The 288,358-nt window shown below is 36.9% G+C and overlaps 6 protein-coding genes and 1 long non-coding RNA gene across 8 annotated transcripts; 2 read left to right on the top strand and 5 right to left on the bottom strand.

The window, feature by feature from the left end:
* Window positions 1-74,067: 74,067 nt before the first annotated feature.
* Window positions 74,068-181,133, bottom strand: LOC133520474 (acid sphingomyelinase-like phosphodiesterase 3b). Of its 2 annotated transcripts, XM_061854906.1 has the most exons (11): window positions 180,560-181,133; window positions 162,742-163,036; window positions 127,358-127,475; window positions 92,125-92,193; window positions 90,933-91,092; window positions 89,902-90,101; window positions 88,386-88,543; window positions 80,580-80,754; window positions 79,649-79,761; window positions 79,138-79,322; window positions 74,068-78,801 (listed from the first exon to the last, which is right to left on the bottom strand). In XM_061854906.1, exons 3-11 carry the CDS (start codon window positions 127,425-127,427, stop codon window positions 78,585-78,587), a joined length of 1,347 nt encoding a protein of 448 aa, XP_061710890.1. In that variant the 5' UTR covers window positions 127,428-127,475; window positions 162,742-163,036; window positions 180,560-181,133; the 3' UTR covers window positions 74,068-78,584. The 2 variants fall into 2 exon arrangements, with proteins under 2 accessions (XP_061710890.1, XP_061710891.1); XM_061854907.1 differs by lacking the exon at window positions 180,560-181,133 and having other exon boundaries at window positions 162,742-163,527.
* Window positions 152,275-175,011, top strand: LOC133520287 (uncharacterized). The gene is made up of 5 exons (XM_061854656.1): window positions 152,275-152,525; window positions 152,730-153,086; window positions 153,524-153,657; window positions 153,823-154,040; window positions 170,541-175,011. The coding sequence occupies exons 1-5, from the start codon at window positions 152,275-152,277 to the stop codon at window positions 174,807-174,809; spliced, it is 5,229 nt and encodes a 1,742-aa protein (XP_061710640.1). The 3' UTR covers window positions 174,810-175,011.
* Window positions 181,134-181,260: 127 nt separating the features above from the next.
* Window positions 181,261-183,310, bottom strand: LOC133520475 (centrosomal protein 20-like). The gene is made up of 3 exons (XM_061854908.1): window positions 183,114-183,310; window positions 182,147-182,300; window positions 181,261-181,477 (listed from the first exon to the last, which is right to left on the bottom strand). Exons 1-3 carry the CDS (start codon window positions 183,207-183,209, stop codon window positions 181,296-181,298), a joined length of 432 nt encoding a protein of 143 aa, XP_061710892.1. The 5' UTR covers window positions 183,210-183,310; the 3' UTR covers window positions 181,261-181,295.
* A 21,974-nt stretch (window positions 183,311-205,284) lies between these two features.
* Window positions 205,285-209,116, bottom strand: LOC133520473 (uncharacterized). The gene is made up of 2 exons (XM_061854905.1): window positions 209,008-209,116; window positions 205,285-208,330 (listed from the first exon to the last, which is right to left on the bottom strand). Exon 2 carries the CDS (start codon window positions 208,319-208,321, stop codon window positions 207,428-207,430), a length of 894 nt encoding a protein of 297 aa, XP_061710889.1. The 5' UTR covers window positions 208,322-208,330; window positions 209,008-209,116; the 3' UTR covers window positions 205,285-207,427.
* A 14,156-nt stretch (window positions 209,117-223,272) lies between these two features.
* LOC133520471 (uncharacterized) lies at window positions 223,273-224,078 on the bottom strand. The gene has a single exon (XM_061854904.1). The coding sequence runs from the start codon at window positions 223,909-223,911 to the stop codon at window positions 223,552-223,554; it is 360 nt and encodes a 119-aa protein (XP_061710888.1). The 5' UTR covers window positions 223,912-224,078; the 3' UTR covers window positions 223,273-223,551.
* A 10,657-nt stretch (window positions 224,079-234,735) lies between these two features.
* Window positions 234,736-237,320, top strand: LOC133520472 (uncharacterized). The gene is made up of 2 exons (XR_009799761.1): window positions 234,736-235,532; window positions 236,265-237,320. It is a non-coding gene; the product is annotated as an uncharacterized LOC133520472 (long non-coding RNA).
* Window positions 237,321-242,407: 5,087 nt separating this feature from the next.
* LOC133520277 (uncharacterized) lies at window positions 242,408-244,767 on the bottom strand. Its single transcript, XM_061854651.1, has one exon. The coding sequence runs from the start codon at window positions 243,392-243,394 to the stop codon at window positions 242,408-242,410; it is 987 nt and encodes a 328-aa protein (XP_061710635.1). The 5' UTR covers window positions 243,395-244,767.
* Between the last annotated feature and the right edge of the window lie 43,591 nt (window positions 244,768-288,358).

The raw sequence follows: 288,358 nt of genomic DNA, 5'->3' as shown, positions 1-288,358 counted from the left end.
GATAATAATTATGTCACTGTTTGCTAAACAGTTTCAATTAATCGCTTGTCAATAAGGCATCTACGATAAAAAATAAAATTGGCAATATTTTCTATTGACATTACCTTTTGTCCGAATACTAGTTTAATAGACGCTTCATAGTCTCCGAGCCCCACGTAAATGTTCACCGTTTAAAAAGTAACATAACACGATTTCATAATATTCGCATTTGAAAGCATTTTACCGACAAAACCAAATAACGTTACGAGCACGCGCGCACACGGTATATCTCAAGTCAAGGTCCGCGAGCGACTAACGATAAGCCAAGCGGCTTTTACCGCGCGCTTACAATCAAGCTGCTTAAATTGGTTTAAACTGTAAACTACCCTCATTTATGACATTAATGTATGCACCAGGTTTGTTTACATCTGACGCCCGTTGGTCAATAGAAGCCTCTTTAAGACGCTTTGATGGATCCTTATAGAGGCGACGCGCGCTAGTCCTCCACAGTTTCAACCCCAAACGCAGCTACTATGTAGTAGATAACTACCGAAGGTGATATTCTCGCGACGTTTAAGGCTGTCAGCCGAGGATGCGGCCGCATCAGCCCCAACTTTGGTGCTTGGGATGAGAGACGGTGTTATGAAATTTTCCAAGACACCAGCATCATTTCGTCAGGCCTCTTGCCATCGACCCTGGCCAGACCGTTGGGCTCGAGGACCGCCGGCACCTTGACACTGACAAGGGCCGTTTTCAGGTGTACACATTTCTGAACATTTTTTGTCTGTCAATGTCAATTGTCAACATTTCTTCAACCAAAAACTTCAACGTTCTTTGTCTAATTCAGATCGAATTCATATCCTATGATTAACATTAGAATTTGCCTGACAAACATCTGCACCAAAGCGTGCTTCAACGATTTACTTTGGTGTTGTTTGTTTATTTAGGCACTTTAATTTTCATTACTACAGAGTATTTATTACTACTGAGTATTTGGACCCAGGTACGTCCTTAAACTACGTCCATAAGAGAGGTATGGGCATTGTGAATGTCATCTCGCTTTGTGTGGTAGGGCACAGCCAGTGGATGTCATTCCAGATCTAGAGCAGAGCCCAACTGGGGAAGTACCTCCACCTTACAGAAAACAGCAGCCAAATAACACTAGACCCTACTCATAGTGTTGTGTTCCTGCCGGTGAGTAAGGTTGCCAGAGCTCAACGAGGGGGGGCGGGTTTAGGGTCAGCAACGCGCATGTAACTCCTCTGGAGTTGCAGGCGTACATAGGCTACGGAGACTGCTTACCATCAGGCGGGCCGTATGCTTGTTTGCCACCGACGTAGTAAAAAAAAAATATTAAGTGTTAAGATTATTCTTAATATGCTTTATAACAAAACAGATTACTCAGAAAGCGTAGAGAGTAAAGCATATTCTTAAATAAGCTGCGTTGAAGTGGTGTACGTAGATTATATGTTTGTAAAATTAATGTATTTATTCATAATTTATGTGCACTACAATCAAGCGGTAGTGTTGGCGAAACTTTAAAGACTAATTACTCTTAACATAAATTCTCTTTATGCATACAAGCATTTCAGAGCTGGCGAAGCTGTGCGAACACGATTACAATTTAAACTTCGAATTTTCCAAAACTAGTTACTGTTTTAGTAGCCCGAAACGCTGTAATGGAAATGTTATATTAACATTAGTGTTTTCGCTAGTTTAATTTAAAAATAAACATATTAAATTTAATGCAACGCAAAATTGATAAAACAATCAAATTTTTACTCAGTTTCACCATAGTCTGTTTTGTGACAACAATACCAACAATTAAAATGCGTACCTAAATTTTTAAGGTTTCAGTAACACTTGACATCACATAAAAAAATATGACAGCGAAAACCTGTATTACACATCAGCCTTAAGGACTAAATTATCTTTAATGCAGAAAGGCATAAGGTAGAAAATGTATTTGCGACAAGCGTTGCGGTAGCCTTGCGGTAAGAACGCGCGCGCAACTTTCAATCCGGAGGTCGCGGGTTCAAACCCCGGCTCGTACCTATGAGCTTTTTGGAACTACTGTACGATATAACGGGTGATAACCAAATAATGAGAATGATTTTCTGTAGTCTTATAAACAAAAAATGCTGTTAATAAAGTTGTTGCTAGTTATTTTGAGATTCTTGAATTTCATATTTTTTATTAATATTATAAGAATCTGCGAAAACGTGTTGTACATTTTAAAAATTCTAACTTAAACATGGGAAAAGGGACACACAGTGGGTCATTTTAGTACAGAAAATGTGCCAGTTTCTACTATAAAATATAATATATAATTCTTGCATCCTTGACTATAAATCGTAAAAGTGGTAGTGGCTGGCCAGCGAAGATAACAACCAAGGCAAGCCTGAATTGACTCCAAAGCACTTTTAATTATATGAATCCGTGAGCCAATGAGATGTCGCCAAATTTTTTAAGTGTTATCAACCGTATATTTGTCGATCATTAAAAAATGCTACTAGAAGATAAGAGCCCCGGAATACACTGATCAGTAAAAACCGACCATAATGGTCTCAGTGTCGCTAGATGACTCGAAATTGCAAAGGGAAATCATGCAGTTTGGATGATGAAAGTTAATTTCCTTTTGGCAAAACTGATATACCTGGAAATGGTTGATACTATACTAGCAAGAATTCTACAATACCAGGAAATATCAAATACATGTATTATGGAGAAGTTTCAGCAGACATACATTACAATTCTAGGACTCCGATCACATACCACTTGTATGTAAGTCCGAAATCCCTCAAACCTTCCACTCTCGGCTGATTGATAGTTTTTTTGGCTGTTTGAGTATTTGAGTATTGAGCTGAAAATTGTGCCCAACTAATAAAAATGACTATTTAAGACTTGTGTTCCGAAAATGGACAAAAACGGTGTCCAAAGGTCTTATTCGAACTTTATATCTAAACTTCGTATAAAAGCTGACCACGGGCCCTATTCTAACATCCAATAAGGCTAAGTTTTTTTTTATACCACGTCGGTGGCAAACAAGCATACGGCCCGCCTGGGTCCGCCATGGTAAGCATACGGTCCGCCATGGTAAGCAGTCACCGTAGCCTATGAACGCCTGCAACTCCAGAGGTGTTACATGCGCGTTGCCGACCATTTAAAAACCGGTACACTCCTTTTTTGAAGAACTCCATACTGTATACCCTCGGGAAAACCTTGGCAGGGAGCCCATTCCACAGCCGGGGCGTCCGCGGGAGGAAATTCTTCTTAAACCGCACAGTGCGTGATCATTTAGGCTCTAGGGTATGAGGATGAACACCCTGCCGACGGCGAGCGGTGCGGTGATATAAAGTGGCCGTTGGCATCATGTCAAACAGTTCTTCAGAGCACAGCCCATTGTACAAGCGCTAGAACACACACAGGGTGGCAAAGTTTCTCCTTAGGCTTAAAGGTTCAATGCCGCTTCTGAGTTTGGGATCGTCGACGATTCGTACAGCGCGCCTTTGGACTGAGTCAAAGGGTCTAAGCTGTCATCCAGGTGCTCCTGCCCAAAGGTGACAGCAGTACTCCATAGGGTCTGACTTGCAATTTATATAGTAGCTGCAGGCGATTATGGTGCAAGTAAAAGATCTCGATGCATACTTAATAGGGATTTAATATCCGAAATTGATACAAAGTTGATATTCGAGTAATAGGTATGTATGTAAGACGCGTGCGGCGTTGTGGCGGCCGCTAGAGCTAATGGAGTGTTGTGGTCCGTACCCCGCGCGGTCACTTGTTGTCGTAGACAAGACAGTAGCAGTCTTTGCCCCGGAGTAAAGTATCGTCTCGCTTTATTGTGCACACCGAGTTTTTTTGGATGCAAGCGCAGCCTTTTCTTCCAGGTGGCTACGGAATTGGACGGCACTACAAATGTCCACACCAAGGATACCATAGTTTCCCCTCTGGATTGCAAGTTTAGATGGCAGTCGCTGTCGTGAAAACTACTAGCTACGCCAATTCTTGGGATTAGTTGCCAAGCAGACCCCAGGCTCTCTATAAGCCGCTCTATAATACTCATAGGCCGTGGCAATAAGCTAGGACAAATCCTAGGAAGAAACAAAAAAGAAAATGTATTTACGAGTTTTATAATATGTTAAAAAAAACGACTACTTGCTTTTTAGTGAGATAGATGAAAGGGGAGACAGGTAGGAAGAGACGCTAGCTGAGGAAAAAAAATGCAGAAATAAATAAATTTCTACTCAGATGTCTAAAGCGACCGGCCAAAGTGACTCTTTAATAATTTATTTCGATAATGCATTCTTTTAAATCACTACTTCCACATTTTATATAAAAGAAGGTAGTACGTTCATAGGGTACTAAGTTTCATTAGAGTGTGTTTTACCAAGTTGGTGTTTGGTCAAATCATATTTTTAATATAAGTACACGTACAACAGCGTATCGTGTATTTGTGTAAATACACAAACGACGCTTACTTGTTTTTTAACACATTATATTCATAATGCAAATTCTTTTGCGCTTTCTATTTGTTAATTCATTTGGGATCTCATATTTTTCTTTTAGCTTAGTGACGTTTTTCGTAAGCCTGGTGGAAGATTGTTTCGTGAGACCCTGGATAAAAAGGATTATGGAACCGGTTGCACCAAATCATCTGAGGACAACCGTAACGTCCGTAACATTGTTCGTTATAATTTACTTGTTTAATGTTTGTTTAATGTTTTTATAGTTCTGTATGGGATAACACCTGGTCAGGTGTATTTTTGACGGTGTCATTATTTAACTTAAATCAGGAAGTGTATGACGGATGGCATTTAACACGTGATAAAATAAGTGTCACATTTTAAGACCATGCAAGTCAGTAGACAAGAGCGACCATCATAATCTTACCTACAGTTCGTCAATTGTGCGTGGCGCGACAAACGATATAACTAGGTCTATCGAGCTTATTTCATCTTCAGACATGAAGGAACGACTACAGAGAGAAATCTAAGTAATTAGATAAGTGTATGCGAAACGAGGTATGGTTAAGGTGACTTATTAGGGTTCCGTACCCAAAGGGTAAAACGGGACCCTATTACTAAGAATCCGCTGTCCGTCCGTCTGTCTGTCACCAGGCTGTATCTTATGAACCGTGATAGTTAGACAGTTGAAGTTTTCACATATGATGTATTTCTGTTGCCGCTATAACAACAATTACTAAAAAGTACGGAACCCTCGTTGGGCGAGTCCAACTTGCACTTGTCCGGTTTTTTATATAAATCGCGTCATTCACGACGACGCGTGCTTTGACTCGTAATATCATGTTATTAAAGGTTAAATTTCACAAATCTGCGCGTCATCGTGGATGAGTCGCTTAGAGCGCAAGTTAGTCGCTTAGATGGACCAATATCAATAAGTACTTAGGTACTTTTCTCGATTATGCACAATATGGGAAAAGTAGAGCATAACAAAACTTCATCTTCCTCTTATCTCGCCCGAATCTGCAGCAGCCTAAATAGGGAAGTATCTTCTCCTTACAATAGATCTACCGTAATAACACTGCTTCTACTCCTACTGCAATGTATTGCAGATGGAAGACGCACTATTGACGCCGCTCTGGGCGTGGGATTCGTGGGGTGGTGTGGGTCTCTACCCACACTTGTCCTTTAAGCTGTCAACTCAGAGAATCTTCATATGACCATAGAGAGACGAGTAGAATGAGTATAATAAAATGTAAGTTATAAGCGACTTGCATGCGTCGATTCCCTCTCTTTCTAACAACCTTGTAAGAACGCCTTTTATAAAACTCCACCATGGATTTACATCACTATAGTGAACACCCCTATAATGGAACAGGCACCAGTAATGGGATGGCATAGACAAATCCTGTAAAACAAGTATTTACCAACAGTTTTTAATCGCTGGCAACATTTTACCATAAAAAAGAGTAAAGAGCTGCTTAACATTAATTTTTATTGATATTTGTTAGTTTGAAAATGAATGGCGCCATACATCCCATAACTGGAGCAAAAATCCACAGTTTTAATTGGTTAATAATATTGAAACCAATTGCAGTAGCTTTCATTAAATACATAGAAAACATAAAGGCCGAATTGGACATTCGACTTTTAAAGCGTAAAGCGGTAAAAAAAATTACAGGTGTCGGTGAAATATCAAAAATACTCCAAATTTTCCCTTAAATGTCCAATGATTGATGCCGTTAACATAGGCTATTATTTTGTCTTCAAAAAAATTGGATGAGCGCTTTTTTGCTACTGTTGTAGTATAAAAGCTGAGCGCTCGACTCGCTAATTTCGGTATGCAGAGGGAACACACGGCAAGTTGGTTTACTATGTTAGTGGAGCGCATCTGTGGGTATCGCTGTAACGTGCTGTAACCTGCCTTGTCCGGTGATTGCCGTTAGGACCGCCTTCTACTGGTTGCGGCAGATAGATTCTACACTTCATCCGATATTATAAATACGAGTAGGCAACAAAGCCCGTAAGCGGTAAGTAGTCTGTAGTTGTTGCAAATCACACACGCAATGGAAGAATACGGGGACTCAAAAATAGTTTGTTTTCTAGAGAAACCACGTAGTTTAATAGTTTTAATAAGCGAGCAGCTCGCAGGTAGTAAGCACACTACGAATACCTAAGTCGCGCGCTCAAAGATAAATGCGACTTCTGCGCAATTGTAGCTTCATTCTGAAAATTATAAAACAATGGAACCAATAACAAGTCTTTGCAATTAACTACCACTCTTATATACATACACTGTAGACATGTGTGTGACATGGCTATCAGTGTGGAATACCGTTATTTAGATATGATGATTGAACAAAAAAGTATAAAAATCGTATCAAACGCATTGACAGTAATGGCACTCCAACTGTAGGGACTGTTCAATTTAGTAGATGGGCCGGACAATAGTCGCTAACTGTTTCATCATAGCGCTGGCCTGTTCGCCGTTCCCTGCGTCCTCCATGCACCTGCTACTAAAGTCATTCGATACTTGTTAAATTTCTAATGTTTTTAAGCTTCTGTAGCCAACGTTGATGTTCGAACTCATTTTGTTGAGGAAAATTACTCGTACATGTGTCTCGACCGACTGACTGCGTGCTGTGCTAAATTGCTAATGCGTGCAAGAGATACTAAACGATTTTTTTAAATTCAACCCTTAGGGGTCTTAACGTTTATATGACGTTCAAGTTTTATTTTAAGCTAGACACTTGAAGCTTCGTAATAAGACATTTTATTTTTTTATTTAATCTTTATTGCACAAAACATGCCGAAAACATTATCTACCAGTCAACCTTAAGGCGACAAAATACTTGAATACTTGAAGGCATTTTCATAAAATACGAGAAAAGTAATTTCAGCGTGTTTGAAAATGTACCCCCTTACATATAAGCCCTTTAACCCTTTAAAAAGGCGTTGAAAGATTGTAACGGGAACAGTTTGAGCAGGGACTGGAAATTATTAGTAGGAAGAGAAAATATTAGAAAGTACAAAAAATAATTTTAATGCTTTTGAAAATTCAATCCTTAATAAGGTTAAAAAGGGATTGAAAGTGTGTGTCTGGGAAATAAATCCACGCAGACGAAGTCGTAAACATACAGATAAAGGTAATAGTTATTTCCTAAATAGAACTCTTTTGTTTTTATGCTTGAAAAAATCGTGTATACCTACAAACTTATACATCCTAGAAGTGAATTCTCTTTCATTTCTTTTTACATGTCTGTTTTCCTAAGTGAAGACGTCTACTAAATCTGACACGTCTACTAAATCTGAGAGTGATTCCTTACAAGAATATCGCGTTTTCCCCGCCGCAAGAAATTTAATACGCTGTAACAAAGCTACTATAACGCTGCATAATGTTATTAATGCCAGACGTTTGCTATTTAACCTCGTTTATTAGCCGGATCAGAGACGTGGGATCCCAGGCTTGGATCAATGTTAACCAATCCATATTACCTACAACGTATTAACCATTCTCAAGCAAATAATGAACTTCGGCAGCGAGTGTGTCTTTTGTGTAGTCTGTTGTAGGAATAATAAGGCAATAAGTTCCTCGATACTTAAATTCTAAATACTATTTCGATATTAATTAGAAGCAAAATACATGGTGAAGAAATTAGACTTATCTCAATAAAGCCTACGGGAAGCCCTTCGGATCAGTTAAGGGGCTGCCTGCGCTTTACATCGATTTTTGACAAGTTTTGAGTCGTTACTCTTACATTTCCACTACAGATAGAATTATAAGGAAAACGGCTATCGGTCCTTCAATCTTTTATCTCCATCTTGGTCTGCCGGATTTTGAAAGAAATGATTACTTATTTTTTTAAATTGTTTTAATCATTGTCAAAAAAAACACTTTTTTCGTTACTCGATTGCTGTGAAGTCGAAATCGAAATCTACATATTGGGGTTCGCCTTTGACTTCTCTAAAAACTGGTCAAAGAATTTAATTTTAAACTAATTAACACCAAAGTTATTGTCAGAAAACCAGGTTTTTGGCCTAAAATTGTTCAACTTTGATGCCAAATATCCCCAAGACATTGAATGAACTTTGAAGTAAATATGGGATAGTATATTGCTTAAAACAGTTGCTGTTAATATGATAAGCTACAAAAAACATTAGAAAACTAAGGGATTCAGAACAAATGTCATTGGCGCTAGAGAGCCCTTTAAGAATGTCAGAAGGCAATTAGTTCAGTCAAAATTAGCGCCACTAAAAAATAAAATGTCACAATAAGATAAAAATGTAATATTTATTACATTAGCAAAAAAAACAAGATATACAATAATATTTGTAGGTAAGTGTATGTGTGTAATATCCCTTTCGATACCTTACCCTTATGATACTTACTTCAACACTTAAGTAAGTACGTTAACTTTTCCTAAGCTTCAACTGTAGACATATACATATAGAAATGCTTTTGTGTGTGTCCAAGAAATATCTGAATGTATGTATATATTTCTCACGCAAACTTCAACGACAACACCCGCAACAATTTACTCCGAATGCCCCATAACTCGAAAATGGCGTCGTGACTCCAAGTCACAAAACATGGTTTTAGTATAATTGAACTTAAAAGCATAATAGCAGGTTATCAAGTGTAGCGTGCACTGACACCTCGCAAAATTAATACTGTAAAAGCATCCCGCTGTATATCTGGGAATTAGCACTCTACTTAATTAGTTACACTTGAGTTTAGTGTGATCCGAGTAATTTATTCCAACGGCTTCAATTTATAGACTATGTACTCTGCTTGAAATATTTAAAGATACTCTTAATCGCTTCATTACGAAAATTACTTAGAGACACAGGATTAGAAAGTGTTTTAGAGAATTATGCTGAGACTCTAGATTTCATTCGGGTAGTTAGTTTTCGGGTAGTACTAATAGACGTTTCTAACCAAAACGAAAACGTTTCCTGCCTCGAGCGCCTATTTTAGATATAAGCTAGTTATAGTAATCATCTGTATATATCCATTATGTATATTGTTATTGTAAATAAATATTCTTGTTTACCAAAACTAAAGAATCTAAAGACTTTTTTATATTGTAAGTAATTATTTATAATCATTGCTTTGAAAAAAAAACGCCCATGAAACTCGGGCCCATCACGGGTAGGTAATTACGCCTAAACGGGTCAATCAGGTTTTGAATTCGAAGCTGGTTTATATCGGATGGCCATCTTAAGACGAAAGTGGCGGACCCGGTTTGCACGACGGATCTGAAATGTATAGGAAGATCCGTGGATCCGGATTCAGTAAACCCTATCTGTGCCTATAGCATTATAATTTTTATTCTCAATACGCCGCCTGAACAACGCGCGACAAAAGACATTCAATAGCGATACAATCACATAATTTAGGGTTTACGAGTAGCATCACTTCAGCAAAATGCGATTGTAGGTATTCACCGTCATATCGCGTTAGTAGCTAAAACCATCGCGACGAGACTGTGTCGTGGTTAAAATAGCGCTATTCTTGCACGTTATGCTTTTCAAAGATTTAAGTCGAATCCGAAGTATCCGAGCTAACGTCAATGGAATTTTAAATCCTGTGTTCGGATATTCTACTTCGTGTTCTAGTTATTTGTTTGTTTTTTAACCGACTTCAAGATTTCAAAAGGAGGAGGTTATCAATTCAGTTGTATGTTTTTTTAGTTTTTTTTTATGTTTGTTACTTCATAACTCCGTCACTTCTGAACCGATCTTGAGAATTATTTTTTTGATTGAATTTATATATATATACAGATTAGTCCCGTTTTTGGCAAAACTCAGTTCTGATGATGGGATCCATGAGGAATCGAGGGAACTCTTCAAATATGAAAGGCATACATATAGTGATTATTATATTTTCTTTAACAAATCAAGCATTTACATTTAAACAAGTGACGTTTGATGCAGTGGCACTGCTGATTATAATCAGAATGGAACTCTTCAACGACGGATAGTTCACGTTTGGCGATTTGTCCTCTTCGCTGTGTTTGTTAAACAAATTAGATTTTCAAGACAAATTTTTGTCAAGTTCGAGTTAACTCCTCAAATGTTAAGGGGCTACCAGGCCAAATTCGCTGTTTTTACATCGCTATAACAAGCTTGAACGTTATATAAACAATAAAGTTATGTACACAATATTTTAGCTTGGTAATTGTTCTTTAATTATGACTACTGATATTTCAAAAACATATCGTATCACAAGTAAATAATTTTTCCGTGAACCCTTTCCTTGAGTTAAAATCAGTATAAACTCCCTCATAATGCAATAGTGAATAATAATATACACTTCAATTACGTCTGCCGATTTTTCAATTATATAAATAGTTTTTGAGAAATCGATACCATTCAACTTCGTGCGTTGCCCCGATGCGCAGGTGCCTGCGCGGGCGACGAGGGGCAGTCGCGGCTTGACCCTCAGAGAACCTGTGTCACTCGATGCGACGCGCGTGCAATTATTCTCTGTGAATTGATCGTATGATTTCGATTTTTGAGTGATAGGATACTGTTTATTTAAGTTTATAGTTATTAAATGAGTGCCGCCCAGGATCGCGGCAATTGGAAAACTCTTCTGCGAGCCCTATGTCCCTAATATAATAATAATAAATGAGTGTTAAGAGAGCGAACTGATGCAATAATTTGCTTGCTAGTGCAAATTCAAGTTGTAAGGGTGAAGAACGAGGAAGGGGGGTCGAGGGAGTTTGAACGCGCGAGGTCATTCAGAAAGGGACGCCCTTAAAGGCTGAAGTGATCTTAGTATTTTCATCAACAAATCAAGCATATAAGTTACTATAATAAACATTTATACGATGTAGATTGCTTTCAAAGTTCATTGGCTAGTCTAAAAAATATAGTTAAACATAAGTTGTTTTAGTACCCAGGTACTTATATTATTTATGTTGTATGAAGTTCATTTTCCATCTGATACATTAGATTAGATCTTACATTATATATACTTATACCTATAAGTACTTATTTCAGTTAACATAATTTATAAGTATGAACCTCCAGGTCTTTTTGTTGCCTTGTTCTTTTGTTGCAGTACATTTGTATTGCCTTTTTAATGTGTTTATATGACTGTTTATATATATTATATATATATATATATAACAAACTCATATGAAACAAATTCATATGAAACATTACACAATGTTGTCACGGTCAACTCACCTACTTTTTTATATTTCTATCCTATTTATTATATAGAACTTGTTACTTATGTTTATATAACTAACTGTTACCTATGTTTTCCTAATAATTGTCTGGTTTATTTCATGCATGGTGTGAAATAATTTATTTTAAATACAGTCGAATATCCTATTGCGGGTATCTTACCAGTCAACCATAGGGCAAATCTGAAATATATCAAGGTGGGTGCAGTGACAAATAATAGTTATTTGTACAACAAGAGAGCAAAGTTTGATATTTCTTCGAGTGCTTGTTTTGAGTCCCGTGTAAGCGAAAGATTCTATAATAGATTCACGAGCGTAGCGAGTGAATCTAAATTAGAATCTTGAGCGTAGTAAGGGACTCAAAAGCGCACGAGATGTAAATAACTTTGATCTCGTGTAGTACACAAAATTTTTCACGTCAGTCAGCCATCAAAAAATACAACCTGAAAAAATGTAATCCAGATGGACGGATCACTACTTCACTCATGTTTTCTGAAGGTATTCTAACAATTAACTTTAATTACCGCAATAAAACAAAACGAAAGAAATTTCAATAAAATAATACGAAAACAAAGAATTAACGAACATCAATTGACAGTTCAATCGACAACTTTTTTTGTAAAAAAAAAACTTTGTAAGATCCGGTCCGAATTGCAGATACTACTATTTGTCAACTATAGTAGAGATAGTTAAAAGTAGTTAAGTAGAATTATTTACTGCGTAACAATTGCGTAAATTTGTATAAGTTCATTGTTTTGATTGTATAATAAAATACGTAAAATATGGTGTTTTTATTAAATTTTAACTTTTATTTCATTAATTAATTATTACGAATGAAGACTCGTAGGGTGTTTTGGGACGATGCGGTCTGACTTATTTCGGGGGTCTATTATAAACCGTCAATATACCGTTGAATTACGTATGCATTTTTATTGTCTCTTTCTTTTTGCTAATGACGTGAAAGGGATAAAGAAATTTAGAATCCAAATATTTCGAACTTGTATTAGGCCCCGCACGTTGAAATGACATTGGAATCTAAAGGTCACTTGAATGTTATTTTGTCTCACTCGGTGAGCAAAATGCGATTTTGCTCACTGTTTTTAAGCAGCAAATTACCCTTGTTCGAGCTGCTGACGTGAAAAAACATTTTACCTCCTTTTCTACATAATTAGGCGCAGGTAGCTGCAGCCCTATGAGGGATAACAGGATTACATCATCAGCATCATCATGATGTTTTTTTTTTAATACTACGTCGGTGGTAAAAAAACATACGGCCCGCCTGATGGTAAGCAGTCTCCGTAGCCTATGTACGCTTGCAACTTCAGAGGAGTTACATGCGCGTTGCCGACTTATGTTATTTTTTGTATGGTTATGTTATATATTATGTTATGTAATACTTGTATGGTATTTTTTGCTTTGTATGAACCGGAACCCTCCATTATGCATGTTTCGACATACACTTGGCAGATTTTTAACTGATGGTTTGAGATAAGTTTTCGATTTTATTTAGGTAATGGTAATTTCTAAGTATTATTATAAAACGTTATCTTCTATACTTTTTAGTCAGCGATATTTCATTTCATTTCGTAGCTTCAAATATAGTAATACGATTTATGTAAGCTTTTTTGTTACTATTTTTTCCTGACAATCGAAATTTGACGTAATTCCTTTTTATGAGATTATTTCCGAAATCTCAATGGATCGGAACGTAGAAAATAAGGAAACTGGCAGAAATCTTATAATCCTCTAAAACACAATACATTGGCATTCGATGTCTTGTTTATAAGGCGGTAGGATTCTATGATGTTTTCCTCAATTTATAGCTTATAAAATGTGGATGAATATACATCTCAAAACCTTTTGAATAAGTAGATGTGGTAATTAAATTAAATTACAATTGTTGTGTAACAATTAAAAGGAATATTCGACGGTTATATAATATTAGTTATATAGGTACTTATATACTGAAAGTACGGAGTTTCAAAATTAGATGGTCAATATTAACGAGTTATTGAGGGTTCCGTACCTCATGAGGAAGGCAGATTGTAAGCCCTTGTAGATCCACTTCGATATCGGGTAAGATCCTTTTTCTCAGGAATGTGTGAAAGAATTTTTTCTTCAAACAACACAATACACAGCGAACGAAAAAAACATAGAAGACTAACGTCAAACAAAATATCAGCGTAAAAGTGGCCCCACTATTAAAACACGCAATAATAATAACGAACCAATTGCAACTCGTCAAAGTTCAGGTCTTGTTTTCTTCGACGAAACTTCATTTGACCATGATTAGCCAATTTAAACCACCCGAACTACGATTGGTCTATTATAAAATGAGGCGCTGTGATTGGCTGTAGCGCAGCTCTAGGTAGACGGTTTCATGCAATATATATAGACTAGTTTTAAATGCAATATTTTTGTATGATAATTTATTATTTTATTTTAAAGGCTTATTATTTGTTCGTTTATTGCACGTGTTTAAAGGCAATTAAGCCTTCGAACCAATTAATACATTAGGGCACCTGCGACGTTTAGTTAGGTGGCACAGAAATATGTCAGATGTAAATGAATGTAAATTGGAATTTTAGATTTTACTCTGATCAAGATGAAAACCGATATCTGAGGATCCGAGAGGCCTTTTATTTACGAATCTGAGATCAAAATAATAAAAAATGCCGCGAGTTTAATTTTAGAATTTTTCATCCGATCAAGGTGAAAATCCATATCTGAGGACCCGAGCGGCCCTTCATTATGATTCTGAAATCATATTTGGTAAAAGCACCCTCCATTTTGAATGAAACGCCCGATATCTTGAATATCGCCATTTTTGCTCTTATCATGATCATCATTCATCATATAAAAGCAAACGCGGAGAAATTTAAGATGTCGGGCGTTTTTGCCAAATTTGACCTCAGAATCATAATGAAGGGTCGCTGGGATCCTTAGATATCGATTTTCATCTCGATCAGAGCCAAAATGCAGAAATCCAAGATGGCGGGCGTTGGTTTAATTTTGACCTCGTATTCATTGTAAAGGTCCTCTAGGATCCTCAGATATCGATTTTCATCTTGATCAGAGCAAACATGCAGAAATTCGTATTGAACACGTCATCATAGGAACAGTTTGTATGGGAATAGTACATTACTATAGAGGACGGGAAACGAAGGGTTGCAGGCCAAGTAGATATAGACGGCCGAGCGTAGCGAGGCCGGATAGGGATATGCGGCCGGATAGGGATATGCGGCCGGCAACCCGCCCGTTTCTCGCCGAGATTTGTATAGTGCTTTTCTCAAACTTGCAATGAAATAATTAAAAAAAAATAGGATGATGTTGATGACTGTTCTTATTGCTGTCGAGTTATTGAAAGAGGGAACGAAAGTTTGATTATTTTTACGCTACGACGCACGGTTTAGGAGATACAGCCCTATAAAGATTTCTGCATGACTGAAAAAAAACTTTATGGGGCTGTATCTCCTAAACCGTACGTCGTAGCGCAAAAATAATGAAATTTTTGTTCCCCTTTGAATCCCTGAAACAATATTTAACAAACACAAAAAGGAAAAAAAAAACACGAAAAAGACAAAAAAAGAAAAAAAACTTAATGGCAGAATTTTGCTTATAGGTTTTTTCGGTTGAATGCCATAATTTGACGTTTAAAAACAAAAGAAGGTTGCCTTGCAGGCCTAGGTGTGTAAGGCTGTATGAAATTCCTTTACATATCATCTTCACTCATCGCACCTGATATGTAGTATTTCCGGACCTAATTTGAAGTAAGTCATGTCAACATTTCATTAAGTTTGAGAAAAATAGCATTATTGTTTTTACTATTTTCCTCGTATTCTTTCCATAATTTTTCACCGTTCAAACCTTCCCTGGACCTAGAAATATTCCAATACCAAAGTTAGCCAAATCGGTCCAACCGTCCGCGAACTTAACGAAAAGTTATAAATAGCAGCCAAATACCGGGACTTAGTAAGAAAGTACACATAAAAAACCTCCACCTACAACGGCGATTCGTATTTACTATCACAAATTTAAATTATTAAAATATCAACCTGAACAAATTAAACATGAAAGTTCCTTAATATCAATGGTTGTTTAAAATGCATAACATCATCCCCATATAAAGCCGGTTGTGATCAAGAGAAATCAAATTAATATGATCCTAGCTAAACTATACGTGTAAAAGTAATCCCATATTTTTTCCAGTGTTTGTTAGAACGACTAGCACATCATTTATCCGCACAATAAGGCATAATTCTTTCGTTAAAGATATAATTTGAATACTTCTTACTATGACTGTCACAACGGGCCGCCATTTGCGAACTAAATAGCTCCGCGGCACAAAATTGACGCCCCGCCCGCTTCGGCACAATGTGTGTGGGGTCATTTTTCAGAGCCAGTTCGACATCTATGTTTATTATCAATCGCTGACAATACAACTATCGAGTAACTCAGATGCTTGCCATTTTCCGAGTTAAATCGCCTGCAATCTTTATTCCTTCAACAGGGCGATAGTTCTGTACCCCTAGTGTAAATATTTTCGACAGCGAAACGTGACGTACGCGTTTGCGTTAAGTGTCATTTTGTATGAGATTTTTGACTTTCCAAAACGTCCCGCTTGGCGCGCTGTTCAAAAACCCATACAAAATGAGACTTAACGCAAACGCGTACGTCACGTTTCGCTATCGACTATATTTACACTAGGGGTACAGAATTCAAATAAACGTTGCCAGTTTTACTCCAGTAGGTCCCGGGTTCAAATCCTGGTAAAGGCATTTATTCGTGTGATGAGCATGGATATTTGTTCCTGAGTCATGGGTGTTTTCTATGCATTTAAGTATTTATAAATATTTATATATTATATACATCGTTGTCTAAGTACCCTCAACACAAGCCTTATTGAGCTTACTGTGGGACTTAGTCAATTTGTGTAATAATGTCCTATAATATTTATTTATTTATTATACTTTATTTACTTTTGTTTTTTTTTTATATACTCTATGAACTTCAGTAAGGTTAGCAACGGAACCGCCAGTGCGCGAGTCTGTAGTGAGTACTTTTCCGGTTTCTTTTAGTACCACTTCCAACTTATGTACTTATTATTTATTTTCCTTAATTTCTCGGCACTCTTCCAAAAAAAAGCTATTATCCTTCAAAAGTTGTTCTCTTCTCTTTGGATATAAATTCGTTATATAATAACGATAGGATTTGAGATTTATTTATGAGCCTGAACTGGGAAATTATAGTTTTATTGTTTTGTTTTGTTCTTAATTTAGATGGACTGTATTTTTATTTGATTATTTGGAAGTCTCAAAGCTATAAATAAGGTAATACAATATTCACGTAGAGAAAATGTTTTTTTTAGGGTTCCGTACCCAAATGGTCAAACGGGACCCTATTACTGAGACTCCGCTGTCCGTCCGTCCGTCCGTCCGTCCGTCCGTCTGTCACCAGGCTGTATCTCATGAACCGTGATAGTTAGCCAGTTGAATTTTTTACAGATTATGTATTTATGTTGCCGCTATAACAACAAATTCTAAAAACAGAATAAAATAAATATTTCTTTCCAATCTCGAGGTTCTCATCCAATGAGCGAAGTTAAGCAACGTCGGGCGGGGTCAGTACTTGGATGGGTGACCGTTTTTATAGATAATGGCACGGAACCCTTCCTGTGCGAGTCCGACTCGCACTTGGCCGGTTTTCTGGTCGAATATAAAAATGTATTTTATTTTGTAAAAAAAATATACGTCAATCTTGATACATGGATCAGATTGTCTCATTTGTCTCCGATTTGGAAACATGCTTTTGAAAGAGAAACGTGGAAATGGAAAACACTGATTACAGTATTGATAACTAAGCATCATTGATTGTCACCTTTTAACGTGAAATATTTAGTACATCTCCAATAAGTTTACTCACGCATTTAACCCCCACATAGAAGTTTATTTGCCGGGAGGTCAACTATCTCTGCAGCTTACTGTACATAATATTATAACAGACTAAATGGTATAATTATTATCATAAAAAAAATGCAGTAAGTTGAGAACGGGAGTTTGTAAAATCCCACTCGTCAGCCTACATTTCTCGATGGTTTGCTTTACCTCCGTGCACCAAAGGCTAATTATCGCAACAACTCTATAATTTTAGTGCCTAATTTACAAATTTCTATGTTGGAACAGGATTAGCGTTAAAAGCGTTTTTGCCGAGGCGTGAAATAGGAGCAGGACATGCAATGAGCAGCGCTAAATACGAGCTTAATGCCGTAGTTTGCGAATAAATCCGAAAAATCGCGAGTAATTTGCACGATACAAAAGGAATTTATGAATATCTGACTAAGCACTGTTGGTAACTGTTATTTATGGACTTGGCCAGGAAAAGTTGGCTGTAAAAAAGCGCGGATACATATTATTCATATTTATGCACTTTTTAATAAAATGATCATTTTAAAAACCAGTGCCAACGTATTTTTTCTTGTATAAATAATAAAAGTATTTTTGCAAAATATTTCAACGTAAATGAAATGTGTTTGTGGGTACATTCTGACCTTCCCGCATAGCAACAGTACTTATATCACGTTGAGATTATAAATTATTTTTGTATTCATTTTATAATACAAAAATACAAAATATTTTGTATTTTGTATTTTTGTTTTAACTTATAATACACATAACATAAAGGGCTGGAATCTCCCATTAAGTATAACAATACTTGTGTCGGGAGACCCCGCTCTTCCATTAGGAAATAGGGTAAAAACAACAAACTGTACTTAACTTAATTAATATACAATTTACAAATCTGATTATTATTTACTATTATAATTTACAATAAGTATACAATTTCAGACCCGATTCAATTGTGTTATTACAATTAAGGATCTATAATATTTTATAACAATAGGTAACACTATTAAATTAGATTTTAAGAGTAAGTGTTTGTGTGTGCGTGTGTGCGTGTGTGTGTGTGTGTGTGTGTGTGTATATGTGTGTGTGTGTGCGTATGTGTGTGTGAATGTGTATGCGAGTGGGATTCATAATAACAATATTCATTTTATAAGCTCAATTACATAATTATGCAATTAAAAATTCTTTCTTTTATTATTTCTATTTATAATCCCTCTTTAAACTAGATACCTCGACTCTAGTTGTCGTGTTTTTTACGCACTATATCTACATGTCTGATAAAATATGAATGAGATCAAGAGATATAAAATTATATAAAAAATCTAGCCAGGGAATGCAGACTACGGGCCATTTATTTCCACAGTAAACTTAAACATGAAATCCTTTGATTAGCTTATTTATCTGTTAATGAATTTGAGAACAATTTATCCGAATAAGTAAACAGTTCGTTTAGATACTTGAGAAGTTTAATGGGCCAGTTTCCTATGAAAACGGCTTACTTCTGAGAATAATACTAATTTCGTATTGTTTTATTTGAAACGCATTCGTGCAATATGAATTGGTTCTTACAGTATATTTAAACGTACTTCCTCAATTAAAACAATGGATAGTGAATACATAAATAGTGTGTACTTACATATCTTTATATTTATCGGTTGCATTCTTCTGTTAAGTTAAAATTTCTGTTAAACTGAAACCAAATAATTGGCCCTAAAAAGCGTGAGATACCTATCTCATGAGCATAACATGTTAATTAATTCAAGGTTTTTTCTTATATTATATGGAATTCGTTTTTGTTTTTGTATTTGGTGGCCTATTCGATCAATGCATATAAGATTGACGACCGGACTGGTCTAGTGGGGAGTGACCCTGCCTATGAAACTGATGGTCACGGGTTCAAAATTCAAATCCTGGTAAGGGCATTTATTTGTGTAATGAGCACGAATATTTGTCCCTGAGTCATGGGTGTTTTCTATGTATTTAAGTATTTATATATTATATATATCGTTATTTAGGTACCCACAACACAAGCCTTATTGAGCTTGCTGTGGGACTTAGTCAATTTGTGTAATAATGTCCCATAATATTTATTTATATATTTATTTAAGATGTCACAGCAATACTATACCGATCTGTCAGTGTCAAAAATGACGTTTATGGTTAAATAAATGTCACTTTTACCGACATTGGCGAATTCACCCTGTGCAAATTGGCAGGGAGTAAAAGCCAGAAGGGAAAAAGTCACTTTTGACACTGACCAATCGGTATCGTATCGCTGTTACAAATGACAAGTATTGTTCTATTTGGGTCGTGGCTTTGCTGTTGCACAGCTTATATTATTTGCACCGGCTTGATTCGAACTTTAAGAAACGTCAAAAATTTGCTAAAGATACGATATGGATCGGATATGTCATTGTGAAAAGTGACGTTTCTTCAAACAAAAAAGTCACTTTTGACACTGACATATCCGATCCATATCGTAATTTTAGTCAATTTTTGACGTACCTTAATTTTTAAAGTTCGAATGGGGCCGTTAATGGTTTATTAAAAGTAAAATTGACCAACTATTACTAACCATAAATCGACTTACAAAATTGTTGCTGACACACTAAGCTCCAAGTCAAACAAATGCATGTAAAAATATATTTTCCTGCTAATGCCGCGGCAGTTCAATTCAAACGGCGCAATAAGGTAAACTAGCATGCAACGGCCACAGATAAATGTGTAATGGACGTATCGTGTTTCAGGTCACATTAAGGCCAGAACATTTAAAATTTGCACGGGCGTGGGTAAAAGCATTTTGTGTCATAGATAAAAGTGTTTTTAACTTTCAGTCACGGTAAATTAAAGGCGAGTGTTGTTTTGCGGGTTTTGTTTAATGTTGCCTTTGTTCTATTGTTTCTCATTCAGACAGGATTAACTGGACCAAGTGCTAGTGGATTGCTAATACTTTAAGGGCCTGTTTTATAATGTCCAAGTATAGTATTGGAATGCTAATTAACAAATAAATTAACTGCCAGATAAAACTCCCTTCAAAACTTAGCACTTTATCTAACAGTTAAGCTTATTGGAAGATTGTGATACGCCAACGGTGTCTTTATTTGTCAGATAAGTGGCAAGTAGCGTATTGAGGACTTTACTTGGACATTGTGAAACAGGCACTAAGTCGCATATTGATTACAAAATATGTGGCGGTAAATTTACCGCCGACAAATTAAATGAAAATAAAAGAATATTTAGATAATAATAAAGAGATTTAAATTAATAAAATGCATAAGTACATATACTCTGACAAGTCAGCTTTGTTAGTGGGAAAAGGTGACAGATTTTAAAAATGTAGGCACAAGGATCTCCCGTATCAATTCTGAGATGTACATTACTTATAAATAGACGGTACCTACTGTTGCAGAGATATTTCAATGCCTACATTATATTTTCAATCCCTTTTTTCCTCTACAAAGAGCCCATTTGTAGACCTCGGCAATGTCTCATCTATTTTTATTTGGCACCAAATATGTTGTGACTTAAAAAAAATCTAGGTATCGAACAACTAATTTGACGAATTTTATCGACAGTTTCTGTCTAAGCAATCTCCTGTCTGTAATTAAAATATTCTCCTCATGGGTTTAAATAGACAATCTGGATACGATCAAAGATATTTTATTATTACTATAGTGTAATTTTATAACTAGGTCAAAAATTTATTATAACCACAAAAAAACTTTTATCTTGGGCCCTGCCCCGTTGCGACGACAGGTCAGGCTTTTTAAATATCATTTATTGTTTATACATATACGTCTTACGTATATTTTTTATTTTATCTCGATGAAAAAACTCCTATGATCCTAATCTTGGTCTTAATCATAAATTAATAAAGATCTGCCGGTTTTCAAAAATAGTTGCTAAAAAGCCATATAAGCTAAAGAGCGTATTTTCCCGGCACTTACAGCGTTTTAATAAATAAATAAATAAATATTATAAGACATTAAGTATTACACAAAACGACACACACACACACGAGACACGAGTTGCGAATTACCTATTCGCACATGTATCATACAACGTTTTACACTACATATGACCCTTTAAATATTCGACATAGTTGCATAATGTGCTAATTTACGCACTAGTGCGGAAAAGTAGCACCATATGTACTGTAAAATATTTTTTAAGCTTTGTTTTATGACATTGACACAATAGTTTTGACTTTTGGACCGGAGCTGAATTTACTTGATTTTTTACTTTTAGATAAGTACATGTACGGAGAATACACCGACGTTCTGAACTTCGTTAAAATATATCTTATAGTTTCCAAGTAAAACGGCTCTAACATAGAGGCAGACACACAGACGGACATGAAGAAACGAAACTAAAAGGGTTCCGTTTAAAAATACTAGATAAATATTTTGATTGCACGCAAAGCCCGTAAACAAAGCATATTTTCCCAAATATAATACCTACTTTTTATCTTGGCAAACCCGCTTATTTTCTGGCTGCTTAGTCATGCGCGAAACGATTTGCTTTATGAGGTGTTTACAATCTATTGCTTGGAATAGTGGCAAAGACACGCTTTTTCATACCCCGTCCGTTGTTAGGCGCAGAGCCCACGTAGCGGCATGACATCGCTCCGCCGCGCGGCACGGCGGTGGCGCGGCGCGAAGTTTGGTATCGCGGTGTGGGTAAGCCGCCTCGACCGGGCCCACAGCGCCGCGCCACCGCGCGATGGTGGGCGTGGCGTCGTGGGCGCAGACTAGGCAGTTTAATACCTATACCGTTATACAAGGTTCCCGTCGCGGCGCCATCGTGCTGCGCGGCGGAGCGGTGCCACGCCGCCGCTGCGTGGGTTCTGCGTCGTAGTAACATCATTTAAGTCTCACGAACCTACCGCCGAAAACCGCTTCCATACAATCGATATACGCTCTCATTTTTAAACGGCATGCTTAAAGAAACTTGTCATAAACATTTACACATGTTTACATTTATTTACATATGTATATGCCTGGTACATACTGGTTTTCGTTGCTAAAAATTGTTATACAAAAAATACAGCGATATGAAGCTTTGTACGTTAAACTTCTACTCGCTTTAATTTCTTGGTAGGTATCACAATTTCTACCGATGGGAATGAGTGCCTGACACAGATAGAGAGTAATTTTCAGAATGTCGTTTTTAAAATGAGAGCCTGAATTTGATTGTTTGGCAGCGGCTAGGTTCGTTCGTCACGAAAAAAATATTCAAGAAAAAAGTATTTGTCACGGTAAACTTTTTTATTCTATGAAAATACATGATACCTGTGTTCAACTTAATGTTGTTTACAATAGAAAATAACAATATTAATAACATGATTTACAGAACACTGATGAGTCACGCAATTTAACACTATTTTTTTATGCACTGGGCCTAGTTTAGCATGAATTGACTATACGAGTATGTAAGTAAAACATTGTAATGAATCAAATACTAGTAGATATTTTAAGCGACACGTAGGTAATAATAGCGTTTCTTTTAAATTTCAAGATTTCTTTCTGTGTTTGCATACAATTTATTCGTCGCCCATCTCACGTAAAATCTCTTGACCGTTCCAACCAACTTGTTCAATTTATTATTAGAAAAACTTGATCCTAAACTCAGTCTCGAAGGAAACACGTCACCCTTCGTTAACCATATTCGAAAAGTTTTGATACTTGCTGCAACTCGGACTCTGAATGTCTAAAACTATATTGTTTTTTATTTATAATTTAAGTTTAGAAGTTTAATTCAGCATTGTTATCCTAGACAAGCTCGGTTCTCCGTACAAACGTAGTTACGCTCTCATTTTAAAACGACTAGCTAGATTGCTTTTAGACTTGTACTTACAATAGGATAAGGTATATCTAGTCCTGTAATTAGTTTATGTAGCTTCAAATACCATTGTTAAAAAATTACAGTGAATTTAAGTTTTTCATACGAAACTTGTTTTTGCTCTATTTCGTTTGATTGGAGCTTTATAAACTAATCACAAGATAAGATATACCTCATGTCATTGTATGTGCAAAGTTTCATTACAATCCAACACGCACTTTTAAAATGAGAACGAAAATCCGTTTGTATGGGAAGGTGAAATTCGGCCGAGCTTGCCGGAGACTCTTAAGAGTCTACTGTACATTATTTTAATAATAAATTATTGGTTATTTGTTTTACATTTAAAAAAAAGCGCTGGTGGCCTAGCGGTTAGAGCGTGCGACTTTCAATAATTGAATTTCCGAATTATCAGGAGGTCGCGGGTCCAAACCTCGGCTCACTATGAGTTTTTCGGAACTTATGTACGAAATATCATTTGATGTTTATCGCTTTTCGGTGAAGGAAAACATCGTGAGGAAACCGGACTAATCCCAATAAGGCCTAGTTTACCCTACGGGTTGGAAGGTCAGGTGGCAGTCGCTTTCGTAAAATCTAGTGCCTACGCCAATTCTAGGGATTAGTTATCAAGCGGACCCCAGGCTCCCATGAGTCGTGGCAAAATGCCGGGATAACGCGAGGAAGATGATGATGGTTATTTGTTTTACAATTATGTATCGAACTGATAAAACTTTCGCTTTCTTTTGACCCGATAGGGCCAAATTTTGTTTTCATAATACATTTTATTAAAGTACCATAATTTTAGATCTGTGCAATAACACATGAATTGCTTTTAATAATGCGTTTCACTCAAAATCGTTGAAAAAGATAGACAGACAATCTACTCGTAGATGAAGTACGGCAGTATAATAATTGCCCTTTAAAGTAATAAGTAAGTAAAACAAGCATCTTTTTAAAGCGTTTTCTATACACAGTTTAAAATACACGTGACCAGGGCCAATATTATCTCTCCTAGAAAACCCTTGTTGTAGTTTGCCCATACAAGTAACAAGCTGTCTCGGAAAAAAACGGGTAATTATTCAGAACAGGGGGACATTAATTCCAAGACCTCCGCGGACGGTCGCTAAGCGGCCCATAAATAAGAACGATGGGATAGCGCGGGATAAACAGCCGGGAATTATGTTCCGGAATGCTTCACCTACTTGTGATAGGTTGGTTGTTCTTTTGCACCAAGCTAGTTTTAAAGAGAGTATTTCTAAACATTTAGCCAACTCACGCAAGGTGAATGTGATCCTACTGAATAACTTTCAGTAAAAGGCCAACACCGAAATCAGGAAAAATATAGCTGCTGATAGTAACTATCATCATAATCTCATCATCATAGCTGCTTCCATAGTAAAAATTGCTCAGTATGATATTAAGTACATAAAAATATACACCGGGGAAAGTATTGCTTAAAAACAAATTTTATCTTAACTGAAGCTTATATTAAAATATTAAAGGAAAAAATTGAAAAATTTACGCTTCCTGCAGGACTCGAACTCGCAATCTCCGCAATCCGTGCGTTTGCTCTTAACCAATTGAGCTACGAAAGCACAACTTAACTTGGTTAATATAAAATTAGGAGTATCGCTCGCAGACGTATCTGCTTGTTAAAAAAATTACTTTTATATTAAAGTACTCTGTAATTATCAGGAAATAAAAACCTTAATACCTTAACAAAGAAACAAAATATGTAACTTAAAACAATAGTTTCAAGTTCCACATTACAGCCTCAATGCGTACGGAATTTCAACTTGATCGCAGTGTCAGATCCGGTATCAAAACCCCTTGGAACTAATAAAATTCGTCTTTGATACGACTTCGTAGATACCTATTCTGCTGGACCCTAGAACTACACATACATACAAACATAAGTTTTCACAAATAAATTAATTACGTCGACAAACGTGTCATCGCTTATGCAATAACACGTAAAATTATTTTGTAACTATAAAAAACGACGTTTTCAATTTCAATTCTGATTTTATTTTCATAATTCTAATACGTTTTTCTTAATGTCTAATAAAAAGAATTCAATTTTCCTGCCACCTCCTCATCTCGTGGAATGGTTCCATTATGCTAGCTGCCCTCGCTATATTCCGACGATTTTCGAGTCGAAAAATTTTCTTTAGGCAGTTGGTATAAGAAGAATTTGTTAAGATTGAAAACATGAATTGTCAAGAAAAAACGTTTTTACTAGAAACTAGATACTTTTTACAGTTCGCACTTAATTTTCACTCTGTAATTTATACCTATTACCTACTGTACTGAATATTATGTTTCCAGTTTTATAATAATATACACCTCTATGAAAAAGTTACTTAAGTATATTGTTTATCTAGAAAATTGTATACAAATATGAAGTTTGTGTGTCTGCTAAAATCTTGAATATAGATTATTTAATAATAATAAAAAAAGTATAACTTAAAGAACAATGTTTTTATGATTTTTTTTATTTATTGAGTACCTATGACATCTATTTCAGTTTAAAAAGATATTTAACGAAGTTATCGCTGCAAAAAATGTCCTGTGGGCTGTATCTTTACTTGGTTTTGATCGATTTCACTGGGACACTACATACTGTACCCTCACATACACATACTTATGACTTTAGCAAAAAAACAGCTTTATCGGTTTTCAAGGGCAACTCAATTACTAGCCATGATAGGTCATGTTATTGTTTTTTAGTTATTAAATATATTTTAACGATTCGTCTATCAAGTCATTTCCAGTTGTAGAAAGAAGCGGCAAATTTTTAAAAATGTAGGCGTTAAGAGTAATCGTCCCGTAGAAAATTTGAATTTCGCGCCTTTTTCTACTGGCTTACACATTACATGACTATAAATTTGGAAACATTAACGGCCCGATTCGAAGAATGATTAAGACACGTTTAAGATATTGGAAAGATCTTTACAAGATCAATAGTTAACCGACATGTCAAAATTGATGTTTATTTCGATTCCGCTGTGATCCCAATAAGATCTATCTACGATATTTCTAACGTCAAAGTGACATTGGTTGCCCGAATCGAGCTGCTTCTGTCAATTATACGACATACAAACGATGTCTAAATGAGAACTTATCTAAACCAGAATTTATCGTTATCGTATTTCATTCTTCGAATTGGGCTAAAGTAGTTTACGTTAGTAGTGCTGTATATTCTTTGGAAAAATGCTTTTACCTTTAATCAAACAGGTGTAAGCAGGCAGACTAACAGCGCGGCTTCCGTGGGCGATGACTCGCGAATGCGACGCGACGCGGCGCGGCGCGGCGGCCCAACGGCATTCGGAGATCGCCCACGTAGGACACTTCCATAGGTATCAAAGGATTGAATTCACCCTCGCCGAGCCGCGCCGCTTTGCGTTCGCGACTTGTTCGCTCAAGTAAGACACTGCCTAAAAGGTACATATCGTCAGTACCTACCTAACTAAGATATGGACATACTTCCAGTAGAAATAGCTAACAACACGTTATGTCCCCTAATAAACTCATAACCACATCTCACACACGTATAAGCGCCGGTATGTAATAAAGCTGTTACAATCAGGAACTAAATATCGATAAATGGTAATTATCTAATATTTGTAGGATTGCCGCACGAAAAAAATCAGTCTATCAAAGAATGGTAGGGTAGGAGTAAACACTAAACTATATAAAACTTATTATATTTATATATCTTAATACGTAAAAGCTAAATTAAAGATTACCAATAGTACAGATTTAAACTTTCACGATTTTTACTCCTTATTTTTCATTACTACAGGATCTAATCGCGTAAAATTAAGTTGGAAAATTTGCCTCCGACGTTTCGAGAACGCCGATGTCTGAGTGGTCTCAGAGAAAACTGGCTAAAGTTGACATCAACATCTCCGAGTCTTTTCCAAGACCACGGGGACAACGTCGGCCGTCCTCGAAACGTCGGAAGTAAATTTAAAACTTAATTTTACGCGATTAAGTCCCGTCGTACAGCAAAATTCGAAGTCTAGATACTCCTCTTTATTTATACTTCGTCGTTGGAAAACAAGCATACGGTCCACCTGATGGTAAGCAGTCTCTGTAGCCTATGGATGCCTGCAACTTCATAAGTGGTACATGCTCGTTGCCGACCCTGACACTCCGCACTCTCGTTGAGCTCTGGCAGCCTTACTCACCGACAGGAACAGAACACTATGAATAGTCTACTCTAGCATTATTTGGCTGCAGTTTCTCTTCAATGTTGTTAGAATTTATTCCTTCCTCGCTGTATCAAGGCCTTGCCTGCAAGTTTCATGGTTCAACAATCGATGTAATTACAATGGTTGTTCATTTAAAGCGATCGAAAGGCACGGCTGGTTAAAATAACCGTTTTTACTGTTCATGATCACGCGATGTTACCTGGGTTTAATTCTCATAGCTTTCAGGCTCTTGTTTCAGGCTGACCAACATGAATTGTGACATCGAGATAAAAACACTACTTATGATTCATTTAGATGATGCAGGTACTGCGAGTTGCGTTAGAATCGGACCAAGATAAGTTGGCAGCGATTTTGATAGCCCAGTCTGTGCAAGTAAATGTCATAATTTCATAGAAGTTTGCCCTATAAAATAACACTTGCACTGTCGGGGCTGTCAAAATCGCTGCCAACTTATCCTGGTCTGACTCTACTACGGTATTCCGGTTTTTCTAGTAACGGCGCCAATCATTAAACAATTAAGAGTAAATTAAGAGTATTTTTGATATTTCACGAATACTTGTAAAATTTCTACCGCTTTGTAGCTAAAATTTGAACGTCTCATTCTTCTTTTACGTGTTCGACGTATTTAATGAGAGATACTAAGTTGCCAGGGTTTAAAAACTGATGTTAAATACTTATATAACAGCATTTGTGGTTTTAGTTTCATTATTTAATGCCACGTCCATAATTGGGGTGTTTGCCATGTATGGCACGGACGGTATGATGCGGTACGTTACTGCGGTATTTGATTGATTGGTTGAATTGATTGGACCCATTTCAATAGTCCGCAACGTAGCTAGAGTGGTTATTTTTTGAAGATGCTACGAGAACGTGAAAAAAGTTAGCACCCATCCTATGTAAGGTATTATTGGCTATGCGAAGCGCGATTTAGGGAAAATAAATGTCACTACAACGCACGGCGTGAAAAAAAGGGACGGCAACTTCATAGGTACTATATGACAGCTATAAACTGTTAGATAACTAAATAATGGGTCCCATAGCCGCCAAAGCGGCGCCACAGTCTTGAACAGAGCGACTACAGAACGTATTAAACTGTAGCGGGACAATAAGTAGCGAGTTATTTTGGACGGATCATTCCTTAAGCATTCGTTTTTCCCTATATCTTTTGATGAGACTGTACTTTATAAACTGAAATAAATGTCATATACTAAGAAAAAGTGACAAAGGCCTCCAATACCCCAGACTGAAATCGAACCAGCGTCCTCTGATATCGTAACAGGTGCCTGAGTCATTCGGCCACCGGGGTCAAGGCATCATAGGTCGAATTTTTCCAAGTATATGAATTTCGTACTGAAGCCTTATGGCACCCCCTGGCCATCCCTAAGGTAGAACATATAGTTTGTCCTTCTAATAATTTAATTTGTTGTAATGCTTCTAACAGTATGAGACAGTACTTTGTTTATTTTGTTAGTTTACATGTAGATGGTTCAACCGATAAAAACGGTTCACTAATGTTTAACCAAAACAATGTTGGCAAATTTTCATTTTACAAAAAACGTTTCACCAAAGTATTATTTGGCAAATATGTTATTCCGCAAATGTATCATTTTACAAAAAGTCACTTGACAAATAATCATTTAGCAAATAATACATTATTACAATATGTCAAAATACAAAGTATCAATTTTATATTTTTCATGTCACCTAGTAATATGTTTAGCAAATTTATACATTCACCAAACTTTGAGGGAATAATTCTGCATGGTTGCAATTTTCATTTGGGCCAGATTATTTTGAGGTAAGTTACTTAGTTGCAAGACAAGCAAGCAATCGTTGCTTACATTTTTCGCGTTGTTAAAAAAAAAATAACCTCGAAGCCTAAGGCGGGAGCAAAGCTCCCGCCTTAGGCTTCTAACCTAACCTATCCGAGTCGGATTGCCCCGACAGGTCTGGCTCGCTTACAGTTTATTAGTACAGAAACACATGTCAAATAATACATTTTAGCAAACATTTTTTGACCAATGATAGATTTATTTGTTAACTTTGTTGTTAAATAATCATTTGTCAAAAATATCTGTTATGAAATGAAATTTTATTAGTTAATTATTTGGTAATAAGAATAATTTGTCAAAAATATTGTTGTAAAAAAATGATTTGCTAAAATATAATTTTGCCAGTAGTTGGTTGCCAAGTGTCAATTTGCTAAACATCTTTTGGCCAAACGATAGGACACCGATAAAAACGTTTAGTAAGCGATTAGAATGCCATCTTTGAACAACGTGGCCACACTGACTCGTGTTATTATGACGTTTTTATTAGTTGCTCTATTTGAACTACCTACCTAAATTATTGTTGGCGATATTTTCATTACGTACTTTATAACATTAAGTAGGTTAGAGCACCTACTCACGAGATTTATTAGCATAATATCGTCAGGGCTTTGGACGTTTTTTTTTTGTAAAAATTTCTAATTTTAATACCACAATATTTTTAAAGCAACATAGATACTGCATTTAATTTTTAAAAAAAGGGGAGGGGGAAAATCTTTGAGAATATGGTAAAGTGTGTAGCGACAATAACAGAGTCGATGGTTAATGCATAAATTAGTATTCGAAATATTCTAGTTGACCACTAGACTTTTTAACCTTGTCTTGTCTTCACTTCTGTTAATAAGATCATTTTCAATAAGTGTTCCGTGAACAAAGTTTTGTACGGAACACTTAAAATCAATATTGACCATTATTCCAAACATTGTTTTATTCGCTTTTTTAGTTTCACTTAATCTGATTGTCTGTGTAGTTGCAAACAAATCATGCAAGTTGAGTAATTAGAGCTGAAATCCCTAATCTCAATAGTATGCCAACATATTGAGATTAGGCTCGTTAGATCCTTTTTATTTTGATGACTTTTAGCATACCTATGTGCTACCTATGTGACTTTAGTGACAATGCAATTTTATCAGAAATCAAAGCTGCTGTAGGAACGCTATCACTTACTAAAAATGAATAGGTAGTTATAATTAATTACCTATTCATTTTTAACGTTAAATCCTGAATAAAACTCTACTGGGGCATGTAACATGAGTCATGACAATAAAAACAAAACAACTTCTTGTCATTTGGAAATATAGGTAGGTACTTACCCTTCTATTTTTCGCTTATCCATGCTTAAAAACTCCAATTAACAAACAACGCATCCACGATTCAAAACTTAATCATTAGGTATCCATTGTTTTTGTTTTTTTTTTTTTGGCATCTCGCCTAAAAGGAGCTCTGAAAATACTTTTTAAACGTCTTCCAAACTTCCCACGTAAATCAAGCAGCGTTTTGTCACTAAGACAGTAGGAAGTATTCACTGACCTCATAAAACGCCAACTATGTCACCAAGTGAGTACTTCCACCTCGTAAGTTCAGCAGTAACCATTAAACGCTCGGTTTTCCTTGATAAGCTTACAATATGCTGTTAACTAGTTCCTAACCGACTAACATGCAACTTACCTGGCCAGTAACTAAAATACTAGCAATAACCAGTTCAACAAGCCCCCTGAAAAGGACGGACGCTTTAAAAATAAACCTTATAGAAGAAGCGCTAGAATTATTTTTGAATAACGTTAGCTTTGTAATCGTTTTAAATATAAGCTCACGTCAAGTTTACTGACATCATGGACTTACTAATAACAGTACTTTAACTTAGTTTAAATATTTTTGTGTTCGGAGATTTATACCTATAACCAGTATTCACAAAATATTTTTTTTTATTATGGGTATCTAGGCACATATAGGCCATAGAAATGCTACATTCCACCTTGCATCACACCACATTCACCACTGAGCTACGGTCATAGCGTTACGTCGTAGCCGATAACATGATTTCCCGGTATGTAGCGGAAATGCTTCGTAGAGGCAAAATGGCAAGATGTCGTGATTAGCGCTGAATGGGTTAAATAAGGGACGGCTGGCTTTTTTAGGGTTCCGTAGCCAAATGGCAAAAAACGGAACCCTTATGGATTCGTTATGTCTGTCTGTCTGTCCGTCCGTATGTCACAGCCACTTTTTTCCGAGACTATAAGAACAATACTGTTGAAACTTGGTAAGTAGATGTGTTATGTGAACCGCATGAAGATTTTTACATAAAAATAGAAAAAATACAATACATTTTGGTGGTTCCCCATACTTAGAACTGAAACCCAAAATATTTTTTTTCATCAAACCCATACGTGTGGGGTATCTATGGATAGATCTTCAAAAATGATATTGAGGTTTCTATTATCATTTAATTTCTTAACTGAATGTGCGAGAGACACTTCCAAAGTGGTAAAATGTGTCCCGTCCCCCCGTCCCGTCATGTAACTTCTAAAATAACAGAATGATAAAACTAAAAAAAATATATGATATACATTACCATGCGAACTTCCACCGAAAATTGGTTTGAACAAAATTAAGTAGTTTTTTTTAATAGCTCATAAATGGTACGGGATCCTTCATGGGCGAGTCTGACTCGCACTTGGCCGCTTTTTTATTATACGAGTACATATATTAAGTATGTTAATATTGACGAAATAATAGTGTCAATTCTGGTCAACTAAGTTATTATAAACTATTTCAACTGGCAACTGAACAAGAAAAGCAAGCATTAAAAAGACCTCAACTGTTTCTGAAATACCTACATCAATTTTTAGTTATATCAGTGGGATTTTTTCAAAAACCCAAAACAATTGATTAAAATATTGAAGAGTATCGAGTGACTACTTTTATGATCTTCTGTCTCATTCTACATACAGCATATATTTCATGTAAGTATAATTCATTTTTCGTTCATCTCAAATTCCAGCACAATGGGGGCAAACAACGCAGGATTTACTTTCCTCGAACAAAAAAAACGTCATATCCGTTGGTAACTTTATCTCCTTAAGCATGTGACGTAGAAGCAATTTATTTTTCTTAAAAGACTGTTCGGAGACTTTGCTGTTTAGATAAACTTAAATTAATAGATCTGTCGTAGACAGCAATATACGTACACAATTAAGTTATGTGTATGTACGATGTGTAGGTATAGTAAATTTCTTTTGTACGTGTCTTGAGGCCCAAACAGCTTAAAAGATTTTGATGTAATAATAATATGTACCTGCTTAATTTTAATGTCATATAACTCTTGCATAAATTGGATATATGCCTACTTAACTTGTAGTCAGTACTAGCTTCACAAATAATTTATAGTGCTATAATTCATATTATTATTTCATCAAAATAATAAAATTATCTTTTATGCAGTATACGCATCTACAATTCTACATATTTTAGGCTGCTGTTAGTATTTTCTTGACGGTCAATACTGACGTCGTAAGTGATGCGTCCAGTACCTTAGGACTATACGGTATACTGAGATCAGGACACAATAGAAAATTAAATTATTTCTAAATAAACTGGTCTGTGGTGCAGTGTTCACACCTGCCCATTCTACCGCACACGCTTCGATTCGACATCGCTTATTCATCGACCGCGCGATTTACATCCCCATCTATCGCCGACGGCATCTAAGCTGCTCATGAAGATTGATAGCCCCAGTGACTCGGCCCCGCCTGATTGACATCGCAATTTACTTCATTGGCGTTTTTAATTTATCCTCTCGCCTTGTCTCCGAGCCGAATTAATTCACTCGATACATTTATTGACTCCCACGTTCGACAGTTTTGGTGAAGTATGGGTAAAAGTTTGGTCAAAATGAGAGTGTTGAATTAGCCTGTAGTAAAGGAGCGTAAAATTTGATACCAATTTGACTCCTTCGACTTCTTTTGTACTTAAGGTTACATTCAGATGGCGGCTGGAGCATCTTTGTTGTTACAAAGTTGCTGCTACAGCTTTAACGCGGGCGAAATCAATGTCAATCTCCTTTTTTAGGGTTCCGTATCAAAAAGGTACAAAAGGAACCCTTATGGTGCGACTCTGTCCGTCCGTCTGTCTGTCACATGTCCATTTTTTATTAACTATGGAAAATGCCCGATATGAAGAGGGGGCAAAAATTCAAAGTCTAGTAACTAGGTCAAGTCACAAAATAAAAAATAGACAGAAGGTCCGTTCCCGCCGTTCTTGAAAATACATACCTAAACTTGCCCGACTCACTAGGGTTGCTTCTGCATTAATTTCGAATTTTAAAAAGGAGTAGGTAATTTAAGTTTACAGACATACATACATCGATTCGTTTATACATACATCTTATCATGTTTACATTCCTTAGAGACTGCATTTTGACGTACATGTCAGTAGGTACCTACGTAGCGGCGGGGACGTCAAGTGAGCAACGCGCGCACAGCCCGAGAGTGCCCGAGAACGCTTGTAAATGTTTGTTACGTGAATAAAAGCTTGTTACGCTGTTAAAAACCAAAAATATATATGATTTCATAAACTAATAATCTATTATTTATTTGTGTGACAATAAAATGAAAGTCAGTTACACGTTTCTATACTGATTGACAAGTATATGTATCAGTTACCTAAAGAGGTTGACAAATGATTAATTATTACGAAAATACTAAGTAATTGGAATCATACTCTATGTAGCGTGACGTCATTTTTCTGTCAACGGCATGAAATGTACGGGCTCTGATACTTCCTATATGTACTTCTGATCAAAAGTCTTTCGCCTTTATAGTTACACAAGATAATTCAAAGTTTGTACGGAACCCTCGGTGCGCGAATAAAACGAACCCACACTTAACCGTTTTTGTTCTAATGTAAGTTAAATTTATTACTCACTTGCCATGCCACAAAAAGAGAGAGAGCCAAGTTCTTCAGGTAGTACCGTTTTAGGCACTTTCCATAAATAGGTATACCTACACCTACTTCAAAATTATGGTTTATTAACAGTCATTCAGAGTGTATCCAAAATACTAATGATACATTTAAGACCATATTCGGTATCGTGTCCTGACTGATGTATAAAAATATATTATATGTATAAAGTGGGCGCTTATTCAGACCTAGACCGTAAAACTCTTTTACATAGTTATATTTCAGAATTTGACATTTAATATGGCCTTAAGTGGTTCATTAGAATCTTGATACACTCCGTATAAATCAGTCAGGCCCCTGATGACGGAAGTCGTCTAAAATTGGCTAAACCTGTAAATCCCGGAGGATTGATAGTGTTATCAATCGCGAATGTGGCGCCAGCTGGCATAACAAATGGCGCGAATATAAAGCGCCATGACGGACGGCGGAACTTCAAGATGGCGGCACACGTTTTTGACCTAGTTCGCAGTGTTGTGATGCATTGTTTAGTGATTTATTTAAAAAAAAGGGAAATATAATTTAACGAAGTTCTTGTACGTATTAGCTAAATAAAATAATTAGTACATTTTACGCGTACGAGCGTCAGTGTACATAATTAAGTCCCACATCTTTTAAATGAAATAGTTTAAGTCAATGTGAATAAATGATTTCAGTTACAGTTTTTAATAAGTAGCCAAATTTAAAACGTATAAACAAAAATTACAATAAATAACAGGCAATTAAATTTCCATTTAAACCCTATACTTACACAACTGCAACACAACTGAGCGTATTACGAATAGGTAGATATTATGTGGTACAAATATACCTTTATTTTGCTATTGTGGTTTGTTATTTTCTGAAACTAACCTATAGGTAAAACAATTTCGTTCAGTTCGCTAGTTCTCTTTGTGAACAGCACCTTAGGTCGAGCTACGATTGAAAACTGACAGCAAAAGGGTTGCCTTACATTAAATACGTTTAATAAAATAAATAACAGTATTAGCCTACATCGATAACTTTATCTATTATCCAATGTACAGTTAAAGTTGGTCGTGTTCTCAGGTTAACCCTTTTAATAATTTTACACTCAAAATGACGGCCCCTTATGTTATAACGGTTATATGACGTTAATCGCAGTCATCGTTAATTTAATAAAATTTCGAAGTGGAAATAAAATCAAAATATAAAATAACTTGGCAAAAGTCGCTTATAAGTAGGTAAAACATAGGCAGAGAAAATCATACTGTTATTTTCGTATGCTAGTGTTATATTATATATATAGTGCTATGTGTATTAGTTTGCCCCAGATTGACTGGTAGGGAATGCCTAATGTCATTAAGTTAGCGTTTTGTGGGTACATTAAGTTTTTTTGTGCAATAAAGTTTAAATAAATAAATACAATCCCAAAAAAGGGTTTAGTATTTTTATCTGACGACCTATGAAGCTGATAGACCTGGGTTCGAATCCCGGTAAGGGTATTTATTTGTGTGATGGACACAAATATTTTGTTCCTGAGTGATGGGTGTTTTCTATGTATGTAAGTATGTGTTTATCGTCGTATCTTATACTATGGATACTAACCCATAGTATAAGATTTGCTTAGTTTGGGGCTAGGTTGATCTGTGTAAGATGTCCCCTGATATTATTTATTTTATCTAAAATTCGTTTGTTGGAGTATAGTTTATCTTATGTATTTCTAATTATATTCTACTTGAAGGAGAAGAGAGAAGAGAAGGGGAAGGGTAGGGTTTTATAGGTACAATCACATATATTGGTACTATTACTATCACTAAGAAAAAAATCTTCCCTTTCCATAAAAATCTTACTTATATAATAGATGTAGAAGTTCTGGGAGCAGTGAAACTTGCCAGATCCTCGTTTATCTCTCTTAGCTTTCACATGGAAAATGGACAACTCTAAAACAAACCTCAAGTTGAGTAAAACAATAATTAAAGTCAGGATGTTGCTTCATCCCTCAATATGTGGCCATAGAACTAGCGACTTATCGATTTTTTGTTTGAGGGTTCTTACTGTGCGATTGTCATTAAAGATTTGACAGTAAAAACCAATCAATATGGCGACAATCAGACGCCGTGTTGTGAAAAAATAAGAAAAATATTAACCAATGTTGACTCGTTCAGCTAAAATAAAATGTCGCCTGCGGTATTTAAAGCCTTCTTAACCTTCAAGCCTTAAAAAAAAGAACTTACTCCCATTTAAAAGGCCTGGAACGTACTTACAACGCATCTGGTGTTGCGGTTGCCTTTGTTTCTGCTGAATCTTTGTTTTTGCTTTACCTTAAGGAAGGGTCGAACGAGGGTTAATGTTTAGTTTATAACGTTTGAAAACGTATCTAAGCGAGATGGACGCGCAAATGATATCAAATTGTTATCAATCTGAGTTCGGATCAGCCTTCTTTCTAGCTTTTATGTGTCAATTTTTGTGAAAAGTGGCGAGGTCATTGGCATTTTCCTTGCAATAAATATATTTTAAATAAATTCTATAAGAAAATGCTAAATACAAACCCTGTTCTTTTTCCTGGCATCTATAATAAGAAAATAGTACATATTTATTTTTCCGCCAACTGAGTATTCTTCAAATAAAAAAATAAAATCGTAGTAGAGGCCAATAAAGTCAATAATACACCTGCCTCACCGCCACGCCACCACCTGTGGAACTATTCTTTATTCTTTATTCTTTCTTTATTGCATCCATGGTTTGTACAGGTGTTACATACTCGTAGTAGTTGTGAGTTTCACATGGACCCTGATAGGGTACAGCAATAGTCTTAAATCTTATGTTATGTACTTAATCGAGGTTTTATAACAATGGTTAGTGGATTTTATACTATACTACATACATACATACATACATATAATCACGCCTATTTCCCGAAGGGGTAGGCAGAGACCACGGATTTCCACTTGCTACGATCCTGACATACCTCTTTCGCTTCCTTCACTTTCATGACATTCCTCATACACGCTCGTCGGTTTAGGGTGCTCTTGACCTGGCCTTTCTTCAGGATTTCCCCGATTTGATCAGAGAAAGTCCGCCGAGGTCTACCCCTTCCAGCTCCCTACTACACTACCTCCCTACTATACTATACTATTCTATACTAATTCCAATTTTAAATTTTATGTCAACATTTATGTTTCTTTCTTTATTTCTGTTGAAATTCCAAGAGAAATTAACTAACAAGATTCATTAAGAGACCAATATCGAACAGGAATATAATATGAACGAGCAACGCGCCTTGGTGGTTACACAAAACCTTTAAAAACTATACACTTAAACCTTCCTCAAGAATCGCTCTATAGATAAGTGAAAACCCCATGAAAATCCGTTCAGTAGTTTTTGAGTTTATCGTGAGACAGACGCGATGAGGGACTTTGTTTTATAAGATACTAGTACTGTTATATTCGTCCTCAAGAGCCTCCACGCGCACGACATTCAATCCATTTTTGATATCATTTTGACCTGTAAAATGCATATTTCTGAATAAGGCATTTGAGGTAAAGGCAAGTTAATCATGTCTCGGCAGGTGGTAAATTAACTTGTAAATTTCAGTGGTGAACTATTCCAATGGTTTCAAATGCAATACCTAATTATCTTTTTATGTGTATGTGAAGGTTACAATTTACAAATAATAAATGACTCGATTATATTGTTTCAATATTTTTTGAAGTACCTAATCTGTCAGACCTCCTTGTGGCAGTTATCTTAGGATGTAGGCTATATGTACCATTTTGTAATCTTGCCTGTAATATATATAAAAAATGAATAACGTAATATTAATGACATCATTTGTGATATTTTTAAACATTATGGTGGCAAACAAGCAGCGTTGATGGTAAGAAATGGAACATCATGTTTTTTATAAAGTTTATGACATTCATTCGTCACCAAGTATATTAAAAAACTTCTTTCTTTCATAAAAAAAGCAATTTTATGGTCGATACAAAAACAACGAACGCTTACTTCATGGCCACATCTCTTACTTTGATTGGAGCAAAGAAACAAAAGACAGGCAATTTATTATGAGCAGGCAGAGCCAGGAATAATAAAGGATTTCCTAATATTTCAAACTCAAATTTTAATAGGGACCGACAACTCTTTTGCAAAATGCTCTTTAAAATTAGTCTCATTGTTTCCCGTTTGCTTTGATTATTATAAGTTAATTATGTTAAGCGATATAACCCTTAAATAAATACTAAATAATACAATTTATATAAAAATATTATATATTTAACCCACCTATGAAAACGAATCTATTAACACCTTTTTCTAAAATTGACTCGATAGTTTTGACGTTACGGTGGAAAACATGTATTATATAGGTACGTTATATATTAATTAATTAATTTAATTTTTTTTACAAATTTACAAAAAAAAGTACAAATGGCGGACTTAATGCCTAAAGGCATTCTCTACCAGTCAACCATTGGGCTAAACAGAGACAGTTTGGTGCAGGATTGCAAAAAGTGGGTATGAGAATATACAAAAGTCGAGGTAACTATGATAATTTACCTATACGTAAGTAAATATTATTATATCCTCATACACAGACTGCTATAATTATATTTTGGTAGTCAGGAAAAACCTGTGTTTTACTTAATACCTTGTATAGTATGTAACTTTAGGGATAATATTATTATTAATTACGTTATTTTTTATCTTAGTTTAAAACTTTGTATAAACACAGAAAATGCAATCATATACTTATATATATATATATTTTTCAATACTGCGTCGGTGGCAAACAAGCATACGGCCCGCCTGATGGTAAGCAGTCTCCGTAGCCTATGTACGCCTGCAACTCCAGAGGAGTTACATGCGCGTTGCCGACTCTAAACCCGCCCCCCGTTGAGCTCTGGCAACCTTACTCACCGGCAGGAACACAACACTATGAGTAGGGTCTAGTGTTATTTGGCTTCGGTTTTCTGTAAGGTGGAGGTACTTCCCCAGTTGGGCTCTGCTCTAGATCTGGAATGACATCCACTGGTTGTGCCCTACCACACAAAGAAAGATGACATTCACAATGCCCGTACCTCTCTCAAAAGTATCTTATCTACATATTTACTTAGGGCGCCATGAGTTCAGGTCGCAAATGCTAAGCACTGAGCGAACAGCCGAGCGTTCCTGGGACCGCAGATATTATTCTTATTATTTTAGATTTTTTTTACAAAAGAAAAGTTATCGACTAGGTCGAGCAATAATAAAATTGCGCATTTTTTAAACATTTTTTTATTTTTATTTTTATCTTTTGTGCAAAAATGGTTACAAATAATTAATGGTACCTTTTAGACCTATGTTCGTGATTTTTTTTGTCAAGCGAAACTTGTATAATCAGGTTTCTAGCTGATGAAGTTACTAGAGAATGGGGTCAATAATTGCTATTCATATTTTTGGTCACCGTATTATGACTTTTAAATCTAGTACTCGTGCCAGTGACTTTTTACCTAATCGTTAACTTCTCTTTGGATAGGAACAAAAACTAACCTAGAGACGTATTCTAATTACAACAATAGATTATAAATTTAATCCGGATTTGTTATGGATCTGATCTGGTTGACGAAATGTTTGTTACGTTTGACACTGATAGATTGTATATGACGCCCGGTCTGGTGGCCGTGTGGGTGTGTTGTGATAGTGACCCTGCCTATGGTCCCGGGTTCGAATCCAATAAGGACATTTACTTGTGTGATGAACACAGATTTGTTCCTGTCATGGGTATTTTCTATATATATACGTATGTATTTATCTGTATATACGTATGTATATTGTCGCCTAGTACTCATAGTACAAGCTTTGCTTATAGGTTGGGGCTAGGTCAATCTGTGTAAGATTGTCCCGAAATTTTTATGGTTACAACACCATAAACCACCATAACCATCAAAAATATTTTGGTACCCTCAATAAAAAATCTTTCTGACCAAAAAATTGCCTAAGCACCAAAAAATTAAGATCTAAAATGACGCAAGTACTAGATATTTTAATCACGAATTCACGACTGCTACTCAAATTGTACTCAAACACCAAATATAATTAATGATTTCCAAATCTTTAAGAGCATAGTAAATGCGATATTTTCACCGATATAAACCATTACGGTTACCATAAAATGTATACACATTACCAAATAAAGTATAATGATCCTCACAGAAAAGAAATGCTACTAAAAAGTGGGTTAGGTTATGCTTGAACTGCGATCCTCACGGAACCGAACTGCTATCAGAAAAGTGGATGAGGTTAAGTTAGAACTGCGACCCTCACAGAAACGAAATACTACTAGAAAAGTGGGTTAGGTAAGGTTTGAACTGCAATCCTCACAGAACCGAACTGCTATCAGAAAAGTGGGTGAGGTTAGGTTAGAACTGCGACCTATACAGAAACAAAATGCTACTAGAAATAAGTGACGAAGTGGATTCACTAATTTAATAGAATAAAGAGATATTAAATATTTACATGACCATTTTAATTTGTAGTGTGATAGTGTGATATCTAATGTTTATCTAATGTATATTTTAGTTAAATAATATTGTGTTTTCCTTAAACAGCGGCCAGCGCAGTTTTCATTAAAATATGGTTGAAATTTTCGTCATTTATTGACTATTTTTGGGTTAACAATGACCAATTTAGAGTTATTTGCTTTAACAGGTTAGCAAAATGTAAAAACTTTGGTTATAAATTCACATTAAAATAGAGTTATAATTTTGGTCATCATTTACTATTTTTGGGTTAACAATGATTAATTTTGTGTCATAATTGCTTTAACAGGATAGCAAAATGTAAATAATTGGTCATCATTTCACATTAAAATGGAGTTTTAATTTTGATTATCATTTACTATTTTTCGTGGTTACTAAACATTGTTTTTTTTTAATGTAAAATGTTACTATATCTGGTGATTAGTTAAATACCAGCCAATGTTTATTTATTATATATTTATAACAAGTCCAGATCAAATGAATAATCTGGAATTATAATCGGATTACGCCTTCTAGCCATATATAAAAAGGTACGAGTAACTAAAGAACTTAGAGTTCGTTCACTCGAACTAAAGCGTTAACCGGTAATCAAGATCTCAGCAACGTTTTCCACTTAGGAAACGCTGTAATAAAGACGTTTAAATAAAAGTTAAATGTATTCTTACTAAGTATTTAATAAATTAATAAGAAACCAATATAGCTCAACGGCTACTAGTTTTGAGTTAAACTTGCGGCAAAACGTTAACAAAGGATGATTTTATTTTAATATGTTTTTTTTCTAAGTATATAAAGATATTACCTATATGAAGATATAAAATGAGAATCACGATTATTGCGTTATTTACGATAACAATATAGCTTAAATCTAAAATACGATTACTGAAAAAAACTAATATACGATTTCTGCAAAAAGCTTGTGCGCGCTGGGACCCCGTGGATCTAGAGCACGAGTATGTTTCAACGCCAAATGGTACAAAATGGTACTCTCTACCAAGGCTCTTATATTTATTATATTGAAGATATTAGGTATTTTTGGACACGAGCCAAATTGAGATGTGCAACAAACAACAAACTTGGTCAAATTTGTTTTGTGACTGTATTATATTAAATTTCATGTAACGAAAATTACTAAACACACAATAGCATCCCACCAAGTAGATTGTACCTAATTGTATTAATTTGTATAGTTATCCAATAATCAACCAAACTAATTGATTTCATTTTGACAATTAGTTTAGTTGGATTATATTATACTATCAGGCCCATTCGAACGTTGATCAAAATGATATCTAAATGATGTCGCATAGTTATCCTGTATTTTACTCCTACTTGTCCGTACATGTATTGGTGCAAGCGAGACGCACAATGACTAAATAACATCATTTTGATGAGTCACTATTAGGTCTGCTGGGACAGCCGCGGAGTATGCCGCCAAAATGAAGCATGCCAATTACTCTGCCTTGGAACCAGTATATACGACTTTGTGCCAGTTGCATGTCGAGACTGCGGGACCTTGGACTGTGGAGGCTAGGGACTTTGTGAGAGATTTTGGTCGGCGGCTGAGGGACAGGGGGTGCGACCCCCAGTCCGGATCATACCTGGTCCAACAGATCTCATTGGTCATTCAGCGCGGTAACGCTGCCAGCGTAATGGGGACATTTGAGCCAGGTACGATTCCTGACGGTTATTTTCTTTAGCTTAAATTATTGTTTACTCGTATAAATGACGAAGCCTGTTGCGTATATCATCATTGGTTTGTTTTAAATTATTTTTTTATGTAAATAATGCATCACCTAATAAACATCTTACTCAAAAATATGTCCCATAGCATCTTATTCCAGTGTAATAAGAGCGTAGTACCATATTTATGAGACGATTCTTTCGATATATATTTTTGCACTTGACTGTACAATTCGTGGCAATTATTTTATTTTATTTAAATTGTCATATAATAAAAAAAACTGACGAAGCCTGATGCGGATATCATCATTGGTATATTTGGGACGTAACATGTTGTATTTGTAGCCACATGACGAAGCCTGCGTTGCGGATTTCTTACATATAAACTAAATTATTATTATTTTTTACGTATAAATATGTTTTGATGAGTGTTTAAGTGTACGTTCAATTTGACCTTTGAATTGATGGGAACGAGATACACCACTTATGTTGTCAAAATAATATCAAAACTGCAGAAATATTTTTGTTAAGTTCGATTGCTCTCCTCATTTGTGCTGATGAGCGGCTTACGTGTGAATGTACAATGCACAATTGCACATATTTTTTTAAACTTTGCGCAGAATAATTGTGAGTTTGCCTGTTATCTTTTACTTACTGCACTAGCCAATAAAATATTCGTGGTAAAAAACAAAAAGACTTTAAATAAGAACTACGAGTGTCCTTAGAGAACAAGTTTGTTTCTAACTTTAATTAAAGTAAATAGCCTCCAAACCGTTTTAAGTCCCGGCAATGAAATTGTTTCGCTAATTTATTTCACAAACTTTTGACCCCTTTTGAAAAATACTAATTAACGACGGGCCTTTGTACGCGATATTCATTAGCATTATATTTATTTTTTGATTCCTTCTCAGGTAACGGTTTTAATGAATGTCGAGTGGGGTTATGAAAATTTAAATGCTATTCGGAAAACTTTGTAAGGCCATACCATAAATGGGTAATTATTGTTATTGTTAATCCCTAGGCATTGCGCCACGCCTTTTCATTAAAATAATTATCATGGCATAATAATTATATTATTCAGATTTGCCAAAATATGAAAGATCTCGTTTATATTTTATTATTATATTGGACCAGAAACTTATTTGGTCTAATATCTATAGTATTCTTCATGTTATCAAATACCTAATTTTTTTTGTTACAACACAAAACACATTTTTTTGTCTTTATAGCTTCGAAATATTTCTTGGAGAATCGAAAAGTTTATTTATAGCATAGTGAAAACAAAAAAGTATCTAGTTATTATGGATTACTCACGCTAGAACGGTTCGAGTCCGAACCGAGGCTACCGACAGCGACAGCGACACTTCGTTTTCTATGACGCATAATCGGTGAAGAATTACAGTGCCTTCTCAGGGTTGCGTTGAGATTTATTAATAAGATAAATATTAATAATTTATTAATAAGACCCACTGTTCACACAAACCAAGGAAATGAGTCCATAGGCTACGGTGACTGCTTACCATCAGCCGTAGGCTTGTTTGCCACCGACGTGGTATAAAAAAAATAAAAAATAAAAACAAAAACAAGCTTACCCACACTGCGTTTTCGCGCATACCTCGCCATTTCAAAACTTGGAGCACTATCAAGTTATACTTTGTACGAGCAATGTGGTGTGCCTACTCAACTGCCACTTAAGTTTGTTAATTCTACGACCAATGGACATGTATTCCATTATCATTATTTATCATGAATGAAGGAACTCCAAGCATGCCCTTTATAATTTATTGCTCTTTATGTGAGCTTTAACTTACACTGCTAGATCTGCTGATGCACTTTTATATTTTCACTATGTTAATAGCTTTTCAAAGCAACAAAAGAGCGGTGCTCGACGAAGTGGCGAAACGCTTAGATTTTTACGATTATTGTTCTACGTGTAAGTATACAGTAACCGGAGGTTGCACGTTTGGCTTTAATCCTTTTAGCTCCCTTTATGTGAATGAAAAAAGGTCAATGAACTCCCGCGGTTTCCAATCCCACGGATCGGTTTAATTTCTTAAGAGCTAGCTTTGATTAACTGCTATCCAAATAGAATATAAAATGTGGAAAAATTGCAGCATTTTTCCTCGGATCACTTTATGCTAAAAAGATTTTCAGAAAATATATTTATCAATTATTCTCTTTGCAAGTTTTAGCAATAAGTATTTTAATGTTGGTAAAAAAATCTGTATCAGCAAGTATGTATTACACAGGAACACAACCAGGGAGCTGATTTTTGAATTCTGAGCGCTCGAATTCGTCACTCGAAAATTTGTGGAAAACGGCGAATTGATATTTTAGAAAAACGAGCAAAAGAAATTGGGAATCTATTGGTATTGACCACTCGTTTTCAATGATATTAGTAGAATTTAAATAAAAAAGCACAGAAGCCGTCAGATTTTTGGCGCGAGGCGTAAATGTGATGTTTTTTGTTCCGATGTAGCCCACAAGATGGCAGAACCTACTATGCACAAGAAAACATGTGACGTGTACATGTGCATGTTTATAGTTCCGATTTAGGCTACAAGATAGCAGACCCTCCAACGCGCACGGTCCCTATAGTGGAGATAAATTAAGGGAATTACACGAAATCGAGCACTCGAAATTCAAAAATCGGCACCCCTTTTTGCATACTTTTTCGTTGTTTAAAAAACTCGCGGCATCAACATCATCACATATTGTGCAAATAAATAAAATACGTCTTGTTGCTTGGGTGACATTGATGATTTTTTATATCATTTCGGTGTCAAATAATCATAAGGCCCGCCTGATGAATGCTTACAAAATCCAGGAAGTGTCACATACACGTTGTCGAGCCTTCAAATGTCTGTTCCTTTCTTTCTTGAAAGATTCTGTACTAAGATTTACATTTTCTGCAGCGATTGATGTGTACATTGATTTGACTCAAAACATCTCCGTGCTATGTCGATGCCGATGTATATGTACTTTTATCTAAAAAGCAGGCCGTCATCTTGCACACACATCGCAATTCCCCTCTCAACCTAGTCGTAATTCATAATATAAGACTATGCATGATGGACCTAAAATGGATACGGAACCGATAATTTCATGCATTTCGGCTTGCAAACCCTACATCACAAACAATACCAAGTCATATTAATTAAGACAGTTGTATTAAACTCTCGTCTTAAATTCGCGATCTTTCTGTTGATGCTAAGGCAATAACTCCTTGCATTACCAGATTATTAGTCGACAGACCATTGGCGTCCGCTTACAGACTTTATTTACGTATAAACCTTGCTAAGGTGGCAATTATTAAGGTCAGGTTACCGAGCTGAAATAAAAATGTCGAATTTTCCTCCAAGTGCCTCGCATTCTCAAGAAACGCGTTAACGTCCTTGAAAAAACATCGTTCCGCAATTTCATAACAGTCGTAACGTGGAAAAACATCGCAGGCTAGAGTTTTTGAAGAAATCTCAAGGGCCGCGAGACATTGAGCGAAAAAGTCGTAGCCCAAATGGAATCCATTAATCCTGGGCTCCCCGTGTCGGGACTTATCTCCCCAGCTCAACTTCCTGACAGGTAGGCCAGGCCTTGTGTTATAGTTTCTGTAATAAATTTGTGAAATGTTTAATGTTGTCATAGTTTTTAGCACGGAAACTATAATATTCCGGTACTAAAAATTATACAAGCTAAGCTGAAATCAATATTCAGCTGTATCTAACATGAATATCAATGTTTATTGCACGTGGTACAAAAATATACGCAAGTCAGGAACAGTAAGAAATACTTTGAGAATTTTTATTCACTTACAAAGAGCTTTGTTAAAATATTCCTGCCATATTTCCATTATTTTATATTTAAAAGAACAGGCTTCACATAAAATAACGAACGACCTTAAAATTGTGTACCTACTCAGTGATGAGGCAGATTGGCACATTAATTTAACGATACGGTTCGGTAAATCTCATTGTAAAATAAAAATCTTGTTTCGCTCGTACTGGGGGCGATAAATTCTTAAGGCCAGACAAGTGGAGATAAACGGTGTGAGAAAATGTACGGAGTTGTGCGCGTGATGCGGACAGGCGTTATCCTGCCAATTAAATTATGAGTAGGTGAGTGGGATAACATGTTGAAGGTATTTTCTTAGCTGTAGCCTTGTCTTAAATAAATCAATAAATATCACAATAATGATTTTTATGAACGATAAGCTAAGACATACGATAAGGCGCTTATATTATGGCCAATTGAAAAATAAAAATTGCTAATACAGTCCTAATAACAGTCGTGCCACATCTACCACTGACCACTAGTGATTTAAACAGACCTCCTGTAATAAAGTTCATGAAAGTACAATAACAGTAAGCGAACTTGCTACGCTTGTGGTTCAATTTTGGCTTATTTTCCTTGCTTGTATCTCAAGATTAGCACGAAGTTAAACAATTTTTCTCCCTTGATAAACAACAGTACATAGATTGATAATCAAGAGATGTACTCATTTCTGTCGACGTAGTTTGGCGCTCAAACGCAGTGAGAGCGCCAATAGCCCGAGACTGAAATGGTGCCTTTCACCCGAGTTAAACGCTCTACTTTTCATTTCGAATACGAGGAAAGCCAAATACTTATATGTGTATTTAAAAAACATGAATAAGTATAAACTTACATAGTAATTCTTATGGGTACTTTCGATTAACAATTCAGGTAAAACTATCGTTATTTATGGAATGACAAGTTAAATATCAGAATGTAAATCGCCCAAGAAATCCATTTAAGCCCAAATTTTAATTGCATATCGTAAAAAAAACTACTTTAAAGGTTTAATGCTCTAGTGCAGAAACGTATCACTTTCTGCAAACTTCTTGAACAACAATGACCTACTTTCAGGGCATAAGGAATGAAAATAACTATTGTACGGCTAAGGGTCAGATTCCATATAGTATTCTGAAAATAATTGTATTTAATTATAACTTTATTTTTAATTTAAACACATAACATTTTTCCATTTTAGATTTTTACATATTTCCTCTTTTCCTAAAACTTCACCAAGACGCTGAAGTGTTGGCTTAACTCAGACTAGCCATCTTGGCATCTCGTCTAGCTTCACATCGAATTACCATAATACATTTTATTCCTGCTACAAATGTTGCTTTATAGGAATGAAGGCACTAGAGTTGTATGCAGCATTCCATAAAGTACTTTTGATGTTAGGTACATTTTACTGCAGTGTAAGTATAAGATATAGGTTACGTTAACATGATTCTTATTCATACTTGAAAAAACATGATATTGATTTGTATAAAATCTTACTCGTATTGATTCTGGCTCAAACATCATATAACATTTACCTCTTTCGCGTTTTGAATACATTTTATAACATGTTTAAAACCGTATCTACCGCTAATTTTACATTCTAAACTAGGTACATCCTTCTGCCCGCGTAACCAATAAGTATGCCAATCGTTAACATTCCGTAGCGAACGAAACGCAACTGTCACTGTTGTACTTATATGGAAGAGTGATAGAGAAAGATGACTACGCTACGCTAAGGAGTGTTAACGATCGGGATGTTGGCTATGCGAGCTGTAAGCGAACTCTAAATCGCTAACCGAAATTGGGATCACTTCGAAAGCGAAGTAATTTTAAAAATGGCATATATCTACAAAACTAAAAACAATTTCTACTGTAGCAAGCGTGAGCAAGATACCTTGGTAAACGATGCAGTAGCGTAGGTAAGTGGGTAAGGCTCTAGGATGATTAATGATTATATGTAGACATTGAACCTGAGAAAGCGCAACGTATAAACAACCTACAACAAGATACCCAAGGTCGACCACTACTCTAAGCAATACAATAGCATAAGCAAAGCAATAATAAAGGTAACGTTCGGATTCCCGACCGCAGCTGCACTACTGCCGCAGTATTTGTAGCTCGACATTACTTCCAACTGCACTACTGCCGCTAATTGAATAATGTAAGTTCTTTAGGACGCCAAGTTCTTGTGACAGTGCCGTTATCAAATCTGACCATTACAAACGAAAGGCGAGGAACGGGTAGAGCATGATTAGAAAGATACACCAAACAGTGCCTACGGACCTATTTTAAATAAATGACCTCAAAATGGCATCATTGGGCCGTCTCAACATGCAACAAAAATAAAGAAACAAAAACTCCGGACGTATGTTTGTGCTCTAAATACCACACAGCAAAGTAGCAAACTATTTAACTGATGTGGGTTTATATAATTTTAAGAAAAAAAATACTGACTTCAATGAAGGAGACCGGTGAAAGAAAGATTATTGTTAATTTTGGATTTAAAAAGACAGCGTCCTACGCCTAATTATGTAGAAAAGGAGGTAAAAGGAGGTTTGTCACTGCACCCACCTTGACACATTTCAGATTTGCTGGTTGACTGGTAAAATACCCGCAAGAGGGTATTCCACTGTATTTAAAATAAATTATTTCACACCATGCATGAAGTAATAATACAAAAATTGGTATAAGTTTGCTTAAAAGAGTTGAGAAGTACCCTCAATTCCTCATGGAATACATCATCAGAACTCAAACTTGACTAAAACGTGCCTTGAAAACCTGCTTCACAAACATGCGAAGAGTACAAATTGCTAAACGTGAACTATGCGGCGTTGAAGAGTTCCATTCTGTTCATCATCAGCAGTTTCGCTTCATCAAATGTCACTTCTACAAATGTAAATGTTTGATTTGATGATGAAAATACTAGGATCACTATAAATATGCCTTTAACATTTGAGGAGTTCCCTCAATTCCTCATGGACCCTATCCTCAGAACTCAATTTTGACAAAAAATTGTCTTAAAAATCTAATTTGCTTCACAAACACAGCGAAGAGAACGAATCGCCAAACGGGAACTATGCGTCGTTGAAGAGTTCCATTCTGATCATCATTAGCAGTTCCACTTCATCAAATGTCAGTTTTTAAATGTAAATGCTTGATTTGTTGATGAAAATACAAAAATCACTATATGTATGCTCATGGATCCCATCATGGCCTTTGAACTATTAGATGGCGCCACTTTTTCATCACTGACTGTTAGTAATCGATCTACACCAAAATTATCTAAAATAATGCCACGTGCCGTACCGTAACTTTCTGCCGCGACAGCCATCTTGAAACATTGCAGCCTCGGCAGGAGCTGGACAAAAATGCTAGAAAACTTTTAGCTATGATATTCATTTTGTTAATCAAAGCAATATAACAAACATTTACGTTTAAACTTCTGTTCCTAAAATAATATAAATATTCCGATCTACAACGAATCTATAGCTAAAGCTAAAGTTGATAAATTAATCAAAGTGCAAAAACTGCTCCGAAAAATCCTGAACATGAACCCCCACACATCGCACCCGTTTTCGCCTGCGCAACTGTCCGTCTCCTTGAACTTTAGGCTGGCTAGCCGTTAGGCTGAAAAAAAATTCAGACAAAAAACTGATACGAACGCGTTTAGCTTGATCAATCAACAATACGAAATTAAAATACAAGAAAAAAAAAATACAAGATGTTACAATTCCGGGAATAGATCCAGTGACCTCTCTCTCCCTGCTACAAAGCTTAGTCAATCAAAAATAGGAAATTAAAATGCAAATGAAAAAAACAAAAAAGAATTCATTGCTCGGGGTGGAAACCCGGAATCTCATCATTGCAAAGCGAGCGTATTACAACTAAGCCAGGAGTGGTTATATGTGACAAGGTGAAATTAGGCTACTTATTCTAGTATAAAACGTAAATATCTAAATAACCCCTAAACCAGCGTCCTAAAATATCTGAATTTTTCGTAAATCACTTAATAAACATGTCTCACAAGGAAGAAACTCTTATGATATCGATACGACTATTTGTTTAAGCGCGACTACCCATGAATCCACCGTTTTGAAAAATTTCCAAAAACTCGATCGACAAAAAAAATCTATTTAATCATAGAATATGGTCACTAAATTTCACGCGAATCGGCTGAGAATTACGATCTGTAGAGGAGAACACCCGGACATACGAAAGCAGATTGGCCTAGTCTAAACGTAGACCTACGCTACGCTTCGGTCAAGACAGAGTATTAGTGTCATACGAAAATCATTATACATATTTACAACGCGATACATGTATATGTCAAAAATAACAATAAGTAGATACAATATACTTCCGTTTCAACCCAGATATCGATGGTTATATTATAATGTATGACACCCTCACGACACCAACATTAAGTGTCAATGATTCCATATTTGTTCATAAAACAGAAAGTCTCCGTTTAGCACATACACACCCTTATAAAACCCTTGTCCAGCAAGTCCGTGCTGACGCGTTTACGTCAATTTGTATCGGCAAATGTGTTGCAATATCTCTTACGATATGGACCGGATGGGATATCCCTTCGAGACCCCCGCACTCTAAAAGGGTGTGGGCAAAAATGAAAACTGACACTTCAAGAGTGTCCTGTGAGTAATATATTGTGGATGTAGGTAAGAATTCTGTTGCGGGAAAATACTATCCGAGTGAATTAGCAAAAAAAAGACACAGTTAAGGACTTGTAATTACTAAAACTTAATTGATTCCATTATGTTACGATAATGAAGACGTTTCTATTTATGTTATATGCATGGAAGTGGGTAAGCGTATGTGTATGAATTTTGAAGCCCAATAAATACAATTTACATCGTTAATTTTTATAACACTAATGAATCAGTTGCCTTAAGACTAATCACAGCTTCTTAATTACGCCTAATTATATAAAAAAAATTGTTTATGTAACCAGTCACCTATTTCAAATCAGTATATGTTAAAACGCGTTGTCTTTAGTCCTAAAGCTTCGATTCAAACACATTCTCTGTAATTAACATTATATTAGTATTTAGGTAAGAGTGAGGTTTTCTTTACATTTAATAGGCATGCAATTGTTTTTTTTTTTATCAGTATTATTTTACTTAATATTTTAATGAAAACTAGCATTAACTACTTGCCCACCTTTTTATATCAAATCTAGCTTCCATAAAGTACTGTGGAAACTAGAATGAACTACTGTTTAATTCAATTACTTCAGAAAAACTTGATTTTACTGAATGCTAGTTGTCGTCAAGGATTTACTATAACAATAAGTACATTATCATTGTTGAAGTTGGTTAAATGCTCTCGGCTAATAATAAAGACAAATGCAGTCGCAAATGTATATCGCTCGTTCATCTTTACGTCCTTTTATTACAGAAGACAGAACAGTGGCGTGGGTGTGGCGCTCGTCGTTTGCATTAAAAGGACTGTCTGGGCATTATATTAATGGATAGCTCCGAGTAAAATATAGAGTATAATAGATACGAGATTGTGGTTTTATGTGAATTACTCTCATAATTTTAGATGTCCATATATGGTACTGCTGTGCGTGTAAGTTTGTGGCCCTTTTATGTCGTAGGTTATAATTAGGTAGTAAAAACGGATGCTATGCTTATTTTCTTTCTTTAATGCATTTACTGCCAGCGCGAGCTATGCGTCGATTAGATACGTGGTTTATCCTGTTTGTAGCAAAAAGCGGCTACGAACAGAGAACCCGCTTAGCGGGTCGCTGACAGTGAATGTGTCAATAGTCTTTTGACTGTTTTGGTGATCGAACGAAAATATTTTACAATTTCGCTTTAACAATAAAATTAGTTCCGGCATTTCAGCAGTTTTCTTCTTCATTTATTTATATTAATAAAAATAGGTGTTCAAATGAACACATTGCTGCCTTATAACTTCACGTAATATTAAGATTGAAAGAGTTTAAAATGCAAGCGCAGATTCCACACTTCACAGCCGAATCCAAATTGACTATTTGAAAAATCTCGGTTTATGAGTCCGTTAGAATCACATCACACTCGCCGTAGCTGAGATAAAATATTGAACTCAATCAGAACGTTACTTTTTTTTCCTTTCATTACTTTATAGGTAACATAAGTCGTAAAACAATGTTTGGAAGCTCTTAGGTACCAACTTGTACGAGTACTTATTTAGTAGAACTCCCTATCAAAAACGCAAAATAACTTGCGTAACGTTGTTAGTACCAAATAACTGAAATAAACATATAGAATAAAATAAACCTTAAACACTTATAAACAAAACGTGGGCCTTTATAAATAAAATTCATGAACTTTTATTTTATCACATTATAATAACCTTAAATTACAAACATACCTAGGTAGATAGGTAAACATAAAATCAATTAACTATTTTAAAATTTATTGCAATAATAGGTAAGGTGTACCGTATTGTAACACGGTGTTGCTCTATTAAACCAAAAACTTTGTGTGTGCCATACCTATGTATATTCAGCAGGTCTTTAATGTTCCTACATTACGATAGTGTTTATGAAATATTACTAAAATCCAAGCACAATGAATTCGGGTCAGAACGTCGGTAGGCGCGGCGTCCCTTAGGAATAGGCAGCGGCTGGCAGCGAGCCCAATGGGACGGTGGTTAGCTGAACATCAGCTGCAATGACCGAGTGCTTGCCGGCTTGTGCTTCGTACCGAGCTGTGTACTTGATTGGTTCACTCAGGGTTTTGTTTATATCTGGTAGATCGGTCACCAACAATACAAAAAATGAAATCCATACTTACTAGGTACAGTACGAAGTACCTACTATTTAGCAAGGCAGCTTCAGGCAGTGAGTCCAATGGGACGGCGGTTAGCTGCGATGACCTAAAGCATACTTGGTTCACTTAAGGGCTTTTCTACATATGTGCGTTAAACAAATCCCATTTATGAGAGCTACTGGTATAAAACCTTCTATCAAATAAAAAAAACCGCATCTAAATCGGTTTACCTGTTTAAGAGCTACTGTGCCACAGACAGACACACACTCACACATACACATAGCGGTCAAACGTATGACACCCTTCTTTTTGCGTCGGGAATTAAAAATTAGAGTATAAAGACTACACAAAACCTTCATTCTTAAAAAAATTAAGTACCTGTGCTCGATAGTTCAAAAATGCTCACTAACGAAATTGATACCGAGTAGAATTCTGGCACTCGTTGATTTCGTCGATGATGCACGTTGCACTAAAAAGATTTAGGTACCTATTAGATTTTTTTTTTCATAGACTAGCACTTTATATAGCAAATCTGATGTTACATGGTTGATCTAACGACACAGATAGCTCAGTCCGACAAATAAATCACTTTTTATTCTAACCTACGAGTAGGTATGACCCTTAGACTTTTAAGTACCAATCAATTGACAGCAAACTGCAACTCCATAAAATTTATTAGGTATTTCCTAGGCTCTTTGGCCCTTTATCTTCTGATTATCAGAGGGTTTGTCGATTCCTAAAATCCGCATATTGTGGACACGCCGGATATTACTACCAACGTCGAAATAAACGGACCGGAACAAAGAAATTGAGGAGCATATTCCACTAAATTATGGAACTCATTACCAACTCCTCATTTCCGTCACACTAAGCCTGAGTTTAGGACGCAGAGACAAAAAAATAAAAGCAAAAAATTCCCTTAAATAAAAAGCCATATAAATAAGGTGCCCAATTTTTCCAAAGTGTCTCATCTTGGGATAGGAAGCAAACGAGAGCTCGGGAATTATACCCCTCACTAATTGCTTCGCCCCTCTTCCGTTTCCTTCATACATTTTTCGTACGTCGCGGCCCGAGCAATTTAATCCTACTTTTACGGTGCCAGTCGAATTACTGAATAAATGCGAACTCGTTGACTCTCTACATACAGCGGGAGTTTTCTGAGTGGAACTTTATAATCCTGTTTTGCCGATTCGTGGGATCCGCATGAGGGAAACTAATATTCCCGCTAACTATATAATTTTTTTTTGACGTAAAGTTACAACATTTTATTTAACTAAATAATGTTTTAGAACATTGGTATAGACTTTTCAATCTAAAAAAATAGATCATAACTACCTACACCCGACTTTAACCTTAAGCCATGCCGGGATATTCGTCTGAAAAAAAATCGTTCGGCTCAAAAACCAATTGAAAATTCATTGACTCCTTCTTCTTCCTCGCGTTGTCCCGGCATTTTGCCGCAGCTCATGGGAGCTTGGGGTCGGCTTGGCAACTAATACCGAGAATTGGCGTAGGCACTAGTTTTTACGAGAGCGACTGCCATCCGACCTTCCAACCCAGAGGGTAATCTAGGCCTTATTGGGATAAGTCCAGTTTCCTCACGACACGACACAACAAATAATACTTCGCACATAAGTTCAGAAAACTTCATTGGTACGAGCCGGGGTTTGAACCCGCGACCTCCGGATTGCAAATCGTATGCTCTTACCGCTAGGCCGCCAGCACTACACTCTATCGAACATAATCTAGTATGATTATTCATTCATTTTTACTCTATACTTAACTAATTTTGAACTCGTGTAGAAAATGATACTGAAAGAAGGCTACACGCTCAGTGACATAAAGCTGTCACCTTGCCAGGATGGCCCCATTTAGTAATGATATTTCCTTTTTCCGTCGTATATAATTTAAGAATCATTTCAATTTTCAGAGATGATTTTTAATACAAAAGAATGTTTTCAGCTAGCAAAGACATTGACAAAGGTATTTGTCTGACCCGTTTCTATTGTGACTCGAAAAAATAGAGGTTATTACTTGACATTAAGCCAGTGAACTGATTCAGGGCTGTCTCCACGATCAAGATTGATAGCTAGGTGCCAGCGAGTGCTTTCTTGTGTTTACGGAAAGTTTTCAATGGATAAACCAAAACAGAATTTGACGTGTGTTATTCGAGATTTCCAAAATAATAATTCATACCGTTATACCGTTTATTTATGAATGGTAAATAATTTATTCAAATTTTTAAGAGATTTTTTTACGAGTAGTATTTTCTAGTCTTATATTATGTATATCATTTTATAAAATTAATAAAATAATAATAATAATAATAATTCAGCCTATATACGTCCCACTGCTGGGCACAGGCCTCCTCTCATGTGCGAGAGGGCTCGGGCTATAGTCCCCACGCTAGCCCAATGCGGATTGGGGACTTCACATACACCTTTGAATTTCTTCTCAGATGTATGCAGGTAAAATTAATATTCTTTTTAAATATATTATGTTACCTATAAGTACCTATTTACCTACCGGTTTATTTAGCCACGAGCGGCGCTGTCGCTAGATCATAGATGCTGCTTTAATCATATGTAAAGATATACAAGGCCTGATGATGATGAAGTAGCTATATGACAAATTGTGACGCATCACGCTGTATATAAAATTGTTCATTCAATCCAAACTCAGAAGCAGTGTACTCAAGAAGCAGATGTATAATCACATCTGTATGTATAATCCAAACAAGCGAACAACGGATTTGTGTGCCCTGTTAAATGGGCAAATATTGGTGTTTGGAGTGTTAGCCGAAACGTGACTGGTAAAGAGTAAGGGCACAGTAGATATGACTAAAACAGCCATACAAGTGCGATAACTTTGCATAAGTAATTATGTTACGTTCGAGAGTCTGCCACCTTGCGAACTAAATCGGAAACTTAATCTTTATATTGACAATCTTTGATATTGACACTGCACCCTATGTATAATATCAGTTCACGCACGCTTATGACATGCCATTTTTTTTTGGAATAAATATGGAGTAAATATACCTATATTTTTTGCAATTCATGAAGAGAATACCTGCCTATTTAAGTAGAAAAGGTCACATGAACGCTTTTTTTTTAAATGTTTGCAGCGATTGCAAAACCCTTTAGCATATTCAAGTAGCAAATCATTTTTGTATAAAAATGAAATAAGTACTCGTACCTACCTAAATCTAACAACAAAAACGTCTAGCAAAATTGAATTTTCGGCCTTAAGGATGACGGGTGATCGGTGATCACGTAATGTTTTCAATAGAAAACGAGGCATCGGACGCCCCGGCCCGGCTCCGGGCCGGTCTAACGTGAGTCATCCTTAAAGTATCCTCTCAACCTCATAGAAAACTACACCTGTTATAGAGACAGCGTTTGCAAATACAATACAAACCTATTACAGTAATAATAAATGCTGCATTTATATAATTAATGCTAAGAAGTCCGCAGCAAGCTCGACCGAATTTCACCGGAGTTTTGTTTTTATTTTAAAACTACGTGTTGGACTGTAATGAAACTTTGCACATGTGGCCACTTTCTATCACCGCACCGCTCGCTGTCGGCAGGGACCCTAGAACCTAAATGGTCGCTGTGCGGTTTAAGAGGAATTTCCTTCCGCGGACGCTCCGGCTGTGATCTGTGACGTGAATGAGCTCCCTTCCGAGGTATTCCCGAGGATCTACAGTATAGGATGATTCTGGCCTCAAAAAGATGATTCATCAAAAAGGAGTGTACAGGTTTCTAAAGAGTCGGCGACACGCATGTAACACCTCTGGGGTTGCAGCGTCTATAGGCTGCGGTGCCTGATGGTCAGGCGGACCGTATGCTTGTTTGCCACCATCGTGGTATAAAAAAAAACATACAATGATATCAGGTATATGTATCTATGCTTGTAATTAGATTATATAGCCCCAGCTTATAAAACAAACGAAATGGAGCGAAAATATGCTTTGTATGAAAAACTTGAATTCGCTGTATTTGTTTAACTATGGTATCTGAAGCTACATAAAACTAATAACAGGCATTTACCTTATCCTACTGTAAGTACAGAGTTTCATAGCAATCTAGCTAGTCGTTTTAAAATGAGAGCGTAAACTATGTTTGTATGGAGAACCGAGCTTGCTGCAAACTCTTAATCGCTATTGTGTTTTACTGCATATACTTAATACGCTGTACCGTAAACGAAGGGAGCGGTTTGCACAAGAATTCTTTGGCTAACCTATCCAACACGCCCTTTTGAAGTATGGATCAAGACGCGGCTAAGTATTAAGCCATCCAAGTTTGCAAACAAATTTATTAATGCTGATGGCTTCAAGATTATGATAAATTCATTTATATAGCTTGGCTGAAATTCGTGGTTGACTTGTTCATTGATTAAAGTAATTGAAAATTAATATGTTAATGGGTTTGTGTTTAAACGAGACTTTGAATGTCAAAGTGGTCTATTTTGGTGTTTTCATTTAGATAAATTCCGTTGGAAGTTGTAATATCTGAGTTGCAATCGCCACCAATTAAATTAGAATTCATCTCTGCTTCTTAATTCAAAAATATTTCAATGAACATTTATTCTTACCAATGCCTTATTTTGTCACCAAATGCGAAAGTAATTGTAGGAGCATGTATATCAACTGTAAGTTGAAGTATAAGAATCCTAATCTGGGAGTTTCGTGCGTTTTTACTGCAGTAGCTTTGTAACAACATTTTTGTAATTATGTTGTCTACTATACGAAACTTATTAGTTTTTTCATTTTTGTTTTCATAAAATGGCCAGGCTCGTATTTTTTACATGTTCATGCGACCAGCTGACGGTCTATCCACCGCGATACAACCAGCTGACAGTTTTTTTATTCACAATAGCATCTAAACTATCATCTGACAAAGTATCAGTTGGGAGGCGATGTGTGAAAAAAAAAATGTTTACGTGACCGGCTGACTGACTTTCCACCGCAATACAACCGACTGTATTTTTTTTTAAATTTATGATAGCATCTAAACTATCATGTGACAAAGTATCAACTGGGGGGCGATGACTGATAAAGTTTGCATCTGGCCCGCGGTCTAGCATAATCGTCGGATTTTATTATTTTATGATATTCCTACATAGATTAAGATATCTTAAAATAATCAAAATCCATATACATCCATAGGAGGTGAACTCGTGGTAACAAATATACCTAACTCGTTTTGACGTTTCATAAAGAGTTACCTATTCAGTAAGTATTACCGATTAGATGTTTGATTGAAAATATACATTAGCCCCTTTGGCTAAGCATGGCAACATAATCAAATAAATATAAAAAAAAACGAACAAATGCGAGTCGGACTCGCCCACCGAAGGCTTACTAATTTAAGTATTTCTTTTAATAATTTTACAACTTTATAGCTTTGAAATTTTTCCCTCATTTTGTAGTGTAAGAAGATATTACTTGCCAAATTTCATAGTTCGGAAAGTATATAGGGGATTGCATAAATGGCCATATTTTTTTACGTTTACTTATAAGTTTGATTTTTTCACAGCTTCAAGGGGCTGTAGACTTGAATTAGTTTCAATAAAATTTCAATTCGATACCTCCACGCGTTCCGGAGACAAAGGATCTTGACAAACAAACAGACGGATGGATTACAAAGTAATGTTACGAGTATAAGGTTTTGTTTTTTTTTTTAGTTATTACATAGTTAAATATTAATATTGTACCAGCAGATAAACAATTTCAACGGGGTTTTATGTTATGTTAGCAAAGCTTTGGTAACCGAATGAGACCAATACCGTTTTATACAATTTTGACTGACATGTAAAAAGTTGTTTTACTTATACGTAAAACAATAAGCCATTTCAAAAAGATTTTTAGTTTTTTTTTTATATCCCATGCGAATTCAAAACTTTAACAACATCCACGAAATAGTAACAAGCGCTCACTTTTTTCTACTAAAACTTTCCCAGCTAGAGAAGAAAGTGGGAAAATAATGAAATGTCTCTCCGGCGATTCAGCACAAAATTTCTTTTGAGACGGCTGTCCTTGGGAATTAAGATTGATGAATTACCGTGTTGTTTTACTTTCACTTTTAGAATTTTATTTTCAGAGAGAACTTGAATAGCTGAAGACGGGATTACAGGTTCGAATAACACCGAGGTCTGTTCCTTCTCAATAAGTATTTTTAAGCAGTCGAGATATCTACTTACAGGATATAAAGGGGCACCAAACGAGATAAGACGTAACGTCTAATTTTATACCAATAACATTAACCATATTTTTACAAGCTTTACTATTTCTGTTCATCTTAAAATTATAACCTACTCGTCTTGGCTTAAAATCAAAAACAAATATAGATTAAGCTAAGTACCTTGACTTGAAACATGTGCCGATATTTTTTATTCCAAAAAAGAAAAAAATAGTTCATTTTTTATTTATTTATATGTAATAAAAAAATTTTTACTTCATTACTTTGAAAGCTACTGACGTTTTGGCCAATGCAGATATCGTGACAAAGCCTGATCATAAGATCGCCACCACAATCGTCCACACTGTTCCTTTTTTCAATCAAAAAGAAGGCGCATTCTTATTGTAGTAATAGCAGCGGTATCATGGTCGCATTTTTATCACTTGTCATATCATGCGTCACTTTCGCACTTACAAACTTGTTAGAACGTGACAGTCATGGTATGATAAAGAGTCGACCATCTTAGCCCTACTGCAGTGGCACCATGGTTCCATTTTTATCACCTGTCACTATGCCCGTCACTTTCGCGCTTACATACTTGTTAGAACGTGACAGGCATGGTGACAAATGATAAAGTGCCGACCATCTTAGTCCTACTGCGGCGGTATCATGGTTCCATTTTTATCACTTGTCACCATACCCGTCATTTTCGCGCTTACATACTTGTTGGAACGTGACAGGCATGGTGACAAATGATAAAGTCTTAGTCCTACAGAGGTGGCAACATGGTTCTATTTTTATCACTTTTTACTATGTCCGTCACTTTCGCGCTTACATACTTGTTAGAGCGTGACAGGCATAGTGACAAATGATAAAGAGCCGACCATCTTAGTCCTACTGGTTAGGTTATAAATGAATTTGATCTGTATTTGTAATGGATAAGATCTGCCAGTGTCAAAAGTGACGTTTCTGGTAAAAGAAATGTCACTGTTGATACTGACAGATCATATCCAGATCAAATTAATAAGCGGTTTTTTTCCTTTGAGGCATCCGGCGTAGTGCATTAAAAAGTAAGATACGTATGTGCCCGTAACGCATGCGTTTTGCGCTCTGCAGGTTTAGTTCAACAAAGTTGTCAGAAACGACTAATGGCTGCTCCGCCATTCACAACAGCGGTAACGGCGTAAAAATCTGAATCAGATTTGGTGAACCTCATCCTGCAAAAATCAGAATAGCCAGCATTCTACACATTCCACACTTCGCATATCAATCTCATTTTAATGTAATTTTGACATCAATTGCATTACATCTAGCTCGTGTTTATATATTGAAGCTAGCCAGATGCGCTGTGTGTGTGCTTAGATATAGAGATCAAATGCCGCTTCAGAGACTACACAATACCGTTGCTGTCCAGTAGCCATACCACGAGTAGACACTTGACGTTTGCGTTAGCGACTGCATAAACTCGATCGCAGTCCATCTCGCTCGTACTGATGTATTGTTGCGATAGAGAAGTGAATGTCAAACGCTAACTCGCCGGTAACCGTGCAGGGTGCGTAGCTAACTTCCCAATCGTTTAAAGTCAAAGCAAGATACGTTGGCAGCGATTTTGCACGGTGCACGGGTTATTTTAAATGACAAACTTTACTTGACGCTTGCACCGTCTGGGCTATTAAAATCGCTGCTAACTTAACTTGGTCGACTCTACGCTCCGTAGCAAACGAAACGCAACTGTTATTGTCGCAATAATAAGGAAGAGTGATAGAGAGACACAAAGCGTTTCGTTATGGTAGCGCTAACTATTGTGTCCTTGGCTAGGCCTCAGCTCAGGTGTTACCTATATGTATCACGACTCTGTGGACCGTAGTTAGCAACTACATGCAAACTTGAACTTTGATTTTAACGAGGTAAGTTTCGTTTCAGCTTGTTATTATTGATATCGTAGTTCAACCGAAACTTGCCGGTTGGCCAGTTTTGCAGTATGACGAACGTTACGACCAATTTTGCTTGTAAACTGAAATTAGATATCACATAAGTACTAAAGAAAAAAAAACCGGCCAAGTGCGGACTCGCGCACGAAAGGTTCCGTACCATTATTTATAAAAACAGCAAAGAAATTATGTTTGTTATATGGGAGCCCCCCTTAAATATTTATTTAATTCTGTTATAGCGGCAACAGAAATACATCATCTGTGAAAATTTCAACTGTCTAGCTATCACGGTTCATGAGATACAGCCTGGTGACAGACGGACGGACGGACGAATAGCGAAGTCTCAGTAATAGGGTCCCGTTTGACCCTTTGGGTACGGAACCCTACAAAAAGTGACCGAGACCTCCAGCGGTGGAGGCCGAATTCAAACTGGCGTTCAGCTTACGCGGCTAACCCCCTGGACATCTATTAGGCTATATTGATCAAAGGTTAACTGGAAGAATAAGTTTAAGGGATAAGTTGGCCTTTGTACTAATGATGAGTGTTTTATTTCCTGTCTTGTTTTTATTTTTGTACCATAAAGAGTTTTACTACTACTACTATCCTGTCACGGCCGTGCCTGACCCGATTTATCGAGTATATGCAATCTTAGAATGACTAGGCTTCATTGCCAATTCTCTCTTTCAATATTGCTTGATTAGTGATGTTTACAGGAACACATGGTGACAAATTAATTAAATTATATCGTTGTGATTACATATAGTTAAATGGCATATGCCTATATAAAAGTCATGTCTTTGCCAGTTTAAATAAACAGCTTCAAGGAGCTTTATAAAGACAATTCGAATACCAGTCCGTAATACGCCTCCATGAATACATAGTATATATACGTCAAAGATATTCGATTTCAATGACAATGGAATGGAATGAATGACTCTTCTGTAGCTCTTTCTTGGAAAAGTAGCTTATAGAAAGCATTATTAAGAAGAGAGTGTATTTTTGTTAACGATTTTAATGCACCCTTAATAATACCTAGTATTTATGATTGGCATACCAAACTAATATTGGTTAGGTTTAAACTGTTTCTAATATCACTACAAGTACACCTTATAAAACAATGTACTCCGCCGCGCCTATGTGCCAGTATGTATGTATATTCGCGATAAACTCAAAAACTACCAAACGGATGTTCATACCGTTTTCACCTATCAATTTAGTGATTCTTGAGTAGGTAATACAATATATCATTTGTATTTGTTTGTGTAACCCGTGCGAAGTCGGGCGGATCGCTAGCATGATATAAAGACACAGCACAATTGCATTTAAGACTAAAACGATATTCTTATACTATAAATAAATGCATTATTGCGAAGGATTTTTCATAAAATGATACAGCAATCCCGCAGTTCATTATTTGCGAAGTGAAAAGCCATGTCGTAGAACCGTTTCCAATTTATATTCCTATTTAGCGCTCTTTCAGACCCGGTGTCAATTATTTAATGCTTGCCTTTTTCTTAGCGGAGAAGGAAAATATAGACTATCAGCTAAAAATAGGTACCTTCATATTTATTTAACCTTTACACACGAACTTAAAGGCATGATGTCAACCAGTCAAACTTAATTTTCATTCATTTATAATTATTGATTCATGACACCGTCAATCCCTTATTCACAACGAGGTATGTATAGTGCTTTTTCCAGAAACATTACCAAAAACCAATATTTTATTACCTTAAACTTCAAGATTTTCGAAATCGCACCAGGCCACAAAAAACATGAAATTAAATGTGAAAGAATGTTAAGTTCGTTAATGGTTTCTCTAATAAAAGAAGGTCTAACTGGAAATCAAGTTCCTTCAAACCCCCTTTAGACCACAGATCCTGTCATGCATAACGTTTTTCAATTGCTTTATAACGATTTTTTACATATGTTTTTTGCTACTCAATAGTGCGACTTGGCGAGTTTTTTGCTCTTTTTCAAATTCCTTTACATGAATCTGAACGTAAAGTTATTTATTTCCATAACTCACCCATATCTTCATTTCGACGCACTTATTTACTTGATTAGATATTTGCCAATCCTATATTATATATACTAGACTATAATAAATTGTACTCAGAGTCAAAATTAAATTTGGTGCGCCCAGTCCAGGGAAGCGATATTGAATTTCGAGCGTTCGATTTCGTCACTCGAAAATCAGTGTAAAATGCCGAAATGCTATAAAGTTGAAATGTTTGGGAATCTGTTGGCTATGGATATGCAGGGTAACAATTACGCTTATTTATTTGACACCAACCGTGACTTAACCTTAGGTATGTTTTCTTACTACTCTGGAAAGTTAACACATTTTGGCATGAGAGCTGCATTTTTAAGCCTCAAGCAATTCATACGCGAAGTTGACGAATACCTTATTAATGGGCTAAATAAATTGACATCTCCACTTAATCCGCAAAATCAAAATAGCAGTATTGAATTATGTAATAGTAATGATCTTTTTCGTGTCTAATAATATATTTTTACTGCACCAAAACATTAATGGTCTGATAAGTAAAACGGACTTACTATCCGCCCACTTACAAGAGTTAATGGATTCTGGAAAACGTGTAGATGTCATTTGTATCACAGAACACAATATGAAAACAGGTGACGAAACGCAACTCTCTATGCTTAACTTCAAATTGGCAAATCACTTTTCTCGAGAGAATAGAAATGGTGGATCATGTATTTTGATAAGGAATATATATAAATTTAAAACTTTGTGTGATATTGTAAACCTAACTATTCCAAATTTATTAGAATGTTCGGCTATAGAATTGACGGATTTAAGAATAATAATAATTTGTATTCATAGTGTTCCTTAAAATGACATTACAACCATGACTATATTTTTTAATAGATTAGAATTAATTTTAGATAAAATATGTATTAAGGACAAGAGAATAATTATTTGCGGTGATTTTAACATTGACATTTTAAAAAGAACAAAATTATCTACTGAATTTCAGAATTTACTTACTAGTTACAATCTTAGATTGGGGGTAACAGAGCCGACGCGATTGCATAGCAATACGTGTATAGATAGTATAATACATAGTGTCCGGCAGGCTGACGCAACTAGGAACAAAATAAGTTTTGTATGGAACTTGTTTCGCAAATCTTTGCCAACGAAGAAAAATAAAACGTCAGTGCTATTTATTCTGTCAAGTTTGGTTTATTCTGTGTTTATTAGGAAGGCTTCAATGTTTTGTTCGGGTATTTCGTGCAATTTCTTTATTATTTAGTGAAAATATCGAAAATAGTGAACCGTGATCAGAGTAAAGAGCGACTTTGTTACAATGCCACCGAGAAAATGGTTTACTAAGTGTGAAATATGTGGCAAGCGAGCCACTCGAGAAAATCACGAAAAAAGGGATTTAATGGCGAAATTTCCCTTGGATAAAGACCGGTACGTATTGCTTTAGATACTTTTGACCTTATTTTGGTGCAGCAGGCTTTAAACACATCGAAAATTTGATATTTTATATTATTTTTAGTTGTGAACTAGGGAAGTACTAAAACTATCGATAATTGTATGTTTATTAATTTGTATATCAGTGTAAGTAATTAAATAAAATATGCGAAAATTCCTGAGAACTTGCATGCAATATGGATAGATAGATAGATAGATAAATCATATTATATGACACAAAATTAATTCGTCGAAGATTTTCAGTGGAAAATTATCTATCATCTATGCATTAATGGTCATTAATTAACATATTTTTTTAATCTAGTAATTATTTAATATATTAATCTGAAATGTAAGTAAATTAATCTCTCTTTTTGTGATCAGTAAAAAATATTATACGACATTATTACACAAATTGACTTAATCCCATACAACGATATATACATATAAATACATAGAAAACACACATGACTCAGGAACAAATACGCATGGTCATCACATAAATAAATGCCCGTACCAGGATTTGAACACGGGACCATCGGCTTCATAGGCATGGTTACTGCCCAGTAGGCCAGACCGGTTCTCATGATTAACAGACATATAAATACATAAAAAGTTAGAGCATTGATAAAGGGTTGTTGATAACTGGATGCCGAAAAACATGATTTATAGATGCATATTAGCGCTAAATAATCAGTTGATCATCTCATTAGCAAATACTTGGAATATAAACTGTAGATAAAGTCATGTTTGTCCAAGGCTGTATGTTTTCAGATGCAGGCAGTGGGTCAAATTTGTTGGGAACGAAGACCTGACGATACATCTTCCCATAGAAAAGTAACATTTATTGAAACATGTATGTGCAGAACATTTTGAAAATAAAGCTTTAAATAAAATAAAAACACGACTTAAAAACTGTATTAAAATAATTCGGGTCCACATTAAGCCCGACCAAGAACTATCCACTATATAACATACAACTTAAATGTGGACTCGATGCTAGCCTGATTTCGAGTACAAAATCTGTAGACAGGAGCCTATGTTTCAACCCTCCCCATTTTATCGATATCGATAAGAATCGCAAGCGTGTAGCGTACTACACTATTTAAATCGGTTATGTTGGTATTATGGGTCCTTGACAGTTCTTTGTCGTAGATTTTGGTAATGATTTGCGAAACAAACTGAGTCCACTCGCTAGTATGGAAGTCCCGTCTCTTAAAACGTAGTGATTATATGCTCTTTGGTGTCCGGGGTGCCAAAACCGAAGTTATAGACTTTGCTATGTCAGATCACACTGCACAAATTATCAACTGCCCTGTCAAAAAAAATTGTCTTTTATCACATTGGTATGTAAAAAGGAGAGTCACATGTATGGAAAATATAGTTAAACTTAACGAATGCCTACAAAGCTTAAGCTTTAATTGCGTGTATATGGCAAATAATGCTAACGAAGCTTATAATCAATTTTTAGATCTATTCCAATTGTTTTATGACTTGTGTTTTCCTATCATTAGATTAAAAATTACTTCAACAAAAAAGCCAAACTGGATTTGCTAAGTGATAAAAAAATGTTGTGTAAAAGAGAGAGCTTTGCTTTGGAAATATAGAGTATATCCAGATGAAAACAACAAGAGGCTTTTTAAGCAATATTCTAAGCGCTTGAGAAAAGTGATATTGATATCATTGACAAAAAACTCCCAAAATGACTATTACATAAAATGTTCATCAAATAAATCTAAAGCGACTTGAAATATTATCAACAGTACAAAAACTGTAAGTCCTAAGGAAAATATATCCCATATAAGACATAACGGCAAGTTAATAACAGACCCTCAATTAATCGCGCAGGAATTTAACGATCATTTTGTAGATCAAGTGAAATTTATTACTAATTCTAATGATATTAATAATCCTCTAATAAATAATAATTTTAATCGACATAGTACATTGACATTTAATTCATGTCGTTCCTTATTTATGCAACCAACAAGTCCAGATGAAGTTCTAACCATAATATATTCCTTAAAAATAGTAACAGTACTGGTTATGATGGAATATGCACCAAAATCATAAAAAGAGTTGCACGTATGTTAGCATCCCCTATTAGCTATATTATAAATTTATGTATAAAGCAGGGTATCTTTCCTGAAAAGATGAAAGTCGCAATTGTGCGCCCACTTTTTAAAAAGGGGGATAAAGAAAACATGGACTACTACAGGCCAATTGCACTTCTTCCTATCTTTTCTAAATTTATAGAAAAAGTGATTTACAATCGAATCAGTTTATATTTTGAATCTAATAATTTATTTACGCTAAAACAGAAGGGATTCCACAAAAAAAATCAGTAAATATGGCTATTTTTGATTTATTAAATGTAATAGTGTCAAATATGGATAAAAGACAACCAGTTTGCGCTCTATACATGGACTTAACCAAGGCCTTTGACCTAGTTGACCACAATATTTTAATGCAGAAGTTATATAGCTATGGAATACGCGGCAATATCCATGATTTGGTTATGTCATATTTAGCTGGTAGAAGACAATTTGTTCAAATAGATTACGTAAGTTTAAAAACGAGACGCGAAGTTATTCTTTCATCAGAATACAGAAAAATTAGTCGTGGCGTCCCGCAGGGAAGCGTATTGGGTCCATTATTATTCCTCATCTACATAAATGATCTACCACAGGCTGTAGACTACCCAATGGTTCTCTTTGCCGACGACAGTACGGTTATATTGACTGAAGAAGATCCACAGATATGTCAAGTCAATATTAATAATACATTAGAATTAATAATCAATTGGTTAAACTGCAATAATCTACATAAGTATAAATTTAGAAAAAAAACAAAAATTATGAACTTTTACCAAAGAACAAATAAAACGGAAACGGATAGTATGAAACTTTTAGGATTAAATTTAGATAATAAATTGACATGGAAAACCCGGATTGATACTATATGTAAGAAATTAAATAGCTTTTCATATGCATTGCATAATTTAAATACAATTGTAAGTCGGACTGAGGTCCTTACTGCCTATCACGCATATGTAACAGCTTGTGTAGTGCATGTAGATAACTCAAGCGATCAGGAATTGGTTTTTAAGGCTCAAAAGAAGTGTTTGCGTTCTGCTTGTAGAATAAAAATACCTGAATCATGCAAGCCATATTTTATTAATTTGAAAATATTAACTGTACCGTGTCTATATATTTTTGAAATTGCTATGTTAAATTAAATATTAATCAATTTCCTGTTTATAATAGTGCACGGCAGCGACACAAAATCTCATATCAGCAATTAAAAACAGCTCTGCGTGCAAAAAGTGTTTATGGTATGGCACCCAAATTGTATAATAAATTACCCAATTCAATAAGAGAATCTGAAATGCCTGTATTTAGGAAACATTTATTGGACTTTTTAGTACAAAATGCTTTTTAATCTTTAAATGAATATTTTGACCATATTCCGCATAAATAGTTATTAAATTTAGTATAATGTAGTATACATTAGATTAATTTTATTTATGAATATAAGATTTGTATGCCCGTTAGCTGGCTGAATACACTGTTCTTTGAAATGTATTTGATAACATCCACTTGACTGTATTCTAACAAATAAATGATTTGATTGATTGATGCTATTTTTGAAATATGAGCGATGGAAATTGGGAATCTACTGGTATTGACCACGGAGAGCGCGGGCACCAGCAGCGACAAGGCTCTTCCGCACGGCAACATCCCATTTTATGCGGGTACAGTTTTCCGCAGGAGCCCGCTAACCCGCTAACAGAATTCTTGTGTAAACAATAATTAAATCCGAAATTATTTAGTTGATTAGCAAAATTTGGTAGGTTTTGCTCGTGTGAACGTTGTTATATTAGCTCGTATACGTGTGAACGTTACTATATTAGCACATATAATACTAAAAAGGATCCTCCCGAAAACCATACCCGCAAAAAACGGGATGTTGCCATAGGAAAGAGACTTCTCTCGCGCCGTGCGCTAGCTGGCGTGCTGCGGCGCACAATACGTAGGGCCAGGGGCTACTATGGTGACCTAGGACGGCAATGTTATATGAGGATTCATTGCCGGTGCGTCTACTCGGCACTAGGGAATGCAAACCGATTTTAACCGAAACCGAAAAAACCGGTTAAAACCGGTTTTTTTACTTAAACCCAAAACCGGGTTTTTAGAATTTGAAAAAACCGGTTTCGGTTTTATTCGGTTTTTTTATTTACCTAAGTTGCATGTTTTATTCATTATAAGGGTATAAATCGGTCCTAAACCGGTTGAATCGACATCAAATCAAATAATGTGGTGTTGTGGTAATTTGATCATTTGTAACGCTAAATGAATTTTTACGGTACAAAATACAAAAATACGAAAGTTTAAAATAATATTAAGTACTGGCAGTGGCAGGACATCCGTGCTGGTGTACCAATTGTATAGTAGTACTTTTTAATAAAAATGGGTATAAAAGGTATTACTTATAATTTTATTATGCGATGCGCTATAGAAAAATTCCACGTAATCAATTATATCAATGGCAGCTTTAGTCTTTTGTTGGTTCGGTGATAACGACTTACCGACAACCTTTTTTGTCTCTTTCGCACTAATAGGAAAGGGTAGTTCAAACCCTAAAGAATGGAATTACTTGACTACCTGTGTTTGCCCAGTTTAAGCTAACACCATCAGTTTCTAATTGACTTTTCGAGAAGAAACACGTGACGTGAATTGTTGTATTAGCTTGTTTCATTTATTTCCTACTTTAAAAATCCATAATAACTTAGCAAATATTTTATAAAGGAAGGTAGTAACAGTAAACGAATTAACTACTTGAATATATACTAGAAGACAGCGAAAAACTGAGAGCAAGATTTCGGATTGGGCCATTTGATTTAAGACAAATAACATTAAATTATAAATTGATATTGTCATAATATATTTAAGAAAAAATGACCTATCCCATCGGTGTCTAACCAACAAACCAAAAAAATAATTTAATAAAATTGGTTTGTTCCTATTCCTAGTTACAAATAACATTAAGTCATTCGACAATTCCCATACAATACAATAAAATAGTCAGATATTCTGTCTTTAATTTCGTGATAAAATCGTGTATATACTATACTAGCATTTGTTTTTACACGTGAAGCAATCTTTTCTTTATTCCATGGCGACGAATTTATGAATTGTTGATTTTAAAAACCGAAACCGGTTATAACCGGTTTCGAATTTTTTTTGTAAAACCGAAGAAAAAACCGGTTTTTGCATTCCCTAGTTGCTAGGAATTTTTTCTACTGAGTGAAACACAATAATTTTAACCACACCAGCGCGAGAAAAATACTAACTGTAAAACATCAAACCTATCTAAATAAACGTTATCAAATACACTCACTATCATTATATACATAAAAGTCAATTCTACCAGCCAACATAAGAAAACAACTGAATATTTGCATCAACTTATTTTGCGACTCTTGTGAATAAAATGCAACTTTGTCATCAATTTTTGAACAATCAAGAGAGCTTCTACGAGCTGGTGTGGGGAAAATGCCATTATGGATTGGAGTGTTGGCTGACCATTCCGTTAAAAAAAAATCCTTGTACCTGTATATTTATTGTCCTTTGTTTTAGTGACATTGAGCGAAGTGAATGGAATGGTTTTAGTCTTCTCCAGGGACCTTATATTGGAACTGGAGGTTCCTTCCATGTCATTATTATGACCTTAAGTGATGGTACCCTTTCTTCAAAGATACCGTGATGCCATTAAGCCAGGCTGCCGAATTACTTTCAAGAGAATAAATAACATCACAGAAAGATATGCAAAACTTACAAGGACATTTGGCGACTCAACGTAATACCTTAGGCGGAGCGTCCAGCTTGAACGTAAGGATAAAAGTCTTCTCCTAACGGTCAGTCCCGCCATCGCTTTCGTTTCAATAAATCGTATTGAACGTAGCTTAGAAATAAACTTAAGTAACATACTGATCTATTATAGAACATTTTGGAAAAACATGTATTGATCTATACCTTCATATACAGAAAATAATTACGGATAAGTACCCACAGCCACATATTTCGAGATTACTTACCTACCTAACGTCTCCACCCAAGCGTCACCGTTTCCAATTGCCAAATTATACCAAAACCAACAACAACTAATACAGAAAGGCACTAAAATATTTATCAATCAATTTCCTTTTCAGTATTCACATCGCGTCACTGCGGATCGACTGACTAACCCACCGTTTACCTTAGCAAACACGGTGTTTTCTCAGTGACAACATTGAAAAATGAACCTAGACGTGTGTGGCTTAGATACGTTAATCGATTTAAGGAAAATAAAAATATGAGGTTGGGAAAATGAACAGAAATGTCAATAAAAACACGTTCCTGCTTTATTTTGTTAACACTTCGGAGTCCGTATTGTGGAAGCTATGAAGACATACCTATTCAGATTTGTAAAATTATGACAGCTATTTGGATTTGATTTAATTGTGTCACGGTGCCACTCATATCAAGTTACATCAAAATGACGACTAACAACACGAATAACAATGCCTGAACTAATTGAATTCTCTACTACAGTAGTTGTCTTTAGTATGAATATTTTAGGACTTATAGTTTGTAATGTATGTATGTAATCAGCAAGATAAGAAAGGCTTTATAGGTACTTTAGCTATGGACCTACAAAAATAGGGCTGGTAAAAAGCACCAAATGATTGTTAGAAAACGTTTTTTGTTCTTTTATATATGTATTATATGAAATACATATATGTAGTATGCATGCCCTTTCATTTATAAATAACCAATCCAATCGATCTATCAAATGTTTAATTGGCTTTTTTTTTGTACAATAGGCAATTCAAATACTGATTAAACTTGTACGAGGACCTACAAAATGGCTTAAATCTAAGTAAAAATCTGGATATTGCACAATGGCTGGTGCCTACACCAGCTGACTCCTAAGTCATTATTTGTAAAGTGACACGGAAGCGATGATAAAACCATCATAAAAGCGATACTTCATTAGAATACGCTCCAGCCTCGGGCAAAAAGGAAATTGTCAACAAGCTCGCAAGCGTTTTCTCTTTTTTTAGAATTTATGAATATCATGAGTGTTCCGGATTTGATACTTTTGCTAAAAGATTCACGCCACGTTTAGGTTAATCACTTTCTGAAATTATTCTGCTGGCGAAATTGATGTCTATTGTCGAATATCGGAAACATAATTTTGTATAGATACACTTACGCAAAGTGTACGAAACAATGGCAATGTTAACTTTAATTTGTAGATTTTGTTTGATTGACACCTAGCTACTGCATTGCATAGGATACCTAACGAATGGAACGAAAATTCTGAAATCTATCTTGTTTCATCATAATTATTTTTTGATGAATCTAGCCCCTCTTCGAGAAGGTTCACCACTTGTCCTGCCTAATTTACCTCCTTTAAATATAATATATACTATTTTAATGAAAAAAAAAGACATATAGTTATATTTCACATGCTACAGTTATATTTCTAATTTAAAAACAAGGTTACTCAATACCTATATTGAAGTAGGTACAGTCGCCATCAGATATATCGGAGCGGCCAAGGTGCTCATAAATATCTAAACACGCCTGTGTTGTCAAAGCGTTAGAGTGCGTGGTCAGATATTTTTGAGCACCTCGGTCGCTCCCGTATATCTGATGGCGACTGTACGAGTAAAATAAATAGGGTTGAAACGTTACTCCGTTATGAACGTTTGAAACCACAACTACCCCAAACGACTCTGCTATATTTGGCCAATTCACATAACGACATTGACTCTTTACTCGATCAAATATATGCAATTTGTAAGCATCGCTGGTTTTATCACGTGAAGATTCCCTTTCCCCTTTCGATACGCTCTGACATTAAACCGGTGTTATTTCCAACAAAATGCTTGATAAATTTTATGATACACAGCACGGTAATGTACCCAGGGGTGGTATCGTGTTTTCCGCATAAGCAAGTGCTATACGAACATCTTGTCATGCAAATTTATGCAAAGCGCAAAAGTCGATACGAAGTCTCTTGATAGAACCCGGACTAGCATCTTGTAATGTCTATGTGTGTCAAGTTACACAACTTACTTCGCCAACTCCACCCATTAGTCGTGTGTGAAAATCGGCATCATTGAAATTAAATTTTCACTTGGTAAATAAACACACACATTTGGTTCCCGTTGGCTCACCACATCAAAAAGTTGGTTCTGATTTTGCATTTTGTGCCTTGTTTGTAATCTTGTCGTTATGAATGCCTCAGTATAACTGAGTTAACGTGTTTTCGGCGTCTGAATATTCATTCGGTGTTTAATATTTAAGACTAACCTTGGCCGACGGATTATTTTCTGCTTGTCACGTCACGCCGTCTACCCAGGAATATTGAAGGTTTAAGAGATTATAAACGCTTTGATTATAATTTCAAACTTTGATTAGTAATTGTTGATTTGCTAAAGAAATTAACTCTCAAGAGGCAGGACCCGTACATGCATGGTTGAACCACTAATTGGGTACCAAACTAGTTGTGCTTACTTGTACAAGTAATTTGCCATGGCTATTTTCAGATTATTCTCAAATCATCGAGTCATTATTCAACAACCATCACACGCAATCCATAACAAATACAACGACAAACTTACCTCACTAAACTCGCAATAAACATATCAATCAAATACTCAATTTTTCACCACTCAAGCATTACTCGGGCAGTGGCCATTTTTACTCGATGATTACCATTTTCTGCGCAGGAACTGGCAGTAATTTCGTACAAAATGAGCCGATGTTGCCAGCGATAAACACCTTAATTCTGTCGTTTTCACCTCACTAAAATGAATATAGTATTTATATTAATAATGGATAAGATCAAAGGTCGGCAGTCGCGTGTGCATTTCCAAGAGCTGGAAACAGTTGTTGGTAAAACGTGTTAGTTAGGTACATACCTACACTGGCCGAATGGGGCATGTTTCATGTTGAGGAGAATTTATAATATGCTATTACGTCCTCGCATACATATAGCGAGTACGGCTTTCCGATCTACAGCTTTATTTTATATAAAAAGCGATTTATTTGTATTTTCTGCCAATTGTAAGCCTTTATAAGGAGGCATTGAAATCTGCCTACTTTTTAAATTAAGGATTTCTTACTATAATTTCAAACGCTACTTTATATATTATTTAAGTCATTTTCAATATATAGCAATAACGAAGCAATTCGAATTTGTCCGTCCCCGAGCCTAGGAAAATTGGTGAGGCTCAATTGATTCATATTACATCAATGTACCTAAATTAAATCATCTACGTACCATACCTTATAACTCTTGTTTTTATTTATTAAAACGCAAAATTTTGATTACAGTCGTTTATTCAAAAATTAATTATCAAGACATCCAGCAGAATAAATACGGGAACATCCATAATATTTATTTATTACGATAAAGCAAAACCAAATCTACTACGAACGGCACAGTCGAGTGCGGAAAGTTATGAATCCTCTTCTCGCACGAGAAAGATGTAAATCACTTCAACGTTTTATTTCTCTTCCGTTTACAAAGCATAAATCACAAAATTTTAATAACAATTCGGAAACTTTTAACTTCCATCTGCGTTTTCCAAGTTATTTTGCTCTCGACTGTACTTATACATAAAACGTTGCGTTGGTCAGATTAGGTTTTCAAACGCATTTTCGTTAAAATGCGAACATTTCGGCTCACGGTCAAAGAGGGCTTTTTTATTATTTTAAAAATATTATTTTACTAGGTACGTCAGTGATAAACGACAACTCAGCCCATCTGAAAGTAATAGGTTAGTGTAGCCTATGAATTTTTAAAATAGGTAAAGATAAAAGTTGATTACTTGAATATTTTTTTTCATGGGTATACCGATATCTGACAATTACCACCTACAAAGTATTTAAATGTTAAATCCTGCCATTTTGGACACAAAATACAAGTTATAATAAAAGTGCAAATAAAAAACTAACAGATCTTTCAATAGCTACTTATAACTGTTAAAAGTAACAAAACGCAAGAAAGCCTTACTTTACTTAGATCTAATTGTTCCTCATTTACAGTTGTTGACCTACGATTCTAATTTAGATAACTATATACACGACTCAGATCTGCTCACACTTTACCGACAGTTTCATATTTATTTAACATACAAATACTTACGATAAAATCACATTTGCCTCCAAGCATCGCATGCCAAATGAACCTATGTACTATTTATGTTAAATTACTTCCACTACCTAATACATTTAATAAAAGTTCACTTCAAATACTTTAAGTTTAAAAAAAACATGCAAAAATGAGTTAAAATAAATAGCTAAATAATATTTTTACGGAATCGATTACCTACAGTTGAATTCAAAATTAGGATTAGGTAAGTACGATACTTATTTTAATTTAATACAGGCGTATAAAAATCTCCGACATTAAGTAGGATATAAAGAATTATGACTAGTTACATCATATTTACATTTCAACAAACATGGACACCACTTTAGGGTCACTTGAATAATTAACCGACTGGTGACATGACATTTGATCTACTATGTATGTAATTAAATAAATCGTGTCGAGTACACGCATGCAGGGATTAAAGGCAATATCCATTTATTAAACCGAACAATAACGTATACTCTATAATTACACCTGTCTATCAGAATTATTTACTAAATGTAAACAAAAGAAAATCACACTTTAATGACCATTGTTTACTCTAAAAATAGGTTCTGGTAACATGGTAATGATTATACCTACCAATTCACTAGATAGTAAATACATAAACTGTTTTTCAAATGATGATTTCATTAACAATTATTACATTTAGACTTAATTCTTTCGTCATCTAAATATAGATTATTAAATATCAAATTTAATTTTACGGGTCTCATACAACAATAACATAATAGGTACCTATTAACATTTTAATTATCGAAGTACTGCGTACATTCAGTAACTAGGTAAAATTGTTTATTTAATTATACTAATGTACAAAATAAGTACGTTTAGATATATATTAACTTAGTTCAATATTTAGCAATATCACAAATTGCCATCTGAGCGTGTTTACTTGGCTCTATAATACTCGTTTCTGAAAAACTTTACTTATGTGAGTCAAGTATTTTACTCTCGACTTCCGACCAGTGGTCACCACAGTAAAGTTTAGTAAACCGAGTGTATTACTTAGCTAAATCATATCATTGACATCGAAAAATAACATTCAATGTTTGTGAATGTTACTTGAAAAACAAACGTAGTAGTTATTAAATATTGTTATCATCTACGCAATAGTTCTTGTTCCGGCCCGATTCGAACTTTAAGATACGACAAACATTTGCTAAAGATATGATATAGATTAGATATATCAGTGTAAAAAGTGACGTTTCTTCAACAAACATGAACGTCACTTTTGACTCTCCAATCCATATCGTATCTTTAGGAATTTTTGACGAATTTTAAAGGTCGAATCAGAGCGATCATATTGTTTTATTTTCTGAGCGAAAACTCAGTAGATCACAAATAGTGGCGTTAATATACCAACAGACAGCCGTAGAAATTATCCGAGAGGGCCCCGTTATATTTGTAACAAATGTTAGGTATCTCCTATTCTCATAATCTCTCGAACAGTGGCGTTTACCTGCTCTCCTTGGGGCGTATTCTGATTGTAATAACAGGTTATGACATGGATCTGAATATGCTATGAATATGATCTGTCAGCTGTCAATGTGACATTTTTCTGGTTGAAGAAAATGTCAATGTTGACCGCTGCGTGTCGCTTTCTTTGTCAATGTCAATTTTAATAACAAAATTTTCGTGATACACAGACATACGGCCCGATTCGAAGAATGAGATACGATAACGATAAGTTCTGGTTTAGATAAGTTCTCATTTAGATATCGTTTGTATGTCGTATAATTGACAGAAGCAGCTCGATTCGGGCAACCAATGTCACTTTGACGTTAGAAATATCATAGATAGAACTTATTGAGATCACAGCGGAATCGAAATAAACGTCAATTTGACATGTCGTTTAGTTATCGATCGTTCCAAGATCTTAAACGTGTCTTAATCGTTCTTCGAATCGGGCCGATATTAAACATATTTAAAAAAATATTTAAACGTCACTTTTGACAGCTGATAGATGATAGCCGTAATAAATCTGGATGCAAATCGATTACAATCAGAACAAGCCCTTTTACTCGTACCTGTAGTTAAGCCACTCACCTGAAATCTATATCAAAGTTAGGTGAGAAATGGACGCACTTAGTAGTAGAACTCTGAGCAAATATGTAACGAGAGAGACGCATGCTTTTAGTTGTTAAATGGGATATTGCTTCCATTGCTAGCACACGCCTTGCTGGCCTAATGCATTGCATAAGCTGCATCACTTTTATGTAGAAATACAATACTCATGAAGTTTTTTGTCATGATTAGGTATGACTTAAAAAATACAGCGCCGGAACAAACTTATGTTTTCCTCTTACTGATAGGTAAATAGACGAACTTCTTTGATCCTCCAAACTACAAAATCCGGTAGGCCATAGCAACATAACGCCATATGACGACGCAGCAATGCATCAGCTAAAGTCGCAAACCCAGTAACTCAACCTGACCAAATTTTACAGGAGGCACAAAAAACTTCATTACCAAAAATTGTGTATAAAGACTTCCTTAGTTTTTTTGTACATAATGTTAAGAGGAAAGAGGACGACCGATTCTCAAAACAAACGTAGTCCCCATTTCCCTCTCTGGATATTGAAATTTTGGAAAATATTTTTACATAGATTGATGTATATTTACTATAGTTATACCCCTACTTTTTGACTTTTTTTGATTTATGTATTATTATAAAAATTGGGAGCGAAAGACAGTTTCATACGAAATTTGAAATGCTTCTAACTCCTATAATAATTAAAAATTCGAAAAATGCCCACAGCTATGATTGATATACAACAAACTGTGTCAAAATATTTTTAATAATGTTAATATCCAGAGAGGAAAATGAGGACTTACTTTGTATGAAAAGGTGATTTCGCGCGGGTCCTCCACTTTCGACTTAAATAAAATGTAGCCGTCAGATTGTTCGCATTTATTCAATAAATATCTAATCTGAACCTATATACGAGTATTTCCTAAAATAGGAGTTAGGACTTTTTCTATAAAAAATAAAAGAAAATCTTTTCATCCGAACAAGTTTTTGTATACTTGTAAAATAATAAAAATACTTCAAACCTGTGGAGTTGCCATTTACACTCGAACCTCGGTTTAAGTGTACCTTATTTCTGCTTTGCTTTTACTATAATTTCATACTTCACCTTGTTTTGCCCCTAGTATTGTTGACCCCTTTCCCGCATTTTATTTTAATTATTTTCTCAATCGCTTTCTTTTCTTTATTTTTGATCTCTTTCATCTTCGAATATCTTATAAATCTTTATCCTCTTCTTTACTACTATTTCTGTAATAGTGCTTAAACGACTCGGTTACGAGTTTAAAATGTGTAGGTATACCTACTTACTGACAAACCAAGCCAAGCTATCGCCTACAGGTACTGTGCGGGGGAGATACGTAATTTTACTTTAGTAAAATGGTGGTCAGGAGTTGCGAGGTTTTCTATTTTGCAAAGGTAAACGGTTTTTTCTTGGTATTTAAGTTTCGTCATTAGATGCGTGCATAATGCTGCTATCTAAAAGTTTCAAATCATGATTTAAAAAATGGAGTTATGATGTATGCGACTTTAGCCGGCGATGGTCACTTAACAATTGCTATCAAATTTGAGCTTGGCTCTTTTCGGTAGAGATGCCATAAAATTTGATCCTCCCTACAAAATTCGGAATCAATTTAAATTGCTATGGTCTTATCACAAAGTAAGTACAGAAATGAACATAACCAGCAGAACAGCGATGGGTGTTTCGAGCGAAGCGGCCCTCTTGGCGGCAGCCAAGGCGCTGGCTGCAGCTTCTACGCACTGGCGATACGCGGCTAACTCAAGGCAGGTAATCGCGCAGAAATGCTGGTGAGCACACGCGCCGTCGCACTCTGAGCTATCGTGCTTCACGCTGTAGGCGCGGATGTACCTGTAGAAAAAACACAATTATGAAAACATAATAAACAAGGGTAATTATCTTATTTCAGCTCAATTTTTAAGCAGCGGAGGTGGTGATCAGTATGATGTTTATTAGGCCATGAGTTTAGTAGCCAGGTCATAAAGTGCGTCAGCCGATACTTAAGGTAGGCTTTACTATTGACGTAAGTGCTATTCTGTGGTATTCAAAACTCACTTGTTGAAGGCAAAAGTTTTATGCGGCGAGCCTATCCGCAGGTTGTCGGCTAAGTTGTGGAGCGCGTCAGCCGACACTTCGTGCAGGCTGTAGTACCTGGTGAGGTAGTATTTTGTGGTATTCTAGACTTACTTGTTGAAGGCCATGGTCTCATGTGGCGAGCCTATCCGCAGCTTGTCGGCCAGGTTATGGAGCGCGTCGGCCGACACTTCGTGCAGGCCGTAGTATTGAGTGAGGTTGTATTCTGTGGTCCACTCGGCTGCACCGGCGCGGTTGGCGGCGGCCAAGTCCAGATAGTACTGAGTGTAGTCCAACACCTATAAAAAACATTTATATTTTATCTACTAATTTAAACACCATGAAAGACCTATTCCTCAATTAGGTCGCCGTAATACGATAAACTACCAGTATACAGGATGTTTAAAATGGGGTACCTACTAAGGGCAAGTATTGGCAAAAAAAAAAATGCTAACTGCATTTTTTTCCAAAATCAGTAAATGCCAATATTTTTTTCTTTAATAACTTGGAGAAGGGCTCCTAAGACCATGTAGCTGCCCTTAGTGTCCCATAAAAACAACCTCCTTATATAATTTGAAATTCCCCCTTAGAGAAATATAAACGATGTAAAACAAAGCTTACGTACCTTGCCAGTGTTGGTGTCGAACTTATAAAGCCTAAGGCCGGGATTAGAGGCACCAGCTGGCTCCCGGTGCGGACTCACCGACGGCGCCAGCAGTGCCCACGACACTGGCCGATCTGCAAAAATGTGTTTATATAGTTTGGCAAGAGTTACTAAAATGTACGTTCGAATTGGCCTCGTGGATATGTGTTGTCCCTTGCTAACAAACACACATGCCACACTGCACTGATCGATCTACAAAAAAGTCAATTGCTCTGATGCTCAGTCGCACTATGGACTGAAACGCCAAAACAATGCCATGAGATTTGAAAGGGCTTGAAAAACAATAATTGTGGTATATTTTTCAAAACAATGCATATTTAAAGCAGAAGAAAGTAAAGTCTATTTTTTTGTATGGAACCTACAACTAGCTATTTTATTTTGAGGAAACTATTCGGTGTTCCGGCTTCTGACCTTCGGGACTTCATTTTTCAACTTGTATAAAGTACAAAATGATAAGCAGCCTACTACTTCTGTTGGTGCCTGTTTGTTTTTTATTTATTAAAATATCCTCATGCATTAAACAGAAGCTATCGAGCGTCCAAGCTCTACACTTACCTACGTAAATATTGGAAATTGATGGTACAATGTTTACCCGAGACATACGGATCATAACCAATAGTTTGATTGGAGGGCTAACCAATTTTATGTTCATAAACAAAACACAATTTACTTGCGTATCGCTATGATACAAAAATGGAGCAAAATACACAACTTTTTATGTTCATACATGAGTACGAGTACATGACCAAAGAAGAACCTATAAATCCGAAGAACTGTCCAACAAACATGCGCGCAAAGGACGGTAAGCATTCATTCGTCGTAGTCCTGCCGTGCCGCTAGTCTGATCTCTCGGCAGCTGGTTTTAAAGCTAGAAATATCTACAAGCACTGACCGTTATCGTAGATGACGCGAAAAGTGTCAGCATGGAGATGTCCAAAGAACTGTCCGGCGATGATGCGCGCGTGACGACGGACGGTGCGCAGGTATTGCGCGTTGGCTCCTGTGGCGTGCGCGTCGTACGCGTGCCGCGAGTCTGACCCGGGCGCCGCGTGACCCACTATGTACACCTGTAGGAGACCAGAATTACAATGGGTAATTTGTATTTAATTACGTTAAGATCGTGCGCCGGGGTTTTGGGTGCGGGAATGTTTTATACTAGCCAAGAAATAGGTAAAACTGTAAAAACACAAACTATTTTAACATTTCTAAGCGCATTCAGAGCTTATTTTAGTTGATAATTTTGTAACTTTTTTACAATAGGTACACAAGCTAAGAACCTATACGTTATTGACGGAGTGAACTGCGCTGTCTATGATCAAAAATATATTTTTCTTTTCAAATATTCTAAGTATTGTGGCGCCACCTATTTAAGGTTTTTTGACGGACACTTTTTGGTACATGGAGATTGTATTCCTTACCTCGCACCTTCCAGAATTGGAACGCTCAATCAGTCACTCATTTTATCTAGACAATAGAAAGTGACAGTGCCCGCGTTTAAACAGCAGCAGTAATGGTGCCATGAAGCAGCTGAAGTTGCTATCCGATCATCACCTTTACTATTACAGCGTTAAGATTACTGCTGCGGCGTTAACGCGGGCGCTCTGCCAGTGACAATTTCCTAAACTAGTGACGGATTGAACGTTCCAATCCAACTGACGCGAGCAATGTCACTTGAACGTTTTAATTACGATAGCAATGCGCTAAATCAGCAAATTTATTTGGGAAATTGACAGTGATATCGCCTGCGCTGCTTTAACGCTTCTGCAACAATAACTTTGCAACCAGTAAAGCTGCAGTCACCATCCGAATATACCTTTTAGGCTCAAATTGAATTTCGTCAGATTTCATTCAAAAAAGGTGTTTATTTTTTAAGAACACGACACATAGCTCCTAATCATTTAGATGCAAAAACAACAATGTGATTTTCATCTAATCAAGGCGCACGCCGCCTAATGAAGGCTGACCCACTTCTATGCGTATGAAACCACTCTCATACATCACCCGCTGTATCAAATTACGCCACATCCGCAGTACTGTATTGTAGTTATTTGCATCAACTATTTTATGACTGCACGGACTAAGGAAATGGTATGGAATTTGCTCGGAGTATGTCGACGGATATATAATGCATTATTATAACAAGAATTCAAAGTGTACGGAGATAGAACAAGTATCAAAATGTCATTGATATCCCAGTAATAAAAATCTTACTGATTGTCGTTCTTAGCCAAGAAAGCAAATATTAGGTACATTTTATTTTATTGGTGTTTCTATTGAAACACCAATTAATATAATTATGATAATGTAACAAAAATACTGGGGATCCGCTTAAGGGCGTCTTAATGATTCTGACTGATATGAATTTAAAAAAATCATAATGTTATCAACGGTAGTAATTAATCAGTAGTTTCGGAGCAAATAGGCTGTGACAGACGGACAGACAGACAGACGCACGAGTGATCCTATAAGTGTTCCGTTTTTTCCTTTTGAGGTACGGAACCCTAACAAACGTTTCAGCTATCTATACTAATAAAAACCGAAATAAATCCCTAATTTACCATCTATGTTTCTAAACACATCAAATTACTTCGACGCAAAGTAATGGCGGCCTATTTGTATGATTTACGGGCCTAGCGCGATAATTCACGCCGTTATTCGCCGAGCCGAGAATTATGTGGCAACACTGGAATATGTGCTACCGAACATGCTCAGCAAGCATGTTTCATGGTCATTTGCGTAATTTTGAATAAATTAAATATTAAAAAAATATATATATATATATATACTGAAGTTACATGGTGGTACCTAACACCTAATCTAAATCTTGCTTGTAATCAAATGTTTTGCGTAGCTTTAATATCTGCAATAACTACTTACAAACAATGTTAAAGATGTTTTGCAGTTTATTTTATTTTAACCGATTTTAATAACGACATTAGAATCAAATTCTCCATTTGATTTAACTTTACGAAAACACCTAAAGGTTTAAGTGCGCGGAAGATTTAGGCTTTCTTGTACCATTTAGCGATTTTCAGCTTAAACTAAAATGCTAATTTAAAAACAAATACTAAAATAAATAGACGCATGTAGAATTATCAGGTGTAGGCATTGGATTTAATAAGTACATAGTCACGTCATAAGTTCTATCACAAAGGTTTTGACCGATTAATTTAATAAATAAAAACTAAACGTAACATATTTAGATCCCGACTTTATTTGCACCATTTGTTTATTTTCGGATTGACGTTAGACGCGAGCACAAAATTAACATCACAAAAAAAATAACATCACAAGTAAAAAATAAGAGTAACATGAATAAAATAGTTACAATTGTTAAGTTGTATGAACCAACTTTATTACGAGCATGTTTTGTTTTGTTGTTGCATGCTCCGACAAGTCTGCACTTCAGCTAATACCCTTCAAACTTAGTAACACGCTCAGATTACTGCCGTACGACAAGTAGATTTGGTAAAACATGTACAATAGCAATTTTTTCAGTCCAATTCGCATGATCTATATAATAATATTAAAATAAAGATAAAAGACCCAGCTTTTGCGTTATGCAAATTTCAAACATGTTAATACAGAAAAACAAATAAATAAGCATCGAAATCACCTTGAACAGGGAGCGTATTTTTTGACGAATTTATGAATATATTTTATATAAATAAATATAAATATTATAGGACATTATTACACAAATTAAAAGAAAAAATTTAAAAAGTTACGCTTCCGGCAGGACTTGAACCCGCAACCTCCGCAATCCGTGCGTTTGCTCTTAACCAATTGAGCAAACCCGGATTTAATTGACTGAGGCTTCCGTAGCTCAATTGGTTAAGAGCAAACGCACGGATTGCGAAGGTTGCGGGTTCAAGTCCGGACAGAAGCGTAACTTTTCTTTTTTTTCCCTTTAGTATAAAATTAGGAGAATCGCTCGCAGACGTATCTGCTTGTTAAAAAACACTTTTATTTATGAATATTACTCGTACATAGAGCTATGCAAAACTGCAGCAGAACATTACATTTAATATATTGTAATTATTGTTTAACCACGTGTATGAAAAATAAGAGATATGTATGTAACTTTTTTGTCAGTAAAAACCTTTGTGACAGAAGTTAAGACTTAACATTATGACTAAGCAGTTATTAGGGTTTCGTCCCAAAAACGGTAAAAAGAAACCCTTAATAAAAATAAATATATATCAGACCGACCGAGCCACAAACTAAGCAAAGCATGTACTATGGGTACCTACTAGGCAACGATATACAATACTTATATAGGATATATACATACTTAGATACATATAAAATAGCCATAGCTCAAGAACAAAATATTCGAGATAAACACACAAATAAACGTCCTTACCGGGATTTGAACCCTACCAACTGGGCTAGGAGGTCGTATGGTGCGACTCCGTCTGTTTTTCTATTTTCCTCTAAAGTCGCCTAAAAACAAATTTATCTTGCGTTTGGAAATTATAATTTCCGATATTCCTTCATTGTCCCAGTAGATTAAATATAATAAGTTGTCATTGCTGTGTAATTATTGGATATTACAGACGAAGTGGAGGTATTAAGTTTAGTTAAATATCATAATAATGAGGGACATAATGATTATTATAATACCAAATATTGTACGTTGTGCAAACGATATCGCAATTAGGCTCACGTTTCAGGCTGTTTCATGACTGTAACGGACTACGAATAAATGAACGAAAATTATATACTGTTATTGGTTTATAAATTATAATTATTACTTCGGCTTCGAATTTTGCAACAATTCATTCAAAATGAGTACATAATATATAGATACTATAATTACATAAAAACATATTACACCCCAATAAGTAACATACTTGTCTTCAAAATTCGTATCAAAATCTTTCAGTAGTTTCTGATAAATCATAAAAGGGAAGATTTTTCAGAAAACATTTTTTTTAATAATTGGACATGCACTATCCGAAACTATTTAATTAATTGTAAATAGTTTTTTGTTTTTTTTAATTCGTTTATTTAGATACCGAAACATTCACATGTGTTTCAAAAATCTGCAATAAAGTTTAAATAAAAATAATAAATAACATAATGTATTATCAGATACGTTTTTATACTTTTGGTGAACATACGGGATCTATGTCTGAATCCCTAAAGTATTTTCTCCTATCTTTGCATTTCCTAATATTGTTCGTCATAATGATCGGTTGTCCTAACACTCGTACACCCTAATTTTGGTTTCTCTATTATCGAATGGCCGATTTTATTTTGTGCTAATATGTTTTTGCCTAATGGCACTTTCCATATTGAGTATTTATCCTAATGTTATGTAGCATAATTCTTTTTTGGTGTAATGATTGTGAGGCCTAAAAATTATATATCCTAACCATCATGTTACCTAATTTTACATAGCCTATCGTTACTTGACCTAACACTCGTATGCCCTAATTTTGATTTCCCTATTATCGAACGGCCGATTTTTTTTGTCCTAATAAGTTTTTCCCTAATGACACTTTCCATATTGAGTATTCATCCTAATGTTATTGAGCATAATTCTTATCTGGCCTAATTATTTTTAGGTCTAAACGTCATACGTCCTAACCATCATGTTACCTAATTTTATATAACCTACGGTTGCTTGGCCTAGCACTCGTATGCCTTAATTTTGATTGCCCTAGCATCGAATGGCCTATTTTTGCCCCAATGGCACTTCCCATATTGATTACCTATGCTAATTTTATTAAGTAATTTTTCTTTTTTGAGTGGGTCGCAGTTCTAACCTAACTTAACCCACTTTTATGCCTGTAGTTTGTTTTTACAATGGTTTCAGGTTGCAGTTCTAACCTAACCTAACCCACTTTTATGGCAGCAGTTCGTTTTTGTGAGGGTCACAGTTCTAACCTAACCTAACCCACATTTGTGGCAACAGTTCGTTTTCGCAGTTCTAAGTTCGTTTTTACAACGGTGGTTTTTACCCAACATACGGGTTATCTGCATACGTTACATGCGCGTGTCATTCTGAACCCCTAACAACGCTTGTCCTAAAGTCACTTGCCCTAACTGGTTTGTCCTAATGGGCACATGCCCTAATGATCAATTGTCATAACGATTATTTTCCAGAGCAGTTACATGCGCTTTGCCGATCCTAAACCCCCCCCCCCCCCCCCCTCGCCCCTCGTTGAGCGCTTTTTATAGTAATAGAGGATTTTCAGTGAGCACATGTTATGTATGTATATCGACATCTTATTTATAAATTTCAAATCCCTAGAACGTGCCGTTAGCACACGTATGCAGGTAACCTGTAGTTATCTTCAGCAAAACTGAAAACCATGTAAGTAACCTTTTCAAAACATGGTGATAAGTATCAGATCTTTAAAAACTATACCGTTTCCCAAATAATCAAAATTGTATTAGTAAAAAACATTACCCTCCTCCCTTTGGCAGTCGGGCAGTAAAAAAGAAGAGCTTTTGATCTAACCATCACTCTTTTTAAATAAGTCGTTGAGACTTACAACGATAATTTCTTTTAACCGGCCATCCATACCCAATTTGGAATCACACCATAAAAAAATAACCACCCAGAAAATTAACAGGGTTATAAATTTAAAAATAAAATCAAGTCCCCCGTAAGCTAAGAACTCTTTGTAAAATTACGTTTTCCCTTGCATATTTGAAAGGCGATTAGATTAACGAGTTTCTAATCTGTAATTTATTAGAGAGGCCGACGCCGGATTTCCTCCGCCGTCCTGGCTGGTAGTTATGACTCCGGCTTTAGAAATATGCCTTTTGCGCTGGGGCCGTAACTAACTAGTGACGCTCACGGCAAGTGCTGCATGTTAATGGAAATCTTATTAGTAGTATTCCTTATTTACGTTCATATAAGAAGTACGACTTGGGGTTCGTTAGGTTAAAGTTATAATACAAACTAGATAGAGTAAAAACAAGTTTTGTATGAAATACTTTAATTGGCTGTCATTTTTAACTATGGTGTCTGAAGCTACATAATTAATTACAGGCAAAGATATACCTTATTCTATTATAAGTACAAAGTTTCAGAACAATTTAGCCAGTCGTTTTGAAATGAGAGTATAATTACGTTTGTATGGGAAACCGAACTCGCTGCGGACGCTTGGTTGTTTGTACTTAAACTGCATTTTTGGGGCAGGTATAAATGTGTGGTGTGGTCACTTTTATACTTCGTCCTTCACGACCGTCTTAAATTTGTTTGAGGTAAATAACTATCACCAGATTTACGTCCGACTACTCCTGGGCAGTCCTCCTCCAGATGACATAGAACAATCATCACGCTACCTCTATTGTTAGGGTTCGTGTATCTGATTGCTTTAATTTAATTAAAAAATAATAATGATGATATATATGGATAATTACAATATCGGTCTATATTGAAATGGCGGGCAAACACTTATCGACGGTTGCTCGATGAAATGCGCGATACGTCATTTTACCATAGACAGCTGTCTATAGTAAAATGGCGCGATAATATTGATCGGTGATTGGTTGAAATCTGTGAGGTGATTATCGATTGGAAGGGATGACGAGGTTCGACGATTGGGAACCGGGCCAGTTGCGACATTCTAGTGTCGGTCGTGAAGGAAGACAGTCGTGTAAAACACCTACCTAGTTTACTAGATAATAAAAGTATTCGTCTCAAGTTTGAGTTTCAAGTAACCTCCAAATCTACCAAACCCGAGTTACCAATAGCTCGAGTGAGTTGTGTTTATACTATGAAGCGACTCAAGACTTGGTTGTATTAATAAATAATAATTATAGGACATTATTACACAAATTGAACTAAGTCACACAGTAAGCTCAATAAGGCTTGTGTTGAGGGTACTTAGACAACGATATATATAATATATAAATATTTATAAATACTTAAATACATAGAAAACACCCATGACTCAGGAACAAATATCCATGCTCATCACACGAACAAATGCCCTTACCAGGATTTGAACCCGGGAGCATCAGCTTCGTAGGCAGGGTCACTATACCCACTAGGCCAAACCGGTCGGTGTATTATTAGCATTAATTTTTGAAAGATGGTATATCCTTGACCGTCTCCTTCCTATGCTCTCGGTTTTACTACACAAGTTATTTCCACTGCCTTCTGCACCCAGCACATGCGAAATCCTTTGTCCTCCCAAAATAGTAAAAGAAAGCGGAACTATCGGCGGAACACGTTTAGAACACGTGTCCACGGACTCAAAGCCGTATGTCGCCGTCTGCCAGCCGAGGATTGTACGGATAAGTCCGTGGAAACAGAATGTGTTTATCCGTATAAATGTTTTGTGTACGGTAGTCTGGCACAGATAAATTTGAAAGATTATAATACATGATACTAATGTACCGAATACAGAGTGGTTGTATTTTATTATGACTGACCATACTCAGAGAGGTGAACATATTCATATAGAGTAATTTTAACTATATGACCTTTCCTGAAATCGCTAAAATTATTAGCTGGCCCAGAGATAATATCGACATACAAGTCGCCGAAATGTTGAAACTGCTGATTGATATTTCGCGGATGTTTGTTTGTATCTAATTTATTATATAATAAAGGGATAATTTGGTTCACTAACACGAGAACATACTTTCACCTTATCCTCACATTTTATCGGTGAGATTAGAGTTATTCGCTAAGTAAACTATTTTGGTAATAGAAGGGTTTTTTACTCACCATTTCGCTATGAGACGCAGCCTTCTCGAGTACAGCGTTGAGCCAGTCCCACTGTGCCTGGGCGGGTCCGCCGTTCGATTCCCGAACACTGAACAGGTTGGTGTTCAGTGCAACTATCCTAAGCTTGCTATGTGACTGCTCTATTGTATAGTAGCCACCTGTTGACAAATATCACACAGTTAATAAGCCGAGTAAATTATATAGGATACTAACGACATCAAAAATATCACACGGTTCAAAATATTTGTCAATTAATGTCCACATTTTATTTTTAAAACTAGTTATCTTTGTATTCTATTGATGTTGTTATACGGAGTGCATTTGGAAATGTTCAGTTGTTATCTCTATCATCATTAGGCACTCATGGCACATATCAGCTTAATGAGACGCCAGTCAGTGACTTAAAAATACTCGTATACCTCGCTAATTATGCATTGGCAAAGTTAAATATATACCGAACAAACATTGCGAAATAAAAACTTTATCCGACTAGGTCTAACGAATTTGACATATGGGTTATCCATTATCTCCTCAGATTAAACCGAAATCCTTACCACAAGCAGGAAAAAGTCGAATTATATTAAAGTTTTTCAGAATTACTTAAAAGTTGAATCCTCATGCCAAAAAGCCAGATGAATAGAGGTTAATTGGATAAAACTCAGGCAGGCAAGATTCAGATATAACTCAGAATCGATTGAAATCGACTTTAATGGAATCGCTTTTTGCGTCTTCGGTTCGCGCAAGCGTAGATAGAAGTTTGCTAAATCATTGTGTGTTGAAATGTTGGAACCCCTTTCACTCCTTGTATGATAAAGCGAGTCCATTTATATGCAATTTGACTTCAGCGGTAGATTTCTCGATATTACTTATCACCATCTAAAATATGGAGAAAAGTGACATAAGAAGGTAGGGTTGTACGTGTTGTACGTGAATATTGACGTAATAGATCAAACGTAACTTTTTAACATCGCGCGATCGATAGAATCAGTATGTAACTGTATTTGAATTCGTTATCATGTAGATAATTGCAAACATTATACGCCCGCAGAGGTGACGAAACTGTAAGTATCAAATGATCTATCGTACATAAGTCCCGACAAAATCTCATTGGCACGGTACGGCCAGGGTTTGAACCCGCGAACTCCGGATTTTGTAAGTCGCACGCTCTTAACATTAGGCTACTAACGCTTTTTGTGTTTTTTTTGTTCATGGCTTTCCCCTCTTGTGAGTTTTGGTAGGAGGGATTTTGACAATGACGACGTTTCAAGACGTACCACACGCTTTTTTTGTATTACAGCCCGATTCGAACTTTAAAATACGTCAAATATTATGTGACAATTCTTCAAACAAATCGTCACTTTTGACACTGAGATATCCGATCCATATCGTATCTAGACCTAATATTTGACGTATCTTAAAGATAGAATCGGTCCGTTAATATTTAAGATGCCTATTCTTTTTCCTGGACCGCAATGTACAGAAATTAAATTTTCAAACATAGTCTCAATCAGCGTACCAATTTTAAAAGTCTGCAAAGCCTCCAGCGGCAACCAATGCCCCCAGAGGTTGGTCAGGTTCTCCGACGGCGCCGGGTCCAGATGACCCAGCACAGGGAACACGAAGTGCGAGCTGAACGTCCTGCCCATCAGGTCCGTCATGTTCCTTATGGCCTGGTATCGCTCTTCGTCGCTGCCGTACCGGGACGCTATGATGTCACTGTGGGAACGATATTTCCTTAAAATGCCGTTTTGGCTAACCGTAAACTTTCTCAAAAACAGCGATTATCTACCAAATAGTCAAGTCAGGTAATATGCTCACATAAACTTTAAACTCGTTACGGACTTTTAATCAGAACTTATTATGTACTCGTACCTAGTTAATAAAGTACCTACGTTTGCAGTAACGAACGTAGGTTTCATCAAATTATATGAGCGAAACCTAAATTCGTATTGGTTATCACCGAATTCAACTCGATGCATGAGGTTCCAGAAACGGTTGTAATCTGAGATGACAAAGGTGTTGGCAAACACCTTGATGAACGCTCAGAATCGGGCTCTAGAACGCAATATTGTCAAAGTATGTAGTTGAAAATGCGTCCTTGACATTCAATTATTTTAATGACTCTGGTTAGCATAAAAGGGTCACAAGTTTTGTTGTTTCTGACCTACATGACGTAAAATAGTAGATTTAGAACTTTCACCCAATTAAAAGACTATACTTTTCTTTTCGAATACGAGGAAAGTGAAGTACATATGTATTAAAAAAACATGAGGGTATTTCTTGAGGGTACTTTTAATTCATAATTTAGGTGTATCGTTATTTATAGAATATAGAGATATTAATTTCCAATCTGTGAAATTATACAACAGATTCATTTAAAAACCTAATTTTAATTGCTTATCGTATAAAAAAAACATACTAGGAAAGTAAAACACCCTAGAGCAGAAACGTATCACTTTCTGCACAGTTTATAGAAAAAACAGAGACCCACTTTCACAGCATGAGATATGAAAAAGAATTAAAACTATCGTGATTCCAAAGACATACCCAGTCCATAGCACGAACTCGACGTTCTCGGAGTGTCGCGTGCGCATATGCCGCGCGGCCGACTCGATCAGCTCCAGCGAGCTGTCGCACGAATAGTCGCCGAAGCGGCCCAGCGCGCGGTGGTGCCCCGAACTGCCGCGCTCATCTGCTCGGCGACAATCTGAACAGCAAATATTTGTTATGGTTGTGCGTTGTGTCGTTAGCCGCGAAAGCTGAAGACGTCAGTTCCAATGTGGCTTCCCCAGACAAAATTAGGTTGCGCTGTTTCATCACTGAGTTCCTATGGCCACATCCTGTCACCGTCATCAGATAAACTCTATGGTACCATAATATTACATTGTCATCCACCCCCACCTTACATATATATACAAATTTTCAGCTTATTCGTAAATCGGGATGTTGGTCAAATTTAGCCTCCAAAATTAGACCCACACTAACATACACCTAACATAACATGAAGGTACGTTAAATAACGGGGCATAAATAAAAGCTTGTAAAACGCATTCACTATTTCAATGCTGTGCATACATATAAGCGAATACAGGTACCAAAGTTCGGCAGATTTGAAGACGAAGGGATTGTATTTACCTTTCTGCATTTAACCTTATTAGGGTTCCGTACCCAAAGGGTAAAACAGGACCCTATTACTAAGACTCCGCTGTCCGTCCGTCCGTCCGTCTGTCCATCCGTCTGTCACCAGGCTGTATCTCATGAATCGTGATAGCTAGACAGTTGAAATTTTCACAGATGATGTATTTCTGTTGCCGCTATAACAACAAATACTAAAAAGTACGGAACCCTCGGTGGGCGAGTACGACTCGCGCTTGTTCGATTTTTTTTATAGCAGTACCTAACTGTCTCTGGCTATAACTTGAATTTAATAGTTTTTTTATGAAATAAAAATATATATATTTGAGGTTAAGCTAGTGAAATGTAAACGAACCCATCGGTTTAGGTAGTCTCTTAAGTTACTGACAAAGTATCTTTTGATTAGAAATTGATTCTTGAATAAATACAAACCCTACTCCCTCTGGTGTTGTAGACGACGGCCCATAGACACCTATGGGCGACGGTAATCGCTTGGGTTCAGGCGATTAGTCTGCTCGTTTGCCTTCTATGTCATAACAAATAGGGAACTAAGTATTATATTTGTCTATTTATGATATACATAGGTAGTACACTTTATACCTACGTCTTCTAGTGTCGCCTTGTGATGTGTATAGAGGATCATAATGGAAGTCCGTGATGTGCCAAAAATAACCTGCAACAAACAAACATAACGGTTACCTATTTTTCATTAAATACTGTCTAAGGATCAGCCAATAATACTTTTATTTGATTGAAATTGGAATGATATTGGAATCACATCAGTTAGCTGTTATTCGCGCGTTCATTTCGCTCGGAGACGCCCGCGCGAATGAAAGCTAATTGATATGGTTCAAATATAATTCAAATATCGATTTGATGACAAGTGAACGTTCGAATTGGCCTGTAAAGCTGAAGTAGGTAGTGGAGATGTGCGCGAGTAAGCTCACAGCTCTGATGGATGCTCGCTTAACCAGTTTTACAAGATCATAAAGAGGTAACAAAAATAGTATGGATACGTTTAAGGGCATATTTAGTATCGTGTTCTGATTAGGAAAATATAGAAGAAATTTTTTTTACCGCGAAATTTTTTGGCCTTTGTATGGAGGGTTGGCTGACTTGGACGAACTGGCACATAGAAAAAAAAAATTTCGCGTCTAAAAATTTTTAACATAAATAGTGGGGATTTTTGCCACAGCCTATAGGTTCGTATACATATATTATGTTAGGTGCTGTAAAAACCCGTTCTTAGCGAAAACGCGTTTTCCATAGTTAAAACTTAAAACTAACTTTCCGTAACTAGTAAAACGCATATTCATTCAAGCGATATGGAGAACTAGTTAATAGAAAAAACGTGTTTTCACTAAAACAATACTCGTAGCAGCTGAGTACATAGTAATTACAAATTACTGTCAGTTCCTATCATGTTCTCACTCTACGTGTACATGTCTCTTCACTCTAGAATACTCGTGACAATTATCACGGTACTTACTTAAGTATACTTCAACCATGCATCATGTAAACAATTGATAGTACGAGTAAGTATTTGAGTTACCGAATATTTGTTCACAAAGTTGAACCTTTTTTACCCATCTACGTTATGTCATGATTTTTACAGTCACTGCAATGTCAGATACGACAACTTTATTTAAAATTATCAATAAGCTAATCGATTCTCCTACTTCGTTATCGAAAATAAGGCTTTCGTGTAGTAATCGTCCGGCTCGCCCCTCACGTAAAAAATATATTTATACCCTACTCTCCCATTTCAAGAAAAATACGCTTAATTTCCCATTAATTGTCATTTCACTTTACTGTAAACCGGATTACGTCCACAACCTCATTGGCAACAGAAGGTTTCACGCATATTCATATACAAAATAATAGATACTCAGTTGAATTGTCGTAACCCGTTTATTGGGTTGTACGATGAATCTATCTACTCGTACCACTCAGGTTCACCTCCTAAATTATGTCTACAGATTGTTTAAAAAAAATTCAGCACTGTTTGTCCTTTGTAGTATCAATGCCATTGCATCTTTTGATGAAAGACTGTTTCTGTTTATTACAATAATAAAATAAAATAACAAAATTATCATACTACAGCTTAACGACCTGATTCGAAGAATGATTAAGACACGTTTAAGATCTTGGAAAGATCTTTAAAAGATCGATAACTAAACGACATGTCAAAATTGACGGTTATTTCGATTCTGCTGTGATCCCAATAAGATCTATCTACGATACTTCTAACTTCAAAGTGATATTGGTTGCCCGAATCGAGCTGCTTCTGGTAATTATACGACATACAAACGATATCTAAATGAGAACTTATCTAAACCAGAACTTATCGTTATCGCATTTCATTCTTCAAATCGGGCCGTAATTTAACTAATTTATGAAACGATCAGGTATAAGTCCTGCTGCTTGACAAACCCCACAAGCTGGCATCTTTAATCGTGTTGTCAATTAAATATTGAAACGTTTACCTTATAATTATGCTAATTCTCCTCGTTATGACATTAGTGGCTTCCAGTTTGCTCCGCCAGGTAATTTAATAACTGTCTGTAAACAGGAGTTGGATGCTTTCAGAGTTTATGTTAAGAGAAAAGGGGAGCAAAGCCCCTTCTGGATTTTAAAATTTTCTTCGCGCTAATGGCTTCTTAAAATAGTGCGATAAGGACAACTGCAGCTTAGGGATAATTCCTGCGTAAAAATCTCAAAACCCTAGGTTTCTTACTCGACTGTTTCTTTCTTCAAAACTTAACCAATAGTAACGAAATTTTGAAATCTAAATGATAATAATCGAACTGTTTTGCCTTTTTGTCTAATTGATACCAGATTTGAATGCCAGGCTTCTCTTTCTGCCTAGTCATTTGCAACATTTTAGGCAATGTTTAAAGAGCTCTAGCGCTTAAAAAAGCAAATAAATCCAGCGCAGATATTAATAATATTTATCTGTGTTGAAAAAATAATTGCCCTAGGGTCAAAAACCATGGAGGAAACAGCCGAGTACGTTTGTATCGAGAAATGACCACTCCTGTTTCCTCTTAAACTAAAGGGGAAAGTAATTTTGATAATAGGTACCTGTCAAATACCTAATTATAACTCAGAATTATACTTGATATATTTAATAAGCCATAATAATAGCAAAATATAACTTCAATTTGTTAACTGCCTTTCCAAATAGCACTTCATTACACCGCAACCCCACATCAATTTCCATTGTCTCCTATCATTTGTTAAAAATAGCACTATACTTACATAGATCCATCCCATTTCACAAGTATAAAAATACAAAATTCCCTAAGTAATCACACTTTTCTGACGCCTACATTACCCATTAAGACGCACTCGGGTCGCCGTATAATAAATTAAGACAATTTAATCCGGCGCAATACAAATCTCTTGTCTAATTTATTTCGCAAGTCGAATTCTGCGGGATATAACTTTTCGTACTCGAATGCGTCGATGTCGTGAATCTGGAAGAGACGGCTCTGCATATCAGGGATTGAGTCGAAATTCAATTTATTTTCAGAAGCCGTTTTTAGAAAAGAACGTTCAATGGCTATAAACTATTTTTCATCGCGATCGCATATTACCCTTTCTATAGATTCAAGAATACTGGTTCTTGTCTCTAAAACAACGCAATGTAATCTAAATAACTATATGTCGTCCACTAAATAAACTCCGCCAGATCATGAAATTTCTTTCCTCGATCTGCTGTATTATTTTTAGGCACATCCTGATATGCCTTAGCCAAACATTAGCTTTCATGATAAATAAATAATACGGCTGATCGAGGAGAGCAACGTATTTGTCGGTAATCCTAGCTAGATACAGTATAGTACATAGGATAGTATACCAGGCACAACGTTAAGCAGTCGCATGATGACGATACAGCGCAAAAGATATCAGACCAAAACCATAATCTTGTTCGCAATCGTACGCAAACTTATGACAATTGTATTAGAAGGGCGGATACTAAAATATTTTATTATTTTTAATTTGATTCGGTAAATTAAATATTTTACATATTATTATTACCTATTGTTATTAATGTGCTGAAACTTTGGACCTTTTTATTCGATATGCTTAAATGTTGCTAGGCAAATCGTCAAAGGATGAGATTTGAACGATAGGGGGGATGATCGTAAGACAAATTGTGAAATGGCGATCTTTCACGATATAGCGGATTTTACGTTGCGTCTCCTACGCACTGGTAAAAAGTAATTATGGTCAGCTACAGACTGGCTGAAGGCTTGGCTGCACTAAGTAAGTATAAATACTGACTGAATAGTAGAGTTAATGGACATTTGTGAAAGGTACTCGGTGAAACATGGGCTAAGGTACAATGGGAAAAAGAGCGAGGTACTTGTTTTCAAGGCAGGAAGAAAATCCTATAAAACAGTACCCCCTGTGACCTTGGGCGGAGAACTGGTCAAGGTCACAAAAACGTTCAAATACCTTGGCCACTGGGTCACCGATGACCTTAAAGATGACCTCATCATAGAGAGGGAGCGTAGGGCATTGGCCGTTCGCGGAAATATGCAGGCGCGTAGGTTTGCTAGGTGTAATAAAGACGTGAAAAAGACACTGTTTAAGGCATTCTGTCAATCTTTTTATACCTACACCCTGTGGGCCGGCTATACTCAGCGAGCGTACAATGCGCTACGAATACAGTAAAACAACGTTTTCAGGATGCTAATGGGACTGCCACGTCACTGTAGTGCATGCGCTATGTACGCGGAGGCGCACTCGGACGACTTTTTTGCGATTATACGCAACAGATCGGCGACTGGAAACTGGACTGGAGATCGGAAACTGGGTGGCAGTAACAATAGTATCCTGAAAACGTTGGCAGGTAAGATAGATGCACCATTACTCAAGCATTGGAATAGTCTGCATGTGGCAGCAACAGATGCTGAGAAATGGTGCATCTAGATTGCCTAGATTTTATTTTATTTATTTTATTATAATTTGCGATTTTTATTATGAAGCGGTGGTGGCCGAGTGGATATGACGTCCGACTTTCAATCCGGAAGTCGCGGGTTCAAATCCTGGCTCGTACCAATGAGTTTTTCGGAACTTATGTACGAAATATCATTTGATATTTACCACTAGCTTTTCGGTGAAGGAAAACATCGTGAGGAAACCTGCATACATCTGCGAAGAAATTCAAAGGTGTATGTGAAGTCCCCAATCCGCATTGGGCTAGCGTGGGGACTATAGCCCGAGCCCTCTCGCACATGAGAGGAGGCCTGTGCCCAGCAGTGGGACGTATATGGGCTGAATTATTATTTTATTATTATATTATTATTATAATTTATTTTTATGTTGTCTTAATGTGCCATGTGTGTGTGTGTTTTAAGTTATTTGTAAATTCTATGTCACTAACCCCAATTCATTTTATGATTCGCTGTACTGTACTAACACTATATGGATCTCCCTAGATTCGAAACAAATAAAAAATAAATAATAATAATAATAAAATAAATATAGGTAATAAACGGGATGATTTTTCGAGTTCCGTACCTACCTCAAATGGAAAAAACGGAACCCTTTTAGGATCACTTTGTTGACCGTCTATCCGTCCGTCCGTCCGTCAACGCGTGGAGGTATCAAGTTGAAATTAAAAGCATATACTCAGGTCCACCGCCCCTTAAAGCTGTGAAAAAATGAAACTTCTAAGTTAACGTAAAAAAAGATATGGCCGTTTATGCTGCAAAAAACTAATATTTTGATACTCAAGGGAATCAAAATTCATATGGTTCTTCCCATTGACTAAGAAATTTGGCAAGTATAGCTTCTTACACTACGAATACAGGGAAAAATCACAAAACTATAAATTTGTAAAATAAAATAAATGAAAAATAAGTTATATTTGTACGGAACCCTCAGGGGGGAGTCTTAAGATTATTTACTTAATAGACTGAGAACCCCGAAGACATTTAATTACTTGTCATCTTTTCGATCTTAGATCTTACACCGGAACACGATCATTTTTACCACTGTTGCCTTAACCGACATAAATGGCGTGAGAAATATCCGCTACGTTAATTTCAACCCAGTGACAACAAAATAATTAGAAGACCAAAATTAGCGCCATGGAAATGCAAATTAAACACACAAATTTTGCCGCTGGCGTGGGTCCAACTCAAACCTACGTGTCACAAGCGAGCCCTCTATTTAAAATTAACAGCTGCACAACTTGTAATGGCTTTATTGCAATAATAACTAATCGTTTTTCAAGCACTAGGCACTTGTGACTTTCAAACCAGACACCACGGGTTTAAACTCAGATAAAATAACTTTAAACAATGAGCGTAATATGCTATAATTTACAGTATACCTAATGCTGATACATTATAAAAATAATTCACTTTGGTGATAAATAGTGGGTTTTTTTTTTTCAGTTGTTACCAGTGGTAAAAAATTTCTGTTGATATCACTGGTAACAACATGGTGGTAAGTAATGAGAATAACCCAAAATATCTTAAAATTGGATCAATGATATATCAGTTCACACCTAATAAGAGAGCACTTACTGAGTATTGGAGCGGAAACATGTAAGACGCTGACAACGGTACTCACAGTAGATTTTTTTATTGACTTGGAGAAGAAGAAGAAACCGGACTAAATCCAATGTGATCTAGAGGCCGAGCGACCCTATTTCAACAATGTAATATGATTTTCATCTCATTTTGATATGGCCTTTTTTATGAGACGACTCCCGTTTGCATATCGTCAGTAGGTACTCATCAGGTTCTAAGTGGTGCTCACTGTGAATATCGTATCAAAACAAGAGGAATACCATCTCAAATCATTCAACCAGAATCGACCTCTTAGACTAGAGTAGGTTAAAATAGTCAGAATACTGCGCTGCGCCAGTCCTACTAGGGCTTAGTTCTCTTAGTGAAAAATGGAGTACTTTAGGAATGCAACCGAGAAAGCGTTGAGTTTAAGAGTTTTATTTTTAGGAATTTGTATTCTTATATACTAAAGCTACGTTCAGCAATATGAATATTAAGTACTTTAACATGACAACGATCAAGGGTTAGTGCCAAGATAAGATGCGCGAGAGGCGAGAGCCAAATGCGCTGTTTTGGCAGTGTTCGTGTAGAAATAACGAGCAAGTTACGAAAAATTCGCTTAACATTTTCATAGGAATGGAGCCACGAGGATCATTATCTTAATATTCTATTCTATATACTTTCTTCGTGAAATCCTGATCCACCGTGATACAGTTTTTACTAGTACGGGGATCAAATGACGCATACTCAATGTTTCATTGCATTTACCTTAAAATTTGTGTACAAATTATTTACAATGATAATTTCACCTTGTATCATTTATTATTTGTAAGCAGTTGTGAGCTATCATGTTGCTAAATAAAGTTATTTTATATTTATATTTCTTCTTGAAATGATTCAGGAGTCAGGATATGTTGCATTAATGTAAATCCAAGTTGATGATAATATCCAATTTTCGACAAGTTTACTGTACTCTACTGATCTATTGTTTTGTATACAAATATAAGATTCGCAGAAAGGGACCGATTAATACGGACAACCTGGATGTGCGCAGTTTGTTTGGTTGAAATCTAAGGTTTGTCTTTTCCAGTAGGTATTTTGTCTTTACATCCCCGCAGTGTTTGAATACGTAACGTGTTCATCAGCCGTCTGCTCTCTCATTAATCACACGTTTTTGCTCCGTCTCAGGCACACGCAAACTGTGATAAATCCGGACGAATTACTACGACCGTAGTAAACCTACATAGAGTAGTGCATCCTCAAACAAAGCTTGCGCGAGAGTCTTGCGCATAAAACAATTGGCGACACAAAAGGACATAGCTAGCCTAGATTAACCTGAATTAGGGTAGACAAACTGCTTCGACCTCTATGATTTAAACATCGAGCGTGTTCTAAATGTTTGGAGTAAGGTTACTGTCTTTAGTCCTTATACTTTGCCACGACTCCGGTTACGTCGCGTTGCAAAAACATAACGCACATGAATGACAAATTTGTTTTCGGAGGGATCGATGGAATATGGGATTGGATTTTTGATCGACTTGAAAACAATTCGCTTTGAAGTCATATATATTCGTCTAGTTTACTCGAAAATTCCGCTTGTAAAAATATTGTATGCATACAAAGTATCATGTTATTTTATATTTAAAAAGATACGTTCAACGTTATGTAGGTTACTGAAATTGGGTAATTGCATAAATTAAATAGTTATTTGTAACAGATATTTCAAAATGTACAGCGCGTTTCAGAGCTATCATTACTTCTGATCACGTTGTTCCAAGTAATCACTGCTGATTAATTGTTTCATTGTTAATTTGTGAGTTATAGGTACCTACAAGGATGAATTATATATATAAATGTATACAATCTAAGCTCAAATTAAAATGCAGAATCCTTACTAACCGCTACTAATATAATAAATGCGAAAGTAACTCTGTCTGTCCGTCTGTCTGCGTTACCTCGTCACGGTTAAACCGCTTAACCGATTTAGATGAAATTTAGTATGGAGGTAGTTTGAGGACCAAGGACTGTTTTTAGTGTTACGTACAAAACTTTGTTCACGGAACCCTTATTGTAAATAATTATCAACATCATCACACACAGACGTTGTCGCGGACAGAAGCTAGTATACTAATTGAATACGGAGTTTTTACCATACATACTTGTTTTGAATCTTATTCAATAGAATTCAGTGTGTTGTCACACAAATTAGCTTGAAATCATGTAAAAAAATCAGATAATTAGATTGCAACTTCCGAAAAAACATTTTCAGCAGAAAGTTCATCACCAGACACCAAGTCTACGTCACTAAATTGAATATTAAGGATGATCCAAAAAAAAAAAAGAAACAAGACACGCACCGAATTCGTTATCTCCAGTAGCTAAGAATTGAAGGAAAGTAAATTGTCTTCCTGTGAATAAGTAAGAGCTATAAAAAATTTATTGTCTCGAGTGTCAGCTGCGATACATAACAAAAAGGTCGCGAGTCATTATGATGGTTTGTGAGTTGACCTACATTATTATGTTTTAAAGTTAAGGTGCAGTGAGTTGTTGAAAAAGAAAAAAAGAAAAAGTGATGATGTGATAGTTGAAAAAGTCCAAGAAAAACGTTTACGCTGGTATGGACACATCCTCAGGTGTCCTTAAGACCACATGGTGAGAGTTGCCCTAGACATACCATCGACGAAGCATAGGCGCGGAAAACCATCCGCCACAGGGCTAACAACGGTCCAAAAAGATCTGAAACAAGCATATATGAACCCAGATATCGCCCAAAATCGCCCAGAATGGAGAAAACGGACAAGGAGAGCCGACTCCAGTTGATGTGAAATGGTGCAGGCAGATGATGATGAAGGTGAAGGTAGTTCAGGTCCTTCTCCGAACGCAGCTCTCTGAGCACTGAGCGGACGGCCGTGCGTGCCCCTAGGATCGTGTATATCATTGTTACATATGGTTAGTTATTTTTAACAAAAAAGTAATCAATGAGTTTGATCAAAAATAAAATAATGCATTTTGAGAAGTAATTTTCATGTGTAAAAAATGGTTACAAATGTTTAATGGCGAGCAGAAGTTGTTTAATTAGGTTTTGAATCAATGAAGTTACCAGAAAAAGGCCTCAAGATTGCGATTCACATTTATTGTTAACTGTATTATTATGACCTAAAAAAAGCATTTTCCTCCATGGATATTGTCATTATGGAAAATACTTTTAAACAATTTGATGTATTTTATTCATAGCTATAAACGGTCAGGCGTTTGATTTTTTATTATTATTACAAGAGTTAGAAACGAAAAACGGGTTTCATACAAAATTTTAAAAGCTCTTAACTTTTATAATAAAGTAAAAATCGTAAAACATCAACCGGTCGGGCATAGCCATCAAAATGTTTTAAAATAATTTTCATTAAATCAATATCCAGGGAGGAAAATGAGGACTACGTTTGTATGAAAAGGCGATTTCGCGCGGGTCACTCTCGTCTTAAGGTTGACTACTAAACAAATGAAGTAAACCTGAACATGATACATTCAATAGTAATATTATTCTCACTAGCTTATACGAGGTTCTAATCCAAATATGGCGGTGGAGAAAATAGAAAAACTAAAACAATATTAGATAGGAACGGAAATTATTTTAATGACGAAAAATAGAGAAAGAGATCATTAAAACTTCTAGTCATATCACCTTTATTTCTTGCACAATTAATTAAAAACTTCATCCTTCGAACTCGATTAAAAAGGAAGGATTGTTACTCATTGCTGAGTTGTCAAAGGTTAATTAATTATTCAACATTCATGTGTGCAATTTAAATCTGGTATAAACTGTAGTATGGTGTAATTTCAATGGTCTTATTATCTAACACAATGTTTAATCGGCTTATATTTGCTGTACTCGTATTTCATTCAGTTAATTAATGCTGCTAATTTTGCACTACTTTAGCCTCAATGGGTAAAAATAACTATCAGATTTTAAATTATTGTATTGGCCTGTTACTGTAAGACTTACTGTAAAATTAAGAAAAAAAAGCGAAAACGAAGGATACAATTACCTTTATCGTAGGCCTTTGATAAATTTTTTTAGAACCACAATCTGAGGTAAACTATACTCGTATTTGAACACTTCAATCATGTTCTATTTTTTAAGGTATTGTTCCTTCTAAACCACAATGAATTCAGGTACATTTACCTTGACTATCATTGTATAATGTAAAATAGCCCACATCATACAATGATGGTTCGGGTAGATATTTGTGATTAAATGGATTTACATCTATGGGGTTACATGAATTCACGAAACTGCGGAAGTTTGTACTTAGGATTCATTTTAAGTGGTACTTTGAATAACAACTTGTGACTTTTTTATAGTCAAACTTTTCGACTTCATTGAATAAAAATTTGAAATTTGGTTCAAATATTTTCCTGCTCAACGTGTTTTCCCCGCACAACTACCAAAAATTTACTAAGTTTAAAACATCACTCTACGAATAGTGCATGTTTTACTAACTTACCACGACGCTAACTTTGACTCCAATAAAATCAAATGTAATCGTACCTGAGTATTGTGCTTGATTTAAAAAATTCTCGCTTCAACCACATCACACGTAAACAGGTCCTTGCTCTTTGGAACGTAGAATAAATGTCTCAAACGTAATTTTATTCAAACTCCACATTTTAATGTAAACGAAAGATAATTAAAATTGCATTTCGTGTTTTAAAATGATAGAGTTGGATTTACATGTTTGAATTTCAAATTAGTATTGTAAAATATGCTATTTTCCAGTTTTATTCCTAAGATCGTCAATCAAGAGTCGTTAATCGACGAACGCCAATCAAAAAGTAAAAATGTATGATGACAGATGTGACGAAAAATCACTAATTTTTTTCAGTTTCAACTATGGAGTGTGAAATTAAAAGGAGTGAAATCTCTTATGGTAGGACTGTTGCAAAAGTGTTCAGCTGTCAGCTATAAATAATAGTTCCAAATCTCTCCAGGGTAGCGTTAGAGTTTGGCGTTATTGACCGTGACCGAGTGAAGTGCGCTGTCTATGATTTGTTTTTTTTTTTAAGTATTCTAGGTATTATAGCGCCACCTATTTAAGGTTTTTTGGTACGTGGAGATTCCATTCCTTACCTCCTCCTTCCATAGTTTCAACAGAAGTTTTCTATAAGCGAATGTCACTTAGGCCCTTCGTTGTATTTTACTATATCCGTTCCGTAAGACTGTGTCAATTTTTAAGTTTTACGATTTAAAAAAAATGTACGCAGAGTACTACAGCGAACTACCGGAACAGATGTAACCTTGAATCTCATTTCAGTGTATTTTTTTTTAAAACCATCGACACAGGCAAGCGAGGTCATTGAACTGATTATAGTAGAGTGGCACATCTCATTTTAATAAATTTCAATGAAATATGTATCTCCTGTCGGTAGAAATAATGGCGAGACCCGCTTGAATACTAAAAATAAATCACCGCGGTTTTTTAATGCGAGGGAGAAAAGACTCGTTTCTCGTCCTTGCGAGGAAAGTGATTTTCTTACAAAGGAACCTGACATAAATATGATTTCTAGCCTGTAGCTTTGTGTTGGAAATTATTACGCTGTTATCACACAATCGCAATGTTTTGGTTCAGTGAATGAATAAAACGACAATGATTGTGATAAATGACAATGGATTGTAATTATTGAAGCTACGAGTAGAGTAGTCCGTGGCATTGAATGTAGGTAAATAATAGGCACATGACATGAACAACTTGATTCGATATACATACAGGATTTTATATGCAACTCATTTATTTTAACGAATACGATTATAAAGCATAAGCACCGATCTGTGTGTTACACGCCATGAGGTGAAGTTGGTAGTATAAAATATAATATAATAAATAAAATAATGATACTTATAGTAATTAAATATGACCATTTTATTTCATTCAAGTACTTTTACACTTAGAAAAGTGAAAATTATTAGTATTAAAAAAAATACTTTAATTCAAATGTCAAGCGAAATAATTAATATGTATTTAAAATACACGTTGTATTATACTCGTATACTTACCTATATTACTGGATTATACCTCGTAGGAGAACAACAACGAAACAATAACTGCAAAATCTGCGACAGCCAAATGTCACTATTTAAATTTTAGGGAAACTGCCAGCATTCGGTGTAGCGAGAGTCATCCCTTAATATGCGTACAACGTACATGTGTTGTGTTAAAGTTGCCCAAAACCCACCCAGAAAGTTCTCGAAGCGGTAACATAGTTAATCAATCAGTCTTTGTTTCACCTCCGGATAATATTAATGGTGGTTAGAACCGGTTAGGTGATTTGTTAGGCAGAATCGCTTTTTGTCTAGCGAAATAAATGAGTTCTTCAGTTGGAACGGCGGTGTTCAGTTTTTATTGCCACCGTCTATTCTTCTGGGCAGGCAAGGCAAACCAAAAATATTTAATCTTTATTGCATTTTCTACTGGGCAATCTGTATGTAATGGTTTAACCATATTGGCCCGATTCGAACTTTAAGATATGTCAAATATTAGGTCTAGGTACGAAATGGATCAGATGTAGGTATATCAGTGTCATAAGTATCTTAAATCGAATCGGGCCGTATGGCAATTTTAATGCTATTCTTAAAAAATCTACGCAACGCAAAATATGACACTGCATCATCGCGATCAAGTAAAGTCATCTTTATGATGACACGTACCTATTCTTGTTCAGCTATGGCGTTGGTAATGGTATTAGTTCTGTGGCATGCGTGCAAGTATACGCAAAATGGTTGCCAATTATCTTGCCAGCGTGAACTGGCGTACTAAGTTTATCGTGTGAGGGCGTCAATCAAAGCACTTTGCGGCTTTAAAAGTTGTGTGTACAGTTAATATGAATAAGGAAATATTTCTGCGTTAATAACACTTAAGGGTAAGCATTTAGTATGTCGCGATGTGAGTCAATGTGTTGATATTAAAGATTGTGTTCGGTGTCACCTATCCTGAAAGTCTTAAATCACAAAATATGTATTGAGATTACACCTGTGACCATAGCCAGGCTATGTCAAATTATACTGTAATGTAACATTAACCAAATAAATAATGATTTCTAATAATAAATATAAGGTACCCAAGGGGAACCCGAAAGCTTTTAACCACGCATTTTTAACGCCAAAAGAAGGAAAGAATATTATTTGAGTTTAGGTCAATTTCGCCAAATTAAAAAAAAAACGATCTCTTAAATGTATTTGTACATAAGAAGTAAATGTTATTGGTAAAACTAACACTTAAAATTAATTTGGTACTTTATTGTAAAACCTAGTTGTTGCAAAGTACTTGTCTCTTTTTGATATCTGTCAACAAGGATATTTAGATTAGGCCCCATAATGGAAACATCGGCATCAAAAAGTGTTTTGCAGGAAGTAACAATAAAAAAATGTCTGAAACTTGGCGAATTCCAGAAAAGTATATAGAACATTTTAGTCTTTAAATATGGTCTAAAATCTTTCGGGTTCCTCGTGAGCACATTGTATTTTTTGACACTTTGAATTCTATATTTATGGCTTATTGGCAATAATGATTATTTATTAAACAAAAAAAACTTGATGATAAAATTGTGTTTTAATTCGCAGCGCATCTTGCTCGTATGAAACTATGTATAAGAACGAGCAAGATGCAACGCAAGTGGCGTCAAAATCTCCGAATATACTCTGACCACGCTAAGTTTGCACCGGTTCGGCAGTGACAATGCATACATATCATAGGATCGATTTTTATTAGGATTTACTTTTTTACTTTTACTTTATCGTCGCGTAACAGTAGACACAAAAATAAAACGCGGTCGGACTCTAGAGATCAAGTTGTAAACTTCCAATAGCGGAAATCGGTCGTGGCCTCGTATCGTCTGCGCAATATGTCACTCTATAGCTGTGATTAAAATGCCTCCCAGAAAGCTCTTTCGATATTCGTGCTGTTTTTTGGAATACCTTTTACAGACTGCACTAAATCCTTAACCCTTTTCCTGCGTGCCCCTGAGGGCGTGCGTGCTCCTTAATAACAACGTGATTGATGAACATATCCAACTCCAAGTTTTCCAATTGCACTTATTGTTCGGTTTATTACACGCTCGTGCGAAATTAGTTTGTGCACTATTCGCTGTATACACACAAAGTACCAAACTCGAAAGAAAAACTCGATATTTTTTAGTATTAAGACTTCAGTCCAAACAAAGCATTAGTCATTTCAATTTTTTGGCAGTTCCCTGCGGTCCTTTAAATTCAATAAGCATATTCATGGTAAAAAGATAGGATATTTTTAATCTACTTAAGATAATTAATACGCGGCAATCTGATAATTACATAGGTTATTGAATTTTATGCGCAACACACATACGGGTAAAGTTATTGAATTAAAACACGACCGATAAATGTACGCGCGAGAAAACTATTTAACGGTTTTCAGTAAAATATTTTTATAAAAAAATCACGACACTACAAACAGTGCAAAAGTAGTAAAAGTAGTAAAACTATTTGTTGTACAAAAATGAAAACAAAACACTCATCATTAGTACAAGGCGAACTTGTCCCTTTAAGGGATTTCTTCCAGTTAACCTTTGAGCAATTGAGGGAGAATTGGGGACGGTAGATATCTGTGCAGTACTGTATAAAGTGGCGCAAAAAAAAATGAAAATAAAAAGTTATTTATTTTAACCTACAATATACATGTAATGGTATATCATCATCATATATAAACACATATATACAACTAAAACATATATATTATATATTACATATATACAAACACTACAATACCGCACACATCCTTTAAATTAAGTTTCGTCCGAAAGCCATAACTTTTTTAAATTCGCCTTTTGCGTTGCGAACAGATTGACACTGGCGAAGAGAAGATGGTAAAGAATTCCACAATTTGACAGAGTAAACCGTGAAGGACTTGCCATAGGATCGATGTGTGTGAGGTGGGATACATAGCGAGAGATTCGCGCTGGAGCGGAGTCGGTGCCCGCTGCCGTCTGCTAAGAATTTAAATCTCTCCGAGAGATAAGTAGGGTAAGGAAGAGAAAACAGGACATTAAAGAGAAGGGAAAGTATATGGATGTCTCTACGGCGACGGATGGGCAGCCACTTGAGCTGGGAGCGGAAAGATGAAAATGTGGTCAAATTTTCGTAATCCAAAAATATATCTGATACACACATTTTGCAGACGTTCAAGCTTATCAAGCAGTTCCTCAGTGAGATCTAGCACAGCGATATCTCATAATCCAGAAGTGGAATCAAAAGAGAACGTGCTAGCATTACTTTTGTGTGAATAGGGAGGAAGCTTTGGAGACGACGAAGCGAGTGCAGGGAAGAAAAGAGCCTCCTACTGGTTTCAGTCACATGGGGAGCCCACGACAGGGTCTGATCAATGACAATGCCTAAATTTTATTCCGTACGGTAGACGAGAAAGGCATGTGATTTCTAAATATCGAAGATGATTTCAGGCATTGTCACTTCAGACAACTTGGAGATGAAGAAAAGTTAAAATTATATTTTAATAACACAAACTGTGCTTGTGTTATTAATAAATATTCTTGTGTTATTAAATTTAAATTTATAACGTTAACTAATTTTACGGTTAAAAACCCATGTATTTTTAGTCACTCGTGCGACATGTTTCGGAGAGCCTAGCTAGTAGATGTGAGAAAGGAGACCTAGGCTCTCCGAAACATGTCGCGCGAGTGACTAAAAACACGTGAGTTTAAATGGTAAAATTAGTTTAATGTCTCCCGACAGTTTAATTTTTTTATTGAAGTGAAAACTGCTTTAGCGGCGCTGTGCACTTTTTTATGGAGGATAGGCAGGCGTTTGGCCACGATCGCACCTGATGGTAAGTGGTGATGCAGTCTACGGTGAAATGCATTTATAACGTGTTGTTTATCAGCGTCCGATTCAATCGGTGTTCAACGGTTTTTTAAAATTACTCGGTCCCATCGAAATTTCCATACTATCTTGGTCAACTAAACTAGCATAAACACAATCTGTGAATTTCTAAAGAAGGGCGTACAATTAAAACTGTAACTAAAGGGTCAGATTACGATACTACACTTATATATAGTTAGGCGCCAATTAATTTTTGTAATTAAGAAAGTACACACATAACATAAGTACTCAATATAATGTTATCAATAATTTATACTTAAAGGGGTCCACTGATTACCAGTTCGCCGGACGATATCTGCCTGTCAGTTATTCGCAAAAGCTGACAATCGCGAATAACTGACAGGCCGATATCGTCCGGCGAACTGGTAATCAGTGGGCCCCTTAACAACTTCTTTAATTTAAGAGCAGGGCTCTTGTCGGTGCAGCTTGATGAAGTTGTCTCCACCTTGGTCGATCCGATGCCAGCCCTTTAGTGTCCTGGTACGACACGGTTCTTACATGCTCCTTTATTCGGCTCATATAACTTTTTCTTGGTCTTCCCCTCCCTCTCCTTCCATGTATATTCCCTTCTTGTGTGCCATTTATAATAAAATTAGTAACAAATACTAAATAAAAAATATAAGCACTGAATATAGGCCAATCAATTGTTTTTCTTTAAGCTGTATCTTTTGTTGAGGTGTGCCATTTTAGAGTATTCTATCTATGTATCTATCTATAGGGGAAGGTGTGGTGAAACCCGATAGTTAATCAAATTAGACCGTGATTAATTATTTATTTATAATATCAGAATCAGCAAGTAATTTACTATAATTTGGCTCAAAATTAACGATCAAATAATTAATTATTTAAGATATAAATTAACAATTACTTTAATTTTACAAATCCAATTCTTCCCCATGTAGGCGGGTGAAGCCGGATACCAAAATTACTCTCTTCTTTTTGAATAAGAGAAAACCAAAATAGATAGGTATCGTAAAATGTGCTTACTTTGCTGCCCACTGGGTAATTGTGCTCCAAAAGTCTTTATATATGAAAACTATATCAAACAATAGAACTGATTGGTCTACTTTAAATCTGCATATATATCAACATACCAACCACATTAAAAATAATTCGAAAATTTAAATTAAATTTTCATATTTGGAGTACTGTAGGCACATTTTATGGTTCACATGTATTTAACAAATCATTACCTATTAGAAAAGCTACCCAACTAACCGGCTCCGACTTTAATAAAATTATTTTGATATATGACTGGAAAGCAGTCTAAAATAACAAACACGTATTTTTCTAGCTGCTCAATCTCAACATATTTGGAGAAATTGTCCTCTAAAGTACTCAAAAGTGACTCAACCCTACTTCTGTAGAGAGTTTTGTTCAAGCCAATTGCTAGTTAACTACTGGTTTGATCATATGTTTGAGAACATGAAAAAAAATTATGAGCACGTGTTTTGTTATAACCTGCTTCTTTTAGGGAAATAATATGAGTTTAAGCTGATAGCAAAAAACGCATTACGTCGGGCTACGTTCGACTCTCGGCACAGGATCGCGCGCTGAGTGCCATGTATGTCGGGCTATGCCCGACTTTTATAGTGTGAGTTACGACGGGCTACGCGCCTAACTCTTATATTATGACTCGGCATCAGGCATTGGATCTCGCGTAGCCACCCCGTACGTTGAGCTACGTCTGACTATTTTAGTATGATGCATGAGGGCGCCGAAGGTGCCCGTTATTGGAGCGTGCGCAGCGTCCCCCGCACGACGGGCTACGCTCGGGCTACTATGGCAACTAAAATAGCCATTCAGCATGGCTATTTTAGTTACCATGAAGCCAGTCACCATTATACACACATGTATTAATATCCACACATAGTGGTAAAACAAATTACACGAGCCTCCTTTGTTTCGCCGTAGTCGAGAAACGTGCGGAGAGAATCTAAAGCAGTTGCGGGTCCAAAATTCGTTTCATCCGAGAAATTAATGTTTTAAAGGGTGCATGCAAGCAAAGCGTAGCAAAAAGCCTAAGCAAAAGCTAACAATGTGTACAAGTACATACCTATTTACTATGACAACATTGCTTCATTACTTAATTCCTTTTTTAGTACGTGACTTTATGACCTCTAGAGGGCGACGTCTTCAACTTAGTGTGTCTTCAACGTCATATATAACCAGTGGACAGTCATGATAACTTGAATGACACCTCATTTGTCAAATTAAAATGAGTAAGTACTTGAGAAGTTATGAGGGAACAGATGAACATACAAACAAACCCACATATATTTATACCGGTCAAAATAATTACCTTACTTTTGCTTTGCCGTAATCGAGTAGAATTAAAACTGCCTTCGTGGCTATGAAACATAAGACGGTCAGCAAATATTATCAGCGCGTGTCGATAGCATGGCAGAGATTATCGCATACGCTGATAATATTTTCCTTATCGCCACAGAACAAAAGAAATATGTACTTATTTAAAATACTCATTTATGAAACTCCAAATCACAAAATGTATCACATAACCTGTATAAATAAAGTTCAGTCTTTTCCTCCCGAATATGATACTTCACAGCGAACATACATTATTCAAGATGGCTGGCCCACGAGGTGACACAGATGAATGGCATTGGCCCAAACCAGCATCTCATTCAAAGTCAACAATGGGACAAGGAAAACGCATAGAAATTACAATTGCTGTAGGCTGACAGGTTTGAAATTTGTAAATATGCTTTTTAACCGACTCCCCTTCCAATAGCGGTTCTGTATTCGGCTGTGGTTATTTTTTTATGTACTTATGTTCACCGATTATTGCGAGACCCGTGGTCCGATTTTGAACCGATACATTTAAGTTGTAAAAAAAGTAAACTGAGAAACTGAGAGCTTTCATTCGAGTGTTGTTTGAACTATCTAGATAATCCGCTTTTTAATTAGCTAGCATTTTTATTCCTATTTCATTCCATAGGATCTTTTGTCCTTTATAAGCTATAGATGGGACGATAAAGAATATTATTAGCCATTATTTTTTCAATTATTGTTGGCAGGTATTATGAAAATACGTAGGTACAGTTGGTATGCAATTTTCTTATTCATACAAATAATGAATCTTGAACAGATTACTTGTCAGAAAACTAGGTTTTAACAGATATCGTGTTGATATAACTTTAATACATAAATTACTCTGTGACAGTACATTACAGTGTCCTTTTAATATAATAGGTGCACACAGCTTTAATTCAAAGAGTTACAATGCAATCACGTAAATCTAAGTTTACGTAACTTAATTACTAATAGGGAATAAATCAAATTATTTTATTTATTTTATTACCGCGTAAGCTGAAGACGACCGTTCGATTCCGGTCTTGTCCACCGGAGGGCTTGGTCTCTTTTTCTTCAGTAGTATATGACATCTATTTCAATTTGTAACGCATAATTATTTTGGAGTTAAGCCTATGGTTAAGTCAAAAGGAAGGATTATGATTTTAGCGGTCTACGATTGTATCTAATTATTTATTTAGGTATCATATGTTCAATAATAACGTCGAAATAAGTGAGCCAATTATTTCGTGTAATGTGTGTACACTTGCCAATAGTTACGTAAGTCACTGGCTGGCTGAGACTGAACACAACAACAATATCTAAACTAATGATGCCGTATCTATCGATTGGAGATACACAGACAGTGTTATTACAAAGCTTGATTATTCCATAGAAGCACATTCTAACCATTCATATCCCTAATTTAAACGTCCAAAGCCAGCTAGTCTGATATACGTAACAACCAGTAGTGTAAAGCTGCGTGCATACGTGTTTATACCAATATCTAAACCGTTTTATTTACAAACCTGTGCAGATGTAGTAAATATTTTAAACCGAATAACTTCAAGCTTTTATTTAAGACTGTAGGTAATTTTATTTGTACAGGCATCAACTACTCGTCAATGCAAATTGTTATATATTCAAGCCAAAACTAGATGGGGTTGCATTATTTATTACGAATCTCGGTGACAAAACACCGCAACACCGGCAAGTTGGCAGGGTTATCTATTGCGACTTTTCTACTTCAACATTAGATCAAATCGATATCAATTCAAGGTCATATAAATTTCGATAGCCATATAAAAGTAACATATATAAGTATGTCATTTTGAAACAAAACGTAACTTATTGTCAGATTTCAATAAAATGTTACTGCCATACGGATAGAATAGCAATCGCCCTTATCGGTAACCGACAATACTATCTGACAACCGGGTCAAATAAATAACTTCTCGCGCATATTTTCTAATACTTTCGTGAAATTACCACTTAAATATGTTCAATTATAAGCTAATCTCACAAGAATTTGCATATAAAATTAAGTGATTTTAGAAATTATGTAAGACTTCGCAGGTTTGTTCAAATATAAGCTAATTTCACAAGAATTCGCATAACAAACGAAGTTGGTTCGCCGGCATGTGTATACCCAGTGTAACACACGCACGTATAAATTGTAATTGTGTAGGCGCGAGTAGATCATCAATCAACTCGCGCCCTCAACAAAGAGGTAGCCTGTGATTAGCAGCCTAAATTATCTAGCGTGTGCTGTGTTGTGTGTGAACAAGACGATTTTTAACACAATGTAATCCGAAATTAGATCGTAAATTTGATAGCAGAAATAAATGGCAGGGTAGCGTAATCTAATATTTCAATATAAATAATATACTCGTACAAACAAACGTTTCAACATCCCTATGTCGCATCACTGTGTTTATACATAATATATACATAATATAATTGACGAATTAACCTATAACTCGACGACGGCTTTCTTTATAAAATTCAAGATTTATTTAAAGAAAATTATTAGAACTGATAAAGATTTCAGCGCTAATGTAAATTGGTACGTTTACATTATTTGTGATTTCTATAGAACTTCATTTTACATATAACATTGCTAATGTCATACATTCCTTTCAGTTTCCCATGGTTTGGTAAAACCAGAGATCCACATTTGTAATAAAAATAAAGCCAATGAACATGTCCATAATAAATATATAACGACATAATAATAAATAACGGCAATCAATAACTATACTCGTACAATCCAATTCACTTTCATTGCCATTATTAATGTAAACGGCATATGTTAAGCGTGCGATAAAATTTAATGTAGTTTAGAACGTTTATTTAAAATCACCCGCCACGGCCTGATTTATGTGTTCTCCTTCCCCGCGTTGCCCCACTTTCAAAGGGTGGTATCAGCACGGAATATTGCAAGTGAGGTATTTCACGAAGATTGCAATTTTGGCTCCCAACTTGTTTAGTTTGTTCGGCAGATTTTGTTTTCCGTTTTAGATTATGTGGTTTAGGTAAGATTTTGTTTGTTTTGCGGTAATAATAGTTACATTATCTTTTACATTGCATTGTAGTGATATTTTGTTATGTTTAAATTGATCAAAAAAACAGTTAATACTAGTCTACGTATACCCGAGACTAATTTCTAATGTTTTATACATAAAAAAGTTAAAAGTTACTTAGTGAAGTTACGTAAGACTTGACAGGTTTGTTCAAATATGAGCAAATTTCACAAGAATTTGCATATAGTTGCATATCAAATTAGGTTAAAAGTTAAAAGTGACGTACGGTAGCGGCAAATATATTTTTCAGATACATTTGCATTCTTAGGTAATTTCTCAGAAACGGCTTGCGCTATTTCTATGAAAACAATATAGGGATGTATGAAAATGACGATTCGATTATATTAGGGTACATTTTTTAAATAATTAGTTTGTCCGAGTTTTCGCGGTATGATTTAATTTTCAAACCAGATGTTAATGAGGGTGAAACATCGATCTATCTAGGTTTTAATGTTGATAATATTATTCGCTTTTGAGTGTTTTCAAATAAGAAATTCAATATTAATTATAAAATACATTAATTGGTGTGTGTGATTTCACGAATTTTGCCTGCAAGAAGATAGCAACTAGATAGATTTTTCTTGCTACTCTAAACATTTAAGATAAGGTATAGTGGAAAAATTCTCGATATTACCTAAAGATTTACTTTATGAAAACCATTGTGGAATTGACATTAAGCTAATTAATAGCTAAGTAATTTTACGGGTCTCGCGTATTTTTAGTTAGGTACTCGCGCGATATGTTTCGGAGAGCCAAGGTCACTAACAGTGCATGAGCAGCGGTAACGTTAGGACGAGATAGGTCGCGGAGTAAGAGACCTACGGCCCGATTCGAAGAATGAGATACGATAAGTTCTGGTTTAGATAAGTTCTCATTTAGATATCGTTTGTACGTCGTATAATTGACAGAAGCAGCTCGATTCGGGCAACCAATGTCACTTTGACGTTAGAAATATCGTAGATAGATCTTATTGGGATCACAGCGGAATCGAAATAAACGTCAAATTTGACATGTCGTTTAGTTATCGACCATTTAAATATCTTTTCCTACTCCTCTACTGTTATCTGTCATTTATGCATTCATTAACACGAATATAAGAACATACATAAAAGATTTCAAGAAAAGTCTATATTGTCTATTCCTCATAAAAGCTCTTGTGCTTTTATACGCTATAACGTTACTGCGATTAATGGCTACCAACCTAACAAAACCAAAACGAATACAGTTTTAAACTAAGTGCATTGATGCCAACTTACAAAATATTCATTTGGTTGCATAGTAAAAATAATTACTTCATAAGTCAGAAACACGCATGTGACACCCGTAATATAGCAACACCCATAGACTACGAAGACCGCTTAGCGTTGCTTGTTAGTCTCCGTAGGCTACGGTGGCCAAAATTGAGAAAAAACTGTCCAAAAAATTTATTTAGCAAGTAGCAAGTACCAGGGCCTCATGAGTTACGAGGAGGTATCGCCGACCGGCCGGCCGCGGCCCGGGGCGGGCCGGGCGCGTAACAAGGCATGCTCGCGCGTCTTGGCTATATACTTTTGCTGTAATTTGTTTACCTAAATTAAGATTTATTTTTGTTGACTCGTAGGAAAAATATTGTATGCAACGTTGTATAAGTAGGTCAAAAAATTCTCGTGGCGTATTCCTTTACAATGTTCGCCTACGCCTTCGGCTCCGGCTCACATTGTAACTCACGCCACTCGCCTTTTTTGACCCTTCTTATACAACTGTTGCATAAAATACTATTCCAAAATCCTTAACCATTCTTCGAATCGGGCCGCTAGGCTCTCCGAAACAAGTCCCGCGAGTGAGTAAAACCATAAAACTTGTTTAATGATTAAATTCTATTATGGAATTGAGCTACAGGTACATAATATAATTATCTAGATACAAACATGCATAATATATGTCATGTCCTTGTTTACTATTTGGAGAAAAGGGAATCAACACTCGCCCTTCGTCATTCATGGTGCCCCAGTGCCCTATTCACTGAATAAATCATTAGCTGATTAAAGTTAAAATTCAAGCCTTCTCTGTGGACTACAACTGTGATTCTCATCGCTCACTAACAGGCAATATTTCGTTTTACAGGCCAATTCGAACGTACACTGACATCAGAATGATATCTGAATGATGTCATTTAGTTATTGTGCGTTTCGCTCGCGCCAATACATGTACGGATAAGTACGAACGAGTTGCCTGGCCTGTCATGCCAACTATAGGTGTCATTTCGCATTCGTTATGAGGCACGATTTCAGTCTCGCGCTCGGTTAACGGTGGGTGTTAACCAACACGTGTTGGTTACCACACAATGACAACCCAAACGTGGTTCGTAGACTTCGTGTATTGTCCATTACAGTGGCTGCATAAACTTTAAAATTTTAACTTTCTTGGCTGTTGGAATGTATTCATTTGTTAACTTTCATAATTTTAATTTAATTTTTATTCTGGCCTAGTGAGTAATAACCCAGCCTATGTAGCCGATGGTCCCGGTTTTGAATACCGGAAAGGGCATTTAGTTGTGTTGTGTAACAATAAATTCCTTTTTTATCGCCGTAACTATACGAAGTCTGCATTGTTGTCGTCTGCGGTCGCGACACGTCGCCGATTTCCAATTTGTACCTTAAGACTTGTACATCAACATGAGAGCAATTAAGTTCGATTCTATTTTGTTTTATTCTAAACTTTAAACTATACCAATATTCCACAGTAGAAAAAGTACGCAGGTGGACAGATATTTTCTTTAGATATTCTCACCGTAGATATTTTCGTAAACTATTACCATGAAATATTGATGCGGTCACGACCTCGTATAGGCAACCCTGATTCTCGCTTATTGTTTAGTATTCCTTGGTCTGAAGCCACAGAGAACGCGACAGGAATTTGCTCCATAATACAGTTTGGTAATACAACTGCGGGAAAAATGTTGCCGACCGCTGGCCTTCACATTTCATCGAGCTATATGCCACCAAGTTATATTTGCGGTTAAATACGCCCCGACCTATGCACAAATCGTAGCAGTTAGCATGAATCAACTTGGCATCCAAATTTGTCCAGGTGCACACATAACGTTGTTCACGGCCTGATTAAGGTTGCCGCTTCATTAGTCTTTCTCAATTTACGTTAGGTGTTATTTTGCTTTGTATCAACTGACGGCGGATAAACTTGTCGCATGTGTAACATAAAGCTGATTGTTTATGGGGGTACCGTTAGGAAATCAAGTTCCAGGTACCTTTGCCGTTAACATAAACAAAGCAAACAGATGCTGGTGAGCAAAAGCCGATTCTGTTTGTGTAATAATATAACAGCTTGAAACTGTAGCTTTGCGAAACTTCTGTCAAATATCGCTATCCGAAAGAAAATGCACGAGTACCATAAAAAATACATAAATCACCGTAGTTATGCCTAACTATTGTAGCAGTTGAAGATATTGTAAAAGTGTCAAAAAAGCTCCAAATTCTTAACTTGACGCTACCTCATCTATCTAGAGTCGGAGTGAACAGCGTTTTATAGCTTTTACCCGGACTGAAAAAAATAACCCTTAAAGCAAAGAATGGTCAGGAATTTTTGCATTTACCCATCATCCTAGATAGCTTTCAAACACAAGCTATCCGACAAGGAGCTCCATTTGTCGGAACAAACGACAAATACCATTGTCTACCCGGATATTGGACCAAGCAATTGATCTATCCATCTTAATTTGAAATCGAATGTCTGTTTATCTAACCCGACTATCTGATTAATCCAAGGGACAGCGAATGTGAACGAGGATGTAGGAGGACTTGGGACTGTTTCATATTGTGTTGTGGTATGGGGACGCAACCAGAAGTGGGCGTTAGAGTTTAGAGTAATCCACTTTCCGTGAATATTTCCGTAAACATTATCTAAACATACAGTCATGGTGATACAAACGATTAAAGGAAAAAAATGTATTTTGCAAATACATATTTTTAAGAATACTCATGCATCGAAAACATTTTCCAATACATATTTTCTTATTTCAGGAAAATTTGAGAATATACAGAATAAGATAAGAGAGTGTTTAAGATTCCTATTTATAGAACATAACTAGGAAGGATACAATACTATACGCAACCATGTAACAGCGCCCTAGACAGTACAATAGGCATCACCCCAGCCCTCAGTCAGAATGATAAATACGTCAGATACCCGACCCACAAAGGGCAAAGGTAGAACGATTCTAACAAATCATTCACACACAAGGAGAACTCTATTACGTAAACTAACTTTGAAACGAGATATTCGTACGGTTTTATGTGCTTGGAGTAACAGGTATACTCTGTGGGTATACTCCACCGAAGAGATAAGTAATATGCTGGTACTATTGAAGGACAAGCTAAAAATCACTCGACAAATGCTTTTGCTTTATTTTCTGTGTACATGAAAAGTTGCATACTGAATAGGACCATATTTGAAACTAAAAACTAAAACCTTTTTAACCGACTTCAAAAAAAGGAGGAGGTTCTCAATTCGTCGGTTTTTTTTTTATGTATGTTCACCGATTACTCAAAGATGCCTGGACCGATTTGCAAAATTCTTTTTTTGTTTGATAGGGTATACTTCCCAGGTGGTCCCATAGTCATCAGGTCAGGATCTGATGATGGTATCCTTGAGAAATTGGTGGTATTCTTAAAATTTTATAGGCAATTTTAACGTTTTTCATATACTTCGTAAAGCTATTTAGGTATTTGCGCCTGGTAGTCATCATCTCGTTGCAGAGCTGATGATGGAAGATACAATTCCTTAACGGTAAAGAGATAGAGGGTAGGTGGCTTCCGTTGTTGCAACAATACGTTTACTTTAATGATGATGATTACACGGGAAACCTTGTCAATACTAGCAAACCGCTTTCTTGGCCTAATGAATAGGTACCTGTCTACCTTTACTCAGCAATGAGATTTCTCAACCGTTGCATTTCTGCTAATAGGTTCGGGTTTAGTTAACAGTTTAGTGGGTTCTAAATCAGATAGAGCTATTCCTAATAAGCGTTTTCATAATAAGCGTATTCGTAGCCATAGTTTTATATACAAATACAGAAGACAAATATTATAACGTCAAACTTGTACGTTATTAGAAAAAACTGCATCTGAAACTTTAAGTTTTTTGATAATTGACAAAAATATGTATTTAAAAAATGCCTTTCATAATAATGGATTTACTATTTTTAAGAGGGAAGTATACAAAGAGAAAACGTTTTTCCACTTCTAAATATTCTGCATGATTTTTTAGTATGTTATTGACACAATAAACCACTAGGTTTATAGATATTTCTTTTTTTATATTTGCATGTTTTTTATTAAAGCAAAACCTATAAACTGACAATATATTATGCTGAAGCGATCTACATCAAAATCAAAGTGATCTGTTAAGATTTAGTTAGTGAAAAACATTTTATCCCGAAATAGAATTTAATAGAAAAAACCGGCTAAGAGCATTTCGGGCCACGCTCAGTGTAGGGTTCCGTAGTTACTCTTCCGTCACAATAAGCTAAACTGGAGCTTAAAGTATAGTAAATTGTTAACCAAGGGATGAAACGGTACCTTTCACGCGAGTTAAACAAATAGGCAAATTTGCATAATCAGTACCTAATTAAAGGAAGTCTTTTTACTATGAAGGGGAAACTTTTTGCGATAACTCAAAAACAGCTAAACTTATCATGCCCGCTATAGTTTTCATTTAATGTCTTTCTTAAGCTCTACTTCCACGATTTTTTTCATATGTTTTGGACAAAAATAATGGTGGTTCAAAAGTTAGAGGGGAGGGGACACATTTTTTTTTTCTTTCGGAGCGATTATCTCCGAATATATTCACTTTATCAATAAATGTTTGTTGAAGACCCCTATTAGATTTGAATGACCTTCCCAACGATATCCCACACTATAGGGTTGAAGCAAAAAAAAATTCACCCCCACTTTACGTGTAGGAGAGGTACCCTCAAAAAAATTATTTTTTTAGATTTTATTGTACGACTTTGTCGGCTTTATTGATTTATATATCCATGCCGATTTTCAGCTTTCTAGCACTAACGACCAAGGAGCAAAGCCTCGGACAGACAGACAGACAGACGGACAGACATACAGACAGACGGACATGGCGAAACTATAAGTGTTCCTAGTTGACTACGGAACCCTAAAAAAGTACCTTTACTTCAATAGGATCTTAAAGCTATTCTTACAAACATATAGATATAGCTGCATATAGTCAGAAAAATGAGGGCGTGCTTTTCCTCTCCAATGTACCTTCTCCCAACAAAAACATTTGGTATGTATATGTACATACTGAAATCCAATTTCACATTTACTCCACCAAGTACATGTAACTTACACCACAAACACGGAACCCTTGAAACTGTTGGCTTAATTTCACGAGAACACTTCAAATCTAGCATGTTTACTTACGGGCAACATATATAGTAATACAATAATAAATAGGTGTTATGCTAATTTGAACTTTAGTGTTGCTTGATTAGGTAAATAGTTGTTTACGCTAGTGAAAAAGCAGCATTTTGCATTATAAATTACGCTGCACTAGACTGGCGTGGCGTGGGTATTAGTATTAACGAATTCAATTGTGCAAAATTAACAAAGCGAAAACACCATTCAGATAATCTCTTGAATATTCGTCGTGAGCTTTGAACATATACTTCACTATATAAAGGTAGAGTCTGTGTGGAAAGAGAAGAGTCGTGGTCGTCGTGGAATGTATGGAGCCCAATACGTTCCACGACTCTTCTCTTTCCGAACAGATCCGTGAGTTTTTAGGTTAGTTCCTTCGTAAAGAATATTTGTAATCGTTACCAGTAAGGATTTAGGTACCTAAGAAGTAACAAAAAGTAAGGGTTGCTTAATTAATATAGTTTTTGAAATTCCAAGAAAACAGTAGATATTGTCTTCGTATATAAACAAACTGCATAAATGTAAAAAAAAAAAAAAAAAAAAAAAAAAACAGAAAACATACAGTTGTGTGCAATAAAAAAGCCGGTTTTTATGTTTTTTTTTTTCAATATTATTTAAGTAAATGTTACAGTTAATTTTGAAACAATATCAAGTTATGCAGAATAATTATAAAACAGATCCAATATAATTGATCCATAGTTATAGTTTTCCCCTAATTTTCAGTTCCTTATTGACTGCTATTTTATTAAATTAATGAAAAAAATTATTATTCACATATTAAATTTCTTGAGCTCCACTTCCCTCTCCCATAACTTAGTTTTACAGCATGTATCATGCAAAAGGTGGATATTCCACCAGCACCATTCCACCACCACAAAAAAAATCCAACATTAAATTTCTCGAGTTCTACTTCCATTGCATTTATCATGCAAAATGTTAGTTTTGACTGCAAATACCGGCAGGTACTTGTTTTAAAGGCCTCAACATACTTATTTATTGTTATACTTATTTACTGTTGATGATATGAAGCGTATATTGACCCACAATTTTTTTTACAATTTACTAACCAATATTTATCAGTTAATGTTTGTATCTACAATATTTATCTAAGTGCTTAGCAAGTCAATAATATTGACTTTGATAGATTGATCAAACAACGTCTTTGGCTGCCTAAAGCAGGATAATTAGACATTTAGTTTGAGTTGCCATCTAAATACTATAGTAATTAAACGGAATCGGTATAATATTGTGCTGTTGCTTATATTCTCCCGATATTCCTCTTGTTAAATATTCCCAAGTGCCCCGATCCGAACTTTAAGATACGTCAAAAAATTTCTAAAGAAACGATATAGGGACTGCTATGCGTTGTCAGCATTCCGCGCGGCTACGGAAGGCCCGACGCATAGCTCGCTCCTCAGTTGTCTCCCGGTCGTGATTGGTGAAATACACGTATTAATTAGTACTTCCGCATTTCTTATTATATACTCCCAGATATCCTATAGTGGTGACCCCGAATGAACATTAATTGAGTGCACCTTGAACTTTTACGGCAGTGAATTATAATATTATTTTGCATACAGACTTAAGTAATAATTATTTTATGGGGATCTGGTTGAGTTAAATTCGTAATCGTCTTGAGTGCGCGTGATACCTGATTTTTGGCAGGACCAGCCGCGACTATGGTTTTTGCAGGTGGAAGCTATTTTAGCACAACAAAAGGCAGGTGATCAATCAAACTACAATATGGTCATCGCAAAATTAGGAAAGCAAGCAATTCAGCAAGTTGCGGATATCCTTGAGAAGCCGCCTAGTGAGAACAAATTCGATACTCTGAAGGCCAGATTGCTTAGTGTTTACGAGGAGACAGAAGCGAAGAGGTTACAGCAATTGATGTCAGACATGGAATTGGGTGAGCAACGACCATCTCAGCTAATGAGGAGAATGCGTGACCTTGCGCGTGATAAAATTCCGGACGACACTTTAATCTATTTTTGGCAAGGTCATCTACCACCATCGGTAAGGGCAGTCGTAGCGTCAGCAGAATCAAAAAACTTAGAAAGCCTCGCAAGTATTGCCGACAAGGTCATGGAGACGTTTAAACCGAATGAAGTCGCCTCAATTCAGACAACATCGCGCCAAAGTTCATCGAATGATTTTATAACGGCGGAATTAGCGAAGATTAACAGCCGCATCAGTGAATTAGCCAGCTCTAGTGGACGAGGTAGGAGCCGAAGGAGGAACCGCAGCCAGGGACGTGCACGTAGTCGCTCACGCAACAACAGCCGCTCTGGGAGGACCCCTAACAGCCCTGATTGGTTGTGTTTCTACCATTACCGATACAAGACCAAGGCCAATAAGTGCGTGCAGCCATGCAGCTGGAAAGGACAGTCGCCGACGGGAAATTAGACACCGTGCAGACGTTTTCGGCGGAACCCTGCACCTTGGTAAATAATTATCGCCTTAGTGTAATAGATAGAAACTCTGGTTTTAAATTTTTGGTCGATACAGGCGCAAATGTGAGTGTGATTCCAAAAAACTTTAAATTTGCGAAAGACTCTTTACAATCCGTTAAAAAGTTATACGCCGCGAATAACACTGAGATTAAGTCATATGGATACGTCACATTAACGTTAAATTTGAATTTGAGACGTACTTTTAAGTGGAATTTTATTGTATGTGATGTTAAACAACCTATTATTGGAGCAGATTTTTTGCATAATTATAGACTCATTGTGGATTTGTATGGCAAAAAGTTAGTTGATAATTTGACAAGTATTTATGTAATTGGTACGATCATAAACCATACTGACTCATCAATTAATTTAATTAGTACGGATAACAAGGCATATCATTTGTTGCACAGGTACCCAGAACTTTTAAAGCCGTTGTCGTTTATCGAGGCACCTAAACACAATATTTATCATCATATAGAGACGACAGGGCCTCCGATACATCAAAGAACTAGACCGCTGCCTCCTGATAGGTACGAAAAAGCAAAAAAGGAATTTCAAACAATGGTGGAGATGGGCATTTGCAGGCCATCTAAGAGTCCGTGGTCTAGTCCTTTGCATATTGTTCCTAAAAAAGATGGAGAGATTCGTCCGTGTGGCGATTACAGAGCTCTGAACGCGGTCACGAAACCGGATCGTTACCCTATTGCGAGAGTACACGACTTCACCTATCTACTAGCAGGTAAGTCCATATTTTCTTGTGTAGATATTCGTAGAGCTTATCATAACATCATGGTACATCCTGAAGACGTGGAGAAGACGGCCATTACGACTCCGTTTGGGTTGTACGAGTTTCCCAGAATGAGTTTCGGCCTAAGAAACGCTTGCCAGACTTTCCAGCGTTTTATGAATAACACCGTTTTAAGAGATTTTGATTTTGTGTATTGTTATTTAGATGACATACTTGTTGCTTCTCTCTCAGAGGAAGAACACGACGGTCATCTCGAACAATTATTTAAAAGGCTTAGCGAATTTGGTATCACCATCAATCTACAGAAATGTACGTTTAAAGAGAAGAAATTAGAATTCCTAGGTTACGAGATATCAACTGAAGGTTTTAGACCACTGGAAAGTAAGGTTCAAGCTATTAAAGACTATCCTAAACCGCAAACAGTTAATCAGTTGCGAACATTTTTAGGCATGATTAACTTTTATAGACCACATTTGCCACACGCTGTACAACATCAAGAATTATTACTTAGGTACATTCACAAAGCTAAACGCAACGACAAAACACCTATAGTGTGGACACAGGAAGCTGACGAAGCGTTCCGACAATGTAAGATTAGCTTAGAAAATGCTGCTATGCTAGCATACCCACTTGCCACGGTACCTATTTCTTTATTTGCAGACTCTAGCAACACGTGCGTTGGTTCTGTTATACAACAATATGTTGACGGTAATTGGAAACCCTTAGCTTATTTTTCTAAGAAGCTAACTTCTGCACAAATGAAATACAGTACTTACGATAAAGAACTACTAGCTATTTATTTGTCTGTACAACATTTTAGGTATCTGCATGAAGGCAGAGAACTAATTATTTTTACAGATCATAAACCTTTGATATATGCTTTTAGTAAATTGAATAGCGACAGTAACAAAGAGATTCCTAGACGAACAAGACAGTTACTTTTCATAAGTGAGTTTACTACTGATATAAGACATATACAGGGTAAGGACAACGTAGTTGCCGATGCATTATCTAGAATAGAGACTGTTGCTCTTCAAAATATTGCGATCGATTATTTCATGTTATCGAAGGCACAGAAAAATGATGACGAGTTAAAAACTTTATTGCAAAATGATAAATTACAATTTAAAGAGATAATGTTGCCTAATTGCACTTATACTGTTTACTGTGAATTTTCTACAGGTAATGCGAGACCGTACATTCCTGAGCAATTTCGTCGCGATGTTTTCAAAAGTGTTCATAATTTAAGTCATCCAGGTGTACGAACGTCACGTAAGATGGTTTCTAACAGGTTTTTCTGGACAAACATGAACAAAGATGTAGGTCTTTGGGCCAAAACCTGCGTTGCATGCCAGAAATCCAAGGTCGCGCGACACACCAAATCGACTCCAGGTAAGTATCCAGAGGTAGACAGATTCGAGCACATACATGTAGATTTGGTCGGACCTTTACCAACGTCATCTGAAGGTTGTAGGTATTTGCTTACTATAATAGACCGTGCCACCGGTTGGCCTGAAGCGTTCCCATTACAGGACATATCGGCAGAAACAGTAGCACAAACAATATATGACGGTTGGATAGTGCGATTCGGGTGTCCAGTTACTTTAACTAGTGATCAAGGTAAACAATTTGAAAGTAACCTTTTCCGACAGTTAATGAAGTACATAGGAACGGAAAAGCTTAGAACTACACCATACCACCCGGAGAGTAATTCTGTCCTTGAACGCTGGCATAGATCTTTGAAAGCAGCGTTGCAAGCGCGTATTAATAGTACCTCATGGGTTACTGAGCTAAACACCGTTTTATTAGGTCTCCGTACAGTACCTAGATTGGATACTGGTGTTAGTGCCGCTCAATTGGTTTATGGTTGTTCCATACGTTTACCAGCCGAATTTTTTTGTAATGTCGATAGAAATGTAACTGAACCACATTCCATGTTAAGTAAAATTAAAGAGTAAATACGGAATTTGACACCGAGACCATATTGTCATCATAGTAGTAATAACAAATTCTTTGTTAGTCCTGACCTTAAAACTTGTAGTTATGTATTTGTTCGTCGAATTGTAAAAACATCCTTACAAACGCCTTACGAAGGGCCATATAAAGTAATTTCAAGGAATGACAAGGTTTTCAAAATTCAATTGGAAGACCGTGAAGTAAATATGTCAATTGACAGGTTAAAACCTGCGTATTTACTAAATGAAAAAGTGAATTCATCACAAAAAAGAATTACTCCAAGTACACCACAAGCGAGTAGCGGAATCGCTCCGCCTATGCCTAGCGTCGCACCCTATGTGACGCGTAGTGGTCGGATGGTTAAGAAATCTGTTCGATTTTGTGATGAATAAACTTAATCAGAGTTAGTAGGTTATATTTTTCCAATTAAGTATTTTAATGTAACAACATGTAATTTAGAGTGCATGATTTTATTAGAAAATATTCAGAACAATTTGCACTTCACTTTAAGCAGCGAAACATATAATACCTAACTAATTATGGGTAACTACGGTAGCAAGAAAGATTCGGATAATACAGATAAATCAAGTACGTTGACGGCAGAAGCATCAATTAACGTTTCCGGGATAGCTACCCAGTTGAATACATTTAGTATTGTTTTAGTAGTAATTGTTATAATTCTACTAGTATTTTTGCTGTACTACTTTTATAGTAGTTGCAAAAGGAAGATGAACAAATGGTTCACCAGACGAGTCCAGGTCCTGGCACAGGATCAGTTGACTTCAGGAGTTAAGGCCACTTCAAGTCAGCCTCAACAAATATTTTTAAAGGTTTAAAGTGCAGTGCGGATTATTATTGTGTGTATAAGTGTCAAAATTATTGTGCTAAAATCATTTTAGTTTTAAGCCAATGAAATTCTATTTTAAGATTGGTATTGAGTACCTACCTACAATGCATTGTACCTATTCTAGAGTCAACTTTATTACAACATTGTACTTAATAAACGTAAGTAATCATGTTACATTGTGTTCTGTTATCGCTCGCTCTTGAATTCCAGGTAGGAGCAGCGCGGTATTGTTTACGAGGCACATTTTTATTTAAATTAAAAGTACAGTCAGATATAATTTAAAATTGATAAGTGGTAACAGACACAATAAAATTAAAAATAAATTAGATTCATTTATTGGTTTTTTCACATTGTTTGACAATTTAAAGACATAATTAGATATCTTTTGTATTATCTTTAAGATTATTTTTGGAAATTTTTTTGTAAAAATTTTTTTTGGGGGGGACGACTATAGGGACTGCTATGCGTTGTCAGCATTCCGCGCGGCTACGGAAGGCCCGACGCATAGCTCGCTCCTCAGTTGTCTCCCGGTCGTGATTGGTGAAATACACGTATTAATTAGTACTGCCGCATTTCATATTATATACTCCCAGATATCCTATAAACGACATGGATTAGATATATCAGTGTCAGTTTGAAACAAAAAAAAAGTCACTTTTCATATCCAGTTCATATCGTATCTTTAGAAAACTCTTGACGTATCTCAAAGTTCGAATCAAGCCGTTAATGTAGAAAAAACGCTCAGGTAAGGCGCGATTCCATTTGCACTACTCCATACATTTATAAAGTCTGAATGGGTGCTAGCTTAAGGACTAACGAAGCGTCAATACCACTCGGGACAATATACAATGACAAAATTAAATTCATTGATCAATTTAAATATTTAGGACATTTGGTGAACGCTGACCTTAAAGATGATGCCGATATTGAGCGCGAGCGCAGAGCGTTGTCCGTCAGAGCGAATATGATAGCCCGCAGGTTTGGTCACTGCTCTAAAAAAGTCAAAGTCAGTTTGTTCAGAGCATACTGTACTAGTTTCTACACAAACAGCCTGTGGGCGGACTATACGTATAAACGGTACAAGGCTCTGCGCGTTCAATATAAAAACGCGGTGCTGATGGGGTTGCCCAGATTCTGTAGCGGGTCAGGGATGTTCGCAGAAGCGCGGGTAGACTGCTTCTACACCACGATGTGCGCATCCCTGGTGCGCAGAGTACGGGCCAGCCCTAATAGTATCCTGACCATGATTGCGGACAGGGTTGATGGCCTGTATATAAATAACTGCATGTAGCATGATCCATGTGCGCAGGAATAAGTAGATGGGTGGATTTTCTTTCAGTTAGTTTTCTTTAAGAAAATCAGCTTTTATTTATTTATTTAGAAACAATAATTGTATGTAGTTAGCTAGGCAGTAAATAATTATGCATATACTAACATTAGCCTTAAGAAAAACTGTCACTAACACAAATTGATCCAAGTTGGTCGTAAATAAATGGATTTATTATTATATACATATATTTTAAATAAGAATTTAATATTATAAATTAGAACAGGATCACCTACCTATTTTGGCATGCGTGCAGGTGAAAGAGATGACACACGTCAGTGTCAGCACGAGGTGCGCGGTCTTCATGGTGAGACGCTAAGTCACTCGCATTTTCACTGCCACGTCAGTTAGTACCTGAAAAATTTATAAAAATATATCAATGTTGTTTAATATATCAAACAAAAACTATTGTGTTACAAAGAAATGTAAATCATTGCTGACGACCGGTCTGGCCTAGTGGGTAGTGACCCTGCCTATGAAGCCGATGGTCCCGAGTTCAAATCCCGGCAAGGGCATGTATTTGTGTGATGAGCACAAATATTTGTTCCTGAGTCATGGATGTTTTCTATGTATTCATGTATTTGTATACTATATATATATCGTTGTCTGAGTACCCACAACACAAGCCTTCTTGAACTTACTGTGGGACTTAGTCAATTTGTGTAAGAAAATGTCCCTATAATATTTATTTATAATTTTTGGCTAATAATTTGTTACTTAATATTATTTAGACTCTGACCACGCCAACTTTGTTCAAACTTGGCAGGAAGAATGCATATATTTCATATAATTCCTATTAGCTCCATACTTGACGTAACACATGAAGTGAAAACTTAGTATGGTCGTCTCTAGTGACATCTTATAAATATGAATAATACTTTTAATATAATCCATAAGTATAATGGGTATAAAAAATAGCATATTTGAAAACGCATATTACTAATAATTTATTAGGTATAGCTATTTGTTTTGTTGAAACTGACATACATGCTTGCATACCTTTTTTTAAAATATACTCACAGGCCAATTAAAACTTACACTGACATCAGAATTATATAGGAATGATATCATTTTGATATCAGTGTACATTAGAATTGACCTGTCAGAGTATTTTAACTTGAGGGCACTAGATATAAATAATGAAATAAACTTTTGATAGCTTACATATGCAGTATAAAATCAACAAAGGTAAAAAGTTGTTTTCAAACTTAAACCACGTTAAACTTTCAAGTATGAGTGCATGTTTATACAACGAGTGTTCTGAAAACTCGTAACGTTTTAAAAGTTCTAAAACGATATTTTACTGGCTTTAGTTGAGAGAATGTGCCCCAGAAAATACGGCTCGCTTGAAACTCAACGCGGCAATAAAATTAAATAAATTATACGAGCACTTGTCCGAGGTAAACTCATCTGGAAGAGGGCAAACAACTGCCCTTTAAGAAGAATAAATAATATTAACAGAGTCGTTAAGTGAAAGTGCACGAAAAGTCACAGAATAACAAACATTTCATTACAAACTTCATACTTTAAAGCCAGATTTATAATTGAAATAGTTCAACGGGGATCAATAGTCATTAGACATGTTTCGTGTTTCGTAATCGGCAAAAGTTAAACTTCAGCGAATAATTGACAGCTTCTCACGTGTATGAAAGGATTCATAGGGGTAAATTTACAATAGAATGAATGAATTAATAAATAAGATGAATGAAAATTATTCAATCCAGACGTATTATAAAAGTCCATATTTTTATTAGTACACACTATCAAAATTATAGAGATTAATGTCACAAAATTAATGTCACATTACTGATTATTGTAGTTAAAAACCATTACATATGAGTGTCTTTAAAAAAAATACGTTTTTTTCATGTTCAATGTAAAGGCAGAATACAATGTTTTACAACGACTACGTACTAATACTAAGTAACTACCTAGCTACTAATACTAAGTAACTTTGAACCGAAAAATAGCGGTCAAAAAGACATTTAACATCAGGGACTTTTTTGATGAATTGATCTATAAATGAGAAACAACCCCACCATACATTGTGTTGTTATAGCTCAAACGGATTAGGCAGCGTTTTCGATTAAAGCGGAAGCCAGCGTGATTTTTTCCGACAACATCGTTATATTTCAACCAATTTACACAAAAACTTAACAAGTTATATACCTGAACCTTCCTCAAGAATCACTCTATTGGTAGATGAAAGTCGTATGAAAATCCGTTCTGTAGTTTTCATTTTTGGAGTAGTTTTATAAGATGTAGTGAATTGACGTTTTCTCCTAGACTTGCGGACGCTAGGTTGCGTGACAGTCGTGCACATAGCGAATATTGTACAATGTGATGGAAAAATGTAACTGTTTGAATTCCTTAGGTATTATGTAGCCCTTTATTTTTGCTAGACTTGTCACCGATTTAGCAATTTCCTGTCAGCTACAGTGATCAACTAAAACTGTGAAGTTTGTACTAATTTTCACAGATGTACCAGAAAAGTATATACCATAATGCACGCTGTTCGATATGTTTTATTTAAATTCAACATTTCGGTTATTGATACAACATAACGTTATGATTTCCTCGATTCGCCGTCAATACGTATTCACTTTCGAGAACGTAAATGATTTATAGTAGTTATTTCGTCATAATATTAATTCTAATTATCGAATCAAAAGCTTTCCTATCGTGTATACAGTTATAATTAAATAATATATGATACCGGGCGGCTGACCAGCTACTACATTTGTTTGAGTGTGAATAGGAAAATGAATGAATAGCCATTAGGAATTTAGTGACACGATCTCGTTTCCAGGAGATCAATTGGCATTTTGTGCGAGTGAATATTACTTATACCATGATTTTGTAGCCCATACAAGGATACATTTTTTCTATATTTAAAATATACACAAATACGCACAAAAGTATCTGGCGAAGCTTGGTTAAGCAATTGGAAATTAACTTCTGCCAGAGACAAACGTTTAAACGCTAAAATATTACAACCAAGAACGTCAACCTGAGTTCAAGGTCAACCTGGTTTATTTACGATAAAACGGTTTACTTTTCTAAATAGTACCCGAGCTTATAGCCGACCTATCAAGAGGAAGAGGCAACTTGTCACTCCCTTCAACAACGCTATTTCAGCAGTATGGAAAAAAATCGCCTGAAATCTTATTTCTAAAAGAGGTAACCTTAACTGGCCACCTCACGACCCAGATTTATTTCCAATGGATTTTTCTTATCGAGGATATTCTAAAATCAGTTTTTTTGTCAGCTATCTAAGCTCCATAGAGAGTTATATATATATATATATATACGGGGAAATGCAAGAAATTTTCCATCTTGTTTTTCAGGCTGTAATTAAAATTTCAAGGTTCAGGTTACAAGAGGGATAGGAATAAAACACGTAACATTGTATATTAATTTTGGAAAAAAAAAGTTCGTCATCTGTTATTATAAATAAACGTTTTTTCCCTGTTTGATTGTTTTGTAGATAAGTTTTTTTTAATGTTGATTTATTTTTGGACCACCCTGGACTTTAATACCGATGTTCATCGATTCTATGAAATATTAACTAAATTTATATTTAGAAATTGATACATACCGAGGTTTACACAACAATAAGTTATAAACAATTTGAAAAAATTAAAAAGGTAGGCGGCTTCCAGTTATATTACATAGAATCTCCCTGTCCCAAGAAATTTTTGTAGAGGTTGAGGCGGGTTCATGTCAAAATTTCTTTTCATGTTAATAAAAAGGCGTAATTTAATTTTTGATCGTAGTCATTTTCTTTAAACAACTAAAAATACCTACCTGCCAGCATTATCAGTTTTAAACAAACTTCATACATGTTAACCTTATTACACTAACGAGCCATTATGTAGCTTGCAGCACAAATCTCAATTATCACATTATCCGCACTAATGCGCACTAGTATTACTAGTACATGCGGTAGGTACGTATAATATTTTCAAACATTCCGGAAAGCAGCAACACGGTATATTATCTATTTTTGGCTGTGCTCTATCGTGAAATATACTCGTATTTCGAAATTAATGTACAAACCAAGGACTTCCACAGAACTCGATTCCCACTGGCTTGCCTAATTTTCAAACATTAAAACACTTTACCCACAAAGAAAAGAAAATTAGGTCCAGCATGCCTACGAAATTTTTTTTTTCAAAGCCACTGGTACTGCATATAACTTATTATTGTAAGACAAAAGTGAAACTTGCTAGAAGTAAAATGGTCAATTGGCAGTAACTTTTGCATATCTATGTTATTTTCTTTGTTGCCCCAAGTTACCCCGATCCCCGGGCTACTTTAGAATGCAATCGGGAAAATTCGGAGAAGAAAATAAAAAACGTCTATATGAGTGATGTTTTATCGATCAACACCAATCCAAACATATCAAGTTACCCATATTGCCACATACCCAGTCAAAATCATATCGCGTGAAATTTAAAAAGCGAAATATGCGTCTGCAACCGACACTTTATTCAGTCTCGTATATTTCACAGTAGCGTTACTCATCCTTTACCTGTCACGTGACAGGTTTATATGGAAGCCACCCACCACGTAGTGAATGAAGCAAACAGTCGTCACGCCCAGATTGAATGCAAACTACGCGGAGCGACGGAAATGACACATAGCAGTTTGTTGTACATATCGCTTACCTATCGCGGGCCAAAGTTCGTCAGACGCACCAGTTAAAGTTTGACCTCGGAGGATCCAATGGATTATTATCAAGATTCCAATTGTTTAACTTATGGTTTGACCACGCCACGTCATATTTGAAACATAGGCAGTCAATCTTACTGTCTTTTTCTTACGCTAATACTAGTACCCAAAAAAAGGGATAAGTAATGTTTTTTTTTTTGTTATTATTTACTGAATCGTATTACGGCCGGAGAATTGATTTAAAAAACGTGAGGCTCTTTTCATTTTTTCCAAATAACGAGTTATATTCAGCTGTTTATTTTTCAATTGTTTTTTGACTGATAGATTCTTGGTTGAGCGCGAATAGATACTCAGTGAAACAATGGCTGCCACACAACTTAAGAAACCCCATTTGGTGTAAATAAGAAATAAAAAACTTCGCTTTCGTACTTTCAATTTACTTTAAAGCAGGAAAACAAATTAAATTTGAATATAACCAAAATTTTCGTGTACGAATCTATTTTTAAAGACGAGAGGGTACAGTGATAATTATCATCAGGCGTTGATGTTCACAGATTACCCTAGAATAGCTTGCCATAACGCAAGATAACCGTAATATGCTACAACAATAATTTACAGCTCTCGAGGTCACAATTATACTCGTCAAGTCGACTCGAATGGTTGCTCGTGCTCAGTAAATGTGAATAGGGGGCCAGGTGACAGGCGCTTCTAAAACTGGGCTGGGCTGGAAATATACCGAGTTCGCAACTCAGTTTAATTCACACGACCCAGCTTTGAAGTTAGCAACAAGTATTATCTGCTGTGTGATACTCGTATATAAGATATAACAGAAATAATGAGCATACTATTTTGATATTTCATTTTAAACCCGAAGGATTTGAATGGGAATACCTTATCTTAGCTGCCAATAAAAATGGATCATGTCATTGAGTTACTGCGAAATCTTGACTACTTTAATGCAATATTTATAAAATATACTAAAGAGGACATATAACAAGTTTTGTTACCTATAGTCATATAGCATGTACTTCATAAATTCCGCGTAGTTTTTAAACAAAAAAAAACATACTATACATTTTCCCAAGGCACTGGTGTGGCAATTTCCTTTGCAAAAATTCAATAAAGTTAGAGTATCGTGCTGAAGTGACAATTTAATGTATTGGAAACGCACTGATTTTCGCAGTTCTACTTATTACTAACACGAAACAAAATGTAAAGCAACGCATAATAATGATATTTTATTGTTCATTTTTTGGCTTATAAATTATTACAAGAATAAGCATGTCAAATAAAATACAAAATAAAACACCAGCCTGACATATTTTTTTATTCAAGACATACGAAGTTATTTTTAGCGACCCCTTTTATTTCCTTTAAGGGAATCACCGCGTCAGTGATATATGCTACGGAAATGAGGGCCGCGCCCGTAATGACGATAAATGGTCACTGCAGACTACACTACATATAATAATCTGCTATCATAATAAATAATAATGTTACGCGCAGTGACTTTTGATATTTGTGAAGAAGAGTGTGAATTTGGGTAAACGGCAGTGGCACACCTATGCACGATTGTTACTGTTATGATCGCTCTTGTTTGTAATTAATTTATCATTGTAAATACCATAACTGTCACGGGTTAACAAGTATGATAAGGCGACAGTGAAGTAAATAATTTAATTACGGCGGTAACCTATTAAACAAAACTACACTTTTTATTTATAGCAGTCTCTGAACTAGAGGACTACTTGACTGTAAATGAGTCGCTATTTATTATATTTATCATGCAAAGTTATTTATGAATGTTTTCTTGTCATCTGTGTTTTAAAGTATATTATCTATACAAGTACACACATATCATAAACCCTCTATTAAGGGGTCGAAAACCGCATATTACGGTCAGTTTAGGTTAGAACAAATTTCTTATCTGTGAAAATGTTATTATTGGTTAGTAATAACATCGAAGTCGATTTTATAATGACAATCAAATTTCGAACACCTCTGAAAAACCAATAATTTGAACATTCTAATTTCTAATATTCTAATATCCGCCGAGATGAAGTTGTATTAAAAATGAAACGTCATTTGCAAATAATTTTGACAAATCTGGCATTTTTTTTAATGCCGAGCAATAACTCCAGTTTGACTCTGAAGTTAAAAAAAGGCTTATATTTAACTAATCACCAGATACTCGTATACTAAAATATAACGTTTTTCTAAAAACCCCTTTTACTGCCAAAAATAGTAAATGGTCACCAAAATTAAAACTCTATTTTAATTTGAAATCATAACCAACATTTTTACATCTTGCTATCGTATTAAAGCAAATTATGACTCCAAACTAATTATTACTAATCCAATAATAATTAATGACCACCAAAATATTAACCACGTTTTTTAAAAATGTCATGCAAATATTTAACAGCTCGTTATCTTAATCAAATAACTTACGCTAGATAAATCATTATTTACCCACGTAAATAAAGAGAGAAGCTTTTTGTGTCTCTAAATTAATTAACCCATTTTTTTGCTTCTGTGAGAACAGTTTCGTTCTGTGAGAATCGCAGTACTAACCTTACCTAACCCATTTTTCCTATTAGAAGTTCATTTCCATAATAGTCGCAGTTCTAACCTAACCTTACCCAATTTTCTGATAGTAGTTCGGTTCTGTAAGGGTTACAGTTCTAATCTAACCTAATCCACTTCTCTAGTAGTTGTTTGTTTCTATAAGAGTCGCAGTTCTAACCTAACCTAACCCACTTTTCTGATATCAGTTCGGTTCTGTAAGGGTCGCAGTTCTATAACCTAACCTAACATTTTCTGATAGCAGTTCAGTTCTGTAAGGATCGCAGTTCTTACCTAACCTAACCGACTTTTCTAGTAGCAGGTGGTTCCTGTGAGGGTCGCAGTTCTAACTTAACCTAACCACCTTTTCTAGTAGCATTTCGGTCTACAAGGGTCGCAGTTCTAATTGGAATCATACTTACTCATACTTTATTATGTAATATGCATACATTTTATGGCAATTATAGTGGTTTATTTAGGTAGAACTCGCTAAGATTTGATAGTCATGAATACAATTTGAAGTTCAGTCATGACTAAACCAGCTAGAACTATTGTATACTTTTTTAGTAAGAGAGCTTAGAGTATCAGTGTATTTTTTGGTGGTCATTGTATTTAAAGCCTTAAAAAAACTACCGTTACCTACATGACATGCGTGAACAAAGTTTTCACTTGATGCTTCAGTTTATCTTGACGCAACAAACGCAAACATTTCGGAGACGCTATCATCCATCTATCCATCCATGATCCATGATTCATCATCCAACGGCGCAATGCGATCGTAACATGCTGTTCCTGAACTCATCATGGGGAGCTTATGATATTTGTGAAGATAAAGCAGTGTATGTAACTGTAGGTTCGGATCGGAATGAGCACACGATTGTTTTATTAAATTAAAAATATTTTATTTTATTAAATTAGACATTAGGTACAACATTCGTGTGACAATTTTATGAAACTCACTTCGTTTATTTCATAAACCCATACTCGTATTTTAACGCCTTTCATTTTGTAGCAGTCACAAAAACTACTATTGTAGCACAAGCAAATTCAACGTAGCGCAGATTACGCCGGCCCGTCCACTGACGCCGGCGCCACGCCGGTTTTTTTTTTCCAATGCATCAGAACTGTCATGCATCTGTCACCCGCTTACGGCTGTCTACTACACCAAGGCCTAAAGAGAACTCCTTACTTATACCGAGAAAGCCCGTTCAGATCACACACTCTGTAAACCCTCCCGAAGGTCGCAATTCCGATCACACATACATAGTCTCTCCTCCCTTAGTAAGCCTTGAGCCTAAGGTAGTGTGGAGTACGTTTCGTTATAACGCCATAGCCGTATCATCTATACAGCCGCCTAACAAAGTACATGAACACCGCTCAGTGATTACTGTACTTAAATCTGATCTCTGATCTGATTAGCCAGACCCGAACCATCCATCCACCTTGCACCATCTTATAAGAGTGCCGACTCGTTGAAAACTTCAACCCGATCGGTCTGCGCTCAAAAGAAACCACTAGCAGCCCCCTTTTTCATACTATTTATATACGTTCCTTCCCCCTTATGAACTACATCCGAACAGGTTAGTTATAGCTATTCACGAAATCTATATTAAAAGTAGTTTGCTTAAAAGCCTGTCATTGTTCAAATAGATGGATGCCTTTACTTTCATTATATTTTTTGTCGATATGACGTATTGATACCTAAGCCCATTAGTGATTATTTTCGGCATTGAAATTACGATAACAATCTGTAAAACCAGCGTAAGTATATCTAAAAACGTATCCATTTACAATTATGTCATACATTTTACTGCTGGGCTTAGTAATGTTTGCGATTCCTTAATATTATTATTATAAAAGCTTTATTTAATCCATTTTTTTAACAGTTTTATATATATTATTTGACATGAATGATAGTTTTATATGGACCCCGTTTAGGTTAAAGCTTCCTCCAACCCATGCAAAACAACGACATGGTCAGGGCCTATAGCACAAGGAAAAAGAAAATCAGGCAAGCCACGAAATAAGATCACAGGTGCAAGCTGGATGAAGTCAGCCGAAGACCGAGAAAATTGCGATTCCTTAATGTCCAGTAATTACCCGTCGACGACCCCAATCAAATTATCAAAATAGAAATCATTCATTATAAATTACCAGTGGAAAATATTTATTGAACACTTAAACACTATACTGTCACAGATAAAACTAGAGATTGACCCGGATTAATAAATAATGAATCGCAAAATCAATCCAATTTATCTCGGAAAGTACAGTACTGGTTGGGGGTGAAAACGGCAAAAATAACCGAAGAATAATCGGTTTACCGGAATTCGCACCGAACTATCTTTATTGGATTTCCGAGACAGAATTTATTTATTAGAGTGGTCCGGCTTACTTAACGCCCTCTGTGGGGTCATTCGCACCATGTCGGTAGATTGACATTTGGTTTGTAATTATTTGCCCGTATTTTTGTCAAAAAAAATGTTTTGCTGTGTCAAAAAGTATCTCATTCCCGACCCGATTCATGGACCCGGGTACGTCCTTAAACTACGTCCAAAAGAGAGGTATGGGCATTGTGAATGTCATCTCGCTTTGTGTGGTAGGGCACAGCACAGCGGATGTCATTCCAGATCTAGAGCAGAGCCCAACTGGGGAAGTACCTCCACCTTACAGAAAACAGCAGCCAAATAACACTAGACCCTACTCATAGTGTTGTGTTCCTGCCGGTGAGTAAGGTTGCCAGAGCTCAACGAGGGGAGGGAGGGGTGTTAGGGTCAGCAACGCGCATGTAACTCCTCTGGAGTTGCAGGCGTACATAGGCTACGGAGACTGCTTACCATCAGGCGGGCCGTATGCCACTGACGTAGTATAAATAAAAAAATCAATAAAAAAAAAAATTGGGTGAGTCGAAACAACGTAAGGCTTAAAACGTTTGAAAAACTTTTAATTGAATTTCGGTAACACTAGATTAAGAGACAATTACTTATAGTTACCTACCAGAGAGGTCGAAAAGGTAAAATAACAACGAAGTACTTTTCTACCATGGCTAGAAAAGTAGACGTCATCGTGAGCGGTAATTTTTGAAGCTAGAAAATACTTTAAAATAAAATAGTCTAAGCCTAGGTATAGTTTATTAAAAAAACAACCCAAATTAAGATAACTAATAAAATATTATAACCATTAAAATAATCAAGATAAAATATCAAAGCAATTTGGCAGTCGGATTTTAAAACGCTTACCTAGAATTAGAATGCTTGAATTATAAAATCATATCAATTTTAGTAATCACTTTGATTTTGTCAATCGGGTTTTCTTAGATCTTTCAGAAGGCGTTTAACATTCAATGTGTTCCCTCGACTTTGATGTGACCGCCAGACAAATATACCTACTTCAGTCAATAGATTTTACTTATATTGTAAATCCCCAATGTTGTGATACACGCACTAATTTCACCTAATTCATAGATAAGTACAATCATGTATATATTGATAATGAAGATAATTTGAATTATACAGAAACATGTTTCGGATATTTGTAATTCCACCACATACTTACTTATTGTGTGCCTACTTTAGTTTTATTCTGTTTGTAATGTATTTGTAAATTGTTTGTAGAATGCTGCAGTGTATTCAAATAAACGTTTTATCTAAGTATCTATCTTACGCGTAAATCTGTAAAAATTCGACAATTGAGCTTGGGAAATGTGTGTATACATTCATGTATTAGGCTTCATAACGGTTTTCGCAACGTAGGTGTTTGTTTAATTGTTTTGTTTTTTTGATTAAGTAATTGTTTTGTTTCCGCTACCCAAAGATTGTTTGGAAGAGATCGCTCTTTAGCGATACGTCTGCCTATATCATTATCAATCTTTTTTTTAAGCTGTATATTTTACTGAGGTGTGCCAATAAAGAGTATTCTATCTATTTCTCTACCTTGGGCTCGTCACAAATATCTTGATAAATAGTCGATGGCTGTATAAGGATTCGTTAAAGCCATACAGCAAATAATTAAATTAATTGTATCTAATAGGTATAATAGTCTTAGGGTTTTAAAGTTACCTAATATATTCCTAATAAAGCTTGATTCGAGATACAGCTAAATACGCTCTGGCGAAATGCGGCGTATAGTATACAAAGGCTTATTCTGGCTTATATTATCACAAGTGGCTTTCATTTGATGCCTAACCAGACACTTCAAGTTAGAGCTTCACTTGGCTGCCTTTTATTTAGACTGCTTTATATTGGATTAAATACTAAACAAATCTTTAAGAAACTAATTTATTATGTATTAGAGCTAGGTATAAACTAAAAACATCATTTTCAGGGTTCCGTAGCCAAATGGCAAAAAACGGAACCCTTATAGATTCGTCATGTCCGTCTGTCTATGCGTTTATGTCACAGCGACTTTTTTCCGAAACTATAAGAGCTATACTGTTCAAACTTGGTAAGTAGATGTATTCTATGAACCGCATTAAGATTTTCACACAAAAATAGAAAAAAAAACAATAAATTTTGGGGGTTCCCCATACTTAGAACTGAAACTCAAAAAAACTGTTTTCATTAAACCCATACGTGTGGGGTATCTATGGATAGGTCTTCAAAAATGATATTGAGGTTTCTAATATCATTTTTTTCTAAACTGAAGAGTTTGCGCGAGAGACACTTCCAAAGTGGTAAAATTTGGTAAAAACCCGGGACCATCGGCTTCATAGGCAGGGTCCCGCTAGGCCAGACAGGTCATCAAACCTATTACCTTAAAGCATTACCTACCATTACCACAACATATCATACCATTACCTACTTCGCATATTATCACAAGCGGATGCTAATAAACTCGCGTTACCCACGCGGATTTCGTTACATCCAACTCTCAAGCTAGAAAAGACCCGCTAGAAACTATTCTGATGTCTAAAGTAATCTCATAACATGCAGTAAAACAGCTGCACCAAACAGGGCTTGAGCAAAACCATTCGCGCGTAACCTCATAAAAGTGTAGCGGCAAAGCAATCCAGCAAGATATTCAAATACCGAGCACAACAGTGTTCTAACGCAAACACGGGTAGCTACATGCACACAATGTTTATCGGTGCTTCATGCCGGCGCGCAAACATGGACTGCAGGAAAGAGTGGGGTTACCTACGGTGAATGGTTCCGTCAATTTGTAACATAATTTCGCAATATACTTATAAACTGTACCTATTACCTACACTAAAAACGACTTGATGCCATTTTTACTTAAAAGCAAACGAATCGTTCACACTCTCAGCTCAGTTGTTCTAGGAATATAAGAAATGTCGAAATACGATAATCCTTAGCATTATCGTATTCGAAGTGTACTAATCCACTCCATTTCACTGTAGTCGCTGACAATTGCGCGTTAAGATATTTAAATAAAGTATAAACTACCAGCTACCTTTTTTTTAACGTTGGAGAAATGCGTTTACGCATGCCACCTAGTCCGGGGGAAACCAGGGGCGATGACGGACTAACCAGTAGAGGACTACCGTCTGAAACCCCCAACGAATGCCAGCTCCGCCTTAGATGAGGACAGGTGCCGCAGGGTCGCTATCAGCATTCGACCGCGTACGCCCCGGCGAGCTGCCTGTAGGCCGCAGACATTTTGGGTGCCAGTTGGTCAGGCACCCCAGTCCTGTGAGCTTTTAACCGCAAAGACTCCCCTGGAGCCCTGGGCAACCCACTACGGCGGAGGCAGCAACCGCGCATAGCGCCTAGCTCTGCCCCCAGCCCGTCGTCGGGGGAGTGGATGCGCGTCAGGGCCATTCTCGCGCGCACGCTCCGCTGCCTCCTTCTGCGACATAATTTCGTCAAAAAAGGTGGCCATCGCCTTCCATGCCTCCTCGCTGTCCAGCATGGCATTCAGTATGACGCGCCGTGTCCACCGGTGCGCCACATTGATGGCACATGGGGGATTCCTCCCTCTGTCTGCGGTCCAGGTACTTACCAAAGCATCCATGGTTAGTAAGTATCTGCACCACGTGGAAAGTTAGCGTACCTTGCCTCCTTCCCACCCAGCGTTCCAGATGCGGCAGTACTGTGTCCACCATCGTTAGCCCATATTTTGCAGCGTCGAGTTCTGCCCTCCATCGGCGAAGTGTTTCCATTTGGGCTGTTTCCCGACCTGCCAAATCTAACCTGGTAACAAAATTGGTGAAAAAAGGTGACTGACCAACTGGCGCCCCACGTACGCACGTCTGCAATCTAGTTATATGGGCTTCCCACAGTGGCCGGATCGTCCTAATATAAAATTTTCTTTTGTAGCTTTGGACAGTTGAAACGTCTATGTTGCTTAGTCTGTCATAACCTTTAAGGCGCTTAGCACACTGCGACGTGCGAATCGGATCTAGTGTGCTTAATGCTGTTAATCCGTGTCCAAGAAGAATGAGAATTTTAAAAAGGAACCATCAATGACCAGTTTACAAATAAAATCTTGAATTGGTTTGGGCTTTCTCCGAAGGGACCCTAACAATCGTTTCCTCTGCACGGTAATATTATGTAAAACGCCGGTCAATACGTAGGTTATTCGATTCACCCAAGCCGGCCTGGATTTTTACACGGGAAATTGGATTCATCCGTTCATAAATAGAAGGCTCTAGCTGTTTGTTCTGTTTTAGGAATGGAAAAAGCATATTCACATATTTTAAACAACGATTTCTCGTTATTGGCATTTCAAATTCCGTAGCCAAAATGGCAAAAATTGAACGTTTATAGTTTTGTCATGTCCGCCAGTCTGTTCGTCTGTCTGACTGTACGTCATAGCCAGCATATTACTCATAATTTAAGATATATTTCAGTGGAATATAAAACGGATGTATTTTGTGAGTTCCGCTAACTAAACTTTGTTTAGAAGTTAACATTTATAAAAATATATTTTTAGGGGTACTCCATATTATATTTACACATACAGTGAAAACTTTTAGAACTAATCGCTCCGAAAGTAATAAAATATTGCCTTTATACTTGTATGTTTTTTTGTATTGTATGAGTGCTAGTACAATGTGTGGTCCGACACGATCTTTTCGTATGGCGCTGAGACTTGGAGAAAGCTGCTGACCGCAAACGCATGGACGCCTTCGAGATGCGAGCTGGAGGAGGATGCTCCGTATCCCCTGGACAGCATTTCAGACTAACGTCTTCATATTGCGAGAACTCAAAATTTCGTCGCGGCTGTCATCCGAATATCTTCGCACAGTCCTTGAATACTTCGATCATATTGCAAGAAGGGACGGTGGCAACCTCGAAAACCTCATTGTGACCGGTAAAGTGGATGGGAAAAGGCCTGAACGCGGACGCAGTCCAATATTTTGGTCTGACCAGATCCGCACCGCTCTTGACTCCACAGTTCACATGGCTCTTCATACCTCCAGATACAAAAACAGATGTAGAAAGATCTTAAGAGAGAAAGTGGTACAAAAGGGAGGTTACGACCCTCAATGTTGGTTGTACGACGCAAGGAAGAGTGCCGTGTGGAAAGTAAACAAGAGCATAAAACTTTAACAATACCTATATTTTGTCCGCTTTGTTATATTTTCCTCGTTCCACGAGTGTGTAAATCACGTTCTAACAAGTATGTAAGCGCGACAGTGACGGGCATAGCAACAAGTGATGAAAATGGAACCATGATGCTAACGCTGATTTCAATTTCTTGTTCTAATATTGATATAGATTTGATTAGTCAGCCGTTAAGTTACATGTCTGGACAAGAGCTGTCACTGTTAACAGCTGACAGATCAAATCTATATAAGTTTCAGAAAAGTAATAAATCTAAATCAAGCTGCTGTTTGGGTGCTCTATTGAAATAGTAGGCTCGAAATTCATACTCATGACTCTACTAGGGCATAACATTTCAATTGTTTATTATGCCCCCATAATAAACAATCTTGAATTGGTCTAGAGTTAATACATCTCTGAGGCTTTTAAGGCATAACAAGCAGGATGGATCGAATTTTCTGTGGCATCCAACTCTAGCTTCATTGAGGTTTGAGTCGTATATATTCCCAAAAATTTAAGGTGGTCAGCAGTATTCAAGCAAACTTGGTCCATCGACGAAACTTTTGCTATAGTTAGTTTAAACAACAAAATAAATTAATTGTATACTTAAAATTAATTAAAAGATTAACTGTACGTCAAATGGCGGTAAATGAAAACGTTTTTTTACGCATTTCACGCATCCGTAGTTCCGTATCGTTTGATATCAAATCTCGCATGTAAGATTTGTCAAAATTGTATGCAATTGACATTTCATTTCGAAATAGAGGTCAAATCGAATTGCTATTTTCAGAGATATTCGAAAATTGAATGTCATTACCAAATCGATTTTGATATAATAAATGAAGCAATTACAACATTTTCACTGATAAGAAATTTGTTGTAACAAAACAGTTTATCTAAATTTTGGCATTAATTTACGGATTTTGAAGGTATCATAGAAGGTTTAGAGTCAGACCAAGATAAGTTGGCAGCGATTTTGATAGCCCAGACGGTGCAAGTGTCAATCAAACGTCATAGTTTCATAGAAGTTTGACGTTTAAAATAGCCGTCTGGGCTATCAAAATCGCTGCCAAGTTATCTTGGTCGCACTCTCTAGGGAGTCATAGTTTTTATTCTCAATTCAGAATTCCCGCGGGAAGAATATAGGCCTTTGTCCTTCAGTACACTTGCATGAAATAAGATCTTTTTCGAGCAAGTGTGATGAAAAATATTATTCGAATAAGCCTTCAAAGTCTAACCGGTCAAGAAATTACAAAATGGCGGACGAATGTTTGATATGTCACCGTATTTAAAAACTATTTCGCTTCGAATTTAGTTTTTTCTTCGCAAGTGTGATGAAAAACATTGTGTGTACTCCGGTAGTAAGAATATTGCCAAACTCTGGTCTTTAATTCCCTCCCGCCTGCGACTGTTAGAAATGACCACCCTCGTATCCAAAATTTCACTTACCCCCCTCGTTGCACAATGTACTCGTACTATAATGATTCTAGAAAATAATCTAGTAGCTCCTTATAGGTAGTTATATATATTTAGTATTAAAAAAAATATTATAGGACACTATTACACAAATTGACAGTAAGCTCAAGAAGGCTTGTGTTATGGGTACTCAGACAACGATATATAGTATAATGTAAATTAGATGACAATGCAATATTATGGTACCATTTAGCTGATCGGATGATAAAGACAGGAGGTGGCCATAGGAACTCTGTGATAAAAGAACGCAATCTAACTTGTTATTAGAATTGTCTCGATGCGTACTAGTTGCCTGTTACAGTCAGCGATAATAGCATGTATCAAAAATGTAATTTTAGACAATAGCTTACTAAACTGTACTTACGTAGCTTGTAGTATAGTAAACACTCCTATATTGGAACAGGCACCAGTAATGGGATGGTATAGACAAATCCTGTAAAACAAGTATTTACCATCCGTTTTTAATCGTTGGCAATATTTTACCATAAACAAGAGCCAAATAGCTGCTTAAGTCTAATTTTTCATTGATATTCGTTATTTTCAAAACGAATGGCGCCATTATATCCCATACCTGGAGCAAAAAACCACAGTTTTAATTGGTTAATAATATTGAAACCAATTGCAGTAGCTTTCATTAAATACATAGAAAACATAAAGGACGAATTGGACATTCAACTTTTAAATCGTAAAGCGGTAGAAATTTTACAGGTGTCGGTGAAATATCAAAAATACTCCAAAATTTCTTTTAAATGTTCCATGATTGGTGCCGTTAACATACTTGCCGCCTCAGTATATAAAGGGCCAATAATCGACAAGATCATCGATAAAGAAAGTATCCGTAACATTTTCTGCCAAGACACCTACTAGGTAGATATTCGCATAAAAGCAAGCTACACATTTTAAAAGCAGCCAACCTCTAAGGAAGCATTTACCGCTTGCCGTTCCCTGTATTTAATAATGTCCACTTTTTATGCACGGGCCGCGATAAGGCACAAATTCCTCCTTACATTTGTATGCAAAAAGTGAAGGGGCCATCTATTCCAGGATTAGATCTCGGGCCGAGATTTACCTCGTTAATTCAGATTCTATACTGAATTTAAAAAATACAGCTTATCATATTACAGGTTTACTTTTGTGATTGTCCTGCATTACCAAAGTTAGAGAAGGGACGGCGCCAGGCTTAGTATATTTTGGATAGTCTTTAAATAATCTTCGGTTTCAGTGCTTAATTTAAACGACGACGTAGCACGCCATAATGGGCAGAAGTGGTAATGTTACCTGGCGGAACATTGCGAGAATTCGTTTCAACGTTTCGCTTAGACCTATTTTAACTGATGATTTTTTTTTATCATCGCAGCCTTGGCCGCTTGCAACTCTAGTAACTCTAATAACATGCGCGCTGCCAACCCTACAAGCTAAATTTTTTAATACTATTCCATTTTTGTTGACCAAGCAACAGTTACGTAAAACTAGATTTAACAGAACCATTGGTGAAAATTGAAAAAACGCAGTAAAATTTAAGGCATAAATTTAGAAATACTTAAATAATAGATTAGAAATACTAGTTTTTTAGTTAAAGCATTCCTTGTAAATTACTAAATAACAGGTAACCCACATGCTTTATACATGTTAGAAACAATCATGCAATTCGATGTATTCGATCATGCTTAATACTAGCAGTGATCTATACCCTTGCCATTAATACTCGTAGCATGATTTCGTCGCAGGCTTAAGAATGTTCGGTAACTTGACTAATTCGAGAGCAAAGACAAACAGCACCTGCTAAGAAGAATTTCCTCATTACCCGAGCAGGCGATTGCAGGATGAAGTGAAATTTCATTGGAAATTAATCAGAACGGCCAAAACTTGTGCCTCGTGCGATTCGGCGGCACGGTCCCAGGTTTTTAATTAAAGCCTTACCTGGTTCGGTTTACATACAAATTATACTTATAGAAGTTTCCGTAGAGAAGCGACAGTAGAGCCTGATTACCACTGTTTTACCTTTCCGTGACATTTTTGCTATCCTACAGTATTTTAATTAAGATCGATAAGACACTTATGTTTAGTTACAATAATAGCATGTTTACGTGCAGTCAGCATCAATATGAAGTGGATGACAACAACGCACCAAAAGGATCTGACACTCTGGAATACCTTTCCAAATATAAATATATCTTTACAATTCGCTTTTGAAAGTATCAGTTACAATTGTTCTATTATATAGAGACATTATATCTTTTTATAAAGCAATTAGACATGGGTAGAAACTTTAAACGCGTAGTCTGCTAAGTTCATACGCTATCAGGATTAGAAACCGTTATTTTTGATGCGGACTATAAACCAGAAAAATAATTTATATAACAGCTGTGTGCTATTATTTATATAATGGGTCACACAGCTGTTAAAAATACAGCTCAAATTTATTGCTGCGTGAAATTTTTTTTAAGAAATGGATACTGGAAGGTGTTTTTTAAATTTCGATCGCTCAATTTTGTCACGCGAAATCGGTAGAAAACGGTGAAATGCTAATTTTTGAGATATGAGCGATAGAAATTGGGAATCTAGTGGTATTGACCACTCTTTTTCAATTTTATTAGTAGAATTTAAATGTTTAGTAGTGAAGATAGTATTAAAGGGAGCCACACGAAATCGAGCGCTCGAAATTCAAAAATCGGCCCCCTGACGTGTATTTACGTAGTGCAAAACATCCACGGTACATGTACATACTCTTATATCAGTTCCTATACTAGGTTCTATGCGACCTCAATCATGCTGTTCGTACAAAGTCAGATATTAAATGAAACTTTTTTATTGGTAAAAGTTTTATAACCTTCACTCACCAGAGCCCGTACATTTCATGCCGTTGACAGAAAAATTACGTCACGCTACATAGAGTATGATTCCAATTAGTATTTTCGTAATAATTAATCATTTGTCAACCTCTTTAGGTAACTGATATATATACTTGACAATCAGTATAGAAACGTCTAACTGACTTTAATTTTATTGTCATACAAATAAATAATAGATAATTTATGAAATAATACATATTTTTGGTTTTTAACAGCGTATCAAGCTTTTATTCACGTAACAAGTATTTATTATGATACCCATCAATAAGTAAGTTATCTAAATTTGTAGTAACTCCCTGTATGTTAAATTACGTCATTATTGCGTCAACGGCATGAAAAGTACGGGCCCTGCTCATCTCATTACACTCCAAAAGTACGAGTGTAAAAATAACTCATTTCTTCATAAACTTTGATTTGACTTTATGCTTAGCCACCAGATATGGCGCCAAAACGTAGACAATATCAACAATGCTTCCAAACTTTTGCGCTTAAACTGATGGAATAGGTATAGATTGTTCGCAATTTAGTCCTCCATATTTTTTTCCATTCTAATGGTTCGGATGCTAGGTTTTTTCTTGTTTTTGTTTCTTTGGCTGAATGCCAAACTTTATTATGAATGCTGCATCTCGGACTCAATTAGAACTTTTCTGTAAAAAACCTACAAATACGATTTGGACTTGGTCGCTGAGCTTCGAATAGTTATGTAACGTAACGTACTTATCATCATTTTAGCCCCTTATCGTCCACTGCTGAGCATAGGCCTCTCTTCTAGTAATGAATAGAATCAGGCGTTACTTTGCGGAAATCCATATTAATTCAAACAAAAAATATTACTAAGAGAGGCGAAACACGTGTCGAGTTTTGTGTTTTCGGTGGTGAGTTATTCTATTTATTTGCGTATTAATTTTTGCAGTTGGAGGGTGGGAACTTTTATGCATGTAAAAATACGCAAGTATAACAGGTTAGCACTGATTGACTAGCACGTTATCTTTTCGCGAATAAGCAAAGTAATAATTTTTGTTTTTCTCTCTTCTAGTACGCCACTCCGAATGTCGTCCACACAAACATAATATAACATGGACACAATACCTAACCTGATTTCACTTGTAGGTACCATAACTAATCTCTAGGAGAAGCTACCTTTCTTATATTCGTATATAATTACTTATAAGGAGGTATTATACTGGCTATACCCAAGCCCATGGTTCATTATTATTACACCATTCCGTATACCGTTGCGGGTGAAAATTAATATTTTGTAAAGGCAAGTGTCATACCTGCGGACTGTTTTACATGTAGACACCTTTAATATTTATCAGGTAAAATAAAATGCTGAACGCAACAAATGAAATCTACCCGTTAACTGTTTTTGATGTGCGACTTGCTGCCGGATTTACGGATACATAATTTTTTTTGTATTCAGAATTTTATTTTACAAGATATCGATGGTGTCCAAAGATAAAACCGTCCACAGGTAACAACACTTGACCCTACGTAATACTCACCACGCGGAAATTTGAAAAAGCGTTTAATGGTGACGTGCTACAACTGCTACTGCTATAGATAGTTTATATATAGAACAAATCTCTGTTCTAAATTTCACAAAACATTAAGCTCTGGATTCTCCGATTTTCGCGAGCTGACAAATGCGGGTGCATTAGGAAAACATCAAAGTTTGCCGATCACGACGCCCGCGTAATGACGCGCGATTTAATAAAGTGATCGCCCGACGACATTTTTAAACTTTTAATGGAAGCAGGCTTTTTTAACAGCTAGCTGTCAGTCATTTTAATGCATCTTTAGGTTTATGGAGATAGTAGAGATTATTTTTATAATTTACTGCTAGGGCTAAGGCTTGCTTTGGAGGGAATTTTTGTTTATTGTTTATTTATACAAACACAACAGCTTTATATGTACCAAGACGCTTACAATGTCCAGCACGAGCGCCATGGACGTGGAGCGTCGGCGGTTAGCGAGTTGGACGCCAGCCCGCTGCACGAGCGCTGGAAGGGCTACCACAAGCCTGTCGTGGCGGGTTTGGGGTGACCTGCGACGCAGGCCCTTAATTGAAATGTTTATAATTTAATATGTTATTTGAATTTTATGTTTTTATTGAAATGTGTTTTATTATGTAATTTGTTTTAAATCTATATTGAAAGGACTTTCTGGAATAAATTAGTTACATAATACATAACAGGTATCTTATCTTATACCTTTAAACGAGCAATTCTTATATATATTGGGGATCTCGGAAACGGCTCTAACGATTTGGACGAAATTTGCCATATGGGGGTTTTCGGGGGCGAAAAATCGATCTAGCTAAGTCTTATCCCTGGGAAAACGCGCATTTTTGACTTTTTATATTAAGATATTATCCAGATATTAAGTACTTACAATATCATATAAAGGCACCCATTTCTGTCGAGGTAGTTTGGCCGTCGAACGCAGTGAGAAATACTCATATATTCCTACAACACTGTCAGGCCGGTCCCCAACATCATCCCTAAGTAGCCAAGATAAGAAGTAATTAAACAAAAATATAAAATAATGATTTTTCAGTTTTAAAGTAATTTGTGAGTGTATCATAATGTAGCAAATAGCATTATAATATTTAGTTAAACCGCGTAAAAACCAATTAATATATTAAAGATTTAATTTATCGCTCAGTACATTTACCAAAAAATTGTCATTATCGGTCTATCGTATTTTTATTCCAGATCATTGAAGCGAGCCGCGACCGCATGATTCAATTTCGACAAAATTCCGACCAAAATGTTTTGTTCACCACAACGGTAACAGCCGACACACATCTGTTTATACCAATTACGGACAATGCCCGTATAATATAGGTTTTTAAACTCTTTATAATATTTCACATCGCATTAATTACGAAATTAATATAAAGTTTTGTCGCCAAAAAATATTACAATTTTCGAAAACAAAATAGTAATATGATGCATAAAGAGTCCGTGAATACCGTATCTCTTACAACAAGTTTTTGAGTATAGGTAACCAGTAGTAGCCGTACCACGAGTTGACACTGGATGTTTACGTTAAAGACTCGAATAAGCATGCGATCGAGTTCACGGAGCCGTAAATGCTAATTGCCTACTCGTGGTAGCCGTGCAGGTATTATGATATGATTGTACCTACGGTCCATAACATTGAAATGTAGGTTAATATCAAAAACGTATAACGATAAATATGATGCCAGATTTCATATAAATAATTGTCAAAAATACAAAATAAGTTAAATAACATAACGCTTAACGAGCTTCTAGAAAGCAGCTTTGCGGCTGTTCTATATCAAAACCCAGTACGTGCTTCAGACCAAATTTTACAAAAGAGCGTAAAAATAAAAAATGTGTCACCCTTAATTATTTTATTTAAGTTAAAAAATTTAACATGTATGTGTACTAACCATTTTCAACATCAATATTTTGTAATATTTTACATAGGTAGTATGCAAGTCTTATACCACTTAATACCTTTGAATATTAAGTGTGAACTGGTATATCACTCATGAAATTTCAAGATATTTCGAGTTATTCCCACTAATTATCATTAAGTTCTTCTACTGTCAATTTTATAAAATGTTTTTTTCGGCTTGGGCCCAAAAGCATTTGTTTAATTGATTCTTTAATGAAGAGGCGTCTTATGCGCGTGCCAAAGCAACCATGTTGTTAAACAGCAACTATCGTGATAATATTAAGGTTCAAATTTATGTAACAGCTCATTCGGATATAACGAGTTTCGGCAATGTAGGACGATCGGTCGCCTGTGCTGTGTGTGGCCTGTCAGATAACAGAATGAGCTGTTACATGAATTTGAACCATATAAATAGACCGGTAAAATGTTTTTAAACGAGTTTGTTACCGTTTAGTCAGTAGTGGTAGCATTGGTAACCGCTGCATAAAATAAACAAAAGCTTTTAATTAACAGATTATAGGGCCCGAGAAAATAATTCCATAAAATCATACGATACCAATGATAACAATTGACAAAAAAATACATTATTTACCACCAAATTCCCAATTAAAAAACTTAGTAAGAGCAGGTGTCTCTGTAATCGGACGAGGACTTACTAGGTGGGTCGAAATAAGATAAAAAATGAATTTCCAGAATTTTTTCCTTTACTATGTTTTGATATAGGACAGCCGTTTGAAATAACGAAATAACCAGTCCGTAATCTCTAGAAACGCGACAACATGTCTGCACTCTCCCTAAAGATCAAACAGAAAAAGGACACGACGAGGGTAGGGTTTCACAGTTCAACTGCCATCTTTGACCGAATATTTTCCGTTTGACTGATATTGTGTCCTTGCATCCATCGTACGATCTATGCTATGAAACCTACTAGAATTACTAAGTTATATTGTATAAGAAATCTACGATTTAAGGTGTTCAACTGTATTTTAATTCGTCTTTGTAGCAAATATCAAGTACTTATATGTTTTTATCGAAATAGGCCACTGTTTTCCAGAACGCGAAGTTAATAATGTAATTTTTTTTCAAAAGTTCAAGTATAAGAAGTGAGGCTCTTTCCAGGGCACTATGTCCAAAGGTCAAAACGTCCAAGGAGTCAATATGTCCAAGGGTCAAAACGTCCAAGGAGTCAATATGTTCAAGGAGTCAACACATCCAAAGGTCATAACGTCCAAGGAGTCAATATACTCAAGGTGTCAAAATGTCCAAGGGTCAAAACGTCCAAGGAGTTAACAGGTCCAAGGGTCAAAACATCCAAGGAGTCAATTTGTCCAAGGTGTCAAAATGTCCAAGGGTCAAAACGCCCAAGGAGTCAACAGGTCCAAGGGTCAAAACATCCAAGGAGTCAATATGTCCAAGGTGTCAAAATGTCCAAGGGTCAAAACATCCAAGGAGTCAAAACTTCTAAGGAGTCAACATGTCCAAGGAGTCAATTTGCCCAAGGTGTCAATATGTCTAAAGTAAATTTATTATGTTACCTAATATTAATACACTAATAAATAATAAATAAATAGTTTATTTATTAATACACACTATGTCGACTCCACTACCATACTTTTTGTACTTTGTTCCTTCTTTAACTTTTCGAGTCTATCAAATAAAAAACCGGCCAAGTGCGAGTCGGACTCGCGCACGAAGGGTTTCGTACCATTATCTATAAAAAAGGCAAAAAAATTACGTTTGTTGTATGGGACGCCCCTTAAATATTTATTTTATTGTTTTTTAGTATGTTTGTTGTTATTGCGGCAACAGAAATACATCATCTGCGAAAATTTCAACTGTCTATCACGGCTCATATCTTGTCTATCAGATACAGCCTGGTGACAGACGGACGGACGGACAGCGGAGTCTTAGTAATAGGGTCCCGTTTACCCTTTGGGTGCGGAACCATAAAAAGGTATAAAAAGAAACAAATATTATTGTTTTCAAAATAACGTAAACTCCAGCTATTCCGTGGGTTAACCCACGAAGGTGGACATATTGATTCCGTGGACATTTTGACCTTTTGACATTTTGGCACTTGGATATATTTACTAATTGGACTTGTTGACACCTTGGATATATTGATATTGACTCTTTAGGCATTGTGACTCCTTAGACATATTGATTACTTGGGCGTTTTGACCATTGGACATTGTGATTCCTTGGACATATTGACTACTTGGACGTTTTACCCCTTGGACATCTTGATTCCTTGGACATATTGACTCTTTGGACATATTGGCACTTGGATATATTGACTCTCTGGACATTTTGACACTTGGGCATATTGACTTTTTGGACGTTTTAACTCCTTGGGCAAATTTACTCTTTGGATGGTTTGACCTTTGTACGTGTTGACTCCTTGGACATATTGACTCCTTGGACGTTTTGTCGTCGTTGTTGCGTCGTCGCGCAAGCGCTGAGAGGTGTGCGCGTGTGTGAGGGTGACCTTGCGCTGCGAATATGTCGGTGTATAATATCGTGAAATGTGCATCGTGCAATATTGTTATTAATGAGGTGCTAGCATTCGTGCAAAATAAAATTAATGTTATGGATGATGTCAGTCTAGTGAGAATATGTGCAACGGGATTTTCGTCTGAGGATGTGGAGATGGCAAAGAAGTTATTGTATGACTGCTTGAAAGGAAATGAAAAATATATAGCAAGGAGGAAGGACAAGCTGGAGCGGGACATTGAAGATATTATTCGTTGCATCAAAAATACAAAAACAGACGACCTGCCTATATTTGTGGCTAAGGAATTACACAAATTACCTCCGGTCAACTTTGAAAATATAGATGTCACACGGCTGTTGAAGGACATTGTCAACTTGCAGGGTCAGATACGAGAAATAAAGGATATGTACGTGACACGTAATCAGCTTGACCTACTTATAAAAGATGTGCAGAGCTGTAAAAATAAGGAACATATTGAATCCTGTATGAGTCACAATGAATCGTATTTAAATGTGAATCGAAGAAGAGGTGCGTTTTTGTTAGATAGTGGACCAATCGGTATGACACTTTATAATTCGACCGTTAAAAATTCAACTTTAAATACAAATAGTTCAACGTTATCTGTGAATGCGGAGAGCGAAGTGGTTAACCCGCCCGCGACCGTTGACCCGATGCGTGCGCCTACTCAGACACCTGAGCCGTGCCAACCTGTCTCGCTCCCGCATAGCAGCGAGCCGACGTGCGCGCCGCAGGAGCGAATGACGAGAGCAGAACCGGTTATCGATGCAGGCGGAGAGGCGAATAAGCAAACTATGGAGTTGGATGAGTCAACTATAGATAAGAATAATTTGCAACATAAACCAATTGTTACTAAACAAACGAACTTAAAACAGTCTTATGCCGAGTGTATACCGGAAAAAGGTGAATGGAAGGATAAGGAGATGGATGAGGAATGGAAACTTGTTCAGTATAAACGACATCGAAACCAGTTTATAGGTAAAACCGGGAGTGCCAAAACATCGTTCAATACGAAGTTTAAAGCGGCAGATGTTAAGGTGCCAATGTTTATTTCTAATGTAGACCAATCGGTAACGGAAAAAGATATATCTGAGTATATATTGGAAAAAATTCAAGATCGAGTAACGTTACAAAGGATTGCCATGAAGCGCGATAAGGGCTATTACTCCTATAAAATATATGTTAGTAAATCTAAATTGGGAGAATACCTAAATGACAACCTGTGGCCCAGTGGTATAACTTTTAGGCGTTTTGTTATGTTTAGAGGGAAAATGGCAGATACAGAATTTAAATCGAGTGAAATTAATCGAGTGAAATCGAGTGAAATTAATAATATTGAAAAATGACAGATACGAGTACATGCAAAATGATAACCTTTAATTGTAGGTCTGCAAAAAGGTCTATGGATGGTTTACGAGCCTTGTGTAAAAGTGCGGATATCGTGGCGTTGCAGGAGACATGGCTTCTTCCTTTTGACCTGCCTTTCCTTAGTACGATTGATAAGGACTTCGGCTGGACGGGTAAATCGGCGGTTGACGTGTCTGTCGGACTATTGAAAGGGCGCCCTCACGGTGGAGTGGGTATCCTTTGGCGGAAAAGTGCGTTCAATGCGGTAACTATAGTTGAGTGTGATAGTGACAGAATAGCGTTCGTGAAAGTCTTAACTGGTGAAGTATCATTTTTAGTGGGCTGCGTCTACATGCCTACGGACTCATATGATAATAAGCCATTGTACACAGAGTGTTTAGGTGCGCTTTCTTCGACTATTGCGGACAATAATGACGTGCAAGCGGTGTTTATACTGGGGGACTTCAATGCTCACGTTAACGAGCCGTTTTATAGCGAGATGATGGATTTCTGCTCTGAGCAACAATGGATATGTGCGGACATCGATAAATTGGGCGTGAGTTCTGATACGTATACATACGTTAGTGATATACATGGGTGTAGGAGATGGTTGGACCATTGCATCGTAACGAAATGCGCTTGGAATACTATTCGTAACGTTACGGTTATGTATGATGTTTTTTGGTCCGACCATTTCCCTATGCTTATTGAATGTAATATTAATGTATTGGAGCCTGTAATTAATATTTGTGATAGTTATGTAAATAGTGGTGTAATATGGGGTGAAAGGCAGATAGATCAAATTGATGAATATAATAGGATCTGTAATAGTGAATTAAAGGACATTGACTTTCCTGACTCGCTTAGGGACTGTTGTGACGGGATTTGTGATAACTGTCATCACTATAAAGTTATTGATGACTTATATATCAAGGTTATTAACACCTTATCTAATGCTGCAAAGGTAACAGCTAAATGTGGTAAGCGAGCCAGGGGTCGTTGTCTAGCAGGGTGGAACAAATATGTTGCAGAAGCACACAGAGAGGCCCGGCTTCAATTCAAGTTGTGGGAGTTAGCTGGCAAACCAAGACAGGGTAGAGTTTCTGATCTGATGCATCATACCAAGAAAGTGTTTAAATCTAGACTTAAGTGGTGTCAGAACAGACAGGAACAGATCTTAATGGATAAACTAGCTACCTCCCATAGAAATAAAAAGTTCGCAGATTTTTGGAATGGGACTAAGAAAATGAACGTGAGGCCGGGCTTGCCAGTAAGTGTGGAGGGTAAGACAGACTGCAGGGAGATTGCTAACATATTTAGAGAACACTTCAATGTCAAATCGCTGCTTGATGTGAAGTCTATCTCCCATTCGAAAGGAAATGAGAGGGCCTTCGGGGGCGGGCGTACTACCCATATTACCTCTAAACAAATTAAACTGGTTATAAGCAATATGCAGAGGGGTAAGTCGCCTGGCCACGATGGCCTTAGTATAGAGCACTTCAAATATGCAGGAGTGCACCTACCTCGAGTACTGTCGTTAATACTGAATTTATGTATGAGTCACTCGTACCTTCCGGCGGAGCTCATGAGGACGATTGTTGTACCGGTGGTTAAAAATAAAACGGGTGACCTTTCTGATAAGGCAAACTATCGGCCTATCTCGCTCGCCACCACTTCAGCTAAGATACTTGACCGTGTGCTTGATAATATGCTAGACAACTACTTAAATATTCATGACGGTCAATTCGGCTTTAGAACGGGGCTGTCCACGGATAGTGCAATTCTGTGTCTTAAGCACACGGTCAGGTATTATACTGATAGGAAAACCCCCGTCTATGCCTGTTTCCTCGATTTGTCCAAGGCATTTGATCGAGTTAATTATGATCTGCTTTGGCAAAAATTAAGTGAGACAGGTATACCGGCGGAGTGTGTGGGACTATTTAGGCACTGGTACAGCAATCAAGTAAACCAGGTCAGATGGGCGGGCAGCTTATCCGGTGAGTATAGGCTTGAATGTGGGGTAAGACAGGGTGGTATCACTTCACCGAAGCTCTTCAACCTATATATCAACAAGCTGATAGTCGGGCTGAGTGGCATGCATGCTGGGTGCTATGTGGGAGGCACTTGTGTCAATAGCCTAAGTTATGCCGATGATATGGTGCTACTGAGCCCGTCTGTCAGTGCGTTGGAGCAGCTGCTTGCCCACTGTGAAGCCTACGCCTTGACCCATGGACTAGAGTACAACACTAAAAAAAGTGAGGTTTTGGTGTTTAATGCGGGTAAAATCAAGCCATACCATGTACCACCTATTTTGTTGAACTCTAGCCCATTAAAGGTTGTAGATAAGGTAAAATACCTGGGGCACATCCTCACGAGCGACCTAAGGGATGACTTGGACATCGAAAGGGAGCGCAGGGCGTTGGCGGTTCGGAGTAACATGATTACCCGCAGGTTTGCTCGTTGCTCAAGTGATGTAAAAATCACGTTATTTAAATCATACTGTCAATCCTTGTACACGAGCAGCCTGTGGGTTCGGTACACGAAACGAGCCTACAACGCCTTGCGCGTACAGTACAACAATGCCTTTAGAATGCTGATGGGGCTGCCTAGCAGGTGCTCTGCATCGGGTATGTTTGTGGCAGCTCGCACGGATAGTTTTCAGACTATATTACGGAAAAATATAGTCTCATTACTAAGTCGTGTGAGATGTAGTCCCAACAGCATTCTAAAGGAAATTGCTAATAGGTTCGATTGTCCCATGTTAAAGCACTGGACCGAGCTAATTAAAAGTGTTGCGCAATTTATAATATAGATATAAATTGGCTCATCTTATTTAAATTATATTTATAAATAAGCACTAATACTAGGTTAAGATATTTTCTTGTTGTACTAACACTCTATGGATACATTGTTTGTCCGAAATAAAGAAACATTTATTTATTTATTTATTTATTTATTTGACCCTTGGACATATTGACTCCTTGGACGTTTGGACCTTTTGACATAGTGCCCTGGAAGGGTGAGGCTTATATTACTTCTTTGTAAAATGAATCGCTATTACCGCAAGCAACATTACTGAATTGCATGATATACCATTTAATACTTAAAAAGCTTACTTTGATCCTTGAACTCCTATATTACTATAGACTTAAATCGATCGGGATATAAACAGTGATTACCTTATATATTGTTTTTGAGCTCCCGATATTTCGACGCAGTCACATGCATCTTGTTCACGGATACGGGGGCTCAAAAATAATATAAAAGGCAATCACGGTTTATTTCCCGGTCGATTTAAGTCTAGTGAAACTATCCGTGAATCATTCAAAACATATATTACTCGTACATGAGGATACGATATGTTTAATTCACATGTGTGGATAGGTACAATTCGTAAACACAAATAAAACTGAAATACCTACTAAATAATTTGTTATTTCAGAACCCCTAGTGTAAATTTATTTGATAGCGTGACGTGACGTACGCGTTTGCCTTAAGTCTCATTTTGTATGGGATTTAGAAACAGGACGCCAAGCGGGAAGTTTTCGCGAAACGAACGAACGAAACTCAAAATCCCATACAAAATGGCACTTAACGCAAACGGGAAGCTACTATTAATACGTCAATATATTTTGTTGTTTTGTTCTTAAGATTCATAAATCATAGTTCTATTTTGTGTCTAAAAATATTATTATAACGATAATAACTCTGCTGTATGTCTATTACCTTTTCACGCTTTAACCACTTCGCTGAAACTATGTAAAAAAAAATGGGTATGTAGCTAGTTTGAGGCTCGCGAACGTAGTTTAGGGTTTTAGGTGTAGTTTTTATCATCCAACGAAGTCGCTGCCCGCCTATAGTAGTAGCTTACTAGACCCTACTCATATAGATCGTGTCATCCACGATGACGCGCGGATTTGTGAAATCTAACCTTTAATAATATGACACTATGTACAAGTCAAGGCCCGCGTCTTCATGAATTACACAATCTATAGAGTTGTGTTTGTGAGTAAGGTTGCCATAGCTCAAGCCCATGTAACTCCTCGGAATTGGAGGCGTCCATAGGCTTTAGTGACCGTTTACCATCACTCGGGCCGTATGCTTGTTTCCCATCGACGTTGTATAAAAAATGTGATTTAATAACGACATTTTATCAAAATAATAGCGAAAAATATACAATAAGGGTCCAGCATTACCGAAAAAGTTCGCTTAACTGCGTGTATGAAACAATGTACGAAACTTTTCCCTCTAACTACTTATTTCACGCTTATGCTGGGTTTCTATTAGTACTTTTGGATACAGTTGAGTGTAACCGGTCTTTACCGATAGTTCTTCTAATAATAAGTGGAACTTTTTCTTAATGATAATAGTTGGTTATTGAATCGGTGTTGGAAGTTTCGGTAACAATAAATTGATTAGAAGGTATACGGTTAGTATTTATTTGGTTAGAGAAAATAAGAAAGCAAATAAAGTACAATATTATGCCTAATATAGTAAAAAGTTTTAAGGTACTTATTGCAACCAAACTTAATCTGTCAAGGGACATCTTTAATTAGAATTGTATGAATTTTCCATTGCTGAAGTGATTATTTTTTATAAATTACGTTGCATTGAAACTTTAATTTGATTTACCTTCGTCCTTATTTGTATCAAATCAAGGTGACTACCTAGAAACCCATATAGAACGTTGGTCTTTTAAAACGAGTAAACGTCTCCAATAACTATTTGTTGAAAAAGTGAAATTATCGGAAATAATGGCTCCGAAAGCAAAACATATATTAGTCCCCCACCCACTCTCTAACATTTGAACCATGGGTCCAAAAATAAGAAAAAAATCTTAAAATAAGAGGTTTTTATGTACTACAAATATCTTTATCTACAATAACAATATACAGAATGGATATATATAAATAAGAGCTTAACAAGTACTTTCAATGAACATATTTTTTAAAACATAAAGATAAAGATTTTAATCGATAACCTTTTTAGTATACCACGACCGCCTGAAGGTAATCGGACAGTGTAGCATGTGGGCTGCTTCGCGTTATATTATAATATTTTTATTTGTGTAGTTTATGAAGTTTTTAAATTTTTTGCAATAGTTACAAAATATTTTTTTTTACTTTTCTCCTTGCACCATATTTACTTATCTGTTTAGCCCTATGGCATTAGGTCAATTCATTTTATTTTGTTACTATGAACAACTACGCAAACAGTAATATTTAACTTACGCGGATTTCTATAGCGCGAAGGTACTTCCGCAGCTGGATGTTCCAATTTGAATTTTATACTAATGTATTTACATACGAGTATAACCTTTCAAATCTATGCTATGAAAAAAAGCTGTTTAAATTTCTGTCAGCTTTATTAATTTCATTAGATAAAGAAATGAGAAATCAAAACCATTAAATAACGCCTTATTTAATGATTTTGATGTCTCATTTAAACAGCTTTTTTTCATAGCTTTATATCTTTAACTTTCCAGTAAGATAATTTTCGAATCCTCCTGATTAAATGGTTAAAGAAAAAATCTCTTGATTCTGTCAGAGCCAGATTTACTGTTCTGGTTTTTCGGAATCTATTTTATTCATAAAACAAACATAAAACAGTAATTATATATAAGTCATTCTTACGACGTGAAGGTTTAGAAACGCTTAAGAGTGTTCTTCCATTTCGTAGAAATGCGTACTTATAATTACAGACATGCCATCGGAAAATTATCAAAATTGCATCTACTTGGGAAAATTTCGGAAATTTCTCATAATATTGAACAAGAAAAGGTAAGGCCCCTTATAATAAGACTTAGGCTTAATATTTAAGCTAATTTAAAACTTATTATTAATAAGTATGAAAAGCCAGATTTCCAGCGATTTTTATGGAGTGAGCACTCCAAGCTTACTTATTTCTCTAAATAAAAATATGGAATTACTTGGACTGATTTGACTGCTACATATTATAATACTTTATTTATTTAATGCCCACCTCGCTTGGCAACTGACAACTTCAAAAAGAGATATGTATTGATCGACATAAATAAACAATTGAATATTCGACTAACAAAGACACTTAATCGCGCGATTAATCATTTTAATCGCAGACGCAAATTATAACGGCCCCAGCTACCATTAGGGCAATACCAAGTCGTGTTTACTTTCTCGGTCACGCAAACATGAACCTTACAACTTTTAATAATACGCGTATTTAAATAACCTGTAATTTCAGTAAATCGGTGCACGCGGTTATGGTATAGTTTGTATCAAATCAATCTACTCGTGACTTGGCGTAATAGTTTTAAAACTACACTACCGTCGAAAAGTTTAAGACCAAACACAATTTTAGTTTCATTTTCAAGAACACGTTAGATCGGTAACCCATTTTTTTTGTAAGAAAACAAAAATCTCAAGCATTCGGTAAAGATCTGTAGAGGCTACACAGTCAATAAAGAACAGCAAGGTGTGTTAAAAAATATGAGTTGTCCACCACAATCACCAGACCTTAACCTGATCGAGCTTTCATGGGATGAACTCGCCCGTAGGGTCCGAAAACAATGTCCGACATCAGTAAAAACTCTATGGGAGATACTGCAATATGAGCGGAAATCCATAAGCCAAAAAACGCTACTACACAAACTTGTAGAAAGAACGTGAAGATTACTCTGTAGTGGAAAAGCGTCAAGGATTTTTCGATGAGAAACTGTGTACAAAACTTTTTATTATTATTATATAATATATATATATAAGTATATCTCTTTTTTTAATACATTGTTTAACGCTTTATTTTTTGAATTGTAGGTTTCTCCTGCAAAGTAGTATTTTCGTAAAAAATCATTAAAATGTTGATTATTTGCATATTCTGTGTTTGGTCTTAAACTTTTTGACGGTAGTGTAATTCCTACAAGCCATGTTATAATTTAAATAAAAACGGCTTAAAATCTGCACTATAATAATTTATAATGCACAAACCTACAAAATTCTACAACTACAAAAACCTCTAAAGCGTTTTAAAACATTATGTAAATACGTTTTGTGTTAGTTAGGTACATCATATTTTAGTTGTACAAGGCCGTTATTGTCAATTTACTTAGATCATAAGTTCTGTCAAAAAGGTTTTGACTGATAAAAAATCTATAAGATAAGATACCTTATTATTTATATACATGGATTGAAAGCTTATTTAGTGCTGAATTACTTACATTATAATTAAACTTAATTTGCTGTCTCAGTTTTGCAAAATTCTATGCAACATTCAGAAAAATGTTATATAAAAAAACATGCAAAAAATACGCGACCTGTTCGAGGTGATTTTGATCCCTAGTTTTTTATTTTTCTTGTTTACATGGTCGAATCTTACAACAAATAAAAGCTGGATCTTTTATCTTCCTTAAAACATATAATACATGTGTATTGGTATTGCCAACCTGCAACTGTACGTGTTTTACCAAAGGTACTCGTAGGATGGCAGTCAAAAATTTGCGTATCACTGAATTGACGTAATTTTCCACAATCCAGCTGCGTATTTGCGTCTAACGTCAATCGCAAAGTAAACAAGTAGTAAATTAAGACGCGATCTAAATTTTAAACGAATTATATTACGTTTTGATCAGTATAAAACAAGTTTTCAACTCATGGCATTTTTTTATTATTAAAAGCTTTTTACTACATTTTATCAGTCAAAACCATAGTGGCAGAACTCATGACCCAACTAAGTAGCAGAATTTGAAAATGTAGGTATCTGTCATTTTGGATTAAGAATACAACTTTAATAGAATACGCTTTAGGAGTCGGACTCTTCATTGTGCTTGCTAAGACAAAGTGTGGAAATAGCATCATAAAAGTGAAACTTCTATGAAAATATAAACGGACTCTACAGATGTGACACATAACGGCAACACAACTGTCTAATTAAACACATGATATCACGAAACTTGGACAATTCAATCGTTTACCCAATACACAATACGCAAGTAAATATAACGGGTTATCTTTTCGTGGATTAGCAAAGTAATATTTTTTGTTTTAATTAGTATGTCGGGCTGATTCGATACGTCAAACATTTGCTAAAGATACGATATGGATTAGATATATCAGTGTCAAAAGTAACGTTTCTTCAAACAAAAACGTCACTTTTGGCTCTGACAAATCCAATGCCTATCGTATATGTAGGAATTTTTTAATTTATCTTAAATTTCGAATCGGTGTGTATATGGAAAATCTAAACTCAAATTATACACCGTGTTTTTATTGAATTCCGTTAACTTTGAGGTATCAGTAAGTACGTTTAAGGAAACTATATGGCATAGTAAATTAAAAAAAAACTTTTTTAATTTTTTTTTATTGTTTTTATTTTTATAAAAAGTAATTAAATGTTCAATATAGCGTTTTTGTAACACGGGCATTACATTTTACTCAACCAAACAATTGAAAACTGAAATGTCAATGTCATTTTGAACATCAATCGTCCGAGATAGTATTTACGTTTAGTAGCAAATGTATTAAGTCATACTTAACACTAATCAATATGTAAACAGGCCCTTAGCCACAGTACACGCTCGTAAAGGCCTTATAAGAAAATAAATAAATATTGATTATCTCCGAAATGGAGTTAATTAGAATACTGGTGGTGTCTTTGAGAAAATTACTTAAATTTCGCTCAGGGATACACCCTTGAAATTAACGGAAATCAAAAAAACACTGTGTATAAAGTCAAAGTGTTCAATCAGCCGTAAAAAATGCAAGCGTGCTAAGTTTCTACGTGCTACGAGGCTCGGATGCTACGGCGTAGCTCGTACCGGGGCGGGCATGAAAGTAAAAGCAGTCTAAGCGTAGCAAATCACTTTAGTACTTTGCTGGTTTTATTTCTCTTTTTTAGAAAAGGCTACTGGAAAACTTTACGCCAAGTCATCCGAACCGATTAATAGGATTAATAAAGTGAATTTTCCAATCCCTCTGAAATCTGATCATCCGTTTGACCAATCAAAACTTTTGGGTTCGCAGCGTCCGAGCTTAGTCGTACTAACGATGCCATAATCAGATTCACCTAATTATACAGAAAAAACACTGGGACCGCTACAAGGAAAAATATCCTTGTGAAACAGGTGTTAGCAAAACCAGGGCAAAGTATGAATGTAAACAAGGGCCCCAAATTAAGCTGAGCCGAATGCAAAAAGTTGAATAAACAAAACGTAGATTTATTGAAACAGTCAAAGGGTTGCAAATTAGCATATAAATATTCAAAAAACGAATATATATTATACTGACCTTTCAACGTACTACAATGTATTTAAGTCACTCATGTAGGCTGTCATCACGTCAAGTAACACTTAAAAATATCACTGTCACTTAACGTAAATATCGCGTAAGCGAAGGTGCGAGGGCGGGCGACGTGCGTCCTCCTCGACAGATCGCGGCAAACTGAGCTCCGACTTCAGCTAATGTTCCAAGTTTGAAAACCGTTCGGCAGTTTCCGCTGAAGATCGGGTGCAGCGTTATTCTGTATTTGGTGTTGCAACTTAAGTATTTGCAGGACCGGCGATGGGTGAAAGCACTCGTAAATCTGAAGAGAATTATCCTTCACTTCACTGGCGGGGAATAAATAAGTCTGGTGCAACCGTCTTAAGATATGTACATGTAAAACAGCATCTAAGCAGTATCTTTTGAAAACTCGTAACACGTAGACTAGGTTCATTGAAGTTGAACTGTAAGATCATTTAAACTCAGTATCTTTCTGCTTTTGTTAGAAAACGAACTCATCTCAATGTACTTATCTCGATTTAGGTACAAGTAGAAACCGATGTGAGTCCTGACAACCATCCAATTTTGTTTAGACTATCTCTGGTCGTATACTTATGCGTATAGTCAGCGTCATATAGTATTAAGTAGCATTTAAAGTATTCAAAGAGTTCGGTACACCATATTAATTGTATGGCGTCGAACTATTACTAATACTTGGGATGCTATTTATATGGCGCTGATTGTACTTAAAACTAATCAACCAGAGAAGACAGTGACTTTCACCTACATATTATATAAATTTATTTAACACATTCACCGCTGAGCTACGGTCGTAGCGCTACGTTGTAGCCGATAGCATGGGTTTCCCGGTATGTAGAGGAAATGCTTCGTAGAGGTTAAAACGACAACGTGTCGTGATTGGCGGTGAATGGGTTAAGCTCATCTTTTTTATTATGAAGAATAATAAATCGCCTAAAAAAGGAGATACAGCTGACTGTATCACTTTTTTTATGCTGAAATTCAAGTAGAAAGTGACGGCCAAAATCGCCAAATATATCGGAACACGTCCTTATTTCTATGGTAACAAAGGTGTGTTACGATATTTTTGTATACTCCTATCGACACTATTCATTTGATTCTGACTGTACAGATTGACTTGACGAGAGAATAATAATAATAATAGTAAGAGATTGAATGAAAATAAAATCTATGAAAAAAATTGTTTATGGGAGAAACTACCAGCAAAAGCAACACAAAGCTAAAAATCAGTCCCAATGAGCTGAAGGAATATACATATGCATAAAGTCTTACTAAAATTTGCGTTGTTAAAATATAACTAGATGAAATTCATTGCCCATTATTTTGTTATTAGACTCTGTGCGGAAAGAGAAGAGATGTGAAATGTATGGGGCACAATATATTCCACGACCCTTCTCTTTCCGAACAGACTCTATTGCAAGATTTTTACAAGCTTTTATTTAAATAGCCATGTTAGTTTATTTTTAGTGTGGGTCAAATCTTGAAAGCTAAATTTGATCCACTTCCCAATTTCCGATTGAGTTGAAATTTTGCATTAATATGCTAATCGGATGACAATGCAATATTATGACATGGAGCTGATCTGATGACGAAGACAAGAGGTGGCCATGGAGACTTTGTGATCAAATAGCGCAAACTAATTGTGTTTCGGGGTTGTGAGAATTGTCTCAATGAGTATTAGTTGCATGTGGAAAGAAAAGTACAGTCAGCGATAAAAGCTTGTACCAAAAATGTTTTTTTTTTACAAACAACTTATCACGTAATTTATTTATAGTAAGAGGACGAAGGCGTTCTTTTGCGTATATTTGAATTGGGTGTTTGGGGGAGATTAGCTACGACAACGCACGAACTTTCACAAGACATTTTCGTACTATAAGACAGCTGTTAACTGTCAGACAGCGAAGTCAATAACCATCAGAGCGGTGTCTGGCTCCCGTTCCATTAAGGTGTATGTATACGAAGAGACGTGCGGGGATCAACCAATAGCAACCATAGTATTCTCTGACCAATATAACCTTGGTCTCTGTCTTCAAAGCAAGAGTAAATAGGCTGTTAGAGAACCCGTATGCTCCATCTTAGCCTCACGGCTCTATTCCAAGAATGAAATACAATAACGATAAGTTCTGGTTTAGATAAGTTCTCATTTAGATATCGTTTGTATGTCGTATAATTGACAGAAGCAGCTCGATTCGGGCAACCAACAATGTTGCTTTGCCGTTAGAAATATCGTAGATAGGTCTTATAGGGATCACAGCAGAATCGAAATTAACGTCAATTTTGAAATGTTGTTTAGTTATCGATCTTTTAAAGATCTCAAACGTGTCTTAATCATTCTTTGAATTGGGCTATCTATCTTCACTTTTCATCAGGTGTGATGAGGGCAAGACTAGAGTCATTCGCTGATCAGTTTATAATAAACTAGTGGCTCTGTGAGCTGTAAATCTTGCATAAGCTTATAAAATGAAAAAAAAACTGACTTCTTCGAGTCATTATCATAACGTACTCGCAAGTGTCTTAACTATCATATATGCTTATGGCACTTAAGTCATTTATGCTACTTTCCATTGTTTTGAAAATTCGCCAAAAAAACGGAACGTCAGAAAATTTTTATTTAACTAGTGAACCTGCTCACCCACGAGAATCGGTTGAGAATTGCGACCCGTACATCCGGACATACGAAAGCATCAAAGAGGAGCATCGCCCGCCATTACGGCGTCGGAGTGTGATTTACCTAAGCTATGCCTGTTTTCCGTGTTTTAATGAATTAAATCCTTTACTTAATGATGTATGGTGTTTTCACCTCTAATACTCCATACCCAAATTTTGTCCAAATCTCTTTAGCGGTTTAAGCGTGAAGGTAACAGACAGACACACTTTCGCATGGATACAGTTTTAACAACCTCCAGAGCACATTCTATTATTTAGTAAATAGTATATTGTTTTTTTTTTACTGAACGAAACAAATGAAACGTAATTCTGTTCCAATTGAGCCTTGGGAGAATAGGTATCTAATAGTAATATGTACGTATGTATGTATTACATAAGCAGGTTAACAAAAAACAGACAAAACAAAACAAAAAAAAATGTTTTTGTTGTTTGTTTGTGTATTGTTGTTTGTTTATGTGTGTAATACGAGTACGAACAAAGTATTTTTTTTCTCTGGTGTACGTTTTAAAACCCACAAATGTTGTAAAGATCTCCACTGACATACGGACGAGGGCTAGTTATCTACATAAGTAAGTATAATATATGATGTTTTAAAGCATTAAAAAAACATTAGACAGTGGAAACCCTCCAACGAGTATTTTTAAAGAAAACTGAGTTTAGTACGAGCATCCTGATGCGACGCTTAAAATAACAAACGTTCACAATTCCTAGGCCGAAAGCGGTAGGTATTTAAAGTAATTTAATCAATGCATAAATAACAATGCTTTTTATAATCTGCTCGATAGAAAACTAATCTACAAAATATCTCTTCAGAAAAGCATCTTCAGTGTAAGTAACACTGACTAATTCCTCAACCAGCCACAGATACATCTAGATTCAAGTAACTAATAAATATCTGAAAGCCAAACGCGCCCGCAATGCTTAATACCCACACATTTGTAACTGACTGCATTACGAGACTGCGCTCTATCAGGACACAAAACCTAGAGAACAGAGAGTCCACTGCTTACAACGCGCGATTACCTCTCGCAAAGGCAGGTGCATCGATCCATAAGAGACTTTGGATTGACTTACATACCCTATGTTCGTTTGGTATGAAGAGGACTTTTTGTAGTTTGTATTTCTGTTGGAAATACTACCAGCCATTAAAGTTATAATCGTTTACAATTTCTCTTATGTGTAAAGAGAAATTGTAAGAGCAAAATAATCGGTATAATTTATTAGTATAAGTTCCAGACAACCCGTACCCAATTTCTTAACATATTGCGTTATATTTATCATCATAAGGCCATCAACCCTTGGACAACATCTTACTATCATAGGTACAGTCAGCGTCAAATACTTTGTAGCAACCAAAGTAGCCAAATAGTTCGGTACACCATATATTTAGTATGGTGTACCGAACTATTTGGCCACGTTGACTGCTACAAAGTATTTGACGCTGACTGTACTAAAAATACATTGTGTTTTACGTTTCTCAACCTTTAACATGCGTCTCACCATATTAAAGAAATGAACAGAAGCTATAGAGATAATTAAAAAATCGGCCAAGAACATGTCGGGCCATGCTCAATGTAGGATTTTGTAGTTACCATTCCGTCAAAACAGGGGCTATTAGTAAGTTTCTTGTACAGTCTGCTGCAGAGAAAGGTGACCCCCCCCCCCTGCATACAATTACTCTATGCAGGAGGGGGTTACCTCTCTCTGCATCTGACTGTACATTACAAGCATAGTAGGCAGTACCTTTGCAGCACTTTGTACGTCTTTTTGCTAAGAAGATAAGATTTTTTGCAATAATTCAAAAACGACTGGACCGATCATATTCGCTGTACTTTTCATTGAAATTATTTATTAAACTTTTGTTTTGTTTCACGATTTTTTTTAAATCTTATGGACCCATGGTTCAAAACTTACAGGGAACACATAATATTAACTTTATCAAAAAATATTTTTTAGAGATCCTCATTCGTTTTGAAAGAGCGATCCAACGATATCCCATACTATTGGGTCAAAGAAAAAAAGAACGAAAAGAAACATAAACCCCATACGGACGGACAGACGGACATGGCGAAATCATAATGGTTTCTATATGACTAAGAAACCCAAAAAAGAATAGTTACGAATGAGCAATAAGTCACGTCTTTTCCTAGATCCAACTAACACTCACATTCAATACGCTTTATAAATGAAGTCTTAAATGATATGCATGAAATGCAGAACATGTGAAATATCATGATGTACATATGCAGGTACATCATGATATTTCAGGCTGCTGCCCTTTGATATTTCAAGATAAACACATCAAGGTTCACACAACTCGGTCGGAAGAAAAAATATTTTCGAGCCGAGATACGCCGAATCATTTGGCACATCATTTGTCATTTGTCAAAATCGCTGGAGTCATTTAGCGCGGCGGAAAATAAAGCCGACGTATACCCAGTTATGTTTATATTGACTCATTCCTCGCTATATTTTCTGGTTGAGTTTGCACGTTACCTACGTAGGACAGGCAGTTGGAAAGGTTTTCTGTACCTATGTTAGGTACGACTATGTATAAGAACGGATGGATTAAGTCAGAATAATTAAAGTAGACCCTATTTCCAATTGTTAGCGTTAAACCTGTCGACATGTATTGTTGAAGATCTAACTCCAATGCCAATTCATTCGATTTTAGAATATAGTGCAATTTAAGAAGAAGAAGGTACGATTTTACAGCTTATTAATTTTATGATGAAATAAAAATTCCTTTATTGCTTATTTTAATAACTTTTAAAAACCTTATATGAGTGAAAAAATAAAGATAACTTACTAAAAAGAAACCTCCGCCACGTTATTGGATGTATTGGTTGAACGGATTAGACCTCATTCGACAAAATCGCCTTAATAATTATGACGCTATTGTGAAACACACAACACGAATATAAACACACAATAACTGTTAAAACCACCACTAATCTAATATTATTATACAACGTGTTTTTATTGAATTCCGTTAACTTCAGGGTATAGGTAAGTACGTTCAAGGCAACTAAATGGCATAGTTAATGTTAAAAAAAAATGTTTTTTTTTTTTAATAATAAGTAATTTAATGTTGCATATAGCGTTGTTGTAACACGGGCATTACATTTAATTCAACCAAACAATTGAAAACTGTTGCGGCTCCTACCAACGAAGGGGAAGCGGGGACTGCATACCAATAAACCAGTTGGCCCATCTGCCGCGCCCCTCGCCGCCTCTAGACGCCTAGCGAGCTCACTTGGCTCTGAGATACGCGCTCATGTGCGCGTCACACGCATTTCAAAACATATTTTTCTATTTAAGCATAAGTATCTTTGTGGACCTCGAATTAGAAGTTTTTAAAAGTATCTAAGATTTTTATTTTAATACTCAAGACTCCAACCTTGAACATGGTGACCCATCGACGTGATTAATACGCAAAGATAGCTTCTGCCCGAGTCGAACGAAAGTCCTACGTGTGAAGAAGGCAAAGGTCACGACAGCAACAACGTGGCACAAATTGGACAACCCGGCGCCAACGCAGTTTTTTGGATCCGCCTGTTGGATTGTACCTATCCACGACGCCAGTTGTACTGTACAAATATTTGGAGATTTACGACGCCATTTTGGAAGCTGCAGACACCCTTACTTCAAGCCCGCCGGTCAGAACTACGCCATAGCCAGGTTTAGCAAGGGAAGTGCACCATTCCTTCATATTTCCTACTCTCTGCTCGTACTTTCCTCCATCTATTTGACTATTTAGCTTTGCCGTCTTCACCCTTTGCCGTGCTTAATTTTAATTGTATGCCATTTTATTGCATTAGTGACGTAAACATTTGTTAGCCACGTATCCTCTTTTGATAGCAAGTGTCAGTGAAATAATCTGGTCGCTGCTTTATAGCCAATTCAAAACTTATAGCCTTTTGCGCTAAGTTAAGCATTTATTTAAAACTATTTAAGAACAGAAACGCTTATTTAAGTGACATTCTTATTAGTTAATTTCATCAGCTTAAACTTTTCTCCATTTCATAAAGCATACTCCTACTTTATGCTAAATACACAAAAAGAATACTGTCTAGCGATTTTACTAATTACGCGCAGTTAAATCTCAACGCATAAAAAAATCCATTGCATTTCATAGTAACACAAGTGTTCGTGCGATCGTGTTACAGATAAGAACCGGTCGCGTCGCTCCCCGGCAACAGCTACGACTCAGCTGCAGCTGCGGTGTGTTTTCTGCTGACTCCTGCATTTCGCATAGCACTGTTGCCGACCGAGCCAACCACTGTGACTGTGAACATAGGCCAGAAAATTTACGTATTTATTCCATATTTTTATTTTTGATTTCTGATTTCCTCATTCGCTGTTTTCATTGAAATCAGATCTTTGTCATAAGATGGCTACGTTGATACCCACTAGAACGTCTATTAAGGGACGTATTACTAAATTTAAAAATTACATTGCCGATTTGAATGCTCAGGAAAGTATTTTCTCGAAAGATGTAGACGAACTTTCGTTGAAATTGGATCGTTTTCGTAGTATGTTCACACAGTTTGACCAGATCCAAACTCAAATAGAAATTGCGACTACATCAGAAATGCAGACCGAAATTGACATAAGAGAAGAGATGGAAAATGATTTTATTTCTCTTATTGCCACGGCTCAAAAGATTATTGACAAGGCAGCCGAAGGATCTGATTTCGCCAGCGTAAAGTCTGAAGTTCAAAGTAACTGTGGTCATGACAATACATGCAACGGTTTAAATTTTCGTTTGCCTGTGATTAAAATCGCTAGTTTCGATGGTTCGTATTTTAAGTGGCTCGAATTCAGAGACACATTTGATTCCCTTATTCACAGTTCCGACAACATCAAGCCGATTCACAAATTTCACTATTTAAATTCTTATTTGGATGGTGAAGCGGCTCAGGTGATTAGTAATTTAGAAGTGTCGGACAGTAATTACGCTGAGGCCTGGCGTCTTCTCTGCGAGAGATATGACAACAAAAAACAGCTGATTAGCAACCATTTGAACTCATTGTTTAATTTGCAAGCGATTGGTCGCGAATCAGCAAAGTCCCTTCGTTACTTAGTGGATCATGTGTCCAAAAACCTACGGGCTTTAGTGTTTTGCGGTTTCAGCCACTCCTGCTGCTTCGGCCTCGGCCTCTCCTCCTGCCTGTGTGTTCTGCAGCGGTGAGCACCGGATTTACGATTGCTCGTCATTCCTGTCCCTGTCCATCGAAGACCGGATCTCCGGAGCGTCAAGGTTACGCCTTTGTCTCAACTGTTTGCGGAAGGGGCACACTTCTCATCGCTGCAGAGTAGCTCCGTGTCACACTTGTAAGAAGCGCCATAATATTTTATTGCATAGGGAGACTCCTCAGGTTGCCACTGCGCCCGTAGATGCGCCTCCGCCGCGCTCGGAGCCCGGGCTCGGGCTGTCGTCAAATATGACCGTATCGCGCTCAAATCAGGTACTTTTACCTACCGCGTACGTAGACATATATAGCCCGGCTACTAATGATTATGTAACGGCGCGCGCTTTTTTAGATTGCGGAAGCATGACTTCTATTGTTACAACCGATTTTAAACAGAAATTGCAACTCGCACCGCTGCCCAGTAATACAAATCTTTTCGGATTATCTGACGTGCCTATATCTAGTAATCCGGAACGCTGTTTTGTGCAAATTCGGTCTAAACATGATAAAAATATTAAATTCGATATCTCATGTTTAGCGCTGCCCGTAATTAACAGCAATTTGCCACTAAAGCCTATTGATGTGTCGAACGTCACGTGGCCACGTAATAAAAAACTCGCCGATCCTCATTTTAATCAGCCCGGACCTGTAGATATCTTAATTGGGGCTGACGTCTTTTGGAATTTGGTTGGAGGCGAGCAAATTGATTTAGGGCACGATACGCTTGTTTTGCGCAAATCAAAACTAGGATGGTTAGTTGTCAGTAAGTACAATGCATACTCAGCGTTCGATAAAAACTCGTTCAATTCTTTTTTACAATGCAATCACCTATACACAACCAGTGATAATAATCTTGACGACTCGCTTACTAAATTCTGGCAGCTGGAGCAAGTGCCCCAACCTAATCAACCGTTTACCGATTTAGAGGCGGAATGTGAGCAACATTTTGTCACTCACACTTATCGTGACGATAACGGTAGGTTTCACGTACGCTTGCCATTGGTTACGGAGCCCGATTGTTTAGGGAACTCGTATCGCTTAGCTAAAAAACGGTTCTTTGCATTAGAGAAACGATTTAAACGTAACCCTGATTTAAAAGCGGCTTACGAGCAATTTATAAATGAATATGCCGAATTAGGCCATCTCTCTGTGTCCGATTCTGACATTCCGGACCCTTCTTTTTTTGTGCCACATCATTGTGTGCAAAAGCCCTCCAGCGAATCTACGAAATTAAGAGTCGTTTTCCATGGTAGTGCCCCCACCACGTCTGGTTATTCTATAAACGACCTGCAGATGGTCGGGCCGACGATTCAGGATTCATTATTTAATATTCTATTGAGGTTTCGCACTTACAAATACGTTTTGACTGGGGATGTCGCTAAGATGTATCGGCAGGTCTTGGTTCAGGAGTGTGACCGCGATTTACAATTAATTCTTTGGCGCTCCAAAGAGAACGAACCTTTAAAAACTTTAAAACTTAACACGGTCACTTACGGATTTTCAAGTGCTAGTTTTTTGAGCACACGCTGTTTATGGCAGTTGGGCGAAGAATGTGCAGATGAAAAAATTAAGACCATCATCCAAAATGATTTTTTAGTGGATGATTTGCTAACAGGATCGGACACAGAGGAGGAACTACGTTCTATTAAAGAGTCGATTGAGCGTGCGCTGGCAGCTGGTTGTTTCCCTCTGCGCAAATATCGCTCAAATTTATCGTCAATTTTGCACGACTCAGAAAACCCCAATGAAAATAAAGGTAGCTTGATCATTAGCTCATCGTCGCATACGTTAGGAGTGGGCTGGGACTCTGAGACAGATATCATTCATTTCCCTACTCAATATTCGGCCAAGGACGGCCATCCTACGAAACGATCAATTTTATCGGACTCGTGTAAAATATTTGATCCATTAGGCCTCCTTTGTTTGCTGACGATTATACCTAAAGTTTTAATTAAAAAATTATGGATTGAAAAAATCGACTGGGATGTTCCCGTGCCGAGCTACATAAACGAGTCTTGGCAGGATTTTGTAAACGGACTAGCGTCTTTAACTTCGATCCAAATACCTCGTTATGTTCTATGCGACTCGCCGACGCATATCGAGATGCATGTATTTTGTGATGCGAGCTCAGTGGCATACGCGGCCTGTATTTATTTAAAGTCAACAAATGAGAAGGGCGTTGTTATGGTCAGGCTGCTGTGCGCCAAGGCCAAGGTCACGCCGGTCCAGGCTACGACTATTCCTCGTTTGGAATTATGTGCTTGCCTTCTAGGCGCGCAGCTCGCGTCAGCTGTCTCTAAGACGTTGCGCTGCCAGATTGCGCAAAAATTTTATTGGACTGACTCGTCAATTGTGATCGCATGGCTTAAAACAAATCAAACTAAATTAAAAACATTTGTTGCCAATCGCGTGGCTCATATTTTAGAACTCACCGATGGTAGTGAGTTTCGTCACGTTCCTACCGCTGTAAATCCGGCTGACTATCCATCTAGAGGGGTCGAAGCGCGTCGCTTACCTGATTTGCAAATGTGGTGGACCGGGCCGTCCTTTTTGTACGAGCCACAGAATAACTGGCCTCAGTTTTCCTCAAACTCGGAATTCGATTTACCCGAGCTAAAGGTTAACGTCGCGATCACTAAAGATTCACAAAAAAATGATGTCGTTGATTTCGATCGATATTCGAAACTTAAAACTTTGCAACGTGCGGTAGCTTATATGCTTAGGTTTGCGCATAACTGCCGTCTCTCAACTAATAAAACTACGGGTGTGCTACAACCTGAGGAGCTCGAGGCTTCTTTTAAAAAATTGGTCGCTTTGTCGCAACAGGCTAGTTTCCCCCTTGAATTGAAATTGTTGCGTGACAAGCAATCTCTAGGCCCTAAATGCCCTATTCTATCGCTTAACCCATTTTACGATGAAGACGACAAACTTCTCAGAGTTGGTGGACGTCTGTCCTCTTCGTTTTATCAATTTGATAAACGCCACCCAATGCTTTTACATGCCAAACATAGATTTACTAGATTGCTGTTTCAACAGGAACACATCCGTCTTCTGCACGCTCCTCCTCAGCTGCTTTTAGCCGCCATTCGCGAGTCGGTATGGGCCGTATCGGGGCGCACACTTGCGCGCACCGTCTCGCAACAATGCGTCACCTGTCGCCGCGTAGCTGGCAATACTTCTGCTCCATTGATGGGCGCTCTACCCTCTCAGCGCGTAACGCCTGATTTTCCGTTCATTAGTGTCGGCGTAGACTTCGCTGGGCCTTTTATGATTACGGACAGGCATGGCAGAGGTTGCAAAATAACGAAGTGCTATTTAGCGATATTTGTTTGTCTTCGATACAAATGTTTGCATTTAGAGGCAGTAAGCACGCTATCGACAGATTCGTTTATTCTTTCGCTGCGACGTTTTATCTCTCGCAGAGGGCGACCTCGCGAGATCTTCTGCGATAATGGACGTAATTTTGTAGGAGCGGCCAAGGAAATTAGCGATTATCTTAGTTCAAATTCAGACACGGTTTGCAATTTTGCAGCAAATGAGGGAATACAATTTAAATTCCAACCGGCATATGCTCCTCACTTTGGTGGTTTGTGGGAAGCAGGAGTCAAATCTGCCAAATTTCACCTCAATCGCATTCTAGGTAACGCTCATTTAACCTACGAAGAATTGGCAACTTTATTTAGTCCTTTATGTCCTTTATCGTCCTCACCAAACGATTTCCAACCCTTAACCCCAGGTCACTTCATCATCGGCCGCGCGCTCACCTCGTTGCCGTCGCCCCACCTCGCGGATATAAACCCAAGCCGTTTAGACAGGTTTCAGAGGCTCGAGGCACTAAGACAGCACTTCTGGCGACGCTGGCAAATGGAATACGTCTGCAAGCTCCAGCAACGGACGAAATGGCGTGTTCCAGGACGAGCTCTTCAACTGGGTGACCTGGTCCTAATCAAGGAAGAGAATACTCCTCCACTGCACTGGCGGCTTGGACGAATCTCCAAATTGTTTCCTGGCGCCGACGGGATTTCGCGAGTAGCCGAAGTTGCCACTGTAACAGGCACCTATAAGCGAGGTGTGAAATACCTCTGCCCTCTGCTGGACGAGACCCATGAAGCCTTGAAGGCTAACGCCTCCAAGGGCCCCCAGGATGTTGCGGCTCCTACCAACGAAGGGGAAGCGGGGACTGCATACCAATAAACCAGTTGGCCCATCTGCCGCGCCCCTCGCCGCCTCTAGACGCCTAGCGAGCTCACTTGGCTCTGAGATACGCGCTCATGTGCGCGTCACACGCATTTCAAAACATATTTTTCTATTTAAGCATAAGTATCTTTGTGGACCTCGAATTAGAAGTTTTTAAAAGTATCTAAGATTTTTATTTTAATACTCAAGACTCCAAGCTTGAACAAAAACTATGACATATCAATGTCTTTTCGAACATCAATCGTCCGAGGTAGTATTTACGTTTAGTAGCAAATGTACACACTCGTACTAAACACTAATCAATATGTAAACAGGCCCTAAGGTAAGTGTATACGCTACTGAGGGCCTTATAAGATTAAAATAAATTATTGATTATCTCCGAAATGGAGTTAATTAGAATACCGGTATCTTTGAGAAAGTTACTTAATTTAAGCTCAAGAAATCACCCTTGAAATTAACGGGAAAAAAACACAAACCAAACCACCAACCAAACCACCACGATGGTAAACCGTAATCAAGTACTAAGTTCAAACTCGAATAACCATTGTTTATTATAATTAAAACCAATGAGTAATTATAACATTTAGTCAAATGCAAAATCATCACTAGCACAATGACTTTACTGATTTGGTTGTGCGAGCGGGTTTCAGAATAAAAATCGGCTCAGGAACGCTTCGGCCCCAGTTTCATTTCGTCATCTCCATAAATCGTCCGCAGTGTTATGTCGTCACCCTACAATTCCTAATTCGTAACCTTCCTAACTCGTCCACTTTCTTATATCGTCAATACCCCATTTTGTCTAAATTACTATTTTGACCATAGTGCCAACTCGTCCAATATCTGATATCGTCAATATACCATTTTTGTCTACGTTCCTATTTCGACCAAAGTGCCAACTCGTCCGCGTTCTTTTATCGACCAAGGATAAACGGTCGATTCTAAAACCATAGCGAGCATCCAAAAGTCCCAAGCCTAACTATTACTATGCTATGTAGTTGACGAGTTGGCACTGTGGTCTAAATAGGAATGTTGACGAGTAAGCACTATGGACGAATTAGGAGTGTTGACGAATCGGCACTGTAGTCTAATTAGGAATATAACCAAGTTACTACAGTGGCCCACGTAAGAAAGCGGGCGAGATAAGAAAGTGACGATATAGGAATGCTGGCGAATCGGAACAGTAGACCAAATGCGAATGAGAACTACTTAAGAAGTTGACGAAATGAAACTGAGGCCGAAGCGGTCCTGAGCCTAAAAATCGAGTAATACGTTATTTTGTACAAAAATAATATTCTCACACACAAACAAACGCAAAAAGGACGATCTTTTAAACTCCAGGGCCGGATTGCATAAAATACAAGCTAATACTATTAATGATTTTACATACAAAATAATTCACTAGGCCCCTGGTTAAGGTACCTAAGCAACAGTAATATCTACCTACCTGTACTTACTGAAATAAAAAGTATATCTTAAACACAAAGGAGCAATTATGTACGTATGAGTCACATTCGAATATGACATAGCTTGGATGTCTATTCGAAGTTCGAACTTACATTCCGATATCAAAAATAGTTTATCATTCGCCCGTGCGTCTCGCTTGCGTTTCTACATGTACAGTCAGCGTCAAATACTTTATAGCAGTCAAAGTGGCCAAATAGTTCGGTACACCATACTAAATATATGGTGTACCGAACTATTTGGCTACTTTGGTTGCTACAAAGTATTTGACGCTGACTGTACACACAAGTACTTACGAGGGTCAAACATATGTTAGACAAAGGTCACCTCTGTGGACAATATAATGAAAGTTAACGATTCTGGTACATGTATACCGTTTTTCTTATTGAGTCTCAAATACCGAAAAAAATTACTCCGCCTGTACCCTTACGGCGTAAAATTATCTTTAGATTCCCTTAACTTTGCGATGTCTCCAGGAAAGACGCGAACAAATACCCACGACCGAAATCCACGCGCAATAATAATAAAAATTACATCATTTTGATATCGCTATGTAAGTATGAATTGGTCTCTTGATTTTTATATGATCCTGATCTACATTCTAAAATTTTAAGAAAGTTTCAGACCGTTTCAGAAAACCAAAAAATACATTTAAACTTAAACACGACTAACATATTGCTCATTTAAATGCACTGAATAAATTAAGTAACAATAAAACGCTTGCGACACCCGAAGCGTCCTTGGTCGAGAATTTCGGAAAGCATTGTTAGTCCCAGAATAGATGTTCGGTAAGTCTCAGTAATAAAAGAGCGGATGTTCCCGTAAGCCAAGGATTAGAGCTGAATCGCTATTCGTCGCAGAATTTCCTTCCAATTGTGGATCTGCCCTGTTTGGAAAAAAAACTGGGGCGATTTCCGCCCCAGGAGGCGAATTATACCAATATGTTATGAAGCAAGGACGTTTTAAACAATTTAAATTGTAGACTATAATTAAGGTCCTGTCCAAAAATCAAAGAGGTTCTCCATACAAACGTAGTTACGCGCTCATTTTAAAACGACTAGCTAGATTGCTCTAAAACTTTGTACTTACAAAAGAATAAGGTATATCTATGCCTGTAATTAGTTTATGTAGCTTCAGGTACCATAGTAAAAAGAATACAGCGAATTAAAATTTTTCATACAAAACTTGTTTTTGCGTTAATTCGTTTGTTTTATAAGCTACGGCTATATAGATTAATGACAGGCATAGATATACCTCATGTTATTGTATGTGCAAAGCTTCATTACAATCCAACACATAGTTTTAAGATGAGACCAAAACTCCGTTTGTATGGGAAGGTGAAATTCGGCCGAGCTCGGATACAACTAACTTTAGCGTAGGCATTAACTTTTGTGAAAACCTTAAACTTGGGTACCATCTGAACTTTCAAGACACAATGATAACTACTAACATTAACAATTTAATCTTTCAATCCGTTTCAATAAGGATTAAGTTAGCAAGACCGGCTACGCCAGAAATCCGAGCGGATTGATCCAACGGCTTCACAACATTGTACCAAAGTAACTTTTCAGATTAATTTATCGAGTATTAGGGTTTTAAACTAATTTTTGGGAATAAGGTACAGTCGACGTCAAATATATGTTCACATTTTTCGCCTTATTGCAAAGCATTAAGGTGTAAAAATGTAGGTATCATAAGGACACTGGCTGTTCAAATATTTTTTTTTTACGAGTATGCTATATGGTATCGTTGGATAGGTCTTTCAAAATAATAAGGGTTTTCAAATAACATTTTTTGATAAATAGATTATTTTAACCACCGAACCATGGGTCCAAATATATGAAAAAAAATATATGAATAAGTACTTTCAATAAAAACTATAGCGGACATGATCGGTCCAGTCGTTTTTGAGTTATTGCAAAAAGTCTGCTGTTAGTAAAAAGACGTACAAAACGCTGCGAAGGTAATCCCTTATGCTTATACTACATGATACTTACTATTAGCCCTCGTTTAGCCTATTCCAACAGAATGGCAACTACGGAACCCTACACTGAGCATGGCCCGACATGCACTTGGCCGATTTTTCTCCAATATGCTCGGAAATGTTCACCTTATCGTAGCAAAAATCAGCGATCCTAGTCAGCTAGCTTGTTTGGTTTTAACCAATTTGACTATTTTTTATTTTGCTAAATATTATTTACTAAAGCATCCATCACAATGGTGTGATAGTTATGTTTATGTATGCTTTATCTTGTTATGCTCCGATAAACGCGATAATTATACCGCCTCATTCATAGCTACATATATATATATATACATATACTGGAGATAGGTCCTGCCAGCCACCTTGCGAAAATCATCACTCCATCTTGTCTGAAATACACTTTCACAGTTTCATTAACGTGCAACCACCATACGATGCAACCAGCAATTGTTCATGTTAAAAAAATGTCATTTATGATTTTTTATTGTCTTTATCGTATGATTTTGAGTACGTGTACATAGGCAAATTACAGTTATTCATAAGGCCAATTTACCTTCAATTCTTCTCAAAACCACCCGCCTTTCGATCGCCCAATTTATTACTTTAAATCACCCCATTTTAAGAAGTGATTTGATTTTGAAATATTGCTTGTTACGACTGCAATTCGCGTTATTTTTCACAAACTCGTTAATCATTATAACTTTGGGTCTGATTTCGACTTTGTTACTATAAAAATAAAGTTTGCTTTTCCGATTAAGAGGGAGATCTAATCGGAAATACAGGCAGTTGCTAGTCGAATTTGGAAGAAAGTCGTTTGAGACACGCGAGCTCCTTGCCCTTTGTGAAATTGTCTCTCAATTTAAACTTCTATTACTGAAATCGAATCACTTAGAGTTTGAGTTCAGATGCATTTGTGGTTGTTGTACTTCGTCGCTTATTGCGAGTAACTGCCGTGATTTGGTCGCCAACCATGTTGAATGGAAATTATAGATTCAGCGGTAATATAATGGAGAATTTAAGGTATGTAGGTATTTTTTATTTATTTTTTTTTATTGTATCAATCTACTCGTTTGTTGCGAGGATATTGTTTTAAAATAGTGCGCTTTTATAATATATATTATAGAAGATCCGATGCTACATTGTACTTACTATTAGTATGTAATAAATAAAAAAGTTAGATAAGAGTGAGTTAGGTATGTACCAACAATAATTGACGTAAACCGGGGATGAACAGACAGACGGACATGTCGAGACCATAAAGCTGAATAAGAAATCCCGAAAGTAGAGTCCGTAAATGACACTGCCAGGTGGAATGATTCAACTAATCTTATTTTTCTCGGCTTTGGCCAAGATATGTTTTTGATTGTATCTAAGGTAGCTTGCTCCTTCATTCGTCAATAGGGAAACCGATATAAAGGCTAAGAATAGTTTATTTACTTCAATATAACTTTTTTGATATAAGTACCTATTTTGCACCATCAAACGGAGATGCGAAGCTAATAAAATAATAATAAGTGAATTTATTTCATGGTACGTAACGCCAAAATTTCAGTTTGAAAAACATTTTGTGCGTGGGACATGAATAGGAGGTCAATTCAAACTTTCATTTAGACATCTAAATGATATCATTTTGTTCTCATTCGAACTTGAGTCTCACTCACGCCAATACATGTCTCTTCAATCGAAATGTACGCGCGACTATCTAATCGATTATATAAATGACACAATTTTTGACGTCGAAGTGTACGCTCGAATGGACCTCTAGGTTAATATTATTATGCCGGCTGTACACACTCGCCGAGAGCCTCTCTCTGATCCAATCGGAGAAGCGCGAGACAAGACGCGAAAAGGGAAGGCAAGGAATTACTATAGGAGAGTCAGCATATTATTAAATACTTATATATATACGGCATATAAAGCCTCTACGAAAAAACCATTGACCACACCATGAGACCAATTTTTCTTATCGCTCACATAAAGGACTACTAATAGACTACCTAAAGTACCTAAATCACTTACAAATATAAAAAAAAAGGTTTACCATAAAAACTATATTATAAAAATATATTATTGGTACATGCTATCCTTATTACTAGATTCAGGCATTTGGCAGCTGTTCGTTTTAGTTGCGGTGTGCATTCGCATTCTCGGCCTGTCTCGGGATCTCGCGACGAGTGTGTACAGCCGGCATTATTGGAGTCAAATATCAGGTTTTTTTCGCTGTTGGCAGTAGTTTTCTTTACACAGGTGTTATACTATCTGTCAATCTGAACCTCATAAGATTGATGTTTTTCAAACGTACCTGTAGTTTCCATCCTCAAAATGGCATCTTTAAAATTGTTACATAGGTAGTAAGAACCTTCGTATAATAGCTAAACTTCAGCCCGGACGTCAATAAGTGGCTGAAATAGTACATAATTGCAGAGGCCGGGAAAGGGCAATTCGTGGATGAGTTTAAATTTTGTCGGACGACGCGAAGCGGAGTCTGACAAAGAAAACGAATCCACGAATTGCTGTTCCTGCCGAGGCAGTGTGCTTTACTTCAAACATGCGAGGAAATCAGGTAAAATAATCATAATTTAAGCATCAACCAGCACTCAAAACAAACCTTCACTTCAAAAACGTCAAAAACAATTTCCCTCTTTAAATATTTAAAAAAAGTTAAAGGCACAACTATTCAGCCATTCAGTACCATTAAATATTCGCTCATTCAATATAATTGTGCAATATAAGCTGTATTTACACGCATGAGAAAAAAAAGTTATATAGTCTTTGATTTTATTAAGCAGTATTTGCACGATCATACACGACTCTATCATATAGCTTGAAATTATGCTGACAGTGTCGTGTAGACGCAGCCCGTGGCTATATTAATTGGCTGTTTGCGTTTCTCTTAGTGGATACATGTTTAAAAAAAAGTAAAAAAACAATACAGTAATAACGCTTATATGTGTGCTTTTCCGATCTATGAGTAAGTGCATGGTGAAATAATTACTGTTATAATTCAAAGTAAATTTCACTTTTATTAACGATATAATCTATCCATCTCTCTTACTTTTGCTGATTTTACGTTTGATGCGCTCTATGTACGCGGCCACAATATTGGACAGTAGTGGGAGCGAGAGAGATTTCTCGTCGTCTCTTACTCCAACCTCGGCGCAGAGCTCGGTACGCTTGCGACGTTCCGCTGGCATAGCAGCTTCAGATACCATTACTGAAGCTGAAATTAAAAAGATAAGGTGACAAATAGCGCTTATTTAAGTTGAAGTGAATTTTATTAGTTGTAAGTGTATGACAAATCTGTGCTCTGACCATCTAAATTCGCAGAAGAAGAAGAGATCGCTTCATAGCGATAAGACCGCCTGTTGTTACCTAACTTTTACGTGTTTTTTCATTTCCTGTCTATTTTTAACTGTATGGTGCACAATAAAGAATATTTACTTACTTACTAAACTGCGATCCATTTCAAAGCATGTGTTTGGGGTGAGTCAAATCGTAATTGAAGAATAAGAGAGACACATTTTCCAGCAGTAGATCACTCTAAGCGTTTATATAAAATAAGACATCGTTTTGCAATCACCCTAGATCCGGACACGTGGCAGAAAAAGAGCCAAAAAGTCCAGTACAGCTTACTAACGTTACGCTTCCGGCAGATTCTTTCTTACTTGCCAAAAAGCATTGAAAAATGCAATGTGATTGACAATGTGGTTGGAAGACTAGCAGACTTCCACCCTCAACGGACCGATAAATTAAAGAAGGCCTGTGAAGGACCTAAAGTGTAGTCTATCCAGAAAATCATGCGGACTGTAGCGCGCGAATGTCCTTATCAGGTATTCGCATTCCTCAGTTACCTATATGGAAATGAGGGAAAGTAAGTAATTTTAGACACCTGTATACAAGTACCCATTCCACTGTAGGTACTCAAGCACGAGCTCGTTGGTGAGCAGCACAGCATCGGTCGGTGCAGGCGCGCTCGGCCGCTGTGTACCAGAGTCCAAGTATTCTTGCCTTTCCTGCAGAATTTCCGTCACTTTGGCTCGGGTCTGAAAAGTTACACGTATGCTAACACACATAAGCTTAACCCTCGGTGGACCTTCTGTTAGTAGCAAGAAGGTTTGCAAATTGTCACTTGACTCATTCATTGCCAGCGACTCGCTAGCTCGGTTTCGCTGTTTGTTGGCGTTTTTCGCTACGAGTACATCCAGTTTTCCCGTGCTATCGGCTACGCTCGTAGCGTGTAACTCGTGCTTCTCTGTTTGTTGGCGTTTTTCGCTGCATCCAGTTTTTCCCGTGTTATAGGTTACGCTCGTAGCGTACGCTAGCTAGCGCTACAGACAGGCCAATTTGAACATGCACCTGACATCGAACCGATATCAGAATAATATTGGAATCATACCTATCAGTTAATTGTCATTCGCACGGGCGTCTTGCTCGCACTAATACATGTGCGGACAAGTCTGACTGATATGATTCCAATTTTGATGACAGGTGCAAGTTCGAATTGGCCTGTGTGTTAATAATTTTGACGATGGTACTAAACTGTGGCTGAAATGTTATACAGCATTTATATTGCTGTATATTATGAGAAACATATTAGATGCCTACCTAATATGTGTGTTAATCATATTAATTTACACGCCGAATAGGTTTGTGAGTTTCTTTACGTAATAATATATTCTTGTACATATTACTGACGCGAATTTAGATATATCCCGAAATAACTTTTCTCCATAAGGTACAAAAGCGAAAAACCTGGAACACCTAAGATAGGGTGGTTTTTTAGTAAATTTAATACGGCATATAAATCGGCATAAAGGTTTTTGCATATTGTATTTATTTCTATGAAAGTAAATTACCTCCGCTTGTATTTTATCGAGATGTCCACTTTTTTTTAACAATTTCTTTATGGCACCTAAAAGGTCCTTCTCTGAAGTATCTTGCTTTATATTCATTGCGAAAAATTGTTCTAAAACAAATATTTCACAGGCATGAATCAGATAAATTCATTATAAAATTGGCAGGTATGTCTTATTTGACATTGACATCATTTTAATTATTTTGATTGAAGTAAAAAGTTTGTCAATGTAAAGGTGTTGAGTTTTGATTTTAAAGCGGCCTGTTATGATAACCTAAATATTGATAAAAAATATGATTTATTACCTATTACATTTTGATTACAGCCACATGTTTATATCCATATTTGATGTGTTTCTCTACTTTCCAATGGAATTATAAACGAATCCGGGATTTATATGATATATCTTTATGTTATGTTATAGCACTATTCGATTAAAAGGGGTATTAACCTAGTTGGTTACTAAGTTCTGTTACTCGATTTGCAACCTCTTTATTTCCGTTAATACAAATGCTACCGAAAAAATAAAAAATGATATATTGTGGTGGATTTGTGAGCTATAATTACATACCACACATAACGCTTATCTCGTCGTATCTATAATGAATTGGGGCCTAAAAGAGAATCGTACCGCAGTAATTGTGTTGCACAAATGTGGGCACCCGCCAAACATGATTTTGAAGTTGCTTGAAAACCTAAAAATCAACAAACAATTTGTTTATCGCACAATTAATAGATACAATAGTACTCAGAGCTTCGATGACCGCAAGACGTCTGAAAGACCACGCACCGTTCGGACCCCAGCTCTAATAAAGGCAGTGAAGGCGAGAATTGCAAGAAACCCCGTCTGGAAGCAAAAGTTGTTGGCAATACAGGTGTCTGTGAAGAGAAGCTCCCTAAAAAAAGTTATCAATGAAGACCTTGGACTACACGCTTACCGCAGGCAAAAAAGGTCATTTGCTTAATGGACGGTTAAAGACTATGAGGCTAGAGAGAAGTCGCGTGCTATTGAAGCGGTACGCACAAAATGGCCACCGAAAAATACTATTTACAGATGAAAAAATTTTTACCATTGAAGAATGTTGTAACCGCCAGAATGACAGAGTGTATGCAAAAAACAGTCAAGAGGCGATTGCGGCTGTTCCGAGAGTGCAACGAGGCCATCATCCCTCTTATGAGATGATTTGGCTGGGTGTGTCAAGGCTAACACAAGTTCATTTCTGTGAAAAAGGTGTGAAAACTGGGGCCCAAGTTTACCAGGAAACCGTTCTCGAACCAATAGTGACGCCCTTAAGCCACACCCTATTTCAAAACCAGCCATGGGTCTTTCAACAGGATTCAGCTCCTGCACATAAGGCAAAAACAACTCAAGCTTGGTTTCGGAGGAACAAAATTGATTGCCCACGAAGACTGGCCGTCCTCCACCTTAACCCCCTGGATTATGCCATATGGCAGGATATTGAGAAGAAAGCCTGTGCCCCAAAAACCCCACATAAATCTTGACTCCCTCAAGCGGGCCATAGTTAAGACAGTGACGGAATTAGACATGACAATCGTGCGTGCCGCTATTGATGACTGACCTCGTCGTTTGAGAGCCTGTGTCAAGGCCAGAGGAGGGCATTTTGAATGATATTGTCATATGTAATTCCTGATTTTGTGTACTTCATTTTAATATATAGTTTATTCAACTTTCGTTCGTATATTTTATGTACCTATAGATAAAGATTATTGCAGTAACAGAATTTAGTAACCAACTAGGTAGATTAGGATTAGTCGACCTTTGAAGTTCAAACCAAACAAAAACAACTAACATCGACAAGAGATTTACATTAGCTCCTACAAAATAACAAACGTAACCTACGTCTAATGTCCCTTCATCCACGTCCAATACGAGTAGGTACCTATATTGAAATCGAACACAAGAGTATTACGCAAATGTTCCAACTTTGAGGCTGGATGAAGGTAAATTAAGCACCGACAAGGGTGAAATTGATTGCTTAAGCCGGCTCGAGCGGCCATTCAGGCCGAGTGTGGTACGTTTGGCCTACATGAACCAAGGTGCTTAGCGCCTGCAGCCATCGGCGTTTAAAAGGATAGCTAATGTTATGTCATCAAAACTTTTTTCTATTTCAATTTTATTTATATTAATATTTACATATTCTGTCACAGAGAAGGCAAGGTTCCTGAAATAATTAGATAACATCTTATTCTTAAGAAATGTTTTAGCAAGTTGGTAATATTATATTATATAAAATATATTAAAGCCGGTCTCATGTATTTTAAATCGAAAAATTTTCGGCATGTTTAAGGCCTCTTGTCCACGGCATGGTGTGAGCTCAGCACGGCCTGTTAGCGGCGCCGTAGTTAACCCGTTCCGAGCTTGTACACGACGCGGTAAAACAACCTGGAAACTAGGTACAGCGAGCTATGTTTGAGTCTGTCTAAAATTTAAATTAAATGTTTATGTAAGCGCATGTTCGTATAATAAACCTCAAGTGCGACTCTACGGGTTATTTCCGCTAGTTAACACCAAGTTATTGGTTACAACTAAGATTTTTTTCTCATCTGTTCCCGGTGCTTTTACCACTCGGGACAACTATGAAAAAAATCTCAGTAGTTACCATTAATAAAATTCCAATCTTATGAAATTTGTTTTGATCTCACGTTTTTGAAACTAACTAGCGATCCTCAATTTACATTTATAGCTAAAACAGGAGCACCCTTGACTCAAGCGCAAGTGAAAATTTACCGTCAGTTATTTCAAATAGAACTATGAGCTCGCTCTGATAGAATTTAGTTCGTGGTTAGTTTATTTATACCAGACATGCTTTGAAATCATAAACTACCGCTCTGGGTCCAGAGATCGTTTACGAAGACCGCGCGGCCACCACACGTGGGCGCTTTTTTACCTGTAAAATAGTTACTGAATAAAAAACATTCAAATGCGTCTTTCACAATTTTATACTATAACGGCCCTTATTTACTTCAGATTATGCTTAAGTAAATTATTTACGTAACGAAAACTTTGTCTGTTTCATACATTCCGGCTGATGTGGTGCCGCTGATGGGTCAATCTTTTTTTTCGCGATTTCGGCATTTGTCCCATAATAAAAGTTGTTCAGGATGACCTACAAAGTCACTTGGCAGAGTATGGCTGGTGGTTAAAAATTCAACCTGTATGTCATCATTCTTCAAAACAATTTTCATACGAGTAATATTCAATACAAACTTAAATAATAATTATGCTAATTTAATGCATCCCAACAAATAAATAGGTAAAATGAGCAGACATAATTCAATTTAGAACACCAATTGTTCCTGACATCGCCTCAAAATGATGAAGACGCAAAATCTTCCAAAAATATGTTCGCAGTTTTTTCACTTCTATCTCAATAACTAAAAAATCGAATACAGGCAAACCAAAGCGCATAGATGGTTAATATAGTCCAAATCATGTAAAAATAACCTCTGAATGAACCTATGTTTGTATGAAAAAGCAGTCCACTTTCATCTGAAGTAGATAGATTATTTGCAACATAGGACACACAGAATATACTTAGATTACACATGCGAATAACCTAAGTCCTTTAGCGTCAGAGTGGCTCACCTCACTCAGCCCCATTAAGGTACAAAGGGACATCATTTATTACGATACTGTGCGGGCACGTATATGTGCCGTTAATTTGATTTGCCCGTTGGCTAAATTCTCGCGCCGCTAGAATTGGATTGAATTAATCACTATTTTGGCAACCATTTCGCTCTCACGTACCTACGCGTAAACAGTTGACGGGTCAGTTTTATACCGATATCAACTGTGGTAACCTAGTAACTAACTATAAATCTGTATCTTTATGTATTTAAAAGAATGTTAACGAACAAGAATTAGGTATTTTATTGGGCAAAAATTTCTTCAAGTCAATTTAACTCGATGTGTTAAAACGTACAAAAGTAACTAGGGACGATATTATATCTTATCTTACTGAACATGACTACGAAGCTGCCGTAATCGTGCTATTTTGTTAATAGGAATATATCGGGACGATTTGATTAATCAATAGTAACTTCGATTTGTCTTCTTCTTATCGTGTGAAGGGATCATGGAATCATAACTAAATAATATTTAGTTTTGTAATATTTGCTAATACTTAGCCCTAGTAAAGAGCCTAATCGAATATTTAGCCATTTTAGGGTAGATGAAAACATTACATGATTAAATGAAATAGGTTAGAAGCCAAAACGATGAGAAACAAGTCTAGGTAGTTTTCAATTTGGTTGGTTAACCGATATATGTTTCAAGTGCCCAAAAATGTAAAAACATATTGTATACATTTATTTAACCACCTAAAGATACAGATTTATAGATGGTCCAGACGTGCGGCTTTCAGACAAGGTCGTAGTTTCGACTGTGGCTTTTATCAATGATTTCTTGGAACTCATTTATGGAATATCATTTCACGTTTAAGTATTCGTATTTTTTGGTGAAAGAAAATATTGTTATAAGACTTATCTTGGTTGAAGGTCATAAATGTCATAATGGCAATCCTTTTCTTGAACTATTTCTTGCGCGAAATCTAGAGATAGCGGACTCCTAACTCTTCTTTACCTCTTGCTCTATTTTTACATGGCGTAGCTGTCACGTAATATGTACGTAGACATTTATTGGAAATTTAGAACACGAATGTAAAATTTAAGTAGGTAAGTAATTGTTTTTGGCTATGCTTTTGTATATTTGCTCATGATTCTCTATAGTATTTACTGTATACGCTTTAGAACTTCTTAATAAATAAACAAGTAATTACGTATTAAAAAATACGGTAAATACCTACATATTTATTCAAGTATTCTTTTTAACCCACCCAAAAGTGACTTGAAGGAAGTGTAAGTCAATTTTCTTTATTGCACCAAACTACAAATAAATAACTGTCCCAGGGACCATCATCCAACTCAAGAGGTACCTCTGAAACTCGCAAAGCTTCAAAGAGGGTTACACCCCTAGGAAATTAGAAAGGAGCAAAAGATTAGGCGCGCCGCGCGAAACTAGCGACGGAAGATTTCGCGATTGCGCGGGTTTTGACGTTTTTCGTCAATATCTCTGAACGTATTGTGTTTAAAATTTTGCTAGTCGAATTGCTCGATTATAACATAAGCTATTTTATAATAAAATTATACTGCTATAGTATGCAGGTATGGTATGGCATACCATACCATACCTGCATACCATAGCAGTATAATTTTCAGTATAGTCATACCATACCATAGTACGATATGGTATGGTATGGTATGGTATGGTTTGGTATGCAATTCTATCAAGCCAACTTTTACTTTTTAATGTTTTGCGTAGAGTCTGCCCTCGCAAATAGACTTATTGTTTTTAAGTGATTTCTTATAGCATTTTCCCTCGATTAAAACGTGTAAAAATTCAATATACCAAACTGAAATTTTGCGTTAAAAGAAGAGGTAAGCGGCGAAAGAGAATTAAAAGTAAATTGAATATGAATTAAATCATTTACCGCAGAATTTTGGCTTTGAAAATGTATAGACGTTGTTTGGAGTATAACTATTTTGTGCTTTTTATGTAAGGTACGTGGACTAATGTTCAGAGAAATCTGGCTTAAAGCTATAGATTCCGAGCGCCAAAGAATGAAAACGTATTATTTGAAATTTGAATATTCCCGCGAGTAAAACGTTGTGAATGAGCGCGGTGAGATCGGAGAGGCCCGCGTGATCGATCGTTAACAATACGCAACTGTCACTGTCACACTAATATGGAAGAGTGATACAGAGAGATGATTACACACGCTACAGAGCGTTAACGATTGGCATGTTGGCTAACCGGGCAGGTGCAAAATTTTGTTTAATGATTAAGAATACCTTCTTACAATACTAACAATATTATAACCAGTGATCGGATTTTCCGGTGCAACACCGTGGGATACCAAGTAGAAAAAGTAATATGGATATGACCAAAATTCCCGGATTTCGTTTAAAAAAATTATATCGATATGATAGGTATACTTAGATAGGCAGCTAAAATTACGAATATACTCGCAAACGAAATATTTATCAATGCATTGAATATTCTTTACTTTAATTTAATGTAAACATGTACAGTATTTTTTAGCAGATATCCATAATAAACAAAACTTCTATTTTTAATGAATTTAATGATTACTATGATTTTTAATTTGATGACTATGATTTTTTATTATTTGTATCCAAATTTTGTATTTAATACCCAAAGGGTCAAGGTCCTAGGTCAAGTTTAAACAGAGTTTTACAACCTATCTTTTGTAATTGTTGAAAGTGCATATATCGAAATTGCATAATAATAAACGCCCTGGCGGCATCCTAGGTTAGGTATTTTATAATGTGTTTGTATGCATTTTTTATGTTTTGATATTTTATTATTATATGCATATTATAAAAAATCTATACCTAAGAGTTAAGATAAATAAAGAAAATACTAACGCTTATTATATGCACAATGCACGTACACTTATTTACCGAAAATATTTATTTTACGCGACAAAATGTTACTAAAATTTACTGAATGTAATATAGCCAGTAACTTATTCAACAATATAAGTTGTGGAATCCCGGGGTATATCCATATTAGTATAGTGTTTGAGGTCATTCACCCCGTGTTGCACCGGGAAATCCGATCACTAATTATAACTGATGCCATTGTTAGCGACGCGACCAGAAAACTTAGATGACGCTAAGATTAGTTAAGTTGAAATACGATTAAGGCTGTATTCGAAATAAAGATTTTATCCGTTAGGTAGGGCAAATATATAATTAGATTGTTATTAGACATAAGAATTATGTAATCGTTCGTTATATCAGGTATTATTCGATATTTAGGTCACGCAAACCCTAAATCCCAATTCCTTATTCGAAGAGCGAGATGAACGAAGGAATAAGAAAATAAAGAAAACTTATTCATTGGTTCATAATTATAGCCAATCACACGCAAATAAAGACAAGGAAAGGTAAAAAACAGTGAGACAGAAAATCTCGATCGTGATTGGTCAGTCAATTTCCCGTACAGAATTCGATTACGCTCAATTGTACTATGAGACGCATATATTTAGGTTATTATCGCAGTAATTACTTTAATTAGACAAATGAATGTTACGTATAATCGTAGAGCGTGAATTGCTTAACACCCTAATATAGGTCATATTATCGTAATCCTAGCTATTAGATAATAGCATGCCGTAAACCGTCGAGAAACGGGCTATTGTTCCGAGCGCGGGCGAACAATAGGCTTTGTGTTCGTGAAGTAAGCAAGTCGGACAGGTGTTATTGTTTTGTTTCACTGACCTAGTAACCTAATTAGCGTGTTATGCAATATTTAAGTCAATAATTAGATATTTGTGAGAATTATAGTTATGTAAACGATAACGAGATAACACGATTTAACCCGAACAAAGCCGAATCAAGTAACCGACCAATCAGAGGGCTTGATTCAGAACGAATCGAAACGCGTCTTATCTCCTTATCGTAAGGGTGTTCCTTTTCTACGAAATTCGTATATAAGCGAGGAAGGAACGGAGAGAAATCGTAGTCAGTCGTCGAGTGATCCAGCAACAAGAAGCCTCAAGAAAACCAAGAAGAAGCCAGAAGCGGTTCAATCGCGTAGTAGGGATTGTAGGAGTATTTTTATACCTTTGTATCGCGTGTAATAAAAGTCAGTTTGTGCGAAACAGTAGTTTATTTAGCTATCTCCTCGCGCATCGTATTCGCTCCTCTTCACGCGGCGACGTAGAGGGCCGTGGTCACGGTCTTGGCAGTAGGAGTGGTGGCGACAGCCCGGTGCCTTCTCCATTGAGCTATCGTCGGCAGATATAGCGCCGCGGGCTGCTATATTTTCCTGGTCCTTCGAACCGGATTAACTGTCAGCCCATCAAGACCGTCGAGATCAGCTTCTACTCTGCGTGAAGAACCCCATCGTGCGACATCGTCAAGATGCCGATAATTCGGACCAAGAAGGCTACGTCGGTACAGAGCGACGAAGACAGGCAGCGTTTCCTAGACGAAGGCGCGGCGGCGGCCCAACATCGTGAGGTTGCCCGCGAACACGCTGAGAGGACTGAGGACGCCGACGCGGAGCGCCCTCCCCTCCCCCCTGGCGAGTCGGCCGACGCGGCAGCGGTCACCCATCGAGCTGCTAGTGCGGAACCGTTAGGCGCAGCGGCTACATTATCGATCGACGACGTCTACCAGAGGCCACCGAGGTCTCCCTCGCAAGATACGATGTTGCTATGGCGTAGGGACCTGAACCAACGCCTGCGACGTCTTGCGAGACCTACACCGATCCCGTTACGTCATCCGAAGACAGTGGTTAAAGACGTTACCACATCGCAACGACCGAAGGATACTCCAAAGGAGGCGAGCACTCCGCACGTGCACACCCGTGCGCAGTCCGTGTGCTCACAAGCGAGTACCGTCATCGAGGCCAGACTCTCGCAAGCCGAGCTGGAGGCGAGCGAGCGGCTAGCGGAGATTCAGAAGAAGGAGCTGCAGTTAGAAGCCGAGTTAGTGAAGAAGAGGTTGGAAGCCCAGAAGCTGCAAATTCGTGCAGAAGCCAGTGAATCCGACGCGGCATCCGATAGGAGCGAAACCGGACCGCAACACCAGCGCATCCTGACATGGATCGACGAATCGCAGGACAAGACGCTAACCGAGCCCGTCAAGTCCAAGAAGAGGTTAGCCAACGAGCCCCCACCGGATTACGAGACTCCAAGGCGCTCCACGCGGGAAGAGAGGCATATTCGACGTCGCTCACCGAGCCGCGAGGACCGTCGGCGATCGTTATCGCCACCGATCGAGCCCCGTACGCCGCACACGGAGCGTACACAGCTCACTCAAGAAGGAACCGTAGCGGAGTCTATGTTGCAGTTATTCGAGAAGATGCAAATGGCGGCTCGACCGGCACCGAAGGATATCTTCGAACTACCTCACTTCTACGGAGATGTGAGTGAGTGGCGAAGTTTCTACAACACGTACACCGAGACATCGAGAAGATATAAGTTTACCGACTACGAGAACGTCGCTAGACTGCGTATGGCGCTACGCGGGGACGCGAAGACATGTGTGTCACACGTCCTATCGACCGCAACTCGTCCAGATATGATTATACGAATACTGAAAAAGCAATTTGGTCGGAGCGAAGTATTGCTAGACAGAGCAATCGAAGATTTGCGCAAGCTGCCAGCGTTGGGACCTACAGCGAACGATCTCAACAGCTTCGCAATCAAAATTATGAACATAGTGTCCACTATTATGGATATAGATCGGAGACACTACGCCGACAACCCGTTGCTGATTCGCGAAGTAACGGACCGGTTATCGCCCCATATTCGAAGCAGGTGGTGCGACTACGCACGCAATCATCGTGATACCGACGAACCCGAGATCCTGCAACTTGCTGACTTTCTGATGGAGGAAAGTGAACAAGAAATGGCGTTTTGTCATGCCCGCGCAGCCCCGAGGCGTGCGCAGGTACCGTCAGCAGCACCGAACGCGCGCGCGACCGGCACTCGTACGAATACATCCGCGCCGCGTTATCCGATTCCCGCTACCACACCCGGAGGTCGATACGCCACAGCACAGAAGGTGACGTATGCGACGCGTCAAGCCAGTACATCGAAGTCGACGTGCCTGTATTGCGGCGGCAATCATTCAACGCCGGAATGTCGCAAGCTAGCCGCACAGAGCATAGGCGCAAGATGGGAGTGGGCAAAACTCAACCGTATATGCTATAGGTGCATGGACGCGAAGCACCTCAAAATACAGTGCAAGGCGAAAGGGTGCGGTGTGGCAGGCTGTCCGCACGTGCATCATCGTCTGCTCCACGCGGAGACGACGCAGGAGCTCCGTGATAATACCGCGATGGCGATGACTCACGCTACGCAACGAGCGGCCGTAGCGCGAGTTACTACAGCATCGATCGAGCCGACGGCGGCACAAGAGCCGCAATCTACGCAAGTTACGCCACGAGAGGACAACGAACCACGAGTCTACGTGTCATCGACCCCGAACTACAACGTGTTGTTGAAAGTGTTGCCTGTAACGGTAACAGGCCCGCAAGGAACAGCGCATATTTTCGCGTTTATCGACGACGGATCGACATTGTCGATGATCGATCAAGACGTTGCTGATGAGATAGGTGCAGTGGGTCAAGACGAGCCGTTATGTATTCGAGGAATAAGGAATCTCAAGCACACGTCGATAACACAGACTGTTAAGGCCACCGTGAGACCGGCGAAAGGAGGTACCGAACACGAGATTACCGTCAAGACCGTAGATGGCCTAGGAATCAGGTCACAGTCGCTCAATAAGGAGCAACTACTCAAATATAAACATCTGGCGGACTTAGGCGACGAATGCTACGTCGGAACAGGCGTACCACAGATGTTAATCGGAGGTGATTATAGTCACTTGATTACACCGACGGAAATCAGGCAGGGCGGCGAGAACGAGCCGTGCGCTATGAAAACACCACTAGGTTGGGCGTTTTTCGGTAGAATGCCACGCATCATTCGTACGAACGAGCAAACCGTGTTACACTGCCGTATGGGGAATGAAGATCTCAACGAGCAAGTGAAGAAACATTGGTCGATCGAGGCGTTAGGCGTAACGCAAAAGGAGAACGTGAGTCCGAGCGATCAACGAGCCATCGATATATTCAATAAAACCGTGAGAAAAGTTGGAAATCGCTACGAGGTTGGCCAGCTATGGGCGTCAGACGACGTGAAGCTACCACCGAGCTACGCTATGGCGCGTTCAAGATTACATAGCTTGGAAGCGAGAATGCGTCGCGACAAGGACTTCGCAGAGGACTACGAAGCCCAGATTCAGAAGTTGCTGAAAAAAGGATATGCCGAGCGTATTATGGAACCACCGCAAACCGACAAGACTTGGTTTTTGCCGCACTTTAGTGTTTTCAATTTGAATAAAGGCAAAGGAAGAGCCGTATTCGATTGTGCCGCGAAAAGTCAAGGAAATAGTCTGAACGACTATATTTTAGCGGGACCAGACCTGCTAAAAAGCCTGCTGGGTATACTACTGAGGTTTCGCGAATGGAGCTTCGCAGTAGTAGCAGATATACAGGAGATGTTTCTGCAAATCCAGATTCGAGCCGAAGACCAGCAGAGCCAGCTATTCTTGTGGCGAGGTACGAGAAGAGACATGGAGCCGCAAGTCTACAAACTAAACAGAGTTTGTTTCGGAAACGTATCGTCACCGTTTCTCGCGCATTCAGTGCGCAATCGTAACGCAACCGACAACGAGGACAAGTATCCAGAGGCGGTCTACGATATACACAATAATCATTATATGGATGATTATGTGGCGTCCTACAAGACTGAAGATGAACTACTGAGAGTGTCATCGCAGGTACGAGACTCTCACGCCGAGGGAAACTTTCACCTACGAGGCTACGCGAGCAACAGCGAGCGACTGTTAGCGAGCATCGAGCCAGAGCTTCACGCACAAGAACCGACGCATCTAGGCGAGAAGCAACAGACCGTTCTAGGAATGACTTGGGATCCTAGCACCGATACTCTAGGATACAATACGAAGATGCTGCGCGTACCGGACGCAGTAAAGAATCACGAGCGATCACCGACGAAACGAGAGTTACTCAGCGCGATAATGTCAATCTACGACCCGATGGGACTTATCGCTCAATTCGTGATAAGCGCGAAGATAATATTTCAGCGAGTTTGGTCAAAAGGAACGGATTGGGACGCACCGTTACCACACCAAGAAGCTGAAGACTTTTTTCAGTGGCTGAATGCACTGAAACATGTAGCTACGCTACGCATACCGCGACAGTACGAGACACCGAGAGCTGCTACGAAATATACTCTGCATATTTTCACCGACGCGTCAACGGAAGCATATTGCGCTGCAGCATATTGGCGCATAGAAAACTCAGAGCAAGAGGTTCGAGTAAGTTTAGCAGCGGGCAAAAGCAGAGTTTGTCCACTGAAGGTGCTATCCGTACCGAAATTGGAGCTAACAGCGGCAGTCATCGGAGTACGGTTAGCAGAAACAATCTGCAATGAGCAACGATACGACATCGACGAAGTGATTTATTGGACGGATTCAAGAGTCCTACTAGGATGGATTAAAGACGACGCACGAAACTACAAGCCATTCGTATCACATCGATTAGCCGAGATCACCGAGAAATCGAATCGTCAAGCATGGAGATATGTACCGACCGATCTTAATCCGGCAGACCATGCTACACGAGGCAAGCCTACAAGGAGGATCGATATACAGGATGATTGGTACAGAGGACCGCAGTTTCTCTACCTAGCCGAGGTGGAGTGGCCGAGCCGAGATGTCACAGTAAACCGCACCGAAGATCTTCCTGAAAGGAAGCTGAAAGTTAAGTCAGGAATCGTTTTATCGACTACGACATCGAAAATGGAGCCATCAAGCGTATTACCCAATATACGTCGCTTCAGTAATTACGATCGATTGATTAATTCGACAGCCTACGTGCTACTTTTCATCGATAAGCTGAAATCCAAGAATAGGGGACTACAGCTACAAGTGCAACACATTAAGCGAGCAGAGCATATGTGGATACAGAATAGTCAACGGAGAAGCTTTCCAGACGAAATACGTACTCTGCACATCGGAAGCGAAATCGACAGGAAATCGAAGCTATATACGCTAGCACCAGAGTTATGCGACGACGGCGTGCTACGTATGAAAACGAGATTGGGCAACGCTCCAGTACTCTACACGTCACTACATCCGATAATACTGGACGGCAGAGACTCATTCACTCGATTGCTGATTCAGAGAGCCCACAGACGATCAGCGCACATACACAACGAAGCCGTGATAAATCAGTTACGTCAAGATTATTGGATTTTGCATCTACGACCGATAGTGAAAGCTGTAGCGAGAGACTGCGCACTTTGCAAGCTACGTCGAGCTTCACCGCGAGCGCAGCCCTTCGGAGACCTACCCCCCGAGCGACTACAGGCTTATCAACGACCGTTTACCTACACCGCGCAAGACTATCTAGGCCCCATGTACGTGACAATAGGCCGGCGAAGAGAAAAACGCTGGGTCTGTTTATACACATGCCTAGTCACCAGAGCCATCCATCTGGAGAGCGTGCATAGTTTGTCGACGGACAGCGCGCTACTCGCCCTACGACGATTCGCTGCGCGACGAGGATGGCCACACACGATGTACAGCGACAACGCGACATGCTTCAAGGCGGCATCAACGGAGCTACGAGAAGCATATAAGCAGTGGCTACCACAGCTACGTGCTTACGGTCTACATCATCGGATGGAATGGAAGTTCATCCCGCCTGGTAATCCCTCTGCAGGCGGAGCTTGGGAACGCATGGTGCGTACCGTGAAGACGGCAATGGCGTACACATTCCATACAAGAGCACCGCGAACAGAAGTCTTCGAAACACTATTAGCAGAGATCGAGAATATCGTTAATAGAAGACCTCTCACACACGTTAACGTCGACCCGCAATCCGAGGAAAGTCTTACACCGGCACACTTTCTACTACTGCACAACGCAAACCTACCTATGATCGGAGTCTACGAAGAAAACGACAAGAAGCAGTGGAAGGTTGCACAGGCGCTCGCAGATCACTTCTGGCGGCGCTGGACGAAAGAGTACTTCCCACTGTTAGCACCACGTAAATCGTCCGACGAGGGAGGACGACAGATCCAGCCGGGAGACGTGGTCATCATCGCTGAACCCAATGGACCTCGCAGCGTATGGCCCAAAGGAGTCGTCGAGGTCGTCTATCCAGGCCCCGATGGACGGGTCCGCTCCGCAGACGTCAGGACGAGGCACGGGACGCTACGCAGGCCGAGCTGCAGACTGGCGGTCATCGCGTCGCAACCCATGCACCAGGAGTCTTCGACTGCGGGGACAAAATGTTAGCGACGCGACCAGAAAACTTAGATGACGCTAAGATTAGTTAAGTTGAAATACGATTAAGGCTGTATTCGAAATAAAGATTTTATCCGTTAGGTAGGGCAAATATATAATTAGATTGTTATTAGACATAAGAATTATGTAATCGTTCGTTATATCAGGTATTATTCGATATTTAGGTCACGCAAACCCTAAATCCCAATTCCTTATTCGAAGAGCGAGATGAACGAAGGAATAAGAAAATAAAGAAAACTTATTCATTGGTTCATAATTATAGCCAATCACACGCAAATAAAGACAAGGAAAGGTAAAAAACAGTGAGACAGAAAATCTCGATCGTGATTGGTCAGTCAATTTCCCGTACAGAATTCGATTACGCTCAATTGTACTATGAGACGCATATATTTAGGTTATTATCGCAGTAATTACTTTAATTAGACAAATGAATGTTACGTATAATCGTAGAGCGTGAATTGCTTAACACCCTAATATAGGTCATATTATCGTAATCCTAGCTATTAGATAATAGCATGCCGTAAACCGTCGAGAAACGGGCTATTGTTCCGAGCGCGGGCGAACAATAGGCTTTGTATTCGTGAAGTAAGCAAGTCGGACAGGTGTTATTGTTTTGTTTCACTGACCTAGTAACCTAATTAGCGTGTTATGCAATATTTAAGTCAATAATTAGATATTTGTGAGAATTATAGTGATGTAAACGATAACGAGATAACACGATTTAACCCGAACAAAGCCGAATCAAGTAACCGACCAATCAGAGGGCTTGATTCAGAACGAATCGAAACGCGTCTTATCTCCTTATCGTAAGGGTGTTCCTTTTCTACGAAATTCGTATATAAGCGAGGAAGGAACGGAGAGAAATCGTAGTCAGTCGTCGAGTGATCCAGCAACAAGAAGCCTCAAGAAAACCAAGAAGAAGCCAGAAGCGGTTCAATCGCGTAGTAGGGATTGTAGGAGTATTTTTATACCTTTGTATCGCGTGTAATAAAAGTCAGTTTGTGCGAAACAGTAGTTTATTTAGCTATCTCCTCGCGCATCGTATTCGCTCCTCTTCACGCGGCGACGTAGAGGGCCGTGGTCACGGTCTTGGCAGTAGGAGTGGTGGCGACAGCCCGGTGCCTTCTCCATTGAGCTATCGTCGGCAGATATAGCGCCGCGGGCTGCTATAGCCATCATTTTCTTTCTCAATTAGAAAAGTGTTAGATACTTATATTCTTATAGGCACGGTGTTTATTACGTAGTATCTCAAAATAAACTATTCAGAAAATCATATTTTCCGTTGGATCTTCGCCTTAATAATAATATATTCAACACTATTGAGAGATGCAAGCCTAAGATGCGATCCTCAACATTCAATGAGGATTAGTTTCAATTCAAATTGTCAATCATACGGAGTGGATCACCAATGTGTTCCAATAAGCTCGTGGCTATAAAGTCAAACAGACACCGTATCTGCCCCTCCACACATTGCTTCTGACCTGTTCGTTCTTTTCCGTATTTTGATAATACGGTAATCAATTGTATGAGTTTTCCAATGTATGTTAAGATTGTACAGTAGTGAGGCAGAAATATCATCAGACCAACTTGTAGTTGTCTTTATCGCCCACGTCATTAACGCCAAATGGTTCCGCAAGATAAATAAATATTATAGGACATTATTACACAAATTGACTAAGTCCCACAGTAAGCTCAATAAGGCTTGTGTTGAGGGTACTTAGACAACGATATATATAATATATAAATATTTATAAATACTTAAATACATAGAAAACACCCATGACTCAGGAACAAATATCCATGCTCATCACACGAATAAATGCCCTTACTAGGATTTGAACCCGGGACCATCGGCTTCGTAGGCAGGGTCACTACCCACTAGGCCAGACCGGTCGTCAAGATAATTTTATAAAATGTAACGAACATCTAAAGGCCTGAAAAAGGTATACCACTTATATTTTAAGGAAAACCGGCTCAAAAATAATAATTTGGAGTAAAAAATACAGGTGTAGGGTAGGACGCGATGAGGCGTGAATATAAATAAGGACATGGTAAAGAATGTGTTGAAATAAAAGTGGGTAACCTGAGATTACAATGAGATTAAAATAAATAAATGAAGGAATAAAATAAATGAATAACTAAATCAATTAATTAACTGATTACTTAGATAGATAAATAAATAAATATAATGTGAACCATTGACATATTTATATAAGGACAAGCCGTACACGCACTAAGAACGGTGCTAGTTCAGCGGTTTCACTCTCGAATTCGAGTCAATCGTGCAGTCTAACGCAACTGGTACTGGCTCCATTTTTCTTGCCCGTAAGACCCGTCCTTTGATATATGTCAATGTGAAGTAACCAAAGCAAATGAGCCCTTTTTAAATGTAAAAGTAGTTAGGTACTTATACGGTCTACAATGCACTAATGTTAACAAAGTTTAAATTAGGCGAGGTTTTTTTGGTAAAACATAAACAATCAAAGGCGCACTATACTTAATATTTGTACTTAAAGTATCATTCCTCATCCATCAATATCCGAAACAATATTTTTTCCCAAGACTGATTACACCAATACACGCGGTGAATAATCGACTAGATAATAAATCACTTACACTTATTATCTCTCACAGACCACTTTCCTACTAGATTAACTAACTAAAACGACACATGCGCCCCCTCTTATTTCAGATGCGTCAATAATTACTAGGAAGCATTGATTTCCATCGGATACTCGCAGCTACGAATTGTTGACTTTGACTGTCGTCAGTTGTCACCGGTTCCGTCCGACTAACTGTCGGGTGCCAACAGATTTCTGGTTAATATAAATAATACATAACGCAGAGTCTGTGAGGAAATCTATATAGCGACTGAATAGAGAACAGGTTTTCCGTCGTGTATTTCATAGAGAAGTCAAGTCGCCACTAGTGTAAGGTGACCTCGGATTCCATACGCATAGTTCTTAGTCGGAGGGCATGGGTACACAGATTGACCCGAGAATAATCTACGTATTCCAGCTTGGAATAACTCCCTGGGCATCGATCACCTGTCCGCAAGGATAAGTGCTTGGATATTCATTCTAATGATATATATTAGAATTATGATACAACCCAGACCCATTACATTAACCCCATTTTACTTCCTTAAGAGATGCTAGAATAAATATAGGTATCTTTATACTTTGGTCCAGATACTCCAGATTATTATAAGATTATTATATGCCTATCTTTAGGTATAGGGCAAATGTTTTCTAACTTTCTTCGGCCGTTTTTGTCTTATTAAGTTACTAACATCCAAACATCTCAACATACAAACGAACTAGGTACAAGGTGCACATAATATTTTGTCACCTGAAAAACAATAAGTACTCGTACTGAATGCTCACGAAAAGCAAACGGACCCTCCCTTTCTCAAAGGTTACACTTAGATTCATGACATTTTGTCATTTATAAATAAATAATATCGGCCAAGAGCATATCGGGCTATGCTCAGTGTAGGGTTCCGTAGTTACCATTCTGTCAGGATAGGCGAAACGGGGGCTTTAGATTAGTAAGTATCATGTACATTACAAGCATAATGCAGTACCTTCGCAGCGTTTTGTACGTCTTTTTACTTTTTGCAATAACTCAAAAACGACTGGACCGATCATTATTACTATAGTTTTCAATCAAAGTAAGTATTTACTATGCTTTTGTTTGAAGATTTTTTCATATTTTTGGATCAATTGGTTCACAATTTAGACAAGGGGGAGACACATTATTTTTCTTTCGGAGCGATTATTTCCAAAAATATTCACTTTATCAAAAAATGATTGTCGAAGACCGGTATTCGTCTTGAAAGACCTAGCCAACAATACCCACACCACACAAAAAAAATAACATTTTGTATAGAATGTGCCCTAAAATTTTTTTGTTGTAATATTTATTTTCACTACTCTTCACTTCTATATTGGTGTTGCTGGTGTGTTGGTGGTGTTGCTACTGCTGATCTTTCAATAGGGACCAGAGGTGTATAAATGTCTGTACAATACCTACTGCAGTGTCATTAAGTTTGGGCTCAAAACCATTTTATGCAGTAGGACTCGCCAAAGGCAAGTGGTGATAGTTAATTTGGTCATAGCAGTCATTAAAAATTACATTTTGGTCAACATATTATAACTATACGTAGCAATGACAGGTAAATCCCAGAGCTGCCCTCGCACGCCAGCTCCGCAGCCCTCGGGACTCGTAGTAAGTATGGCTAATCCATTAAACACATTAGCAGATGCAACAAGGGTAATTAACAGCCACTGCAGCGAGCCACGTCGTGTTCAGATAAGTTCATTTAGAGCAATGTTAATAATAGCAATGTGTATAAATATTACAGACTCTTTCTAATAGTATTTAATACAATCGTGATATAATAGAGAGCTTTTCAGTCGAGTACAGTGTTTAGGCAACGAAACTTGGGCCTTATTCGAGATGCACAACTGTCAAATTTCGCGTCCACATCAAATCAACACTTGATTCTATCGCATGTTGATTGTATCAAGTGTTGATTCTATCAACTGTGGATATTATCATTTGGAACAATCAAAACTCATTCATAGAAAAAATAATCAAACAAAAATCAACTTTGTTTATTACTACTATATAGTTTGAAATGGCTCTGAACTCGAAGTGGTTCGGTTTGATTTGATTGTCACCTGACTGTGGATTGCTAATGTCAAATTTTGACAAGTGTTGATTTTATTGCTAGACTTTATTGTCCATGGGCTTGGGCACCATCTTGGATTTTTTGACGTACGACAGGGAATACCCTTCCTTTCCTACAATATATGGCATAGAGTAAAGCGTCTTTTTTTTAAACATAAGTTTACAGGAATCAGCGACATCTTGTATTCGATAGGATAAGTAATGCGCTATGAACAATGCGGCGGCGAGTAGTGAAACTGTACCTGACAACGTCAATCAATTAAAAACTGACCACACAGTTGATGGTCGATAAAGGCGATTATTAATTGAATTTTAACGACAATAAAGAACTATTGACATGCGATCTTTTTGTTGAACCCACACCTACACGTCGAATAATGCTCGCTCCACATATTCTCCTATAAACGCTCAAAATTGTAAAAAAAATTGATGCAATTTACTCCGCACCCAGTCTCAAGTTGCTTCTAAACCACATTCACGAAACAAGTTGTAACCTAACACCTCTGTAAATATAAGGCATATGATTTAGAGATAAAGTCCGTTTTTTTTAAATTACGAGATGGTTCATGAATAACCTTTATTACTATAAAAATAATACTACATTTGTCAAAAAAAAATTCTGTATTGCGCTATTACATGCATAAAATTGATATAAAGATAGGTACCATAGTAGCTCGCTCACTTGGTCTATCAACAACTATTTTAATGCTCTTTGTACTCGTATACGCGACCCCATTGTATGTACAGTCGCCATCAGATATATCGGAACGCATGTATGAGATCTCAAATTATTAAGATAAGACCTACTGTACTGTATATATTACTTACCAAGACCTAAGTACCTATTATTTATATGTACCTACACAAAGAGAATTCCTATGTTAAAAGGAGATTAAATACATATTTTGTTATTCAACTACAAATAAAATAAAATTTATCTTTTTCAGTTAACACATTTTTTACCGATTTCTTTAATAAAATAAAACATTAAAGTATTATGTGACTATAATTCATTGTCTTCGGTGTAGATTATTTACTGATGTTCCAATTTCCTGTATCAGTTTGGTACCAGGAAATATAAAAACCAGGAAAAAAAAGAGGTGTACCTCTTCAAAAACTTTGCTGGTAGTTCGACATCTGTAAGTTTAAATATAAAACATGATAAAAACACTTAAGTCAAAAACGTATACATAAAATATTTGCCCTATATTCTGGTCGCTCGGTAGGGTGCCCAGAAGGCTGGGTGCATTTCCGCGCTGGTTAACAATGCTGATCCTCTGGTCACCAGAAGCCTATATAAGGCGCTCTCATAGAGCCACGCTAGTGCCCTAGAGTTTCAAATTCAACCCCAAGTGCCACAAATATGTAGTTAAGGGTTTAAATTCTGGATCAGGAACATGGAATACTATTCGCTAGTAAGGCCATAGGTATTAGAAAAAAATAATAGTAGGAGACGGCCGTGGTCATGGTAGGTGGTACAGGTGGGCCAGGCAAGCTCTGAAATTATGCACCTATTTTACTATAACTTTGTTCACCTGTGTATATTTACTGTTTCCATGATAATCATTTTTAATATGTAGCCCGTGTAATCGGGCTGTATAATTGGTCTCATATTTTTTAACACAAAATCATAATTTTAATTCAAAAATTAATGGTGTTTTACATATTAATCATTAATGTACCTATTTTGCAAAATTTTCTTGCATATAATAATATTGTTTACTTCAATTGACGTGTTTATTATTTTCGTAACTATGTCAACGTTAATACTTAAAAAAATTATAACGTGAAGGTTGAGTCCGCAGTACAGTTACAGTTTACGTACATAGTGGCATTAGCACAGTCGGATTAGGACCAAACTCGAAATGTCTGAACAGTCATGAAATTTGGTATGTATATACGCCCCTTAAAGGCCCCTTTTTCATGCCCACACCATTTGACATTTGGGGACCTCGAGGAACCGCAGCCATCTTGGAAAATGTGGACCATCCAGGAGAAATTCGCGTTTTACTCTAAATATACGTTCTTTATTCAATAATCGTGTAAGGCAACATTCAAGCTTATAAAATTCTACATAAAATAGTTTTAGACATCTTTGCGAAAAAAAATTATCTTGCTTTAAAAAATACTTGCTAAACCCAGATTTAGCCCTTATACCCTTTCATGGGATATTCTCTTAATAGGAAACTTGGAAGAATAAAAATTCCACTTTTAACTATACATTTGTACATAATCTACCCCAATATCAATATTTTACTTGACTGCAACTTAACCAGAAAGTAGGGTTATGGGTATAAGTACTGAGGATTCAGGACACCCTGTAGCTTAGGATACTGGACGGATTTTTTAAATGACGTATTATTTAGCCCTAAACCTTTTTCTTCCGTTAATTTTAGTAACTTTGTATTGCATAGCACTTGTATACTAACTGTGGATCTACTGATGTCTGTTTTACTGTACTCCGTTCAATAGTTTAGGCGCTAGAAGAAAAAATATGATTTAATATTCGGAGTCCTCTCAAGGCGGCTGTATTGATTTTTCTTTAATAGAACAAGTAAAAGTAGGTTGTGAATGGCAAGAGGAATCTAACGATACGTCATTTTAAAAAATCCGTCCAGTATCCTAATACCTAGCTACTGGGTGTACTGAATCATCAGTACTTACACCCATAACCCTTCTTTCTGGTTTAGTCACAGTAGAGTAAAATGTTAATATTGGGGTAGACCACGTACAAATGTATAGTTAAAAATAGAATTCATATTCCTCCGAGTTTCCTTTTAAGAGAATGTCCCCTGGAAGTATATAAGCGTTAAACTTAGATTCAGCAAGTATTCTCTATAACAAGATGTATTGTTCTGCAAAGATATCGAGGACTTTTTTGTGTAGAATTTAATAACTTTTAATGTTGACTGTTGTGTTGATGGTACACATTTTCCAAGATGGCTCGGATTCCTCGAGGTCCCCAAATGTTAAATGGTTTGGGCATGAAAAAGGGGCCTTTAATTTATATACATAATAAATTTCATGACTGTTACAGAGATTTCGAGGTTGGTCCTAATCCGATTATGCTACATTGTGCGTCCGCAGCAAATTCGGTTCTCCATACAAATGTAGTTACGATCTCATTTTAAAATGACTTGCTAGATTGCTCTGAAACTTTGTACTTACAATAGGATATGGTATGTCTATGCCTATAATTAATTTAAAACATAAATGTGAAATGAGAGCTGTATTATACGCTATTAAGTGTTCCTTACATCCTGGCTCGCTAATATACACAGCCGCGTACACTCTCATATATTACTCCTCGCTCCCACGAGTTGCTCTACCAGCACGGTCACCACAGACCCTCTCGTTACGCGCGCTATATATACCCGAGACAGGTATAGGACCTCTATGATGTGTGTATGACATGCTGTTTGAGACAAGTACTTTCCCGTCTAAACTTGTACATACACTACATCCCTCCTTCATTATGAATTCAGAAACCTCTTTCTAGATAACAAAAATGAAACCAACTGTACTATCAATACTGTATTAAAATATGCAAATCAAACAGCTGTTACAATATGAATTCAACCAAGAAATTCAATAATCTATAACTAGATTAATCTGCCACTCTCCGTCTACTTTTTTGAGATGGACCACATTTCTACGATACCTTTGGCCCGTTTCTTCGTTGAGGACCTCTACGTCCCCTCCGCTCACCTTTTCTCCGTAAGAGCTGTTGGTCCAAATGGTGTGCTGAGCTTATTGTCCTTTGTCATGTTTTTCATTATTACTTTGTCTCCCTGTACCAATTCACATTTCTTAGCTTTTCTTTTTTCATCAGCATACTCCTTACCTTTATCTTTCAATTCTTTGTCCTTATCCCTCATGTCTACATCAACATCTTTATTTTTCCAATCTAAATCTCCGTTCTGACCCAAGTCACTAATCATGGGAATTTTATCTCTAAATTGTCGCCTGAAAAATAGCTCTGAGGGTGTTTTGCCTGTAACAGAATGTGGAGTGCCATTGTACATTCTTAGATACTCCAACAAGGCTAATTTCCAATCTTTTTTCTCTATCTGACTGATTCGCAGTCTCTTTAGATATAAATTGGCGTCCATTGTCCGCCGTGATGGTCGCTGGGTCACTCAGACAACTGAAAATTTCAGTCAGATGTTTGATCATTTCTGTGCTATCTATTTTGACTTCTTTGTATCTGCTGAAATAGTCGACTATCACCAGAATATGATCTCCGCTGGATAATGGACCAAGCAAATCTATTGCCACATCCTTCCATGCTTCATCTGGCAGTTCACGACGCTTTAAAGGATTAGGCGGGTTTGGAGCTGATACCAATGTACATCCGGCACAAGATTTAACTAGCTTCTCGGCCTCTTTATCATATTTAGGCCACCAAACTTTTGCTCTCAACCGGGCTTTCATTGCGACTATTCCTGGATGACCTTCATGATCAGCCTCAAGGATTGTCTTTCGAAGATCTTTTGGAGTAACTATATGTATTCCTCTCAGAAGAATTTTTTCATAAAAACATAACTCTGTCTGAAATAGTTTGCATGTTTTCACCTCTTCATCCCAGTTGTTGTGGTACAGTCCTGCTTTGAGTTTTTGTATTTCCGGGTCTTTCTCCGAGTAGTCTAATGTAGGTATGTTGCTGATTGCTTGTTTCAGTGTTTCAAAGGCAGTTTGTTGTTTACATCCCGTCATTTTGAGGGCTCATATTTTTTTCCAGGCCTGTTCCGCAGAAGCAGTTTCATAGGCTCTGTTACCAAACCCATGAAACTCTGTAATTCAGCAACAGTTTTAAGTGCCCTGAACTGCTGAATCGCCGATAAATACTTTTGCAACGGCATTACACCCTCCGCTGATAGCTCATGTCCTAGAAAGTGTACTTTAGTGACTCTGATTATACATTTTTCTTGTTTTAGTACTACATTGTTATCATTTAACACGGTTATTACTTGTTGGAGCCTTGCGTCATGCTCTTCTTTGTCTCTTCTATAAACTAATATTTCTCTCATTATAGCTGCATTTGCCCTTCTCATGTCTACACATAATCAAAGGTCTCCATTTTCTTTTAAAATAGGTACAATTGGAGATACCCATTTTGATGAGCCTGATACTTCTTCTATTATGTCTCTCTTGCTCAATTCTTCCAACTTTTCTTCCACTTTCTTTTCCAATGGTGTCTTCTGAGTGGCTGTGATACAGGTGGGATAGTATTGTCTATGGGTATATGTATCAAGACATTTTTTATCTTAGGAAATGTTTCTTCTTTAATCTGATTGATATCCAAGCCTAATTTAAGAACACCCAACTGTTTCGCTATATCTCTGCCTAATAGATCTCTTGTATCCTCAGCAATAACATAGAAAGTAGCCTCTTGAGTTTGATTTCCGACTTTTATTTTTACTTTAAAAGTGCCTTGTAGGGATAGCAGGGTTGTACTCCCATAAGGTAAAAATGTCTTATCCAAATCTTTGTTTTGATCATAAATCAGGTTTTTTTTATTTTATTTTTTTATTTGTATCCAGGTTTCTTCCTTTACAAAATAATAAATTTATAAATTGAACTTAAACTTAAAAAAAAACTTAAACTTCCTTTATAAATTCTGGAGGCAGAATCAATCAACATGTTCATTTTGACTCCTCCTACTTAACATTCAATAGTATCATCATTGTCGATATTGAAGACATATTGTATTTCTTCTGTTACTTGTGAAGTCATTTGGTTAATGTCCTGAGATTCCTTATTACCTTTGAAATTCTTACTGTTGAAATTCCTATCATCAGCAATTTTCCTTTTCCGGCACATTTGCTGGAAATGGCCTATACGCTTACATCTAAAACATTCTTTATCAATTGCTGGGCATTTTAGATGAGTACGGCTTCCGCATCGTTGACATGGTTCTTTAAATTTCTTGACATTGTTATTATTTTGCTTTGTACTTACTCTATTGACTCCTTCCTTGCCTGCAGCTTTTTCTTCGAAATCTTCCAGTTGCCTGTTAACTGCTTCCAAAGAGTTGGCCTCTATGATTATCTTGTCAAGAGTCATTTCGTCCCCTGCACGCAAAATCTTCTTTCTCAACTCACTTGATGATCCTTTTTCAATAATTTGGTCAATTATATGCTCTTCCTTATTATGAAATTGACATTTATCCGCTTGCTGTCTTAGCCTTATTAAAAATTTCTCAAATTTTTCATTTAGTTCTTGTTTTACTTGTCTAAATAGATGCCGTTCATACACTTTACTTTGTTTCGGCGAGAAGTATGAGTCTAGCTTCGCCAACGCCACTTGAAAAACGTCTCTTCTCAGTCCGCCATCTTCGGTATTAGGATCTGGGATATTGTAAAAAATCTCCTGTAGTTCCTGTCCTCCAAAATGAAGAAGGCTGGCTTTCTTCTTTTCATTTTTATCTATGCCTGCTGCATCTATATATATTAGGAGGGCCCTTTTCCAACGTTCCCATAGTATTCCCAAGGAAGTTGGTTCACCTCCACATTCAAACTTGTCCAGCGTTAGTGCCATGGCCCCTGAACGTGCCATCGCTATCGCCTAAAAACAAATTATGCTAATTAGTCCTGTTTCACAACTCAGATTTAAGAGCCTGTATATTTGTTGATCACAAATATTAAACAATAATTAACCACAAGTCTCTGACAATACCAGAGCGCTAACATAGGAGAGTCCCTTGAGGACAATCTTGTCACGGCTTAACCAGTAAGGTCTATTTTACATCTATGTCGCTGCGTGATCAAGGCAGAGTCCCCGCAAAGACAATCCTTACCACGACTTGGCCAACAATATACAGGTCTATTCACAAACATGTCGCTGTGTGATCAAGGCAGAGTCCCCGCAAAGACAATCCTTACCACGACTTGGCCGACAATATACAGTCTATTCACAAACATGTCGCTGTGTGATCAAGGCAGAGTCCCCGCAAAGACAATCCTTACCACGACTTGGCCGACAATATACAGTCTATTCACAAACATGTCGCTGTGTGATCAAGGCAGAGTCCCCGCAAAGACAATCCTTATCCCAACTTAGCCGACAATGTCTAGGTCCATTTCACAAACGATGCCGCTGCGTGATCAAGGCAGAGTCCCCGCAAAGACAATCTTGTCACGACTTATCCGACAAAGTCATCATTTTTTCAAAACTGAATCTAATCTTTCAGTCAACGTCCATGTCACAATATTGTATTATTTGCTTACAGTTCGACAACTTACCTGAGTGTTAATATGTTTTTTTTTTTTCTGTACTGTAATCACTGCAGTCGTCTGCTTATATTTTGTGGAAATAACAAATATTTTCTTTATAATCTTGCACCTGGAATCTTGGAAAACTTAGCGTCAATAATTGTTCGTTTTTTTTTTTTTTTTTTTTTTTTGGCACTAGACATAGATACACTACGCCGTTCTCGCGCTAAAATTACGGTTGGCAACATTGTTTTCGTACAGACGTACAGTGCTGTGTAATGTATTTTACAGTTTACCAACATAATAGCAACATAAATTGAATACGACACAGCAGTTGGTAGAACTGTATTTACTATCACAGTAATAAAAAGTGACAGATTGATACACACTTATTTTGACTTTTTGAAAAGTTAAATATTTGAACCTAGTATATTATGAAAGATCAATATTATTCTCAAGGATGTTGAGAATAATAACAAGGGTCAAGGGTGTTAACTTAATTAATGTATTTCATCTAACTTTCCTCCTTATAAATGGTTGCTTTGGCGCCTGAGCGTATGTCCTAAAACTACTTTGTTATCTTTAAATTCAAATCTTACTCACGGTTTTTCGACTCGTCGCCAATGTATTATACGCTATTAAGTGTTCCTTACATCCTGGCTCGCTAATATACACAGCCGCGTACACTCTCATATATTACTCCTCGCTCCCACGAGTTGCTCTACCAGCACGGTCACCACAGACCCTCTCGTTACGCGCGCTATATATACCCGAGACAGGTATAGGACCTCTATGATGTGTGTATGACATGCTGTTTGAGACAAGTACTTTCCCGTCTAAACTTGTACATACACTACAAGAGCCAATTAAGTTCAATATTAAGAATATGTGTCGTTGTTGACTCGCCGACAGCGGAATTGAGATCTATATGGGTGCCATGTTCTGTGCTGTGTAGAAAATCCTGAAATTATAAAGGATTTGTCTTAGCTAGTTTTTACGTATAGGCTACGTATCACCGAAACGTCACAAACACCACGAAGGTTCGGCTTGTACGGGCCCTCGTTTTTCCTATATTCTTATACGCTGCGGAGACCTGGACTATCCGAAAGACAGAGGAGAAGACGATAGACGCCCTAGAAATATGGTGCTGGAGGAAAATGCTGGGGATATCCTGGACCGAGTTTCGGACTAATGTCTCCATCCTTAAAGAACTCCGTATCAAGCAGCGCCTTTCGACTCTCGTAAAGACCCGCATACTAAGTTTTTTCGGTCACGTCTCGAGGAGGAACAACGACTCCATAGAGCGTCTAGTGGTGCAGGGTAGAGCAAACGGAAAAAGACCGCGCAAAAGGCCACCTATGCGATGGACTGTCCAAATCAAATCTGCCATGAAGGGTCCCCTGAACGCATTTGCCAGAATGGCCCCCAACCGCGAAAAATGGCGAGAAATCGTACGGCAAGCAACATCTGCGCCTGATATCAGCAGTTGACCACGACGCTCTGCAAAGAGTACAACGACAAAGAAGAAGAAGACGTATCATATTTGTCTAAAATTTGGTTTGTTGGTACACACACAAGGGATAGTCTCTTGCTAGGTACGGGGTGCCACACTCGTCAGCGCGACAGCGATATTTTTTACCTTTTACCTAAAAATCTTAAATTTGTGTACGGGCTCAGCTCCTGTTTCGTCTTAAGCCTGAATTTAACAGATTCTGACTCACAGGGGGCTTTGAGCATGCTGTTGCGTTCGTTTTCAAATTTTTAAAAAAAGAACTAGCCTAACAACACAATAAATGCTTGTTTTTCCGCATTCTTCACTATATCTCCCTGTCTCACTACTATCTGACCTTCTAACCCAGAGGGGAAAATATACCTTATTAGGGCTACTCCATCTTCCTCATGATAATATATTTTACTTTACTGAAAAGCAATCGGTACATGTTACAAGATGCACATTGCTAAGAGCCGGGGTTAGAACCCACGACCAATGGTTTTAAAATGAAGCTTTGTATATAATTTGTATTTTTATAATAAATCTGTTTTCTTGTTGACATTTTGTGGTATTGTATTGCTTTATGTTAATTGTCAAGATATTTCTTTCATCCTGGACAATTGTCACATGCGTCACATGTACGTTTTTATGATAGATCTACATCGACGCAACTGCATGTCATTGTCAAAGAGCATATAATCACTACGTTTTAAGAGACGGGACTTCCATACTAGCGAGTGGAATCAGTTTGTTTCGCAAATCATTACCAAAATGTACGACAAAGAACTGTCAAAGAACCATAGTACCAACATAAGCGATTTAAATAGTGTAGTACGCTACACGCTTACGATTCTTATCGATATCGATAAAATGGGGAGGGTTGAAACATAGGCTCCTGTCTACAAATTTTGTACTCGAAATCAGGTTAGCATCGAGTCCACATTTAAGTTGTATGTTATATAGTGGATAGTTCTTAATTGGACTACTATCTGGTCGGGCTTAATGTGGACCCGAATTATTTTAATACAGTTTTTAAGTCGTGTTTTTTTATTTTATTAAATGCTTGATTTTCATAATGATGTGCACATACATGTTTGAATAAATGTAACTTTTCTATGGGAAGATGTATCAGGTCTTCGTTCCCAACAAATTTGGCCCACTGCCTGCATCTGAAAACATACAGCCTTGGAAAAACATGACTTTATCTACAGTTTATATTCCATGTGTTTGCTAATGAGATGATCAACTGATTATTTCGCGCTAATATGCATCTATAAATCATGTTTTTCGGCATCCAGTTATGAACAACCCTTTATCAATGCTTTAACTTTTTATGTATTTATATGTCTGTTAATCATGAGAACGGGTCTGGCCTTGTTGGCAGCGACCCTGCCTATGAAGCCGATGGTCCCAGGTTCAAATCCTGGAACGGGCATTTATTAGTGTGATGAGCATGAATATTTGTTCCTGAGACATGGGTATTTTCTATGTATTTATAAATACTTATAAATTAGGTCTATGTACATATATATATACATTATGGCACAAACTGACTTAGTACTAAAGTATGAATGGCATGTGTTGTGGGTATATATATATATATATCGTTGTCTAAGTACCCACAACACATGCCATTCATACTTTAGTACTAAGTCAGTTTGTGTAATAATGTCCTATAATATTTCTTTATTTATCATAAAAACAGAGATTAATTTTCTAAGATAATACTTACCAGTCTTCATCCAAGGGAAATTTCGCCATAAAATCCCTTTTTTCTTGTTTTTCTCGAGTGGCTCGCTTGCCACATATTTCACACTTAGTAAACCGTTTTCTCGCTGGCATTGTAACAAACTCGCTCTTTACTCTGATCACGGTTGACTATTTTCGATTTTTGCACCAAATAATAAAGAAATTACACGAAATACCCGAACAAAACATTGAAGCCTTCAAAACAAACAAAGCAATTAGGCTGACAGTAGACTTGATGTAAACTTGACAGAATAAATAGCACTGACGTTTTCTTTTTCTTCGTTGGCAATGATTTGCGAAACAAATTCCATACAAAACTTTTTTCTTCCTAGTTGGGTCAGCCTGATCGGAATTTGGCAGCTAACTCCATCTTGCGTCCAGTAGAAGAATCAAAATCGTACAGGTAAAACTACTCTCTGCCTTAGGATCCCCTTTTAAATGTCATAAATCCAAACATGGCAGCCATACCCATCGACAAAAAAGTCTACCGTTGATCTAATTTCATTTGACAGTTAACTAATACGTATTCGACACGCTTATATTTGACAACTAGAATCCTGACTAGAGCTGGGACTGCGTACCAAAAGTACGTCTCTGTTACTCGTACCAAAAGTACGTCTAAAATACCAGTTTTACGAGTATGACCCCCAATAGGCAGTTTACGTATTTGCCGTGCTTAGGCGTCTTACAAATAAGGATTATTTATACAAATATCGACTTATTATTTCGGTAAGGGTCGGAAATATGGTGACGTTTTGAGTGAAGGCTATGAATCTATTGTCATATTTTTGTTATATATTATTACATTATTTTTAGATACAACAGACACCCAGACGACCATCTGTTAACAAAATTTTATTTTACCTAAAGTAACGGTAAGAATGGAGGTGCGAGGTGATAAAAGTTTCATATTTGTTTTATTTCAGAAATCAAAGTCCGTACTTTTAAATACTCGACAAGCTAAAAGTAGTCTATTACAAATAACCTGTTCCAAAAACTATTCCGGTACTACGCCCCGCCTCTAGTGTGGATATTGTTCACTGACAGGTGGTGATAATAGCAATTCGACAAGTCACAATATTTCTCACATCAAATGGAAATCAACACGAAACGTCACTTTTAGCATGTCGAATAAGGGCCCTTGTTGTAGTATTATTTTTGGAAGTTCGAAGCTGCTATTGAAGACCGACCTTAACACTCTACCTCCAATTTACTTTGACGGCGTTGTATTTAAATACTTCCAGCTAGTCAAGAATTTAGGACTTCTAATGGACAATACTCTATCTTGGGTACCTCAAGTGGGCGAAGTAAGCAGGCGGATGTTTGCGACAGTGAGCTCCCTTAAAAGACTCGTGTAACTTGTGAAATGTTTTAACTAGGGCTATCATTTTGATGTCAACTTTTAGCTGATATCTTGTACTATCATTTGACAATAAAAAACGTATAGGTCAACGACCTCGTTTTCGAAAAAAAAATGTAAAAAAATAAAGTACATTTTTTAAGACAATTTTTATCGTTGTTATTTTTTCTCGAGTGATTGTGTAAAATTCTCTGTAACATTTTATGCTTGAAATTGATGCCCTAATTTATAAGCTATCGATTGATAATTATTTTTTAAATGTGAACTTCGCGGGGTACGGCCAAGTATATTTATGAAAATTAAATGGCAAAGTTAATTTTAAAAAAAATTGAGTAATAATATATACCTTAATTGAAAACTATGACATATCAATATCATTTCGATCATCGGCATCGGTTGTCCGATATCGTACTTGCGTTTAGTAGCAAATGTATTAATTCATACTGAACACTAATCAATATGTAAACAGGCGCTAAGGCAAGTTTACACGCTTGTAGGGACCTTACCAGATATAAATAAAATATTGAGTGTCTCTAAAATTGAGTTAATTAGAATACCCGTGTCTTTGAGGAAGTAATGTTATTTATTCTCAGGAATGCACCCTTGAAATTAATGTACTTAAAAAAAATGTGTAAAAAACACATCTACCATTCCTACCAAGCTCCGGATCAGCAAAACCGAGCTAGCCAATCTCACATATAATAGCATAGTTTACATTAATAAAGAAGGACTCAAATATGGCAAACAAGAATTACCTAATCGTATTACATACTACATAACTATCGGCTTTCATACTAGTAGGTAATATTTCTGTAAGTGAAACGGCTACACATACACAAGTGTAGCACACACATACGTAAAACCAATCTAAAAACCTGATATTACAGTCGAATCTATCCGAGCATTACCATTCAATCAGCGAGCTCAATTTCCGTCTAGAACGTTCAGAATTAGCTTAATACCTTTCCACGATTTTTGAAATGGCCACTTGAGGCGATCACCGACAATGACGCGTAGCGAAGAGAACATTTATCTTGTAAAATCTGTTCTATTGAATGGGATGAAAGAGCCATTGTGTCCCCTTTAACTGATTACTACAGGTAATAGAAGCGAAAATACGGCCTCTACAATGGGATGTTCATAGCCCACTGTGGAGATTCACGGAGCGCCAGAATTGATCACTTGATTTTATCGCTTCAACATTTTTAATGATCTGAAGTTTCTTTTGTTGATATAACTATCTCGACAGCGATATTTATTCAAATAGCACCGTAACATTAATTTAATATTTAGAAAAATGTTCGCAAAAAATAAAGAACCGTTTCTTGCTTTCTTTGTTTATCAAATATGTACGAGTAGAAGGTAGATGCCTATTTAGAAAGTGTACAAGCTGTAGGATCTAATAACTCGTCTTATTTATATATAGATTATTCGCTTCTGTACGGATTTAGCTTCTATTATTTTATATTTCGGTAACCTGGTTTTACCGATTTTTGAATTTCTGGGCATTTAAATCCTACTAATAGAATAGAAAACGAGAGACCACTCTAGATTCCCAATTTCTATCGCTCGTATTTCAAAAATAGCATTTCACCGTTTTCCACAGATTTTGTAGTGACGAATTCGCCCCTACTAGATGGAAATAGAAGAAGACATATTAAGTATGAATTTTATTAGTATATACGATGGACAAGATGTAGTTGTGCATACCTATCTACTTGCTAGAGTTTACGTTGTCCACGCTGATATACAACGTATTTATCTCGCTTTGTGTAACTATGAAAGCGGCGACTCGGACACACTTGACCGAGTGGTCATAGGAATATGGGTCATCCAAAGCTGTGAAAACAGTTCTCGTTATGCGTCTTCATCTATCCCTGTCCGAGAAAGTTTCTTATCGTAGAAATATAAGCTTTTTTGCTTTAAGCAGGCACTTAACACATTTCATACTTACATTGGCAAATATTCGAAGAGCTGAAATATTGAATAGTAGCCGTACCATGAGTTGACACTTGACGTTCACGTAAGCGACTGCGTATACTCAATCGCAGTCCATCTCGCTCGCACTGATGGTACGATAGAGAGGGAAAGCAATCGAGTTCACGCAGTGGCAAACATAAAATGTAAAATGCCAACTCGTAGTAGCCGTGTAGGTATAGTCAACCAGGGTGAATCGCGATGACGGCTTGAATACGGATCAAATACGGGAATGCAATTTATCTGATACTTTCTTAAAAAGTACCTACTTAGACAAATTTGCCCGGTTTATATCCCGATTCACCCCGCCATCCCTATTCACCGGTCACAGTTGACGATACTTACAGTAAAACATTATCATATGAGGTTCCCTAAAATCGTCTTAAAAACTGACAACAACATGGTTTACTTTTTTTCTACACGATTACAAACTATTCTACTCCTATTTGTCGTCCGTCGAACAAGCTTATGTCACATGCGTAAGCGTCTCGGCCAGTTGAATCAATTTGCGAGTATGAAACTGCCCGTAAACGATTACTTGTTATTCCCACTAGTTTCACGAGCACTGACGAGGACGAATTTTAGCTAACAGCTCTTTAGTTAACAAGTATAATGCAAGAAACGGGTGTGTAATGCTTAATATAATTATAAAAAAACTACATTTATTAGTTATTACCAGAGATCGGACAAATTTGCGTCATTGCTCGCAATAATGTGGACACGACTCCAAAATTAATCAAATATGTAATCATTTAATTAATTTCTTACTTGACTTAAATTTTAATTCTTAGTCAATAAATACAAAAGTTTGTTAAAGTATAGATTTATTAAAGAAAATAATCAGTATTTTTTCCAAATTTTCTGCAGTCAGTCTATTTCTTTTTACATCAAAAATATACTTAAGTGCTAAAAAACTCCGCTCGCACTCCACTGATGTTAATGGGGCAAACTTAAGTAGTTTTATAGGAATATTATTATTCCAGTATAATTCAGAGTTTATTTTCTGTTCTTTGTTTAGTTTATCCCGATTTTGAGGTTATCGTCCACATTATTGCGAGCAATGACGCAAATTTGTCCGATCTCTAGTTATTACAATGCCATTTGATATTATATTATATGTTATAATGTAATTTTTATTATACGTTCCTTTTGTTATATTGTGGATTTCATCTAAACTGTGATTGATATAATGCCTGTTGTAATATATTCTTTACCCCGAAAGTTTTACATAACTTTTAAAACAAGTAGTATGCAGGCCTTATACCTAAGTACAGATTATCATCCCAGCTAACCCAACCTAACCTATTCTTTCAAGATTATTGATTATGCGGGGGTCGCAGTTCAAACATAACCTAAACCACATTTTTGTGAGGTTTTTTATTCTACGGGGGGTCGAAGTTCTAACCTGACCTAACCCTCATTTGGCTAGGTACGAGTAGTTAGGTCCAAATTCATTTCGTTCTTGTTTCTGAATACTCTGTCACGTGTGTATGTCTTCTATCAAATAAATAAAAAAGTTGAGTCCTATTTGTATAACTTTCTAGCTCTAGATTATATTTTACATAAAAAATTATAAAAACTCAATTTCATTTCATACAAAAAGCTCCATTCCGTCGCCTTTTTTGGGGAAAAAAAAAAACAAGACAACGAAAAGAATATTGACCCAGTTATTCGTTTGTCGCAGTTCCAACCTAACCTAACCCATTTAAATTTAATAAATTAAATCATACACTCTTTAGGATACACAAATAATTATGTGATGTCACTTGTTAGACCAAATAATATGCTTTTGAGTATGTAATAATTATGGCAAAATATATTAGACGAAGTGTAAATTTACCTTATGACCATTATACCAATAATAACATTATATTTGCCGTTAATTAGGTATTACGGTAATATGCCATTTATTACGTCATTCAAAATAACGATATATCAAACTATAATATGTGAAAAGTAATTATAAAATTATAGTGCACCCGCAAGAACCTTAAGCTCCGTAGTAACTACGCTTAAGAGAGCGTTTTTAATGGTTTGTCAAAGCGATCAACAAGGGCGTACTCGACGAGTTATTAAAATGATATACGAGTATGGCTGGACAGGATTGTTCTTCACAATATTTTCACAGCGTAACAGGTTTGACATAACAGCAGTACAAGTGTAATACAATTTAAAATAGTTATTACTCGTCTAGGGGTCAGAGGGCTAATATCGAGAAATTGAAAAACTGCCTCTATTGCTCGAGTATAAAAGAGCCATAGAGCCATTTTCGATTGTTTGATGTTGGCGGTCGGCCCGGGCTACAGCATATTCTAAATATTAACTCATAGCCGAAATATTTTTTTAGTTAATTACACACGATAGTTTTCTTTGTTCTCAACATTTCCACAGTTGCTTATTTCATTTAATTATTTCGCTAAAACTGTGAAGTAATACTATTAATAACTAACTTAAATCTAAAGTAGGCTCTTGAGGAATGCCTCACAGTGCTTGGCACAATGGTGCCAAGGATGCTGGCGGCATTTTCTCGTTGTATCACAATGCTGATACGTTTTGCGAGGAAGCCGCCAGCTCATCGATCACCAATTACGTCAATCAGACGCTTCGCGATTTCTTCAAAAACGTGTACGCTGGTACTCCATGGACCTAGAGTTTCAACGCTAAATGGTACAAAATGATACTCTCTACCGAGGCTCTTACGTTTATTACGTTTCAAAATTTCGGCGCTTTCCGCCGCTCCGCCCGCTTTTACATTAGTAAGTAACATTGATAGGTATGTTAATATTTTTTCTTAATGTAAAAAAACAGTTAAAGTGGCAAACATAATTTATTACAGATTTAATACACCATTTCAATCTAATTTAATTCATCAATACACGCTGTGTTCATAATACATATGTATAAAATTATTCTAATTACTGTGTTTATGTTTACTGTAAAATAGATACCAAAACCGTAAGAAACTCAGCTCAAGCTGTTGTTGTGGTTTTTATTTGATGCGCCTTTGACGTCTCAAGACAAGACATAGCTGCAACACCACAGAAGTGAACAAATTTGGCGAATACAGTAATATATTTCAAACCTTTATATTAGGTACGTACTTATAAAATAACACTATTCTAACTGGAACTAACGAACACTTAACCCAGTTTGCTCGACCGGCGACTGGTGTGTTGAGGCCTGAATCAAGTTGTCTGCCGTCAGAGCATGTGGACGTTTCAATATCCGCCGTTGTCTATGTCTAGAGCGGACGGCTGGGAAGATGACTCCAGTTTCTACTGGATTTATCTTCGTAAGGAACTGTTTTATGAGAGTCTATGCAAAACATGTGGCCGTGTTTTCCATGTCTTATCTGGGATACAAGTCTAAGTGGTATAAAATTCACTAGAAAGGTAAATCACGACACATTCTCGTTTTTTTAAATGTATTTGTTAACATTGTTACATGATAGCAAGAAAACATGGTTACGTCGACTATTTATTACAAGTACGTATGACAGTAACTTACAATTAAGTTATCCACTTTAAACAGCCAACTCAAAGATGTCAATATTTACCATCCTCTAGACTACCGACCAGGCGCGGATCCAGCCCTCAAAAAAGGTTGTGGTCACAGCCACCCTAAAATCGGCCAAGTGCGAGTCGGATTACGAACTCACTCATGAACAATCATGACTCATGAGATATGATCGTCGTCGTTCATGAACGATCATCAGCCTATCGATCTCAATAGACTGTGAAAGTGTTACGTCACAAGACTATTCATAATGATTCCCCGACATATTTTTTGTAGATTATTGATTCGCAGACAACGTTTCGCCGAAAATCGTTTTGCAGAGTAACCTAGATGTAACTTTTGGTAATTTTGGTTTTACCAACAAAAAAAAAAATTTACCCAATTTCATTTCCCAAATATTTTTTTGCAACTGTACATTTTTCAATCAACCTTTTCCTTTATATACTTATTTGACAGATTTCAATTTAACAAATTACCATTTCCCTAAAAACAATTCAGTTAGAACAATTTTTTTTAACTTGATTTATAAATGTTGAACAATTTTTAGTTTATCAAACATGTTTAGTCTATTTTTATTTATTTTTTACAACAACATAAAAACGAACTGTTGCCAAAAAAGCGGGCTAGGTTAGACCTGCGACACTCTTAATAATGAACTCTTGTTAGAAAAGCAGGTTAAGTTAGAACTGCGACCCCCAGAAAGGCAAACGGTTGCCGGAAAAGCGGGTTAGGTTAGAGCTGCGACCCCCACAAAAACGAACTGTCGCATAAAAATACTGTGTGGCTAGGTTAAGTTACTAGATTTTTTTGCTATACATAAAAAAGAGACAGCAACGTATTAAAATGACTAAATAAAAAATTTATTTGTCAAAATTGGTTTGTAATGTTTTGATTTGATTTACCTAAAAATTTGGCAACTATATAATTCGAGGAATAAAAATGGTGACAATTTTTTTTTAAATACGGAAATGTCTACACAGTGTTTTTCAAAACGTTCTGATGCAAAACATTTTTAATGCTATGTATTGAGTTGGGAAATGATTATTTGGTGTTTATGCTTTTGCGTTAAATTCTTTGGAAAATGCAATGCAAAAACTTTTGGTCATCTTTTGGGTCTTTTGGTTAGAGTTTTTTTTCTTTATTTCTTACTTTCTGATTTAGCAAAAACTTGGTAATCCGTTAGTAACCTAAGAATTACATTTGGCAGAGTAATCTGTCGGATTAAACACCTTTTCTCGAGTAACGTTTTTTAAATTTAATTTCGCATAAAGTGACAGTTAGTAATTTAGCAATTGCGGTACTACATACATATTATAGGCGTATAAAGTAATGTCGGAAATCTCAAACAATTTATTGCAGTCTATGGAGCCCTGTTTACATAGATAACTACGCTAAAAAACAACTACGTCTGATAATTCAAAGCTGGCCATATTTTTAGAAATTTGGACTAATGTAAATGTTTCGGGTTTCTAAGACTCGTTAAGCTAAAAACAATTGCCCCTGTAATGTTAGTAAATAATTGTTATTCTTGTAAATAAGTAGGGGTCAGCTGATATTAACATGCTCCAATTTCTTATAATTAATACAAAAAATCACTCTACCTATCGTGTTTCGACCACGGGTTTCTCGGGTAATTGTGACGGTTACCAAACGATTACTCTATGAAAAGTAAATCCGCTTATAAATGTTATACCAAGTTGCCAATTGACTACTCTACGTAATGAAATTCTGCCAAACAGTGGTCTGCCAAAGCGTCAGCGAAACAAAAATCGGCGTAATTTTACTCGGCGAATCAATAGGGCACCCTATTAGGGTTGTGGGCATGCCCATCGTGCCCACAACGGTGGATCCGCCCTTGCTACCGACTGTCGAATATTAGGTAGGTAACTTATTTTGCCAAGACCAACAAAAGGAATATTAGATCTCGAATTGTACAGGAGTGGCACGAGTAAGGAACAATAATTTCAAACTTATGCAAACGTCAAGTTGTGCATATAGCTTCGATTTAGATAATAACACGTATTTCTAAGAATTAAGAAATAGTAAAATTAAGAAATAAAAAAATTGGCTGAAGTGTATTCGTAAGGGCTCTTCAATACATAAGATAAAATAAATCTAGTAGTATGCAACTATTTATTTAGACATCTGATTTATTTAGTCAGGTTACATTAAATTAAGTGGCGCCGCCGGCTCGGTTCTAAGTAGCATGAGTCAAACTTTAGACGTATCGTTCTCTTTTCATTACTATCGAACTCAATAGTTTGCTTTTCGGATATTGTGGCTATATTTCAGACGGTCTCCTTCCAGTACAATTCCGATACGAGCAAGTTTTGAAGTCTGGTGGCTGTCACAACACCGAATATAGAGCTTGCTATTCTCATACTTACCCAGCACAGGCGTGCGTTTATCTCCCGCAAACCAGTTTCAGCGTGATCTTAAGCACTGCCACTATATTGCCAAAAATGACTGCAAATCATGCCGCGGAAGGTTTACGTATACTTTGTACATGCTACTGCTGCTGCCGGCTGAAAACTACCTCTAACGTCAACCTCCAGAAGCAGCATAAGCAGCAACAGGGAGTGATAAGCAAGACGGCGTTTTTATGATTTGCCTGCATCGGCGGATAAAGTCAATTTAGGAAAATGGTCAATTCAGGAAAATGTTTTCGCAATAGGAATAAGAGTAGTGCACTAACGTTGAGCATTGAGTTTGTTTTATTGTTGTTACTCAGCCAATTTGTGTTGCTGGCTCTTTGTTCTTGTGACGTCTATGTTGTTTGTAATTTTGATCATGCGGTTTCCACTTTACGGAACACACACAATAAACTATAGTTGTATATAAATTCACCTATTCATTTTTATTTGCAGTGATGTGTATTATGGTGCGATACCTATAAAACAGAAATATAGCTACCTACAATAGATAAGATAGAACAGAAATAGTGGTGTAGGTTGGGTAGTGTTACCACGATGGAAAACAGCCAGCATAACCTTCTAGCCTAGCGTTGTCGACCTTTGATATGTAGGTATAGATGATGGAGTCATTTGGTTGACACGTTGACAGGTTATGAGATAAACGCAAATTCCTTACCTGCTGCAGCGAATCCTCAAGCTAGTACGAATTTACTTTCGGTATACATGGACACTACCTGATTTCGACTAAATGTAAACAAGCCCTCATGCTATCATTATAATTAGTTTTGGGCAGTACGAATATAATTATCAATATATAGGACGCGTGAGTGCGCCCTTTCAAGCTAATAGACTGAGGATGGTTTGATGCATTAGTAATTAATTACAACTGTAGTACCTTAACAGCTCCACTATTGAACCAACACATAAATCACGCCTAGTGATGTGCCGTCACCAGTAAATTTTACAAGGCGAGTAAATTACCAATAACGTTCCCAAAAATCAGTAAATTACGGTAAACCATATGTTTCCTATTATAAACCATGTTTCTTTTTTTAACATTACACATACACTATTCTTTCATATGAAATTAAATAAATCAACATATGTTTACGAATTAAAAGTTTACCAAAATTACTGAGACATTTCCCAAAATTACCAGTACATTTACTCCTTGCCTGCTCACATTTAAAATTCATTACACAACAAAACTTCAGTCAGACACAGATTCTTAATATGTTAAAAGGGATCACCCACATATTTTAAGTCGAAAACTCTCGTAATTTTTCACTCCGTACCGAGGAGTGTCGTCAGGAGCTTGCGTTGACGGTCCAGAGGAGACTGCGCGCGGCAGCAGCAGCGGGCTCTGGTGGCGGCAGGGTAGACGAGAAACTACCCTCGTTTACGGCATTATTGTCAATATGGGTTGTACACAACACTCACTACGTCATTCGCTAATGGTTCGTCGACACTGTCCACCGACGCTGAATCACAATTTTTTCTTTCGCAAGCACGGCTACCTTATCGAAACGTATGTAGTGAGTCGAATCAATGCACGCTCCTGACGACACACCTCGGTACGGAGTGAAACATGTCGAGATTTTTCGACTTAAAATACATGAGTAATCCATTTTAACATATTTAAGATAACTCATTACATGTTAAATAACTACAGAATTTAAGAGAAAATAAAATTAAAATGTAAAAATTAGGTATAAACCTAATTAGTTATTAACAAAATAAATGTCTTTACATACTTCATTTAGTCATTATCACAGTGTGAACGCCGGTACTTGATTGCTGGGATGATTTGGCGAAGAAATGAGTGCTAATACCTTTTCAATAAAAAATTGGTTTAATAACCAGAAAACTACAAGGTGTAAAAAAATCATAGGTTAAATAGCACGTATTCCATTTGGTGGCTTGAGGACGAGTGAAGGACGCGGCGCTGTCGGTAAAGCCGTAGGCTCGCGTCGATCGGGCAGGTTTCTTGGCGTATGCGTGTGTGAGTGGTGCATCATATTATATAGTTTGCACAAACACATGCTAGGCGTTAACATGTTGCGGCCTCAGGAACGAAGTTCGTGTCTATGACTGGTAGCGGGCACAGTCGGTTGCGCGGCTCGTCGAAGAGTCCCCGAGGTGGTGTGTACGTCGGCGACGCGGGTCACGCCGTCGGAGCCGGGGTAGAGGCGCGTCACGCGCCCCAGCAGCCATCGGTTGGGAGGCAGCCGGTCATCTTTCACCAGCACCATCTCTCCTAATTGGAGTTGCTGGCCTTGCTTGCGCCATTTCTGTCTTTTCTGGAGCTCTGTAATATATTCTATATAATATCGGGACCAGAAATGGGCTTTTAATTGTTGAATCCTCATATATCGTGAGAGAGTAGGTATCGCCGCAGGGTCAGAGCTCTGAGGAGAAGGCAACATCGTTAGCGTTCGTCCGATTAAGAAGTGAGCGGGGGTGAGTGCTGTAAGGTCTGAAGGGTCGGATGATAATGGGGTGAGAGGCCTAGAATTAAGGGTAGCCTCGATGGAAGTGAGAACTGAATTTAAATCTTCATATGTTAAGTGGGCTAAACCTAAGACCCTTTTTAGGTGGTTTACGGAACCCTCGGCCAATCCATTAAAGTGTGGACTATATGCTGGTGAAAATTTGAAGTTTATGAACAACTCAGATGCTTTTGAGCTGATGTAGTTACTGTTTGATTTTAAGAATTTAGATAACTCATTACATGCGCCTGTGAAGCAAGTCCCATTGTCTGAGAAAATATTTTGAGGCTTTCCTCTGCGGGCGATGAATCGATCTAGTGCTGAGAGGAAAGTGTTACTACTTAAATCGGTGACAAGTTCTATGTGAACTGCTTTTACGGCCAGACAAACAAATATGCAGAGGTACGACTTTATCAGTCTACTGCCTCGACCTCTTCGGTTCAGTATCATGATTGGTCCGGCGTAGTCACACGCGGTATTAGCAAAAACATAGTCAGTATGTAGCCGTGGTGAAGGAAGATTGCCCATTATGGGTTGGACGCTCTTGCCTGCATAACGACGACATCTAATGCAATTTTCAACGATTTTTCTCGCCAGGTTACGACCATTGATAAACCAGAATTTGTGACGCAATATTGCAAGTAATAGTTGCGGAGGTGCATGTAAAAACATAGTATGATAGTGTCTAAATATTAAAGTGGCTAAATGATGCTTTGAATCAAGCAATATTGGGTGTTTAGTGTCATAATCAAAAAATGAGTTACAGAGGCTGCCACCTACTCGTAACAGTTTATCATTTGTGTTATAAAATGGATTCAATTGTAGCAATTTATTATTGGCAGACAATTGCCTTTTGTTTTTTAATAAGTCATATTCTGAAATAAAACTTTCAAGCTGAACGAATCTGCACATTGAATTCAAGGACAAATTTAGTTCATAAATTTTTATGTAACCAGTGTGTTTGTTTTGCGGGTTACGACAGTTGTGAATAAACCGATGAACGTATGCGATTATACGTTGAAGCTTACTGATTCTAATTCAAAGAATTAAGAAATTTGATCATTTAATTGTTTATTATAATGTTGTAAGTGTAAATTAATGTTATGGTTGCAATGGACTGTATTCAATTTTGATGGTAAGTTTTGTTTTGATGAAACTGTAACTAAGAAACCCAATTTGGTTTCCCATAAAGCTGGTTTATTTTTACCTAATGGAATTTTATGAGTACCAAGTACTGACCAAAATATTCCTGATCCAAGTAGCATGTCTACTGGAGCAGGTACATCAAATGTGGGATCCGCCAACCTAATGTGTGGCGGTATGTTTAACGTTGTACGGTCAATTCGAGACACTGGCAACGGTTGAGTTATACGTGATGCTACTAAACAGGGCACCTTTTCATGATAATCATTGAGTAATGACGATATAAGTACGTCGCAACTTTTTGACAAATGTGATGTTTGATCATTTAATCCGTCGACTATTGTCGGAGCTGAAGAAGTAGGTAAGTTTAATTTTGCGCATAAACTTTCAGTAACGTAACTCGCGGTTGAACCATTATCGAGTAACGCTCGTATTGTTTGTTTTTTACCACTGTGGTCTGTCACTTGAATTAAGACCGTTGACAGTAGCATGCTATTATTATTTACGGCTGACATAGAAATTTCTTGAACTGGACTAGAAAATTGTTCATCGTCGTCAGGCTGCGGCAAAGAATGCAGCGCGACGTCATTTGACGAAGGCGAAGGCGCAGGAGTTGTATGTTCATGCAACAGACTATTGCGCTGTAATCCACATATGCGACACGAATTCAGCCTACACGTTTTTTCATTGTGACCCACGCGTAAACAGTTTAAGCAAACCTTGAGTGACTTAGCTTTATCAACGCGAGCTTGTAATTTTAATGTTTTAAACTTTGGACATAGATACAGTGCGTGGTCTTGATTGCAAAACGGACAAGCATACTTGCGAGAAGTAGTGGGGGAATAGGTATTAAGGATGACTCACGCTACACAGTGCCAGGACCGGGCCGGGGCGGACCGGAGCGAGCCGTCACACGGACTTTCAGGAGCGCCACCGTCGCCGGACCGTTCCGGGGCCGGGGCGACCGGGCCATCATCTCTATATTATAGTATCTCTATGCGTTGACACTATCGTTGAGTCTCCGAGCGCGAGACAGGCCGGGCCGGGCTGTCCGAGCTCACCGAGCCGTCCAAATAACGGACTGTTCATGACAAATGTCACAAATGTCAATCATATTGAAAAAATTGGTTCGATGGGAAGCAAGTCGATATAGAAATAAATAATAAAATCAAAATATTGGCCCTGGCTGCCATAATAGCTGATGAAGAGAATACTGCATACTCTGGGCAATTGTGCATTTGGACATTTCGCGGACACTTTCGGAAAAAGGAGAATTACACAACATTATGTGAAGAGCTTTATTTCCACATGACCCGAGACTCTTTCGAAGCCACCGTGTTCTCTGCTTAAGGTAATGGAAATACAATGCGTGTATATTGTCTCAAATAATCATGTCCCGAAGCATATTAAACTATTAATAGTATAGTCAAGTTAAGAAAAAGTATGGAAGTAAGTCGTGTAGTCGTGCTTTTTTTGGATTTGTTAGATGGCGCAACTAGATTGATTCCCCCGAGTTGCACCGTTTCTATTATGTACGGAAGACCGTTAAATTTTAGGTATAAACTATAAAGTGCCGTAATTTTGGAGTAAATTAAAAGCTATTAGGTTCAAGCTAAGTAGTGTATAGAGAACACTTTGGTGCATAGTATATCTTAATTAAAAAGATGTGCAATGTATGATACCCTAAAAAAAATTTTTTTTTCGATTGCGGCTCGAGGATAAGTCAGTCGGTTGGTGCAATCTCAAGTTAAGCTTTTTAAAGCATTATAAACATTCAGTTAACTTTGCACGCCTGGGCAAATTATGGAACATGTATTTTTAATTATTTTGTACATTGTGCTTCGGGGGAAATTAAGAGACACGTGAAAATTTTCAAAACGGTACTTATGTAAAGACACTACATTTGCACTAAATAAAAAATAGATTTTTTTCACCGGAAGTTTGTCAAAAAGTAAATAGAATTAATCGCAACGAATTGCAAGCAAAGGTGGTTGGCAGCACGTGGCGCGGGGCGCGCGGGGCGGGGAGATAGCGCAGCGCGCAGCTAGGGTTTGCAATATCCGACAATTTTTCGGCTCCGGATACATAGAAATAGGATATTAAGAACGACTGTCAAACTTCAAAAGTGCGACCAAAAATGAAATGCAGGTTTGTGCGTAAATTGTCTATGTGAGATCAAAAATAGTGATGTCATGTTACAACATATTAATAATCTATCGGTGTTTGACTGCTTTATCGACTACTTATTCAAATGTGTTTGATTGTATAAAAAAATGTTATACGAGTAGGTATGAAGTCGCTTCCCTTATGGTCATATAGGGCCCAAAAGGTGCCTATGAAACCAGCATCATATTTTAATATGTTGTTAAGCATGTTATTCTGACTAAAAAACCATCGGGAGACAGTTTCTAACGTGGTTAAGTCACCAGTTATGACGTCATCAAAATGGCCGGTGCCGTGTTCAGAATATTGCGTATACCACAGCAAGTATATCACATGTAAGCTTGTGTGGGGTGTCATAAAAAGCAAAATTAAATGCGCTACAATATCGTTTACACATTTGACCTTGTAAATACCATAGTTTGCGAGAAATTTTAAGTTTTATTTAAATATTCCCGAAAAAAAATCCGTTTTTTGTTTTCATCAACTTTACTAGTAACTTTATAGGAAGACATTGTATCAAGATATGAATGCTATATTAATAAGCTATAAAATTCCATTAAAATTTTGAAAATCGGTTTATAAACAAGCAAATTACACTATTTTTGTTCCATACCGGATGACACCACCAAGAGTCGGATGGCTGTTTCAATACAATTTGCAAGGCAAATGATGTTTAAGTAAAGGTAACTTGCTGAACGATATTTATAGTAAAGTAATATTTTCGATAAAAGTATTATTATCAAAATTAAGAATACTGAGATCGTTTTATTGTAATTTACTCCGGATCTAGCTAATTAAAGTTACACACTAATTAAACAAAAGTATTTATTTTTTTACGTATTATTTTGTCCCAGAGCATGCACCTTCGCATGCGCAAAGCATAGTGTATTTAAATCCGTGTTTTACTCCCCCACACCCTGTACAGCGTTCTTTGCACTTGCAAGACAATAGCTCCTTGCAGAGGTGTACGCTGGTCCATCATTTTTCTTTCGCCAAGCCTAGTTGCAAGAATCTAGCATTTGTGGGTCGCTATTCAGGTAAATTGGTCCCAATGTGGGTCTGTTAAGCCCTTTTTATATGCTGTAGGAGAGCATCCTGTTGAAGGAATATACTCGATCGCTCTGGTTTTTCCTAAACAAGATCCTCCTCGCAGTATTTACATTACCTATTTGTGTCCCTACTGGGAAGTTATATGTAGGGTTTGCAATTAGAATATTGTGATATTCTAATTATTCGAATATCCACCAAAATAAATATCCGAATAAACTGATTTAGATAACACAGAAATAACGTTTTTAACTATGTTTTAATACAATGATATCACCCCAACTAATTTTAAATGATTACTTGATTACTATAATAGCTAACATAATGTTATCTCTAAAACCGTACTTAATAAGGAGGGTTTATATCTAGATTAGCTGGTGCATAGTTGGAAATACATCCAATGCCTCACCTCGTGTTCATTCGTCATGAAATACTAACTATGAAAGCAATACTTACTTACTTCACTGGATCAGTGACCCAAAAAGAATCTTGGCCTTTGATACAAGAACAACGTCACTCTGCTCTATTCTGCACCACTCCACGCTAGTTGGATACTCCTAGGGCGTTTTAGGGCTACATCGCTCATACTCATACTCATACTCATGCGGTATATCTTTTCACAGCCCGATTCTCTCCCGTCCACTCCAAGTGACCAAGCCTGCGAAGTCGTGCGGCTATAATCTCGCTAATTATATTGGATGCCGCAACTAGCTACTCTAGCTCCCTATTTTTCCTACGCTTTCATCTTCTCTATCTTCATCTCTGATAGGTCCCAGAATATTCCGCCAGAATTTCGTCTTCTTCACTAAGAACTTGTTCTTTTTTTTTCTGATTCAGAGTCCAAGTGTAATACTTACCGATGTCATTCATCAAAATCTAATTATTGTCTTATAGACTTGAATCATAGACAGTCTACTGATCAGCTTGGACACTAAAACTCGGCGAAGCGCTGCTGAGCATCTTAGGGCATTTTGGATTCGAACATCTATCTCCTCTTCCCGATTACTTTAGGTAAGTCTTTTCTTTTCGATCTGCGGTGGCAGCATGGTTCTATTTTTATCACTTGTCACTATGCCCTTCATGACAAATGATAAAGAGCCGACCATCTTAGCCCTATTCATTTGGAGATATTCTAGTGGTTGATTATCAGACCAATTTTCTCTCCTTCCTACTCTACTATCCTAGCCTTGGCCTTCAGGTTGCTTTTGTTTTGAGCCTATAGCCCCAAGTCATCAGGATATCCAATGATCTAATGTTTGCATTAAGCAACATTCGCATTCATTGTATAAAGTTACTGCGTGACACCTGTATGTACCTATCAAAATTGATGTGCTGTTAGTATTTGAATTGATTAAATATATGAAAATACTATATTTAAATGACAAAATGGTATGAAATTATTCATAAATTTCATTAGAAAATTGTTCCGGTTATAGGTCAATAACCATATTTAACGGATCCGTAATATCCGGATCTTATGATCCGATATCCGGATATTTCGGATATCCGGATCTCAAACCCTACGCGCAGCGATTGTTCCGAGACGGTTTGTTTGACACTTTTGACGGGCAACGAGCACAAATCTTTCTTCTGGCATTAAAACGGAACTATTGTTTTAAACAATCATTGAGTGAACTAAGTAGTCTAAAGTTTTCGTAAGTATATGGAAAAACGCGATTTTTCAAATTTAACAAACATTGAGCGTACCTGTATTTAATTTGTTGACTGTCTGTCTGCATACTAAGAAACCCTACTATTTTTGCAGTACATGCCACTACTCGTGCCTCAAGAGCCGTGCTTCGTCGGTGCATCTACGCGCGTTCCTTCTCTTGCCACTAATCTTGCGCTTGTCGCTTCTGTGTATTTATTGGTCTACGTTTTTGGTACTTGATTACAAAACTGCATGTTCCGTATAAAAATGAAATTTTTTTATGGAGTGCGAATGTAAACAAAATCAAATGAATATGATTGCATCAATTTCCAATAGTATTAAAATTTCCCCCGAAGTACAACGACAGTAAAACATGAAAAACTACTTTCCGGGTGTCGCACCATGGTGCGAATTTGACATTGGATTTAGATATTTTTTCTAATTATTTACTCAATTTGCACCGAGTACATTACTTTCCCCAGACCCGCAATGGCCAAAATAGTTTTTTTTAAATGTTGTATTTTTTTTTACCTGTTCCGTAGCTTAAATTAACATAAATAACACGTGCGAATTTAGATATAAGTGTTGTTAAACGTACGCCAAATTACACCGAGTACACCTTTTTTCTCTTCTTAGTTATAACCATTACATTATTTTCAGCCGATTTCACCCCTTTCCGGGGGGGTGAATTTAGTAACGATTGTATAAAGTTCGATTTTTAGCCCATACAAAACAATCCGTAGTGATTTTATTAGTCCTTAGAATTAGTTCCTGACTTTAGTGAAATTTGAGTTAATTTGACCGTACTATAAAAGGAAAAGGGATGACCGGTTCTCCATACAAACATAGTCCCCATTTTCCTCTCTGGATATTGATATTCCCTTCGTTCTACATCCAATTTTGTAATAGTACATTACGATACAAGTGCGAAAAATAGGAAATTCGAAACAAGTGGCGATAAATTAAAACACGACCGAAGGGAGTGTTTTAAATCGACACGAGTTGCGAATTACTTATTCGCACATGTATCGTACAACGTTTTACAGTACATGGCTCTTTAAATGTTCGACACAGTAACGTAATATGCTAATTTTCGCACTAGTGCGGTAAAGTAGCAACATATGTACTGTAAAAATATTATCCGTAATGGGGACTACGTTTGTATGGAAAAGCGGTCTCGTTTTGAGGTAGGTAACTAGGCAGATTACTTAGAGATTGACTCATCACAAGCTGCCCTAAGTGCTTCTTAGCGAGTAGACAGGCCTATTGTTATTCAGTATTATTTTCTTCTATTGAGGTGTGCATTTGTGTTGTATTGCAAAAATATATCCGTTGGGGTTCAGTGATACCCGATAGATATTAACCCTGAATCACAAATGATCATTTTGCTTAATGCCGCGTTTTTGCATTATTTTCTCCCATCAATCCTATCATAGACTTGTTCCGTTTCAGGAATGCATGAAAAACTTAAGTTTAAAAGAGAAGATATTTAAAATGGCTGTAGGAATACCACAACATTTTAAAGTATCGATATAAGATAATCATCTACAAACATTCAGCTATAGAGAAATACGCGTACACCATTAAGAATGTCGGTGGTGCGCTCTCAAAGTAAAAAAAATAACTGTTAAGTTCGGTACACTAAGATAGAATTGTCTAACAAGTACAAAAAATAAACTACTTACTGGCTTACTTACTTCTTGCGGAAAATGAATTTTTGATCTATAATACGAGTGGGTTAGGTAGTTGAAATTTACAGTGTGCATTTTATGGTTCCGTAGCCAAAATGGCAAAAACCCTTACAGTTTCGTCATGTCCATCTGTCTGTCTATCTGTCTGTCCGTATGTCACAGCTATTTTACTCAAAAACTATAAGATAACCAAAAGAGAAAAGTGGAAAGTAGGTATTTTTTATACTACGTTGGTGGCCGGCCTGATGGTAAGCTACTACTTAGTTTAGAAGTTCAAATGTATAAAAATATAATTTTTAGGCACGCCATACATGTAACTAAAAGTGAAAAGGTTATTCAAGTAAAAGAGTATTAAATTTAAGATTTTTTTTTAAGTAAGTGAGATGGCAAAGGAGTCTTGCGTAGCCCGTCATGCTAGCCCGAAATGATATGAACGCTCTGACGTCGGGCTACAGCGGCGGCCTCATATTGAGAAAGTCGGGCGTAGCCCTTGTGCTATGCGTGCTCTAAGGCCGAGGGCCCCCTCATAACAAATGAATCGGGGGTAGCCTTACGTACCTAAGTAGCTTCCTCATACTAAAAAGTCGTGCAGAAGAAGATAACAATATAATTTTTTCAATATGTCAATTCCAGATTTTCTGTGTTTCTTAAATGTATAGTAACATGGCAGCAGTTTTCATCTTTAGGGTTCCGTACCCAAACGGGACCCTATTACTAAGACTCCGCTGTCCGTCCGTCCGTCCGTCTGTCACCAGGCTGTATCTCATTAACCGTGATAGACAGTTGAAATTTTCAAAGATGACGTATTTCTGTTGCCACTATAACAACATAGTATTGTGTTCCTGCCGGTGAGTAAGGTTGCCAGAGCTCAACGAGGGGAAGGAGGGTTGTTAGGCTCGGCAACGCGCATATAATTCCTCTGGAGTTGCAGGCGTACATAGGCTATGGAGACTGCTTACCATCAGGTGGGCCGTATGCTTGTTTGCCACCAACGTAGTATATAAAAAACCAAATACTAAAAAAATACGGAATCACGTTGGGCGAGTCCGACTCGCCCTTGTCCGGTTTTTGTATTTATTCGTAAGCTTGCATTAATTGCCATGGCACTTTAGGCTTAGCTTGTAAGTACAGTCGAGGAAATTGATTCTTTAGCAGTTAACGTGTCACGTTACAATAGACAGCTCTTACCATAAGTATGTACAGCCAAATTTACTTGAACCGCAAGTTGCTAAAGAATCAATTTCCGCGACCGTACTAATAGGATATTCTTTGCTAATAGGTCTAATAAATAATATGTTGCGGACTCTTTTCTTAAACCTTTTTACTTGTATACTTTTTACGACATTTGACGCTGTCATGTTATTCAAATAGTAAAATAAATCTGACAAGAGAGAAAATTGTGATCTTATTTACAGAAAGATACTTAATGTATGAAAAAATAAGCAAAAATAAGAATGAATGTTTTGTGAGTGTGAAACAATTTTATTTTCTTTGACAAATAGAGCACTGCATTGCATTAACGATTATTATTATTTTAATTTGTATGTCTTTCCCATCACGGAACAATGGTATTCCGGACCTGTGAGAAGCGTGCGCCGAGCCCTAACCTAACGTAGAGGCCCTTTTGACACGTTCATGAAATGTAAGATGTACACCGAGCTGATGCTGCCCTTGCCCATGTCATAGGACGCACGTAGAGGCAGGCCCGACAGGGTGTAAGGACTATTGAGAGTTGTTGGAATCTAAAATAAACTAGGTTATTGTGTGAAAGCGATGGGCTAAACACTGAGCTATGGGATAAAAAACCAGACGCCTGCCTAATAAAACGGTATACAATTTTATTTCCGGCAGACGACACAAAAAGCGACATCTGGGGTGGCTCAAGAGTAACACTGGTGTGAGCGGCTCAGGGGTATCGAGAGGCGTGCACCGCTTTCAACCCAGTGGCTGTAACAGCCACTGTGCCAACTCGCGTCTTGCACTTCCTCCCTTGGAACTTATAGCTCTAACGACTCCACCCTGGCCGGCCGGCCAAGGCAACCCAGAAGCAGATAATCCTGTCCCACCCACCCTCCTTCGAATGGCAGAACTCCCTAGGAACACTCGGGTACGTGAGATCGTTACTCCCCAACTGCATGCCACAAGCTGCCCGAAGTTGACTGATTGCACTGGTAAAATCAGCGGGCCATAGATTATTAGTTTGCAGTTCCTAAAAGCCATTGCTGAAAGGATGTGTAGCTGTCATATACAAAAACAATGGGTAGACAGTCTCAAAGGGTATGTCTTATGATAAATAGTTTCATGCCGCAGTAAAATAATGTGATTTGTAGTATTTAGTTTTAAAATATATTTTTATAATGTGTATGCTAATCTTAAGGTATTTATCTATGGGCCGCTAGTTGCCTGAAATAAATTATGATAGATAGACGGATAGATGGGGTGTTCTAAGAGAAAGTCGCTTTGAAAATGCTTTTGTCTTGTATGGCAGCTTCCTCAATCAACTGCGTTGATCGGCTAGATAATAAGTTTTTATAAAAGAAACATGTCTTTATGGGACCCATAACATTGAAGCAATACAAAAGTTAGAAATGAGAGTCAAATCTGACAATTGTTATCTACGCACGAAACGCCCCTTATTAAATGATACTTGATCGTGACGTCATGATTAAGTTTAATGCGTTTTATTTGCATTGCATTTACAAAAAGAGGAGCTTTCGAGTTTCGAGGATTATGTTTTTAAAATACGTGTATATTACGTAGGTTTGTTTGTATTGATTTTTTGATTCTAGAAATAATAGTTGTATAACCTTAATATGTATGTAGGTAAGTACTAAGTACATAAAAGGTACCGAAATAGGTCAGAAGAGCAGTAAATTCAATATTACTATACAGTATATCCAAAAAGAGCGCTATGATAAGTAAAAGTTCCTTTTTAGGGTTCAGTACCCAAAGGGTAAAACGGGAGCCTATTACTAAGACTCCGCTGTCAGTACGTCTATCCGTCTGTCACCAGGCTGTATCTCGTAAACCGTGATAGTTAGTTGATATTTTCACAGTTGCCTGCCGCAATAACAACAAATACTAAAAACTACGGTACCCTAGATGGGCGAGTCCGGCTCGCATTTGTCTGGTATTATTTAAATATAGGAGGCAAATGAGGAAAGCCCATGAACAGAGGTCGTACCTATCATAGGATAAGTAGATATATATGTACAAAGAAACAGCGGTATGTTAAGTAGATTTTTTTATATAGTAGGCAAACGAGCAGAGCCCATGAACAGAGGTCATACTCTTATCATAGAATTGGTAGATATGTACAAAGAAACAGCGCTATGTTAAGTAGAATCGATTTTTTTTAAGTAGGAGCTAAACGAGCAGAACTCATGAACAGAGTTCGTATCATAAGATTTGTAGATATGTACATAGAAATGGCGCTATGTTAAATAGAAGTATTTTTTTAAATATAGGAGGCAAATGAGCAGAGTCCATGAACAGAGGTTGTATCATAGGATAAGTAGATATGTACAAAGAAATGGCACTATGTTAAGTAGATTTTTTTTTTTTTAATATATGAGGCAAACGAGCAGTGCCCACGAACAGAGCTCGTATCAGAAGATTTATAGAGATGTACAAAGGAATGGCGTTATGTTAAGTAGAAGTATTTTTTTAAATACAGGAGGCAAACGAGCAGAGCCCATGAACAGAGGTCGTATCTTAAGATTTGTAGATATGTACATAGAAATGGCGCTATGTTAAGTAGAAGTATTTTTTTAAATATAGGAGGCAAATGAGCAGAGCCCATGAACAGAGGTTGTATCATAGGATAAGTAGATATGTACAAAGAAATGGCACTATGTTAAGTAGTTTTTTTTTTTTTAATATATGAGGCAAACGAGCAGTGCCCACAAACAGAGCTCGTATCAGAAGATTTATAGAGATGTACAAAGGAATGGCGTTATGTTAAGTAGAAGTATTTTTTTTTAAATATAGGAGGCAAACGAGCAGAACCCATGAACAGAGCTCATATCATAAGATTTGAAGAGATGTACAAAGGAATGGCGTTATGTTAAGTAGAAGTATTTTTTTAAATACAGGAGGCAAACGAGCAGAGCCCATGAACAGAGGTCGTATCTTAAGATTTGTAGATATGTACATAGAAATGGCGCTATGTTAAGTAGAAGTATTTTTTTAAATATAGGAGGCAAATGAGCAGAGCCCATGAACAGAGGTTGTATCATAGGATAAGTAGATATGTACAAAGAAATGGCACTATGTTAAGTAGAATTTATTTTTTTTAATATAGGAGGCAAACGAGCAGAGCGCACGAACAGAGCTCGTATCAGAAGATTTATAGAAATGTACAAAGGAATGGCGTTATGTTAAGTAGAAGTATTTTTTTAAATACAGGAGGCAAACGAGCAGAGCCCATGAACAGAGGTCGTATCATAAGATTTGTAGATATGTACATATAAATGGCGCTATGTTAAGTAGAAGTATTTTTTTAAATATAGGAGGCAAATGAGCAGAGCCCATGAACAGAGGTTGTATCATAGGATAAGTAGATATGTACAAAGAAATGGCACTATGTTAAGTAGATTTTTTTTTTTAATATAGGAGGCAAACGAGCAGAGCCCACGAACAGAGCTCGTATCAGAAGATTTATAGAGATGTACAAAAGAATGGCGTTATGTTAAGTAGAAGTATTTTTTTTATATAGGAGGCAAACGAGCAGAACCCATGAACAGAGCTCATATCATAAGATTTGTAGAGATGTACAAAGGAATGGCGTTATGTTAAGTAGAAGTATTTTTTTAAATACAGGAGGCAAACGAGCAGAGCCCATGAACAGAGGTCGTATCTTAAGATTTGTAGATATGTACATAGAAATGGCGCTATGTTAAGTAGAACTATTTTTTTAAATATAGGAGGCAAATGAGCAGAGCCCATGAACAGAGGTTGTATCATAGGATAAGTAGATATGTACAAAGAAATGGCACTATGTTAAGTAGAATTTGTTTTTTTTAATCTAGGAGGCAAACGAGCAGAGCCCACGAACAGAGCTCGTATCAGAAGATTTATAGAGATGTACAAAGGAATGGCGTTATGTTAAGTAGAAGTATTTTTTTAAATACAGGAGGCAAACGAGCAGAGCCCATGAACAGAGGTCGTATCATAAGATTTGTAGATATGTACATAGAAATGGCGCTATGTTAAGTAGAAGTATTTTTTTAAATATAGGAGGCAAATGAGCAGAGCCCATGAACAGAGGTTGTATCATAGGATAAGTAGATATGTACAAAGAAATGGCACTATGTTAAGTAGATTTTTTTTTTTAATATAGGAGGCAAACGAGCAGAGCCCACGAACAGAGCTCGTATCATAAGATTTGTAGATATGTACATAGAAATGGCGCTATGTTAAGTAGAAGTATTTTTTTAAATATAGGAGGCAAATGAGCAGAGCCCATGAACAGAGGTTGTATCATAGGATAAGTAGATATGTACAAAGAAATGGCACTATGTTAAGTAGAATTTTTTTTTTAATATAGGTGGCAAACGAGCAGAGCCCACGAACAGAGCTCGTATCAGAAGATTTATAGAGATGTACAAAGGAATGGCGTTATGTTAAGTAGAAGTATTTTTTTTAATATAGGAGGCAAACGAGCAGAACCCATGAACAGAGCTCATATCATAAGATTTGTAGAGATGTACAAAGGAATGGCGTTATGTTAAGTAGAAGTATTTTTTTAAATACAGGAGGCAAACGAGCAGAGCCCATGAACAGAGGTCGTATCTTAAGATTTGTAGATATGTACATAGAAATGGCGCTATGTTAAGTAGAAGTATTTTTTTAAATATAGGAGGCATAAGATCAGAGCCCATGAACAGAGCTCGTATCAGAAGATTTATAGAGATGTACAAAGGAATGGCGTTATGTTAAGTAGAAGTATTTTTTTTAAATATAGGAGGCAAACGAGCAGAACCCATGAACAGAGCTCATATCATAAGATTTGTAGAGATGTACAAAGGAATGGCGTTATGTTAAGTAGAAGTATTTTTTTAAATACAGGAGGCAAACGAGCAGAACCCATGAACAGAGCTCATATCATAAGATTTGTAGAGATGTACAAAGGAATGGCGTTATGTTAAGTAGAAGTATTTTTTTAAATACAGGAGGCAAACGAGCAGAGCCCATGAACAGAGGTCGTATCTTAAGATTTGTAGATATGTACATAGAAATGGCGCTATGTTAAGTAGAAGTATTTTTTTAAATATAGGAGGCAAACGAGCAGAACCCATGAACAGAGCTCATATCATAAGATTTGTAGAGATGTACAAAGGAATGTATGACCTATTATTCACCTCGTAAATTATTTGCAGGTGACTAAATAAACACCCTGTATATATTTGTTGTTGTATCAACAAATCAAGCATTTACATTAAAAAAGTGAGTGACATTTAATTAAGTGGAACTGCTGATGAAGACCAGACGGAACACCTCAACTACGCGTATTTCACGTTTGGCGATATCTTCTTCGTTGAGATTGTTCTGCAAGTTATTTTTTAAGCTTCATTTTATTCAAGATCTATTTCTGATAATGGATCCCAGGAATAATGGATGAAACTCTTCAAATATTTTACATATAGTATATTTTTATATTTGCATTTAAACAGTGCTATTTGGTGAAACGTGTTCATGAAGATTAGAATATAACTTCTCCTTGACAAGTATTTTACGAGTTAGGGCTTAGGTATATTATATGGGCTTACATATGGGCTATTGTTTTTCATTCAATAGTTTACATATGTGAAAGAGAAAGTATAACAATATGCTTGTTAGACTAAAATAGCTTTAGTTTTGTTAATTTCAAAAACTTAGTAGGTGATAATTATAACATAGGTATAGAATCTTCAAAAATAAAACAGTAGATACAAAGCAGGTGTTATTGGCCCGTCTTTATATATAGAAAATCGATGGCATGATTCCTAGGAACAGATCTTCGTATGTGTTATAGTTTCAAACTTTCCCATACTGAACGATCTAAATAGGCCACCATGTATACCCTACGGAACATTTTATTTCGTTGGATGAATTTAGGGTGTAGGGGAGAAACTACCCAATTATGAGCTACTTACTGAAAACTATCATTAATAGACAATTGTAAGGATATTTAACATTGCCAAAATAAGGTTACTAAGGTAACTAGAGGGCTCTAGTAGTACTTAGTCGATATTGTGATACAATGAATGGTATTATAAATATTTTTCTTTTTTCATATACTATGGACATTCCTCGATGGCACCAAGCTGCAACTGGAAAGCGATGATCACACGGCAAATAAAATCGTGAAGACTGTAGCAGCCACGTCTAAGGAGGATGAATGTATCCACATTCAATATTTTTTATTTATTGTTTGTTTGATATGTAAAAATGCACGTCAATAAGGTGGCAAACTATTATTAACAGAGACCGGAATTATTGTGGCATTCTTGAACTGTCATAGAGAGTTCTCATTTATCGACTTCGGGTACACATATATCGATACAACGTAGAACACAAAATATTAAAAAGTTATAAAGTTAATGGATATTTGACTGTAAAAGAAGTAACTGCTTTTTTGCATTTCTTTTTACTTATTAAAAAATAGCTCTATAGTTAGGGAGTACAAGTCCAGTAAGGGTTGCTAGATAGCATCTCTCCAGCAACTCTTACTGAGTTTCAACATAATTACTTATATTTTCAAGAAATGAGAGGGGTAAAAAATTATAACTAACCATATTTTTCTCAAAATGTTGGATTGTTTTAAGCATGACATCAGTGGAATATCATTTTGAGCGCTGGGATTCGGTGGTTAACAGTCATAGTCGGTCTTTCGCATGTATTGCCGTTATTCTTTAAAAACGGATGGGAAAGTTACTTACATTTTATTCACAAGAAATGCAAAGTAATTTAATCATTCAAATTTTGAAATATTTTATCACCTAGGAATGTAAAATTAACGACGACGACGACTTGTGATGATTTTGAAGTTTAAATATTTTTTGGCGTTGGTGTGGTAATTATACATTAATTCATAACGAGTTCAATTATTCACAACCAGTGGCAGTAAATTAAAACACGATCGAAAGGAGTGTTTTAAATCGAAACGAGTTGCCAATTATCTATTCGCACATATACAACGTTTTACAGTACATATGGCACTTTAAATTTTCGACATAGGCGCGTAAAGTGCTAATTAACGCCCTAGTGCGGTAAAGTAGTACCATATGTACTATAAAAAATGTTGTGTTTCAGTCGTTAGAAAAAATTGTTTAACCCTCGTGTCTTCAAACCCCCGAAACGCTCAAGATTTACACTTCTCTAAAATACATAACTGTGTTAGCCAAAAATAATAACTGTTGAACTATATTGAAGGCCCGGTTCACATTGAGTGGCTGCACCACTGTGCACATACAAAGTTTATTCTAACTGTAACTTTTTTGACCACATTATTTTCAATATTTCTCGATTTTTAGCGAGGTAAAATTTTTTTGATGTCATGTACCAAATAATACAAAAAAGGTACTAAAACTGGGAGTAAGCGTCAGGATGTCAGGACCATGATAGCTATTTATATCGTTATAAATAGCTATCATGGTCCTGACATCCTGACACTTACGATACTACAATACAGTAAGGGCTATAACCGCGAACCACTTCATTAGTTCATCTATTCGCCTCTCTATCACTGCGCGATCTTTCTTTGTGCGAAAGAGAGGCACATAGGCTTCCCCTTCCCCCTGATGAAATTATGCGTTCCACGTCTTAATCATTAATTTAAGAACAATAAAACATACGAAGAGTATTATTGTATTATTTCAGTAGTTACAGTAATAATAGGCATAAAATAGGGAATATTACGCAAAACTCTGCGTAGAGGGCGTTACTAACGCACACGGGGCCTACCGCGAAATGGAAAATCTAAATTGTGGTTTCTGCCTCCATCATTCTTGCATATTCGATAGACAGAGAGGCAGATAGGTAACGAAATTTCGTTTCGCGTTAGACCATCTGTAACCAAAACGCCTTGATGCATCAATGCCATAGTGAAAACTTGTCAAAAAACTGTTTAAGGCATAGTATGCATAAGTTACTCTCAGGTTTATAATACATGCTAGTGCTGCTCTCTACAGCCTGAAAAAATGTATGGCCTATCTATTTCAGGAGAATGCATCGTACGCGAGCAGTTAGCAATAATATCGCCAACGACAGATTGCAAATGAAATATAGGCACCTTTATGAGTAATTCAATAACTGCACTGAAATATGATGTTCGTACTCTCTGCAGGCAGATTTACAGAAGATCAGTTGGACTCTAAATTAAGTAAAAGAAATAGTTTCCCGTAATCTACAAATTTATTAACGAGATATTTTATTATATATAACTTCGTACGAAATGAAAAGTAATACGTGGGAATATGAGAAAAAATTAATATATTTATATTAATTTATAACCTACATGCTCATTAATGAATAATTTTTACAAGCAGTAACATTACTAGATATCTCATTTAATATAATCCGACTAAATTACATTTCCGCAACACCTCCGTATTTCACAAAATAAATCAAGACATTATGCAACTTATATAATTTTGACGTATATATCCGAGTCGCCCGTGTTGCGACCGTTGCGACTTTCATGTAGTAACACCTAACATGGAAAAGTAAATAATAAAGACTGAATCTTCACGGATACCGCGTTGTTCGGGAAATATATATAGGTCAAATAAATACTTAACTAAGTCGCTTGTAATAAACCTTGCGTAGATAGATAGATAGATAGATGTATAAATAGAATACTCTTTATTGGAACACCTCAGTAAAAAGATACAAAAGAAAATAAAAAACAAACAATTGATTAAATGTAGAGGCAGACAACAGGCGGCTACGTAACGACTTCTATATACTTATAGTACGTTATTCTTTTGTTATATAATTTATTTCATTGTCAATAATATGATAATCCGACAATATGTACGAAACGGCAGTATTTAGTTCTTAAAGCTCTGCTTCTTCTGAACATTTTTTTATTCCACTTCATTTACTATTAAAATTGGTAACAAATTCTTAGGCAACTTGTCTGGCGCTATCAACTATCTCAAGTAAAATGTGGAGCCAGCGTGACTAAAATAAATATAAGTACTATTTTTTTATTGCTTTCCACAACACCGGCAATATGTAGAATTGTGTAGCTTTATTTACAGAAATTTGGTTTCATATAGAGATTGGCAGTCATTGTTAATTAACTTCTCTCTGCGCCGAGTAAAATATAACCCGACCAAGTAATGTATTGGCTATATCATTAACAAACAAATTTATGACGTTTTGTAACCTTCTTATTTTGGCAAATATATACCGACACATCCGAGCATGCACATTGCGAAGGGTGGTATTCTGGTTTTTCATCTTGGTCCAATGTGTATTTGCGTCTGACATTTTGCTTAATGAGAGAGTGAGACGCAATGCACATTGGACAAAGATCTTAGACTAGTGGAATATCACCCGAAAGGAAGAATTGAGTCACCGGGTGGCCCGGAGGCTCCGGGAAGTCCGATTTTTGCTCATAGCATGACCGGCTAGTCTCCGGTCCGAGCCCGCACCGGGCCACTACAGAGCTCCGGTGATGACGTAATGCTTTCCATAGAAAACGAAGCGCCGGAAGCTCCGGCCCGGCCCTGCCCCTGTGTAGCGTGAGTCAACCTTTAGCTGTCAACGCCTTCTGTCGACTGTGCGTAGTGTCGCTAGACCGACGTTTTTTATTAGAGATTTCAGTTGATTCTAGTAAGTCAGCCCGATCTTTGAGGAAATCGTTAAACATTTGAAGTGTAGGGAGCTCCTTTAATTTATTCCTATACGATTCCCATTTATGATGTGTAGTTGTATCTAATTTGCTTGATATTATTTGAATTATGAGAACATCCCAATACTCAGTAGGGAGATCAAGTGATTTGAGTGCTCTTAAGTTTTTATTTATCGTGTCAATAAGGTTTCTTATTGATCTAGACGATTCTTTTGACAATTGTTCTATGTTAAAAATTGCCTGAACATGATTGTTCACTAAAGATCTTTTATTATTATAACGATCGCAAAGTAGTTCCCAAGCTGATGTATAATTATCGCTGGAAAAATCTAAAGATTGAATCACTACCGCGGCACTACCCTTTAGCGCGGCGCGCAAGTAATGAAATTTATTAATGTTTGGAATTGAATCATTTGAATGTATGAGACTACTAAATGTGTCACGGAACTCCAACCAGTCATGATAATGGCCCGAGAAGCTAGGCATATCTATAGTAGGAAGTTTAAGTTTTGTCCCACCTCCAATCGCAGTAACACAAGAACCTGTCTCCGAGCCGTCGCCGCCCGCAGAGGCGCCCGGCGCCGGCGCGGCCGCCGCCAGCAGCTCGCGCGCGCGCGCGACGAGCCCGAAGTACTTGCTCTCGAAAGCCTCGCGTTCTTTATACTGCTCATCTGGAATTTCCAATTCGTTCTCTATATCACACTGAACGGAGTCAAATTCTGAATATATTTCTTCAATTTTTGATAAACGGTGATTTAATTCAGAAGTTTGCAATCTACTCAAGCGATCACAACTTTCGACAGTTGTTAGATGGCTTTCAAACAGCGTAAGCTTAGCTTTGAATGAGGCACGCCTTTTAATTAAAGGTTTAATATCAACCATTTTAAAAATTATAAATTAAAGGCAAAATAATGAGTTAATTAATTGAGTATATGTGTCAGTGTAAGTTGGCACTGACAGCTTGTTTATAGCTAAAATGTAATTTATACGAACCAATGCGATAAAATGAGTTGCTAGAAAAACAACAGTTGCAATGCAATTAAGTTAAAAAATAAAGATTTGAAACGATTACTTAAATTAGTACAAAAGCAGCGGAGTGAGGGTGCGCGTAAAAACTGCAAAAAGTCAAGCGGTGCAAGCGCGTAGCAACAGCTCGCAGCGAGCGCGCGGTGTCCGAGCCAGCCAGGCGCCAGCCCAACAGCGCGGATATTGGAATGCACTAGAACACGTGAAATATCACTATTTAAGTACGTTGTTATATACAGTTCACACTCACAACGAAGCGATGCCAAAAAACTAGAACACTCTGAAATGCAATTTATTAGAATTATGTTAATTATTAACGAACAAAAGGTATTCCAACCTTTGTTTAACAATAAGGAAAATATGAGCAATAATGCACGAAGCGTAAATGAAGTGATTGCAAAGATAACAGAATTAACCTGTTTATGATGAAAATGCGAATAGGAAATATTGTTGCTAAGTGCAATTAGAAATAATTCGTTAACAGAATAACGGATCGTTAACGTATTTAAGTATGTATAAGTATGAATAATTTGCAAAATAAAGGATTTGCGAATAACGTGCAATACGTTTGTGACGGCAACACAAAATGAAGGATTTGTGAGCGTTAATGAGAAATATCCGTTAACGTTATTAACCTTAACGTTACTAAAAGGTATATGAATATGATATGTCTTGCAAAATGAAGGATTTGCAAGAAACGTGTAATACGAATGTAACGACAACACAAAATAATGGATTTGTGAGCGTTATTAAGAAATATCCGTTAACGTTATTAACCTTAACGTTACTAAAAGGTATATGAATGTGAGAAGACTTGCAAAATGAAGGATTTGCAAGTATAACGTGAAATACGTTTTTAACGATACCACAAAATAAAGGATTCGTGGACGTTAATTGCAGAATAAGGGTTACGGGACAAATATGTAATTGAATTGGGAAGTAAATACACAAATACAGGATTGTGATTGAAATTAATGATTTCGGAACGAACAAACGGAACGAACTTACGGTTTGCCAGTCTCACTTAGAACTTAACTTATAAATGATATTTCCCTGTGTCGGCGCCGTCGATCTATTTGTCTCCCAACTCTCACTCTCAGATTTCTTCTCCCAATCGTATTTGTCCTCGTATAAATTATCTTCAAGCCACGTAGAAGTCGTAGATGTGTATAAAATCGGATGACTCGTCCTATTTCCAATGAATCCGATGTGTGAAATGATTGAAAACTTCCACGTACAGCCAAATCACATCAGCGAAGTATTTCCTTTGTTCTTTGTTCGTCGTTGGTAAAATATCCGGCTTTTGGCGAACTTGAGTCTATAATGCTTTGTGTAGAGGAAAACATCCAGACATACGAAAGCATTTTTGTCCAAGCGAAACGATTGTCCGGATGTTTTCTTCCACAGGTCGCATTTCTTAACCGATTTTCGTGAAATTTTGCGAACAAATTTGGTAGTTAGATATAATATTTCTGTCGTTTTGTTTTTTGGAACATGTACAAAATGGTAGGAATTGGCATAAGGGACTTATAGCGTCTATGAACTTAAGACCATTTTGAAATCGTTGTGATAATGACTCAACGAAGCATGTTCACAGGCTCAGCTCACAGAGCCACTAGTTTCATCATATCATATTTTTCTCAAAAGTATCTTAATATAATGAAATACAGGCGAGGTAAAGATGAAATTACAATTTCTATGCATGCCAATAACCCACAGAAATTGTATTTCCAGGTTTTTGGGAACATTACTGGGAAAAATGGTAATATACTGGTAAATTTCCCAAATGGTAAATTACTAGTAACGGTGATTTACTACCGGCACGACACTATTCACGCCCCAACGACTTGAGCTTTGGAGCGCAGCGGTACCTGTTTCAATTTCCCTAATGAGAGCTCATGACATATCGATTATACACATATTATTAGGTACCACAAGTTATATATTTATTTGTGATAATAGACCAGGGTGATGCCAATCCTTCGCTCCGTGGTAAAGAATACGGTAATCTTTATCTCTCTTCCATATTAGTCCAACAGAGACAGTTGCGTTTAGTTCGCTACGGAGCGTAAACGATTGGCATCTTGGCTACGCACCCAGATATTTTGATAAAAAAGTCATTTTGAATGAGAGGTAGCCTTAAAAAAAATTAAAATTACTTTACCGTGCTGTCGTCATGCATAATTTTTGTATCCATGCCATGATTTATGTGTGCAGCTTTCTAGCGCTAACGATCACGGAGCAAAGCCGCGAACGGACAGACAGACGGAAATGGCCAAACTATAATGGTTCCTATAGTTGACTACGGAACCCTAAAAAAGATCTTAGTTTAATACGAACTACGCTCAAAGGTTCCACTTTCATTAGTATTATTTTCTAAAGGTAAAAAGGTCTACTTCCGTAGCAAAGCTGAACTCATAAACTCTCGGTGTCACCGGCACATGTCTAATTAATCGGCCCCTTAGCCCGGGTCGCCAATTTTCTTATTTATCGCCTCCGATTGCGGGCCATTAGCGGACCGCCGCCTTATTAGCTGGCCCCGACTGAGACAAATGGATCGTATTTTAATCAACTACACCTAAAACTCGAGCAAAGAACAGTATATCTCTACGACTAACTCCTTAAATATGTATACATTTATCGACTTTACTCCAATGGAATAAGGTAACAAAATGTATAGTTATTTATATGGCGAACTGTGCGAAACCCTTCGTTTTTCCTTGGGTCTCAATACGAGTTATTTGATTGGAGGTCCTGATTGGACCGTAGACATTTGATTCTTTGATTAATGGGGTAAAGATATGCAGTGATTGTATTTTATCGGATAAGTGGAAGTATGTACTTATATATCTTGTAAGTTAACATAAAAAAAATTTAAAACTTTAACATGAGACAGAGCATATAATCCAGTCAAAAGATTGTAGCAGGATAGCCTTGGAAAAATTACCCTCAAAGCTTGTAGAATTATAACCACGGCATGATGCCTTAAAAGGATATACATAATACCACGCGCAACTTTCTAGACGCGCAACTAAACCTCTATTGTTCATGATTAAATATTATCAATATGACTACTACCGCCTGGGATATTACGACACCCAATTACTCTACACCATTTTTTTTTCTCCTAAAGTAAGTGACTGATATCAAATTTTGTACAAATATTAATGAGACTTAAAGGTGTTGTCAACAAAAATAAGAGATTAACCTTATCCCTTCGTGAAAAAAAAAATTAACAACCTTATAAGGTATAAAAAATTCGGTAGTGGTACAAACATTATTTCTGAACTAGGAAATCTATTTCTTTGCGAACCAACCTGCAACCTCTATCTACATAATATTCTAGTTTCATCCGTTTTTCCAGGGTGTAACGCTGTGAAATAAATATAAATTGGCTCTTTGATACTTATATGAGACGATGAAATGTGCGCGCAGCCGAATCGAGAAGACGTAGAGGCCCACGTCTTGGATGCGTCTCATATATTTCCGGAACACCATTGGCCCGTGAGGAGGAAAGGATTAAAATACTACAAAAATACAAGGATTTATGAGTTATATAGTAGGTACCTATATACTTTATAGGTACCAAAGGGTCGATATATATTTTGCAGTGTTCCACCTATGCAAAGCAGATCAAACTTAAATATTTTGTATAATTAGATTTTGGTTATTTGTGCCCTGCTACCTAACCGAACTCTTTATACAAATGTTACAATTTATTTATTATCACAAAGGGTTAGAAAGCTCTTATTTTTTGACCTGTAAGTAAGTCACAATAATATTTGTACAACATTTAAAATCCCTCACGTACATTAGTTTTGGAGAAATAAAATCAGTTTTAGAGTTAATTAGCTGTCCTAAATTCGTGATCTCCCAGGGGCTAATAGGGGGTTAAAAAGTTGTGCATGGTGTTATCTATATTCTTATAAGGCATTGTTTAGCTATTGTTTCTAATTTAAAGCTTTCCTGCTACAGCTTTTAATTGAATAAAAGTGATAAAGGGCAGATGAATGGGGACAATAGTTGGTAGAGTTTTCCATTTCAATCTGGTTTTGAATAAAGAAAGTCCACTTTAACCAATGGTTGATTTCAAATGTATTTTCCATAGGTAAAATGTTTAGCCCTAGGTCTTGTCAAGAGAACGAAGCACTCGCAATATAATGGTCATTAAAATTTTAAACAAGCTAGTGGATTTTTTGCCTCGTATATTTTTCCGTAAAATTGCGATATAAAAATATGTTTCAGATCAAAAATTCAATAAGTTTCAATTACTTTTGCATGAAACGGCCGGCTTGCACTTTTTAATAGAATATGAATGATGCTAACGCTGTTACATAAATGGGGATGACCGGAATACGAAATGAGGTAACTACAGACTCGGACATTGGAAGTACTTTCCTATTTCTATTTATAGGGTTCCGTAATCAACTAGCAACCCTTATAGTTTCACCATGTCCGTCTGTCTGTCCGTCCGCAGCTTTGCTTCGTGGTCGTTAGTGATAAAAGGCTGCAATTTGGCATAGGTACATACATCAGGTATGGCGACAGAACGGTAAAATAATAAGTACAAAAAAATTACTTTAGGATGTCTCCCATACTATTTTTTTTCGCTTTAATCCAATGGTGTGGGGTATCATTTGATAGGTCTTTCAAAACGAATAAGTGTCTCATACACCATTTTCTGATGTAGTGAATATTTTTGGACATAATCACGCCGAAAGAAAAAATATGTGCCGTCCCCACCCCACCCCCTCTAACTTATGAAACATGGATCCAAAAAATATTTAAAAAAAACGACAACAAAAGCTTGATAAATACTTTCAATGAAAACTTTAGCAAGCATGATCCATCCAACCGTTTTTGAGGTATTACAAAGTCTTCTCTTCTTAGTAAAAATACGTGCAAAGCTCTGCGAAGTTACTCCCTTATGCTTGTAAGTTGTAATGTACATGGTACTTACTAATAGCCTCCGTTTAGCCTATTCTGACAGAATGGTAACTACAGAACCCTACACTGAGCATGGCCCGACATGCTCTTGGCTGATTTTTTAATAATTGAATCTGCATTTATTTTGTTATTTAGCAATAAATGTGTGAAAGAAAATGACCATTTTCAAGCGATTTTTTACGACGATACTCACATAAAGTAAACTAGTAGGTAGACCGCTTTACGCTTGTTTCCATCGTCATGAAAAAAACACCTACATATACTATACTGTCCTATCTATAGAGACCGTGTTGGAGGGTCTTGCTTCATACTTCTAAGCAGGTGCTGCCCCCTACACTAAATGCTGGCTCTATTTCGCATAGTAGAGTCTGCCATGTAGTGGCTTAAATCTAAAAATGGAGACATAACATACTTCTTCGCGCCTATAAATAGCTTCTATGCTGCCGTCTGCAATGAAGTTCATGCAAGCTCTTTATACCGAGTAGAGAAAAAGTAATTTGAAATAAAAATTTAAAACGTATATGTCATTGTCAATGGAAGACAGGCGTATATTTGTTTTTTGACGGTCTTCTCCACATTGACCTTACTGATAAAAATCAATACCAATACCTTTACCCATGTAAAAGTATAAACCTGTACTTAATCACAAAAAATGCATGTCGTTCTTTCAAAACTTAGCTTGTTCATACTATTTCTAGCTAGTTTAAAGACGCAATGTTTCAGTACATAGGTACTTAATAGCCAGTAAATACGTTTTTACATCACGATTTCTGCAGTCGCGTTGCGGGTGTAAAGCTATTATTTCCGCCCGCAGGCAGTTACAGGTGAAGATCGCACAGATAGGGTATCGCTAAAAGCGCAATGGCACGAACACGAACATGTCGTTCCACAGAGCTTTGGCCGGGAAACGAAGTGAGGCATGTTTGTAAGTCCATATTGTAAGAGTAGATTGAGTACATTCCAAATCAAAGCACAGTTCTAAAATCATACAAAAGGCTGCGCAGAGCCACGGCAAGGATCTCCAGGAAAAATCCGAGTAGCATGAGCTGTTCACCATCGCCTTCAGACGCGATGAGTTTACGCACTTGAAATTTTCGTAAAACTTTTTTTAATGGCATACAACTGTTACGTATGGTGGAATCAGTATTACGGACGTGCTTTAATGGTGAAAAAATACAGACATATAATCACGCCTATTTCCTGAAGGGGTAGGCAGAGACCACGGATTTCCACTTGCTACGATCCTGACATACCTCTTTCGCTTCCTTCACTTTCATGAAATTCCTCATACACGCTCGTCGGTTTAGGGTGCTCTTGACCTGGCCTTTCTTCAGGATTTCCCCGATTTGATCAGAGAAAGTCCGCCGAGGTCTACGCCTTCCAGCTCCCTCTTCTACTTCTCCCTTATACACTCTCTTTGTTAACCTTCTTTCACTTATTCTTTCCACGTGTCCAAACCATCTCAACTGTTGAGATGGTGAAATAAATACATCTTATTAAAGACTGGTCAAGGTAAATTATTTACAAAACTTCAAAAGTAGCTCATTTTTTCACTTCTTACTTTTTTTTTAATTTATTGAATAAACAAACAAGTTACAGTCTAGAATTTAATACAAGACCCATCGTAGGCAAAACCTTGAGGAGGTTTGTGTGCCGATGGAGAGTTCAGAGAAAAAAGTACAATACATATATACACGGTGCTCACGAGGAACCCGACAGATTTTAACCACGTACTTCTGAGGCCAAAAGAAGGAAAAAATGTTATATGAGTTTTATGTTATAAAATTTTTTTTTGTTTTTTTTTCAAATTTTAAACGTATTTGTACATAAAAAGATATTTTTAATGTAAAACTGGCACTGAAAATATTTTTTTACGATTTTTTTTTTGGTATAACTAGTTCTTGCAAAGGTTACATGTCACTTTTTGACATCTATCAATAAGGATATTTAGACTACGCCCCATAATGGCATCATTGCGATCAAAAAGGCGTTTTGCACTAAGTTACGATAAGATGTTTTTTTTTACATTGGTATTAACTCTGAATCTAGGCGAAATCCAGAAAAGTTTATATGACATTTTTGTCTCTAAATGTTATCAGTAATACACTGTCAAAATCTTTTGGGTTCCTCGTGAGCATCGTGTATATTAATGTCTTATATCTAATAAAATAAAATAAAACATTGTAGGATTCTTAGTATAAGTAGCTTGTGTCGTTAGATTTTAATAAGTGCATTTTAATAACTTTTACAGTACATATGGGGCTACTTTATAGCACTAGTGCGAGAAGTAGCATATTATGTTACTGTGTCGAACATTTAAAGGGCCATATGTACTGTAAAACTTTGTACGATACATGTGCGAATAGGTAATTCGCAACTCGTGTCGATTTAAAACACTCCCTTCGGTCGTGTTTTAATTTATCGCCACTCGTTTCGAATTTCCTATTTTTCGCACTTGTATCGTAATGTACTATTTTATGTGTTTACCATTTAAGTACTTTACACGAACATCTTTCGAAATTACCTTTCGAATAAAAAGTATAAGAACTCTTTAACGAACGTGGTACACCCTATCCAAAACATTTTCTATGTACACATTTGATGTCTGTCGTTGAAAAGAGTTAGCTAAGTCATAAACGTCACTGACACCATAAAAATTGGGTGTTGTCAGCAGTAAAACTCTAGGGCCGAAATTCCACTTCATTTTTGATAACTCATGATATCACTTTAAACGTTATCACCGCAATAATTAAAAAAACTTTGTAGTATTTGTTCTTGTTCTTCGGTTATTGTTATTTCATAATGAGATCGCGTAACTGATAAAAGAGGTCATTAGGTCGTCAAGTCAGGAGCAGTTACGAAAACAAGTGGAATATGCTCTATTTGTCTGCGATACGAAACTGCAATGTCAATGAAACGTGCATATTTTACGACCGACAGTTTGCATACCTACATGTAGCATGTTCGCTTCGAACACTGACTTTGGTTATAAACTAGCATCCATTGAGTTGATTGAGTATGGTAGATAATAACTGAATACGAGGGTCATGCCAAAAGAAGTTAGATACTCTATGGTCATTTGATCGATACTGGCCAGTTATACACCATTGTAAAGGTAGGTTATTTGCTAATAAATTCAAATATGGAACACTCGGAAAATGTTAGGATTCCTTTTTTAATTATTTTTTTTCTGGGTAATTTTGGAGGGAAATTTTCGCAACAATGGAGCTCACTCGACGTGATTTTCGTGTTATGATTTATTATGATTTTAAAAAAGGTTTAAAACCTCAAGAGTGTTTTGAACTTTTAGTTTCAACTTTTGGCGAGTCTGCTTGTTCACGTGCAACTGTTTTTAATTGGTTTGCTGAATTTAAAAGGGGACGAGAGACCTTTGAAGATGAGGCGAAGACCGGACGGCCGCCAACCGCAGTCACTCAAGAAAACGTACAGGCTGTGGAAAAAAATGTTCGTGCGAACCGACGAATTACATATGCAGAGCTCGAGCGTGAGCTGGGTATTGGATCAGCAGCATTGCAAACTATAATTCATTATCATCTGGCCCTTCATAAGCGTTGTTCAAGATGGGTGCCGCACAAACTCACCGATTTGCAAAAAGACCGCCGCGTAGATTGGTGCAAATTTATGATAGATAAATTCGACGCTGGCGAGAAAAAAAATGTATATGATATACTTACAGGTGACGAAACATGGCTATATAACTACGACCCCGAAACAAAGCGGCAGTCCACAGTATGGTGTTTTGAAGATGAGCCGACGCCAACAAAATGTCGCCGAACCCGAAGTACACAAAAACAAATGATTGCCTCATTTTTCTGCAAGACGGGACATATTGCTACGATAGTGCTAGAAGATCAAAGGACAGTCAACTCTGAATGGTATGTGACAGTTTGTGCCCCCAGAGTACTGTCAGCTTGGTGTGACAAGCGGCCGAAATCGGGAACTCAGCACCTGCTCTGGCACCATGACAACGCTGCCCCTCACACTTCTGCTAGAACACTTGACTATTTCAGCTCAAAAAACGTGACTATCTTGCCCCACCCGCCATATTCCCCCGACCTAGCCCCTTGCGATTTTTACTTATTTCCCAAAATTAAAGAAAAATTAAAAGGAAGGCGATTTGAGAACAAAGAAGATGCCCTGGCTGCGTATAATTATGAAATTTCTGAGGTATCTAAAGAAGAGTGGTCATCGGTATTTTCTAAGTGGTTTAGACGGATGGAAAAGTGTATACGTGTTCACGGTGACTACTTCGAAAAAATAGATAGCTGTAATAAAGAATAAAGTCGGTAACTTTTGAGTATCTAATTTCTTTTGGCATGACCCTCGTAGTGACATGGATTATACACATAATACGGATATACAGCAGTACGGCACGTAGCTCCATAACTAAAATGGTTACTTTGTTATGAAATGTTTTGTGATTGAGATACTTAAGATTTATTGGTGTGTATAATGACACGGCTACACTCTGTTCGTTTTCGATTGAACTAAAATTTGTCATAAATCATTTATGAAAAAACATACTGTACTTGTTATAAACAAAAATTATTTTGAGTGTACTTATTTCAGGTCATAAGTTCTGTCACATTTAGGTCGCGACTTGATTTGCAATTTATTTACTTTAGGATTGTCGTTAGACGCGAATACGCGGCTGGATTGTGAAAAATTATACTTGACAAAAGGAAGTAAAAATTAGTGTCACATTAATAAAATAGTTACAATTCTTTGTTTGTATACCTCATTTGTCCAACAAGTCTGTACCAGCACTTAGTTTCAGATAACTTAACTTTAGATATACCCTTCAAACTAAGGGTACTTTACAGTAACACGCTTAGAATTAACTCTCATACAACAATAAGATGTGGTAAAACATCTACAGCAGCAATGATATCAGTCCAATTCACGAAATATATATCAAAATAAAAATAAAAGACTCCGTTTTTGCATAAATAGTCATCAAAATCCCCTTAAACAAGTAGTGTAAACCTTTGTGACAGAACTTATGACCTGACTAAGTAAATGTAAGTACCTACGATATCTGAAATACTAAACACGCTGTTCTCAATACAATTAGTAGAAAATAAAAATCTCTATACGTTTTGCTCCTGGTGATAATTGATCGCGTGTCCCAGAAAAATAAAAATTCAAACTCACCTCCATTCTGAACATATTCGTAAATTATACGTTAACACGATAATTATAATTGTTCGTTATTCGCGCCTAGGGATACCAGAAATCAGGAATTTTCATGTCAGAAAATCCTGCGCCTATAGTTGAGAAAAAGCGGTTTCAATTAAATTGAAAACTTTGATTTATATATTCCTTTACTCACTGATCAAATGATAAAATAGCTTTTGAGTTTTAAACGCCTTAGTACCACTGCAAACCGTTTGGAAATAATGGTGATATTTACGTTAAAATACACTTAGGGTATGCGTATTATAACTTAATACAAATATTCAACAAAAATATTTTTAGTTATCATCCTAAACAAAGTCAACCCTGCCCCACCTGCACCAAGGCGTGCACTTAACGAGCCATCCCCGTGAAATGATATTTGAATTTAAAAAAAGTGTTTGTCACAAATTTCGCGACTTGATTATTGTTAACAAAACATCAAGGAATTTGACAATGGCCATGGTCATGTCCAGTTACTGCAACACTGCACCAACTACGTTGCCAAGTAGCGTTTATAGCGCTGTAACAGTCGCTATCCGAATGTACTCCTAGATAACCATCTAAAGTACTGGTACCTATCGACACGGCCCGATTTGAAGAATGCAATATGATAACGATAAGTTCTGGTTTAAATAAGTTCTCATTTAGTTATCGTTTGTATGTCGTATAATTGACAGAAGCAGCTCGATTCGGGCAACCAAAGTTAGAAATATCGTGGATAGATCTCATTGGGATCACAGCGGAATCAAAATAAACGTCAATTTTGACATGTGGTTTAGTTATCGACCTTTTAAAGATCTTTCCTAGATCTTAAACGTGTCTTTATCATTCTTCGAATCGGGCCGACACGCGACACTCGAAAATGAACTCTGAAACCGTTTTACCAACCAAGAGACTTTTAAACAACAGGGCGTAGATATTTATCAACAAAACATCCAATTATTTTCTTTCATCTCAATTTAGTTATTTAATTATAATAAAACTAAAGATTTTTCTAATAGTTATTATATAATTAAAAATATTTTTAGTTAAAATGTTAGGCTCAGATGTGTCATGTATGTTAGATTATTTTTGCAAAATTAGATGTTTTCTCGATTTAGTATCTGGTAACCCTATTCAACCGAGGACAATTATTGTACGGTAACAATGGCTTTATGAACATTCGCACTTCGCACCATCAGCAAACACGACTGTAATTTTATGTTGGGTAAACATAACGCGTTTCATTTTGGCAGCTTTGTTTCAGTGCTCAAATTAAAAGCAGAGATATTTTATCGAAGTAATTACACACTGAATGAAGCATAAAAAGAAATTGAATTAGTGGGTTCAGTCAGCAGATTTTTAGAAAATTTTTAGCCCTTTTTTAGATCATAATATGGTTGCCAAAAAAGTATCAATAGCAAACTTGAGACCTTTTTCTAGTATCTTCGTCGATTCGAAACCTGATTAAATAACTTTCGCCTCGGAACTCCACCATTTTACTAATTTTTAACCGACTTCAAGATTTCAAAAGGAGGAGGTTATCAATTAGATATATTTTTTTTGTTTGAATTTATATATATACAGATTGGTCCCGTTTTTGTCAAAACTCAGTTCTGATGATGGGATCCATGAGGAATCGAGGGAACTGTTCAAATGTGAAAGGCATACATATTGTGATTTTTATAATTTCTTTAACAAATGAAATATTTACATTTAAAAAAGTGTCATTTTATGAAGTGGAACTGCTGATGATGATCAGAATGGAACTCTTCAACGACGCATAGTATACGTTTGGCTATTTTTCCTCTTCGCTGTGTTTGTTAAGCAAATTAGATTTTCAAGACAAATTTTTGTCAAGTTTGTTTCTGACGATGGGGTCCATGAGGAATCGAGGGAACTCCTTAAATGTTAAAGGCATATATATATTGATCTTAGTATTTTCATCAACAAATCAAGTATTTACATTTGTAGATGTGACATTTGATGAAGTGGAACTGCTGATGATGAACAGAACGGAACTCTTCAAGGATGCATAGTTCACCGTTTGGCAATTTGTTCTCTTTGCATGTTTGTCAAGCAGTTAAGTTTTCAAGGCACATTTTTATATTTCTATCCTATTTAAGTAGTTTTTTTTACAATTATCTGGTACTTCATTTCATGCATGGTGTGAAATAATTTATCTTAAATACAGTCGAATACCCTATTGCGGGTATCTTACCAGTTAACCATAGGGCAAGTCTGAAATGTGTCAAGGTGAGTGCAGTGACAAAAAAACATGTTACCTCCTTTTCTACATATGTAAGTGGGCGTAGGACGCTGTCTTTTTAATTTCATTGTATGAAATCCAAAATCAACAATAATCGTTCTTCATCGGTCTTCCGCATTGAAGTCGGTTTTTTTCTGAAAAATTATCCATCCGACCACTCACGGCTTAAACGCCACTTAAAGGCCACCACTGTGGTTGATCGCCACAGTTCAGACTAGTGGACGACCGCTTCTCCATACAAACTTAGTACTAATTTCTCCCTGAGTATTGAAATGAGAGAAAATATTTTAACTGAATTTCATGTATATATTGACCGTAGCTATTAATTAGATTGTTTATAATTCTAAATTATTGTCAGAGTCAGGAGCTTTAAAAAATTGTATGGAATTTGTTTAGGCTCGTAAAGTCATACCAAAATAAGTTGGCAGCGATTTTGACAGCCTAGATAGTGTAGGTGTTATTTTAAACGTCAAACTTCTAGGAAATTATAACGTTTCCTTAACACTTGCACAGGCTAGGCTATCAAAATCGCTGCCAACTTAGCTTTGTCTGACTCTAACTCGTTTAATTTTATAAAAATATTTTCCATAATATATTGACATCCTAAGAGGAAAATGAAGACTGCGTTTGTATGAAGAAACGGTCGTCCCTTTTCCCCTAACTACATTTATAATAACTTTACTTCATAGCTCAGTATTTAGTCCAACGCTTTCACCCTTTATCCTAGTTCATTTTACATTGTCCATCAACTGGATGGATCTCTCTCTGCGTGCGTTCCATTACATACGGCCCGATTCGAAGAATGATTAAGACACTTTTGTTTTGTGTCTTTGACGACCGGTCTGGCCTAGTGGGTAGTGACCCTGCCTATGAAGCCGATGGTCCCGGGTATTTAAGTATTTATAAATATTTATATATATCGTTGTCTAAGTACCCTCAACACAAGCCTTATTGAGCTTACTGTAGGACTTAGTCAATTTGTGTAATAATGTCCTATAATATTTATTTATTATTTTATTTACTTTTAAGATCATGGAAAGATCTTTAAAACATCGATAACTAATCGACATGTCAAAATTGACGTTTATTTCGATTCCGTTGTGATCCCAATAAGATCTATCTACGATATTTCTAATATCAAAGTGATATTGGTTGCCTGAATCGAGTTGCTTCTGTCAATTATACGACATACGAACGACATCTAAATGAGAACTTATCTTAACCAGGACTTATCGTTATCGTATCTCATTCTTCGAATCGGGCCGACAGGCAAGGACAGCATCCACGCTGTTGGCTTCGGCTCCGAGTACGCCTCCCAAATGTCCCGAACACCATTGTTCCGCGATGAGTAGACTTAAGGTTGACTCACGCTACACAGGGGCAGGGCCGGGCCGGAGCTTCCGGCGCTTCGTTTTCTATGGAAAGCATTACGTCATCACCGGAGCTCTGTAGTGGCCCGGTGCGGGCTCGGACCGGAGACTAGCCGGTCATGCTATGAGCAAAAATCGGACTTCCCGGAGCCTCCGGGCCACCCGGTGACTCAATTCTTCCTTTCGGGTGATATTCCACTAGTCTAAGATCTTTGTCCAATGTGCATTGCGTCTCACTCTCTCATTAAGCAAAATGTCAGACGCAAATACACATTGGACCAAGATGAAAAACCAGAATACCACCCTTCGCAATGTGCATGCTCGGATGTGTCGGTATATATTTGCCAAAATAAGAAGGTTACAAAACGTCATAAATTTGTTTGTTAAATATGGATGGTATAGCCAATACATTACTTGGTCGGGTTATATTTTACTCGGCGCAGAGAGAATTTAATTAACAATGACTGCCAATCTCTATATGAAACCAAATTTCTGTAAATAAAGCTACACAATTCTACATATTGCCGGTTTTGTGGAAAGCAATAAAAAAATAGTACTTATATTTATTTTAGTCACGCTGGCTCCACATTTTACTTGAGATAGTTGATAGCGCCAGACAAGTTGCCTAAGAATTTGTTACCAATTTTAATAGTAAATGAAGTGGAATAAAAAAATGTTCAGAAGAAGCAGAGCTTTAAGAACTAAATACTGCCGTTTCGTACATATTGTCGGATTATCATATTATTGACAATGAAATAAATTGAAATAATTGATTGACGATATCAAATCGCCCCTCTGGCTTGTAATGCTTATAATTATTGTTGTGCATGTCTGGTAATTAGTTTAGCCCCTATCCTCACGAGTTACACGACAATGTTAGCGAACAAAAAATCTATCTCTTCAAATAAATCGAATCGTGTTTCAAATAAATTAAATAATAAATGAAATAAATTATATAACAAAAGAATAACGTACTATAAGTATATATAAGTCGTTACGTAGCCGCCTGTTGTCTGACATTAACATTTAATCAATTGTTTGTTTTTTATTTTCTTTTGTATCTTTTTACTGAGGTGTTCCAATAAAGAGTATTCTATTTATACATCTATCTATCTACGCAAGGTTTATTACAAGCGACTTAGTTAAGTATTTATTTGACCTATATATATTTCCCGAACAACGCGGTATCCGTGAAGATTCAGTCTTTATTATTTACTTTTCCATGTTAGGTGTTACTACATGAAAGCCGCAACGGTCGCAACACGGGCGACTCTGATATATACGTCAAAATTATATAAGTTGCATAATGTCTTGATTTATTTTGTGAAATACGGAGGTGTTGCGGAAATGTAATTTAGTCGGATTATATTAAATGAGATATCTAGTAATGTTACTGCTTGTAAAAATTATTCATTAATGAGCATGTAGGTTATAAATTAATATAAATATACTAATTTTTTCTCATATTCCCACGTATTACTTTTCATTTCGTACGAAGTTATATATAATGAAATATCTCGTTAATAAATTTGTAGATTACGGGAAACTATTTCTTTTACTTAATTTAGAGTCCAACTGATCTTCTGTAAATCTGCCTGCAGAGAGTACGAACATCATATTTCAGTGCAGTTATTGAATTACTCATAAAGGTGCCTATATTTCATTTGCAATCTGTCGTTGGCGATATTATTGCTAACTGCTCGCGTACGATGCATTCTCCTGAAATAGATAGGCCATACATTTTTTCAGGCTGTAGAGCAGCACTAGCATGTATTATAAACCTGAGAGTAACTTATGCATACTATGCCTTAAACAGTTTTTTGACAAGTTTTCACTATGGCATTGATGCATTAAGGCGTTTTGGTTACAGATGGTCTAACGCGAAACGAAATTTCGTTACCTATCTGCCTCTCTGTCTATCGAATATGCAAGAATGATGGAGGCAGAAACCACAATTTAGATTTTCCATTTCGCGGTAGGCCCCGTGTGCGTTAGTAACGCCCTCTACGCAGAGTTTTGCGTAATATTCCCTATTTTATGCCTATTATTACTGTAACTACTGAAATAATACAATAATACTCTTCGTATGTTTTATTGTTCTTAAATTAATGATTAAGACGTGGAACGCATAATTTCGTCAGGGGGAAGGGGAAGCCTATGTGCCTCTCTTTCGCACAAAGAAAGATCGCGCAGTGATAGAGAGGCGAATAGATGAACTAATGAAGTGGTTCGCGGTTATAGCCCTTACTGTATTGTAGTATCGTAAGTGTCAGGATGTCAGGACCATGATAGCTATTTATAACGATATAAATAGCTATCATGGTCCTGACGCTTACTCCCAGTTTTAGTACCTTTTTAGGGTTCCGTAGCCAAATGGCAAAAAACGGAACCCTTATAGATTCGTCATGTCCGTCTGTCTGTCCGATTCTGTCACAGCCACTTTTTTCCGAAACTATAAAAGCTATACTGTTCAAACTTGGTAAGTAGATGTATTCTATGAACCGCATTATGATGTTTACACAAAAATAGAAAAAAAACAATAAATTTTGGGGGTTCCCCATACTTAGAACTGAAACTCAAAAAACTTTTTTCATCAAACCCATACGTGTGGGGTATCTATGGATAGATCTTTAAAAATGATATTGAGGTTTCTAATATCATTTTTTTCAAAACTGAATAGTTTGCGCGAGAGACACTTCCAAAGTGGTAAAAAGTGTCCCCCCCCCCCCCCACCCCCGTAACTTCTAAAATAACAGAATGAAAAATCTAAAAAAAATATATGATATACATTCCCATGCAAACTTCCACCGAAAATTGGTTTGAACGAAATCTAGTAAGTAGTTTTTTTTTAATACGTCATAAAAATTAAAAAAAAAAAATTTTTTTTCTTCAAACCCATACGTGTGGGGTATCTAGGGATAGGTCTTCAAAAATGATATTTAGGTTTCTAATATCATTTTTTTCTAAACTGAATAGTTTGCGCGAGAGACACTTCCAAAGTGAAAAAATGTGTGTCCCCCCCCCTGTAACTTCTAAAATAACAGAATGAAAATTAAAAAAAAATATATATGATATACATTACCATGCAAACTTCCACCGAAAATTGGTTTGAACCAGATCTAGTAAGTAGTTTTTTTTAATACGTCATAAATGGTACGGATACCCTTCATGGGCGAGTCCGACTCGCACTTGGCCGCTTTTTTGTATTATTTGGTACATGACATCAAAAAAAATTTACCTCGCTAAAAATCGAGAAATATTGAAAATAATGTGGTCAAAAAAGTTACAGTTAGAATAAACTTTGTATGTGCACAGTGGTGCAGCCACTCAATGTGAACCGGGCCTTCAATATAGTTCAACAGTTAATATTTTGGCTAAAACAGTTATGTATTTTAGAGAAGTGGAAATCTTGAGCGTTTCGGGGGTTTGAAGACACGAGGGTTAAACAATTTTTTACATACAAATTAAAATAATAATAATGCAATGCAGTGCTCTATTTGTCAAAGAAAATAAAATTGTTTCACACTCACAAAACATTCATTCTTATTTTTGCTTATTTTTTCATACATTAAGTATCTTTCTGTAAATAAGATCACAATTTTCTCTCTTGTCAGATTTATTTTACTATTTGAATAACATGACAGCGTCAAATGTCGTAAAAAGTATACAAGTAAAAAGGTTTAAGAAAAGAGTCCGCAACATATTATTTATTAGACCTATTAGCAAAGAATATCCTATTAGTACGGTCGCGGAAATTGATTCTTTAGCAACTTGCGGTTCAAGTAAATTTGGCTGTACATACTTATGGTAAGAGCTGTCCATTGTAACGTGACACGTTAACTGCTAAAGAATCAATTTCCTCGACTGTACTTACAAGCCTAAAGTGCCATGGCAATTAATGCAAGCTTACGAATAAATACAAAAACCGGACAAGGACGAGTCGGACTCGCCCAACGTGATTCCGTAATTTTTTTAGTATTTGGTTTTTTATATACGTTGGTTGCAAACAAGCATACGGCCCACCTGATGGTAAGCAGTCTCCATAGCCTATGTACGCCTGCAACTCCAGAGGAATTATATGCGCGTTGCCGAGCCTAACAACCCTCCTTCCCCTCGTTGAGCTCTGGCAACCTTACTCACCGGCAGGAACACAATACTATGTTGTTATAGTGGCAACAGAAATACGTCATCTTTGAAAATTTCAACTGTCTATCAAGGTTCATGAGATACAGCCTGGTGACAGACGGACGGACGGACGGACGGACGGACGGACAGCGGAGTCTTAGTAATAGGGTCCCGTTTGGGTACGGAACCCTAAAGATGAAAACTGCTGCCATGTTACTATACATTTAAGAAACACAGAAAATCTGGAATTGACATATTGAAAAAATTATATTGTTATCTTCTTCTGCACGACTTTTTAGTATGAGGAAGCTACTTAGGTACGTAAGGCTACCCCCGATTCATTTGTTATGAGGGGGCCCTCGGCCTTAGAGCACGCATAGCACAAGGGCTACGCCGGACTTTCTCAATATGAGGCCGCCGCTGTAGCCCGACGTCAGAGCGTTCATATCATTTCGGGCTAGCATGACGGGCTACGCAAGACTCCTTTTCCATCTCACTTACTTAATAAAAATCTTAAATTTAATACTCTTTTACTTGAGTAACCTTTTCACTTTTAGTTACATGTATGGCGTGCCTAAAAATTATATTTTTATACATTTGAACTTCTAAACTAAGTAGTAGCTTACCATCAGGCCGGCCACCAACGTAGTATAAAAAATACCTACTTTCCACTTTTCTCTTTTGGTTATCTTATAGTTTTTGAGTAAAATAGCTGTGACATACGGACAGACAGATAGACAGACAGATGGACATGACGAAACTGTAAGGGTTTTTGCCATTTTGGCTACGGAACCATAAAATGCACACTGTAAATTTCAACTACCTAACCCACTCGTATTATAGATCAAAAATTTCTTTTCCGCAAGAAGTAAGTAAGCCAGTAAGTAGTTTATTTTTTGTACTTGTTAGACAATTCTATCTTAGTGTACCGAACTTAACAGTTATTTTTTTTACTTTGAGAGCGCACCACCGACATTCTTAGTGGTGTACGCGTATTTCTCTATAGCTGAATGTTTGTAGATGATTATCTTATATCGATACTTTAAAATGTTGTGGTATTCCTAACAGCCATTTTAAATATCTTCTCTTTTAAACTTAAGTTTTTCATGCATTCCTGAAACAAGTCTATGAGAGGATTGATGGGAGAAAATAATGCAAAAACGCGGCATTAAGCAAAATGATCATTTGTGATTCAGGGTTAATATCTATCGGGTATCACTGAACCCCAACGGATATATTTTTGCAATACAACACAAATGCACACCTCAATAGAAGAAAATAATACTGAAAAACAATAGGCCTGTCTACTCGCTAAGAAGCACTTAGGGCAGCTTGTGATGAGTCAATCTCTAAGTAATCTGCCTAGTTACCTACCTCAAAACGAGACCGCTTTTCCATACAAACGTAGTCCCCATTACGGATAATATTTTTACAGTACATATGTTGCTACTTTACCGCACTAGTGCAAAAATTAGCATATTACGTTACTGTGTCGAACATTTAAAGAGCCATGTACTGTAAAACGTTGTACGATACATGTGCGAATAAGTAATTCGCAACTCGTGTCGATTTAAAACACTCCCTTCGGTCGTGTTTTAATTTATCGCCACTTGTTTCGAATTTCCTATTTTTCGCACTTGTATCGTAATGTACTATTACAAAATTGGATGTAGAACGAAGGGAATATCAATATCCAGAGAGGAAAATGGGGACTATGTTTGTATGGAGAACCGGTCATCCCTTTTCCTTTTAATAGTTTAATATGCTTCGGCACATGATTATTTGAGACAATATACACGCATTGTATTTCCATTACCTTAAGCAGAGAACACGGAGGCTTCGAAAGAGTCTCGGGTCATGTGGAAATAAAGCTCTTCACATAATGTTGTGTAATTCTCCTTTTTCCGAAAGTGTCCGCGAAATGTCCAAATGCACAATTGCCCAGAGTATGCAGTATTCTCTTCATCAGCTATTATGGCAGCCAGGGCCAATATTTTGATTTTATTATTTATTTCTATATCGACTTGCTTCCCATCGAACCAATTTTTTCAATATGATTGACATTTGTGACATTTGTCATGAACAGTCCGTTATTTGGACGGCTCGGTGAGCTCGGACAGCCCGGCCCGGCCTGTCTCGCGCTCGGAGACTCAACGATAGTGTCAACGCATAGAGATACTATAATATAGAGATGATGGCCCGGCCGCCCCGGCCCCGGAACGGTCCGGCGACGGTGGCGCTCCTGAAAGTCCGTGTGACGGCTCGCTCCGGTCCGCCCCGGCCCGGTCCTGGCACTGTGTAGCGTGAGTCATCCTTTAAATTGCTTACAACAACTACGTCAGTGTATGTAAATAAATGATGCAAGTACCTATATGTTGAAGTATTTACACTGTCTTTTTCAAAATTGATTGGCAAACGGGATTAGTTGGCACCGAAATGAGATCACATGGACAATCAGCGCTTAAAACGCGATTACATTTTGTAATGTAGATATCGGCCGGTGCCGTTCATTATACGTTTGTTTGTACCTATTTATTATACCTACATAATCAACTATAGGTATATGAAAGGGAGCCATGAGTTTATTGGAACAAAAATATCACTGAAGAATTTTCTACCACAGCATATTAGGCTTAGTGGGGATTGCAAAATGATCCACGTTTTTGATCTTATTGATATTCTTATCCGACATTAAATAATCAATAACTCCTGCGAGCTCGATCCTAATCCCTAATCGGACGTCGACCTCCAGTCTAAAAAGAAAATTTTCGGGTTCCAATTGAAAATAGGATGAAGTATCTATATTGCACTGAGGCTCTTCTACCCTTGTTACTGTAAGGTTTTATCCGAGTAAGGAGATTAAGGTAGTAACTTAATAGAGGTGAAGTCACTTTGTCTGTGCCCGATGCGTTGACCGGAAACAGCCGACCTTCGCTTCGTTATTCGACGGATACCTTGTTTTACATAATTTCGCAAATTGGTAAACTGAATAATATTACCCTGACGGTGACAGCATTCCTGGCGTTTACACACAATTTATACGAGGTGTCCAATTTGACCGGAAAATGAGTTTGGCGTTGTTCGCTAATGATCTTTGGCGGGATTTGCAATTAGTGTTAAATAATATTGGCACAGTCCAGTAAATTTACATCTGAACACAATTTTGATCAAAAATAGCTACAAGCGCTCTTAAATCTCTGGTAACAGAGTCCTATATGTCACAACTCCCTTTTACGAAAACCCATGCTTGATTTGAACAATACAATGCCAATTAAACAGAACAGTAACCGAACGAAATCTCCAGTAATCCGCTTAATTAGCCTTACCTACATTTCAATTAGGTACATTCTGAGAAAACCGCACAAAAATATATCTCGATGAAATTTTTCGCAAAAGTTTTACCACAGCGTAAATAATATTTAACTACTAATGAATGTATTCGCAGCTGAGTCTTGCCATGGCTTTACAAATAATCCCACTAAGCCGAGAAAAGATTATACATAGTCATCTAAATGCAAGCGCGAGGATTCATGCAAAATACCTGATTATTCCAAATTCAGAGGACACACCAGTCAGTCTAGTACCCCACTACAACGACTACTGCAATGTAAATTAAGTGAATAATACTTAAATTGAAATATTTCGCGAACAACAGCAAGGCAGACCTTAATGCGGTGGAGTAAGGTATTTATTCCAATTAGCGCGCTACATCTACGAGATATTATTTTGACGAGTTGCGAATGAGTGTCCTGAATAAATTTGCAAGAGGTTTACACGATATGGAAAGGTATGCTTTTAATGTCGCTCGTTCACTGGACGCTACGAATTCGTAATGGCTGGCTAAGAACTCGCTTTGAGCGGTTCTTTTGTGCTTGTTATTTATTTAGCACCGTCCGTTACTGCAGTGGGTGAGGAGAACAAACGTTTCATTGCAGCAGTGTATTTAAAGGTTTCACAGAATTCTAAATATACGGAAATAAGTGCTTTTGTGAAAGTTGTAGCGCTCTTATTAACGTTTTGTGATGTATCTTATATATATTAATTCCTATCTAAAACGATAAAAAATAACACTATCGATTCAGTAATAATTTCTTAGATTTAGTTAAATAATGTTTTGGATAAATATACTCTTGTCATATGCCACAGTAAAAAGCCGGTTGGAAAAGAGGTAATCCTCTTCAAACTGCTAAATCGATTATTTTTATCAAACATAGCTAAGAACCGCAAGGAAACTCGCTTTCACGTAATAAAACCGCATCAAAATCGGTCCATCCGTTGGAGAGCTACGATGCCACAGATAAGACACACAGGCTGACATTAGCGTCAAACACTTTTGATGAAAAACAATCTAAAACAGCGCCAGTGGACAGTTTTATTTAAATTCCAAAGTAATATCAACACAAAACGTTTTCGCAGAGTCCTCCACTCAACACGAGGAGTTCTCAAATAAAATATGAAAACATTCCAATTCAAACTCGAAGTAAATGAGGAAGCATAAACGCATGAAGCATCAACTAACAAAAGCTTTTAGCAATTTGAGAATAATTCCAGTGTGTTTGCGACAATACGTTGTTTATATTTGGAGCAGAAAATTTACAACAAATTGTAATTACAGTAATCCTTGACGCTGCGTAACCGTGAGGGAACACAGCAGGCGGGTCTTTTTATCGACGCATTTTATTATTTCAGTGACTTATTTCTGTCAGGAACCTACTTGCTTGACATTAAAACAAGGCTTTTTACAGCCTACAGGATGGCTATATTGTCGAGTTGATTTCGTACAGTACAAGGTCAGGTGGGTCATAATTATCAGTACCAAAATTATAAGTTACAGGCGGGTCCTCAATTAGGAGAGACTCTGACGATAAATAAGGGCATATGGGGAGACTATAATACATCTACAAAACCCGGCCAAGCGCATGTCGAACCACTAGACCGAGAGCCAGGAACAATTTCTGTGATCAATCGCCTCCCGGCTGGAAACTCGTGTAGTGGTTAACGGCTAGGTATGATGAACCCTCGTGGACGTTAGCTGCCGCCGCTGCCGTTGGTAGGTTGAGGAATGGCAGCCACCGAAACAAGTAAAACAAAAAAAAAATATCATCGCCTCCCGTTTGATACTTTGTCAAATGATAGTTCAGATGCTGTTGTTATTTAAAAAATCGTCAGCCGGTTATATCGCGGTGGTAAAAGCATCAGCTGGTCACAAAAACAAATCATGAAACGTTACATGTAGCATTTCATCAGGCGTAATCGCCTAAAAAGCCATTAACTGATTACGCCATTTACACATTACGCATACTTTGCCGCACATAAAGTGGTAGTCGCATATTTTTTACATGTTCATTTTACAGCTGACGGTCATTCCACCGCGATTGAACCGGCTGGCGGTCTTTTAAGTTTAAAACAGCATGACTGACTGACTGAGAGGCGATGACTGACGAAATATGCTCTTGGCCCGGGGTCTACAGTTTAGTTTTTAGTTTAGTTTCTTTATTGGTAAAAAAATATTTTACAGGTCACACAGGTACATTTGAAATTATGCTAGTTATACATAATTCTAGATAAAAATTAAAAGGTGAAAGTTTACGGTTCCTTAATTTTAAAAATAATCGTACAAAAGTTATTACAATATTTTTTTTAAATTATCTCCTTCATAAAATCATCAACAGAATAACATGCTTGGTCTAGTAGTAAACATTTAAGTTTTTTAGCGAATATTGAGTCGCTTTCAGTCAATTTAATGTCATTAGGAATTTTGTTGTATATTTACACGCATAATGGAGGGTTCTGTACCTTCATAGTTATTAGTCAACCAATCATGTTAAAAACTATTTTTGTGAAAGGTATTTTTTTAATCATCTGGTTCAAACGCTAAGAAGAACCACATTATTTTCATCTTTTGTATTAAAAAAGTATTAATATCATCAAAAAATGTTCTTTGAAACCGTAACTGAAATGAACGAAAACGAAACGAAATGAAATTAAAAACTTTATTTCTGGCAATTAGTAGCCCATAGATAAATACCTTAAAACGAACATATCTACGTATATATGTATTTAACAAATATATTTTAATACTGGTACTTTCTTGGATCCGACCTCCCTCTTGCACTGGCGACTGGTTTACGACTCGGGGTTTCGGTATGCACGCCACACATATGCTCTTATGGCACGGAAGTGGACCGACTGGAACACCATGGATTATCTTGTAAACAAGAGAGAAAATTATATAAAAAATAAAATTTTTGAAAAAACCCACGACGGTTAAAACGTAGTTGAAAAAGGATGCAGAAATAAATGTTTACTGCAGCGCCCTCTGGTAAGTTGTCACCGTAACACCTATCTAAGAACATGCAGCAATCAAACCCGAACCCATCACTGAAAACCGCATCAAAATCAGACTAGTAATTTTTAAGAAAAATGGCAACATTAGTTTGCACAAACATCCTCTCACCCCAAACGCATATACCGTCTCCGTTCCATCGTGGGTAAAAAGGGCAGGTCGTTTTTCAAAACATGCGTCGCTTAATGACATAATCCGTCGGTCTCTTGTGACCATTAATGTGCCTGCTCTTCTCGAGCTGACTGGCATTATCAGGGATGATGACAAGAGGCCTGATGGGGTGTCCTTAGTTCCTTAGAGGACGGATGTTAGTGTGGGATGCTACCTGTGTAGACACAGTAGTTTTTTTTTTTTTTTTACAGTGGCAACGTTATTAAAAAAATTTGAAGCGTAATTAATATAAGAGCCTCGGGTCAGAGTACCATATTGTACCATTTGGCATTGAAACTCAGTCCAAGGGATTCCAGCGCGCACAAGTATTTTGATGAAATCGCGAAGCATGTGGTTGACGTAACTGGTAACCGAAGAGCTGGTGACTTCCTCGCACAATTCAATTCAGTAAATTAATTTTTTCTGTTCCAAATTTCATTCAAATATACCTTAAATAGTTTTTGAGATATATGGCTGTGACATACTGGCAGACGGACGGACGGACTTGACGAAAATATAAGGGTATTGTTTTTAAAATTTTGGCCACTGAACCCTAAAAACCTAGGTAAATAATACCTACCAGCAAAACCATTCTGAATTAAACTTATACTTCACACATCAACATTTCATTACGTAACGTAAAACATCCAACAAAAAAATCGGGTCCGAGGTAGAGTCTGTTCGGAAAGAGAAGAGTCGTGGAATGTATCGGGCCCCATACATTCCACGACTCTTTCCGCACAGACTCTATTTACATTTTTTTAATAAAACTAAATCACTAGTGCTGGTAACTATAGCGTGAAATGAAACCTTTTCCGTTCGAGAGAACCAGCTGTATTAACTGTACTGTAATAATGTTATCTGTTATGCCTCCGTGGAGAACTCAAGTATAAAGTTTCCATTTAGGCAAGGATTATTATATAAGACTGGTGCTAACGCCCGCGGGAGGATGAACTTCGACAAATGCGAATCGTCTGTACGGTCGTACGACCTTAATGCTTGTCGTGAAGGTATATTAAAATTATCACCGTAAGGGATATATACATTATACAGGTGTTTTAAATTTATGACGACGAATTCTAGCTTTCAGTGAAGTCAAGATAAATAGAGGGTCGTGAGCGCAAGTCTCATTAAAAAATAGTCTTCTCATTGTGGTATTTCCTGGGTATTTAGTTAGTAGTAGTAGTAGTAGTAGTGGGTGTTTAGTTATTAGTGAGGATTCTTGTCTTGAGTGATATAATTTTGTATCATCTTTTTAATAATGACCATTGAAAACCTACCTAAAGTACCTAGGGTACTTCTTATTTTATATATACATATATATAATACCAACAGATTTTTTAATTAAGTTTTTTTTTTTTTTAATTTATTGAATAAACAAACAATTTAGTCTAGAATTTAATACAAGACCCATCGTAGGCAAAACCTTGAGGAGGTTTGTGTGCCGATGGGGAGTTCAGAGAACAATATATATATTAATGTCTTATGTCTAAATTTTAAAAAAAAGAAAACATTGTAGGATTCTTAGTATAAGTAGCTTGTGTCGTTTGATGTCAATAAGTGCATTTTAATTACTTTTTTTACATGTTTACCATTTAAGTACTTTACACGAACATCTTCTGGCAAATCGTTTAATATTTTAGGTAATATATATGTATACAGCCTAGTGCCATATATGTTATTATATTTGGGTTTACAATATTTGTTTTGTCTCTGTAGACTTCTTAGTTTTGTACATCTTTTGTTTACTTTTAGTTTAGTAACATAGTGATATTCTTCAGTTAGTATGGCTAGTTTACACTTATTTTGAACCGGAAGTACATTACAGTATTTGAAAAGTTGTGCATATTCTGTTTCGTATTTCTTTTTGATATGCTTAGGTACAAGTGTCTTCAATAATCTTATTTGTAAGTTATATATTTTTTCTATATATGTTTTATAGGTTTTACCATAAGTACTCAAAGCGTAACCGATCACAGAGTCAGCAAGGGCTAGGTACAGCATACGTAGGGTTTTGTACGGTAATTTATACCTTAGGATTGACATTTTGCTTAGAATGGCTCTTAACTTATCGCACACATAGTTAATATGCGGCCCCCAGTTGAATCTGTGGTCGATTATTAACCCGAGATACATGTGTTCTGTGACCACTTCGATATTTTCACAGTTACACGTTGTGATATTCTGCTGGTGCAGGCAGCTTTGTGTGCTGGTGCAGGCAGCGCCGAACGAATATGCATTATTTTCGTCTTTTGCGCGTTAATTACTAAACCAACGTCGTGCGCCCATTTGCAGATGGTGTTGAAATTAGATTGCATTGTGCGCTCGGCGGTAGCTATGTCGCGGTCGGCTGTGATAATGCATGTGTCGTCCGCGAACTGATAGACAGAGCCTTTAGTTATTATGTTGCACATATCGTTAACATACAGCAAGTACTCAGTTGGGCCGATTATAGATCCTTGAGCCGTGCCTTTTTCGGTTTTTATTTCGTCACTGTATGTGTTGTTTATCTTTACTAATGTATGTCTATTTTTGTGATAGTTTTTTAACAATTTAATCAAAGGGCCCTGTATACCGCTCTGCTCTAGTTTGTAAAACAATGTTTCATAATCTAACATTTCAAATGCTTTGCTGAAATCAATGAAAACAACGAGTACATGCCTTTTTTCATGCATGTGCTCGTTAATTTCATTGTTAAAGTCAGAAAGTAGCTGAGAGGTACTTCGGTTTTTTTTGAAAACCGTATTGCTTACTGTTAATTATATTGTTTTGAGTCAAAAGTTACTGATTTCGTTACCGAGGTATCTCTCAACTATCTTGTCGATACACGGCAATATAGTAATTGGTCTATAGTTGTTATAGTCTGTATGTGCTCCTTTTTTGTAAATAGGGCGTATTATACCCGTTTTGAGTTCGTCGGGGTATACAGATGTGGCAAGGCAGGTGTTAATTAAATGAGTAAGAATTGGTGTAATGTTACGACAATTTTTTTTTATGTCTATGACTCGAATTTTTGTCATAACCCGGGCTTTTTCTATCATTTAAACTTTTAATTATTTTAAAAATATCATTACATGTCGCTTTTTTAACCCTCATTGAAACATCTGCGCCCCCGGCAAACCCAGTATGGTCCAGAATTTGTGTCTTACATGCAACAGATATTTTATTTACATTATTATGAAATTCTTGGGCAAAATTACTACATATTTCTCTTTCATTCATTTTAAAATGTTTCATAATTACATCATCAATAGAATAATTTATTTTGCCGCACAGTTCATTAATTATGCGCCATATTTTTTTTTGAGTTTTTAAAATTTTTACTAATTTCTTGTTTAACGTACCTATTTTTAATAAAGTTAATATATTTATTTGTTTTGTTACGATACTTATTATATAAAATTCTGTTTTCAATTTTTTCCGGAGCTTTTTTCCAAATTTTGTACATTTTATCTCTTTGTTTACACATTCTTAACATTTTTTTATTTACCCATTTACATTTTGTTTTTATATTTGTACACCGTATAGTCTTTTTACATTCATCGTATGCATTTTGTATTTTTTCTTTAACAAAGTTAAATATTCTATTCGGACAATTGAAGGCGAGTGCTTCATCCCATTCAACCTGCTGCAGCGCAATATCGACCTTATCGTTGTCTAGCACGGTGATTAATCGCGCCGCGGGCGCACGGGCGTTTGCGCCGGGTATCGCTAGCGCACAGCCTGTTATGTAATGATCAGCAATAGATATGTTAATGACCCCGGTATGTACAGAGTGGCAATTGGTCGGCCTCAAAAAATATGATCTATACAGGATTTTGATATAACGTTTCCTTTACTTTCCTCTCGAGTGAATTGAGTTATGCCACTCTCTAGTCCTAGTTCAGAAAGTTTATTTAAATACATAGAATTAATATTATTTTGTTTTTTCAAGTCGATATTCATATCTCCAATAATTATCAATTTGTTTTTGTCTGAGATGTGGTTTATAGTTGTACATAACTCGTTTACGAAGTGCGATTTGCATTTATCGGGCGGTCGGTACACCGCACAAATACTGATTTTTTCTTTATTATTTATGTCTATGCGCCCGCATAGCGATTCAAAGTATACAGACACATGAGGGATCAGGGTAAATGAGATGGTTTTGCGTACATATACTATCACTCCGCCGCCCTTCCGGTGTTTTCTAAGATTAGTATGCATATTATAATCCTCTAAATTAAATAATGACTTGCATGTATCGGTTATGTTAACTTCTGTAAGTATAATTAAATCTATTACGCGACTGCTATGTGTAACTATATATTGTAATTGTGAGAAATTTAATAACATCGATCTTATATTTACATGCAGTGTAATAAGATATCGGCATCCTGTTGGAATAGCACTTATATATTCGTTCCAACTGCTGAAAGTACCTTCGTCGACGTTGAATGAGCTAGACATTTAACTATTTTTCTTTAGGTAGGCATTTAGGGTCTTTATAGGTAAGAGTCAATCCGTTTTGGAAGCCCAATATTCAATATCACTCACCGATCTTATAGGATGTGTTTTACCTTGCTCGTCCTTCTTGATGAGTATGCATCCTTTTTTTACACCATACAAACTTATACATATTGGTTTCCTTTAACTCCGACTTGGCTTTCCAGAGTAGGTAGGCGGTCGTGGGTGACAAGGCCTCACGCATAAAAATCCTGTAATCTGTCCGATCTCCCCAGGTCGCGTCCCGTGAGGGTGGTGGTTTTGGATTCGTCCAGCCATTTGTCCCGCCGTCCTTCGCGCGAAGTGTGACCACTACTGTGGCCAAGTTCCTATTCTGTCCATCTGGTGCCTTACTGGCTTTTCTGTATGTTTGTAAGATGTCGTCGGGGTCCTGGTTTATTTTTTCAGCGACTTTTTTCACAATCTCCTTCAGGTTTTCACCTTCAGTTTTTTGTATCCCGCATATTTCCAGGTGATTTCCCATTTGGTTTTGTTCCAAAGTGTGGACCTTTTGTTCGAGGAGTTCTACTTTGTTTTTCATATTAGTTAATTTATTTTTCAAGTCCATATTTTCGTTTTCTACCCTCTTTGTTTTATCTTTAAATGTGTCTAGGGATTTTTGATAGTCATCTATCTTGTCAGAGTAGAACTGTAGCTGACTCTTTAGTTCTTGCTCGAGCACCGCTCGTATTTGTCGAGTTAATTCGTCTTTCCATATTTCCTTAAATTGTTGACGTATTTCCTTGACGAGCTGGTCTTTAGTGTTACACTCCGGTACTGGTGTCGTAACCTCGCTGGTGCTGTCATCTTCAACTGGGTCTGGTAGTATTATGGAGTTCTGTTATCTAAAAATCGATTATTTGTTTATACCTATGTCTGTTTAATGCCGTTACTTCATATCAACAATTAAATTATCAATAAGGTTTAATTTATATAAAAAAATCTGTTTATTCGTTTTCGTAATATTATGATTTATGACCGTCAACCGATTTTTTGCTCTCTAGTTTAGTAGTATGTGACATTCATGAAAACACGAGCCTTCACTCGTATTGTCATTTTATTGAAGGTTAGATTTGACAAATCTGCGCGTAATCGTGGATTACACGAATTATATGTAGTTAGTAGTGTGAATTCTGTCACGATTATCACGAATCAAGTTGACTCTCCCTAACAAAAAGCGCTCACTACTACTACTATGTGTCATCATCCTGTCCTGCGGCGACTGGGTGTGTACTAGCTACTGAGAGCGATGATCGTGAGCTCTTAGGTGGCTATCAAATTGCGTTGTTACTATAGAAAAATTTAGATTCTTTCTTTCCAACCCCTTTAAACTTTCTGTATCCACGTGCTTGTAGGCGACGATATACACATAGAAAACATCCATGACTCAGGAACAAATATCGTTGTTCACCACATAAATAAATGCCCTTACCGGGATTCCAACCCGGGACCATCGGCTTCATGAATGATGATGGTAGTGGGTAGTGACCCACTAGGCCAGACCGGTCGTCGAATACATTGAAAATTAAAACATTGTGATCATTGATCACTTAATGGGGCGGCGAATCCAGTTAGCCCGGGGCGCCAAATATTTAAATACCCCTCTGTCAAGGCTCACAAGTTAGTCAAACGCCACTGGTCCTACCTTCGACAGCTTCATTAAGGTTGTGCAGTGTCTGTCAGTATCTAAGGACCTATTATTTATGGGTCGGTACGTGCATAATAATAAATATCTAAAATTACTTAAGTTGAGATTTATTTTGTTCGAATGTGGTACCTTTCACATTAGGCACACAAAATAAAATACGAATAAAAAATATACTCTCGTGAAACAGAGGCGAAAAAAATAACAGACTCACAGTCTGTGATAAGCAAAATAAAATCTAGAATTTATTTGATGGATTTATTTCGTTATGGTTTCTATTCAATTGTCTCTCGTGCTATGGTACACAGATTGCCTATTTTAAACCATATCGTTTAAGTAATTAAATAAGATTTTATCGGGTAGTGAATTTCAAATCGATTTTCCAAATCTAATAGGCCAATTCCAACAATATAATGTGATACTGATCTAACATGGATCTCACATCATTCCAAACCAACTCAGGTTCCAATTTTCTTTAGAGGACCTGCTGAATTGCGCATTATATGAACCTTCAACCAAAACTGTCACTTTTGAACATTGTAAAGTGCATCTGCCAGTACAGATCAGTATCATATTAGAATCAGATTTAATAACTAAAGCTCAAATTGGCCAGTAAGTTTTAATTAAGCACATGAGAAGAAACGCGATTGATTTGAAAAAAATAGTCCTATCTCATTCTAACATACTCGTAACTATGTAGACGAGTCCTCACTTGCAAAACTTAGAAATTATTTTATCTAAAAATAACCAAACCAAACGCGCGCAAAAAAACAAATCTAAGCAACTACAGCGTTGACAGGTGAGTAGTGTCAAGATGGAAAAGTTTCCTCCCCAGCCCGTGGCGTGGCGTGAAATTGCGCCACGCCGCGCCCCGACACGCCGGGCGCCTAGGGACGGGTCTAGACGTGTTTTTCTTCCCTAAATAGATTATCCTTGGAAGACGTTTGTATGAATTCATTTGTTTCGGGATGGACGGAGCTATTTGAAGTGATAGAATATCTCAGGTAATCTGTATTGTGTATTTTATATAGGTACCTATTTTCACTAAGATCATCCTCCTCCCACAATAGAATAATCCCACAAGCTTGATCTAATCAGAGTATTCTAAAAACCGGCCAAGTGCGAGTCGGACTTGCACAGGACGGGCTCCGTATCATTATCTATAAAAACGGTCACCCATCCAAGTACTGACCCCGCCCGACGTTGCTTAACTTCGGTGATTGGATGAGAACCGAGGTTCTCGAGAGATTGGAAAGAAATATTTATTTTATTCTGTTTTTAGTATTTGTTGTTATAGCGGCAACAGAAACACATAATCTGTAGAAATTTCAACTGGCTAACTATCACGGTTCATGAGATACCTACAGCCTGGTGACAGACGGGCGGTCGGACGGACGGACAGACGGACAGCGGAGTCTCAGTAATATGGTCCCGTTTGACCCTTTGGGTAGGGAATCCTAAAAACGGAATAAAATCTGCATGTTTCCTCTTAAGTCATGATTTTCTCTTGTGAGTCATCAGTTATCGATTCGATTCGAATTCAGATTTTTGACTTTCGCTCCATAGAAGAAAATCACGAACAAAGGTCTAAAACGCACTTTAAAAATTTGTAACAATTTATGCACAAAAGCTAAAAACATGAAAATGCCTTTTAAAAATGTAAAATTTTATTTTTCAAGGGATTTCATCGATTACTTTGTTTTGTTAAAACTTACAACAAATTAAAAATTAAAAAAACATGATATTCGCGGTCCCGAACACGCATATTTATCTCACTCACGCTTACGGTCAGTGAGAGTGAGAGAAGAAAACGAACCTGCGGCTGCGGGGCCTTCAATGCCGGATTTAGAGGTCTGGAGGCCTCGGGCAATAAAGGAGTGGAGGCCCCCAGGCCCCAAATTTTTTCCAAATAAAATGGCAAATTTACCGAATTACCTATTGTGGGGGGGGGGGGGGGCTCTTTTGTGAAGGCCCGGGGCAGTAGCCCCGGTTGCCCTCCCCTAAATCCGGCCTTGGGGGCCTTAGATATTTATAAATAACTATATCAACTTTCACAAAGTTATCTATTATCGAAGAAGGCAGCAGAGCGATGTAATATTTTTAATCTATCTAAAGTTACCCACTGGAACAAACAAATAACTAAAACGGATTGGTCTATTTCCTCTGTTACTCAGTCTCGATCGTATTTACTAAACCTATTAGATTTTATTAAAGTTTTCATATTATACTTAACCTTATAGACTTTACCATTTAGTCCTATGTACAAATATCATTTAACTAATCGAGCCCCTTGACGTGCCTTAACGCAGCAGACATTAACCTGCTCACACACTCGATAGTATATATAGCCCCCTAAGTTCCAGAGTCATTTTATCAGTTTTGAATCTGCTGCTTTAAAAAAAATTCTTCCTACATATTTCCAAGTCACATAAAATGTAGTCAATGTCACTGCGCGGCGCCATAAAAACGAACTCATGGATCATTCACCAAAATCGGCTCAGTCCAAAACACACATCATGTGAAGTCGACGAACGTCGCAACACCGTGTCGTGGAAGTCTACGACCTAAACCAGGGCAGTGAAGTGATTTCCGTCATTCATGTTGCAAAGAGATGGATGGACAGTATTTTCAGTATTTCTCTTCTTTATGCGACTTCTTAATAGAAGCAGTACAAGACCACGTCTATCATGGTCCATATGTCTTAATTAACTGCGATATTTTTTTTACACTTCAACGTCATGGTTTTGACGGCATCCGACACAACGTCGCTGCCGTAAACCGTACTACGATACGATATCGTCTCGTAAATTAATCAATGCACGTCGTCGTCACGAGGTTGCAAGGAACACACAACACAAACATAACCACATATATACCTGGACTGTACTTACAAATCATAACCTTTTCTGTTAGTCAGGTAAAAAGGTCACCAACCGCAAACATACCTGTACAAATACATACAAACCTTTTCTTTTCCGTTTTCGCTCTCGTTCCGCCGCCTCACTTGTTTTTGCGCCCCATGTAATCCGTCTTCATTTTTCGCCTTATTTTGTCAGCTGAAGAGCTGCTTGGTTTCACCCTGATGTGTAATTGGATTGTTTTTGAGTGAGCGATTGATATTATTATTACATTTTTGCTACGGCAATTCTTTTATTTATAAATGTATTACGTTGCAGAAAGGGAAGTTAATCAAGTTACGTCATCGAAATAATATTCATATTTTTACAGGTTTTACCATGATAAATAAAACTAATGTGCAATTTGACTTCTTAGGCGTCGATTTGATCATTGGAAAAAAAATAGTAAAATTTTAAGGACCTTGTAACGATGGCGTATAAGTATTGTAATTGAAGATATTAATAAAGAAGAAACAAAAGATTATGGCGTAAGGAGGAAGACGGAGCGAGCTATAGGATCTTCTATCAATTGCAGTTATAGATAAGGTTTACCGCAAAACTACATATGTTGGGTGTTTTTAAGAAGGCTAACATTGTTCCGGGAATAAATATGTCATATCGTTCATTTAATTTTACACATCTCATAATTACGTTTGCGATCTCCAAGTAAAAATTTCACTTGAAGATAAGATGTAGAAAATGAACGTTGTGATTCACTTAACTAAAATTTCGTTAATACACGCAGTGTGAGAGTACTCTCTGATATGAACCATATTCTTCGCGGATTCCACACAAATTCAAAGGCTCCTTACGTTTTACATTATACAACTCGCAACACCCTCAACCTCTATAAATACTTGCTCAATGTGAATATTTTACCAGTCGTTTACGTAAATGAGCCGATGGCAGCGAACGTATTCTGCTCCATTTACGTTTAAAAAGACTTATCACAGTAATTCATTCTTGTATTTTACGTCATTCTGTGATCAGTCTTTTCCATGGTAATTAATTAAACTGGCGCTACGAATCAATATGCGTGATACGTTTGGGTAAATACGAAGTTGGCTCGGAGCCAGCTGCACCGGGCCTGAGGTTTCCGGGAGGAATAATCCAGGTGAAACTGTTTTGGTAAAAGCGTTAAATTTCACACTTTCATAGTAAAGAGGTTTTTCAAATGAAAAGTTAAGGGAGCAAACGAGCCACATATGCGTTGCTGACTTTCAGAACTCTGAATAATCGCTTCCACGTGTCGCATGCACGTTCTTCACGAGGCACGAGGGAGAAACGAGCGTGATGTGCGCGTACTTTTGGTGTGCCCTGTGGAAAGTGAGGATGGTCAATATGACAATAACGTTATGGAGATTGGTCATTTCAACGATACAAAGCTTACTTTATAATGTTGCCTGCGAATACAGATATGTCTTGGATCTGAAACTCTGTGAAGTTTATAAAGGAAGAAATAGTTTTGTGATAAAAATTATGTTTGTCCCGCTGAGGACGCGATTTTTTTTAAACAATTTCATCAATGTCCATAATCGGAAAAAGGTGTTACCTATTCAGGGGTCTTAAGAGGAATGATATAAAACATTTTCAAATGTTTATTGAATTTATGGTCCTGATCCCTAAACATTTTTTTTTATTGACCCCACCAATAATTGAATTTCATATCGCTAAATATCAATGGCTTTCATACTTCTACGTTGTAACTAAACAGCACTGTAACCACTAATATTATCGCCAGTGTACCAATATTAGTTAAGTACCTATTTTATACCTCAATCCGAGGACAATGCCACTTAAATATTATTAGTTCATAAATCTTAGTGTAATTGTCTCAGGATGTAGGTTGCACTTATAATGTAAAAACCAATATCCTCTTTTTTGTATCATCTGCCTATGTCTGTTTTTTTTTCAATAAAGAAAATAAATAAAATAAAGTAAAACTAGAAATTCCATATATGAATTCACAAGCTATGACATCTCGCTAAAAGAAGTTTATTTCATAGATGTGTTAATGGTGCTTAAGTATTTTATAGTAAGAAAACATTGTGTCGTCAATCAGTTCGTTAGTACCATAGCAAACAGTTGCAATCAGCATAGCTGGCCGTGAATTCCAAGTGCTTACCGTGCAATGGTGATTAGAAGACAGACGAACCAGTATCTATAGGACCTCGATGCCCATTAGGACTAAGTCTGGCAAACCAGTTTTGTTAGTAGAAACAGGCATTCGGGATGTCATACCTTATTTTTACAGGGCGTAGACCCCCCTAAAGAACACCTGAGGAAGGATTCTGACAAGCATATAGGCATCTCGCTCACTGCCTATATATATATATATATATATGATATATCAAAACCACTTTCAAATCTGATTTGAAAGGAATAGGACATAAAGAGACAAACGCCAACGATCAATACTTAATAAGTAAATAAAAATGAAGAGTTTGAGATAACACTAAAGCTGGTTTTCTTGAGCATTCCACTAGTCCTGGCTAATGATCGTTTGGAATAGCGTTCCTGGCCTGTTTGCTCTCTGGATGTGACTCACATACCTATGAAATTCATCTGCATAAATCCATGCACTCCATATTTAGTTTCTTCAATGAACATATTATTTTAAAATAACCGTCCACTTGTCCAGAAAGGAAGCGTTCTAACTTCAGGACTCAGCAGATCACAGAATGCATATGATCATAATTTCATTGTCATATAATTGTTACCAAGTTTATAATCACACCTGTAATTGTCTGAAATAAGACAAATATTGATAAATCAATACGCTCTACCATCTTACAATGAGCAACGATAACTTTTTACGCAAAAGTCACATATTTCCTATAAACCCAAACGGAGTGTAGGTATATATGTAGGTAGGGTAGGTACTTCAGGTTGTGAGGACTATGCGCAAGCACACGGGCTGAGATATAATGTCAGCAAAAGTAAGTAAGAATAGATATATACAGATGATTACTATAACTAGCTTATATCTAAAATAGGCCCTTGAGGCATTGTACGAAGGATGCTGGCTGCATTTCCTCGTTGTATCGCAATACTAATACGTTGTGCGAGGAAGCCGCCAGCTCTTCGGTCACCAGTTACGACAACCGGACGTTTCGCGATTTCTCCAAAAAACTTGTGCGCGCTGGGACCCCATGGACCTATGCCTATGTTTCCATTATGTATATTGTTATTGTAAATAAATACTTTTATTTTTCTTCATTTTCAAAACTAGTAAGAATATGGTTTTCGGGGTCAGTGCTATTCTACCATCTAAACTACCACCCATTCGTTTGAACTCGGTGGATCTCGAAAGAGTGTTCAAATATTTATTTACCTAGAGCATACTACTCTCCACCGACGTCAAGGACAATGCTGATATTGAACGTGAATGTGGAGCCTTATCGATGTACTCTATTCACAGTAAAATAACCCTATTCAGGGCTTTTTGTACCGCTTTTTAGATGCGCTTTAAATCATTGGAATAACGACTTAATAGTTTTCTTGTTAAAACTACAGAAATTCGATATTTCTTTCTTTTCTTACCATGTTAAAAATGTATTTTACTCTACATAGTCTCATACTTCTACTTTACATAAGTTCTCAAACTTTTTTATATGTACTAGTTTACATTACCTAATGCTACTCGTAAGTATTATTTTTTATAGACATAAAACGACTTTAAAACTTTTACCATACCCTGGTACTTACCATATTGTGGTAGTCCATTTTAGTAACTGTATTGAAGATTCTCTACAATGTAAAGTTATGTCAGTAAATCAACCATGCAAGTGTTCTATACACGTTCGCTGGCACGATTCAGTTGTTCCTTTCGAACAATCTCGATTTTACATACAAATGGCTTGGGTCACGGAAATAAACATGGTGAATTTTGATTCTGCAACATTTTCCAATCCTACGATATGACTCAACTCCCGGATGCATAAAAGCTGTTTGTTTTGTGTTACATTCATTCTATAAGTCACACTACAGTGACTACAGTTGCAAAAAAAATTATATATTTTTTTGCAATCTGACTACACCTAACTATAACGTCCATAACTTACCAAAATTATGATTCGGTAAGTCGATTATGCATTATGATGTGCGGAGCGAGTTTCAGTCAATACTTTCGTCCATAAAAAATATAATAAAAAAAAAATTTCACCGTTTAATATAAAGTACCTGGGCGACCGAGCTTTGCTCGGTTATAACTATTTATTGTAATATGGTGGTGTATAGGTGATAATCTACATAAACTTAAAAAGTAAAATGTGAACTGACAATTATTATTATTTACAATCGATTTTAACCTTACAGCACTTGTCACAGAGAAACGCCATCTATTGTCAATTTCTCTTATTACATAGGTCATTTTTTTACTAAATTAAACTTGTCTAAAACAATAAAATTAAAAAATTATTTATAAACTTGAACATATAAAAAAAAGTTAGCCACCGGGCGAGATTCGAACCCGTAACACTCGTTTAGCAGTCCGCGTCTTAACCCGCTGGACTAGACGGACAGTGGCCGGCAACACGAAATTAGCGACCATATTCTGCGACGAAAGAAAAACGCATGAAAACTCGAAAACACGCGTTTTCCCAAACATAAGACTAATCTAGATAGATTGTATACCCCCAAAAACCCCCATATACCAAATTTCTGCGAAATCGTTAGAGCCGTTTCCGAGATCACAGAAAAGAATTGCTCGTTTAAAGGTATAAGATAAATAAATATTAAAAAAATAAATAAAATAAAATGAAAATAAAAACTTTATTGCCACACAACAAAATTTACAATTTCTGTGAAAATAGCTAAAAAATACAAAATAACAAACTAATTAACTTAAATTAACACAATAATTACAACTTAAATCTATAATGTGGCAAAGGGTGCCAATCTCAGCATGTGCAGTGCCAGAGGGCTCTGCGCTGATTTTCAGACTGGTCCCGGGAGAGATTGGGGTCGGTCACTACTAGCATAATGTAGCTTTCTTAGGTACAGCTCTATATTGACATCTTTGTGTATTTGTGTGTTCCTGTACTATATTATAGGACATTATTACACAAATTGACTAAGTCCCACAGTAAGCTCAATAAGGCTTGTGTTGAGGGTACAGGAACAAATATCCATGCTCATCACACAAATAAATGCCCTTACCAGGATTTGAACCCGGGACCATCAGCTTCGTAGGCAGGGTCACTACCCACTAGGCCAAATCGGTCGTCAAACTAGTATACGTATATATACTAGTATACGTATTAACGAGGTATAAGCTCATCTACCTTTTTGTTACCCAGTTTTACAAAAAAAATCCTTAATCTTCTTGTCTTCATGTTATTTATAAAAATACTACCCTCGGAGTACCAACATACCTTATATTACTTTTATTACGAAGTTTAAAAAAATATATGTAAGTACATAAATCCGCATCTTAACTTTCTGGTAGTAAAATTACCTAAACATTGACTTTTAAAACCTAAATAAACCTCTTTCAGAAAAGCATAACAACCCAACTCAAATAATTTTCATACAATCATAAAAGCACACACGTATAGCCAATAAAAAAATCTTATTTAACATTTCTACATGTTCACAGATTGTAAATATAACATAATAACAGTAATGAAGTTCATCCTGCATGCAAAGCGAGCCTACCACGGTGCTATTACAACGACTTGCCATGCTCAAGAGAGTCGAATCAGTTAAGGTAAATTATGAATTGTCCGATTGTTTTTATTTTACAGTCTACGGCCTCACCTAGTCAGCTCTTCGGATCGCAGAACGCTGGTGTAGAGAATTTGACCTATCAGTTAACCCCACCAAAACAGAAATGGTAATGTTCACCAACAAAACCGCTTGGCAACTTTACCAAACCAATATTATTCCAAACTGAGCTGCATGAGTTTAAGTACTTAGGACTGACTCTTGACAGTAAACTCAATTAAACAAACCACATCAACAAACGTATAGACAAGGCAAGAGTGGTCTTCTGGCAGTGCAGAAGGATGATAGGCAACAGGTGGGGACTAACCTAGTTTTCAAAAAAGAAAAACCAACTATAAAAAGGATAAGAAAAATATTATCCCTTTTATATGCGCATTGCTAAATAGCGCTGTTATATGTTTGAAGTCGGTGCCAGGTGCAGATTTTAATTTCCCCTGATCACTGGATTATCTGCATGTTTATCGCCCGGTACTCAAAAATCAATGGGAATGTTGCCAGTACGCCACGACTAACTAACTCATTCATTGGATAAAATGCTAATTCGCTGGCCCTATGAATTTGAAGCCACGAGTTTGCGAGCCCATTAGGAGCACCTACGTGTTTTTGCAGGCGCTGCGGACGTGTGGTTAAACGTAGGAAAATAAGAGTTTCATATGAAATTAGTTTGTTTTATGTCTGACCGGAATATTCTCTAGCAGTGGGAAGTAATTTGAAGCCAAGCCAGGTATTGTCTTAATGAATGTATTCAAAGCTCCAGTACATAGAAATAGCTTTAGATAGTGTTCGTAGTTGTAACATAGCTTACTTTTTACATAGTGTCTAGTTGTAATAAGGATCGAAAATTCAATACCAATTCCTTGAGCAAGCGCATGGTTTTTTTCCACATTATCTTGATAAGTATAATAAAAAATGTACTCGCATCCTCGTAGAAAAAGATTCAATCTTGAAACGCACGTTCATCTATCAATGTTTTTACGCTCTCAGGTAAATGTGTCGATTAGTTGCAGATAGGATTTGTGATGCGAACCCAAGTCGCATTTTAAGAATGTTTAGATAGTCAAAGTGCTACACTATTTCCACTATTTATTGCTCACTTAGACAGTGCGAGAATTCGCATACGAGTTCATTACATTGCGGTATTAGATCGGTAGGCCGAATTGTATGTAACTTCAACAGCCCCCAATGTAACTAAACTCACATGCAAAACGTGCTACGAATCTACGATATGCGCTGCGTCAACGAAATGGCTGCTACGCAATTATTAGGCCCGTATTTATAGTAATCCTAAAAGTAAGTAAGTATTTGTAGTAAGCTCATCTGATTATTTCGATTTCATATGTAAATATATTTATTAGTATCAATATTATTTATATATATATATGTATGTATGTATAAACTTTATTGTACATAGAAATAAAAACACGAGAAACACAGTTACAGAGTAAATAAAATAAAATAAATAAATAATTCGAAGCTGTAGGTTGTGCAGAGTATACGAAAAACCAAAGCTTGTGTTTATTTTGTCACATCTAATATTTGTTGTTGACATTGTTGATCTGTACCGAGTTGAGAGCCTTGAAAGTGCGCTATCTTAACGACAAAATATTTATATTCATCAGGCTATTAAGATACATAATCTTCATAAATTGTGTAGCCAAACTACGGCCAGTACCTACGTGCCCTTAAGACGAAAGGGGATGACGGCTAGTGGCTATAGTTCAAGGGGGCCATTTCAAATTTAATAAATGCGTCTTAACCTGTCATTACACTAGAGGATTTAAGTTCGAATTGGCCTCCGTATCTCCCAACTATACGCTATTTGAGCAAATATTCAACAACATTTTAATAACCCTACTTCTGGAGGCTCATAATATCATCAAAGCGCTAACCCACAGGTGTATTATACCTACGTGTAGACATACAAAGCCTGTATAGAACATAAGCACGTAATAAAGTATCAGGTCGGCGCGGGCGGCCACACAATGGGCGACGATAGATTAAGCGGATTTGCAGGCAATGCGTACTGCGCGGGGCGCAGGTTGTGCAGAGTATACGAATAACCAAAGCTTGCGTTTATTTTGTCACATCTAATATTCGTTGTTGGCTTTGTTGATCTGTACCGAGTTGAGAGCCATGAAAGTGCGCTATGTTAACGACGAAATATTTATATTCGTCAGGCTATTAAGATACATAATCTTCATAAATTGTGTAGCCAAACTACGGCCCGTACCTACGTGCCCTTAAGACGAAAGGGGACGACGGCCCCGTACCGCCTTTCCATAGAAACGTAGTCCCCATTTTCCTCTCTGGATATTAACATTATTGCAAATATTTTTACACAGTTTGATGTATTTTAATAATAGCTGTGATTGATGTATTTTAATATCGCTCCTAACTTAACTCGGTCGGGCATAACTATTGCCAAAATACATAAAATTCTGTAAAAAAAAATCCATAATGTCAATATCCGGGGAGGAAAATGAAGACTACATTTGTATGGACAATCGATCGTCCCCTTTCCTCTTAATGTGGCCCTTAGAAATATAGCTGTAGATCAAATACCATACAATCCAACCCGTGACAAGAAAGCGGAATAACGGAGGGCCTGGCTGTACGTAGCCTTCGGGTTATGTTTTCTGCCTTAAAACTTTTAAAAATTAGATACAGTTAATGTGACTTTCATCTCTTCAAGCGTCTGTAATCAAATGTGACCATCTAGCGGCGTATGCTTGATTTTTACGGCTCCAAATTCCCAAAGTATTTTCTAATCGAAGTTAAACATCCGCCTTTCCCAAAATACGCTTGCTACGCGATGTATGGGAATATCGACCGTGTCACGAAAAACCACAAGGACAACCCGCTGTCTTAAGCTTTCTAAGAACACGCATCTGTACTGCAGTACTCTGTACCGAGGTCGCCCTGGTGCGGTAATAAATCCAATCCACCGACAAAAGTCTTAACTCGCAGCTTACGCGATGCGATCACCCGCCTGTTCAGGCAGCGCGGCCGCCGGCCACATAATGCATACAATGGTTGCATGGATAAACGAATAATATGTTTATAATTTTGAAACGTATGCATCTTAATGATAAATTCAGTTCATTTTGTGTAGAATAGCCCATGACTAGCGTACGGACATATATGATAGCAATCTGAACAGATTTTCTTCTCCGGAAATCGGATCTGGGGCCCTACCGTGAAAATCGAAATTCGCAAATTGCGGGGATCTTTCTCTTTTACTCTCACTAAGATGTAATTAAGGTGAGAGAGAAAAGCGGTCAAGTGCGAGTCGGATACGCCCATTAAGGGTTCCGTACCATTTAAGACGTATTAAAAAAACTACTTACTAGATCTCGTTCAAACCAATTTTCGGTGGAAGTTTGCATGGTAATTTATATCATATATATTTTTTTTGTTTTATCATACTGTTATTTTAGAAGTTACAGGGGGGGGGGGGGACACATTTTACCACTTTGGAAGTGTCTCTCGCGCAAACTATTCAGTTTAGAAAAAAATGTTATTAGAAAAATGATATCCATAGATACCCCACACGTATGGGTGTGATATATTTTTTATTTTATTTAATGACGTATAAAAAAACTACTTACTAGATCTCGTTCAAACCAAGTTTCGGTGGAAGTTTGCATGGTAATGTACATCATATATTTTTTTTTTAGTTTTATCATTCTCTTATTTTAGAAGTTACAGGGGGGGGGGGACACATATTTTACCACTTTGGAAGTGTCTCTCGCGCAAAGTATTCAGTTTAGAAAAAAATTAGAAACCTATTAAACCTCAATATCATTTTTGAAGACCTATCCATAGATATCCCACACTTCTGGGTTTGATGAAAAAAAAATTTGAGTTGCAGTTGTAAGTATGGGGAACCCCTAAAATTTATTGTTTTTTTTTTTCTAATTTTGTGTGAATATCTTAAGTCGGTTCATAGAATACATCTATTTACCAAGTTTGGACAGTATAGCTCTTATAGTTTAGGCAAAAAGTAGCTGTGACATAAACGGACTGACAGACGGACATGACGAATCTATAAGGGTTCCGTTTTTTGCCATTTGGCTACGGAACTCTATAAATGCCCGCAAATTGACGAACTTCTATTTTCGCGGTTATAGCGCAGAAGTCGTTGTGAGTTCTACAAACTTTTTATGATTGAATAAATAAATTCTAATTTTATATGACTTTTTTTTTAAATTCTAGGTATTGCGGAAATGTTATGTTGCATCGTGAATTTTATTCACGACATCATCAGTGGTCACTTCAATCGGCCTTCCAGAGCGTTCTGCGTCATTGGTAGTGGTACGTCCAGAACGAAATTCTGTAAACCACTTATGTACCATTCCATGAGAAGGAGCAGATTCCCCATTTTTTTTTTTAAACAGTTTTCAGTCTCTTTAATAGTTTTTCCACGTAAAAAGTAATGTTTAATTAACACACGAAATTCGCCTTTTCTCCATTTTCCAACAATTTTCCGATCGTATTTGACATATGCCTCAACAACTTTTTTATAGCCCCGCCTTTAAAAAAAACTGCCAGCTACCAAGGAGTTCAGAATTGTAATTAAAAAGTTTATATGTTAAAATGATTTTTGTTTTACATAAAGTCACTGACTTCTCAAACCGCCCTCGTACAGATTAACTTAAAATACAGAAAATGCTATATCCTATATCATTACTACATGGTGAGTTCTAGAGTTAGAGAAATCAGTCATTTAATCGTTATTCATTTAATCATAAAATATACTACATAGGCGACTCCACTGCCCTCTCTGTACATAATGCCACCACCTGTCCGTACGCTACTCATGACACTGCTTGTACTTCTGCCTATTCCTAGTCAAACTTTTAAGTTAATGATATATCAGTAACGATACATCTAGAATCCTCGAAAAACATACTTGAGCGACTGAGTTGAAAATAAGTTTCTAAACCCATTATCGGTTTGAAGAAGTTATTGTTCCTTATCTCTATTTTACAGACTATGAAAGGACTCAGGGAACGTCAATCTCTGTTCGAATGTAACTTATTATTATATAAAAATCAATGCAGTAGCTAACGCAGCCGTCGGGCTCGGCTAGTATTCGGAGGCTTTTAAAAGCACCAATAGGAGCGCTCCACATATTCTGTATCGCGACCAATTAGAAGCATCTAAATTTAAACTACCTTTTTATACTGATCATATATTGCAAATCACTCTTTCATCATCCTCCATACTATCAACACCCAACTTTTCTACATTGAACCGTTTTGACAAGAACCCTTGTAAACCAGTACCCTTTGGAAGATTATACTTCGCTTCATTATAAATCGAAGTTTTATTTAAGTCGTCGAGATCCTGACCTGCCCGGCGGCTACAATCTCCATTGATAATTTGGCGGACTTATAGGTACCTAGTTGGTATTTACTTGTATTAGAAGCATATTGCTCCGTGCAAACATGTTTCCATTAAAGTAAAACCAAACTGTTCAACCGCAAGCAATCTTATAATTATAATCAAAATTATTTGGTATTAGGTTAGGTTACTGTTATTCAGGCGTAAAACTGAAAGGGTAATTTGAATTTTTTTTGTACCTATTTAAAACAATTTGAACTTTAAAATACGTCAAATATTAGATCTAGATACGATATGACGTTTATTCAAACAAAAACGTAAACGTAAGTAATTGG

Source organism: Cydia pomonella, chromosome 8, assembly GCF_033807575.1.
Source record: "Cydia pomonella isolate Wapato2018A chromosome 8, ilCydPomo1, whole genome shotgun sequence".
Taxonomy (NCBI): domain Eukaryota; kingdom Metazoa; phylum Arthropoda; class Insecta; order Lepidoptera; family Tortricidae; genus Cydia; species Cydia pomonella.
The sequence above is the reverse complement of the archived record's forward strand: the minus strand, read 5'-3'. Positions and strand labels throughout refer to the sequence as shown.

Coding starts and splice junctions, on each gene's coding strand:
- LOC133520474 (XM_061854906.1), bottom strand. CDS start 127,427: ATGAAGACCGCGCACCTCGTGCTGACACTGACGTGTGTCATCTCTTTC. Junction 90,102..90,932: donor GAGTTCGTGCTATGGACTGG/GTATGTCTTTGG, acceptor TCGTTCCCACAG/TGACATCATAGCGTCCCGGT. Junction 80,755..88,385: donor CTGCGTCTCATAGCGAAATG/GTGAGTAAAAAA, acceptor GGTCTCCTACAG/GTGTACATAGTGGGTCACGC.
- LOC133520287 (XM_061854656.1), top strand. CDS start 152,275: ATGGCAAAGAAGTTATTGTATGACTGCTTGAAAGGAAATGAAAAATAT. Junction 152,526..152,729: donor ATACGAGAAATAAAGGATAT/GTACGTGACACG, acceptor AAATACAAATAG/TTCAACGTTATCTGTGAATG. Junction 153,658..153,822: donor TAAGGACTTCGGCTGGACGG/GTAAATCGGCGG, acceptor TATCATTTTTAG/TGGGCTGCGTCTACATGCCT.
- LOC133520475 (XM_061854908.1), bottom strand. CDS start 183,209: ATGAATATAAAGCAAGATACTTCAGAGAAGGACCTTTTAGGTGCCATA. Junction 182,301..183,113: donor TCGATAAAATACAAGCGGAG/GTAATTTACTTT, acceptor GTAACTTTTCAG/ACCCGAGCCAAAGTGACGGA. Junction 181,478..182,146: donor GAATGGGTACTTGTATACAG/GTGTCTAAAATT, acceptor TTTTAATTTCAG/CTTCAGTAATGGTATCTGAA.
- LOC133520473 (XM_061854905.1), bottom strand. CDS start 208,321: ATGGCACGTTCAGGGGCCATGGCACTAACGCTGGACAAGTTTGAATGT.
- LOC133520471 (XM_061854904.1), bottom strand. CDS start 223,911: ATGTTGCCTTCTCCTCAGAGCTCTGACCCTGCGGCGATACCTACTCTC.
- LOC133520277 (XM_061854651.1), bottom strand. CDS start 243,394: ATGGTTGATATTAAACCTTTAATTAAAAGGCGTGCCTCATTCAAAGCT.